We start from the raw sequence: 288,358 nt of genomic DNA, 5'->3' as shown, positions 1-288,358 counted from the left end.
TGGCAACATATTTACCCAAAAGAAATGAAAACTGATGTTCAAACCAAATCCTCTACGTGAATATAGCAGTTTTTTAAATAGTTGCTAAAAATTGGAAACAACCTAAATGTCCTTCAGTTGGTGAATGGAGAAAAAAACTGTGGTGATCTATACAATGAAATACTACTCAACAATAAAAAAGAATACACAACATGGATGAATCTCAAATGCATTATTCTGTGTGAAAGAAACCAGGCTCAAAAGTCTACATTCTGTATGATTCCATTTATATTACATTCTGGAATATGCATAAGTATATTGATAGAAGAGATTAGTGGTTGTCAGGGATTAAGGACAGAGTAGAGGAACTGATTATAAAGTGACAGAATGAGGGAGTTTGGGGCGTGGTGGTAATTATAACTATTCTGTATCTTGCCTGTGGTTGTGGTTACATGACTTGGTGCATTTGTCAAAACTCATAAAACTGTATGCCCCAAAGAGTGAGTTTTACTGTAGGTTAATTTAAAAATAAAATTAAGAAATCCAGATATTTCTAGCCCTGCATTCTTCCAATGACCAAGCTCAAATGGATGAAAAGTTGGGCCTAGGGTTTGCCTGCAACCCATGTCTATGCTCTATGAGTTCACCCCTGTTATAGGTTGAGTCTTCTGTTGAAGCAGACTCTGAGATAGAGATTAGCATGCAGGAGATTTATCAGAGGCATCAACGTCTATTGAAGGGAATGGAAGGACGCAGGATTGGAAAGAGGGAGAAGCTGGCTTACAATAGGAACCCAACGACTCTTTTGGTGTACCACATGGTGACCTTTGAAGATGGAATGGCTACTGAGAATTGTCCCAAGTTGAGGGGACAGGCCCCGTGTCATTCAGTTATTAGTTTCAGGCTGATCCATAGAAGGCTGTGACTTTGGATGAGGCAGCTCTCTTCAGCCAAGGCAATCTCTGAAGAGGCTGGCAGCTGAGGGCTCTCTGTGGGCACCACTCCCAGCAGCTGGGGAACATTTTCTTTATTCCTGAAGGAGAATCTGGACAGCATCCACCACACCCTCTGACATCGACAAAGGCAGAAAGGGTGGATTCCTGTTGAAATCCAATTACAACTCATTTCCCAGGTCCCTCTGTATGTTCTGATAGAAACTTAAATCAGCAAATAAATGTATTTTCTGGGCAAAGAGTGTATTCTCACAGGAATTTTTCCAATTTTACACATTTTCCTTCCTTGTTGTAATATGTATAATTTATCTTGTGAGGAGGAAAACATAGATTTTAATGGAACTTAGTTAAGTTTGTTAATTTTTTTCTCATCAGAAAAGAAAAATTAATTAAGTACACAGTGTAGATCACGGCATCTTTCATAATACTCTCACTTCACATTCTTAAGATGTTGACTTTCTGGCATGGACAGTCTTCCAAACTCTGGCCAAAGTGAGGCAGGAATTATTCTAGAAATATTGTTAGGATATCACTGTATACCACTCCATCTCCCACAAATATGGAGGTTACACTGTGAGAGGAGGGTTAGTTACCATCTTTCCTCTTCAAACATGACTCTATTCCTTGCTACCTCTCAAGCTCCTCCTTCTTAATCTCCTTCATAGTCTCCACCTAACCTAAAATACTGGGAATCCCATCCTTGGACCCCTCTTCTCATTGCACTCAACCACCTGAGACTCCATTACCATGGCCTCTCCCAGCAAGTTTACAGTGTTCACTCAAATGCCATTTCCAGGTTTCTCTCTTGAACTCCAATGAGACTCATATTTCCACTTCTGTCTCAGCACCTCCACCCAGATGCCTACAAGCATCTCAAATTCATTTTGTCCCCAACCAAATCCTATGCAGCCCTCTACGAATCTGCTATTCTTCATGAATTTCCTGTTTTTAATAATGCTATCATTAGACACCAAGATGGCAGAATTAGAAACCTCACAGTCATCTTTGTGCATGCCTCCCCTTTTCTCAGGCACCACATCCAGCCATTCGCCTCAGCCCAGAAGTCTACCATGTTAATGTCTCTTACACTTGCCTTCATCATTGACACTTTTCCCTGCAAGATGTCACCACTCATCAATCCACACTGTGTTATTCCTCTCAGGCTTTGTGTGATTTGTCACCTTTCAATTGGTCTCTCTGCTTCCATCCCTCACTGCTTTTAAAATACAGCTCTCTGAGGCTCACAAGATCAAGTCCACAATCCTTAGCACACCTCATAAGGTTTTTCATAGAGCTGTCATTACTCTTTAGCATGCCTTCTAAGGGTTTCACAGTCTGGCACCAACCTACCTCTACAGTCTCACTTTTCCCCATTTCCTTCCTCTTCCTCTCCCATCCACCATTCCAGTTCTGTTGGCACACTGTGTTTTATGCTGTGTATTCGAGCCAGACTGTTCTGGGTTTAGCAAAAATGCCGAGTAGTTTGATGCTTCTAAATCTGAGCTCAAGTTGTTCCCTCTGCCTGAAATGCCCTTTGCCCATCTCAGTCTATGATATGGCACTGAGGTTTGAAACTCACATATAAAGTTCCTTCAACAGAATTAACGATTCACGTTCTGGGTTCCCATGGAATCTTGTGCACACGTGCATTAAAATACCTCTTACCTACTGTTTGAGTTTGTTTCCCTTACTAGATGGACTCTTGAGCTCCACAAGAAAACTTGAAATATATGTTCAATTGATGTTTGGTTTGAACTAGTGTATTTAATATCCTCGGTATAGTTAGCACATTAAGCTGAGACAACTAATTACATACACCTAAGAATGAATTTTAATTAGATTCTATACTGTAGGTTAGAAACTAAGGAAGTAAACATTAATGTGTTGAGTTTAAAGGAAGGGAGAATTGATTCTAAAGAACTAATTTGGGAGACAGAGAGGAATGAGGGCCCTCCATGGAAGAAAGAAACAAAGATAAGTCAGAGGTGGACATTATTTAAAGACAAATTTACCCACTTGAACATTCTGTCCTTGCTGTTCTATTTTTGTATATAGGCAGGCTGATGTGCCCTGATGCCAAATGAGAAAATAGCTGATTAAAAACGCTATGTAACTCAGCACTGAAGAAGTTGAAATTTTTACTGTATATATTAGTCATGATTTTTTATTGTTCTTAGACTACTTTGATAGATGTAGCTTCTTGATGAATGCTTTTTTGTAAATGAATTCAAGATGTAGATAAAGAAGAAATGAAATAGATACAAGTCTATTTTAGTCACTTAGCTTGCTGGTCCTTCTGGACAATTTATCCATAATCTATAAAATGTCACCATCTGCTGGAGGAAGAAAATATGTCAATTCAACTTTGTTGTGTGAAGTGTTACTTCTAGTCAACATGATTAACTACTTAGAGCTATAGAACTTTTAGTAAGATGATTACACTAGTTCAGCTGGTGAATAATTACCAAATCACACAAGTATTAATAAATATTACTAACCACTCTGGTTTGTTTGAAGATAGGTTTTCTTCAATGGGCAATTCAATTCAAGTATCCTTTAAAATGTTTTAACAAGCAGCTATTTCTCAGGACCACTTGCCTTCTGTTTTCAGCTGTTTGCCTTCCACTTGACATGGAAGTATTAGGTATTAAAATGAGCTACTGTAGAGGTGGGACTTCCAAAACAGGTTAGTGAGAAGCTCAACAAATCCGTTCCTCAAAAAGCGATGATAAAACTGAAAAAATTGCAGAAAAACAAAAACAAAAACAAACAAATGAAAAAACCCACCAACTTCTTCAGGACTCTGGAAGTTGGCCAGAAGGGGAAGAAAGAAAGGGGCAGAGAAAATGTTTCAGAACTAGTGGCTAAAACTATCCCAAATTTGATGAAAAACATTAATCTACACATACAATAACATTAATGAATTCCCTGTAGGATAAGCACAAAGAACTCTATACCTAAACACATCATATTTAAACTGTTAAAAGTCAAAGAAAAAATCCTGAAAGCCACAAGAGAAAAATGACTCATCAGGTACAAGGGAACCACATCACATATAAGTGAATCACAGTGACTTCTCATCAGCAACAATGGAGGCCAGAAGGTGGTGGTATGATGTATTTAAAGTGGCAGGAGAAAAAATATGTTAGCCAGAATTCTATATCCAGCAAAACCATATTTCAAAAATAAAGGCAATGCGTAAAGGATCTGAATAGACATATCTCCAAAGAAGGTATAGAAATGTCCCATAAGTACATGAAAAGATGCTCAACATCATTATCCTTCAGGGAAATGCAAATAAAAATCACAATGAGATATCAATTCACACTGCCTAGGATAGCCATTATCAAAGTCAGATAGAAACAAGTGTTGGCAAGGATATGCAGAAATCAGAAGCTACATGCACTGCTGGTGGGAATGTAAAATGATGTAGCCACTTTGGAAAACATTCTGGCAGTTCCTCAAAAAGTTAAATTAATATTTGACTCAGCCATTCCACCTTTAAGTATAATAAAGACACGTGTCAACACAAAAACTTGTACATGAATATTCATGGCAGCAATATTCTTACTAGCCCACAGTGGAAACAACCCAAATGTCCATCAACTGATAAATGGACAAATATGGTATATCCATACAATGGAATATTACTCAGCCATAAAAAGAGATTAATTGTTGATACATGCTACAACCTGGATGAACTTTGAAAACATTATGCTAAGTTAAAGAAGCCAGTCACAAAAGACCACATATTATATTATTCCATTTTTATGAAATCTCCAGAATTGGCAAATCTATAGAGACATAAAGCAGATTAGTGGTTGCCTAGGGCTGGGGAGGGGAGTGGGGTTGTGGGAGAGTGACAGCTAAAGGGTACAAGATTTCTTTTTGTGTTTATAACAACGTTCTAAAGTTGATTTTGGGTGATAGTTGCACAACTCTGTGAACTTACTAGAAACCATTGAGTTGTACACTTTAAATGTGTGAATTGTATGGTATATAAATTAGATCTCAATAAAGCTATTATCAAAAAAGAAGTATGATTAAAAGTTATGATAAGGAATTCCCTGGTGGTCCTGTGGTTAGGATTTGGCACTTTCACTGCTGGGGCCCGGGTTCGATCCCTGGTCAGGGAACAAAGATCTCACAAGCCATGCGGCATGGCCAAAAAAATAAAATAAAATAAAGTTATGATGATAAAGGCTCTAATGGAAAAACTGCACAACAGCAAGACCAGATATGTAATGTCACAACAGAGATGAAAACTAAAAGAATTTTTTTTAATGCTAGAGAGAGTAACATCATTGAAACAGAGAAGGGAGCGCCAAGGATTCATCCCTCCACAGAAGCAATCCCTCCACAGAAGCAATGATTAAGCTGACAAAAGTGATCCAAATCAACTCATTTGGAACTAAAAAACTTACAACAACCATAGGAGTGATAAATGGGAAAAGAGGCTGCTAAATTTTGGTAAGAGATCATTGTGGCATTTTTGTTTACTCACCTACCATCCCCCATGCCCCAGCTTGGAAGTGGTTGTGGAGACAGTGGCCTTACTGCTGTGGATTTCTGGTACCAGATGGGGTAGTACAAGTGTTGTTCTTAAAGAATAGTGGTTGTGTATTTTTACCTATCTGGTGTTCCCCTGAGGGATCAGCTTAAAGTCTTCCTTTTGTTTCACCTCCCTTGGAGATTTTTCAGGGCTGGAGTGACTCCTGGGTGGCATCTGTCAAAAGCACTTAAAAGCACATCCTCCTCACAGCTACCTGAGGCAAAGGACAATGCAAGGGGCAAGCAGCATTCAGACTTAAACCCTGAGAGAAGATACATAGGAGAGTAAGGGCTTTGAAGGGCTCCTGCATATACCAGTGAATCTGGAGGGCCACACACATGCCCAGGATTGGACACATGCTTAGAAAAGACCTGAGAGGACAACAGGCTTTTATATCTGACTGAACTTTGGACTCCATGTAGCAGGAGGTGAGAGCTAAGGTAGAGTATAAGTAGCTTGACTAAATGTTAAAGTTGTGTCCTAGCTCAGAGTCAGTCTGCAAAGACCAAGAGATTTTTTTAAAGCTCCATGCATCTAAAGAAGTCTCTTCAATGTTGGTGGCTGATTGCTGAGATAATGGAATGGAGACTCCAGTGACCACAGATGATTAGGAATACAGTCTTTGCAAAAAATAAATAATAATAATAATAAATAAAATAAAAAGTGGAAAAGTCACTAAATGAGTAAATGACTGCAGCCCACAAAACACAAGAAAAAATCCTGGGGAGAGTTTGCCCAAGTAAGATAGACTCAAAGAGATCCACACTGAAACATTATAATCAAAATGTTGACGAGCACAGAGAAAATCAACAAAACAGCAAGAGATAAGTGACATGTCATGTAAAAGGGATGCTCAATAAGGTTAAGAGCCAATTTCTCATAAAAAATATGGGGGTCATAATGCAGTGGGATGACATATTTAAAATGTTGAAAGAAAAAAACCCGATAACACTATATCTGGCAAAAGTATCCAAAGAGAAATTAAGAGATTCCCTGGTAAACAAAAGCTGAAGAAGTTTGTTGCTAGTAGACCTGCCCTACAAAAAATACTGAAAGAGAGTCTTTCAGGATGTCATGAAAGGGCCCTAGGCAGTAACTTAAAGCCATATGAAGAGGGACTTCCCTGGTGGTGCAATGGTTAAGAATCTGCCTGCCAATGCAGGGGACACGGTTCAATCCCTGGTCTGGGAAGATCCCACATGCCATGGAGCAACTAAGCCCATGCACCACAATTACTGAAGCCCACACGCTCTAGGGCCTGCATGCCGCAATTACTGAGCCCGCATGTCTAGAGCCCATGTTCCGCAACAAGAGAAGCCACCACTATGAGAAGCCTGCATACTGCAGTGAAGAGTAGCCCCCACTCACCACAACTAGAGAAAGCCTGCGTGCAGCAATGAAGACCCAATGCAGCCAAAAAAAAAAAAAAAAGCCACATGAAGAATACCAGTACAGGTAACTACCTAAGTAAATATAAAAGTCTGGGGAGTTCCCTGGTGGTCCAGTGGTTGGAACCCTGTGCTTTCACTGCTGAGGGCCCAGGTTCAATCCCTGGTCAGTGAACTAGGATCCCACAAGCTGTGTGGTGTGGCAAAAATACACACACACACACACACACACACACACACACATACACAAAAGCCAGTATGATTGTATCTTTGGTTTGGAACTCCTCCTAGTTTTACCGTATGATTTAAAAGACAAATGCATAAGAAATAAATATAAGTCTGTGTGAATGGGCACACAATGTTTAAAGATGTAATTGGTGACAATAACAACAAAGTGGGATGGAATGGAGCTATATAGATGCAGAGTTTATTATGCTATTGAAGCTAAGTTGTTATCAATTCAAACTATATTGTTACACATTTAGGATGTTAATTGCACTTCCCAAGATAACCACTAGGAAAACAACTTTAAAATATACAGAAAAGGAAATGAGGAAGTAATCAAAACAGTACCCTAGGAGAAAAAAAATCAGTGAAATACAAACGAAAGCAGTAATAAATGAACTGAGGAACAAAAATGATATATAGAAAACAAGTAGTAAAATGACAGAAGAAAGTCCTTCCTCATCAGTAATTACTTTAGAAATAAATGGATTAAACTATCCAATTAAAAGGCAGACATTGGCAGAATGTATTTTTTAAAAACCCAAGAACATGACCTAACAATATACTGTCTACAGGACACTCAATTTTCTTCCTTCCTTCCTTCCTCCTTCCCTCCCTCCCTCCCTCTCTCCCTTTCTTTCTTTCCCACACCACGTGGCTTGTAGGGATCTCAGTTCCTCAACCAGGGATTGAACCTGGGTCTTGCCAGTGAAAGCCTGAAATCCTAACCACTAGGCCACCAGCGAACTCCCTCAATTTATTTATTTTTTAAAAATTTTATTGGAGTATAGTTGATTTACAATGTTGTGTTAGTTTCAGGTGTGTAGCAAAGTGATTCAGTTATACATATACATATATTCATTCTTTTTCAAATTCTTTACCCATATAGGTTATTACAGAATATTGAGTATAGTTCCCTGTGTTATACAGTAGGTCCTTGTTGGTTATCTATTTTATATATAGTAGTGTGTGTATGTTAATCCCAAGCTCCTTATTTAAGGAGACTTGATTTAGATTAAAAAAAACCAAACCTACATATGGGGTAAAGTGAAAGGATAGAAAACAACATCCCTTGCTAATAGTAACCAAAAGGTATGAGATGGCTATACTAATATCAGACAAAATAAACTTTAAGTCAAAATTTGTTGCAAGAGAAAAAGAAAGGTATTACATATTGATAAAATGTCAATCAATCAAGATAATATGAAAATTATAAACATATTCACACTCGAAAACAGGACCCAAAAATATATTTTAAAAATTGAGAGCATTGATAGGAGAAATAGACATTTTTTGAAAGGAGAAATAATAGTTTGAGACTTCAATACCTCACTTTCAATAATGGATGGAACAACTAGGCAGAAGTTCAGCCAGGAAATAGAAGACTGAATAACACTATCAAGCAACTAAAACTAACAGTCATATACAGAACAGCCCACCACCAACAACAGAGTGCATGTTCTTCTAAAGTTTACAGGGAACATTTTCTAGGATAGGCAGCATGCTAGGTCACAAAACAAATCTTAATAGATTTTAAAAAGATTAAAATCATACAAGGTATCTTTTGCAACCACAATGAAATGAAATGAAAAATTAATAACAAGGAAAACCAAAAAATTCACAAATATGTGGAAATTAAACAACCAATTGGTCAAAGAAGAAATAACGAGAAATTGAAAAATACTTTGAACTGAATGAGAATAAAAACATAGCATATCAACCCTAAGGGGATGCAGCAAAAGCAGTGCTCAGAGGAAAATTAATACCTGTAAATGACTACAGTAAAAAATAAAGATCTCAAATCAATAACCTAACTTCACACCTTAAGAAACTAGAAAAGGAAAAGCAAGCTAAATCCAAAACTAGTAGAAGGAAGGAAATAATAACGATTAGAGCAGAGATAAATAAAATAGAGAATAGAAAAACAGTAAAGAAATCAACTAAACTAAAAATTGATTCATTGAAAATATCAACAAAGTTGACAAACCTGTAGCTAGACTTTAAGAAAAAAGGGAAAGAAGATGAAAATAACTAAAATCAGAAATGAAAGTGAGGACATCATTACTGACCTTACAGAAATAAAAAGTATTATAAGAGTATACTAAGAAAAACTGTACAGCAAAAAATTAGATAACTTAGATGAAACAAACAAATTCCTAGAGACACAAAAATTACCAAAACTGTTTCAAGAAGAAATTAAAAATCTGAACAGGTATGTAACAAGTAAAGTGATTGAATCAGTAGTCAAAAACTTCCATCAAAGAAAAGTCCAGAGCCTTGGTTGGCCTCAGACAGCTGGCCCCCCACTGTCCCCATTTGGCCCATCAGGTGTCCAGTGTGGAGAGCCCTTTGTCCTGGGAAACAGGATGCAGCCAGAAAGGCAGCTGCCCCCTCACCCATCACACAATTGCACTGTTTGTGGGGAACCTGGTGCTAAACCATTAGTAGATGACCTCTTCTGTATCAGGGTTTCAAATGTAGCAGAGCAGCTCCCTCACCGGTATCTATTGAAGGTCAGCCCTTGACACAAGGGTTTGTAAAAATATATATATATGGATATGGATATTAAAAACAAGAAAAAAAAAAGCAAAAGCAAAAAAACCCCAAAACCAAAGAAAAGAAAAGTCCAAGACCAGATGGCTTCATTGGTGACTTCTACCAAACATTTAAAGAATTAACACCAATCCTTCTCCAACTGTTTAAAAAATAGAAGAGGAGGTAACACTTCCTAACTCACTCTATGAGGTAACACTTCCTAATTCACTCTGATACCAATCCCACACAAAGGAAGTCCAAGAAAGGAAAATTACAGATGATTATCTTTTATGAATATAGATGAAAAAATCCTCAACAAAATAGTAGCAAATCAAATCCAGCAGCATATTAAAAGGGTTATACACCATGACTAAGCACGATTTACTCCAGGGATGTTAGGGTGGTTCAACATATGAAAATCAATCAATGTAATATGCCATATTAACACATTATTGACCAGGGGATTTTTGCAGAAACTAAGGCCTGTGGCCGTAATATGTCTCCGGTCAAAAATGTGTTCACAGAATAAAGGAAAAAAACACATGATAATCTCAGTGGATGCAGAAAAAGCATTTGACATAACCCAACATGCTCTTATGATAAAAAATCATCAGTAAACTAGGAATAGAAGGAAATTTCCTTAACATAATAAAGGGCATTTGGGGCTTCCCTGGTGGCACAGTGGTTAAGAATCTGCCTGCCAATGCAGGGGACACGGGTTCGAGCCCTGGTCCAGGAAGATCCCACATGCCAAAGAGCAACTAAGCCCATGTGCCACAACTACTGAGCCTGTGCTCTAGAACCCGCAAGCCACAACTACTGAAACCTGTGCACCTAGAGCCTGTGCTCCACAACAAGAGAAGCAACCACAATGAGAAGCCCGCACACCGCAATGAAGAGTAGCCACTGCTCACTGCAACTAGAGAAAGCCCACGCACAACAACAAAGACCCAATGCAGCCAAAAAGAAAAAATACATAAAATAAATAAATTTATTTAAAAAATAAATAAAGGGCATTTTTGAAAAAACCATAGCTAATATCATATTCCAAGGTGAAATACTAAAAGCTTTCCACCTACAATCAGGAACAAGACAAGGATGTCTACTTTTACCACTGCTATTCAACATTGTTCTGGAAATTCTAGCCAGAGCAATTAGGCAAGAAAAAGAAATAAAAGGCATCCAAATTGGAAAGGAAAAAGTATAACTATCTGTAATCACAGATGACATTTGCTAGCAGATATTGTTTTGAAAATGGCTGGTGGTGTCCTTGAATTTGGTACAGTTCAGAAAATTCAAGTTCTTAGTGATACAGGACTGTGTCTGAAACCGCATCCACAATGGCCACCTGGCTCCATTTCGGATGCCTGAACTATGACTATAGTCACTCCATTTTGATGTTTAAATGATCTTAAATACGTCATCAACTGCAACATTCCTGTATCAATAATTGACAGGTCCAGCCACAAGAAAACCAGTAAGGATATGGTTGAAATGAAAGGCACCATCAATCAATTGAATCTGACACTTACAGAATACTTCATCCAACAGCAGCAGAATACACTTTCTTCTCAAGCTCACATGGAACATTCACCAAGATAGACTACATACTGTGCCACAGACACACTGTAACATAATTGGAAGAATACAAATCATACAAAGTATGATTTCTGACTACAATGGATTTAAACTAGAAACCAATAACAGAGGTAGCTGGAAAATTCCCAAATGTTTGAAGGTAAAATTACACACTTCCAAATAACACATGGGTCGCAGAAGAAGTCCCTAGAGAAATGTCAAATCAACAACCTAATCTTCCACTTTAAGAAACTAGAAAAAAAGAAGAGCACACAAAAACCCAAAGCAAGCAGGAGAAAGGAAATAATATTAATGAGGAAATAAATAAAATAGAGATTAGAAAAACACCACAGAAAATCAACAAAACTAGAAGTTACTTTGTTGAAATGATCAACAAAACTGATAAACCTTTAGGTAGAAAAAAAGAGAGCAAACTCAAATTATTGAATCAGGAATGAAAGAGGGGACTTTACTACTGACCTTACAGAAATAAGGAGGGTTATAAAGGAATACTTGAACAATTGTATGCCAACAAATTAGATAACCAATATAAAATAGACAAATTCTTAGAAAAACACAAACTTCTGAAACTTTCTCAAGAAGAAATAGAAAATGTGAATGCACCAATAAAAAGTAAGGATATTGAATCAGTAATTTTCAAAAAGCTTCTCACAAAGGAAAGCCCAGGACCAGATGGCTTCTCTGGTGAATTCTACCAAACATTTACAGAATTAACACCTCACAAACTTCCAAAAAATAGAAGAGTATGGTATACATCCCAACTTATTTTATGATACCAAAACCAGGCCAACATCATTCTTTTGCATGGTTAATTTTTGTTTATAGAATAATATATGAGTCCAATATCATTCTTTTGCATGTGGATATGCAGTTTTCTCAACACCGTTTGTTGAGCATACTTTACTTTCCCTATTGACTTGTCTTGGCATCCTTATTGACAATCAATTGACCATAAACGTGAAAGTTTATTTCTGCACTCTATTCTATTCCATTGGTCTATATGTCAGCAGGTTAACTTTTTTTTTTAATATCTCTATTGGAGTATAATTGCTTTAAATGTTGTGTTAATTTCTGCTTTATAACAAAGTGAATCAGCTATATGTATACATATATCCCCATATCCCCTCCCTCTTGCACCTCCCTTCCACCCTCCGCATCCCACCCCTCTAGGTGGTCACAAAGCACCGAGCTGATCTCCTGTGCTATTTTTTTAGATTCCATATATATGTGTTAGCATACGGTATTTGTTTTTCTCTTTCTGACTTACTTCACTCTGTATGACAGACTCTAGGTTCATCCACCTCACTACAAATAACTCAATTTCATTTCTTTTTATGGTGGAGTAATATTCCATTGTATATATGTGCCACATCTTCTTTATCCATTCATCTGTTGATGGACACTTAGGTTGCTTGCATGTCCTGGCTATTGTAAATAGTGCTGCAATGAATATTGTGGTACATGTCTCTTTTTGAATTATGGTTTTCTCAGGGTATATGCCCAGTAGTAGGATTGCTGGGTCATATGGTAGTTCTATTTTTAGTTTTTAAAGGAAGCTCCATACTGTTCTCCATAGTGGCTGTATTAATTTACATTCATACCAACAGTGCAAGAGGGTTTCCTTTTCTCCACACCCTCTCCAGCATTTATTGTTGGTAGATTTTTTGATGATGGCCATTCTGACTGGTGTGAGGTGATACCTCATTGTAGTTTTGATTTGCATTTCTCTAATGATTAGTGATGTTGAGCATCCTTTCATGTGTTTGTTGGCAATCTGTATATCTTCTTTGGAGAAATGTCTGTTTAGGTTTTCCGCCCATTTTTGCATTGGGTTGTTTGTTTTTTTGATATTGAGCTGCGTGAGCTGCTTGTATATTTTGGGGATTAATCCTTTGTCAGTTGCTTCATTTGCAAATACTTTCTCCCATTCTGAGGGTTGTCTTTTTGTCTTGTTTATGGTTTCCTTTGCTGTGCAAAAGCTTTTAAGTTTCATTACGTCCCATTTGTTTATTTTTGTTTTTATTTCCATTTCTCTAAGAGGTGGGTCAAAAAGGATCTTGCTGTGATTTATGTCATAGAGTGTTCTGCCTATGTTTTCCTCTAAGAGTTTTATAGTGTCTGGCCTTACGTTTAGGTCTTAAGCCATTTTGAGTTTATTTTTTGTATGGTGTTAGGGAGTGTTCTAACTTCATTCTTTTACATGTAGCTGTCCAGTTTTCCCAGCACCACTTATTAAAGAGGCTGTCTTTTCTCCATTGTATATTCTTGCCTCCTTTACCAAAGATAAGGAGACCATATGTGCTTGGGCTTATCTCTGGGCTTTCTATCCTGTTCCCTTGATCTATATTTCTGTTTTTGTGCCAGTACCTTACTGTCTTGATTACTATAGCTTTCTAGTATAGTCTGAAGTCTGGGAGCCTGATTCCTCCAGCTCCGTTTTTCTTTCTCAAGATTGCTTTGGCTATTCGGGGTCTTTTGTGTTTCCATACAAACTGTGAAATTTTTTGTTCTACTTCTGTGAAAAATGCCAGTGGTAGTTTGACAGGGATTGCATTGAATCTGTAGTTTGCTTTGTGTAGTGTAGTCATTTTCAGAATGTTGATTCTTCCAATCCAAGAACATGGTATATCTCTCCATCTGTTTGTATCATCTTTAATTTCTTTCATCAGTGTCTTAGTTTCCTGCATACAGGTCTTTTGTCTCCTTAGGTAGGTTTATTCCTAGGTATTTTATTCTTTTCGTTGCAATGGTAAATGGGAGTGTTTCCTTAATTTCTCTTTCAGATTTTTCATCATTAGTGTATAGGAATGCAAGAGATTTCTGTGTATTAATTTTGCATCCTGCTATTTTACCAGATTCATTGATTAGCTCTAGTAGTTTTGTGGTAGCATCTTTAGGATTCTCTATGTATAGTATCATGTCATCTGCAAACAGTGACAGCTTTACTTCTTCTTTTCCGATTTGGATTCCTTTTATTTCTTTTTCTTCTCTGATTGCTGTAGCTAACACTTCCAAAACTATGTTGAATAATAGTGGTGAGAGTGGGCAACCTTGTCTTGTTCCTGATCTTAGTGGAAATGGTTTAAGTTTTTCACCATTGAGGACAATGTTGGCTGTGGGTTTGTCATATATGGCCTTTATTATGTTGAGGAAAGTTCCCTCTATGCCTACTTTCTGCAGGGCTTTTATCATAAATGGGTGTTGAATTTTGTCAAAAGCTTTCTCTGCATCTATTGAGATGATCATATGGTTTTTCTCCTTCAATTTGTTAATATGATGTATCATGTTGATTGATTTGCGTATATTGAAGAATCCTTGCATTCCTGGGATAAACCCCACTTGATCATGGTGTATGATCCTTTTAATGTGCTGTTGGATTCTGTTTGCTAGTATTTTGTTGAGGATTTTTGCATCTATGCTCATCAGTGATATTGGCCTGTAGTTTTCTTTCTTTGTGACATCTTTGTTTGGTTTTCGTGTCAGGGTGATGGTGACCTCGTAGGATGAGTTTGGGAGTGTTCCTCCCTATGCTATATTTTGGAAGAGTTTGAGAAGGAAAGGTGTTAGCTCTTCTCTAAATGTTTGATAGAATTCGCCTGTGAAGCCATCTGGTCCTGGGCTTTTGTTTGTTGGAAGATTTTTAATCACAGTCTCAATTTCAGTGCTTGTGATTGGTCTGTTTATATTTTCTATTTCTTCCTGGTTCAGTCTTGGAAGGTTGTGCTTTTCTAAGAATTTTTCCATTTCTTCCAGGTTGTCCATTTTATTGGCATAGAGTTGCTTGTAGTAATCTCTCATGGTCCTTTGTATTTCTGCAGTGTCAGTTGTTACTTCTCCTTTTTCATTTCTAATTTTATTGATTTGAGTCTTCTCCCTTTTTTTCTTAATGAGTCTGGCTAATGTTTTCTCAATTTTGTTTATCTTCTCAAAGAACCATCTTTTAGTTTTATTGATCTTTGCTCTTGTTTTCTTCATTTCTTTTTCATTTATTTCTGATCTGATCTTTATGATTTCTTTCCTTCTGCTAACTTTGGGTTTTTTTGTTTTTCTTTCTCTAATTGCTTTAGGTGTAAGGTTAGGTTGTTTATTTGAGATGTTTCTTGTTTCTTGAAGTAGGATTGTATTGCTATAATCTTCCCTCTTAGAACTGCTTTTGCTGCATCCCATAGGTTTTGGGTCATCATGTTTTCATTGTCATTTGTTTCTAGATATTTTTTGATGTCCCCTTTGATTTCTTCAGTGATCTCTTGGTTATTAAGTAGTGTATTGTTTAGCCACCATGTTTTTGTATTTTTAACAGAATTTTTCCTGTAATTGATATCTAATCTCATAGCGTTGTGGTTGGAAAAGATACTTGATATGATTTCAATTTTCTTAAATTTACCAAGGCTTGTTTTGTGACCCAAGATATGATCTATCCTGGAGAATGTTCCATGAGCACTTGACATCAAAGTGTATTCTGTTGTTTTGGTATGGAATGTCAATTAAGTCCATCTTGTTTAATGTATCATTTAAAGCTTGTGTTGCCATATTTATTTATTTATTTATTTTTATTTTGGATGATCTGTCCATTGGTGAAAGTGGGGTGTTAAAGTCCCCTACTATGATTGTGTTACTGTTGATTTCCCCTTTTATGGCTGTTCGCATTTGCCTTATGTATTGAGGTGCTCCTATGTTGGGTGCATAAATATTTACAATTGTTATATCTTCTTCTTGGATTGATTCCTTGATCATTATGTAGTGTCCTTTTTTGTCTCTTGTACTAGTCTTTATTATAAAGTCCATATTGTCTGATATGAGAATTGCTACTCCAGATTTCTTTTGATTTCCATTTGCATGGAATATCTTTGTCCATCCCCTCACTTTTAGTCTGTATGTGTCCCTATGTCTGAAGTGGGTCTCTTGTAGACAGCATATATATGGGTCTTTTGTATCCATTCAGCCAGTCTATGTATTTTGGTTGGAATATTCAATCCATTTACATTTAAGGTAATTATCGATATGTATGTTCCTATTACCATTTTCTTAACTGTTTTGGGTTTGTTTTTGTAGGTCTTTTCCTTCTCTTTTGTTTCCTACCCAGAGAAGTTCCTTTAGCATTTGTTGTAAAGCTGGTTTGGTGGTGCTGAATTCTCTTGGCTTTTGCTTGTCTGTAAAGGTTTTAATTTCTCCATCAAATCTGAATGAGATCCTTTCTGGGTAGAGTAATCTTGATTGTAGGTTTTTCCCTTTGATCACTTTAAATATGTCCTGCCACTCCCTTCTGGCTTGCAGAGTTTCTGCTGGAAGATCAGCTGTTAACCTTATGGGGATTCCCTTGTGTGTTATTTGTTGTTTTTCCCTTGCTGGTTTTAATATGTTTTCTTTGTATTTAATTTTTGATAGTTTGATTAATATGTGTCTTGGCGTGTTTCTCCTTGGATTTATCCTGTACAGGACTCTCTGTGCTTCCTGGACTTGATTAACTCTTTCCTTTCCCATGTTAGGGAAGTTTTCAACTATAATCTCTTCAAATATTTTCTCAGTCCCTTTCTTTTTCTCTTCTTCTTCTGGGACCCCCATAATTCGAATGTTGGTGTGTTTAATGTTGTCCCAGAGGTCTCTGAGACTGTCCTCAAGTCTTTTCATTCTTTTTTCTTTATTCTGCTCTGTGGTAGTTATTTCCACTATTTTATCTTCCAGATCACTTATCCGTTTTTCTGCCTCAGTTATTCCCCTATTGATTCCTTCTAGAGAATTTTTAATTTCATTTATTGTGTTGTTCATCATTGTTTGTTTGCTCTTTAGTTCTTCTAGGTCCTTGTTAAACGTTTCTTGTATTTTCTCCATTCTATTTCCAAGATTTGGGATCATCTTTGCTATCATTGTTCTGAATTCTTTTTCAGGTAGACTGCCTATTTCCTCTTCATTTGTTTGGCCTGGTGGGTTTTTACCTTGTTCTTTCATCTGCTTCATATTTCTCTGTCTTCTCATTTTGTTTAACTTACTGTGTTTGGCATCTCCTTTTCACAGGCTGCAGGTTCGTAGTTCCTGTTGTTTTTGTGTCTGCCCCCAGTGGGTGAGGTTGGTTCAGTGGCTTGTGTAGGCTTCCTGATGGAGGGGACAGGTGCCGGTGTTCTGGTTGTTGGGACTGGATCTTGCCTTTCTGGTGGGCAGAACCTTTTCTGGTGGTGTGTTTTGGGGTGTCTGTGACCTTATTATGATTTTAGGCAGCCTCTCTGCTAATGCATGGGTTTGTGTTCCTGTCTTGCTAGTTGTTTGGCATTCGGCGTCCAGCACTGGAACTTCCTGGCCATTGGGTGGACCTGGGTCTTAGTGTTGAGACGGAGATCTCTGGGAGAGGTCTCGCTGATTGATATTACATGGGGCCAGGAGGTCTCTGGTGGTCCAATGTCCTGGACTCGGCTCTCCCACCTCGGATGCTCAGGCCTGACACCTGGCTGGAGCACCAAGACCCTGTTAGCCACACAGCTCAAAAGAAAAGGAAGAAAAAAAATAAAATTAAATTAAAAAAATTTAAATTAATAAAATAAAAATAAAGAAATAAAAACTAAAATAAAAACGGAAGAGAGCAACCAAACCAATAAACAAATCCATCACTGATAACAAGCACTAAAAACTAAACTAAGAGGAACATAAAAATCAGAAAAAAATCAGTCGCAGATAGCAAACCCCAAATCTACGTTTCCTCCCAAAGTCCACTGCCTCAGTTTTGGGAACATTTGTTGTCTATTCAGGTATTCCACAGATGCCAAGTTCATCAAGTTGATTTTGGGGATTTAATCCACTGCTCCTGAGGCTGCACAGAGAAATTTCCCTTTCTCTTCTTTGTTTGCACGGCTCCTGGGGTTCAGCTTTGGTTTTGGCCCCGCCTCTCTGTGTAGGTGCCCTCAGGCGTCTGTTCCCTGCCCAGACAGGACGGGGTTAAAGCAACGGCTGATTAGGGCTCTGTTGCTCTCTCAGGCCAGGGAGAGGAAGGGGTATGGTAGTCATAATTTGAATGCGGGGCGAGCCTGCAGCAGCAGAGGCCAGCGTGACACTGCAACAGCCTGAGGCGTGCCATGTGTTCTCCTGGGGAAGTTGTCCCTGGACCTCGGGACCCTGGCAGTGGGAGGCTGAGCAGGCTTCTAGGGCGTTGGTGTGGATAGTGACCTGTGCTTGCACACAGGCTTCTTGGTGGATGCAGCAGCAGCCTTAGCATTTTCATGCCTGTCTCTGGGGTCTGAGCTGATAGCTGCAGCTCGCCCCTGTCTCTGGAGCTTGCTTAGGTGGTGCTCTTCCTTCTGTGGGCACAGAGGGAAGGAATCCCCTCTCCTTGCGCACCCCGAAACAATGGTCTCTTGCCTCCTAGGCAGGTCCAGACCTTTTCCTGTACTCCCTCCTAGCTAGCTGTGGCACACTAGCCCCCTTCAGGCTGTGTTCACGCAGCCAACCCCAGTCCTCTCCCTGGGATCTGACCGCCAAAGCCCGAGCCTCAGCTCCCAGCCCCCACCCCCCTCCCCACGGGTGAGCAGACAAGCCTCTCGGGCTGGTGAGTGCTAGTTGGCACTGATCCTCTCTGCGGGATCTCTCCGCTTTGCCCTCTGCACCCCTATTGCTGTGCTCTCCTCCGTGGCTCCGAAGTTTCCCCCCTACCCACCCCCCATCTCCGCCAGTGAAGGGTCTTCCTAGTGTGTGGAAACTTTTCCTCCTTCACAGCTCCCTCCCACTGGTGCAGGTCCCGTCCCTATTCTTTGTCTGTTTTTTCTTTTTTCTTTTACCCTACCCAGGTACGTGGGGGAGTTTCTTGCCTTGTGGGAGGTCTGAGGTCTTCTGCCAGCGTTCAGTAGGTGTTCTGTAGAAGTTGTTCCACACGTGGATGTATTTTTGATGTATTTGTGGGGAGGAAGGTGGTCTCCATGTCTTACTCCTCCACCATCTTGAAGGTCCCCCTCAGCAGGTTAACTTTTTAAAGTGTAACTCTCATCCAGGCCTGCCCTCTCTCTTAATCCTTCAGTTGTATCCAATGTCTAAAACCCCAAATCTAACTTAGCCCAGCATTTAAGTACTATCAAGTCTGGTCAAAGCCATCTTTTCAGCCTAACTCTCCCCATTCCTTTCATACCAACTCTGGGTTTCCTACACAAATGCCCTTCACTCATTTTCACTTCTGTAGTTTTTTCAAGCTATTGGGTGGCCAACAAGTTCTTGTTTTTCCATAACATGGTATGGAAAAACCTGAACGAACTTCTTGGCCAACCCAATCTTTCCTTTGCCTGCAATACCCTTCTTTCCTCTCACTCCCATTCCCATCTCTGCATGCTAAACCTTGGCCATTCTTCAAGGCCCTGCTCAAATGTCACTTCTTCTCTGGAGGCTTCCCCAATTTTCTGTTGAAGCTCTTTTGTTCTTCCAAAGTCCCCCTTAATGCATTTATTATTCTCCTGTAGATGTAGCATTGTTAGACATGTTCCAGCCCTACTGGAAGACTCTCTATGCCAAGAGCTTTGTCTTATGCTCAATTATCTTATGTTTAACAACTCATTGTCTGTTTTATACTTGTTATAGTACCTCACACAGTAGTGTAGTAGAGGTGGATGCTCACTCAACAAATATTAATTCATTACCCTGAACTACCCACCAAAAAAAATACAGCAAAATTCTCCTCCTCCTACTGCACTTGTGAGTGTCAATCCTACTAGGACTCTGGCTGGATTCAAGATACCAGACAGGGGACTCTCAACAACTCTGCAGAAAAGCCTCATTACCAAAGGAACATTCTCAGAAAGGATATGGGTGTGAGGCTCTTTGCTTGTTTTTTGAGTTAACATTTGTTCAGGCCTTGAGACATGCATTCATACCCTTGCTCATTTGGTTTTCTCATGCTGGGAAGACACCTTGTGAGGAGTCAGTGGCCGAGTCAGGGTGACTTAGTTCCTACTGGCTTGAGCTAGAACTGAAGCCAGGAGTTCATGACACTAGAGCCTCCCAGGCTTACCTGTCATTCTTGCAAATGGACTTCCTGAGTGGAAATATTTTTTTGGCCGCCCTGGCTTGTGGGGTCTTAGTTCCCTGACCAGGGATTGAACCCACACCCTCGGCAGTGAAAGCACAGAGACCTAACCACTGGATCACCAGGGAATTCCCTTGAGTAGAATTTTTTGTTTTGTTTTGTTTTTGTTGAGCAGAACACTGTGTACTGGTTACCAGTCCCAGGTGAGGATTCCAAACACTTCTGCCCACTGCATCTTGGTATTGGAGTCACCAAGGAAAATACAATGCAGTCAAGTACTGAATGAAACAGTACACTACTTACATAGAGAAGAGACAGCAAGATCAGCTTCAGTAGTGGGTGTTGGTCCCCCATGGCCACTGGGTCTCTCTCCACAGCTGACTCAGGGCAATTTGCCTTTGCACACCTCTCTTGTACCTTAGTAAAGGGCCCTGTCCCCTCCCCTCATTGGACAGATACAGCAGTGGGGTTGACCAGGTGCCATATGACACACATGTTTAAGTGGTACAAAGGAGCATACATTGAGCTGGCAACAGGGAAAGATATTCACTCAAGCAGAGGTTTTGTGGGCTCTTTATCTCTTGGTAAGGAAGTGTTCCAAGCCCAAGGCCCATTCTTATATGGCCAAATGGGGGTCAAAAGACTGCCTGATAATATTGCCTGTCCCCCAAACTTTTGTTTTTGATAGGGCCTGGGAAGGCAGAAGAAAGGTTTACTATGAAGAGAAACCAGGACTAGAAAATGTCAGCAAACATCACAGGCACGTGAAGCGGCTGGCAAGGGCCATCAACACTGAATTCAAGAGGATCTCAGATACATTGAAATAATGACATTAATAGCTAACACTTATAACGGTGTTTACTGTATATCAGACACTGTTCTAAATACTTTATGGATATTAACTCCATTTAGTTTCCACAATAGCCCTAAGAAGTAGGTACACTTATTATAGTCATAATAATATAGATGAGAAAACTGAGGCACAGAGAGTTTAAGTAACTTGCTTAAGACCATGCTACTAGTAAGTGGCCGAGCCAGGCTTCAAACTCAGGCAGTTTGGCTCCACAGAACATGCTTTTAATCACTGTTCCATGGTGACTCTTGGGAAGACAAGGGACTCACTGCAGTCTGACCAAGACAGGACCAGGTCACCAAGATGGAAGAATGCCCCCAGGCCTGAGAAATACAGAGATTGTGATGCCAAGGAGAAGAAGATGAATACAACCATAGGCTATATGCCTGTGAGGCTGATAGTTGGACTAGGCATTGTCAGTGTCATGACTAAGCATTGTTAATATGTTCACATTTCCTTATAAATGCTTTATTTACTGATTATATAAATGTGATGGGGAGAAAACAGGGTGTAGGTCAGTTAGGTCTTTTTTATACAGTCTAAAGTATTTATTACTTCTTATGTATTGGTTTTGAAAAAAATTCATTTTGAGTAAAGCATTTGATTAGTATTCCCTTTTCAAGAGTCTAGTTGCTATGTAAATCTAGTGATAGGTACAGTGTGTTGATGTAAGAGCTTTGGAATTGGGCAAGAGATACGCAGTCACTTTAAGGTTAGACCGCAAGGATGTTGGAAGCTCCTGGGAAGGAAATATAAGACTTGAGTGCTCTAACTCAGGCAACTGAATCAATTATAAATAAAGTATACACCAATATCTCTCATGAGCAAGGGATGCAAAAATCTCCAACATAATACTAACAAATCGAATCCAGCAATATATAAAAAAATAATAATTACCATGACTGTATGGGTTTATTCCAGGTATGCAAGGAAGGTTTGACATTCGAAAATCAATGTAATGTATCATATTAACAATTTAAAGAAAAAAATGACCTAATAAGATCAATTGATGAAAACCAATTTGAAAAATATTTGACACCCATTCACAATAAAAATCCTTAGCAAACTAGGAATTCATCCTTTTGACCAGGGCTTGACTTGTGTTAGACGAAGTAGGCATTTGACAATGGCATAATAGGGACTGATGAGAACAAAACAAAACCAAACAAAATCTGCCTTAGGAAAATTTTCCTCCTCCAGATTCTTTTGACAGGCTTTTCTTCTTGTCTGCCTATCTGGGCTCACAGCAGAACTCCGGTGGAGGATACGAAGTCACCCATTTTCACTCATAGGAGGCCACTGTAAGGGAAAGATCTCATCAGTCACTGAAAATCTAAAGAACCAATCACTTGTTCTTCAGTCTTTAATTCTCCTTGCCTTCCCTTTCTATCATTCCTTGGCTCTCATTCGGGCTCCAGTTTCATTACTTCCAACCATCATCCACTCCCTCCATCTCAGAAGAATCACATGGCCTTGATAGGAAATGTAATAAAGTATAGTGTATGCAGTAGTGTGCCTCTCAGATGTCTCCCCCTTTAGGACTAAGTTACTCATTCTCTCAGCTGCTTAGAGATTCTGCAGCCAATAACTCTCAGCTGAGTCTCTCTCAGGACTTGCCCTTGGCTCAAGAAAGTCATATGGAAAGTCATGCCCCATCTCCACATCCAACAACTGGTTCAAGGCCTGGCACCTTTGCTTCAATTAGGGATAACACTGAAGGGCCTTTCCAACTCCATGAAGACTTAGTACAATTCACCAATCGACATAGGGTTCCAAATCTTAACAACTCTACTAAATCATGTCTGTGCTGAATAATCCCCTTTTCTTCTACAGTTTCACTCACCAACCTTCTCTACCCTGCTTTGTGTGTCTTAGGAGCCTCTCCTCTGCATCCACCAGGCTCCCTAGCCTTCTGGCTTCTAGCTGAGAAAATGGGAATCACAAAGCAAGTCTTTTTTTAAAAAATATTTTATTTATTTATTTAGGGTCTTAGTTGCGGCAGGCGGGCTCCTTAGTTGCGGTTTGTGGGCTCCTTAGTAGTGGCATGTGAACTCTTAGTTGCGGCATGCATGTGGGGTCTAGTTCCCTGACCAGGGATTGAACCTGGGCCCCCTGCACTGGGAGTGTGGAGTCTTATCCACTGCGCCACCGGGGAAGTCCCACAAAGCAAGTATTAACAAAGTAGGAACATGGGAGATGATCCATTTGAGAGAAATTTTTTAGAGATGATGAGTTTTGCTACTTTTCTCTATTTTCAGCTAAAAAGCTCTTTGAGCAGTGATGATCCTGAATTAGACTTTGCCATCCCTCTCTACTAAGGCTGCAACAAGATTTCTGCAATGAGAAGACTATTAAGGCACTGTTTGACTGTAGTATTTAAAACCAGATTAATTTTAAAGGTTACATATTTAAGATATTTTACCTCTCTGATGCACAATTTTAAGACATGGTATAAAACTCTCATTTATTTATCTATTAATTCAACAAATATTTATTCATCATCTATGATGTTTCCAGCAGTATACTAGGCACTAAGATACAGATTACACAAAAACCCTTGTCCTCATGGAAGCTTATATTCTATGTAAATTGTGAGGAATAACATTGCACCCAGGCTTGAAAAAGACAACCTTGCCAGAGGGTTTAAGGTTTTTTGGGGGGGTAATTTTTAATTGAAATTTAATTCACATAACACAAAATTCACCATTACAATGTTCAATTCAGTGGTTTATAGTATATTCACAATGTTGTGCAACTACCACCACTCTCTAATTCCCAGAACACTTCCATCATCCCCAAAAGAAACTCCATACCCATTTGTTACAGGTTGAATTGTGTGTTCCCCAAATTTCATGTTGAAGCCCTACTTCAGAAAGTGTCCTTATTTGGAAATAGGGTCATTGCAGATGGAATTAGTTAATATGAAATCATACTGGAGTAGGATGGGTCCCTAATCCAATGTGACTGATGTCCTTATAAAAAGGGGAAATTTGGACACAAAAACAGACACACACACAGGGAGAACACCACGTGAAGATTAGTATTATGCTGCCACAAGCCAAGGAACTACCAGGAGCTGGGAGAAAGGCCTGGGGCAGATACTTCTCTAGTGCCTCCAGGGGGAACATGGGTACTGCCAACACCTTGATCTCAGACCTCTAGTTTCCAGAATTATGAGACAATGCATTTCTGTTGTTTAAGCAACCCAGTTGTGGTACTTTGTTATGGCAGCCCTAGTAAATTAATAAACTATTAATAGCCACTCTCCACTTCCCCCTCCCCTCAGCCACTGGAAACTAATCTACTTTTGTCTCTAGGGATTTGTCTATTCTGGATATTTCATATCAATGGAATCATAGAATAGGTGGCTTTTTGTGTCTGGCTTCTTTCTTTTTTTGAGGTATAGTTGATGTACAGTAGTATATGTTTCAGGTGTACAACATAGTGATTCAATTTTTAAAGGTTATATTTCATGTATAGTTATTATAAAATGTTGGCTATATTCCCTGTGATGTACAATACATCCTTGTAGCTTATTGATTTTATACATAGTAGCTTGTACCTCTTAATCCTCTACCCTTATCTTGCCCCTACCCCATTCCCTTTCCCCACTGGTATTTTGTTCTCTATATCTGTTTCTGTTTTGTTATATTCATTAATTTTTTAGAATCCACATATAAGTGATTTCATACAGTATTTATCTTTCTCTGATTTATTTCACTTAGCATAATACCCTCCAAGTCCACCCATGTTGTTGCAAATGGCAAAATTTCATTCTTTTTCATGGCTAAGTAGTATTTGACTTCTTTAACTTATAATGCTTCATACACATTGTACACTGTATCAGTACTTCATTCCTTTTTATGGTTAAGTAATATTTCATTGTATAGATACACATTTTGTTTATCCATTTATCAGTTGATTGACATTTGGTTTGTTTCTACTTTTTGGTTATTAGGAATGATGTTGCTCTGAACATTTATGTACAACCAGTTTTTTTGGTGAACATGTTTTTCAATTCCCTTGGGTATACACCTAGGAGTGAAATTACTGGGCCATATGGTAACTCTGTTTAATCTTTTGAGGGACTGCCAAACTGTCTTCCCAAGTGGCTGTATCTTTTTATTCAACACATTCCCACCAGAAAAGTAGGAGAGTTCCAGTTTCTTCTCATTAATTTTAATACAATGATTGTATGTTACTCTGATTAAAAATATGATGAGTTTGTTTGGCTTTTAATAGGTTTGAGGTGTGAATTAGATTCCCAAGCATTATGTGCAGTAGGAAATGTAAGATTATAGTTTAGAAAAAATTCAGAGTCAGAGATGCAAATATGAGATTGAGCACACCTCCCCCTCATAAATATGAACTTCCTTTATTCCTTTGAAGACTATATCCACATGGTATACCATCCAAAAGAAAAACTAATTCAAAATAGTTACAACTTTTTTCTTATTCTGTGACTAGCTTCTTCATATTCTTTGTCCATTTTTCCATTTTTCTATTTTTCTATTCTCTCTTACAACAGTTTGTGGGGATATTGTTTATTAGGAATAGTAGCTCTGTTGTAAGTGTTGCAAATATTTTCCCCAATGTATATCTTTTTTTAAAAATTTATTTATTTTTTATTTATTTATTTTTTATTTATTTATTTTTTATTTTTGGCTGCATTGGGTCTTCATTGCTGCGCCTGGGGTTTCTCTAGTTGTGGCGAGCGGGGGCTACTCTTTGTTGTGGTGCACGGGCTTCTCATTGTGGTAGCTTCTCTTGTTGCAGAGCACGGGATTTAGGCGCGCGGGCTTCAGTAGTTGTGGCTCACCGGCTCTAGAGCACAGGCTCAGTAGTTGCGCCGCACGGGCTTAGTTGCTCCACGGCATGTGGGATCTTCCTGGACCAGGGCCATGTCCCCTGCATTGGCAGGCAGATTCTTAACCACTGCGCCATGAGGGAAGTTCCCCCAATGTACATCTTACCTTTTGATATTTTTTTGATTTTAAAGATGTTTTAATGAGGTCTAGGATTTACTTTATGGCTTCTGAGTTGTTCCTGTTTATCCTCCATCACAATGTTATATGATATTTTCCTATATTTCATTATGACATTTTATTATTTTGTCGTATTTAATTTTAATCCATCTGGAGTTTGTCATTGTATACGATATGATTTAGGGGTCCAGAATTTTTTTCCCTTACAAATAGATTTACATCATATCAGCACTATCAGTTTCCACAAACTTGGAACAACACATTTGTCATGTTATTTTCCATATATGCATGGCTATGCATTGGACCTCTGCCTTCCACTGACTTTTTCATCAACCATCATAACCTAGTTTAAGTAGATTTATAACTTTATATATAGTAAGGCAAATTCCCCTCTCAATTTCTTAGTTTTTTCACACCATTGTTAGCTAAACTTCATTTAGTATTTCATATACTTGACACCGATTCTGGATTTTTTATTCTGTTTCAGTGATTTCTTTAATTCTGCTCTATGCCACATGTTTTATTTACTGTAGTTTATAATGGAGTGTAATATCTTATATGTCTTCCCTTATTATAACTATCCTCAAAATACCCTTGGCTGTTTTCATATATATTTTTTCCTGCCAATTAAAATGAAGAATTGTACCAAAGGCCCCTGATCCTATTTAGAATATTGATTCAAATTGCCTGAAATTCATGGATTAGGTTTATGGACAATTGGGGTTTTACAGTATTGAGTCTGCATTCATGAATACAGTTTATTTATTCTCTTTTATATAGATGACACACAATCTTCTTAGGTTTATTTATAGTTGAATTCTTGCTTTTTGATGTGCATCATTCTTCCTAGTATATATATTTTACTCGTTATCATTGACATGTACATGATGGCTAATCTTGATTCTACAAAGTCCCTAGTTGGTATCTAGCTAGGGTATCTGTGCATATTAACAATGATACAATTTTCATTTCAGAAAAAAAGTGACAATGCAAAGGTTAATTTGAGATGCAGAGGGGAAAAGGGAGGCATTTCAGGTAAAAGTTATCTATGCTAAAGAAAAACACTGGGGAAAAAAGAGGCAAATGTAACAAACCTGGTAAAGGTCTCCATTTGAAGCCAGTGGTTCAAGAGCATTTTCACAAAAGGAATTAGAGAAACTCAGTATTATATATATGATAAAAAAATTCCCATATAAATTTACTCCCAATAAAACAATATTATATATGTGATATATATGATATATATCAGTATTATATATTAACACTGTATTAATTTATACCCAAATAAATTTACTCCCAATAAAACAAAGTTGCTTATGCTAAAGAAAAACCCTTGAAATATAATGAGCGTGAAGAGAATTCTACTCTTGGGAATTCCTTGGCGGTCCAGTGGTTAGGGCTCTGCACTTCCACAGCCACGGGCCTGGCTTCCATCCCCGGTCAGGGAACTAAGATCCCACATGCCCGCATGGTGCGGCCAAAAATAAATGAATAATTTTTTTAAAAACCCAGCATGTTTAAAAAAAGAGAGAATTCTACTCTTGTGCTCAAGGACAAAGATTTTATTTTGAGTAAAATCCTATAAACTTGAGAAATGGCAAAGACTTCTAGTTAATGCTCAGAGTAAACATCAGAGAACACATGGTGTAGAGAAAACGTACAATTCAAATCAATTTGCAAATGCATTTAGTTCTGGATCACAACTTATTCAGCATTATAAACTCTCTACTGAATAGAAACCTTATTAAAGTAAGGAACATGGAAAGACCTTAGCCAATACTCACTTCTTACTCAACATTAGAGAATTCATATCAGAGAGAAATCCTGCAAATGTGTTGAATTAGCCAATCCCCATATCTTACTCAACATCATAGCATTCATACTGAAGTGAAACTCTGTAAATGATATGAATGTGGGAAGGTCTGCAGACATGACCTCTGTGTTGCTGAGATATGAGAATTCTTGCTGGAGAGAATCCTACAAATGTATTAAATCTGGGAAATCCTTTAGATGTGGCTGCACTGTTGCCATTACCAAGCATGAGAGAATTCATACTGCAGAAACCCTGTGAATATAGTGAATGTGGATGGGAGGGATGTGTTCTTACTCAGAAAACTCATATGAAATAGAAATATGAATCCCCCCTATATTCTTTTAAGCATACCTCATACTTTATTCACCAACAGATAATTTAATAAAATCTAAATAATTGTAATTTATAGGTTATCCTTTATTTTTTTCTTAAAGAATCAAGCATTTTTTAAGGGAATTCCCCCATCTTATTATTATTATTTAAAAATTTTATTTTATTTATTTTATTTTTGGCTGTGTTGGGTCGTTGTTGTTGCACACAGGCTTTCTCTAGTTGCGGCGAGTGGGGGCTACTCTTCGTTGCAGTGCGCGGGCTTCTCATTGCGGTGGCTTCTCTTGTTGTGGAGCATGGGCTCTAGGCACGTGGGCTTCAGTAGTTGTGGCACACGGACTCAGTAGTTGTGACTCGCAGGCTCTACAGAACAGGCTTAGTTGCTCCGCGGCATGTGGGATCTTCCCGGACCAGGGCTCGAAGTCATGTCCCCTGCACTGGCAGGGGGATTCTTAACCACTGCGCTAACAGGGAAGCCCTATAGGTTTTTCTTGGTTTAGCATGTGAAATTCACACTGGAGATGGACATTAAGAATTTGTTTTGTGCTAATACATTACAAATCAACAGGAAACTCGTACAAAAATAACTGAAGCAAGCAGAAGTATAAAAATACATTTGGCTACAGGCAATAATTTTAATATATTAACCAGTGGTAAGACATCTGGCAAAAACCACTGTTAAATTCAGATGAGATAGTGACATCAACATAGGACGTGAAGAGTACAGCAAAATGACTGAAGAGAGGGGCACAAGAGGAAAGGGAATTCATTTCTGAAAACAGCAGCTCTACTCACTCTACATACTCTCCTGCCTGTTTCCCACAGTACATATTATTACACACTGGCTTATTACAACATCCTTCAATAACAGAAAGAGAACTTGAAAGTAGAATCGTCAAAAGCTAGCTGAAGTCTTCCTCCTTTTGGGTTTATTATAGTACACAGCCTTCTCAACTAACATACGCAGTCATCCAAAGACTGAAGCTCTAACCTCTGTGCCACCTGACAGTCATGTGATTGGCTTCATGCCACCATTTTGGAGCCATCAACCAGTTCCCTGGGGTGGATTCCCATTTTGTCTATTCCAGCCCCATTCACTCTGCACACTCTCCTGCCTGTGGGAAATCTGCAGAGGCAGCGGCACAGACAGCAATGCAGTGCAGCAGGAGATGAACACTGGCAACTGGCCTTCCCTTTCCTACAGGAACTCACGCAGTTCAAAGAGCAGAACGTCATCAAGACATTGCTTGATGGACCTGTCACCTCAGTCACTGCAGGGAAGACTTCCAGGAAGAGGCGGGTACCAGGGACCCTCAGCAGAACCCTGCACCACAGCAAGAAAGCAAGCTCCCTCAGCTGCCGCCCACCGCAAGCACTCAGGACCTCTGCTCCTCGGAGGTGGGAAAATCACAGCAGTGCCCTCCGGCTGCTGCTCCTCAGGTCTGCAACCTCCTCACAAACACCAAGCAAGTGTACTGCTGGGGCCACAGTCAGACTGTGTTCATGAGGTCCACCCACTGGGATGGTTGAAACAAACCAACCTCAGAATCTACAGCAACAGTATGTTCAGGTTCCGCAAGACCACCCTCAGGCTTGAAGATTCCTTAGAAGGACTCGGGACTCAGAAAAGCTGTTAGTTCTTTTCAGAGTCTGTGAGTCCTGCTGAGCTGTTATATACAGAACTATTATTATTTTTAAAAGAAATTTATTTATTTATTTATTTATTTATTTGGCTGCGCCAGGTCTTAGTTGCGGCATGCGGGCTCTAGTTCCCTGACCAGGGATCGAACCCAGGCCCCCTGCATTGGGAGCATGGAGTCTTAACCACTGGACCACCAGGGAAGTTCCATACACATAGTTAGGATTTATGACAGTGAAAGTAAAATCAGCAAAGGCAAAAGGTGCAGGGGTGAAGTCCAGTGGAAACCAGTGGTGAGATCCAGTTGTCCTCTCCCAAAGGAGTCACATGGACAATGCTTAATTCTCCCAGAAATGATGTGTGACAACACATGCAAAGTGCTGCCAGTCAGGGAAGCTCACCCATGCCTAGGGGTCCAGAGATTTGACTGGAGGTCAGTCATGCAGGCATGCAGCTTCCATGTGACTCACTTTAGCTACTCGGTCTACAGCCCCCAGATGTCAAACTAATACAGCACAGCCGAGGGCCTCAGACATACAAAACAGACCCTCACCATACGTCACACCACTAGCATGAACCACCTGGTCAGACGGAACAGAGGTGCCTGGATTACAGAAACACCCTACTAGGCACAACACGCCAGGGTCTTTGTGGTGCTCCCCCAGCAGTGGGACAAGGACCAGTCTTCCCGAGACAGGCTTTTCTTTGGAACGTAAGGGCTTGAGTAACCTGGGCCTGCTGGGGTTACACTTTACAATGAATTTTAACTTAATTAGAGGCCTAACTGCCATTTAAAAAAATGTTTTCAGGGAATTTCTGGCGGTCCAGTGGTTAGGACTCTGTGCTCTCACCGCCAAGGGCCCGGGTTCACTCCTGGGCCCTGGGCAAAAAAAAAAAAGAAGTTTTCAGTGGTGACCCTGGGCAAGGTTGGTGGCGAGGGGAGGGAAGCACACAGTGCAGGAAGGAGCAGCATTGGCACCAGCACGCTCCCTAGTGTTGGGGAGAGGACAGCGGAAACTGCCACGGTAACCAAGCAGGACCCTATAGGCCTTCCCGGGACAGACCCCTCCCATGTCCTCCACCTGCTTCTCATCTGTAGAAACACTTTAGCCTCCTTGGTCTTCCCCAAGTTTCAAAGAATAATTTAATCAGAGAAGTGAGAAAATGCAGAAACAAAGGAAAACAGTCAAGCAAGACAAAATAATAGTTTAGCCATTAAACAAAGTCAAGGACCTTTAGTTCCCCCCCAAGGGCTATAGATAATATTTGGAGCCATATCCTGTGAGCTGTTTTGCAGATACTGAAACCCCCATCAGGTGGAAGACGTTAACTGCCTGCTGACCACAAGCACGGAGACCCCAGACTGGTTGGAAGCAGAAGGTTGATGACGTTGACTCCCCGATTACCTCACCACCAACCAATCAGAAGAATGTCCATGAGCTGATCACACATCCCACAACCTCCTGCCTCACTCTGTCTTTAAAAACCCTTCCCTGAAAGCCATCGGGGAGTTCAGGCCTTTTGAGCACTAGTTGCCTGGACTCCTTGCTTGGCGCCCTGCAGTACACGCTGTACCTTCCTTCACCACGACCTGGTGTCAGTACATTGGCTTTATGGGGTGTGGGTAAGTGGACCCAAGTTTGGTTTGGTAATACCACCACTTACCAGGTGCCTGCCTTAGGACACATTCTGGGCTGGGGGCGCTAGAGATGTTCCTTTAAACAATCCTGACAGCCCGTTTCGATGTGTGGTCTTTAGCTATGATGTAGAAGAGGCCCAAAGGGCCGGTAAGTGGTGGAGCCAAGCCTTCTCTTCTATGGATCGGTAGATCCCAACAGCTGGGCGCAGTGTGGGCTGGAAGAACACCTTGGCATGTTTCTTGGTTCCTGGATGCCCAAGTCACACTAGGAAATGCTGGCACGGCATGAGCAACAACTGCACGGCCTTCGCCAGCCCCTCCTCCTTCTGTGAAAGCACTCATTCCTGCAGAGTCAGGATATGGGGAGCATCTGACCAGGGCCAATGACCAGGTCTTTCTGCAGCTGGGGGTTTCTCTACTGTCCTCAGGACACTGTCATACTAACTCTATGAACTTTCTCCTGCCTCCCGACAGTGGTGTCAGAAAAACTTATCAGGTCACCTCTCTTCTGGAAATGAATAGGTTAGGATCCCTAAACCTGGCCAACATCTGAGAAGGTACAAAGAATCACAGTGGGGGGCAAGTCCCCAGTCACGTGCCTGACAGAAAACAGACCCTTCTCCCGGGACTTCTACACAAGACTGGGACAGAGTCACTTCCCAGGAGACCTCCAGGTTGTAGATTTGGGCAATGATTCATCCAACCAACCTGGGAATATCACACATGCCACCACATCCTCAGAGGGGAAAGGGAAAGGCAGGGAGAAAGCAATATGTTCAGACGGAAGAGTAAATAAATGTATGTTGGATTCCATGACTGCTTTCGTCACTTGCTTCTCTCAACAGTGCCTGGCACCTGTTGGCTGTAGCACAGAAGGAATTGGGTGTACTGAGCCCAGACCCTGCCCTGCCCAGCCCAAGGAGTTCTGCTTGGTGAACAGGCACGTACCACAAGCACACGGCACACACTTGGCCTCTTTCCCCAGACCCCGACAGGGAACAGAAAACTTTCCTCAAGGGCACTACAGGACTTTTAGCAGCCCTTGTTGCCACTGGCTGGCATCGTCAGACAAACAGCTCTCCCCCCACTTTATGCTGTGCTGTGCTTTCAAACCGGCAAAGCCCAGATTCTCCAAGGATCCCCAAGGTCCCAGAAACGGGAGTTCCTCGATTTATTTCAGGAGAATCAGGCATCATGGTTTCCTCCTCATTTCTGCATACTGCCTGCCCTGCAGCCCAACTCCCAGCCCATCCTCCATGCTGCTTCCCCGACTGAGCCTGAACCCTGCTCTCTGACCCCTGACCTGAGACCAGAGCCCGGCCCCGACGGCTCCACCCCGCGCCCAAGATGGCCGCGCCCATGTGCCGCCGCGGAGGCAGCAGGCACGACTACCGGTTTCTTATGCTGAGGATCTAAAGAAAGAGGAAAGCGTGGCTTTGGAAGATGGAGGGGCGGGAACTCCCCAGGGAGCACAGCAACAAGGAGGCCCGGCCGCGCGGGAGAACGGACTGGGAGAGCGGGCCTCGGCCTCGGAGGCGGCGGACTCGGATCGCCACGACAGTCCGCGCGGAGCCCGCTCGCCTCCCGCCGCCCGAGACGCCTCCCCAGCCTCTCGTACGACTCGTCGCGGAAAATGCTCGCACGCTCTCGTCGCTCCATCTAACCTCAGAGGGAACCACGTCAGAATCCTTTGTCCCCGAAAGGCGCCGTGTTGTTGCCCATTGGCTGTGTTGCCCCCCGCCCCCAAAGCCCGCTCCTGCGCGTGCACAGCGCTCGGGCTCCCGGGGCGACGGCGAGCGGAAGTGCTCTGCTGACCCCGAGGGCGGTGCGAGTTGACGCTTGCGGTTGTTATCTGCCCTGAGACCTCGGGTTCCAGGAGGTGGAGTAAGGGGAGGCGGAGCTGGGGATGGGCTGGATGCGGAGGTCGGAGGGGCCTTGGGCAATGAGGTCGCGCCCTTGGGGGGTTGAGTGACAGAGCCGTGGTGGTGAGGGGAGGGGGCGGGGCCACGGGGGTCAGCGAGTGATTGGTCCATTGCTTGATTCATTCAGCGACCGTTTACTCAGTGCCTAGTAAATGCGGGGCACCCCTGTGTTTCACAGTAGTCTGTTCAGAATAGCCCTGTGAGTAGGTACTAGGATGCTCTTTGTTTTACAGAGCGAAAGCAAGAACAGAAAGGCTGGGAAACCTAACCAAAGTCACACAAGTAAAGTGGAGGGATCCTTTTCTGTTTTTGTTTTTTCGGCATAACGCTTATGCCTTTCCAACAAACACACCCTAAATTTATCACTTTGCTGGCTCACTGTCTGTCTCTCCCCTGCTAAGAGTATGGCTCCGCAAGATGGGGGAGCTCTGAAGTTTTGTTCACGTAGAACAGTAGAACCCGTAGAACAGTAGAACAGGCACACAGTAGGCCCTGACCTCTTGTTAAACGAATAAAAGCGGCAGAGCAGGCGGTCAGTTTTGTTCCAGAGCCCAGACCTTATCGGGCGGTAATTGAGCTCTTACTGAATGTCAATTCTTAAAACTAGAGTGAGGCACTGTGCCTTCTGGTGGCAAGGAAAACTTTGGGGTTTTCCTCAACTTTGCTCCATCGTGGAGGTTGCTAATTGCATCGCCTGTGTGGTCATTGCCTTTCCGGGGTCAGGGTTCATAACTGAGCCCACGGCTCAGCAGCTTCAGACACCAGCTGGTCTGCCATGGGCTTCCTTAGTTAGACTACAGAAGACCCAGTCTGAGGCCTCAGAAGGAGGTGCGCCCCCCGGGTCAGAGGCAGAGACATGGTCCTGAAGTGATGGTCCCAGCAAAGGGACCTTTGTCTTTGAATCCTTGGGTCCTGCCTCCTTAGAAATAAAATAGCTCCTCTGAGGGGAGTTGGAAGAGGAGCGCCAGCCCAGACCCCAGGGGCAGAGGGGGAAGGCTCACAGGACAGACCCAGATGCTCTGGTTAGAGGGAAGCGGCTCACAGGATAGCAGGTCCTAGAAGAACTGGACCTGCAGTGCCCTCTGTGCCTTCCTTCAGCTGAGAGAGAGCAAGGCTGACTCGGTGACTCAACTTCTAGCCACCATCAAGAGCTGTTGGTTAGTTGAACCCCTGTTGATGGTGGTCAGTTGAACCCCTATTGGAGGAGAGGGATGAAAGTTACAGACGGATGGCGGGACGCTGCCCTGCTGTAGTGCCTGCAAAGGCAGGATCAGGCTGGAAAGATTGACTACCTGCCTCACGGGACTTTCTCCACTCGTGACACATTTGTGCACACATCATTATACTTCCCTCTCGTGCCATGGGCTATTTTTGGTTTCTTTTGTTTGTTTTTTGTTTTTGGCCGCCCCTGGCAGCATGCGGGATCTTAGTTCCCCAATCAGGGATCAAACCCGCACCCCCTGCGGTGGAAGCACAGTCTTAACCACTGGATGGCCAGGGAAGTCCCCTGGGCTATTTTTGGATTTGAGTCAGTCCCATAGTATAAACAACCCACTTACCTGTAGCAGAAATGTTGCATCTCCTCTACCCTGACTGGATGACCAAAGAGGTGTCTGGTTTCTGTGTGTCTGTGACATTTCAGCGTGGTCTCTAGGTAGGCCATCACCTAGCTCTGCTGCCTCTCATTTTGATGCTAGTAACTGGGTCTGGGAAGTGGCTCATCAAGCTCCATCTTGCTGAGCCCTGTTGTCCTGATCCTAAGGCAGGGATTGCTACAGTAGCAATGGTTAACAAAAGCTCCTTGCTGAAACCGTGTTTTGAACACCGCCAAATAAGGAAGAGCATGGCGATCAAATGGACATAATGGGAAATAAGGAAGTATTGGGGCGGGAACAGGGTGGCGGTGGCCCACTGAAGGGCGGAAGGAGCCTGGCGCAAGGTCAGTGGTTTCCAGCTCCATGTGGAACTGACCAATGCCTGACCCTTAACCTCCCTCTACCCCCCTCCATTCCTCCCTCCTCGCCCCTCCCTTCTGCCCTGTGCTCAGCTCTGGCTTGTCTCCTTCCTCCAAACCACAGCAAGCTGTCCCTGTCCTCCAGACTTTGCTCAGGGTCTATCACCTCCAGGGCTCAGTGTGATAATAGGTGATTTGCAATCATTTCTCCTTTTTATTTTACTAGTAAATGATATTGTGAAAAATGAACAAATGCAAGTACATAAAAGAGGGAAGGTAGAATCACCACTGGAAGGTAAGCAGTGTCAACATTTTCATAAATGCTCTTCTGGACTGCTCTTCCTCAATAAATACATATTGCTTAACAAAGGAGATCACACTGCACTTGCTTTCTGGTAACCTACTTTTAAATATGTTAAGAGATGAGAACAGGATTGCATTGCATTTTTAAAGCCCATGTGGTCTTTCCCACGTTGCGTGTCTAATTTTTGATCTGAGTCCCCTTTGCTGGAGGTTTAGTTGCTTCCAAATTGTTGAATGGTGGAAACACCTACAGTTAACATCCTTGTAGCCTGTGCTTATTTATGATTGCCTTTTTGTGATACATTTCCAGGCATAGAATTCCTGAGAGAAAGGAGATGTCAGGTTGTTAACGGCTTCCGAGGAGATGTCTTTAAACACAAGTCATAAATCTGTCCAGGAAGAGAAAATAAATTCACGTGGAAAACCCACAGGATCTTAGCCGTGTCCCAGGGGAACAGGCTGGAGCTACCAGGCCACGTGTCCAGATCATCCCCGCTGTGGGGCAAGAGTGATTGTTATTAAGCTGGTGATGGTGGTCTCATGGCTGTAGGCACTGATCTCGACCCTCCTAATTCTGCCTTCGTAGATCTCCATCCTTTGTCAGGGCAGAGCCAGATGGCCGTGTCCCAGGTGAGTTCCTAATTTACCCCCTACTTTGTTTCCAGTGAATTTGAGGCAGCAATTAGGAAATTATATTGCAGCCTTGAAAAATCTGTTAGTCCCCCTCGGCTCTGGCTGTTTTCTGTTCAACCTGTCATCTACCTCAGGTTCTCCAATCCTTCCCCTCCCCACCAAACAAAAAAAAAAAAAAAAAGGGGGGTGTGTAGAATGAAAGACAACTCTCAACTACTTCCCTTTGGGAACTGCACTTCATCTTTTCCTCTTTTCCTTCTCAGAGAAGATTGTTTACATACATAGACTTACCTTCCTTCTAGGTCACTTTTTTCTTTTTAATTAGGGAAAATAATGAAAGTAAATTGATGCTTAATGTTTTAAAAATGCATATAAAAATAGTAGCCCAATTATCCGTATTTCTTCTCCCCCCAGTACCTCATTCTTCCTCAGAGATGCCCACTTTTAACATTTTGGTGATAAGGCGCTGTAGATGCATTTACATCAGTGTAAGTGAAAATAGACGTATGTGTAACATGTTTTTGCACAAATGCCATCACATTCCCATACCCATCTTGCTTTCCCCACATGATTATATCCTGGGTGTTGTTTCTCATCAATACATAAAGATTATTTCAGTTCCTGTTTCGTGGTATCATTTAACTATTTCTCTATTCGGAGATATTGGGGTTTTTATTCGTTTTTTTTTGCTATTATAAACAGTGCCTCATGAACAGCTTTCTATGTATCTATAAGCTCAGTAGTATAAGTGTTGTGGAGGGTTCACATGGAAATCAGATTGCTGAATACAAGCCTGGAAAACTGGATCACAGGAATTATCTGGTCTTTGAAAATTAATGAAAGTAGTAATTATGAAGGATTTGGGAGTACAAATTTAAATGTAAGATGAAAAGGCACCCAATTCATTTTATGAAGCCACTTAAATTTGATGAAGATACTACAAAAAAGAAAATTATAGACCAGCTTCGCTTAAGCATATGAATGCCCAAAATTGAAAAATATTCTGCATAGAACAGTAATAAATTGAATTACACATTTTTTAAAGTAATGCATGCACAGGGTAAAAATTTCAAGCAAAAGCTTTGTTCAAGAAAAGGTAAAAAATAATTCTTCCTCTCACTCTGTCCCCATGTCTCCTTCTTCAGTGTTTCCTACATTCTTCCAGAGATAATGTATGCATCTCTATCTAGATATATGAATCTCTTAAAGAAATTTTTTTTTTACAAATTAAAACACATTCTGGTCCTTGTCTTAATGATCATTCCATTGCAGTTGTACATAGCTTATCCCAGGGATTCTGAACTGTGGCACTATCGCCATTTTGGGCCAGATTATTCTTTGTTGTTTGGGACGGTCCTGTGCATTTTAGCATGTATAGCAGCATCCCCGGCCTCTATCCGCTAGATGCCAGTAGCACTCCCTCCCCCAGTTTTGACAACCAGAATGTCTCCCAACATTGCCAAATGTCTCCTGGGGGACAAAATTACACAAGGTTTCAAACCAGTGGTCTACCTTATTTACAAAAATAGCCACTTGATATTCTACTGGATGGAAATGCCATTTATTATTTACCTTTCTCCTAGTGATGTATATTTAGGATATTTCTAGGCTTTTGCTACCATAAACAACATAGCAGTGAATATCCATGTACATTCCAGTTGTATGCATGTGAGTATATCTTTCTAGAAGTGACATTTCTAGGTCAGTGGCTACACACATTTTGAATTTTGATTTAAGATTGTCAAATTGCCCTCCAAATAGCATGTAGCAGTTTGTACTCCTGGCAGCAGTATGATGCCTTTTCCCATAAACAGGCAATCACAGTGATTTTTGCCATTGTGAGGGGAAAAAAGAGTGGTGCATTTTAATTTGCATTTCTTGAATTGAGTGTCTGTTCATATTTTTAAATGCCATTTGCACTTTTTCCTTTCAGAGGATTATTCTAAGTTGTTTGCCCATTTTTCTCTTGGGTGTGGAATTACTTTGATTGCTGATTGCTAGCTCTTTATGTTAACTTAATAAGTAAATTAGACCTCTATCATGTATGTTGTAAATATTTTTTCATGGTTTCTCATTTGACTGGGTTTACGTATCTTGGAGAGTAGACACTTAAATTTTTAAAATGTGGTCTAATTTCACAATCTTTAGTGGCTTCTAGATTTCATGTATTGCTTCAAAAGGCTTTTGTGAGTCAAGATTATAAAAATGTCATTTCAGTTATGGGGAAAGGAGTGGTTAATGAATGATGGTGGCACAACTGAGTTTCCATCTGGATGGAAACAAAGCTAGACTCTTCTACATCATATGAAAGTAAAATGCCAGATTGATTAAAGAGCTACATATATATTTGAGAAATTAGATGAAAATTTAAGAGGATATTTCTGTAACCTTGCTCAATGCAAGAAATATTTTTAATGAAATACAAAACCCAGAAACCATACAGAGAAAGACTGTCAGATTAGACTGCATTAAAATGTTAAAATCTGTACAGTCAAAAGACATTTGAGGCTGAAAGGCAGTGCATATGATACACGGAGGATTTATATACAGAAAATGCAAACTGATGGTACAAAAAAGACCAAAAACGTGATAGAAAAATAGAAAGATAGTACAGGCAATCCAAAAAAAAAAGGGGTGATGCCATAAGGGAAGATGTTTACCTTTTCCTTATGGCTCATTTTTATTCCTCCTTTTCTGTTGCATTCCAGCAAATGAAACCAGTCTTGGCCCTTCTACTAACTGTTTGCCTTCCAGGTGGAAGTGTGTGTGTGTGTGTGTGTGTGTGTGTGTGTACAAAAAACCCCAAAATTTTTGCACGGGTTGTTTTTAATGAAAATATGCTCCTACTATGCATACTCTGCTTTTTTTCATTTAACAAAAATATATCAGACATCCTTTCATGTCAGCCAATTTTTATAATGGCCGTTTTAGAGTATAGCCATAACAATTTATTTAACCACTCTGTCATCCACCCAGTCCAGGTGCAGCTTGTTGACTGTCAGGGTTCATTCTTATCAGAAGCAATGTCGCCTGGTGATATAGCTGTCATGCCACCATCATTAGATTCCCAGGAACACAGGACATTGAGGGTCATCTCCCCTGACTTTTTGCTAATACAAATAATGCTGCCTTGACCATCCTTATGGCCATATAAATATTTCAGTAGGATAGAGTCCTGGTTAAAATAGGAGAAAAAAAAATGTAATAGGTACTGCCAAACTACCTGTCAACCAGCCTTCTGTGAGAGTCCTCATGTTCCTATATGAGGACCAGTGGCTCGTGAACAGTGAGCCACTCGTGAACAGTGGCTCTTCTCTAGCTTTTGAATGTTTACCAACCTTATAGGTAAAAGACAGTATCTTACTGTTTAATTAGCATGTATTTGAACTTTAATGAGGTTTATAATCTATTTGTATGTTTATGCTTATATTTTTGTTGCTATGAATCTTTTGTCCATTCTGTTGAGTTGTCTTTTCTTAACTGACATCAAGAAGTCTAGGGTAACAATCCTAGAAAGGGCACTGCTGCATTAAAGAGTATTTGCAACATACATTTTGATGTATATTAACCTGTTACTCCACCCCCTCCCCCCCGAAGGCAATAAATAGTTTATCACTTCTTTGGTGTTTTTCTACACACTTGACTGCAGTAGGTATTATCAACCTGTTTAATGTTTAAGAAGCTGGAGGGTATAAATAAGTCCTGGAGATCTAATGCCCAGCGTAGTGATTATAGTCAACAGTACTGTACTATAAACTTCAAAGTTGCCGAGAGACTAGGTCTTAATTGTTCTCACTACAAAAAAGAAATGGTAATTGTGTGACGTGATAGAGGTGTTAGCTAATGCTGCTGGACTGGTGGTAATCATATTGCAAAATATAAATGTATCAAATCAACACATTGTACATCTTAAACTTACACAATGTTATACGTTAATTATATCTCAATAAGAAAAAGAATCTGAAGGGTGATAAATGGTATACTATTATAAATTTATTTCACATTCCTCCAGTTATACTGTATTAGGTTGTGGTCTCTTTCTTAAAGATTTGTTAGAATTTTAGTGTATGAAGGAAATTAGATCATTGTTATGTAGCTTACAAGTATTTTTACCACTTTGATACTGATGTTTGAGAATTTAAAAAATTATTTTCTTTCTGCTATTTAGAAATTTCTAATGTCTAGGTAATCAAGTTTGCCAGTCTTTAGCTATATGTCTTCTGAATTTGGGGATGGCTTAGAAAGACTTTCGCCACTCTAGAATTATAAAAACTTTCAACTCGTAATTTTATGGTCATCCTAGACACATTTAACTCTCTGACATATCTGTAATTTATTTTGGAGTTCGGAGTGAGATAGCTAATGCAGCTTTATGGTATGCTTTTTCCCTGCATAAATACCTAGCCAGATTTTGCTAATGACTTCTTTTCTACAGTGATTTGAGATACTTTCATTCTGAACTAAATTCTGACCCCGTGTGTGTAGGATCTGTTAGTGGTTTTTAACTTTCTTCATTGTCATTACTGAAGCATAACACTAAGTATAGCATGAATAAAATTCTTCCTCCTCATTAGGGAAATCTGACCTTGAGTTAACCTGGTTTTAGCTTTGTGTCCCTGGAAACCCAATAATGGTGGAATGACAGCTGTATTACCAGGCATTGTTACTTAGGATCAAAATGACTCTTTTCCTTTCTTTTTAATCTGTACAAATCAAGCATGTTATTTATATAGCAAGGAAGCACTCATTTATTCTCCATTTAAATACCAGACTTGAGATTTAAGATCACGTTTGGCAGTGTACTGCAGGATGCTAAATAAGACTTCACTCATACCGCTTCGGATTTCTTGATATCTTGTTACGTTTTCCATCATCCACTGGAACAATTAGTTCAGCTTCCTTAACCTAAACTCGAAGCTTCCCGGATGTAAAAGCCAAAATGACTCTTGATTGGTAAACAAACTGCACCTGGACTGGGAAGACTGTGAATAACTGAAAATAGCTGGTAGGAAGCCACCGATTTGGGTTTTCCTGAGTCCAGTGTAACTCTCATAACTGGGCATGTCCTTTGCCAGGACCTTGGAAGATGCGCCCAGGGGCCTGTTACAAGAGATACTGGTACATGGAGCAGCTTCCGGCTTCTAAGCCAGATACTGCCTGCACTCGCCAGTGTGGCCCTGTTCCCAGGCGCCTCAGGCGGGCAGGGGCAGGTTGAGCTACTGGATTGTACTGAGAACTCCTCTTGCTGGCGTCACTGCCCTTTGGCCCACTGTTTCCTGTCTCGCTCTGCAAAGCTGAGTAAACAGGTGCCACATATGGCCCATGGGGGCCTTGTGGGTGCAAAATGTCTCCTTGAATTTAAGGCCACCAAGGGTGGATGGAACAGGATGGGATCCAGAATGTAAATAGGTGGATTATTGCTCTCTGATAGGAATCCAGGCGCTTAGAGAAGTAAATTCTTATTTGGTGGTGATAAGATCAAATACAGACTTTTCCTTTTTTACCTCAATCTGCTGACCAGGCCAGATACAGTCCTGTTCTTTGACTCATGATTGATTGGATAATCCGCACTGCTGGTCATGATTGAGTAGCTGTGTTTCGAACTGTTTGTTCTAGATCTACATCCCCTTCAAATCCTTCTCTGTCAGCCCTAAGCAGAACTGACTTCTCCCTCTTCTGGGTTCCCTGCCCTACCTCTGCCATTGCCTCCTTCCTTTCCTCCCGCCCTTTCATGTATGAGTTTGTAAGTGTTGTTTTTCTCCCTCTACTAGACTGTATGTAGCTCCTTCAATTCAGGAGGTGTTTGTTTTTATTAACCTTTACATCCTTAGAACTTATCAGCTTGGTCTCCAGTCAATAAATATGTGTTGGAAGAACGAATTTCCAGGGTAAGACATTTCTAACACTCGATCTCTTTCCCCATAGAGTTTAAAATAATTTTAGTTACATAAGCACCCTATATACTATACTATGTCAAATTGTGGATGGTGAACAGCGTAAGAACAATTACGTAGAGAAAGGCAATGCAGTGTCTAAAAAGTGCGTGCGGAAACCAGACTGAATGGACTTTAATCCTTAATTCCTACCTGTGTGACCCTGCGCAGGTGACCTCACGTTCTGTGAGCCTTCCTGTCCTCACCTGTCAGGGTTCTCCTGGGTGGTGGGGAGGACTGAAATCTTTCTACGTGTGAAGGACGTAGGATGGGCACAGAGTGGGCACTTGGTGTAACATACTGTCTCCGTCCGCAAGCCAATCACTGGGCTAAGGAGGAGTGTGCTGTTGCAGGGAACCTTGACCTTCAGGGACGTGTTTGTGGACTTCACCCTGGAGGAGTGGCAGCAGCTGGACGCCACTCAGAAGAACCTCTGCAGGGATGTCATGCTGGAGAACTACAGCCACCTGGTCTCCGTGGGTGAGGGACCCTCCACAGGGTGACTGGAACGCACCCCCTCATGTCTCCCTCTCTCTCGGCTGCTGCAGCTCAGGGGCGTCTGGGCCCTGAATGAGTCGGGCCTCAGGCTCACGGTCAAGAATTCATAATGGCGTTTGCACCCTGCACGGGATGTCCGTGCTCTCACCTTCTCTGTGGATGGTCTGCACTGAGGGCCCGCTAGCTGGGCTCACGGGGCAGTCACCGAGGCCAGACCATCTCTGCCCTGCAAGGATGGGCCTCGGTTCCGGAATGCCTCATGTGTCAATAACAAAGTCCTCTGTCATTTCCCCTTAACAGGATAGCTTATGGCCCAACCAGGTAGGATCTTCAGGTTGGGACAAGGAGAAGAGGAGGCCAGGATGGCAGCTGGAGAAAGCCCAACACGGAGGTGTCCAGGTGAGCCCGCGCTGGGCCAGTTGGGCCAGGGCAAGGGGACCTGGTGGGTCAGGGAGAGCTTGGCCTCGGGGGCGTGCCCAGGAGTTCTTCTCAGAAACCCCAGACTTGGGGACACAATTCGGGTCTGATGGAACGAGCTGCTGTGATATCCACATGATGCCCCACCTGCTGCCCCTCTGCAGCCCCTTGTTCTTGGGGTTCAGACAGAGGCAGCCACTGTAGATCCCATCTCCACCTTCCAGCATCTGGGTGGCTAGGGAGACGTGCCCAGCCTTGTCTCCTTCCTCCTCCCTCTCCTTTCTGGAAGCTGTTGGGACTTTCCCCCTCTCTTGGGCATTTGCGTGTTCATCAGAAGACAAGCAGATGGAGGGGTGATGTTTCCTCTTTCCTTGGCATACTGTGGGCCCTCGAAGTCTGAAACGCAGAGTCTTTAACCTCAGGGAAATTATCCTACCTGGTTTATTGGAGTTGGGATGGACAAAAAAGCTTTGCTAGTGACCTTCAGCTCTACCAGGCAAGTGAGAATGGTCTCATAGAGATTGTCCTCCAATATTTATAATGATATAATATCAATCCTATACAAACCCTTTAGGAAAATAAGGAGGAAAAAATTCCCAGCAAGTTTTTTAGACCACCATTACCCTGACACCTGACCAAGAAATTAAAGGGAAAGAAAAGTACAGACCAATAAATTTCATGAATATTGATGTACAAACCCTTAACAAAATATTTAGCAAATGGAATCCAATAATATTTGAAAATGCAAGGTTAACATTCAGAATTCAATTTAATTAAATATATTAACAGAATAAAGGCAAAAACATATGATCATCTCAATGGCTACAGGAAAATAATGTGGCAAAATTAATATACGTTCATGATAAAAAAAAACCCTTAATAAACTAGGAATAGAAAGGAACTTCCTCAATCTGTTAAAGGGCATCTACAAAATGCCAACATCATATTGAATGGTACAAGCCTAAACACTTTCTCTCAAGCTCATTAATTCTTTCCTTGGCTGTAATGAGTCTATGGTGAGCCTGGCATCCCTAGGAGTAAGATTGATGGGCGCCAACAGAATTGCTGTTTAATATTACAATCAGAAAAAGGCAAGATTTGGGAATTCCCTGGCCTAACCAGGGACTAACCACTGGACTCCGCAGTTCCATTGCAGAGGGCTCGAGTTCAATCCCTGGTCGGAGAACTAAGATCCTGCAAGCCAGGTGGTACAGCGAAAAAAAAGAAAAAAAAAAAAAGGCAAGATTCAAAGAGAGGAGTCTGAGGGCAAATGCTTCATTAAAAAGTGAGGGTCCCTTGCTGAGTTCCCAGACCTGAGCCAAATTTTAGATCTGGAACCAATTGTCTAGAGAGGTGCCCATGTCCCTCATAGGAAGAACCCTACAACACTGTAGCAAACATAAAATACTTACCTTAGTCCCTTCCCAAAGGAACCTATGGCCATTTATCTGGGTGACTATAGTCACTGGGGAAAAGGGAATATTTTTAGGACTATTGGACACAGCTTTCTGAGTTGACATTAATACCCAGACATGCAAAGCATAACCATGGCCCTCCTGTTAAGAGTGGGTGCTTACTGGGTACAGGTGTTACACTGAGTCCTGGCTTAAAGCTGATTCACAGTGGCCCACTGCACATGCAGACCCACCCAGTGGTGATTTCCTCAGTCTCCTAGTGTATAATTGGAATTCATATACTTAGAAGTTGGACCATTTACTACCTCTCTCCTCACCTGTAAAGTTTGTTAGCTGATAATTTATGTAACAGTATTTAGTGGTTACAGAGTAAAGAACTATGGAGATAACTTATTTTTATCCAAAAAATCACATACAGATATTACAATCACAGGATACCCATTTTTAAGATACAAAACATATACTCAAAACCATACACTCAGACAGCCACATGGAAAAGGAATAGGGAATATATAGACATAGGTGAAAATGGGGTCATTTTAAGAAGAGAATGGTGTCATATATTAAAGACAAAGCTGAATGGGAAAATGGATTGGAAGACAGAATCAAGTATGCACAAGATCATTTTATTGGTAGTTTCTGCAGATGACATTTAAAAAATTAAAAAATCAATAATCCTACCACCCAAGTGATAATCTGGATAATCTGCTTAATAATTTGGTGTATTTCCTTCCGAGCTTTTCGTTCTGTGTCTACCTATACACACACACCTAAAACAGATACAAATATAAAACAAATATATTTGTATACATATATATGTGCAAATAATTTTACTCAGCATAAAACTGCTATTTTTCTGCCATCCAGAATCACTGATATAATGGTGCATTATCCATCCTTGATGTATTTTTTTATAATGTAAATTATGTGGTACATTATGTTTTTTCACTTAGCCAATTACCATGAACATTTCCCCAAATCCTCAAACATGAGAAAATTTTTAATTAGTGCATACTATTTTATATTATTGATATGTCAGTTTTTAATCAATTGACTATTGGATATTCAATTTATTTTTTTTCTATTTTAAATAATATTGTGTTAAGGGAGATAAGCTGAAAATTAAAGATCTTTTATTGACTAATAAAATGAGGCATAAATGTAACCATAAAATGATTACCCTTAAATATTAAGTTGTAAGCACTGTTCCTATGTGAGGTGTGCCAAAGCTTAATATATGCCTTTTCTGTAAGGGGTTTGCATTTCTGCACTGAAAGTGCTGATGAATATGTGTAAGATCTCCTGTTTGAGCTCCTTTGTTTCAGGGATCATGATGACTCATCCTCTGTCACACCACTTAAGGAAGCAATTTTTCTATTTTGTTTAAGAAGTAAACTGGGAGTTTGCCCTAGCTAGAATTAATAATTTTTGCTTTATATTTTTCTTTCAAAAATGCCATCCTCTACTCCACAGTGAACATATCTTAATGATTGAGTGCTTGTTTGCAACCTCTGCACCTTTCACACAAAATGTGTGGTATAGACTATGGAACATATTTCTCTCATAATTTCTAACACAGTTTTCTAAACTCATTAAATTCTTTGTTTTTCCTCAGCATAAATACTCTGATAGGCAAGGACATTTAAATTCTTTCTAAAGTCGTTTCCACATCAATATATTCACAGTTTTGCCACTTTTGAATTCTCTGGTATACAGTTCTCCACTTGTGTAAGAATTCTGGGTGAAAAATTGATCACATTTATTATATGCTTCTGGAATTATGCTTTTGTGCCTTTTATTAAGTTAAATGAACATTAAATAATATACGAAGAGTTTTTGACATTTTTTGATATTTATAAGGTTACTCCCCAGGATGAATTGATAGATATATAATATAATGAGGTGTAACTAGTGAAATTATCTCACACTAAAGTATATTAATAGGTTTTCTCTCCTGTATGACTTTTCTGATGTTTAATGAGAGTTGACTTCCCACTGAAGGCTTTGCCACATTCTCTGCATTCATAAGGTTTCTCTCCTGTATGAGTTCTGTGATGTACAATGAGAGTTGATTTCACACTGAAGGCTTTGCCACATTCACTACATTCATAGGGTTTTTCTCCTGTATGAATTCTCTGATGTTTAATGAGAGTTGACTTCCTACTGAATGCTTTCCTACAGTCACTGCATTCATAGGGTCTCTCTCCTGTATGAATTCTCTGATGTTTAGTCAGTGGTGACTTTTCACTGAAGGCTTTCCCACATTCATTGCATTTATAGGGTTTTTCTCCTGTATGAGTTCTGTGATGTACAATAAGGGTTGACTTCTCACCAAATGCTTTCCCACATCATCTGCATTCGTAAGGTTTCTCTCCTGTATGAGTTCTATGATGGACAGAGAGGTGTGATTTTCCACTCAAAGTCTTCCCACATATGCTGCATTCATAGGGTTTCTCTCCTGTATGAACTCTCTGATGAACAGAAAGGTGTGACTTTCCCCTGAATCCTTTTCCGCATTTACTGCACTCATAAGGTTTCTCTTTTGTATGAGTTCCCTGATGTTTAATGGGGGTGGGCGTCTCATCAAAGGCTTTCCCATGTTTATTGCACTCAGGTTTCTCACCTGTATGAGTCCTTTGATGTGTAAGTCTGGACTTACCACATTTGATAGCTTCATAAAATGCTTGTCTAATGTGTGTTTTTTCATGTCTAATTAGGTGATACGAACTCTTAAAAGCTTTTGCACATTCACCACATACAAATGGTTTCTCTCCTGTATGAGTTCGCTGATGTTTAATCAGAGTTGACTTCTGGATAAATGTTTTCCCACATTCACTGCATTCATACGGCTTCTCCCCTGTATGAGTCCTCTGGTGTGCAGTGAGGGTTGACTTCTGGCTGAAGGTTTTTGCACATTCACAGCATTCATAAGGTTTCTCTCCGGTGTGAGTTCTCTGATGTACAACAAGGTTTGCTTTCTGGATAAACACTTTTCCACATTCAGAACATTTATAGAATTTCTCCCCAGTTTGAATTCTTGGACTTTTATTAAGGGCTTGCTTATGGTGGAGGGCTTTTCCATGTTCATTAGGCTCAAAGAATTTCTCTCCAGGTTGAGCTTTATCATCAAGATTAGAATGGAAGCATAATTTCCAATATGCCTTACATTCATCATATTTCTTTCTTACATAGCTTCTACTTTGACTAAGAAAATTTAAATTACGTTTTGAACACTTTCCCCATGAATCATATTTAGGGAGTCTTTGTCTTACAGAAACAAAGTTTGTGCTTGGATAAATGATTTTTCTGTATGTCATGAATTCTTGGCCACTTCCATCCTTCAGTGTTTCCTTATCAACAGATGCAGCTTGCCACAGAGGTTTGTCTTGGCTTTCCTTGTGATTATCTATCGGGTCACCAACTTGCCAGAATTCTAGGGAAAAAATGCAATGAATCATCAAACTTGTAAATATTTCTACTATAATGTTATGGCATAAAATTAATTCATAAATGCCCTGCTGTGAACTCCTATTAATGGACCTGAGCTGATGTGGATGAACCCTCCCTATGCTCCACCACCGCCACCTCCCTCAACTGTAAATACAAAGAAATGCTGGCCCATATTTAACAGAAAATAATTTAATACCCAGTCAAGCTCAAAACCAAGAAAAGAAAGTTTTTAGGTGTCAAAACTGAAGTGAGAGTTTAAAGTGATGGGGTGAACAGAAACTGAAGGTTGAAGATTTGCAGGGGAATCCAGACCACAGGGCACAAATGTTCAGGAAACTAGAATATAATTTGCACTTAAAGTAGGAGCCACAAAGGGCATCCATGCGTGTTAAACAGAAACTAGAAAGACTCCCCACTGGTCAAGGAAATTGGAAAGAAGGATATTATATAAAAGAAATCAAAAGCCTGATATGATACTATATATAGAAATCCCTAAACACTCCACACAAAAACTACTAGAACTGATAAATTCAGCACAGTAGCAGGATACAAGATTAACATCCAGAAATCAGTTACATTTCTTTACACTAACAGTGAAATATCAGAAAGGGAAAGTAAATAAACAACCCCTTTTAAAATCACATCAAAAAAATGAAATACTTAGGAATAAACTTGACCAAAGAGGTGAAAGACTTATATGCTGAGAACTATAAAACATTGATAAAGGAAAGTGAAGAGGATTTGAAGAAAAAATATCCCATTGTCTTGGATTGGAAGAATTGTTAAAATGGCCATACTACCCAAAGCAACCTATAGATTTAATGCGATCCCTATCAAATTACCCATGACATTTTTCACAGAACTAGAACAAATAATCCTAAAATTTATAGGGAACCATAAAAGACCCAGAATTGCCAAAGCAATCCTGAGGAAAAAGAACAAAGCAGGAGGCAAAACCCTCCCAGACTTCAGACAATACTACAAAGCCACAGTAATCAAAACAGCATGATATTGGCACAAAAACAGACATATGAATCAATGGAACAGAATAGAGAGCCCAGAAATAAACCCACACACCTACAGTCAATTTTCGACAAAGCAGGCAAGAATATACAATGGAGAAAAGACAGTCTCTTCAGCAAGGTGTTTTGGGAAAGTTGGACAGCTGCATGTAAATCAATGAAGTTAGAACACACCCTCACACCACACACAAAAATAAACTCAAAATGGCTTAAAGACTTAAATATAAGACATGACACCATAAAACTCCTAGAAGAGAATATTCTCTGACATAAATCCTACCAATGTTTTCTTAGGTCAGTCTACCAAGGCAATAGAAATAAAAGCAGAAATAAACAAATGGGACCTAATCAAACTTATAAGCTTTTGCACAGCAAAGGAAACCATAAACAAAATGAAAAAAACAACCTACGAAATGGGAGAAAATATTTGCAAATGATGTGACCGACAAGGGCTTAATTTCCAAAATATACAAAGAGCTCATACAACTCAATAACAAAAAAAAACAGCCTAATAAAAAAAATGGGCAGAAGACCTAAATAGACATTTCTCCAAAGAAGACATACAGATGGCCAATAGGCACATGAAAAGATGCTCAACTTCGCTAATTATTAGAGAAATGCAAATCAAAACTACAATGAGGTACCAACTCGCACCGGTCAGAATGGCCATCATTTAAAAGTCTACAAATAACAAAAGCTGCATGAGGATGTGGAAAAAAGGGAACCCTTCTATACTGTTGGTGGGAATGTAACTTGGTGCAGCCACTATGGAGAACAGTATGGAGGTTCCCCTAAAAACTAAAAATAGAGTTGCTATATGATCCAGCAGTCCCACTCCTGGGCATATATCTGGACAAAACTATAATTTGAAAAGATACATGCACCCCTATGTTCATAGCAGCACTATTAATAATAGCCAAGATATGGAAGCAACCTAAATGTCCATTGACAGATGAATGGATAAAGAAGATGTGGCATACACACACACACACAGAGACACACACAGACACACACAATGAAATATTACTCAGCCATAAAAAGAATGAAATAATGCCATTTGAAGCAACATGGATGGACCTAGAGATTATCATACTAAGTGAAGTCAGAAAGAGAAAGACAAATACCATATGATATCACTTATATGTGGAATCTAAAATATGACACAAATGAACATATCTGTGAAACAGAAACAGACTCACAGACATAGAGAACAGACTTGTGGTCTGTTCCAGGGTCTCTGTGCCAAGGTGGAGGGGGCACGGGGGAGGGATGGATTGGGAGTTTGGGACTAGCAGATGCAAACTATTATATATAGAATGGATAAACAACAAGGTCCTACTGTATAGCACAGGGAACTATATTCAATATCCTGCCATAAACCATAATGGAAAAGAATATATATATATAACTGTGTTACTTTGCTGTACAGCAGAAATTAAACACAACATTGTAAATCACCTATACTTTAATAAAGTTAAAAAAAATCAAAAGCCTAGTTCTGTAACTCAATCCAAATGATTATAAGTGTAGTACAGAGCCCATAAGCTGAAAAATTAAACTAAAAATTGGTCCTGTATTAGTAGGTTCCTAGTAGTGGCAAGCTTTCCAAAAAATGTATTCTTATGTTTTTATAGCTTAGGGATCACAGGATATCTATGGAATACCAATTTTCACTGAAGAGTTCACAGTAAAAAATTAACAACTTCACAAGGAAATGACCCATCATGAAAGAGAATCAGCAGATACATTTAAAGATACTCCCATTCCTAGAACTGTAGCTAGTAGAACCATGTGAACTTCAAAATAAATATATTTCAACTATTCAAAGAAATAAGGTAAGAACTAGACTATGGGGGAAAAAACTAGGAAAATTATATACAGGCATTATTTTTAAAACTCTAAATAAAGAGGTTGAACAGTAGATAGAAGTTGAACTTCTATCTACTACTTCTATCTAGTCACAGATAAAGACAGATTTAACAAATTAGATGACAGATCTTGAGAAATCACCCAGAATGTAGCATGAAGAGCTAACAATGGAAATATGGTAAGAGAAATAGAGAAATGATAAGTTCCAAAATAGGTTTAATAGCAAATCCAAATGGAAGACTAGAGAAAAAGGGAGAGGGGGCAATATGCCAAGAAACGGGTTAACAGAGCAACTCTGAGACTGCTATACTTAGAAAGGGCAGCTTGCAAGGTTGGCCCTTGGCTGCCATCTGGGAATCTGGAGTTCAGGAATGTCCCCATCACTGCCTAACTGATAAGGCTGCTTGTACAAACAATGTGATTTAAGCAGAACATTTCCTTTCCTTCTGGGGGTCTGGAATTTTGGTATGTGCTAGGCAGTCTGTGATGTGAGGACGCTGACTGAGTCTCTAATGGGCTTCCCTGGGCGTAAACATTGCACACATGTTGCTGCACTTTCACTGCTGGGAGAAGTGTGCCCTGTGTGACCCTAGGTGGGAGGGAGAGAGCATAAGGAACCCTGTACATGGAGTCTTCCAGATTCTGCTATTGTCTTTTTCCCTTATGCTCTAGTTGTATATCCTTACTATATCACTGTAATAAATTTTAGCTGTAAATACAACTAGATGCCAAGTCCTGGGAGTCCCTCTCGAGAATCTCTGAATGTGGTAGTGGTCTTGGGGGACCCCCAATCTAAGGCAATATTTGAAGAAACAATGACTGGCAGTTTTCTGGTATGGAAGAAAGGCATGTATCCTACCCTTAAATGTCCAGAGTCCTGAGTGTGGTAAATAAAAGCAAATCTGCACCTAGACACAGTTCTGTGTAACCATAAGACTTTAAGAAAGTACGTATTGAAAGCTACCATGGAGAAATTTTAAAAATCACCTATAAAGAAACAATTAGGTCAGCAATAGATTTCTTCAGCTAAAAAAGAAGCCAAAAGATTAAATATTTTCAAAGTCCTGAGAGAAGATGTCACCTTAGAACTCTATCCCCAGATAAATTATTGCAATGAAAGATGACAAAATAAAGATGTTTTTGGACAAGAAAAGACAGAGAATTTGCCACACACAAAGCCTGCTAAGAATAATGCTTAGTATTGAATTATTCAGGAGGAAAATGACCAAAGGGGAAAAAGGCAGGGGGGAGGGTAAAGAAAATCCAGCAAAGGCAGGAAAAAAGAGGTAAAGGAAAAGCAGGACATCTAGAAAATACAATAAAATAAGAAATACAAATGAAGTAGTAGCACAATAAATATTAACCCCATTAATTATAGGCCCACCATATTAAATTGTACTTTTAAAAATCAGCTATATGTTTTCAAAAGACAATTAGAGCCAAAAGAGAGAAATGTTGAAAATAAAATCATAGAAATATACCTGGCACTTAATAACCAAAGGAAAATTGGTAAAACAATGCTTATGTTATACAAAACAGAATGACCTGGATGCCAAAAGCAAGTAAGGACAGAATATGACAATATTATAAAGCAATTTCACATACATAGATGCAAAACTCTTAAATATACAAGGCAAATTGATTCTATTTATGACAGAAAAAAGGTTATACCTCTAGTAATGTTGAAAATGTATATACCCTACTATGTATTCCACATATAGTTATACCAGAGAGAAATTCTGCAAATATGTACATGTACAAGAATGGCAACAAGATATTAGAAACAACCAAATGCCCAGCAATAGAGGCTTGGATTGATGGACTGTGATACTCAGATGTTGGAATGCTATGCAGGAGTGAAAAATGAATGAACTAAATCAAAAATAAATGAACATATCTGCATAGCTAAACTCAAAGGGTAACACTGAATACTGAAAGAAAGTTGTAGAAAGACCCCTATGGTTCTAGAGCGCTAATCTGGTAAATTTACAAAAAAGAATGCTATATTGATTACAGATGCAAATTTATGTAGTAAAAGTTTAAAAACATGGGTTAGAAAGATAACGCACCAAATTCATGATATCGTTTGCCTGGGGCGGGAATGAAGGGAGCAGGATTCAGGAGAGGAAAAGGGAGCCTTCACCTTTCATTGTAAACCTCTATTTCTTTTATAAACAAAAAACCACCGCCACCAAATGACAAAATCTTAGCATTTGCTAATTCTGGGAGGTAACTACAAGGGTATTTGTTATGACTATGATTTTCTATACTTTTCTGCAGTTTTAAGAGAAATGCCTTAAGGCAGGGCTTCTGGAACGGTGGAGTGAGGACCTTAGTAAATCCTCTTCCCCATAAAAGCAATGAAAATACTGGCAAAATTATCAAAATCTGTCATTTCAGGACTTTGGAAATTAACCAAAGGCACACAACAGATTAAAAAGCATTTATTCAAGAAGAACCAGTGAACCTCACTAAGAGCAGCCAAGTGTGTGGTTTTCCACTTGGTGCTACTTTCCCCCCACCTCCACCTCCACCCCAAACCCCTGGCTCCTCAGCTCTGTGGTCCGGAAGCAGTGAAAACTGGCATTGTCACAGCAACTGAAGGGAGTTCCACCAAAAGCCTCATCTCCAGAGTGCTGTCACTACTTGACCTAACTTGGAGCTCAGCTCCAAGAAAGAAGGGACAGTATATGGTAACTCCAATCCCCATGAAGAAATAAACAGCACCAGTAAAGGTAACGTGCAGCAAAGTGTTAACATGTCAGGCCTGGCTCCTGGCTGAAGTTTGGGAATGCAGATTGTGGAATGTTCCCTATGTTGATAAGATGATTTTTGCCTGCCTGGGGCACTGAACACCTGATTTTCTTCTGGGTGACTAGATGCCTGGTGGTGCCTATTTTTAGCGGGTCAATTTGGAATCTCCCACAGACAAAATGAAAAGGGCTTTCTAAAAAGCCTTACTTGCCGCTTGGACTTGAATTGCAGCTGTCTAGCATCTTGGCTTTGCACGAGAAAGGAGCAACTATCCCTGCGGGGATTTGTCTCCTCTACCAAGTGCCCAGCAATGCTGGTGAAAATGAACCCCTATTAGGACACGTGAAGAAATGTCAGCAAGCATTGAAATAAAGGGGAAAAAATCTTACAAGCTTACAGATAGAAAAAAAATGATACCAAGTATCAATAATCAGAATAGGCTTCAGAGTTCTCGAAAGGAAAATTACAATCAGAAGACAATGGAACAATGCCTTCAAAAGTCTAAAGGAAAGAAATGTCCATCCTAGAACTCTACCCCAAGCTCAACTCTCCGTCTTGGATGAGGATTCAACACTTTCAGATATTCAAAAATCTCAAAAAATTTACCTCCCATGGACCTACATTCTTTCTTAGGAAAGTACTGGAAGAATGTGCTCCATTGAAATGTGGAAAAAGGCATGGCATAAAGCAAACGAAGGAATCCAAAAATGCAGAAAGTGGAGGGAATTCCCAGAATGATGGTGAAGAGATGTCAGGATGGTAGCTGAGCAAACAGGAATGAGGATAATCCACCCAGAAGGAAGTGGTCAGAGGCCTCCGGAGAAACTCAGGGGTATGACATTGATGGGACACTTGAAGCTCTGGAAGCATTGAGAATCACTCTAGACAACTGGTCATGTTTAAGTTAAACTGGTGATAAATACATAGCGAAAGAAGCAAATGAAAGAAACAAGACAATTATTAACCAAAGGAAACTAAAAGTTATGCAGAAAAGGTAAATTAATCATAGATGACTACATGGCTAAGCTGTCTATAGTGTTTATATAGTCATTATATTGTAAACAGTAGTACTGATGTAAACCAAATTTATGGTATAATCATATTGGGAACATGGGAGAACAAGAAGTTTTTGTGTTCCAAAGGAGACATAGAGATGGCCAACAGGCATGTGAAAAGATATTCAACATCACTAATCATCAGGGAAATGCAAATCAAAATCACAATGAGATATCACCTCACACCTGTCAGAATGGCTACCATCAAAAAGAACACAAATAACAAATGTTGGTGAGGATGTGGAGAAAAGGGGACCCTCGTACACTGTTGGCGGGAATGCAAACTGGTGCAGCCACTATGGAAGACACTATGGAGGTTCCTCAAAAAGTCAAAAATAGAAACTACCATATGATCCAGTAATTCCACTCCTGGGTATATATCTGAAGAAAACGAAGACACTAATTTGAAAAGATACATGCATGTCAATGTTTATAGCAGAATTATTTACAATAGCCAAGACATGGAAGCAACCTAAGTGTCCATCAACAGATGAATGGATAAGGAAGATACACACACACACACACACACACACACACATACATACACACACACATACATGCAATGGAATGTTACTTAGCTATAAAAAGGAATGAAATTTTGCCATCTGTAAGAACATGGATGGGCCTGGAGGGTATTATGCTTAGTGAAATAAGTCAGACAGGGAAAGACAAATACCGTATGTTTTTGCTTAAATGTGGAATCTAAAAACTAAAACAAATGAATATAACAAAACAGAAACAGACTGACAGATACTGAGAACAATATAGTTGTTACCAATTGGGAGAGGGAAGGGGGAGGGGCCAGATAGGAGCAGGGGATTAAGAGATAAAAACTACTAGGTGTAAAATAAATACGACACAAGGATGTAATGTACACACAGGGAATACAGTCAATATTTTATAATAACTTTAAATGGAGTATTCTATAAAAATATCAAATCACTGTGTTGTATACCTAAAACTAATATAATATTGTAAATCAACTATACTTCAATAAAAAAGAAAAAAAAATATTCAAAAAAGAAGTCTTTGTGTGTTTGTATGTGTATGAGTGGCAAAAACAATGAAGTGAGCTAAATCTTCATCTTCCATAGCAGAAAATTTTAAATAATTTTTGTAAGATATATGTAAATTATAAAGAACAGAGATATCAAAAAGTATCTGCGTATCCACCACTCATTAAAAAACAAATTATTTTTACCTTTGAAGTTCTTCATGTGCCCATTTCATTCTCTTCTCAGATAATCACTACCCTGAATTTTTATGTTTGTCATGCCCTGACTGCTTCTCAGCCTTTTGGCTAAGACCAAGTACACTATCATGCCCTTGACATTCATTATAGTTTTATCACATTTATTTTATTCTTTAGACCTCGGGCATGATTTAATTTGATAAAAATTAAACTTTTTTTTAATCAAAAGAGACTACTGCCTTGGGTCAGTAAATTTGAAATCTCAGATGAAACACAATTGTCTAAAAAAATGACCAGAATTGACAGAAGATACAGAAAACATGAATAAATCAGTAATTATTTTAAATAACTATAAAATTCACTAGGTAATCAAAAGTCTTGCCCTAAAAAGGGGCCTCTTATCCAGATGTTGTTGTAGATGATTGCTATCAAACTCTTAAGAACAGGTATACTTCAGTCAGTGCAGTTTCAGAAACTAGGAAAAAAAAAAGGGAAGACTACCCAGTCTCTTTTATGCAGCTAGGATAACCATAGATACCAGAATAAGAGTAGAGTACAAGAAAAGAAAATCTAAGATCTGTCTCACTTCTGAACATTAACGGAAAACTCTGAAATTAAATATGAGTAAACTGAATTCAATTAATTTAAAAAATGTTTTACAACTAAGTAGAGTTTAGTGCAGGAATGCAAGAACAGTTCAACATGAGAAAATCTATTAATATAATCCACCACATTAATAGATTAAAGGACAAAAAAATTATCTTTCCAATAGATGCAGAAAGTAAGCATTTGAGAAAATACAACACACATTCATGATTTTTTTTTTTAAAGTCTTAGTCAACTGGGGATATAAAAGGAGCTTTTGATGAAAGGTATCTTTCAAAAAACCACAGCAAATAATGGTGAAAGTTTTAGAAGTTACATTTTCTCTCTGTGTCTCAGTTTCTCCTCTATAAAATGAGGATAACAACCAGTCTCCTTTACAGGGTCATTTGGAGGATTAAACTCTGTAATGTGTACAAAGCACACAAAATACTGCATTTGTGGCACACAGCAAGCGCTCACACATTGACTATCATTACATTTCTAGCATTGTCCTCATCATTATTTCCATTAGAATCAGAAACAAACAAGGAATTTGCTATCACTGCATCTAAAACACTGTACTACAGGCCCTGACTAATAGAATGGGAGAAGAAAAAGAAAATGTATAATTGGACAGGAAAATACAAAATTGTTTTTATGAAGATAATTGTTTACACAGAAGACCCAAGAGGATCTAAAAACTATTAGTATTAATAAAAGCATTCAGAGAGGTTTCTGTACACAAGTTGAATATATAAATATCACTGCATTGTCATACATTAGTATTAACCAATTAGGAACCATAATAGGAAAAAAGATCCCAATCACAATTGCAATAATACCTAAGAGGTATCTAAGAATAAATTTAACAAAACATGTGCAATCACTTCCTGAAGACAAATTCAAAACATTACTAAATGGCAGAAAACACAGGTTGAATAAGAGTTCACTGATGGTAAAAGTCAATAGAGTAAAGATACCAAACCCCAACCTACTTCCAACTCATCTCCAAACACAGTGCAATTGCAATTGAAATCCCTACTAGTTTTCCACGGAACTTCACAAACTAATCCTATGATTCCTATTTGAAGACCAAAGAGATAAGGAGAATCATCCTACCAACTATTTACAACATCAGTAACAGTAAGAATGGTGTAACAGTTGACATTTATATAGCATTCACTCAGTATCAGGCACTTTTAAGTGCTTTACATACTTTAACTCATTAGAATAAAGTTATAAAAACATGCAAATGGCAAAGGGACAAACAGACCAATGGAACAAAATAGCCTGGGAACAGACCCACATGGATATGGAACTTGACCTGTAGCTGAAGGGGCATCACACCCCACTGTTGAAAGGGTTCAGTATGCGGCATGATACAAGTGGATGTCCACGTGGGGAAAAAAGGTGATGTAATAGTTTCCTTCCTCACGAGTTATATAAAAATAAATTCCAGGCAGATTTTAAGAAAATAAAAAGCAAAATTTGAAACTTTTAGAAGAAAATTATATGACAACATCTTTATGAGCTCAGTCAGAAAAAAGTTACATAAAATTATACAAAAAGCACAAAGTAAAAAATTGATCAATCTAATTACATTACAATGAAAACTTCTATTAAAAAAACACCAGCAATAACCAAGATAAAGAAAAGATATTGACTACACACGAAATTGGAATCTAGACTATAAAATCTATATAAATCAAAAAAGACAAACACCCCAACAAAAACACAAATAAAGGATATGCACAGGTTAAGTCACAGAAGAGGAAATCCAAACAGTCAACACCAAATATGAAATGACATATACTTTTACTCATAATCAGGGAAATGAAAATTATAATAAGATACCAACTCATACTTACCAGATTACCAAAATGTAAAGAGTGTGCCCATACTACAGTTCTAGAGAGAGAGAAGAGTGCCATCACTGCAGAATGTTCTATTGGGCAGCACTGGTCTGAATCATGCATTGTCTGTATCATCAGTATGGCTGCATAAGGTTACAGAGCTTTGTATTTTTACATTGACGCTTCCTGTTCAAAAGCTGAAGTTTCAGATATTTGAGAAGCTACATCTGCCCACCCAGCTGCAATCCATGCTCTTAGGGAATTGGTTTAACATGATATTTATTAAAACCCATGTAACAGCATGGTGACTATAGTTAATACTGTATTGCATATTTGAAAGTTGCTAAGAGAGTGAATCTTAGAAGTTCTCATCACATGGATAAAGAAGTATGTATATTGTACATACATACAATGGAATACTACTCAGCCATAAAAAAGAATGAAATAATGCCATTTGCAGCAACATGGATGGACCCAGAGATTATCATACTAAGTGAAGTAGGTTCAGAAAGAGAAAGACAAATACCATATGATACCATGTATATGTGGAATCTAAAATATGACACAAATGAACCTATCTACGAAACAGAAGCAGACTCACAGACATAGAGAACAGACCTGTGGTTGCCAAGGGGGAAGGGGGGTGAGGGAGGGATGGAGTGGGAGTTTGGGGTTAGCAGATGCAAACTATTATATATAGAATGGATAAACAACAAGGTCCTACTGTATAGCACAGGGAACTATATTCAATATCCTGTGATAAACCATAATGGAAAAGAATATAAAAGAATGCATACATGTATGTATATATGTATCTCTGAATCACTTTGTCATACAGCAGAAATTAACACATCGTAAATCAACTATACCTCAATTAAAAAATCTATTATGAAATTGTTTTATAAACAATTTTTTAAAAGTTCTCATCACAAGGAAATAAAAACATTTTTAAAAACCCTACTCTTGGGCTTCCCTGGTGGCGCAGTGGTTGAGAATCTGCCTGCCAATGCAGGGTACACGGGTTCGAGCCCTGGTCTGGGAAGATCCCACATGCCGCGGAGCAACTAGGCCCGTGAGCCACAACTACTGAGCCTGCGCGTCTGGAGCCTGTGCTCCGCAACAAGAGAGGCCGCGATAGTGAGAAGCCCGCGCACCGTGATGAAGAGTGGCCTCCACTTGCCACAACTAGAGAAAGCCCTCGCACAGAAACAAAGACCCAACACAGCCATAAAATAAATAAATAAATAAACAAATAATAAAAAAAAAAAACCCACTCTTGGGCTTCCCTGGTGGCACAGTGGTTGAGAATCTGCCTGCCAATGCAGGGGACACGGGTTCGAGCCCTGGTCCGGGAAGATCCCACATGCCGCGGAGCAACTAAGCCCGTGCACCACAACTACTGAGCCTGCGCTCTACAGCCCATGAGCCACAACTACTGAGCCCAAGTGCTGCAACTACTGAAGCCTGCGCGCCTAGAGCCCGTGCTCCGCAACGAGAAGCCACCGCAATGAGAAGCCTGCGCGCCGCAACTAGAGAAAGCCAGCGCAGCAATGAAGACCCAACGCAGCCAAAAATAAATAAATAAATAAATATTTTTTTAAAAAACCCACTCTTTTTGTTTCAAAGGCTGGTAATAAAATACTACCAAGTGCTTCCCCAGTCCAGAGGCCTTTGCAGGACTTAAAATGAGTAGGCCAAAACCACTTAATGTCCCTCAGCAGTAACAGACACCTTAAAACTATGAGTATTAAGGTTGAAGAAGCTGAGGAAGAAACTTTCTTCAGAGAGAGCTGTTGGAAAGCTGTGGCATTTTCTCTAACAATAGGGGCAGGAGGAGTACATTTGCCTCAGCCCTAATCTAGTAAGAAAAACTTCAAAGAGACAACTTGCTTGATGTACGCCCAGTAGAGTTTTGAGGATGCAGGGGACTTGGCACCTGATTTGCACCTAGAAAAACTCTACAGGTGACAGGCAGGGTGAGGCAGTCTGTGACCGCAGAAAAGAGGTTGCATGGGGGGTGAAGAGATCAAGGTGCAGATCCCACCACACACACGTACTCCACAAGCCAGATGTGGACCCTCTGGATAGGAACAGGATTGGGTTACTTTGGAGAGAGAGCTTTCTGCTAGTATCAAGGTGACCTCAGCAAAAAGAGATTGGAAGTACACGATGGTGCTGCAGGGTGAGGGTGGGGAGGAGATATATTAAATAACTCGTTGGAAAAGAGGCACTGCCTATATTGAGGAAACTGTAGTCAAGGTTCCTAGCTGGGGCGTCTCCAAGGAAACCATAAACATGCCAGGGACAGGAACAATCAGTCTTTGGAATCTGCCACATGCAGAGGGCATCGATATCAGATCACATCTTTATCAGTTAGGGCAAACTGTTTTTGTCCTTTGTATGTCCTTCCTTCCTCACTTGCTTCACCCAAGGAGCCAGAGATGGCCTAGTTGTTGCGTAGGGGAGTGAGGGGGAGTAAAGAAAGAAAAAGCTGAGCATGCTTCCTTTGCTACTAAAAACTCCAGCCTGAAGCACTGAAGCAGGCATTAGCTGGGGGAGAGATTTCCCTTTAAATGAAGTTCATAGTTTTCACTTCTACATGTGATTAGACTTTTTTTTTTTAACTAAAATGGGACTACCACACACCCTCAGAAATTAAAAGGATAATAAGGAAATATTGTGAACAGATTTATGCCAATAAATTTGACAATTTAGGTGAAATGGACAAACTCCTTGAAAGACAAGTTACCAAAGTTTGTTCATGAAGAAATAATCTGAATAACCCAATATCTATTAAAGAAATTGACATTGTAGTTTAATGCCTTCCCACAAAGAAAACTCCAGGCCCAGATGAGTTCACTGGGGAATTCTATCAAACTTTCAAGGAAGAAATAACACCAATTCCATACAAATTCTTCCAAAGAACTAAAGAGGTGATGGAATACTTCCCAGCTCACTCTATGACTTCACTATCTTGATTGTGGTGATGGATTCTTGGGTGTGTGCATGTCAAAACTTATCCAATTATGCACTTTAAATACATGCAGTTTTTTGTATGTCAGTTACACCACAAATACAGAGGCTAAAACAGCTAAATCAGTACTTAGAGGCAGTCATAACATTCACAATGCTTATATTAGAAAGGGAAGCTATCAAATCAGTGATCTAAGCTTCTACCTTATGAAACTAGGAAAAGAGAAAATTAAATTCAAACTAGCAGAAGAACAGAAATAATAAAGATAAAAGCAAGAACGAATGAAATCAAGGTTTCCATTTCTAGCCACAGTGGAGTATGTCTAGTACAGCCCCTCTCTCCTGCTGATTATTGCAGCTAAAAACTCTGGACAAAATATATAAAGCAGCTACTTAGGACTCTGACACGTTAAAAAAAAAAAAAAAGCAGGTAGACTCTGAAGGTGAGTCAAAAAGTGGAGAAGCAGCCCATATACCAGTGAGTTTCTTTTTTGTCCCTGCTCTTTTTTCACAAGACTCTGTCCCAATGGCATACAAAACTCCAGAAGTCCTGAGCTCATCCAAGAGCTGTGTGTACAAGGGAAAGCAAAGACTCACACCAAAGCTTTAAGAACTGAACAAAACTAAGATTTCAACCACAGCTCAAGTCTAACACCTGAGTGACAAATGCATGGAGACAACCGTAAAACAGGAGAGCAAAGGCTCTGAAAACTGCACAAAGACTTAAACCACCACTCAAGACTAAAGTCTCAAATTAACCCCCAAATGGTGCACACACAACACAGATGCAAATGAGCACAGCAAAGGCTTTGAACACCGAACCAACCGGAATCAACACCCACAAAAGGCAAGACAAAACTAGTGGTTTGAATCTAACTAGGTTTATTACATGATAAACAAAGATTAAAAGGAACAACACAATCACCCCTATCTAAGATAGAATCCAAAATCATTCAACATAACAAACAACTAGCAAAATGTGACCAATTCTCAAGGGAAAAGATAATCAACAGATGCCAGATGCTGGAAATACCAAAGACATTTAAGCAGCTGTTGAAACTAAGCTCTATGAGGCAAACACACTTGAAATTAATGGATAAACAGAAGTTCTCAACAGAGATACAGAAACTGTAAAAAAAAAAAAAAGAAAGAAATTGAAACTTTAGAACTAAAAAAGACAATATCTGAAATTAAAAACAAACAAACAAACAAAAACAACACATGGGATGAACTGAGCAGCAGAACAGAGATGACAGGGGCAAGAGTCAATGAACTTGGAGTTAAACTGACAGAAATGATCCAACCTGCCAAGGTGAGGAGTAGAGACAAAAAAATTGGGAAAAATAAAAGAAAGAAATACAGCATCAGGTATTCCTAGGACAATATCAAAAGGTCCAACATTCATGTCATTGGAGTCCTCAAAGGAAAAGAGACTAGTGCAGAAAAAAGGTCTGAAGAAATAATGGCCAAAAAACTTCCCAAATTTGGAGAAAGACATAAATTGACAGATTGAAGAAGCTCAGAATACCAGAAACAACATAAACTCAAAGAAACACCCAGAATTATGACAATCAAACATCTGGAATGCAAAGTTAAAGAAAACATCTTGAATATAGCCAGGAAAAAAAAAAGCACACTGCATATGAGGAAACAATGATTCAAATGACTGTGAGGTTCTCATCAGAAACAATGGAGGCCAGAAGATAATGGAACATCTTAAAAATACTAAAGGAAAATAAATGTCAACCCAGAATTCTACACTGATGCAAAAATATTCTTCAAGAATGAAGACAAAATTTTAAAATTCTCAGGAGAACAAAAACTAAGAGATCTTGTCACCAGCAGACCTGTTCTAAGAAAAATGATACAGGATCTTCTTCAGGGTGAAGGGAAATCATATCAGAGGGAAACGTGGAACTTCAGGAATAAATAAAGATCAACAGAAATGGTAAAATATCTGGGTAAATATAGAGACTAGTTTTCTCCTTTTGAATTCTTTAAGGTATGTATGACAGTTGAAAGCAAACATTATAACATCATCTGAGGGGTTTAAAATATATGTGGATATAATACATTTGAAAACCTATAACATAAAGGAGGGAAGGTAAGAGACCTATATTACTGTAAACCTTCTACATATGACTTGAAGAGTTAAAATATAACTACAGGTGGTGAAAGGGTTAAGTATGTATATCTTAATCCCCAGAGCAACCACTAAATTAAAAAAAAAAAAACCCACAGGAGATATTGACAAAAAGCAAATAGATATGTTTAAAATGAAATATTTAAATTGCAGTTGCATTCCCTATGCAAGACCTATGCGTTCAAAACTACCAAATATTACTGAGATACTGAGATGAATTTTTATAGACCTAAATAAATTGGGAGATACACTATGTTTGTGAATCGGAACACTCAATATTGTTAGTATTTCAATGATCCACAGATTCAAAGTAATCCCAAACAAAATCCCTGTAGACTTTTGTGCAGAAATTGGCAAGCTGATTCTAAAATTTATATGAAAATATCAAGGACCAAAACATTATGAAAAGGAAGAACAAAGTTGGAAGACTCACAGTACCTGACGTGAACACTTAATGTAGGCTACAGTAATTAAGACAGTGCAGTATTGGCAGATAGACCAATGCTTATGTGCGCAAGTGTTTTTGACAAGGGTGCCCAGGTAAATCAGTGGAGAAGAGACAGTCTTTCCAAAAATGCTGCTTGAACAATTAAATATGCATATGCCAAAAAAAGAAGAAAAACAATGACCCTTGCCTCATACCAGGTAAAAATAGCCATCTCATTATTGGCCATAGGCCTAAATATAAGAGCTAAAATTATAAATCCTCTGAAATAAAACATATGAGAAAATCTTTGTTACCTTGGGTTACAGAATTGTTATATAGGGCACAAAAAGCATGGAACATAAAAGAAAAACTTGATAAACTGGACTTTATCAAAATTAAAAATGTCTTTTTATGGAAAGACACTGTTAAGATAAAAACAAGCCACAGCATGGGAGTAAAAACTTGGAAAACACATAGCTGATAGAGGGCTTGCATCCGGAATATATAAAGAACTCTCACAACTTAATAATAACAAAAATGGCAACAGATTACAAGAAACAGTTCACCAAAGATGTATAGATGGCAAATAAACACATGAAAAGATGCTGAACATCAGTTACTGGAGAAATGCAAATTAATATCACAGTGAGATACTCTTATACAGCTACTAGAAAGAAAGACTAACAATACTAATAATACCAAGTGCTGGCAAGGTAGCAGAACACCGGAACTCATATGCTGCTGCTGGGCATCCAAAATGGTACAGTTACACTGGAAAACAGTTTGGTAGCGTCTTGTGAAGTTGAACATACACTTACCACATGACCAAGCAATCCCATTCTAGATATTTACCTAAGAAATATGAAAACATATGTCCACACAAAGACCTGAACATGAATGTTCATACCAGCTTCTTTCATAATAACCAAAAGTTGGAAAAAATTCAAAAGTGCATACCCTGGTCTATGGATAAGCAAATGGAGTATCATTCGGCTACAAATAGGAACAAACTGCTGATACATGTCACAACATGGATGAACCTAAAAAGCATTAAGGTAAATGAAAGAAGCAAGATACATAAGGCTACATACTATAAGATTCATTTATATGACATTCTAGAAAAAACAAAACTAGAAGAAACAAGATCAGGTGTGGGAGTAGGGGAGAAGTTTAATTGTAAAGGGGAACAAGGGAATGTTTTAGGGGGAATGAAAATGTCCAATATCTTGATTGTGGTGGTGTTTAAATGACTATATATTTGTTAAAGCTATAGAACTGTACCCTTAAGAGAGGTGAACTTCATGGTATATAAATTATACCTCAATAAACCTCATTTTAAAGAAAAGAATGCAGTTACATCAGAATAAATATCATGACAATACATGGAAAATGCATGTGGAAATTATGTTAAAACATTACCATATACAACCCACTATCATTATTGTGCTATTTATGCATTTCCTTTTATTAAACTACCTGTTAAGCATTAAGGATAGAAAAAATACTAACAAATATTTAATTCTAGTTAATGATATGCCTGTGGGAATATTTAGGTGTGAAGTGTACTGATCTCCATAACTTACTTTGAAATGCATCCCACACAAAAAATAAGGGAGATTGATGGAAGAACAGAGGAATTAGTACACAAATAGGAGATAAAGCAAATATAGCAAAACATTCATTGTAGAATCTAGGTGGTATTATATGGATGTTCAAACCATAATTCTTTTGCTTGTTTTGTCTGAAATTTTTCATAATAAAATGTTGGGGGAAAAAGGAGCTGATAAAGAACAGCAAAGTAAACTCAAAGAAGTAGAAGTAGAAATAAAAGTAAAAGGAAAACAGAAAACACACAATAGAGAAAATTAACAAAGGTAAAAGTTCTTTCTGTGAAAAGCTCAACAAACTTAAAATAATAAATACGACAGTGAGGCTACTCTTGATACTTGGATCTTGATAGAAGATTTTTATTATCTCAGAATGACCAGAGAATTTATGAGACCTGTCAGAGATTTCATCCAGGGGCCAGAGGAGAATACAGGCCCTGAAGTAGCTTAAAGAATGGAGGAATGGGGGAAGAGAACCAAGCTGTTGCGCTCCTGTTTTCCATCCCACCTGACCTGTGCTCCTAGGTGATGGCCTTGCTAAGTCTCCCAGTCCTTTGAACCCCTCTCAGCGGACAGTTAAAGCAATGAATCTGAACTAGACATGGGCTTCACAACTATCTAGGGTGTTATTCACAACGTGCATAACTACGCCTACCCCAGATTTCTGAAACAATTTCTAGAGGGTGGGGCCTACTCATGAGTATCCCAAGGGTTCCACAGGCCACTATGTGATACACCTCCAGTTGACGACCACTACATTTAAAAAAATATTCCGTATGGCTAATAACAACAATAAAAAGTGTGATAATATATATTGAGAACTTCCTCTATTCCAAGCACCCTTTTTGGTGCTTTACATTCATCAACTCATTAAATTCTGACAATCCTGTAAATTCTAGCATTAGCCCCATTCTACAAACAGGCAGAGAAAGGCTAAGCCATGCGTGCAAAGTGACAGCTTGTGAGTGAAGAAGCCAGAATCTGAATCCAGGCTGTGAGCTCCAAAGCCCAAGCTCTTCACCACTGGGCTGTGGAAGAATAACAAACCTCCTTCCTCTGCTCCTGTCCAAAACAATCAAAGCAATACTTATCCAGTGCTTCTACCAGCCCCCCACCTGGATGAAAGAGAATAAGATGCAGGCTCTCGCCTCTAGGGGTTTGTGTTCCCGGCAGAGGAAAAAGCCACAGGCACTTGGCTAGGTTTTAAAAAAGTTACCAAATGGAATGCAAACATAGAAGTTTAGCTATGTTATTTAAAGTTACAAATGTAGCTAACAAAGAAACAAAAAATAAAAATTTAACAAACATTGAGAAGAATAGGGGAGCAGAAGGCCGAGGTGTAATTTGAGGTAAATCCTTATTCTTTTAATAGAGGGGAGAGAAAACTGAGAGCTCCAGAAATGCAGGTGTGAAGGTATTCGCTGGACCTATGGAGATGCACATGAGAGGAATTAAAAGCAAAAACCTTGAAAACAAGCTGTGCTTGGAGGTGTGACTGGGAATGCACCGAGATTACTTTGTACCCCGTAATGTTCTGCAGACTTAGACTGAACATGTGCATGTGACACTTTTAATATAATACAGCTTGTACTATAAGGGAAATGTGACTCAAAGGGTGGAAGGTGCCTCCGAGTTTGTGCTTCTTCCTTCCTGGAAACACTGGAAGCAGGATAAGGCATGCCATTACCAGACAAGAAACCCTGATGAATCTCTACAGGGCAGCTGATACGGGATTGACGGAGCAATGAAGAGGGAATTGTAGCCCAAAAAGTCCCTGGGAGAAGGTACAGGGAGGTGGGTGCACACGCCAGCACAGCTGTGGAGGCTCTGAGTGAGAGGGTGCATCTGCCGGGCAGGAGTGGGCTCTGGGAAAGACAGCTGGGGAGTCACCTGGGATCAGCTGGCCCGCGTCTGACTACAGCTGCAGCTGTGAAGCTAAACTCTAAACAGCTGCTGAAAAGCAGATTCAGATTCAGTAAATCTGAGGTGGATCCCAAGAGTCTGCACTTTTACTTTGAGGCCGGGCCATGCCCAGGCTGCTGGTCCACGGACCGCAGTGAATAGTTACAGCGCTCCGTGTTAGTTACAGACTTCTTCGGGAGGGGCCACTGAGTGGCCACTGTGAGTGGGAGAGAAAAGGAGGAAGACCAATGTCTGAAGACTTTCTGGCTAAGGGGCCCTGAGCAAAAACAAAGAAACAACAGAAAAGGAAAGAAGCAGCTCTGTCCAGAACTGAGACACTGCTCACTGAAGCATGCCGTCATGGGAGTAATATGCTCTCAAGTTTATTTATTTTTTTAATAAATAGAGATAACACAAAAGACAAAATAATTGAGTGGGAGGGAAGTATTGATAAGAGGAGGAATCTAACAACAGGCGGAATCAAGTCAGATTTGGAAGAGCCTCAGAGAAATAAGAAAACAGAAACCTGTGTGAAGTTGACACTGTTTAACCACAAAGTGAGGGCAGACAAGGACATGGTGGTACTTGGCCTGGTAGAGCTGAAGGTCACTAGCAAAGCTTTTTTGTCCATCCCAACTCCAATAAACCAGGTAGGATAATTTCCCTGAGGTTAAAGACTGCGTTTCAGACTTCGAGGGCCCACAGTATGCCAAGGAAAGAGGAAACATCACCCCTCCATCTGCTTGTCTTCTGATGAACACGCAAATGCCCAAGAGAGGGGGAAAGTCCCAACAGCTTCCAGAAAGGAGAGGGAGGAGGAAGGAGACAAGGCTGGGCACGTCTCCCTAGCCACCCAGATGCTGGAAGGTGGAGATGGGATCTACAGTGGCTGCCTCTGTCTGAACCCCAAGAACAAGGGGCTGCAGAGGGGCAGCAGGTGGGGCATCATGTGGATATCACAGCAGCTCGTTCCATCAGACCCGAATTGTGTCCCCAAGTCTGGGGTTTCTGAGAAGAACTCCTGGGCACGCCCCCGAGGCCAAGCTCTCCCTGACCCACCAGGTCCCCTTGCCCTGGCCCAACTGGCCCAGCGCGGGCTCACCTGGACACCTCCGTGTTGGGCTTTCTCCAGCTGCCTTCCTGGCCTCCTCTTCTCCTTGTCCCAACCTGAAGATCCTACCTGGTTGGGCCATGAGGAATCCTGTTGAGGGGAAATGACAGAGGACTTTGTTATTGACACATGAGGCATTCTGGAACCGAGGCCCATCCTTGCAGGGCAGAGATGGTCTGGCCTCGGTGACTGCCCCGTGAGCCCAGCTAGCGGGCCCTCAGTGCAGACCATCCACAGAGAAGGTGAGAGCACGGACATCCCGTGCAGGGTGCAAACGCCATTATGAATTCTTGACCGTGAGCCTGAGGCCCGACTCATTCAGGGCCCAGACGCCCCTGAGCTGCAGCAGCCGAGAGAGAGGGAGACATGAGGGGGTGCGTTCCAGTCACCCTGTGGAGGGTCCCTCACCCACGGAGACCAGGTGGCTGTAGTTCTCCAGCATGACATCCCTGCAGAGGTTCTTCTGAGTGGCGTCCAGCTGCTGCCACTCCTCCAGGGTGAAGTCCACAAACACGTCCCTGAAGGTCAAGGTTCCCTGCAACAGCACACTCCTCCTTAGCCCAGTGATTGGCTTGCGGACGGAGACAGTATGTTACACCAAGTGCCCACTCTGTGCCCATCCTACGTCCTTCACACGTAGAAAGATTTCAGTCCTCCCCACCACCCAGGAGAACCCTGACAGGTGAGGACAGGAAGGCTCACAGAGCGTGAGGTCACCTGCGCAGGGTCACACAGGTAGGAATTAAGGATTAAAGTCCATTCAGTCTGGTTTCCGCACGCACTTTTTAGACACTGCATTGCCTTTCTCTACGTAATTGTTCTTACGCTGTTCACCATCCACAATTTGACATAGTATAGTATATAGGGTGCTTATGTAACTAAAATTATTTTAAACTCTATGGGGAAAGAGATCGAGTGTTAGAAATGTCTTACCCTGGAAATTCGTTCTTCCAACACATATTTATTGACTGGAGACCAAGCTGATAAGTTCTAAGGATGTAAAGGTTAATAAAAACAAACACCTCCTGAATTGAAGGAGCTACATACAGTCTAGTAGAGGGAGAAAAACAACACTTACAAACTCATACATGAAAGGGCGGGAGGAAAGGAAGGAGGCAATGGCAGAGGTAGGGCAGGGAACCCAGAAGAGGGAGAAGTCAGTTCTGCTTAGGGCTGACAGAGAAGGATTTGAAGGGGATGTAGATCTAGAACAAACAGTTCGAAACACAGCTACTCAATCATGACCAGCAGTGCGGATTATCCAATCAATCATGAGTCAAAGAACAGGACTGTATCTGGCCTGGTCAGCAGATTGAGGTAAAAAAGGAAAAGTCTGTATTTGATCTTATCACCACCAAATAAGAATTTACTTCTCTAAGCGCCTGGATTCCTATCAGAGAGCAATAATCCACCTATTTACATTCTGGATCCCATCCTGTTCCATCCACCCTTGGTGGCCTTAAATTCAAGGAGACATTTTGCACCCACAAGGCCCCCATGGGCCATATGTGGCACCTGTTTACTCAGCTTTGCAGAGCGAGACAGGAAACAGTGGGCCAAAGGGCAGTGACGCCAGCAAGAGGAGTTCTCAGTACAATCCAGTAGCTCAACCTGCCCCTGCCCGCCTGAGGCGCCTGGGAACAGGGCCACACTGGCGAGTGCAGGCAGTATCTGGCTTAGAAGCCGGAAGCTGCTCCATGTACCAGTATCTCTTGTAACAGGCCCCTGGGCGCATCTTCCAAGGTCCTGGCAAAGGACATGCCCAGTTATGAGAGTTACACTGGACTCAGGAAAACCCAAATCGGTGGCTTCCTACCAGCTATTTTCAGTTATTCACAGTCTTCCCAGTCCAGGTGCAGTTTGTTTACCAATCAAGAGTCATTTTGGCTTTTACATCCGGGAAGCTTCGAGTTTAGGTTAAGGAAGCTGAACTAATTGTTCCAGTGGATGATGGAAAACGTAACAAGATATCAAGAAATCCGAAGCGGTATGAGTGAAGTCTTATTTAGCATCCTGCAGTACACTGCCAAACGTGATCTTAAATCTCAAGTCTGGTATTTAAATGGAGAATAAATGAGTGCTTCCTTGCTATATAAATAACATGCTTGATTTGTACAGATTAAAAAGAAAGGAAAAGAGTCATTTTGATCCTAAGTAACAATGCCTGGTAATACAGCTGTCATTCCACCATTATTGGGTTTCCAGGGACACAAAGCTAAAACCAGGTTAACTCAAGGTCAGATTTCCCTAATGAGGAGGAAGAATTTTATTCATGCTATACTTAGTGTTATGCTTCAGTAATGACAATGAAGAAAGTTAAAAACCACTAACAGATCCTACACACACGGGGTCAGAATTTAGTTCAGAATGAAAGTATCTCAAATCGCTGTAGAAAAGAAGTCATTAGCAAAATCTGGCTAGGTATTTATGCAGGGAAAAAGCATACCATAAAGCTGCATTAGCTATCTCACTCCGAACTCCAAAATAAATTACAGATATGTCAGAGAGTTAAATGTGTCTAGGATGACCATAAAATTACGAGTTGAAAGTTTTTATAATTCTAGAGTGGCGAAAGTCTTTCTAAGCCATCCCCAAATTCAGAAGACATATAGCTAAAGACTGGCAAACTTGATTACCTAGACATTAGAAATTTCTAAATAGCAGAAAGAAAATAATTTTTTAAATTCTCAAACATCAGTATCAAAGTGGTAAAAATACTTGTAAGCTACATAACAATGATCTAATTTCCTTCATACACTAAAATTCTAACAAATCTTTAAGAAAGAGACCACAACCTAATACAGTATAACTGGAGGAATGTGAAATAAATTTATAATAGTATACCATTTATCACCCTTCAGATTCTTTTTCTTATTGAGATATAATTAACGTATAACATTGTGTAAGTTTAAGATGTACAATGTGTTGATTTGACACATTTATATTTTGCAATATGATTACCACCAGTCCAGCAGCATTAGCTAACACCTCTATCACGTCACACAATTACCATTTCTTTTTTGTAGTGAGAACAATTAAGACCTAGTCTCTCGGCAACTTTGAAGTTTATAGTACAGTACTGTTGACTATAATCACTACGCTGGGCATTAGATCTCCAGGACTTATTTATACCCTCCAGCTTCTTAAACATTAAACAGGTTGATAATACCTACTGCAGTCAAGTGTGTAGAAAAACACCAAAGAAGTGATAAACTATTTATTGCCTTCGGGGGGGGAGGGGGTGGAGCAACAGGTTAATATACATCAAAATGTATGTTGCAAATACTCTTTAATGCAGCAGTGCCCTTTCTAGGATTGTTACCCTAGACTTCTTGATGTCAGTTAAGAAAAGACAACTCAATAGAATGGACAAAAGATTCATAGCAACAAAAATATAAGCATAAACATACAAATAGATTATAAACCTCATTAAAGTTCAAATACATGCTAATTAAACAGTAAGATACTGTCTTTTACCTATAAGGTTGGTAAACATTCAAAAGCTAGAGAAGAGCCACTGTTCACGAGTGGCTCACTGTTCACGAGCCACTGGTCCTCATATAGGAACATGAGGACTCTCACAGAAGGCTGGTTGACAGGTAGTTTGGCAGTACCTATTACATTTTTTTTTCTCCTATTTTAACCAGGACTCTATCCTACTGAAATATTTATATGGCCATAAGGATGGTCAAGGCAGCATTATTTGCATTAGCAAAAAGTCAGGGGAGATGACCCTCAATGTCCTGTGTTCCTGGGAATCTAATGATGGTGGCATGACAGCTATATCACCAGGCGACATTGCTTCTGATAAGAATGAACCCTGACAGTCAACAAGCTGCACCTGGACTGGGTGGATGACAGAGTGGTTAAATAAATTGTTATGGCTATACTCTAAAACGGCCATTATAAAAATTGGCTGACATGAAAGGATGTCTGATATATTTTTGTTAAATGAAAAAAAGCAGAGTATGCATAGTAGGAGCATATTTTCATTAAAAACAACCCGTGCAAAAATTTTGGGGTTTTTTGTACACACACACACACACACACACACACTTCCACCTGGAAGGCAAACAGTTAGTAGAAGGGCCAAGACTGGTTTCATTTGCTGGAATGCAACAGAAAAGGAGGAATAAAAATGAGCCATAAGGAAAAGTTAAACGTCTTCCCTTATGGCATCACCCCTTTTTTTTTTGGATTGCCTGTATTATCTTTCTATTTTTCTATCACGTTTTTGGTCTTTTTTGTACCATCAGTTTGCATTTTCTGTTTATAAATCCTCCGTGTATCATATGCACTGCCTTTCAGCCTCAAATGTCTTTTGACTGTACAGATTTTAACATTTTAATGCAGTCTAATCTGACAGTCTTTCTCTGTATGGTTTCTGGGTTTTGTATTTCATTAAAAATATTTCTTGCATTGAGCAAGGTTACAGAAATATCCTCTTAAATTTTCATCTAATTTCTCAAATATATATGTAGCTCTTTAATCAATCTGGCATTTTACTTTCATATGATGTAGAAGAGTCTAGCTTTTGTTTCCATCCAGATGGAAACTCAGTTGTGCCACCATCATTCATTAACCACTCCTTTCCCCATAACTGAAATGACATTTTTATAATCTTGACTCACAAAAGCCTTTTGAAGCAATACATGAAATCTAGAAGCCACTAAAGATTGTGAAATTAGACCACATTTTAAAAATTTAAGTGTCTACTCTCCAAGATACGTAAACCCAGTCAAATGAGAAACCATGAAAAAATATTTACAACATACATGATAGAGGTCTAATTTACTTATTAAGTTAACATAAAGAGCTAGCAATCAGCAATCAAAGTAATTCCACACCCAAGAGAAAAATGGGCAAACAACTTAGAATAATCCTCTGAAAGGAAAAAGTGCAAATGGCATTTAAAAATATGAACAGACACTCAATTCAAGAAATGCAAATTAAAATGCACCACTCTTTTTTCCCCTCACAATGGCAAAAATCACTGTGATTGCCTGTTTATGGGAAAAGGCATCATACTGCTGCCAGGAGTACAAACTGCTACATGCTATTTGGAGGGCAATTTGACAATCTTAAATCAAAATTCAAAATGTGTGTAGCCACTGACCTAGAAATGTCACTTCTAGAAAGATATACTCACATGCATACAACTGGAATGTACATGGATATTCACTGCTATGTTGTTTATGGTAGCAAAAGCCTAGAAATATCCTAAGTATACATCACTAGGAGAAAGGTAAATAATAAATGGCATTTCCATCCAGTAGAATATCAAGTGGCTATTTTTGTAAATAAGGTAGACCACTGGTTTGAAACCTTGTGTAATTTTGTCCCCCAGGAGACATTTGGCAATGTTGGGAGACATTCTGGTTGTCAAAACTGGGGGAGGGAGTGCTACTGGCATCTAGCGGATAGAGGCCGGGGATGCTGCTATACATGCTAAAATGCACAGGACCGTCCCAAACAACAAAGAATAATCTGGCCCAAAATGGCGATAGTGCCACAGTTCAGAATCCCTGGGATAAGCTATGTACAACTGCAATGGAATGATCATTAAGACAAGGACCAGAATGTGTTTTAATTTGTAAAAAAAAAAAATTTCTTTAAGAGATTCATATATCTAGATAGAGATGCATACATTATCTCTGGAAGAATGTATGAAACACTGAAGAAGGAGACATGGGGACAGAGTGAGAGGAAGAATTATTTTTTACCTTTTCTTGAACAAAGCTTTTGCTTGAAATTTTTACCCTGTGCATGCATTACTTTAAAAAATGTGTAATTCAATTTATTACTGTTCTATGCAGAATATTTTTCAATTTTGGGCATTCATATGCTTAAGCGAAGCTGGTCTATAATTTTCTTTTTTGTAGTATCTTCATCAAATTTAAGTGGCTTCATAAAATGAATTGGGTGCCTTTTCATCTTACATTTAAATTTGTACTCCCAAATCCTTCATAATTACTACTTTCATTAATTTTCAAAGACCAGATAATTCCTGTGATCCAGTTTTCCAGGCTTGTATTCAGCAATCTGATTTCCATGTGAACCCTCCACAACACTTATACTACTGAGCTTATAGATACATAGAAAGCTGTTCATGAGGCACTGTTTATAATAGCAAAAAAAACGAATAAAAACCCCAATATCTCCGAATAGAGAAATAGTTAAATGATACCACGAAACAGGAACTGAAATAATCTTTATGTATTGATGAGAAACAACACCCAGGATATAATCATGTGGGGAAAGCAAGATGGGTATGGGAATGTGATGGCATTTGTGCAAAAACATGTTACACATACGTCTATTTTCACTTAATTACACTGATGTAAATGCATCTACAGCGCCTTATCACCAAAATGTTAAAAGTGGGCATCTCTGAGGAAGAATGAGGTACTGGGGGGAGAAGAAATACGGATGATTGGGCTACTATTTTTATATGCATTTTAAAACATTAAGCATCGATTTACTTTCATTATTTTCCCTAATTAAAAAGAAAAAAGTGACCTAGAAGGAAGGTAAGTCTATGTATGTAAACAATCTTCTCTGAGAAGGAAAAGAGGAAAAGATGAAGTGCAGTTCCCAAAGGGAAGTAGTTGAGAGTTGTCTTTCATTCTACACACCCCCCCTTTTTTTTTTTTTTTTGTTTGGTGGGGAGGGGAAGGATTGGAGAACCTGAGGTGGATGACAGGTTGAACAGAAAACAGCCAGAGCCGAGGGGGACTAACAGATTTTTCAAGGCTGCAATATAATTTCCTAATTGCTGCCTCAAATTCACTGGAAACAAAGTAGGGGGTAAATTAGGAACTCACCTGGGACACGGCCATCTGGCTCTGCCCTGACAAAGGATGGAGATCTACGAAGGCAGAATTAGGAGGGTCGAGATCAGTGCCTACAGCCATGAGACCACCATCACCAGCTTAATAACAATCACTCTTGCCCCACAGCGGGGATGATCTGGACACGTGGCCTGGTAGCTCCAGCCTGTTCCCCTGGGACACGGCTAAGATCCTGTGGGTTTTCCACGTGAATTTATTTTCTCTTCCTGGACAGATTTATGACTTGTGTTTAAAGACATCTCCTCGGAAGCCGTTAACAACCTGACATCTCCTTTCTCTCAGGAATTCTATGCCTGGAAATGTATCACAAAAAGGCAATCATAAATAAGCACAGGCTACAAGGATGTTAACTGTAGGTGTTTCCACCATTCAACAATTTGGAAGCAACTAAACCTCCAGCAAAGGGGACTCAGATCAAAAATTAGACACGCAACGTGGGAAAGACCACATGGGCTTTAAAAATGCAATGCAATCCTGTTCTCATCTCTTAACATATTTAAAAGTAGGTTACCAGAAAGCAAGTGCAGTGTGATCTCCTTTGTTAAGCAATATGTATTTATTGAGGAAGAGCAGTCCAGAAGAGCATTTATGAAAATGTTGACACTGCTTACCTTCCAGTGGTGATTCTACCTTCCCTCTTTTATGTACTTGCATTTGTTCATTTTTCACAATATCATTTACTAGTAAAATAAAAAGGAGAAATGATTGCAAATCACCTATTATCACACTGAGCCCTGGAGGTGATAGACCCTGAGCAAAGTCTGGAGGACAGGGACAGCTTGCTGTGGTTTGGAGGAAGGAGACAAGCCAGAGCTGAGCACAGGGCAGAAGGGAGGGGCGAGGAGGGAGGAATGGAGGGGGGTAGAGGGAGGTTAAGGGTCAGGCATTGGTCAGTTCCACATGGAGCTGGAAACCACTGACCTTGCGCCAGGCTCCTTCCGCCCTTCAGTGGGCCACCGCCACCCTGTTCCCGCCCCAATACTTCCTTATTTCCCATTATGTCCATTTGATCGCCATGCTCTTCCTTATTTGGCGGTGTTCAAAACACGGTTTCAGCAAGGAGCTTTTGTTAACCATTGCTACTGTAGCAATCCCTGCCTTAGGATCAGGACAACAGGGCTCAGCAAGATGGAGCTTGATGAGCCACTTCCCAGACCCAGTTACTAGCATCAAAATGAGAGGCAGCAGAGCTAGGTGATGGCCTACCTAGAGACCACGCTGAAATGTCACAGACACACAGAAACCAGACACCTCTTTGGTCATCCAGTCAGGGTAGAGGAGATGCAACATTTCTGCTACAGGTAAGTGGGTTGTTTATACTATGGGACTGACTCAAATCCAAAAATAGCCCAGGGGACTTCCCTGGCCATCCAGTGGTTAAGACTGTGCTTCCACCGCAGGGGGTGCGGGTTTGATCCCTGATTGGGGAACTAAGATCCCGCATGCTGCCAGGGGCGGCCAAAAACAAAAAACAAACAAAAGAAACCAAAAATAGCCCATGGCACGAGAGGGAAGTATAATGATGTGTGCACAAATGTGTCACGAGTGGAGAAAGTCCCGTGAGGCAGGTAGTCAATCTTTCCAGCCTGATCCTGCCTTTGCAGGCACTACAGCAGGGCAGCGTCCCGCCATCCGTCTGTAACTTTCATCCCTCTCCTCCAATAGGGGTTCAACTGACCACCATCAACAGGGGTTCAACTAACCAACAGCTCTTGATGGTGGCTAGAAGTTGAGTCACCGAGTCAGCCTTGCTCTCTCTCAGCTGAAGGAAGGCACAGAGGGCACTGCAGGTCCAGTTCTTCTAGGACCTGCTATCCTGTGAGCCGCTTCCCTCTAACCAGAGCATCTGGGTCTGTCCTGTGAGCCTTCCCCCTCTGCCCCTGGGGTCTGGGCTGGCGCTCCTCTTCCAACTCCCCTCAGAGGAGCTATTTTATTTCTAAGGAGGCAGGACCCAAGGATTCAAAGACAAAGGTCCCTTTGCTGGGACCATCACTTCAGGACCATGTCTCTGCCTCTGACCCGGGGGGCGCACCTCCTTCTGAGGCCTCAGACTGGGTCTTCTGTAGTCTAACTAAGGAAGCCCATGGCAGACCAGCTGGTGTCTGAAGCTGCTGAGCCGTGGGCTCAGTTATGAACCCTGACCCCGGAAAGGCAATGACCACACAGGCGATGCAATTAGCAACCTCCACGATGGAGCAAAGTTGAGGAAAACCCCAAAGTTTTCCTTGCCACCAGAAGGCACAGTGCCTCACTCTAGTTTTAAGAATTGACATTCAGTAAGAGCTCAATTACCGCCCGATAAGGTCTGGGCTCTGGAACGAAACTGACCGCCTGCTCTGCCGCTTTTATTCGTTTAACAAGAGGTCAGGGCCTACTGTGTGCCTGTTCTACTGTTCTACGGGTTCTACTGTTCTACGTGAACAAAACTTCAGAGCTCCCCCATCTTGCGGAGCCATACTCTTAGCAGGGGAGAGACAGACAGTGAGCCAGCAAAGTGATAAATTTAGGGTGTGTTTGTTGGAAAGGCATAAGCGTTATGCCGAAAAAACAAAAACAGAAAAGGATCCCTCCACTTTACTTGTGTGACTTTGGTTAGGTTTCCCAGCCTTTCTGTTCTTGCTTTCGCTCTGTAAAACAAAGAGCATCCTAGTACCTACTCACAGGGCTATTCTGAACAGACTACTGTGAAACACAGGGGTGCCCCGCATTTACTAGGCACTGAGTAAACGGTCGCTGAATGAATCAAGCAATGGACCAATCACTCGCTGACCCCCGTGGCCCCGCCCCCTCCCCTCACCACCACGGCTCTGTCACTCAACCCCCCAAGGGCGCGACCTCATTGCCCAAGGCCCCTCCGACCTCCGCATCCAGCCCATCCCCAGCTCCGCCTCCCCTTACTCCACCTCCTGGAACCCGAGGTCTCAGGGCAGATAACAACCGCAAGCGTCAACTCGCACCGCCCTCGGGGTCAGCAGAGCACTTCCGCTCGCCGTCGCCCCGGGAGCCCGAGCGCTGTGCACGCGCAGGAGCGGGCTTTGGGGGCGGGGGGCAACACAGCCAATGGGCAACAACACGGCGCCTTTCGGGGACAAAGGATTCTGACGTGGTTCCCTCTGAGGTTAGATGGAGCGACGAGAGCGTGCGAGCATTTTCCGCGACGAGTCGTACGAGAGGCTGGGGAGGCGTCTCGGGCGGCGGGAGGCGAGCGGGCTCCGCGCGGACTGTCGTGGCGATCCGAGTCCGCCGCCTCCGAGGCCGAGGCCCGCTCTCCCAGTCCGTTCTCCCGCGCGGCCGGGCCTCCTTGTTGCTGTGCTCCCTGGGGAGTTCCCGCCCCTCCATCTTCCAAAGCCACGCTTTCCTCTTTCTTTAGATCCTCAGCATAAGAAACCGGTAGTCGTGCCTGCTGCCTCCGCGGCGGCACATGGGCGCGGCCATCTTGGGCGCGGGGTGGAGCCGTCGGGGCCGGGCTCTGGTCTCAGGTCAGGGGTCAGAGAGCAGGGTTCAGGCTCAGTCGGGGAAGCAGCATGGAGGATGGGCTGGGAGTTGGGCTGCAGGGCAGGCAGTATGCAGAAATGAGGAGGAAACCATGATGCCTGATTCTCCTGAAATAAATCGAGGAACTCCCGTTTCTGGGACCTTGGGGATCCTTGGAGAATCTGGGCTTTGCCGGTTTGAAAGCACAGCACAGCATAAAGTGGGGGGAGAGCTGTTTGTCTGACGATGCCAGCCAGTGGCAACAAGGGCTGCTAAAAGTCCTGTAGTGCCCTTGAGGAAAGTTTTCTGTTCCCTGTCGGGGTCTGGGGAAAGAGGCCAAGTGTGTGCCGTGTGCTTGTGGTACGTGCCTGTTCACCAAGCAGAACTCCTTGGGCTGGGCAGGGCAGGGTCTGGGCTCAGTACACCCAATTCCTTCTGTGCTACAGCCAACAGGTGCCAGGCACTGTTGAGAGAAGCAAGTGACGAAAGCAGTCATGGAATCCAACATACATTTATTTACTCTTCCGTCTGAACATATTGCTTTCTCCCTGCCTTTCCCTTTCCCCTCTGAGGATGTGGTGGCATGTGTGATATTCCCAGGTTGGTTGGATGAATCATTGCCCAAATCTACAACCTGGAGGTCTCCTGGGAAGTGACTCTGTCCCAGTCTTGTGTAGAAGTCCCGGGAGAAGGGTCTGTTTTCTGTCAGGCACGTGACTGGGGACTTGCCCCCCACTGTGATTCTTTGTACCTTCTCAGATGTTGGCCAGGTTTAGGGATCCTAACCTATTCATTTCCAGAAGAGAGGTGACCTGATAAGTTTTTCTGACACCACTGTCGGGAGGCAGGAGAAAGTTCATAGAGTTAGTATGACAGTGTCCTGAGGACAGTAGAGAAACCCCCAGCTGCAGAAAGACCTGGTCATTGGCCCTGGTCAGACGCTCCCCATATCCTGACTCTGCAGGAATGAGTGCTTTCACAGAAGGAGGAGGGGCTGGCGAAGGCCGTGCAGTTGTTGCTCATGCCGTGCCAGCATTTCCTAGTGTGACTTGGGCATCCAGGAACCAAGAAACATGCCAAGGTGTTCTTCCAGCCCACACTGCGCCCAGCTGTTGGGATCTACCGATCCATAGAAGAGAAGGCTTGGCTCCACCACTTACCGGCCCTTTGGGCCTCTTCTACATCATAGCTAAAGACCACACATCGAAACGGGCTGTCAGGATTGTTTAAAGGAACATCTCTAGCGCCCCCAGCCCAGAATGTGTCCTAAGGCAGGCACCTGGTAAGTGGTGGTATTACCAAACCAAACTTGGGTCCACTTACCCACACCCCATAAAGCCAATGTACTGACACCAGGTCGTGGTGAAGGAAGGTACAGCGTGTACTGCAGGGCGCCAAGCAAGGAGTCCAGGCAACTAGTGCTCAAAAGGCCTGAACTCCCCGATGGCTTTCAGGGAAGGGTTTTTAAAGACAGAGTGAGGCAGGAGGTTGTGGGATGTGTGATCAGCTCATGGACATTCTTCTGATTGGTTGGTGGTGAGGTAATCGGGGAGTCAACGTCATCAACCTTCTGCTTCCAACCAGTCTGGGGTCTCCGTGCTTGTGGTCAGCATGCAGTTAACGTCTTCCACCTGATGGGGCTTTCAGTATCTGCAAAACAGCTCACAGGATATGGCTCCAAATATTATCTATAGCCCTTGGGGGGGAACTAAAGGTCCTTGACTTTGTTTAATGGCTAAACTATTATTTTGTCTTGCTTGACTGTTTTCCTTTGTTTCTGCATTTTCTCACTTCTCTGATTAAATTATTCTTTGAAACTTGGGGAAGACCAAGGAGGCTAAAGTGTTTCTACAGATGAGAAGCAGGTGGAGGACATGGGAGGGGTCTGTCCCGGGAAGGCCTATAGGGTCCTGCTTGGTTACCGTGGCAGTTTCCGCTGTCCTCTCCCCAACACTAGGGAGCGTGCTGGTGCCAATGCTGCTCCTTCCTGCACTGTGTGCTTCCCTCCCCTCGCCACCAACCTTGCCCAGGGTCACCACTGAAAACTTCTTTTTTTTTTTTGCCCAGGGCCCAGGAGTGAACCCGGGCCCTTGGCGGTGAGAGCACAGAGTCCTAACCACTGGACCGCCAGAAATTCCCTGAAAACATTTTTTTAAATGGCAGTTAGGCCTCTAATTAAGTTAAAATTCATTGTAAAGTGTAACCCCAGCAGGCCCAGGTTACTCAAGCCCTTACGTTCCAAAGAAAAGCCTGTCTCGGGAAGACTGGTCCTTGTCCCACTGCTGGGGGAGCACCACAAAGACCCTGGCGTGTTGTGCCTAGTAGGGTGTTTCTGTAATCCAGGCACCTCTGTTCCGTCTGACCAGGTGGTTCATGCTAGTGGTGTGACGTATGGTGAGGGTCTGTTTTGTATGTCTGAGGCCCTCGGCTGTGCTGTATTAGTTTGACATCTGGGGGCTGTAGACCGAGTAGCTAAAGTGAGTCACATGGAAGCTGCATGCCTGCATGACTGACCTCCAGTCAAATCTCTGGACCCCTAGGCATGGGTGAGCTTCCCTGACTGGCAGCACTTTGCATGTGTTGTCACACATCATTTCTGGGAGAATTAAGCATTGTCCATGTGACTCCTTTGGGAGAGGACAACTGGATCTCACCACTGGTTTCCACTGGACTTCACCCCTGCACCTTTTGCCTTTGCTGATTTTACTTTCACTGTCATAAATCCTAACTATGTGTATGGAACTTCCCTGGTGGTCCAGTGGTTAAGACTCCATGCTCCCAATGCAGGGGGCCTGGGTTCGATCCCTGGTCAGGGAACTAGAGCCCGCATGCCGCAACTAAGACCTGGCGCAGCCAAATAAATAAATAAATAAATAAATAAATTTCTTTTAAAAATAATAATAGTTCTGTATATAACAGCTCAGCAGGACTCACAGACTCTGAAAAGAACTAACAGCTTTTCTGAGTCCCGAGTCCTTCTAAGGAATCTTCAAGCCTGAGGGTGGTCTTGCGGAACCTGAACATACTGTTGCTGTAGATTCTGAGGTTGGTTTGTTTCAACCATCCCAGTGGGTGGACCTCATGAACACAGTCTGACTGTGGCCCCAGCAGTACACTTGCTTGGTGTTTGTGAGGAGGTTGCAGACCTGAGGAGCAGCAGCCGGAGGGCACTGCTGTGATTTTCCCACCTCCGAGGAGCAGAGGTCCTGAGTGCTTGCGGTGGGCGGCAGCTGAGGGAGCTTGCTTTCTTGCTGTGGTGCAGGGTTCTGCTGAGGGTCCCTGGTACCCGCCTCTTCCTGGAAGTCTTCCCTGCAGTGACTGAGGTGACAGGTCCATCAAGCAATGTCTTGATGACGTTCTGCTCTTTGAACTGCGTGAGTTCCTGTAGGAAAGGGAAGGCCAGTTGCCAGTGTTCATCTCCTGCTGCACTGCATTGCTGTCTGTGCCGCTGCCTCTGCAGATTTCCCACAGGCAGGAGAGTGTGCAGAGTGAATGGGGCTGGAATAGACAAAATGGGAATCCACCCCAGGGAACTGGTTGATGGCTCCAAAATGGTGGCATGAAGCCAATCACATGACTGTCAGGTGGCACAGAGGTTAGAGCTTCATTGTTTGGATGACTGCGTCTGTTAGTTGAGAAGTGTGTGTACCACAATAAACCCCAAAGGAGGAAGACTTCAGCTAGCTGATGATGATTCTACTTTCAAGGTCTCTTTCTGTTATTGAAGGATGTTGTAATAAGCCAGAGCATAATAATATGTATTGTGGACTTAGACTATGCCAGGCACTGTGCTATGTTATTTATATTCATTTCTAATTTAAAATTATTAGTAGAATCCCTCACTATTATTATACCATACCTTCTAGATCGGGAGACTGAAGCATTCAGATGTCAAGTGAGTTATCCAAAGCTTCACAGCTAGTAAATGAAATAAAGAGTTAAGATTAGGCGGTTTGGCTCCAGAATGCATACCCTTGACCTCTATACCATTCAGTAGTCATGAGCACATCCTCATTTAAGAAAAGGATCTGGATGGTTACATGTCTTGGTGAATTTTGTGGAGCAAGTAAGTGGCAGAACTCAAACTAGAATTTAGGTCTCCTGACTCCAGATCCCATTCTTTTTTCAAGGTGGTTTGTCTTTTCCCCGGTCCTCTGGAGCAGTACATCTTAGACTTGAATTTACATAGGGTTCCCCTAGGGATCTTGTTAAATTGCAGATTCTGATTCAGTAGTTCTGTGGGGGGCCCTGAGAGTCTGCATTTCTAGCAAGCTCCCAGGTGGTGCTAATATGCTGGTCCTCAGAACACACTTTGAGTCCAAATAAGGTTTTACAGACCCTCTGGTTTAGCAGCTATGACTTCTGCTTGGAACACACACACACACACACACACACACAGACACGCACACACACATGGAGACACAGATAGTGAGTCAGGGATGAGGAGTAGGATTGAGGTGCTCTCTGATCTCACTGGGACCCCTCACTAATTCCCTTCTGGGGTTGAAGACTCTGAGGCCCATGGAGGGAGAGGATGCTTCAGGGAGTTGTTAACAGGCTGAGACTGGGACCTATTCCACTTGACTTCCCAGCCAATGTGCCTCTCTCCTCCTTCCCTCCCTCTGTTGCACAGGAGCTTCTGGGGGAAGAGAATAGTAAAGGAATGGGCATTGTTCAATGATGGATTATTTAAGACTTTATAAGAACCACCAGGGTGATCTCCATTCCAGGCCTCCTTGTCTTCCATGTTGTACTGAACACAGGTCTCAGCTGCCCAAGAGGACCCAGCTGTACTGAGCCCAGGTCAAAAGGTCAAAATATTGCATTGGCCAAAAAGTTTGTTCGGGTTTTTCCATAAGATGTTACAGAAAAACCCGAACGAACTTTTGGGCCAACCCCAATAGCTCTCCTCATAGGTCTGCATACCCATGCAGGCACCACTCTGGGGAAAACGGACCCACAGAGGTCTCTCTGATGGTCAGACACTATTTGTAAGCACAGTTGCCTGTCTACAAACCCCAGGGACTACCAGTAACTAGATACACGCTACAACTCTTGTATTAGTCTGGGTAAGCCAAACTACTGGAATAATTAGACGGAAAATATAATGGCTCAGACACAATCCCTTTCTTGCTCACATAAGAATCAACCATGGGTAGTCCATATTGACCGGTGGTGTTCCTCCATATAGATCGAGGCTGTTGGCATCTCTGCCCTCTTCAACATGGCTTCCAGGGCACTCTGGTTGTCATCATTCCTGGAAGTGAGAAAGAGAATGGAGGAGCACAAGTCAGGAGCCACCACTAGCTTTCAGGATCACCGTGGTACAGAAAGTCAGGAAGTTTTTTCTGAGACCCAGAGGTCAAAAAACTGCAGAAAACCATTGCTGACAGCACAGGTGTCCCATGGCCCCAGGGTGGTTGGGTGATTAGCATAGCAAGGAGTCTAGCAGGTGCTGCAAAACTCACATCTGCTTACAGCAGAAATTAACACAACATTGCAAATCAACTATACTTAAATAAAATTAAAACAAAACAAAACTCACATCTGCTGAAAGATACTTGCCTACTCTTCCTGCTAGAGGAAAAGTATGGTTTCTAACTCCCTTCTCCCTTCCAAATTTCATGCAGAGAGGTCACATTGGCAAGCAAGTCTGAGAAATGTAATCTCAATGCTTCCAGCCCCAGCAGTACAGGAGAGGGAATGGGAATGGGAATGTCGCAGAGTGCCAACAGACAATACCTGGCACATCTTTGAAAATCCCATTAAAATTGAAAGATTTGTCTCCCTTTTCCTCCTTCCAGACTGAAGTTGATCCCTGCCGATGTCTCCAGTGTCACTCTGCAAACTGAAGCATCAGCTGCTGAGGCAAGCAACAGTGGTTTGTGTCATGGAGTTGTCTTCTTCTCCTGGCCCTGGACCCTATGGATATCAAGTGAGCCCTAATTTGCGCTCCCCACTATCTTTGTACACACTTGTACATGTATGTTCTTATAGATGTGCAGGTACATACACACAGACCCACATCTCAGACAGCAGATCCTCAAGTGAAAAGTACTGGGCTCCAAAGCCATGAGCAGCTTCACAGTGGAGGAGCCCAAAACATTCATAGGTGTTAGGGCCAAGGAGGCTTCAGAGAGTTGGGAGAAGTTCCTAGATTCTTCCCAAATGCCCCTGACCTCAGAGGACAAGGCTGTAGTCATGGGGGCATTCGGGTAAAGAGCATCCTCCTGGGCACTGAGCTTGGAGATGGATTCCAGGATTTATTTTATATGGCACCTCTGAGAGCATTCCTTTCAATGGAAAGAACTTTCTCCCCTTCCTGAGGGACCAGTCCACTCAGTAAAGACTCAGTGAACATGAGCAAATTATAATGAATGAAGACTCACATTTCCCAAGTTGGGTTCCTGTTGGAGGAATTCTTAAGTCACCGATTCTGACCTAGAGGAATCTTTTGCCAGAGAAAATGAAGCTAGAGAACCTAGATCAAGACTGGCAAGTCCGTTGCCCTTATGCTGCCATTATATTCTACATACACGGCAGCTATTGTTTGTCAATAGTGTGAATTGGGAGATTGGGATTGACATATATACACTAATATGTATAAAATAGATAACTAATAAGAACCTGCTGTATAAAAAAATAAAATAAAATTCAAAATAAAATAATGGTACTCTTTCTGGTCAAGGTCAGACAGGCTCTTAGAATTCTTCTCAACAGTATGTTCTAGACTACCTCTACCAATCAGAGTTGGTAATTATGTTGAAACCTATTTGCTATGCCTGCCCTAGGTCAGCATTTCACAAAATGTCTTCCATGAAACACTGGTTCTCTGGCTTATTAACAGTCATGATGTGAGTAAAAGGTTCTGTGATCCTAAAAACTTGGGAAACATTGTTTAGATGTGTTTTTTTTTTTAATGGAGGGACTTCTACAACCACTAGGATACTATGTAGATAGGATACTATATAGATCTCCCAAAAGGTCTGTAAAACACAGCATTTTCCAAATGTATTTCACCGTAGAACTCTTTCCAAAGAACATGTTGGGAGACAAAAAAGATTATACGTGGAATAATAAGAGGCTTCCTCTGGGTGGCCTGACAGTGGGCTAGGCGGGACCAGTGGCTCCTCCTCCCCCAGATAGAGTGAGGGGCTGCTCATGGTCTCAACTTCCCACAAGGTTGCTGGGCAGCTGTCATTTTCAGCATTCCCCTGAACATCTGACACCTGAGCTCAAATACTTTTCTTCTGCTTACAATGGCACTTTCATGCTCATGCTGTGAAAAGGAAGATTGTCAGGGGGTGGTCCTGGTCCAGCTGCACCCAACCCAAGCATGTCTCTCTACAGGATAATGAGAGAATGTGAGACTTGTGCTTTTTGCTGACCCATGTGTCTGTGACCCAGCCTGCCTCAATGATGCTTGCTGGTGATTGAGCCCTTTGCCTGACAGTGGTACCTAATGTGGAGTGAACATGGCAGAAAAGTTGAACTGTTTCACTTGAGGGGTGGGAAGCATCCTCTCTGGGGTTGAGGACAAATCACCAGTAGTGCTCATGATTGAATGGCCTCATTTTCTGTGGGCCACAAATGCCCCTGAACTGGCAGGCCATGTGAACTTATGGCCTTATGATTGTATGGCCACAATGTCTATAGGTCCCAGAAACACTGCTGAATGGGCAGTTCATTTGCTTCTTGGTGGCTAGTCACTGAGTAGTTAAAATGTCTAGGGGCCACAGATGCACACCTGAATGGGCAGATAATTTGTCTGTGTCACTATGAAAAATTGAGGCTGAGAGACAAGGCTGCCCATTGTTAGATCTCTCGTCTACTCTACTTTTGAGCTTTAAAGATGAAGAGAAAGGGACAAGAGAGGGCCTCTCAAATCTGGACACCACTGTGGCAGCTGATGCAGCCCAACCCCTCAGATTTTATCATCATTCAATGTACCAGATAGAGGACTTTTGGAGAAAGTCAGGTGCATGTAAAAATGTGACACTTCATGGAAATAGTAAGGCTTCCCCCAAGACTGGTACCATGAAGGGCTGAAGGAATCTGAGAGATTGGATAATTTGTCTAGATGAATCAATTAACTTTTTTTTTTTTTTTAATTTTTGGCTGTGCCACATGGCATTCGGAATCTTAGTTCCCCGATCAGGGATTGAACCCACGCCCCCTACACTGGAAGCACGGAGTCCCAACCACTGCACCACCAGGGAAGCCCCTCAATTAACTTTTATCATTCCATTTCCCTTCTATCGCCTTGTTAGTTTTGCAGTCTTTAATTATTCTTTTAGTGGTTACCCTAGAGATTATGACATACACCCTCGATTTATGTCTTCTATAGATTAATACTTTTACTGCTTCTTCCACAATTCAATGATAGAAAATATTTTAGCTCAATCCCCTCTTATCATTTATACTATTGTTGACCTGAATTTTAATTCTACATATATTTTAAGTCTCTCTATGCATTATTATAATTGCTTAATACAGTCAGTGTTCATATAGTTTTATCCACATATTTACTCTTTATTCTTCATAACGCTTTCACTTTTTATTTTTTAAGCATCATTAGTTCCTAACTTTAAGAAATCCCTTTAGTGTTTATTTTAGTGTAGGTCTGCTGGCAATTAATTATATCAGTTTTGGTTTTTCTGAAATCAACTTTATTTCATCTTCATTTAAAAGGATATTTTCCTTGAGAGTAGAATTCTAGGTTAGCAGTTATTTTATTTCAGCACTTTAAAGATATCATTTCATTGTATTTGTTGAAAAGTCAGTTGCCGTTCTTATTGTTTCTCCTTTGAATGTAATGTGCCTTTTTTTCTCTGGCTGCAATTAGATTTTCCTTTTTTCTCTTTTGTTTTCAGCAGTTTGACTATGATGTGCCTAGTTATGATTTCCTTTGTATTCATTCTGCTTGAGATTAGTAGAGCTTTTTGAATCAGTGGTGTGATATCATTTGTCAATTCTGGTATCTTTTCAATCTGGTATTCCTTCCAATTAAACATATATTGGACCTTTACACCATGTTCCATGTCTCTTACACTCTTTCCATTATTTTTCGTTCCTTTTTTTTCATAATGCTCCAGCCTGCATAGTCTCTGCTAACTCATTTCCAGTTCACTAAGCTTCTATTATGCTATATCTAACATCTACTTAGTGCTTAATTTAAACTGTGTTTTTTAGTTCTAGAATCCCCATGTGATTCTTTCTAATGTCAATAATTTTGTCACCTAATTTCTTTTTTTTTTTATGTGGACCATTTTAAAAGTCTTTATTGTATTTGTTACAATATTGCTCCTGTTTTATGTTTTGGTTGTTTTGGCTGCGAGGCATGTGGGATCTTAGCTCCCTGACCAGGGATCAAACCTGCACCCCCTGCTTTGGAAGGTGAAGTCTTAACCACTGGACCGCCGGGGAAGTCCCTGTCACCTAATTTCTTGAACATAGTAATCATAGTTTTTTTTTTTTAAAGTTTGTGTCTGATAACTCAAATATTTGGATCACTGTTGGGTTTATTTATATCACCTGTTTTATCTTGGTTTCCTTCATCTGATTCATGGCATGCCTGTGATATTTTTTTGTTGTTGAATGCCAGAAATTGTATATGAAGTGTTTTAAAAAATTTCTCTGGATGATGTTTCATCCTCTAGAAATAATTTACTTTTCTTCTGGAGGCCAGATATAGTAGAAGCAGATTACCTTGGTCCATCAAGGATTAAGATGAGGGCTTCCCTGGTGGCGCAGTGGTTAAGAATCTGCCTGCCAATGCAGAGGACACAGGTTCAAGCCCTGGTCCGGGAAGATCCCACATGCCGCGGAGCAGCTAAGCCCGTGTGCCACAACTACTGAGCCTGCACTCTAGAGCCCGCGCGCCTAGAGCCCGCGCGCCTAGAGCCCGTGCTCCACAACAAGAGAAGCCACTGCAATGAGAAGCCTGCGCACTGCAACGAAGAGTAGCCCCCGCTCACCGCAACTAGAGAAAGCCCGAGCGAAGCAATGAAGACCCAACGCAGCCAAAAATAAATTAAATAAATAAATAAATTAATTAATTAATTTAAAAAAAGGATTAAGATGATCTGAGAATCTATTTCATCTTCATGAGGGCTGATCTATAACTGGTTTGCCTCTCCTAGGGCAAAGCCGTTCAGGATTTTTACCTGAAAGCCTGGCAGACCCTGATCTCTAGTTTTCTAGTTTTTTTCTCTATTACTATGAGACTTCCAAAAACTCTGCTTAAGTTTTTAGCTTTTTAGTTGCTGCTTTCTGCTTGACTTCATGACATCTTGGCTTGTGTAGTTTAGAAATTGAACTATGCTCACAATTTGGAGCTCAGTTTTCTGTGGTTCCTTTTTTTTTTGTTGGATCTTGACCTTCAAGTCTTGGCTGCCTTAATAACAAGCAGTAAATCCAATTTTTGTGCCCTACTTCATGAGACTTCTCAAAGCTATGAATCGCTATTTTCTGCTCTTCACCTTGGCTCTTCATCTTGGCTCTTCACCTTGGCTCCACACAGCTTAGGAATTGACAAATGCCTCAAGGGAAAAAGAAGCAGCTCACCTCAGTGTGTTTCCCTTTACTTAATCATCTAGACCTCTCTAATGCTGGTTTCCTTGCTTTATCTCTGATGCCTTTAAAAAGCTGTGATCTTTTGGTGTTTTGTCTAGTTTTCATAGTTTCTATCAGCCAAAGAATTGGTATGAGAGAAGATAACCTGTCATATTTGGAAGAAAAAAATCCTTGCTATAGAATTTCTATAGATATCAGTTACCAGTTGAAGAAAGATTCCTTCTATCCCTGGTTTGCAAAGAGGCTTTAATATGAATGGATGTTACATTTATTAAATGCCTTCTCTGTATCTATTGAGATGTGATTTTTCTTCTTTATTCTATCATTATAACATTGCATTCATTGATTTATGAATATTGCATTCCCAGAATAAACCCAGTTTACTAATGACCTATTATCTTTTAATATATTTATGGAGTTAATGTACTAATGTTTCATTTAGAATGTCATGAAAAAGATTGAACTGAATTTTCCTTTCTTGTAATGTTCTTGTCGGCTTTTGGATCAAAGTAATGCTGACCTCATAAAACGAGATGGAAAAGGTGCCCTTCATTCTTCTCTTTGAAAGAGTTCCTTTTCTTTGGAAGAGTTTGTGTAATATTGGTGTTAGTTCTTCCTTAGCTCCCTGATAAAATTTGTCAAGTAAGCCATGTGAACCTTGAGTTTTCTGTATGGAAAAGTTTTAAATTATGAATTAAATGTTTATAAATAGATGCAGGAAAATTTAGATTCTCTACTCATGTGTCAGTTTGTTACAGTATTTCCTTAGAATTTAGCTCACTGCATCTCAGTTTCATATTTTTAGTAAAAGCTTTTCATAATCTTTTCTAATGACCTTTTTAGTGTCTGTAAGATCTGTGGTGATATTCCCTTTTTCATTCCTGATATTAATTTATTTGTGACGTCCCACCTTAATCCAGTCAGGTATTGAGCTAATTTAAGTCCGAGCTTCATTCCTAGGAATGATCTATTTCAGTTCACACTTATTCCAGTTAAAATCTTGGAGTGTTTATAAAGACCTCTCTGCATTGGCATTCCCTGAACTTTCAACAACCACATAAGAGTGCTGAAATCTCTGAGTCGCAGCTCTCACTTGTAGAATGTGCAGAATGGTGATCACTTTGAGAGGAAAGCCAGCCGCTCTTGGCTTCCTTCTACTTCTGGGTCTTAGCTGTACAAAGTCTTAATGCCTGTGATTCTATGATGCCTTCAAACAGTTGTTTTTATGTTTTCCCCAGGTTTTCTAGTTGTTTTCCCTGGGGTAGTTGGTCCAAAACAAGTAATTCATCTTTTGCTAGAATTTTTTCTTATATGATGTTAATATTATACCTCAGTTATATTGAGGAAACTAAATAAAAATTCTTCTCCAGTGAACAAGGATCACATTTTTTATAGCGTATCTTGTCTTCAGATACACATACTAAATATAAGTACTTTGAGGTCTTTTTATTCAAAGGAATCCTTTTTTACATGAATCAAGCTTTGTCATACTTTGTCAAAGTTTTACCTAACGGAATTATCTAGTGGGAACAATGTTGGCTTTAGTGCAGATACCACAAGAGGTACTTTCAACATCCATTCTTGACTCCTTCTAACTTTCCTTTCTTTTAACAGTTATTGGAAGTTAAGAAATAAAACCCCTCAGTTTTCTCACCTGCCTTATATCGAGTTGGACTCATGACAGTTCTGTCCAATAATGATTAAGTGGAATTATATGGAGAGGGCATCTTTCTCAAATTAAAAAAAAGAAAGCCTGGAAAGGAGAAAATTTTTTTACCATTAACGTCTTTATCTTTGCTTATTTTTGCCTAGAATATAGATAATATCTGGTAGGAGCCCAGTCATCTTGTAAGAACAAGGAAAGAAACATGAGAACAAACTAAGAAGTGGTTAAATAGTACTAATCTGGGTTCCTGACAGGATTATTGAGCCATTGCATCAGTCCCAGACTGGCTATCATCAGACTCCTTATTAGAGGAGCTAACTAAACATCTTGTTTTCCCAGGCCATTGTGAGTCAGCTTCCCATTATTTGCAGCTGAAAATATTTCTAACTAATAGAGACTGAGATTCAGGAGAACTTGGTTCTAATTCTAATGTGACCACAGTGAAATGTCTATGCAAAAATAAATTGTATTTCTGTATACCAGCAAAAAGACATTTAGAAAATGAAATTAAAAGAAAACATTTTATCCCTAGTGCCCAGATCTTGATCTTTAACCACCATTCCCACTAAAAGGGAACCAGAGGTTTTTAGAGAAATATCTGATTCTGGGTCTGGACCTAGAAGAATACATGATGAGCATAGGTTATCTTCTTGTGCTAGAAAAGACACACTTAAAGATTAATGTCTAAAGGACATAGGAGGCATCATGAAGGGCCTTCACTGGCCACATTTGATCATTTGAGCACCAAGATGAAAATGGATGCAATTTGTTGTAATACATTAAATAAATATAAAACCATGAGTTCATAGTGATACTCCAAAAACAATCAAATGAAAAAAAGATGAAAGAAAAAGAGAAGAAAGCTCTTTGTCATTGTCTTAGAATGAGTTCTGGGTTAACAAAAATGGAAAGTTGCATACAGAAGGTTTATTGGGGAGAAACATCTGTAAGAGGTTGAGGAAGATAGGATTGGACAGAGGGAGAATTTACCCTCAATGCAGTTGCAACTGAGGCCTCAGACAGTCTTACAGGGAGCTCTGGAGCTGGGATGGCCCTTCAGAGTTGTCCCAAATCGAAGGCTGGACCTTTGTGTTCCTGCATAAGACACTCACTTAATACTGCCTGCTCCCTGAGCAGAGGTGGGGAGGTGAGGGCATAACTTTGAGTGAGGCAGTTCCTTGTAGCTAAGGGCAGTTCCCAATGAGAGATATAGCTATGAGGTCAGTAGCTGATTTTCCCAGAAACTGGGGGATAATGTATTGGCCCCAAAAAGGAGATCTGAGCAGAGCAACACAGTATTTACTACAGCAATTATTTATAGAAGAATGCCACCCAATAAATATAGAAAGAATTAGATAATTGATTCAGGTAAGGAACCTCAAGAGATGTTATCTTAGTCAGCTTAAGCTGTTAAGACAAAATGCCATAAACTGAGTGGCTTATCAACAACAGAACTTTATTTTTCACAGTTCTGGAGCCTGGAAATTGGAGCTCATGGTGCCAGTATGGTTGGGTTCTTGGTGAGGGCCCACTTCTGGGTTGTAGCTAGCTGAACTTCTTGTTGTATCCTCACATGGTGGAAAAGGAGCAAGCTAGCCCTCTGGTCTCTTCTTACTAGGGCAGTAATCCCATTCATGAGGCTCCACCCTCATGACCTAATCAACTTCCAAAGGCCCCACCTCCTAACACTATCACATTGAGGGTTAGGATTTCAACATATGAATTTGGGGGGGACACATTCAGTCCGTAGCAGATGTTAAATGCATTTGATAAAAGGTTGTTTGAACAAGATGCTCACGTAGAACCAAAATGTTACTCTACAAATTATTTGCTAATTGCATCCTTAATAGGGGGTTGCACAGTAGCGCCTATGAAGTATTCTTGGCAGTTATTAAGTATTTGTGTTAAAAATGCTTAACCTGGGCTTCCCTGGTGGCGCAGTGGTTAAGAATCTGCCTGCCAATGCAAGGGACATGGGTTCGAGCCCTGGTCTGGGAAGATCCCACATGCTGCGGAGTAACTAAGCCCATGTGCCACAACTACTGAGGCTGCACTCTAGAGCCCGTGAGCCACAACTACTGAGCCCACATGCCACAACTACTGAAGCCCGTGCACCTAGAGCCCGTGCTCCGCAACAAGAGAAGCCACCACAATGAGAAGTCCGCACACCGCAACGAAGAGTAGCCCCCGCTCACTGCAACTAGAGAAAGCCCGTGCACAACAACAAAGACCCAATGCAGGCAAAAATAAAATAAATAAAAATTTGAAAAATGCTTAACCTAAAACTGATCAAACTTCTATACCTAACTTCAAGTCTGTAGAGAATACAGGAGAGAAAAGAAAAGTTGAGATGACATCATGAGGGAACAATCAGATGACACGGAACATGGGACATTCTACAAGTCAACTAGCCCTGTTTCATCAAAAAGTCAGTATTAGGCTAACAGGTCATGGCAAGGTGATGATGATGGTGTAGATTTGATTTCTCTAAATACTGTTTTAAAAATAGAACAATTCTGATAGCAAAAGAAAAACTTCACAGACTACATTTTGAACAAAACAAGGTGACAAGCATCCCCAGGCACCCTATAATGCAAATGGGTGAAACCAAGACATTAATAACAGCAAGATCTTTGCACAGGTTTAGCAGTACGGAAGAGTACCAGAGGGAATATAGGGTCATTCTGATGGTCCATGAGCCCAAGAGCACTGAATTCCTCAGTGTTTACTCCTCAGCTCAGTTACTTACTGCCTCAGTTTCTACCACAGGGGTTACCCCTACCCCTAGTGTCCTCACCTGACAGACTGTCCACTTGGGTCAAGACCCTTTAAGACTCTTCCAGCTGGATGCCTTCTGTGGCATCCACTTGGCCCCTGGGAAAACCCAAACACTCTCACTCCACCAAACTCTGGACATGCAAACTGTCTTCACTGCTGCTCTTTCTTCATCTTGCCATTTCAGGCTGCTATACCAACCTCTGCTCTACAAGTTCATCTAGGTGGGAGTAGTCATCAGTCATTATCTTCACCAACACTCCAAAGTCCTGAGGACAAGCTTTACCAACAACTCTCTCAAGTTGCACCCAAGAGACAGGATTGGTCTGTGAATTTCTGCAGCTCAGTAGCTGGGGAAGAAGTCAGCCTCCCCATCCGAAAGGCAACCTCCATTATTCTGAGTTATCTTGGGGCTCCCCTTCTTAACTTGAGGTGATGGTGGTGAGATCCAAAAGAAAGCAGCAAAGTACTCTCTAAAGCAAGATTTCCTTTCAAAAAATACTTTTAAAAAAGGAATATCCAACCTACTCTCACAAAGGTTGAAGGAAAATGATGGACTGATAACCCAAGAACTTGGCCACCTTACAGTTAAATTTTCCAGAGTATGTCTAGACACCACATAAAAGCATGAATCTTCCAGAAATTAATGGATATAAATAAAATATTTGTACTCTTCCCATTTTATCTTTGTACCTGCCTCTAGGATGGGTTACCTAGTATTTTGTAAAGCCAAAATAACCTTATTTTTAATTTTTTTAAAAATTTAATTTAATTTAATTTAATATTTTTTAACATCTTTATTGGAGTATAATTGCTTTACAATGGTGTGTTAGTTTCTGCTTTATAACAAAGTGAATCAGCTATACATGTACATATATCCCCATATGTCCTCCCTGTTGCGTCTCCCTCCCACCCTCCCTGTCCCACCCCTCTAGGTGGTCACAGAGCACTGAGCTGATCTCCTTGTGCTATGCAGCTGCTTCCCACTAGCTATCTATTTTACATTTGGTAGGATATATAAGTCCATGCCACTCTCTCACTTTGTCCCAGCTTACCCTTGCCCCTCCCCATGTCCTCAAGTCCATTCTCTACATCTGCGTCTTTATTCCTGTCCTGCCCTTAGGTTCTTCATAACCATTTCTTTTTCTCAGATTCCATACATATGTGTTAGCATATGGTATTTGTTCTTCTCTTTCTGACTTACTTCACTCTGTATGACAGACTCTACGTCCATCCACCTCACTACAAATAACTCAATTTCGTTTCTTTTTATGGCTGAGTAATATTCCACTGTATATATGTGCTACATCTTCTTTATCCATTCATCTGTCGATGGACACTTAGGTTGCTTCCATGTCCTGGCTATTGTAAATAGAGCTGCAGTGAACATTGTGGTACATGACTCTTTTTGAATTATGGTTTTCTCAGGGTATATGCCCAGTAGTGGGATTGCTGGGTCATATGGTAGTTCTATTTTTAGTTTTTTAAAGAACCTCCATACTGTTCTCCATAGTGGCTGTATCAATTTACATTCCCACCAACAGTGCAAGAGGGTTCCCTTTTCTCCACACCCTCTCCAGCATTTATTGTTTGTAGGTGTTTTGGTGATGGCCATTCTGACTGCTGTGAGGTGATATCTCACTGTAGTTTTGATTTGCATTTCTCTAATGATTAGTGATGTTGAGCATCCTTTCATGTGTTTGTTGGCAATCTGTATGTTTTCTTTGGAGAAATGTCTATTTAGGTCTTCTGCCCATTTTTGGATTGGGTTGTTTGTTTTTTTGATATTGAGCTGCATGAGCTGCTTGTAAATTTTGGAGATTAATCCTTTGTCAGTTGCTTCATTTGCAAATATTTTCTCCCATTCTGAGGGTTATCTTTTCATCTTCTTTATGGTTTCCTTTGCTGTGCAAAAGCTTTTAAGTTTCATTAGGTCACATTTGTTTATTTCCATTTCTCTAGGAGGTGGGTAAAAAAGGATCTTGCTGTGATTTATGTCATAGAGTGTTCTGCCTACGTTTTCCTCTAAGAGTTTGATAGTGTCTGGCCTTACGTTTAGGTCTTTAAGCCATTTTGAGTTTATTTTTGTGTGTGGTGTTAGGGAGTGTTCTAATTTCATTCTTTTACAAGTAGCTGTCCAGTTTTCCCAGCAGCACTTATTGAAGAGGCTGTCTTTTCTCCATTGTATATTCTTGCCTCCTTTATCAAAACTAAGGTGAGCATATGTGTGTGGGTTTATCTCTGGGCTTTCTATCCTGTTCCATTGATCTATATTTCTGTTTTTGTGCCAGTATCATACTGTCTTGATTACTGTAGCTTTGTAGTATAGTCTGAAGTCAGGGAGCCTGATTCCTCCAGCTCCGTTTTTCTTTCTCAAGATTGCTTTGGCTATTGTGGGTCTTCTGTGTTTCGATAAAAAGTGTGAAATTTTTTGTTCTAGTTCTGTGAAAAATGCCTTTGGTAGTTTGATTAGGATTGCAGTGAATCTGTAGTTTGCTTTGGGTAGTATAGTCATTTTTACAATGTTTATTCTTCCAATCCAAGAACATGATTTATCTCTCCATCTGTTTGTATCATCTTTAATTTCTTTCATCAGTGTCTTATAGTTTTCTGCATGCAGGTCTTTTGTCTCCTTAGGTAGGTTTATCCCTAGGTATTTTATTCTTTTTGTTGCAGTGGTAAATGGGAGTGTTTCCTTAATTTGTCTTTCAGATTTTTCATCATTAGTGTATAGGAATGCAAAAGATTTCTGTGCATTAATTTTGTATCCTGCTACTTTACCAAATTCATTGATTAACTCTTGTAGTTTTCTGGTAGTGTCTTTAGGATTCTGTACGTAGAGTATCATGTCATCTGCAAACAGTGACAGCTTTACTTCTTCTTTTCTGATTTGGATTCCTTTTATTTGTATTTTTTCTCTGATTGCTGTGTCTAAAACTTCCAAAATTATGTTGAATAATAGTGGTGAGAGTGGGCAACCTTGTCTAGTTGCTGATCTTAGAGGAAATGGTTTCAGTTTTTCACCATTGAGAACGATGTTGGCTGTGAGTTTGTCATATATGACCTTTATTATGTTGAGATAAGTTCCCTCTATGCCTACTTTCTGGAGGGTTTTTATCATAAATGGGTGCTGAATTTTGTCGAAAGCTTTTCCTGCATCTATTGAGATGATCATATGGTTTTTCTCCTTCACTTTGTTAATATGGTGTATCACATTGATTGACTTGCGTATATTGAAGAATCCTTGCATTCCTGGGATAAACCATACTTGATCATGGTGTATGATCCTTTTAATGTGCTGTTGGATTCTGTTTGCTAGTATTTTGTTGAGGATTTTTGCATCTATGTTCATCAGTGATATTGGCCTGTAGTTTTCTTTCTTTGTGACATCTTTGTTTGATTTTGGTGTCAGCGTGATGATGACCTCGTAGAATGAGTTTGGGAGTGTTCCTTACTCTGCTATATTTTGGAAGAGTTTGAGAAGGATAGGTGTTAGCTCTTCTCTAAATGTTTGATAGAATTTTCCCGAGAGCCATCTGGTCCTGGGCTTTTGCTTGTTGGAAGATTTTTAATCACAGTCTCGATTTCAGTGCTTGTGATTGGTCCGTTTATATTTTCTATTTCTTCCTGGTTCAGTCTCGGAAGGTTGTGCTTTTCTAAGAAATTGTCCATTTCTTCCAGGTTGTCCATTTTATTGGCATATAGTTGCTTGTAGTAATCTCTCATGATCCTTTGTATTTCTGCAGTGTCAGTTGCTCTCCTTTTTCATTTCTAATTCTATTGATTTGAGTCTTCTCCCTTTTTTTCTTAATGAGTCTGGCTAATGGTTTCTCAATCTTGTTTATCTTCTCAAAGAACCAGATTTTAGTTTTATTGACGTTTGCTATTGTTGCCTTCATTTCTTTTTCACTTATTTCTGATTTGATCTTTATGATTTCTTTCCTTCTGCTAACTTTGGGGTTTTTTTTTGTTCTTCTTTCTCTAATTGCTTTAGGTGTAAGGTTAGGTTGTTTATTTGAGATGTTTCTTGTTTCTTGAGGTAGGATTGTATTGCTATAAACTTCCCTCTTAGAACTGCTTTTGCTGCATCCCATAGGTTTTGGGTCATCGTGTTTTCATTGTTATGTGTTTCTAGGTATTTTTTGATTTCCTCTTTGATTTCTTCAGTGATCTCATGGTTATTAAATAGTGTATTGTTTATCCTCCATGTGTTTGTATTTTTTACAAATTTTTTCCAGTAATTGATATCTAGTCTCATAGCATTGTGGTCGGAAAAGATACTTGATACGATTTCAATTTTCTTAAATTACCAAGGCTTGATTTGTGACCCAAGATATGATCCTTCCTGGCGAATGTTCCATGAGCACTTGACATGAAAGTGTATTCTGTTGTTTTTGGATGGAATGTCCTATAAATATCAATTAAGTCCATCTTGTTTAATGTATCATTTAAAGCTTGTGTTTCCTTATTTATTTTCATTTTGGATGATCTGTCCATTGGTGAAAGTGGGGTGTTAAATTCCCCTACTATGATTGTGTTACTGTTGTTTTCCCCTTTTATGGCTGTTAGCATTTGCCTTATGTGTTGAGGTGCTCCTATATTGGGTGCATAAATATTTACAATTGTTATATCTTTTTCTTGGATTGATCCCTTGATCATCATGTAGTGTCCTTCTTCGTCTCTTGTACTAATCTTTATTTTAAAGTCTATTTTGTCTGATATGAGAATTGCTACTCCAGCTTTCTTTTGATTTCCATTTGCATGGAATATCTTTTTCCGTCCCCTCACTTTCAGTCTGTATGTGTCCCTAGGTCTGAAGTGGGTCTCTTGTAGACAGCATATATACGGGTCTTGTTTTTGTATCCATTCAGCCACTCTATGTCTTTTGGTTGGAGCATTTAATCCATTTACATTTAAGGTAATTATCGATATGTATGTTCCTATTACCATTTTATTAATTGTTTTGGGTTTGTTATTGTAGGTCTTTTCCTTCTCTTGTGTTTCCTGCCTAGAGAAGTTCCTTTAGCATTTGTTGTAAAACTGGTTTGGTGGTGCTGACTTCTCTTAGCTTTTGCTTGTCTGTAAAGGTTTTAATTTCTCCATCCCGTCTGAATGAGATCCTTGATGCATAGAGTAATCTTGGTTGTAGGTTTTTCCCTTTCATCACTTTAAATGTGTCCTGACACGCCGTTCTGGCTTGCAGAGTTTCTACTGAAAGATCAGCTGTTAACCTTATGGGGTTTCCCTTGTATGTTATTTGTTGTTTTCCCCTTGCTGCTTTTAATATTTTCTCTTTGTATTTAATTTTTGATAGTTTGATTAATATGTGTCTTGGCGTGTTTCTCCTTGGATTTATCCTGTATGGGACTCTCTGCGCTTCCTGGACTTAATTAACTATTTCCTTTTCCGTATTAGGGAAGTTTTCAACTATAATGTCTTCAAATATTTTCTCAGTCTCTTTATTTTTCTCTTCTTGTTCTGTGACCCCTATAATTCAAATGTTGGTGCGTTTAATTTTGTCCCAGAGGTCTCTGAGACTGTCCTCAATTCTTTTCATTCTGTTTTCTTTATTCTGCTCTGCAGTAGCTGTTTCCACTATTTTATCTTCCAGGTCACTTATCCGTTCTTCTGCCTCAGTTATTCTGCTATCGATTCCTTCTAGAGAATTTTTAATTTCATTTATTGTGTTGTTCATCATTGTTTGTTTGTTCTTTAGTTCTTCTAGGTCCTTGTTAAACGTTTCTTGTATTTTCTCCATTCTATTTCCAAGATTTTGGATCACCTTTACTATCATTACTCTGAATTCTTTTTCAGGTAGACTGCCTATTTCCTCTTCATTTGTTAGGTCTGGTGGGTTGTTACCTTGCTCCTTCAACTGCTGCATATTTCTCTCTCTTCTCATTTTGCTTAACTTACTGTGTTTTGGGTCTCCTTTTCGCAGGCTGCAGATTCGTAGTTCCCGTTGTTTTTGGTGTCTGCCCCCAGTGGCTAAGGTTGGTTCAGTGGGCTGTGTAGGCTTCCTGGTGGAGGGAACTAGTGCCTGTGTTCTGGTGGATGAGGCTGGATCTTCTCTTTCTGGTGGGCAGGACCACGTCCAGTGGTGTGTTTTGGGGTGTCTGTGACCTTATTATGATTTTAGGCAGCCTCTCTGCTAATGGATGGGGTTGTGTTCCTGTCTTGCTACTTTTTTAGCATAGGGTGTCCAGCACTGTAGCTTGCTGGCCGTTGAGTGGAGCTCAGTCTTAGCGTTGAGATGGAGATCTCTGGGAGAGCTTTCGCCGTTTGACATTACGTGGAGCCGGGAGGTCTCTGGTGGACCAATGTCCTGAACTCGGCTATCCCACCTCAGAGGCACAGGCCTGACACCCGGTCAGAGCACCAAGACTTTGTCAGCCACACAGCTCAGAAGAAAAAGGAGAAAAAAAGAAAGGAAGAAAGAAAAAAATAAAATAAAATAAAGTTATTAAATTTAAAAATAAAAAATAATTTTTAAAAATGAAAAAAATTAAAAAGTAATAAAAAAAGAAAAAAAAAGAGAGAAAGAAAGAAGAGAGCATCCAAACTAAAAAGCAAATCCACCAATGATAAGCGCTAAAAACTGTACTAAAAAACAACAACAACAACAACAACAACAAAAAACGGACAGGCAGAACCCTAGGACAAATGGTAAAAGCAAAGCTATACAGACAAAATCACACAAAGAAGCATACACATACGCACTCACGAAAAGAGAAAAAGGAAAAATATATATATATCGTTTCTCCCAAAATCCACCGCCTCAATTTTGGGATGATTCATTATCTATTCAGATATTCCAGAGATGCAGGGTACATCAAGTTGATTGTGGAGATTTAATTCACTGCTCCTGAGGCTGCTGGGAGAGATTTCCCTTTCTCTTCTTTTTTTGCACAGTTCCTGGGGTTCAGCTTTGGATTTGGCCCCGCCTCTGCATGTAGGTCACCTGGGGGCGTCTGTTCTTCGCTCAGACAGAACGGGGTTAAAGTAGCAGCTGATTAGGGGACTCTGGCTCACTCAGGCCGGGGAAGGGAGGGGCATGGAATGTGCGGCGAGCCTGCGGCAGCAGAGGCCATCATGACATTGCAACAGGTGCTCTGTGTGTTCTCCCGGGGAAGTTGTCCCTGGATCACGGGACCCTGGCCGTGGTGGGTTGCACAGGCTCCTGGGAGGGAAGGTGTGGATAGTGACCTGTGCTTGCACACAGGCTTCTTGGTGGCTGCAGCAGCAGTCTTAGCATTTCATGACCATCTCTGGTGTCCGCACTGATAGCCACAGCTCACGCCCGTCTCTGGAGATTGTTTATGTGGTGCTCTGAATCCCCTCTCCTCACACACCCTGAAACAATGGTCTCTTGCCTCTTAGGCAGTTTCAGACATTTTCCCGGACTCCCTCCCAGCTGGCTGTGGCACACTCGCCCCTTCAGGCTGTGTTCATGCAGCCAACCCCAGTCCTCTCCCTGGGATCTGACCGCCGAAGAAGCCGGAGCCTCAGCTCCCAGCCCCGACCTGTTCCAGCCGGCGGGTGAGCAGACAAGCCTCTCAGGCTGGTGAGTGCTGGTCGGCACTGATCCTCTGTGCGGGAATCTGTCTGCTTTGCGCTCTGCACCCCTGTTGCTGCGCTCTCCTCCGTGGCTCCGAAGCTTCCCCTCCGCCACACCCCATCTCCACCAGTGAAGGGGCTTCCTAGTGTGTGGAAACTTTTCCTCCTTCACAGCTCCCTCCCAGTGGTGCGGGTTCCATCCCTATTCTTTTGTCTCTGTTTTTTCTTTTTTCTTTTGCCCTACCCAGGTACGTGGGGAGTTTCTTGCCTTTTGGGAAGTCTGAGGTCTTCTGCCAGCGTTCAGTAGGTGTTCTGTAGGAGTTGTTCCACATGTAGATGTATTTCTGATGTATTTGTGGGGAGGAAGGTGATCTCCACGTCTTACTCCTCTGCCATCTTGAAGGTCTCTCCAATAACCTTATTTTTTATAGACAGATGTGTTTTTCTAGAAATAATACATATAGTCCTTCAGGCTGACAGGAAATGACACTAGGTGGTAACTCTGATTCACCTAAAGAAATAAAATGTTCCAGAAAAAGATAAATATGTAGGTAAATATAAAATGCTATATATATTTAAAACATTTTCTTAACAAATTTAAAAGATATAAGGTTTCATAAAATAATAATTATAAGCCTCTTTTGTTCAGCTTGTAACATATAAAGATATAATATATGAAAATAATAGCACAAGAAGGGGGAGAAAGAAATGCAATTTCTTAGAAAAAGTGTAAATTTTCTATATTTTGCCTATATTTCTATTATATCTTTATTATATAAAGATATAATATATGACAATAATAGCACAAGAAGGGGGAGAAAGAAATGCAATTTCTTAGAAAAAGTGTAATTTTTCTATATTTTGCCAAAGGTAAGTTAGTATTAATATGAAGTAGATAGTGACAAGTTAAAATATATATAGTAATCCCTAGAGCAACAACTAAGACCATAACTTAAAAAAAATAGTGAAACAATTCAGCAAAGGAATTTACATGGTATAATATAGAAAAATGTATAACAGCAAAGAAGAAAGTAAAGGAGGAACAGTGAAACAAAAAAGACATGGGACATATAAAAAATAACAAAATGGGAGATGTAAATTCACCATATAAATAATTACATTAAATGTGAGTAGATTAAGCATTCCAGTCAAAAACCAGACATTGTTAGGACAGAAAACAAGATCCAAGTTTATGCTGTCTGTAAGAGACACACTTTATTTTGGAGGACACAGGTACATTTAAAAGTAAAAGGATGAAAAAAGATATATAATGCAAACAGCAACTAAGAAAGTGTTGAAGTGGCCATGCTAATATCTGACAAAATAGACTTTAAGACAAAAAAGTATTATCAGAGTTAAAGGAGGATATTTCATGATGATAAAAGTGTAAATTGACCAGGAATCATAACAATTATGAACCTATATGCACGTGACAATAGAGCCCCAAAATGCACTAAGCAAAAGCTGATAGAACTGAAAGGAGAAATAGACACTTAACAATCATAGTAGGAGATGTCAACACCCTACTCTAAATAATAAATAAAAATCTAGATAGAAAATCAGCAAGGATATAAATGACTTGAACAATATTATTAACAAACTTGAACTGACTGACATCTATAAAACATTCCATCCAACCAAAGCAGAATACATATTATTTTCAAATGCAAATGGAACATTCTCTAGGATAGACCATATTAGTCCATAAAAAGTCTCAGTAAATTTAGAAGGTTTGAAATCATGCAAAGCATATTCCCTGGCCACAACAGAAATGAATTAGAAACCACAAAGAATGAAATTTGGGAAATTTCCAAATACTTGGAAACTAAGTAACAAACTTCTAAATAACTCTTGAGTGAAAGAAAAAACTCAGAAAAGGAATTTAAAAATATGTTGAAGTGAAAGAAAATGAAAATATAACATATCAAATTTTATGGGGTGCAGCTAAGTCAGTGCTTAGAGGGATATTTTATAGCTTTAAACACCTATATTAGAAAAGATAGAGAAGATACCAAATCAATAACCTAAGCTTATGTCTTAAGAAATTAGAAAAAGTAGAACAAATTGAAGCAAACAGAAGGAAGAACATAATAAAGATTAGAGGAGAAATCAATTAAATAGAAAACAATAACAAAAACAAAACTTTTGAGAAAATCAATGAAACCCAAAGTTGGTTTTTAGAAAAAAATCCACGCATTTGAAAAGCTCTTAGTTAGACTGACTAAGAAAAAAAGAGGCACAAATTACCACAATCTGGCATGAAAGAGGCATCATCATTATTGATCTTTCACTATTGATGAAAAGAACGGTTGGGGAATACTATGAACAACTTTATGTGAACAAATTAAAAAATGTAGATAATATGGACCAATTATTAGAAATATATAAATCACCAAAACTGATAGAGTATAGATAAAACTGATAGAAATAGAGAATCTGAATAGACCTGTAATAAGTAAATGCAGTGAATTTAGTAATTAAAATTTTGCCCACAAAGAAAAGTTCAGGCTCAGATTGTTTCACTGGTGAATTCTATGTAATATGTAAAGAAGAATTAACATTGAGTCTCACAAACTTTTCTAGAAAACAGAGAAGGGAACACTTCCCAATTCATTCTATGAGACCAATATTACCCTGATACCCAAACCTGATAAGGATAGCACAAGAAAAAAGTAAAAAATACTGACTGATAACCTTCATGAACATAGATACAGTAATCCTCAACAAAATATTAGCAAACCAAATCCAACAGCATATTAAAAAGATTATACACCATGACCAAGTGGAATTTATTTCAAGAATGCAAGATTGACTTTATCATCTCAAAATCAATTTATATAACAAATTGTATTAGCGAGTAATGGATAAAAAATGCATGAATCATCTCATTAGATACAGAAAAAACGTTTAATAAAATCTAACATTCAAGATAAAAATACAAACCAAAACCTGTCAGCAAACTAGTAATAAGCAGGGACTTCTCAATTAGATAAATGGCATCTATGAAAAACCTACAGCTAAAATCCTATGTAATAATGAAAGACTGAATGCTTTCCCTAAATTGGGAAAAAGGCAAGGATGTTTACTCTTGCCACTTTTATTCAACATTGAACTGTATGTTCTAGCCAATGCAACAAGAGGAAAAATTAAAGGCATCAAGATTGGAAAGAAAGAAGTAAAACTATCTTTCTTTGCAGATTATAGGACCCTGTATGTAAGAAAATCCTATGGGAATCTACAAAAAACAATTACTAGATCTAATAAACAAGGTGAACAAGGTTGTGGGATACATGATTGATACACAAAAATCAATTGTATTTTTATATACTAGCAATGAACCATCTGCAAATGAAATTTAAGGGAAGGATTCCATCCACAGTAGCATCAAAGACAATAAAATACTTAGGAATCAATGTAACAAAAGAAATGCAAGACTTGTACACCGAAAATACAAAATATTGCTGAGGAATTAAAGAAGATCTAAGTAAATGGAGAGACAGTCCATGTTCATAGATTAGAAAACCAAATTCTGTTAGCTAGATCTATAGATTCAACTCAATCCTTACAAAAATCCTAACTGGCTTCCCCCTGCCCCCCAGAAATATACAAGTTGATCCTAAAATGGCCCAGAATAGCAAAAGGATTTTTGAGAAAGAAGAACAAAGTTGAAGGACTTTCACTTCTTCATTTCAAAAAATTACTAAAAAGCTACAGTAATCAAGACAGTGTGGTATTGTCACAAGGACAGACAGTGGTACAGAATCAAGACTCCAGAAATAAACCCTTATATTTATGGTCAGTTGATTTTTGACAATTGAAATGCCAAACCCAAAAATGCCAAGAGAGAAGAGGAGACCAAGATGGTGGAGAAGGAGGTGGAACTCAACTCCCCCTATGAACACATCAAAAATACATCTACATGTGGAACAAGAGGGGAGCAATGCTGGGTCAGGAGGAGCACACACTTAAAGGGAATGGAGCCAGCTGGGACTTGACCCTCAGGGCTTCTACTCCAGCAACTTGAGATCCAGTCCCAACCCAGAAAGGGCAGGGATGGCCACTGAGCAGAGGAGAACCCTCAGCTCACACCTGGCTCAGGCCCTAGCCCCTCAATCTCCAGCCCTACCTCCTGTCAAGGTGATAGCTGCCTGCACACCCTGGGGAAAGATGTGACTTGTGTTCATGTCAGATCCAGTTCCTCCTTCAAAGCCATGGGGCACATGCAGGCAGTATAGTGTTGCTCCCACACAAGGACACCCCTTCAAGACCGCAATAGGTAACTGTTTCACCTAATTTCATAGAGACAGAGAAAGTTAAGCAAAATGAGAAGACAGAGGAATTTGTTTCAATTGAAAGAGCAAGAGAAAACCCCTGAAAAAAGCAACTAATGAAACAGAAATAAACAGTTTACCAGAACAAGAATTCAAAACATTAGTAGTAATAATGTTAACTGAATTAGGGAAAAGAATAGATGAACACAATGAAAATTTTAACAAGGAAATAGAAAATATTAAAATGATCCAGTCAGAACTGAAGAATTCAATAACTGAAATGAAAAACACACTAGAAGGAACTAACAGCAGACTAGGTTATACAGAAGAACACATAAGTGATCTGAAAGATAGGATAATAGAAATCACCCAATCAGAACAGCAAAAAGAAAAGCAAATAAAAAAATTAGAAAGGGATCTTTGGACAATATTAAGCATACCAACATTCGCATTATAGGGGTCCCAGAAGGAGAAGAGAAGAGAAGGAGGTAAAAAATGTGCTTGATGAAATTATGGCTGAAAACTTTCCAAAAAAGAAGGAAACAGATATACAGGTATAGGAAGCAGAGAGTCCCAAACAAGATGAACCCAAACAGACCTACACCAAGACATAATTAAAATGGCAAAAGCTAAAGATAGAGAATTCTAAAGGCAGCAAGAGAAAAACAAAGAGTAATATACAAGGGAACCCCTGTAAGGCAATTGCCTGATTTTTCTGCAGAAACCTTGCAGGCTAGAAGTGAGTCGCATAATATATTCAAAGTGCTGAAGGGAAAAACCTGCAACCTAAGATACTCTACCCAGCAAGATTATCATTTAAAATTGAAGGAGAGATAAAGAACTTCTCAGACAAGCAAAAACTAAAAGAATTCATCAACACTAAACTGACCCTAAAAGAAATGGTAAAGGGTCTTCTCTAAGTGGAAAAGAAAAGGCTATAACAAGAAGTATCTATAGGAAAAGAAATATCGCACTAGTAAAGACAAATATATGTTAAAGGCTGAGGATCAACCAGTTAAATAAGCTAGTACAAATATTAAAAGACAAAAATTGTAAAACAAATATAACTACAATAATGAGTAAGGGGATGAACATGAAGATGTAATATAGGACATCAAAACACAAAATGTATCAGAGGAGAGGAAAAAATGCAGATCTTTTAGGATGTATTTGAATTTAAATGACTACCAGTGTAAAACCAGTAGATATAGTTACAAGTCAACATATATGAACCCCATGGTAACCACAAATCAAAAACCTACAGTAGATAGATAAAAACTAAAGAGAAAGGAACTCAAGCATACCACTAAAGGAAATCATCAAACCACAAATGAATAAACTAAAAGACTTAGAAAAGAACAGAGAAGAACTACAAAAACAACAAGAAAACAAGTAACAAAATGGCAATAAGAACATACCTATCAATAATCACTTTAAATGTCAATGGACTAAATGCCCCAATCAAAAGACATAGGGTGGCTGATTGGATAAAAAAAAACAAGACCCATCTATATGCTGCTTACAAGAGACTTACTTCAGAGCTAAAGACACACAGAGACTGAAAGAGAGGGAATGGGAAAAGGTATTTCATGCAAATGCAAATGACAAGAAAGCAGGTGTAGCAATACTCAGACAAAATAGACCTTAAAACAAAGTCTATAACAAAAGACAAAGAAGAACATTATATAGTGATAAAGGGATAAATATTAGAAGAAGATCTAACACTCATTAACATATATGCACCTAATACAGGAAAACCTAAATACATAAAGCAAATATTAACAGACATAAATGAAGAAATTGACAATAACACAATAATACTAGGGTACTTAACACTCTACTTACATCAGTAGACATATCATCCAGACAGAAAATCAATAAAGAAACAGTAGTCTTTTAAGACACATTAGACCAGTTGGACTTAATAGATATTTACAGGACATTCCATCCAAAAACAGCAGAATACACATTCTTTTCAAGTCCATATGGAACGTTCTCCAGGATAGATCACATGCTGGGGCACAAAACAAGTCTCAACAAATTTAAGAGGTTAGAAATCATACCAAACATTCTTTCTGACTACAACAGTGTGAAATCAGAAATCAATTACAGGAAGAAAAGTGCGAAAAGCACAAACATGTGGAGACTAAACAACATGCTACTAAAAAACCAATGGGTCAATGAGGAAGTCAAAGAGGAAATCAGAAAATACCTTGAGACAAATGAAAATGGAAACACAATTTTCCAAAATCTATGGGATTCAGCAAAAGCAGTTCTAAGAGGGAAGTTTATAGTGATATAAGCCTACCTCAAGAAACAAAAATCTCAAATAGACACTCCAACCAACCATCTAAAGGAATTAGAAAAAGAAGAACAAACAAAGCCCAAAGTCAGCAGAAGGAAGGAAACACTAAAGATGAGAGAGGAAATAAATAAAATAGAGATCAAAAAACAATAGAAAAGATCAATGAAACCAAGAGCTGTTTTTTTTGAAAAGATAAATAAAATTGATAAATCTTTAGTCAGGCTCATCAAGAAAAAAAGAGGACCCAAGTAAACTGAGAAATGAAAGAGGAGAAATAATAATATCATAGAGATACAGAAAATAATGAGAAATTATGAACGGGTATATGTTAATAAATTGGACAACCTAGAAAACATGGAAAAATTTCTAGAAACATAAAATCTTCCAAAGCTGAATCAAGAAGAAATAGACAATCTGAACAGACTTATCTCTAATAATGAAATTGCATTTGTAATAAACTCCCAGCAAGCAGAAGTCCAGGGCTGGATGGCTTCACAGGGGAATTCTACCAAACATATAAAGAAGAGCTAATACCTATCTTTCTTGAACTATTCCAAAAAATTGAAGAGGATGGAATACTCCCAAATTCATTCTATGAGGCCATTATTACCTGATACCAAAAACAGATAAAGACACTACAAAAAAAGAAAATTACAGGCCAATATGAATTAGATGCAAAATCCTCAAAAAGATATTAGCAAACTGAATTTGACAATATATAAAAAGGAGCATACACCATGATCATGTGGGATTTATTCCAGGGAGGTTCAATATTTGTCTACAAATAACAAATGTTGGCGAGGATGAGGAGAAAAGGGAACACTTGTACACCTATAGTGGGAATGTAAATTGTTGCAGCCACTATGGAAAACGAGTGTGGAGGTTCCTCAAAAAACTAAATATAGAGTTACCATATGATCCAGCAATTCCACTGCTGGGTATATATCTGAAAAAAAAAACCAAAAACACCAATTCAAAAAGATACATGCACCCTAACAGTCATAGCAGCACTATTTACAATAGCCAAGATATGGAAGCAATCCAAGTGTCCATCAACTGAAGAATGGCTAAAGAAGATGTGGTACATATATACAATGGAATATTACTCAGGCATAAAAATGAATAAAATTCTGCTACTTGCATCAGTGTGGATGGACCTAGAAGATATTATGCTTAGTGAAATAAGTCAGATGGAAAAATACAAATACTTTATGTTATCACTTATATGTGGAATCTAAAAACTAGGGACTTCCCTGGTGACGCAGTGGTTAAGAATCCGCCTGCCAATGGGTTCGAGCCCTGGTCCGGGAAGATCCCACATGCTGCGGAGCAATGAAGCCCATACACCACAACTACTGAGCCTGTGCTCTAGAGCCCGCGTGCCACAACTACTGAAGCCTGCGCACCTAGAGCCTGTGCTCTGCAACAAGAGAAGCCACAGCAATGAGAAGCTCGTGCACCACAACGAAGAGTAACCCCCTCTCTCCACAACTAGAGAAAGCCCGCGCACAGCAACGAAGACCCAACGCAGCCAAAAATAAAAAACATAATAAACAAGTAAAATAAAAATAAAAATAAAAAATAAAACAAATGAATGTATATAACAAAATAGAAACAGACTTACACATGTAGAGAACAAACAAATGGTTACCAATGGGGAGAGGTAAGGAGGGGAGGGGTAAAATAGGGATATGGGATTAAGAGATGCAAACTACCATGTATAGAATAAATAAGCAACAAGGGTATATTGAACAGCACAGGGAAATATAGCCATTATTTTGTAATAACATTAAATGAAGTATAATCTATAAAAAAAACTGAATCACTATGTTGTACACCTGAAACTAATATAATATTGAAATCAACTATACTTCAGAAGAAAACAGTGCCAAGACAATTCAATGGAGAAAGGGTAGTCTTTTCAACAGATGGTGCTGGAATAATTGGATATCCATATGTAAAAGGATAGATTTGTACCCTTAATTCACAACAGACACAAAAATTCAGTTAAAATGGGTCATAGACCTAAATGTAAGTGCTAAAACTGTAAAACTTTAAAAGGAAAATGCAGGAGAAAATCTTGGTGTTGTTGGGTTAGGCAAAAATGTCTTATATATAACACCAAACGCAAAATACATAAAAGAACAAATTAACAAATTGGACTGCATCAAAATTATAAAACTTTTGTGTTTCAAAGGACATTATTAAGAAATTGAAAAGACAATCCACAGACCAGAAAAAAATATTTGCAAATTGTATTTCTGGCAAAGGACTGTGTCCAGAATGTTAAAAGAACTTTTATAACTCAATAATAAAAAGACAACTAAATTTAAAAATGGGCAAAATTTTGAATACACATTTCACCAAAGAAGACATACAAATGACCAATAAACACACGAAAGGATGCTCAACACTCATTAATCTTTAGGGAAATGCAAATAAAAACCACAATGACATACCACTTCATACCCATTAGAATGTTGGTAAGGATGTGGAGAAATTGGAACATTCACACATTGCTGGTGAGAATATATAATAAAATGTGACAACCACTTTGGAAAAAACCAGTTTGGCTGTTTCTTAAAGTTACCATAAATTCAGCAATTCTCTAGGTATCTACTGAAGAGAAATGAAAACATAACATAGAAAGACTATATCTTGACCTTCAATGTTCATAGTAACATTATTCATAATAGTTGAAAAGTGGGAAGAATTCAAATGTCCATCAACTGACATATGGATACAAAATGTGTTATATCCACTCAATGGACAAGAAAAAGGAATGAGGTACATATACATGTAATAACATGGAAGAAGCCAGAAGCAAAATAACATGTATGATTCCATTTATATGAAATGTCCAGAAAAGGCAAATCTATAGGGATGGAAAGCAGTTTAATGGTTGCTTGGAGTGAGGAGTTGGAGTGGGGATTGCAAACATCATACAGGATCTTTTTGGAGTGATGGAAATGTTCTTAAAGTCGATTGTATTGATGGTTTCCCAATTCTATAAATTTACTAAAAATCATTGAATTGTATATTCAAAATGGGTGAATTTTGTGGCATATAAATTATTCATCAATAAACCTGTTTTTTTAAAAGTCAAAGCAGGCATGGTTCTTACCCATGAGATGCAAGGTGCCTGACATTTAGCTGAGGTGACAGACAGATCTGTAAATGTAATATTTTAAGCTAATTTCATTTATAGAAATATATTCAACGTGCTATGGTTTTCTTTCCCATTATATTTCATGCCTGATGTTAAAATTCAAAATTCTTCTTGGAAAAGGTGGATTTAAATAATAGTTTCCTGAACTCTCCTCTCATTATTGTGTCTCTCTCTCTCCATATATATATCCCATTGTAATAGTGTAGGAGAAGACAAAATGGAAAGGCTACGTGCAGTCCTTACTTTTGAATAGTTTATATATAAGTTCCTACTCATTCTTTCTCTTTGTCTCTTTTTTTCTTTGTCTCTTTCTATCTTTGTCTCTGTTTTATCCTTCGGGTGGAAGATACTGAATTATTGGCTTGAAATAAATATGGGAGAATAATTTGCTTCAGTAGTTGTTGGCCTCTGTACAGAGAAAAACAAATGTATTTGCTTGGCTAAACTTATTGCATGACAGATTTTTAAGGAGTGGGTGTAGGATGGAAAGATTATTTGAAGGAGACCTGAAAATAACAGATATGAAATTTGGTTGAAATTCTTCACAACTCTCACAGCATATAGCTAAGACGTTGGTTGAAGTAGCTTCCATAATTTGCTTACTGAATTCCTGGACATGAACTGTTTTGCCAGTTTGGATATTGCAGAAACTTATGGAATTTAGAATGCCAGAACAAGGGCCTTCAATTCAGAAAGATAAACCAGAATTTACTACTGGGATCTCTTAGGCTGTCTTGGAGAGATTTAATGTTTTTTCAATTTTTATCATTGGATTTTCTTAGGGACACAGAAAAAGAGAAGCCCCTTACTCAAGACTGTACCCTTATTCTCCACAATTCTTAATTTCACATTTCTGATGTTGGTGTGTGAGATGTACTTTCATGTGATTAAGGAAAGTAAAGGATGAACTGTGGCCACATGGGGGCAGCAGACACTTGGCTTTTCTAGCTTTCTCTCCTGGAACTGTGGTAAATGGAGAGATCGATTCTCTTTGATCTAAATGCCTTTTCCAGACTGCCCGACTAAGAGAAATGACTATCCTTAAAATACTAATAACAGAAACTGCACGAGTTAATTAGAGGTTAGGCAGGAGCTTGCTTTTTTTTTTTTAATGAGTTTTTCAGTGGTCACTGAGAGCAAGGGACTGTTTTTTAGTCATTGGATATCCTCAGGGCAATCATAGTGCCTGGCATTTAGTGAGAGCTCAATAAATGCTTGGTTTTCATTAGTGTTTTTAGAAGGTAACTGCTACAACTCACCAAAGCATAATCTCTAAGCTCTTGGACCACCGCATACAGAGGGGGCTATATCTCTTTAGCTAAGGGTGCTCACCCTGTCTAGAAGATCTGCACAGTTTCTACAGTTCGACTGTCATGAATCTACACATGATTCAGTCCCTGGCTTCTCAAGGAACCCTATAAAATCAGTGATTCTGGGGGCAAGAACATGGTGCTGGGGCAAGAACTACAGTTGGAGGTCTGAGGTTGGGATGGCCAAGGTTGCCATCCTGTGTGTATCACACCCTTCGTCCTGCCTGTCCGCCTACCAGCCATAAACATCAGGGCCTCCTAGAGGAAGTGAGACACTTATGCCTGCCCTGCCTAGCTCTTTAGCTGTTTCACTGGCTCTACCTCATTTGTTTCACCCATTTGTTGAATGCCTACTCTTCCTTAGGTGCTCCTCACATATATCTCATTTAATATTTCACTACATTGTAGGAAAGCTGGTTCATGTCTATTTTATTTATTTAAAAAATTTTTATTTATTTATTTGGCTGCATTGGGTCTTAGTTGCAGCATTTGTGATCTTTAGTTGCAGCATGTGGGATCTAGTTCCCTGACCAGGTATCGAACCCGGGCCCCCTGCATTGGGAGTGCGGAGTCTTAGCCACTGGACCACCAGGGAAGTCACTGTTCACATTATTTTTGCAGGTGCTACTCTTTCTGCCCGGAATACCCTTTCCTTTTTCTCAATCTAATTCCTATGTGTCTTTACAGTCCAGCTAAAAGCACACCCTGTTCTGGAAACCCCGGTACAATTTAGATGTGGCCTCAATAGACTCTCATAGCACCTGGTCTTACCCTGAGCACAGTGCTAGATCACAGGCTCCTTCGTCTTCCTCTCCTATGAGACCATAAACTCCCTGAGGCCAGAGCTCTGCCTCATTTGGCTTTGCCTTCCCAGAGTCTAGCAGAGTTTCTGGCACCTTGGAGCTGCTCCATACATGTTTGTGGAATGAGTAAATGAATCAATCTATTTATCACTGAATGGGATGTTTCCCTTCCCTTCCTTTCCCGAGTTAAAATGCCTTGATATTTAAAAAAAAAATCTTCCTTAGGAAATTATTTTTAAAACAAGCAGTCAGATTTTACTTCCTACACAAGGGACATCAGAAAATACCAATGAACTGTAATTTACAAGTGGGACTTGCTGAAGGAAGAAGCTTGTAGTGTGAACCTCTCAACATCCCAGGCTCTGTGCAGTCCTATGGTGATATGGGCCTAGCTCCAGGCATGCAGCCCTGGGAGATGCCCCCATATCGGGCTTCCAGAAGCCTCTCAGTGTTCTAAGGATGCTACTTGTCAATTCTCACAGCATCTCTGAATGATAAGCAGGAGAAATGGAGAATTTCTTTCCTTCCTTCTCTCTCTCTCTTTCTCTTTCTCTCTCTCTTTCTTTCTCCCCCCGCCCCTTCTTACAGTTGGAGAGTTACAACACAGAGAAAGACCTAAGCAAATTGCGTAGCATCACTTAAAAGAGAACAGTCAAGCCAGGACACACTCTGGTGCTCATTCCACAAAGCTGTGCTTCCTGTAGCAGAAACAGGTCTGTGTTTTAATGAATTTGTGGCATATGGGCCATAATAATCAAAGTGACTGGCATTTCCTGGAATTTATGATCAGGTGGGGGATAGGTTATTTCTACTTTTGAATGAATTCTCACATGCCTAGCTCTGGAGTTAAGAAACTTGACATAAGTGAAAATAGTTTCTGGAATAAGTAAGGCTTTTTTGTTTGCTTGTTCTACTATCTGGGCCCATATCTTCTGTTTCTCACCTCAAACCTCATCCCTACCCATGAACTGCCATCACTCTTTCTTCCCTGGTATTTTTTTTTTTTTTTAGTTTTTAAAAAAAATTATTTATTTATTTATTTTTGGCTGTGTTGGGTCTTCGTTTCTGTGCGAGGGCTCCCTCTAGCTGTGGCAAGCGGGGGCCACTCTTCATCGCGGTATGTGGGCCTCTCACTATCACCGCCTCTCTTGTTGCGGAGCACAGGCTCCAGACGCGCAGGCTCAGTAGTTGTGGCTCACGGGCCTAGTTGCTCCACGGCATGTGGGATCTTCCCAGACCAGGGCTCGAACCCGTGTCCCCTGCATTGGCAGGCAGATTCTCAACCACTGCGCCACCAAGGAAGCCCCCTTCCCTGGCATTTTAATAGTGAGTGCAAGATATTGTCCTCAAAGTTGGTGTCATGGGGGAAGAAACATTATTTTGTTTGCTATCTTCTCTGCAAACAGAGAAGTTCACAGTCCTTCATCAACCTACAGTTGTTGGACACTTGTTTATAGACAAAGAACTCTCCTTCTGACTATTTTGTTTTTCTGGTTTCCAAAAAGCCTTGTCGAGCCAGGTAGCAGTGAATGTCTGTGAATTCCAAACTAGCCTGACCAGTGTGCTCTATGTTTGGCGGTCTTCCAGAGTTTTCTTGAGTGTAAGAACAGTAGCTGGATCCCGAGGATCTGTTTGGTCCCACTTGCTGAGAAAGTTGCCATTGAGTATTTGTTGTGGCCATTTAATTCTCACTAAAGTTTACACCAATTGATGCAGTGAGCTTAAGCAAATACCTGTGCTACTGATATTGATGTTTGTGTTATGTTCTTGAAGTGAATTGAAGTTCCCCCTAAGCCTGACCTTCTCTTCTCCAGCAAATCTCTGGTTGCAATGATGGCAGATTGTTTTTCCTAAGAACTTCAAATTGAGTTTCTCAGGAGTGCCTTTGAAAGGAGATTTTTCCATGCTTTTTTTCTTTCTTTCTTTCTAATATCTTATGTGTGTGGTTCTTACCAGCTTATAAGAACTCTTTAAAATGGAATCCCTGAATATGTCTGTGAAATGCATTCTTTTCTAAGACAGACTGTCATGGGAGCTATTTAGAGCCCACATCATTCTGTTTCAGAGCTGAATGATGCACTTTTCCAAGCATATTCTTAACTCAAACAACAAAAGCCTGCAAGTTTGTTGAATATTTCCAGGCCCAAGCAATTTGTCAGTGAACGGTAGATCTTCAGGATCTTCTCTCGCACCAGCAGCCCTCCAGAAGCATCCCTGGAATTTCCAGAATGAGTCCTCAGCATGTTGAAGCCACTGGCATGACCCTAGGTTCACTGGCATCCAGGAAAGTCCTTTTCTCTGTGTTAAAGTTACCCCTGCCATACACCTTGGTTAAAATATTTGGAATTCCTAAGCTAATATAATAATGAGGAAACTTCTAGGTTTCAGAGATCCCAGTTCAAATCTAAACATCAGGAAAACTAGGAAGTAAGTCTCCTGGGTTTGGAATTCATTATAGATGTGCAAGTCTTGGGGTGTATGGGGGCACACAAAGCCCTCCTCTAACTGAGGAGAGACAGATGCTAAGGGAGAAAAGAGAAGCATCTCCCAGGGAACTCAATTCAGGCAGGTACACGTATCTACATCCGATCTTGTTAGTGTCTGATGGGGCAAGAGGGTTCCCATGGCAATTCCCTGAGGTTAATCAGCTGTGACAGGAGAAAGTGATAGCCACATGATTCATGAATGTGTATAACCAAACTGTCCCAGGCAAGGTTCACGAGGTCACATAGAAACCAGTGTCTGAGGTCAGGTTTCAGGCCGCTGCATGTGCTGTCCTCTGAGCAGACAGAAAGAGAAGCAGTAAGTGTCGACCTGAATAATACCCCCATCCATGATTCAACACCACTTAGGAAGGAATTTGTTAGGGGCATAAGATGAAGTGGGTTTTTTTTTTTCTTTCTTTCTTTCCTCTCCTAGGAGAAAAATAGAAAGCTCATAATTTTACTTGGATTTCATTGAGGGTAGACTGGTATCATTTAATTGATTTGGATCTTATAGGGCTTCTCAGATTCACAACTGACTTACCTGGTTTGTGAATTGGTTATTTTAAAACTTGAATGATGCACGATAACATTCCACAGTTCACCGTGGGAAGAATTTAGAAGGGGAAAAAATGACCCATGGTGTAAGGCCATAGGCACGTCAAAATCAGAATCTGTACTAGCTAAAATAACTTCCTCTTGAATCTCAGATTACCTTGGGAAAATGTATGATTTTCTGTACCAGTATTTCAAAACATTTAAGCTTCCGTAATGCCTGCTTGATTTAATTCCAAATGCATTACCTTCTACAGATAGAACATGAGAGCAGGGATTGACTTTGTAAATAGTGTAGATCAAATGAGGCCTAGTGACTTGCCCAAGCTAATAAGTGCCGAAGCCAAGACCAGAAAATCAGAATACAGGGTTTGTTTTTCTTTTTTAAATTTATTTATTTAATTTATTTATTTTTGGCTGTGTTGGGTCTTGGCTGCTGCGCGCGGGCTTCAGTAGTTGTGGCTCGTGGGCTCTAGAGCACAGGCTCAGTAGTTGTGGTGCACCAGCTTTGTTGCTCTGCAGCATGTGGGATCTTCCCGGACCAGGGCTCGAACCCGTGTCCCCTGCATTGACAGGTGGATTCTTAACCACTGCGCCACCAGGGAAGCCCCAGGAATACAGGGCTTTATCTTCTGAGCAAATTTACCTTAGTTTTTACTCCCTTTGGCTGCCCAAACAGTGTTAAATTTCGAAGTGATACATTTATCAGATGGATTCTACTTCAGAGTCATTCAGTCGTATATTTTACTCTTTTTCTTACAGATAGTAGTACAGGAAAGAAATGTTGATATTACATTTTCAGATTTGTTATTTACATGTTGTATCACATGAAGCACAAACAAAATTGAAGTCACTTTTGTGTGCTTTTATAGTGTTAGGTTTAGAAATCTTAGTAGAATAGACATGTTTATAAATGTTCTTGAATTTTTTTGAGTAAATCTAGTGTTATAAGAAACTGCTCTTCAAGCCAGTAGTTTAAAAACTTGCTTTCCTATAAGCATAGGCTTAGAATAAGCCGAAACCAGATTGAGCCGGCTTATCAACTGAAGTTCAAGAGGCATTGCTGATCTCATTATAACACATTTCTATTTTGACAGTTAAGTTAGTGAATTCTTTACTTTAAAATGGGTTCTATTAAGAATGATATATTAAACAATGAGATTGCTTAATCCAGCATAAGTTTTGCCCTGTATTTTCAACTAGTCCCACAATTGGTAGGGAAAAGTCCTGGTTTATAATAATGAGACAGTCCCTTTTACTCTTTTAATTTATTTTTTGATTTTTATTTTCAAGTAATACTATTATGTTTTTGCTTGTAGCAGAATTGTGGAATGCCTTTTATCCTTTCACAGAGAATGGAAATCCTACTCATGTTTCATGAATATGTTCAAATACTAGTTCCTTTGTGAGGCATTATTGATTTCTACCCCTCCACAGATACTGGAATAGATTCCTTCCTCTTCAATATTCTCAAGGCTGTTTCATTACACATCTATTCTGGTACTTAATTTAAATCTGCCTTCTGAGTTGATTTATTTGTTGGGCCCCTCTACGCATTAGGTGCTGGTCTAGGCCTAGGGATAGAACAGTGAATGAAATAGACTGAAGTGAATGAAATAGACAGTCTCCAGTCTCATGGAGATTATGTGCTAGTGAATAAATGAATAACCATTGAGAGGAAAACAGAACAAGGTAAGAGAGTTAGGCAGTGCTAGAAAGAGATAAGTTACCATTTTTTATTGGGTGATTGGGGAATGCCTTGGCGGGAAGGTGACATTGGGTAAAAATCTTAAGGAAGGGAGGAAATGAGCCATGCAGATATTTTGGGTAAGAGCATTCCAAGCAGAGGGAAGAAAGGCCCTAAGGTAGGATTGTGCTTGGCGTGTTTGAGGAAGGGCAGGGAGGACAGAGACGTAGAGTGAGTGAGGGGGAAAGCAGAAGATAAAATTGGACTATGGAAAGGACTTGGGTTTTTACTCTGGTGGGATGTGAAGCCACTGGAAGGTGTTGAGCTGAGGAATGACAGGGCTGCAGTGTTGAGGATAGACTGCTGATGGGCAAAGAGTGAAGCGCTGATAGTAGCTTGTACTGGGAAGTGGTGAGAAGGGATCATCTGGATATAGTTTTTGGGTAGAGCAGAATTGCAGAATTGATGGATTGGACGTGGGGTATCAGAAATCAAGGATGACTCCAATGTTTCTGCCCAGAACAGATAGAAATACTGAATTGCCAAACCCCAGGATAGGGAAGATGGTGCAAGGAGCAGGTGAGGGGGGCAAGATCAGGAGTTTTATTTTGGATTTGTTACAATTTTTTTTTACTTTAAAAATAATTTTAATTGAAATATCACATTCTAACAGCAAAGTGCTCATTGAATTTTCACAAAGTGACTGCATGCATAACCTGCATCTGGCTCAAGGAATAAAACACTATAACAGACATAGAAGTAGAGATTTCAAGTAGGCATTTGGGTATACAAGTCTGTAGCCCAGCGGAGAAATAAATTTGAGATTTGTCAGCATATAGATGGTAGTTAAAGCCATGAAACAAGATGAAATCACCTAGGAAGAGGATGTGGATAAGGAGGAGGTTTGAGGACCGAACTGTGGGAACTTCTAACCTTTAATGATTAGGGAGATGAAGAAGACAACAAAGGAGACTGAGAAGGAGCAGACATGGAATTAGGAGGAGACACCAAGAAAGAATGAGAAGAAAGAAAGAGCACCTACTAAGTATAAGATTTCTGCTAGGTATTGGGGATAAAGCAGTGAACAAGATCGACCATGTCCCTGCCCTCATGGACCTTATGTCAAGTGGGGTATACAGACAGGTTAAAAAAAATCATCCATATCATCTATCATCTCTCTCTCTCTGTGTGTCTCTTTCTCTTTGTCTCTCTCTCTCTCTCCCCCTCTCTCTCATTATGGAGTATAATACAGGCTCTGAAGGAAAAGCATAATGAAAATATATACGGGGGGATCTGATTTAGTTAGGAAAGGCTTCTCTGAGGAAGTGATATTTTAGTCGAAGATTGAAGGATAGAAAGGGATCATCCAAGAAAAAATTTGGGGGATATATTAGTTTGATAGGGCTGCCATAACAAAATACTATAAGCTGGGTGGCTTAAAACAACAGAATTTTATTCTCTTGAGGTTCTGGAAGTTAGAAGTCAGAAAGCCAGGTGCAGCAAGGCCAGGTTCTCTCTGAAGGCTCTAGGGAAGAATCCTTTCTTGCCTCTTCCAGCTTCTGGTAGCCCCAGGCATTCATTGGCATGTGGCAGCATAACTCCAATCTCTGCTTGTGTCTTCACATAGCCTTCTTCTCTGTGCATATGTCTCCGTCTCCTCTCCTCTTATAAGGACACCAATTATTGGATTTAGGGCCCACCTTAAATCTAGCATGATTTCATCTTGAGATCCTCAACTAATTAAATCTGCAAAGCCCCTATTTCCAAATAAGTTCACATTCAGAGCTTCTGAGTAGACATGAATTTTGGGGGAATACTATTCAACCTACTACAGGGGATGACCAGAAGAAATAATATGTTTGAAGCAGTGACGTGCGGGAGTTGGCTCGAATGCACTCATAAGAGCTGATTGTTAAATTTTCAGCAATTTTGTTATTTGGTTGACTTTACATTAGTAACTTGAAATTGGCCGTGATGGGAGTATTTACACCATGGAAATTGTCGAATGCTACAAATCAGATTTGCTTATTTTTCTTCTGGAGAGGCAATTGTTAAATATTCAATCAGTGCACTACTGTTTTAAAGACCTTGAGTCCAAAAAGAGATGTGTCTCACTAATTATTAGAGAAATGCAAATCAAAACTACAATGAAGTATCACCTCACACAGATCAGAATGGCTATCATCAAAAAGTCTACAAATAAATGCTGCAGAGAGTGTGGAGAAAAGAGAACCCTCCTACACTGTTGGTGGGAACGTAAATTGGTGCAGCCAATCCTCAAAAAACTGAAAGTAGAGCTACCATATGACCCAGCAATCCCACTCCTGGGCACATATCTGGAAAAGATGAAAACTCTAATTCGAAAAGATACATGCACCCCAATGTTCATAGCAGCACTATTTACAATAGCCAAGTCATGGAAACAACCTAAATGCCCATTGACAGATGAATGGATAAAGAAAATGTGGTATATATACAATGGAATATTACTCAGCCATAAAAAAGAATGAAATAATGCCACTTGCAGCAACATGGATGCAACTAGAGATTATCATACTAAGTGAAGTAAATCAGAAAGAGAAAGACAAATATCATATGATATCACTTATATGTGGAATCTAAAATATGACACAAGTGAACCTATCTACGAAACAGAAACAGACTCACAGACATAGAAAACTAACTTATGGTTACCGAAGGGGAAAGTGAGGAGGGATAAATTAGGAGTTTGAGATTAACAGATACACACTACTATGTATAAAATAGATAAACAAGGACCTACTGTATAGCACAGGGCACTATATTCAATATCTTGTAATAACCTATAATGGAAAAGAATCTGGAAAAGAATATATATATATATATATATATATATATATATATATATATATATATATAGAACTGAATCACTTTGCTATACACCAGAAACTAACACAACATTGTAAATCAAGTATACTTCAATTTAAAAAAAAAAGACATGTGTCTCCTATGGCTGGACCATAATGAAGTGTGGCTGGAGGGGAGGTGCAGACCAAGTCATACAGGGCCTTGAAAACCACTGCAAGGATTTTGGATTTTAACCCAAGTATACCTAGGGGCTATCTGAGAGTTTAAATCAGGAGAGTTGCAGGGCCAGATTTGTGTTCTTGTTCTAGTTGTTTATATGCCAGTCTTTCCTATCAGAGAGCAAGCTCCTTTTATTTTCTGCTTTTCTTTTTTTAAGAGTGCAAGCTCCTTGAGAGGGATTTCATCTTCATTATTTTTTTTAAAAAATATTTATTTATTTATTTATTTTTGGCTGCATCGGGTCTTAGTTGCGTCATGCAGGATCTTTCGTTGAGGCACGTGGGCTTCTCTCTAGTTGTGGTACATGGGTTCTCTTAGTTGTGGTGTGTGGGCTCAGTAGTTGTGGTGCATGGGCTCTCTAGTTGTGCATGTGGGCTCTGTAGTTGTGGCACACAGGCTCTCTAGTTGTGGCGTGTGGGCTCAGTAGTTGCAGCGCGTGGGCTCAGTAGTTGCAGCGCATGGGCTTAGTTGCCCCACGGCATGTGGGATCTTAGTTCTCCGACCAGGGATCGAACCCACGTCCGCTGCATTGGAAGGTGGATTCTCAACCACTGGACCACCAGGGAAGTCCCTATCTTCATTATTTTTTGTATCTCCTGTAAAATTTTGCACATAATAGACATTTTATAAATGCTGGTTGATCTAACGGAGTTTCATAAATACCATACAGATTGGTAAAAATAATGGTTAGTGAAGCCAGCAAACATGATCAAACAGGAGTATGTCATGGAGGAATCACAAGACAGTTGTGTCATTATTATATGCCATCCATTTAGCAGACATGCACTTAGAACTTACTGTCTACAGGCACTGTGGTGAGATTGCAGTGGAGAAGACAGATTCCTACCCATAAGTTGGAATCTTATAGAGAACACAACAAAAGCCTGTTTGAGCCCCTTGTGACAAACTGTGTGACAAGGTAAACATTAGAGGATCTCCTGAATTTTGGGGGCTTTGGGAAGCTCCCTTAGGAAACACAAGTTTTAGAGTACTGTGCTCTGAGTTCAGTATTGCCCTCTAAAAAGGGTGGTAAGCAGGCTTGGAGGAATGAGGGAGCTGAAGGGTTTGTGCTTTTGAAATGACCCTGGAGGCTTGTTATACCCACTACTTGCCCACATTCACTATTTCTGTCACCTTTATCCCTTTGGGCTGTGGTAGGCAGAATTCTAAGATGGCTCCCCATGAGCCTTGCTCTTGTATAATCCTCTCCCCTTTGAGTGTGGTTGGAACCTGTGAATATGATATTACTCCTGTGCTGATGTTATGTTATATAGCAAAGGGAGGTTATCCTGAGTGGGCCTGACCTAATCAGGTGAGCCCTTTAAAAGCAAAGAGTGTCCTCTGGCTGGCTGCCAAAAAGGAGGGCAGAGATTTGAAGCACAAGAATCAAGGTGGAGAAAGACAAATATCATATGATATCACATATATGTGGAATCTTAAAAAAAATGATATAAATGAACTTATTTACAAAACAGAAATAGACTCACAGACATAGAAAACAAACCAGAGGGGATAGTGGGGTGGGGAGATAAATTGGGAATTTGGGATTAACAGATAGACATTACTATATATAAAATAGATAAACAACAGGGAACTACTGTATAGCACAGGGAACTCTATTCAATATTTTGTAATAAGCTATAATGGAAAAAAATCTGAAAAATATATATACATAAAACTGAATCACTTTGCTGTACACCTGAAACTAATAAAACGTTGTAAATGAACTATACTTCAATTAAAAAATGGTTAAAAAAAAAAAAGTCAAGGCACTGAGAAATAATGATGTATTTCTAAGAGCAGGGCATGGCCCCCCATTGAGAACCAGCCAGGAAATGGGGACTCCAGTCCTACAGCTTGCAAGGAACTGAATTTTGCCAACAATTAGAATGAGCTTGGAAGTAGATTTTCTCCCCAGAGCCTCCAGACAAGAATCCAGCCAGGCCAACACCTGGATATCAACCATGTCACACCCTGAGCAGAGAGCCAGCCATGCTGTGCCTGACTTACAGAACCGTGAGGTCCTAAATTTATGTTGTTTAAGCTGCCGCATTTGTGGTAATTTCCTACCTAACGATAGAAAACTAATACAAGCACCTCCACTCTGGAGGTCCAGCTCAGGCACAGTGAGGACAAAATTTCTTTCACTCCTACTAAGTTGAAGAGAGGAAAGCTCAGTGCTAGTTTGCAGCACAGGAGCTGAGAACAAAGAAATGTGTGTGAGGCTCCTTAGGGGACAGGATTGACATTATTTTACAAGGTGTTATTACATATGATTATGACTTCACAACTGTCCTGTAAATTACAATCACGTTTACGGTTTTCTGTCCTAGTTCTTATGTGTTGTGCTGTTATGAATAAGGATCATGCCAGGATTTGCATGTAAGCCCTGATGCAAATCCTGGCCACGGAAAAGGGTCTCATGAGACACTGCATCGTGTTCTTTCAGAATCCAAGTTGCTCTCTTGGAACGTAGTTGTTCTCTTTTTGCAGGTTAGGCAGGGGCTCTTGAGGATGTGGGGCCTTGGAGAGAACTCCAGACTTCTATGTGCTATATAGAAGCAGCAGCTTGCACAACGGAATCCTAGTGACAAAAAGAGAATCGCAATGTTTCTAGAGGTTTCCAGTCTGTGCAGGGGGAATAGCTTGGCCCTTGCATGAATGTATCTCAGAAGAGAATTTCTGATGCAGTGATCCATGATAGAAATTTATTTTACTTTGTATGTATTGATATAACTGGCTTTATGAAGCATGCTCTGATGAACAATGCTGACGAGTGATAGATGGTCCATGGCTGCACTTTGAGTTAGTTTTTTGATGTCCATTTCCTTCAGACCCTCCTTAAACATGAGTTCTGACTTGAATTTCATGCTACCTAGCTTCTCTCATTTACTTAAGGTTAGGTCTCTATAGGAATAAGCAATCTTACTTAATTCTATGTAAAATCAATGCATGTTGTAGGTATAGATGATGGGGGAATGGCTTGTAGGAAATCTTTAAAGGAAACAAAAGCATCTGCTCCTTCTCCCATGCAGATGTCTTTGAAAAATAATATAATAATGACATAATACCTTTCCTTTCTATAGCACTTTCGAATCAAAAGCAGTTATTATCTCTATTTCACATATACATAAACAGTGAAGATCAATAGCTTCCCATTGAGAAAAAATAAATCTGAAACTAGATATGTGAATGAGAAGAGAATTATCAGAGTGGAGCACTGGGTAACAATACCAATGCTAATGATAATGATGAGGACAATGATTTTGGAAGAGTGTTGGAATGAGAGGGACCTTCCCAGATGTGTAATATTGAAACCACACAACTCAGATGGGATTTGAATGCAGCCAGAACTCAGATTGGGACTTGAACCCACAGGTTGGGACTCAAACCCACTACCTTTTAATTGAAATTGCACACCTGGTCTCAGGACTTAATGAAGCTCAGGTTCTTTATGTCTCAGTACAGAAGGAATTCAGCCAGAGGCAAAGTGATAGGTAAAAAGTGGATTTATTTAGAGAGATACACATTCCATAGACAGAACATGGTCCGTCTCAAAAGGCGAGAGAGGCCCTGCAATATGGGGTGGTTAGTTTTTATGGCCTGAATAATTTCGTAGGCTAGAGTGGGAAGATTATTCCAACTGATTTGGAGAAGGGGTGGGGAGTTCCAGGAATTGGGCCACCGCCCACTTTTTAGCCTATTATGGTTAGCCCCAGAACTGTCATGGTGCCTGTGGGTGTGTCATTTAGCGTATGCTAATATATTAAAATGAGCATATAATGAGGCTCAAGGTCTACTGGAAGTTGAATCTTCTGCCATCTTGGGCCTAGTTGATTCTAACCAGTTTATGTCGTACCCACAACGGCTATGTCATTCTTTAAGGGTTGTGCCCTGCCCCCTTCCCTCCTGTTTCAATATGGATCTTGATTAAAAAAATTTTTTTTTTCATTTCAGATAACTTCTAGTAGTGGACTGAGAAGGAAGGATATCTCCCACTTGATAAAGATAAATTCAAAGGGGCAAACTGAGTTTTATTAATTTGACCTAAAACATTTCTTGCAAAAAATATTTCCTGGCCTGATAGTATAGGGGAGGAAATCTCTTTCCCCCTCTACCCTCCTGGAGCCTGTGAATCAAATTGATAAAATACCAATTAACAAGAGAAAAAAACAATTTTAATTACGTATGTGCACATGAGAATTCACAAAGAAAACTGTAGCTCACGTAGGTGGCCAGATGATGGAAGCTTATATACCACCTTAGGCTAAACAAAGGAAAAGGGGTTTGGGGCTTCTGGGTGGGGGAAGTAAATTATGGGAAGGGGAGGGGAGGAAATGTGTGGTAAATAAGGGTTATCTTGTATGCAGATAAGAGCCTCTCAGGTGCTGAGTTGTCTCCTGAGAAGTAGCTCTCTTCCTGGTGGGAGACAGCTTTACAAATGGAAATTTCCTTTATAAACGTAAATTTCCTGTACAAAAGGGGAAATTTATACTGTAATTTCAGGCAGTGAGGTGGAGATAAAGAGCTTTCCCTGTGTCTGCTGGTTCTCAACTGACTCAAAATAATCCATATGCCAAAGAGGCATATTTTCGGGTGGCATGTTCTGATCTCTTCAGTAGTCACATATCAACTTCCCTTTAGAAGTGGCTTTTTCAATGTCATTTTATTTTGCACATATTTTTTCCATGTATTTTTGCCTCTTTAAGTTAAAGATAGAAGGAAAAACCTGTCCAATCGATTTACAGCAATATTCCTTTATACATTACTTGAGGTGAGACATATATGGAGGAACACTTGGGCAGAGACAGAAGAGATCCAGGTCAGTTCATTCAACAGATAACTATTGAACCAGCAGTACAGATAAGGTCCCTGCCTTCACAGAGCTTACAGTATAGTGGCGAGGAGACAGCAATTTAAGAAAATGAAACTTAATAAGAAAATTTAAGGTGGGAAAGGGGATCAGAATATGTCATCCCAAAATATGCCACTTTGGTATATTATTTTGAGCTGAAAGCAATTAAGAAACAGTAGACACAGGAGGATCTCTTTGCCTTCTCCCTTTCTGCCTTAAAGCAGGGCAAAAATTTCCATTTGTAATGGTGTCTCCTTTTCACAAAAGAGGAGGAGAAGAATACTCTTAATCACCAGTGATGACTCTTATCACTGGAGATGGCACTGACTTGAATCTACATAACAAACCTTACTAAACAACCCTTATCTAGCATTAGTTTCCCCCATATATTTACCTCCCCACAATTTATAGCCCCTAGGAGCTCAAATCCCTTTTTACTTTAACTAGTTACTGTTCCACAATTTATCACTCTTTTGTCAAAATGGTATCTAAGCCCCGGAGTCTAACCACCACTTTGGAGTTTTCACTTCTTTTCTGTATAGCACCTCCCCCCAACATAAAATTAGAAATATCAATTAACTATGTATGCCTTTTTCTCCTGTTAAGCTGTCTTTTGTCTTTTTAATTCAAGGTCTCAGGTACTGACCCTAAGAGGGTAGAGGAAAAGTCCCTCCCACCCCTATAGTGATAACTGTTACTTTAAGAAAAGAAAAGAAAGTAATGAGATAGGGGATTGAGGAAGGTGACTTTTTAAAGTATTTAGGGAAGGCTCCTCTGAGGAGATGACATCTTAGTTCAGACCTGTAAGATGAAAAGGCATAGGCCATACCAAGACCTCAGGAAATGCATTCCAGGCAGAGGGAGTAAGAAGTGAAACATTCCCGAGTTAGACATCAGCCTGGAGTATTTAACAGGCAGAAAGAAGGCCAGAGTGGTTAGAGCAGAGTGGAAAAGGCGGGGAGTGGAACTAGATGAGGTCAGAAATGTTGGCAAGGACCAGACTGTGTGGCGTCTGGTAACTCAGTGGTTCCCACACTTCAGTGAGCATCAGAATCACCTGGAGGGCCTATTAAAGATAGGTTATAGGGCCCCATCCTTAGAGTTTCTGATTCTGAGAATCTGGAGTGGGTCCAAGAATTTGCGCAGGATGAATGAACTCAGGTTAGAATGACCTGAGTTCTTATCCTACTTTGCTTCTTCTTGAATGAAACCATTGATGTCACTGAGCCTCAATTTCCTACCTGAATATTAAACATCAGAAATGAAAACTTGATAGGGTGTTAAATGATCTCATATATGCGCTAGAACTGGGAAAACTTAAAGTCTGATGATTCTTAACAAAGATTACATTTCTGGGTTGCAAACAAAGGAAATCAAAAAGTAGTTGTGGGCTGTGGTAAATGAAAAGATGTAAGTAAAGAAGAAGGAGGAGTCATGGAGAGTTACAGGCAGGCATGATTTTAAAAAAAAATTATTTTATTCACTTATTTTTGGCTGTATTGGGTCTTCGTTGCTGCCCGCGGGCTTCCTCTAGTTGCGGGGAGCGGGGGGCACTCTTCGTTGCGGTGCACAGGCCGCTCACTGCGGTGGCTCCTCTTGTTGCGGAGCGTGGGTTCTAGGTGTGCGGGCTTCAGCAGTTGTGGCACGCAGGCTCAGTAGTTGTGGCTCGCGGGCTTTAGAGTGTAGGCTCAGTAGTTGTGGCACACGAGCTTAGTTGCTCCGCGGCATGTGGGATCTTCCCAGACCAGGGCTCGAACCTGTGCCCCCTGCATTGGCAGGTGGATTCTTAACCACTGCATCACCAGGGAAGCCCCAGGCATGATTTTTTTTAAATTAAATTTAAATTAAATATTTTGTTAAATTGAGAGCCCAACTTGGGCCAGAGATTAGATTTTTAGACTGAACTTGAATGCCTTCATGAATTTACTTATTCATGGAATTATGTGACTTTGACCTTTTGAAAAATAAAATACTTTCTTAAAGGCTCAAAAGACTTTTGTCAGACGAGACCAGTAAGCAACTCTTAAAACCTTTTCGAAGTGGAAATGATTCAAAGTACCTAATATTTCACCCATCAGGGGAGAGGGTTTGGTGAGGCTCACCCTAGGGGCTGTCTTTGACTGTACCCATAATGCTGATAATAGCTGGAAATTTAACCTAAAGATATTTGAGCATAATGTGTGTGTATGAGAAGAGTCAATATTTATTAATTTTAGATAACACAATTGAGAAAGACTGGAGGTGGAAAAGACTGGAGGGGGGTGTGTGTGTGTGTGTTTGTGTGTGTGTTTACATGTAGGTAGGATACTTCTGTTTCCAGTCTGATACCAGTTTGAGGAAATCTACTTGATCTGTGGAGAAGTTGGAGAGGAGTGTGGTAGTTAAAGCACTCCTATTTTCTTAAATGCCTTTTATGACCGGTGTCAACCAGTCCTCACACATTTCTAGGGACAGAGAGACCAAAAATCTTATAGTTTTATATTTAGGAAATCCCTATGTGTCTTGGTTTGGTCACAGCTTAACAGTAACCCCAAGTGTTTTATGTTTGAGCTGTTTGAAACTAGAACCTGATGGCAGAGGGACTTTCTCTGAAGGTTTCTGAGGAAAGGGTAGACTCCTATCTCGTAGGAATAGTGTCTGTGTCGTGCTTTGTGGATGTGAGCCAAATCAGGATTTCAAGGTATATGTTCTCAAGAGAGAGAGACGGGGCTGGAGAAGGCTTTGCTTGGGTATCCCTTATTGGAATTGAGATATTCCAGGAACCCGTCACACTTTCAATTCTGATCAGTTAACAGGGATTAATGAGACTGACACCTAGATAGGTGGGGTGGGAACCCAGGAGCAAAAAGGGGGTGATGTCAGAAGTGGTGGGCTGGTGTTGCCAACAAAAGAATGTCACTCGCCATCTGGCTCTGCAAGGATTGAGTTATTAGCCACTGCAGTTGCTGACCTTTAGCACCCCCTGAAAGAGTTCAGGGTGGAGATCAAGAATGAGGCGCTCTGTGCTCTGGGAAAACTGGCAGAAGAAGGCTTCAGATGGTTAGATATTTTCAGGAGAAATTTTTATGAACCCCATTTCTTGCATCTTCCCATACTTAGAAAAGCACTAAAACCATTAACTAAGATATCTGTCCCTCATGACTAGCAGCAACCTGACGAGATGTGTGCTTGGTTGCATGTACCCCCTTCGCCAGTATCACATATATACTAACATCTCCCCTTACCTCTTTGGAACAGTTTCTCAGAGCTCTCCGAGAGGCTGTGTCCCAGGCTGTGGTCTTCAATAAGACACTGAATACATTCTACTCAAAGCTTTTACATTGTGCTTTTCTTTTTCAGTCGACAGTGTCAAAGGCAGACTTTGACCAAAGTTTGGCTTGGAGCCCTCTCCTTCACCCCAGATGCAGCAGATCCTACATGATGGTGGGGGAGGGTTTGGGTAGGACTCGGATTACTTAGGCTAGATACTGGCTCCATTGTGGTGTCATCTTGAAGAAACTTTTTTGTTTTGTATTGTACAGAATAAATACCTACCTGATATCATGTTCTTTTGACATTTCTCTCATGTGTCCAATAGCTACATAATGTGCTTTTCCCCTCTGGAGGTTGTACCGGAGGACTCATTCTCCTCATGCCTCCTCTCATCTCTCTTCCTGCTCTCAAAACTCCATTGTCAGCCTCCATGAAGTAGGTCATTCCAGGATGGATGATTTGTGGTGCAGGGAACTGCTGGCGAACCAGGGAGGTCTTAGGCAAGGAACTTGGTCTATGGAGTCAAACAGAGCTGAATCAAAAGTCTAGCTCTGTGCTTCCAGGGTCTGTAACATCAGGCACCCCTGTATCAGTCAGGATTAGGACAACAAAACAGAAATTACTCTCAGTATTTCAATCAATAAGGGTGATAACACGGAGACTTGGGTGCTTATGTGACTGTTGGAAGGGCTGGAAGAGCAAAGGTCAGGGAAAGCCACTGCTAGCTCTCAGATTCCCTGCTGGCTCCCAGAGACTCAGGAAGTTGCTTCAGCTGTTCAGGAAAGGAATTGCAGGAGACTGCCACCAGTGGTCGCAGCTGCTGGCACCATCAGGGAGGGTGATTAGCAGAGAAACATCTGGAGGCTAATTAAAAGAATTCATATCTGTTGATATATATAGGTCTACCTGCTGGTACCTTTTCTCCATCTGCCCAATTTCGTGCATATCCATTTCATTAGGGGAACCTAAACTGAATCCAGAATCCTGTTGGTGAGGAAATCTGGGAAATGTGGTTCCCAGATTTCTAACCCCTGAAAACCAGGCGAGGTATAGAAGGAGGTACAAAGAATGCTGAGTGCCAGCACAGTCCAGCACAACTGGACTACACAGGCATTATGTCCCTGAGCCTGTGTCATCATTAGTAAAATAGATATCATAATATTCACAACTACAGCTATCACACACACACACAAAATGTACACAAAGTAACTGTGATACAAAGCTCAAAAATGATTTGTTCCTTTTCCTCCAATGGAAAAATCATCATAGGATCACAGAAATCCAAAACACTTTTTGAACGAAAAACTAAAAAAGAACTTTTGTACTATTTATTCTTTTAAAATATAAGAATAGGGCTTCCCTGGTGGCGCAGTGGATAGGAATCTGCCTGCCAATGCAGGGGACACGGGTTCGGTCCCTGGTCCGGGAAGATCCCACATGCAGTGGAGGGGCTGAGCCCGTGCGCCACAACTACTGAGCCTGTGCTCTAGAGCCTGCGAGCCACAACTACTGAAGCCCACGCACCTAGAGCCCGTGCTCCGCAACGAGAGAAGACACCACAGTGAGAAGCCCACGCGCCGCAACGAAGAGTGGCCCCCGCTCTCTGCAACTAGAGAAAGCCCGTGCGCAGCAACGAAGACCCAACACAGCCCAAGACAAAAATAAATAAATAAATTTTAAAAATTAAAAAAAATAATAAATAAAATATAAGGATAACGAAGGCATTCAGAGTATGCCACCCCAAAATATGCTACTCCAGCATAAAGGTTGTTTTGAGCTGAAGGCAATTGAGAAGAAGCAGACAAAAGAAAAACTCTCTGCCCTCTCCTTCTTTACCAGGAAGGGCAGGAAGAGTCTTAATCCCTGGAGACAACTCTAGACTCTTACCAGCCCAGAAAGGGCACCAGAAGAATCTACATAACAAACTTTACCAGCTAGCCCTTATTTTCCATTAGTTTCCCCATGTATTTACTGTCCCACAGTTTTCTGCCCCCCAAAACTCAAAGTCCTCTCCTTTGTCTTGTCACTTCGCTAAAATGTATTGTTCTTTAGTTAAGATGCTATATAAGCCCAAGTTCTAACCACCTCTTTGAGTTACTCATCACTGAGTATTCCTGTGTATATGCACAATGCACATGTTAATAAACTCTGTTTATTATCTCTTATTAATCTATCTTTTGTCAGTCTAATCTGCAGAGCCCCAACTGAAAAACCTAGGAGAGTAGAGGAAAAAAGTTTTTCCTGTCCTACAATAATCAATACTGATTGTAAAAATTTTGAAAATACCATCAAAGACAAAACGCACTGGACAATTAAGGAGATGATTTTATGCAGACTATTGCAATAAGGAGAATGTTCATTAATAAGGAACATCTCAAAGAAGAAAGAGAACACCTGAAGTTTTACACAGGCAAGTAGTAAACAAGGGAGTCATGGGGCAGGGTAGACAGGGAGTCTTGTGGGAGTCAGGAGGAGCCACAAGGAATGGTGGAGGTGGGTCTTTATCTCTGAATACCAAGGGCAGGTGGTCCTTTGCATTTATTCTTTTCTGGAAAGGGATGGTGAATTTCTTAACTGTTGCTGCTTTCTAGGAGCACAGGCTTCAGATAAAATTCAGTGCAGTCAATCTCTGCTTTTGTTCAAGACAAATATCATGAGTCAGTTAACAACACAGAGGTGATCAGAAACCTCCTGAGTGGAGGAAGCAGGGTCTAAGAAATAGTCTTTCCAGGACTCTTGTTGGCATTGTTCCTGTAAAACCAGTGAAACCATCTGTTGAGATTTGCTGGCAAAGGTAAGTTGTTTTAGGATCCTGGAGACCAGGCATTTCAAAAGAGGGTTGCCCCAAGTGAAAAAGAGAAACACCGATATAAAAATAAAAAGTTATGTTGAAGTGTCAGGAGTTGAACACTAAGGGTAACCAGTCCACTAGATTCCAAGAAATGGGTGGAGGAAAATATTTAGCTCAAGTCAGGAGAATTGCAGACACCTGACAAATTTCTTTGTTGGCCTCTCAAATGTGATTATATGAAGATGTCAAAGAAGTTTCGGGAAACAAATTTAGAGTAGTTGCTTCCACTTACTGTGCATGCATCCTGTCTGGAAGCCAGAATTATGTGAGCACCAGTCGGTTAGGCAGCACAGCTCACTGACTTTCTTGAAGCTCTCGAGTTAGTATGTTCATGCTCATGGCCATGTTGTCCACAGTCTTGGTTGTCCACCTCTCATATAAGGGCATGTGTGACCTGATCATTTCACTGGGCATCCTTAAGTGGTCCAGGCAGTGGCTTGTCCATGCAGAATTCTAGCCCATGCCTGGTCTGCTGCGGTTAGTGAGTCCTTAAAGGTTTTTATGGAGTCTTGCTGATTCAGCGTGCAAGGTTTCTTCAAGTCCTAGGGGAAAAGGCCAGCTGCAAGGGAGCCCAGAGTCTCAACAGGGATCTGGGTAGTCAGGTTTTAGTTCTTGGTGACTCTGAGTCAGGCAGGAGGGAGAAAAATTGTATATGTTAGTTTGGAGGGTTGTAGCCAGACTTTGAAGAAAACTGGAAGAATGGACAATGTGTTAAGAATGGACAATTTGGGTAAAGTAATAAGATCCAGTCCAGTTTGCAGGTAAGAACCCAAACTGGTTTTTCCAGAGGGAGAGGGAGTCAATTAAATCTCCCGGAAGACAAGGTAGAGTTTGCATATTTATCATTTACCTGTAATTTACAAAGAGATGCAAAACAGTTCAAAGGCAATGAGCAGGACCAGAATCTGATAACCCAAAGGGTGTGCTATAAAAGATGCAGTGTTCTCCATTGAAACAAAATTTTTCTCTGTAATACTGAAGAGTATTTACTTACCAATTCTGTGAACATTTGTTATATAGTTGAGACCATAATGAATATTCAATTCAGTATTTGGATTTATTTTTTGTGTGCTTTTTTTCCTCTCAAAAAGGAATTCTTTAGAAAGGGAAAATGTTATATATGTCTAGAATGGCACATCACTCTGAAAACAGAATCTATTTTCAGTGCCAAAAAGTTAACAAAGTTCAAAAATCAACAGGATATAAATTGGGAAATAGAGGGGAAGGAAATGATACTACAAAATGCCAAATATTTATGTACTGGATGCTCACAAGTGACTTTTCACATATTTATTTTTGCATCCCTCCAGCAGGAACATAGTCATCAGCACTGAGAAGCCCTTTACTGAAGTACAGGAATGAGTGTGTTTTGATCTTAATTGGAAACAGAGTTTTGTCTGCCTCAGTGAAAGGAGAAGCTGAAGAAACACAGCAGCCATTGTTCCTGCTAATTTGATGTTATGATTCAATACAGGGCTGGAAAACTATGCCCCTTAGGCCAAGTCCAACTTTTGGGGAGAAAAAACCTTTTTATCTACCCTCTTAGGTTCAGTTCTCAGAGACCTGCAAATTAAACTGACAAAAGAGAGATTAGCAAGAAAAAAAGACAGGTTTTTATTTGCATAGGTACTCAACAGTTTGCAGAAAAATGTGACTCAAGGAGGTGGTTAGAATTTGGAGCTTATATATCATCTCAATAGGAGATGGGGAGGGGCAGGGGGTACTTCTGGGAGGACAAATGACTTTTTAGAGAGGGGTTGGGGACAGAGAAAGGGTACTAATGGAAACACAAATGACCTTTTGGAAGGATAAATGGGTCCTTAGGAACATAGATGGGAGTTATGATAGTTTATGGTAATGTCTGTTTGAGTGTGATGTCAACTCCTCCTCTCCTGGAGAAGAGAAGATGGGAGTTGCTCCTGGGGAGAGATTTGTGACAATTGAGTTCTTGTGGGAGGCTCTGCTTTTAGGCTGATAAGGAATTTCTGGAACTCAAATGCCTTCAGCTCAAAATAATTCTTAATGCCAGGGTGACATCCTGGTCCCTTTCATGGCCCACTGCCTGCTTTTATAAATAAAGTTTTATTGGAATACAGTCATGCCCATTTGTTTATACCTCTGTGCCTATTTTTGCCATAAAAGTAACAGAGATCTTATGGTTCATAAAGACTAAAATATTTACTATCTGGCTCTTTTCAGGAGAAGTTTACTGATCCCTGATTTAGATATATACATATGTTGGTATATTCCACATTTTGTCCCTGAAGATAAAAAAAAATCTCATACAGATAAAAACCATGTACACAGGAATGTATTGTGTGGCCTGGCTGTTGTTAATAAGCTTCAGTTTAATACGTGATGATGATTATCCTTTTGAGCTCCTACTATGTGCCAGGCCCCATGCTTGAAGTACACACTTTACCTCTGCTCTCCGAGGGCTTTTCTAGCAGAAGAACAAGAGGCCGGAGGGTCTGTAATCTGAGGCAGCCTGTGGAAATGTTAGAACAGAGAAGAGCCAATCAAGGGAAGAGCAGACATAGTCAAGGGACGGACTCTGTAAGGGTCATCAGGGAAGGATTGTGGAGGAGGAATGAGTTAAATGATGTATGGAGGGAACTGATAGTACATAGACAGGTAAGGATGGGAGAAAAGACCATTCCACACAGGGGGAACACCATTCATTCACTCATTTATTTAACAAATATTTATAGTACACCAAGCAAAGTTTCCATTTTCACAGAACTTATAGTATTTTGAAGCAAAAAATAAAAAAAGCTCTAGTAGGAGAATGCAAGGTGTTTTAGGGACCTATTGCATTGTCTTCTGTGACTACAGAGTACGGTGCAGGGGTTGGGATATTGGGAAGCCATCTTGTCTGGAAAAATAAACAGTGATCAGATCATGGGAGGCCTTTAATGAAAAACTGAGAACTGTGTTTTGCTTTGCATTTTGTTTTGTATTGTTTTGCTTGTTTCTGGTTTGGCAATAGGGAACCACTGGAGGTTTTGAAGATGATCTGTGTGCTTTATGTTAATTGACTGATGTGCTTTAGTAGATAAAACTCTCTGGCTAAATATAAGACAGAGTAGGAAGAACTGGGCACAGGGAAAGAAGCCACTTCAGAGGCAAGAGTTAAGAAGGATCTGAACTAGGATACAGGTGGTTGCAACAGACAGGGAGCAGGAAGAAAATGATTGCAGAGATAGAATTATTGTAATTAGTAAACTGACAGAACATAGAGCTGTTCAGATGTTTTAAGCCAGAGAGAGAAGTTATTGCTATTAGAGAGATTGGAAGTACGGGAGGGGGAGGTTGAGGTGTGGGTTATTATAGATTACTTCTCTGCTTCCCTCTGCCAAAGGACAATCTAGAACTTCACAGTTCCAAGATGTGAGCTTCATCTGGATAAGTCTGCTAAACTAATTATTTAAAAAAAAAATCATTCAAACTAGCTGTTTCCAGCTCTGGTTTTGAGACTTCCCCTCTAAAAAATAATAATTCGAAGCACATTCACAATATCTTTAACAGCTTTGAAACCTATATTTTTTCCATTTTAATTTAAAACAAAAATATCAACTAACCAACACTTTCAGGAATGGGATACATTAGCAAATAAAAATTGTAGCACTCAATTCTTCAGACGTGGCAAATTAATGTCAGATTGACTGTGAATTTTATTTTTCATACCGATATTTTGGCTTTCTCTAGAGAGAGCCTCTGTAATTTTTACAATGACAGTTTCCATGCTGAATGAGTTAATCATGGCATTGTCCTTTGCATGTCTGAGAATGAAGAGGCTGTAAAGACCTGGGAGTAAAGAATCAGTCTCAGCACAGGGAGCAAGAGTTGCTTAAAGGGAGGAATCAGAAAGACACGGGCTGACTCCTGACTCTGTCACTTGCTAGTTGTGTTAGGCTCTATACAGCTAGCTTGACAGGTTAGTTAGTCTCTTGATGCCTCTGTCTCCTCGTTTTAAGATGGAAATAAAAATATCTATTTCAGATGGTTGCCATGGGAGTTAAATAATCAAATGCAGGTATGAAGTAGCCAGCGTGGGGCCTGACATTGGTCAACGCCAGCTATGGTTATATTTCTATTGGACGTACTCAGCCCTTGGTCCATGAGCAGGGCTGCTATTTTCACAGGCTCGTACTCCATGTGCCTCTGCTCAGTCAACCCAAAGGATTCCCGTTTTTGTTTTCTGCACACCGTCAACGTAGTGAAGCAGAATCTTGGTGTGAAAACAGGAAATTCCTTTTAGAGATGTTACCCTTTGTATTCTGATTTTCTCCTTTAAGGATACGGTGTTAGCCCTTCTGTCTCTTTTGGGGAAATTGTTTACGTACGGGAAAGAGAGATTTGTTTCTTGACAGGTTTGATTTTTTACTTCCCAGTAGGGTTCTGTTCCCACATTTCCAAGTACTAGAGCTAATCACTCTTACTTAAGCTCAGGTATTCAGAAGGTGTATTTGAGGCTAGTGTCAGGATGGGATATCTGATGATTGATGTTTTATAAACGTCTGTGGTGAGTTTCTGTGTCTTCCCTATGGATATTTTAACAATTTGAATATGACCATCCCCTCCCACTATCACTTATACCTTGGAAGTTTGGGGTTAACCTTCTAAGAGTATTTATATCACCAGGTGATATAAAAAGCCATGCTTTCTACATTCCGCAAAAACGTTGGTATATTATTTAAGATGCTCCAGAGAAACAGAACCAATAGGATAGATAGATAGATAGATAGATAGATAGATAGATAGATAGATAGATAATTATAGGAATTGGCTCATGCAGTTATGGAAGCTGAGAAGTTACCTGATCTGCTGCCTGCAAGCTGGAGAACCAGGAAACCTGGTGGTATACCAGTCTGAGTCCGAAGGCCTGAGAACCAGGAGCACCAACGTCCAAGGGCAGGAGAAGATGGATGTCTCAGCTCAAGCAGAGAGAGCGAACTTTCCCTTCCTCCCCCTTTTTTTTCCACTCAGGCCTTCAATGGATTGGATGCTGCCCACCTGCATTGGCGAGGGGAATTTTCTTTACTCAGTCTACTGATTCAAATGCAAATCTCTTCCAGAAACACTCTCACAGACACACCCAGAAATAATGCTTTGCCAGATATCTGGGCATCCCTTAGTTCAGTCAAGTTGACACATAAAACTAACAATCACAATTGGCCACCTATCGAAGGACTTTCCACTTTCAGTTGTGTGTTTTGTGAGGAAAAAAATGCCTTAAATTAAGTTGTCAATAGCCAATATTATAGAAGATAAGGCCTTTCCTCATCCCTTCACCACTTCCCTGAGCACAAGTGAAGTGGTGGTAAAATAGGTAAGAAAAGTACCTGTTTTGTTAGGTTGTTTTCAAATGCACTCCCTTCTAGTTTCTTGAGTCCTTTCAGCCTGGTTTCCATTGGATTTGGGAATTTGTGAGGAAACATGCTGGGGCTTTTGCTCTGGGCAGGTACTTGTACTCTTGGCCTTATGATATGAGAAGTGTGGGAGGGCAGATCAAGGGCTGTGGCCCTGAAACTCATGTCATTGAAAGCTGGATAACTGATCCAAGCCAACGACTTAGAAGAAAAAAAAGACTCTGAATGCTAGAATTATGTCTTCAGTTAAAATCGATCATCTTTCTATAATTGGAGAAATAATTGACATAAACAGTCATATACGTGTCAGTTGACTGTCAAAGCAAAATTGTTTCCTCCTCATCACGCTTTCAGAGAACTGGCAAATTCTACCATTCTGGAGAGTATTTATCTTTGTGATAAAGAGATAAAAAGAGATGTGTCTCTACAAATGTAAAATAGATAGCTAGTGGGAAGCAGCCGCATAGCACAGGGAGATCAGCTCAGTGCTTTGTGACCACCTAGAGGGGTGGGATAGGGAGGGTGGGAGGGAGACGCAAGAGGGAGGAGATATGGGGATATATGTATAGCTGATTCACTTTGTAATACAGCAGAAACTAACACAACATTGTAAAGCAGTTATACTGCAATAAAGATGTTAAAAAAAAAAGAGATGTGTCGAGAACAAGATCTAGAAGGGTTTTCCTGTCTTATGCTTACTTTGAATTCAGAGCACAATGTGTTTAAGGATGGTCAGCTGTGAGGGGGAAGTTATAAACTTTGCTCCCTGCCCATCTCTATTTCTGTACAGTTTTGAGCATGCTCTTCTCTAGGGGTTCTTGGTACATTTAGGGGCAGAACGTGACTCTGTTCATTCTCATTTGTATTAATTAAGGCACGTTCACCTTTTATACAGTTCTCATAACTGAGTTTTAAGTCCGACATTAGCTGATCTATTGTTGAAATTGTATGTATTAATTTTCCCTTCCAACTTAATTTCATATGCATTTTTTTCTCTCTCATATGTATTCTTTGAGGATAACATCTCTAAAAACTCCTTATATTCCCTGGTACCTTTGTGTGAATTAATTAACCCTGTGTTTAACTCAGCAAAACACTTCACTTCATTTGTTTAACTGTATGACAATAGCTTTCCTCTTTCTCAGTGAGAAATAATTCTTTTCTCATCTCTTTCATTTTTTTAAAGATTTTTTTTTGATATGGACCATTTTTAAAGTCTTTATTGAATTTGTTTCAATATTGCTTCTGTTTTATGTCTTGGTTTTTTGGCCACGAGGCATGTGGGATCCTAGCTCCCCGACCAGGGATCAAACCCGCACGCCCTGCACTGGAAGGCGAAGTCTTAACCACTGGACCACCAGGGAAGTCCCTCATCTCTTTCGTTTAATATCAAACTTTCTTATTCATCTCTGTGTTATGTAAGGGCCTAATTAATGACCCACAAAAAATTACTCATGGGAGTGAAGAAACTGACCTTGTCAAAGGTGCCTTTAAGTAGAGAAAATGTGACAGCTTCCTCACAGGCAGTCATGGTTTGGACATATTGGTTTTTGTTCCCTGAGATCTAGTTTTCTTGTTTTGTTTTTAAATTTGAGTTTTTTACAGTTTGTAAACAACCATCTCAGCTCCTGCATACACAACACATATGTACGCACACTCACACCTCACACACCAGCTTATTTGGTTAATGAAATTAAGCAACTGGATGGTTAGGTTTTTCAAAGTTGAGTCAGTTGTCTGACACTTAGGGAGAAAAAAGCTTTGATGGGATCAGTTTGTTGCTCAAAGCCAGGCATGAGGGAGCAGGTCCCACAAGTCCACAGCAGCTATCCCAACTCTTGCTGATACATGTCACAGATTTCAGCAGAAGAAAAACCTTTACTCAAGGATGCTGTGATAATGCCTCAAACAACTGTGGAATGATGGTTCTGCAAACCAGAAATGGATATGTTCTTCTTGTAGTCCTTTATTGCTCTCACAGAAACAATATGTTCAATGGTTATTTGAGTAAATAAGTCCTTATTTGTAGAGACAAGATGAAGCAATCTCTCAAAAGAAGTATTTTCAAAAATCAAAAAGGTCAACACTGGGACTTCCCTGGTGGCGCAGTGGTTAAGAATCCGCCTGCCAATGCAGGGGACACGGGTTCGAGCCCTGGTCTGGGAAGATTCCACATGCCGCGGAGCAGCTAAGCCCATGCGCCACAACTACTGAGCCTGTGCTCAAGAGCCCACGAGCCACAACTACTGAAGCCCACGCGCCTGGAGCGAGTGTTCCGCAACAAGAGAAGCCACAGCAGTGAGAAGCCCACACACCACAATGAAGAGTATTCCCCTCGCCGCAACTAGAGAAAGCCCGTGTGCAGCAACGAAGACCCAATGCAGCCAAAAATAAATAAATAAATAAATAAATTTAAAAAAAGTTATTTAAAAAAAGGTCAACACTTGTAATAAAAAAGAACTATGCTAAAATCCACTGCACAGATTTTTGTAGATATTTGATTGAATATTGATATCTTGGACCACTAAATATAGAGAACAACAATTAGCAGTGTAATTGATTGAGATCATATTTCTATTTTTATTATTAATTAAAAATATATATTCATTTGGTTGCACCGGGTCTTAGTTGCGACATGTAGGCTCCTTAGTTGTGGCTTGAGGGCTCCTTAGTTGCGACTTGCTGGCTCCTTAGTTGTGGCATGCGAACTCTTAGTGGCGGCATGCATGTGGGATCTAGTTCCCTGAGTAGGGATCAAACCCGGGCCCCCTGCATTGGGAGCACAGAGTCTTAACCACTGCGCCACCAGGGAAGTCCCAGGACCTTATGTTTCAATGAAGGGCATCAACATGAAAAGATACTGTCACTATATTATAGAAGTAACTGGGTACTATGGGGTCCAGTAGAGCATCAGCCCTACAGAAGTGGGAGATGATTCAGGAAGCCTTCTAAAGGTGACATTGAGTCTTTTTTTTTTCATTTCCAGAGTTTTTTTAAAAATTGAAGTATAGTTAATTTACAGTGTTGTGTTAGTTTCAAGTGTACAGCAAAATGATTCAGTTACACATATATATTCTTTTCCATTATAGGTTATAACAAGATATTGAATATAGTTCCCTGTGCTATACAGTAGGCCCTTGTTGTTTACCTATTTTAAATATAGTAGTGTATATTTGTTAATCCAAAACTCCCAATTTATCCCTCCCCCACCTTTCCCCTTTGGTAACCATAAGTTTGTTTTCTATGTCTGTGAATCTATTTCTGTTTTGTATGTAAGTTCATTTGTATCATTTTTTTAGATTCCACGCATAAGTGATATACGATATTTGTCTTTCTCTGTCTGACTTACTTCACTTAGTATGATAAATCTCTAGGTCCATCCATGTTGCTGCAAATGGCATTATTTCATTCTTTTTTTTATGGTTGAGTAATATTCCATTGTGTATATATACATGACATCTTCTTTATCCATTTATCTGTCGATGGAGACATTGAGTCTTGAAAGATGAGAAGAAGTTAGCCAGATGGAGAAGGGGAAGTCACTGTAGACAAATAAACATTATTGTTTTTGTTGTGGTGGTGATTAAGAATGAAAAATTCCATCACAGTTGGGTGCTTGCATACACACTCAATTATAAATGGTACCTCTAGAGAGTTGAAAAAGGCTTTTGAATTTTCACATCTAGAGATCCTTAGGAGCTAAATGTTTTTAAAAATTTGATAGTAAAAACTTACTTTATGCAGCCATCTTTCCTGTACATGAGCAAAAAAATCAACGTATTTTATATATTCTATAACTTACTCCTATAGAACTATGAAGTTTATGTTTCTATTTCAACTAAATAGCCATTTACAAGACACTTATGTGGAAAGCATTAATATTGCAGGACTGCTCCATAGAGTTGGGCAGACTGTACACTGCACAGCTCCAGAGGGCGCATCTACATAGAGCAGGATGCATAGCCTGCACAACTATTATATGGAGGCCCTACTTTGGGACAAAATGATGAATAAGAATCCTGAACTCAGATTTATATTATAAGAGGAAGAATAGGACAAATGCCAAAAATGACTCTTTTCTTTTTAGAAAGCTTCAAAGGGTGATGAGGTCACAGTTAATTGAGGCTCCTTGGGAGAAGATAAACAGGTAGTATTCAAGTGGAGATGGAGTTGGTAGGGAAAGAAATAAGGAAAGGAGTAGGGAGAGCAGCATGAACCAAGAAGGGTGTGAGAAAAGCCTGAACAAACTGATTGATGAGCATGTGGTCCCTTTAGGATGTAAGACAGATTAAGGAACATTCAGTAGAGGGATATTTGGCTGGAAAAGGTCCATATTATAGAGGAACTCGAAGTCCTGGCAGTGATGTTGGCACAAATTTGGTGAAGGAGATCAAGCAAACATTGCAAACCGCTGACCCCATGGTGTAGCACTTGTATCATTATACACTGCCCGACCCTAAGGGTACTGTTTATGTTGTGTTCTACATGAATGGTGCCTATAGGGTTTTGCAGTACATAGCCTACACAACAATACACAACGGCTCTGACCCATAGGCTCTATTCAGCTGCTAGAGGTGTTTGGCCCCTACACCAATGGCTTGCATACAGATTTTTTTCAATTATGTAATTAGTTGCCAATATTTAAAATATGTCATGTAATAATATGGATATCAGTGTATTACTGTACATAAGTAGTGTATTCCATCCTTAGATTCAGCCATTTCTCCAGGGAACCCGAGTTCCTTTTATTAGAGAGTAGTATTTAAAAACCAAGATCTGGGCACTGGGAGTGCTCATTGGTACTGAGATGTCATTGCTTCTAGACCCTCTCAGCAGACAGAGAAAGGAAATATATGTATGTATACTAACTCCTGTATACACAAATATCTATAATTCTGTATCAATCTATCTATAAATATCTATCTACCTACCTTCCCACTTACCTACCTACCTGTATTCATACTGATATTTCTGATTCTAATCTAGCACCCCAGCACCTCTGGATTTATTCTAGCTTATCCCACTTGCTTATTTGTAAGTTCTTTCTCTGACAGGGAGAAATCTGGGTCCTATTACCACAATTTGCTTACTTATTTGTTCAACAATAATAATGTAAAGTAGTTTTAGAATTGTTGCTGTGAGAAACAAAATTATCAACTAGAATACAGTGTTTATGTACAGTTCTTTTTGTATTTAGCCTTAGACTGTTCAGTGAAAACACTGTTTTCACAAGTTAATCAGAAATGCTTGAATAAATGGATAAATGGGGGAGGAGAGACAAGTCTTGCTTACAAACGAATTCCAAATAATATAGGTTGATATTCCCTCTGAGGGTGGGCTAGACTTAGTGGCTCATATCCAAAGTAAAGTAGGGAAAAGGAAAAATAGTAACTCTACAGTGGAGAGACGTGGCAAACACTACATTAACCAAGTGATGTGAAGGTTGACATCATCAGTAATAAGTGAAGTTGATAATATATACCACCTGATATGATGTGATGAGAAAGGCACTTCACCTCTGTGGTATTCTTCCCCAAAACTAATAACACCAGTATAATCCTGAGAAAAACATCAGACAAACTCAGATTGAGGGACATTCTACTGGATATAAGGCCAGTATTCCTCAAGAGTGTGAAGGTCATGGAAAACAAGGAAAGACTGAGAAACTGTCAAAGACCAGAAGAGACTGGGGAGACATAACTAAATGCAATGTGGTATCCTGGATTGGATCCTGGAACAGAAAAGAGAATGTTAATAGAAAAACTGGTGACATCCAAATAAAGTCTACAGTTTGGTTAATAGTAATGTACTAATGTTGGTTTCTTAGTTGACAAATGTACCATGAAAATGAGAGATGTTGACAATAGAGAAAATTGAATAAGGAAGTCTGTACTATCTTTGTAACTTTTCTGTAAATCTAAAATTATTCAAAAATAAGTTTATTTTTTTAAAAATTAATGAGGTTGGCTTTTTTTCTCTCACAGCCTTCAGTGAAGTCATGTCATGCATTTGTAATATACTGAAATTCATTTGTCACATGTTTCATTCCATCCTGGGATGCCCTGATATCTTGGTTGACTTTTTTTAATTGCATAAAGTTTACTTTTTGTTTTGTAAAATTCTATGGGTTTTTACAAATGCATAGAATCATGTATCCAACACTCTAGTACCATACTGAAGAGTCAGTCCCATAACAGAAAAATTTTCCTGTGCAATCCATTTGTAGTTAACTTGTCTTCTACCCCAACCTCTGGCAACTACTGATCTGTTTTCCATCCCTATAGTTTTACCTTTTGCAGAATGTCATATAGATAGAATCATACAATACATAGCCTTTTGTATATGGCTTTTTTCACTTATAAAAATACATTTATGATTCATCCACATTGTTGCATGAATCAAGTATGTTCTTTTTATTGCCAACTAGTATTCCATTGCATAGATATAACATAGTTTTTTTTGTTTTTTTGTGGTTTTTTTTGACAGTTGTGTTTTAACAGACATCCTGGTTGTTTCCAGTTTGGAGTGATTATGAATAAAATTACTCTAAACATTAGCATACAGGTGTTTTGGTGTGAGTATAGTCTTTCAGTTCACTTGGGTAAATACTTAAGAGCAGAATTGCTGGATCATATGATAAGTCTATTATATGAGTTTATATTTATAAGAAACTGCCAAATTGTCTTCCAAAGTGGCTGTACCACTTTGCATTTCCACCAGCAATAAATGAGATTCCTGTTACTCTGTCTTTGACAATATTTGGTATTGTTGTCAGAGGGACCCTAACCCCACCCTTAAGTTCAATTCACTATAAGAACTCACAGAACTCAAAAAAAGCTGTTAAGCTCATAGTTATGGTTTATTACAGTGACAGGATACAGATTAAAATCAGCAAAGGGAAGAGGTGCATAGGACAGGGTCCAGGAGAGTTCCAAGTGAGAAGCTTCCAACTGTCCTCTCCCAGGAGAGTCGTGGACAAAGCTAACTCCTCTCAGCAATGATGTGTAACAATACACACAGATTATTATCAACCAGGGAAGCTCACCTGAGCCTTGGTGTCCAGAGATTTTATTGAGGCTCAGTCACATAGACACAGGTGACTGCCTGTGTGGCCAATCTTAGTTTCCAGCTCCTCCAGAGGGGAGCTGATACCACATGACCCAAAGCCCCACCATAAATCACATTGTTAGAGTATCTGGTGTGGTCCAAGGCTCCCCCCGCCACCAAGTAAAACAAAGACACTCATCAGGTGGGACTACTAAGGACTTAAACATTACCTCCCTGGAGCCATGGACACAAGCCAGACTTTTGTTTGGGTAAGGTTAATTCTTAACTATGCAAATAAGAACTTAATATTTTCTAATCCATTATCTGAGTTTACATGAAAAAAAAAATGGAAGCTTTTTCTGTAAACAAAAATAGTTAACTTTTCACTAAAACGCCATAGTACTGTAGTGAGTGTGTTTGTGTGTGTGTGTGTATGTGTGTGTAGAAAGAAAGGGTAGTGAGAAGGAGGGAGGAAGAGGTAAGGAGATACTGAGATTATAGTAATAATATATTTAGGAAACTTTCTCAGATTGTATTACTGTCATTTATATGTTTGGTTTTCTTCTTCATTTTAGTTGCTAGGAGGTATGAGATGAAGTTACAAAGTCTTTTGTCTATTGTTTCCTCTTTTACAAACTTCTGATATCAATACTGTTGAGATTTTAGTTAGATTGTAAATTTGTGTTTTACTTTATTTCATTGCATCTTTTATTATTTTAGGGTTGATAGGACACAAACATCCTGGACAAATTTTTCAAATGTCATTGTTAGGTCATTGTCAGATTTCAAGCACAAGATGAGAAACCAACACTTGTATTTGCCTTGCTTTTTTCCAAAATCCTAGTGCAACATCCAAATAGATATTTTTAAAAATATTCATCCATAAAAGCTCTGAAAAAAGAAGGATATCATCAGTGGACCAGAACTTTTAAGTAATTTTTAGAAGATGGAAAGTGGAAAGGTTCCTAACCGATGAGAAAACCGAAAGAGGACAGCTGCCTGGAGAGGGCCCCCTTCTTCCCCAGAGACCCAAAGACATACCAAGCTCTGAGTTCACAAGCACAGAGAGGAAGAATGGTCATTATTATAGTAAGGAGGTACTCTAGTGAAGAGATAACTTGTATGTTTAGTGCCTCCAAGTCCATAACAACACCTTCTGCATACAAGTTGGTGCCCCTTCTTGGCAAATGAATTACAAAATGGCATGTCTTCCTCATGGGTTTGCCCACACCAAGACACAGAGTTTTGAAAGGTGAATATAACTGATTTCAGTCCTACTCACTGCCTCAGTGGGATGTCTCTTTTCAGGGAAAAACCTCTACAACCTTAGCTGGTTGCCCTGTTTGGTTTTTTTTTTTTTTTCTGTTTTGTTGTGTCTGCAAGATAGATATGTGAGAGTTCCTCTGTCTTTCGTAGGGAAGGTGGTTCTTCAAGTGCTACGTGGAAAGGGTTCCTCTAAGGTAGCACAAACAGCATTGTATGTTTTTCACATCTGGGCCCTCTTCAGAGGCTCTCAAATCTAATATTCACTTCCAGTTCTGTCCGAGATGGAGTAGCCCCATTCCTACCACATCCTATCTCTTACAACTTAAAAACAAACCCCTGGAAATAGTACACAAACTAGCATAAGAAGAATCTGAAATGTGGAAAGAAGAAGGTAGATGGTTCAGGGACCTCAGGACCTGAGGAACAACATGGTAGTGAGTTTCCATGGCTTCCTTATTGCCTCTACATTCTGGACAATGGCTGCAGAAGCCTCCAATCTGGAACTTCCAACAGGCACAGAGCAAAAAAAAAAAAAAACAAAAAAAAAAAGAAAAGGAACAAAAAGCTCCAAGAAAAGCCTAGTTTCCCTAGCCAAAGGAACAGGAAAAGGGTGGCCTTCCAGAACAGAAAATCTTTTTGATAATACGCACCTTACTCCAGGGGGGCCAAACAGGGAGCTGACCTTCCACCCAACCCCCCTCCTTGGCCCTATGGAAGCAGGCAGTGGCATTCCAATGTCCCTACCCAGTGGTGTTAGGGGGCCAAGCAGATTACATTATGTAGGACCTTTTAGGTGATGGTGAAGACTTGGAGTTTTACTCTGAGAAACCAGTTGATGGTTTTGAGCAGGGAGTGACATGATCTGACTTAGTTTTAACAGGATCTGCCTGGTGAGTTGAGGATAGACAGACAGGGAAGGGGCAGAAACAGGCTGTATTTTCTTTGTTGAACTGCAAGACAACTCAACAAAGTTGTCAGGGCATGTTTTATCATGGCATTTTTTGGTTAAGACAACTGAGACTCAGAGAGGTAAAGTAGCATGTTCAAGGTCACACAGCTAGTATAGGACAGAGCTGTATCTAGCACCCGGACCTTCAAACTTCTGTGAAGAGTAGCTAAATTTACAGAATGCAATATCACTTCAGGAAGATTTTTAAAGAATCCCTACTAAAATGCTGCTAAGTATTTGTGAAAATTGCATCAGAAAGGGGGAAGGGGGGAGAGCAGAGATTTAAAAAAAAAGGGAAGAAGGATGCTAAATGTAGGCCTGCACTGTCTCCCTTCCACCATTAGATGGCAATTTTCCATTTGTTACGGAGGAAATGGCCCCACAGTTCCCTGGGAAGTTGACAGAAATGAAGGAATTACGAAATGAAACTAATGAATAAGTGGATCATGGCTTTGAAAAAAACAAAATCCAATTGATCCAATACATGTGTGGGGTGGTAAGAGAGCAGGATCCGGGCTTTAAGAGCAGTGGTAGAATGAACAAAATAATTTAACAATCACTGCTGACAGCACAAATTAGAACATTGATTTTCAAACAGCAGGTTATAAAGAAGAGCAGTTCCTAAAATCAATTCAGTGAGGGGCAACTAGCAATCTTTTAATTCAAAAGAACAAAATAGAAAATGTTGGAATACATTGCAAATAGTAAGATCAGAATTAATTTGTGACTCTTGTCTGGTTTTATAAAAATAAATACGTATGTATTGAGCCATAATGCAAAATGTATTAAAAAATTTTTTTATCATGAGTACGGTCAAAAGAAGTTTAGAAGACACTGGGCTAGATGAAATGTAAATGAACAGAAGGATTGCACCTACTTGAAACACATGATTTTGTGGAGATGTTTATCTCGGTTTTAAACTTTCTTTTTTCTCTCCTCCCCACCTGCATCCAGTCTCAGGGCCTGTTATGGGCTGAATTTGTGTCCCTCCCACCAAATTCACATGTTGAAGCCCTAACCCCCAGTACCTCGGAATGTGACTGTATTTGGAGATAGGGCCTTTGCGAAGGTGGTTAAATTAGAATGAGGGCATTGTGGTGGGCCCTGATCCAATCTGACTGGTGTCAAAGGAAAATTTGAACACAAAAAGAGACACCAGGCACGTGCATGCACAGAGGAAAGAACGTGTGAGGACACAGGGAGAAGTAGGCCATTTACAAGCCAAGGAGAGAGGCCTCAGGAGACACCAAACCTACTGACATCTTGATCTTGGACTTCTAGCTTCCAGAATTGTGAGAATATTACTTTCTGTTGTTGAGTCACCCAGTTTGTGGTATTTTGTTATGGTAGCCCTAGCAAACTAATACAGGGTTAGAGTCTGGTATTCTGTTTCTGAGACCTGGGACAAGAAAAGACCCAGGCCAACTGAATGTCCTGCCGCTTTCCAAATGAGAGTTTCTGGATTCGATTCAGTTCTTCACAGAGGAAAGCGCATAAGCTCTTATGCCAAATGTACCTGCATTCTCCATCATTTTAATAAAGGTGTGATTTTGGCTTAGTTAACCTCTCCAAGATGAAATTTCCTCATATATAAAATTGCACTAATAATGCTTTTCCTGCAATGTTGATGTAAAGATTAAATGATATACACTTGGCTCCCCATATCCACAGGTTTCACATCTGCAGATTCAACCAACTCTGGATCAGAAATATTTGGGAAAAAAATTCCAGAAAGCTCCAAAAAGCAAAACTTGAATTTGCTGCATGCCAGCAACTATTTACGTAGCATTTATATTGTATTAGGTATTATAAGTAATCTAGAGATGATTTAAAGTATACGGGAAGATGTGCATAGGTTATATGCAAATACTCTGCCATGACATTTTATATAATGGATTTGAGAATCCATGGATTTTGGTGTCCACAGGGAGTCCTGGAGCCAATCCCCTGTGGATACCAAGGGACAGCTGTAATTATCTAGAATTCCTAGCAGTTAATAAATCATTGTAGTTTTTCCTGCTGTCGTCATTGTAGTTGCTTATTAGTGTTATGTATTCACTTTGTGGCTGTTCCAATTTCTGTCTTTCCTTGAAAGTATGTTGTCTTCTGGAACATTCACTAAAATGGTTAAGAGGTAGAAAGTGGGCATGAGAGAAGTTGAAAAGACCAAAATTATTTGATCCAATGTAAAAAGGTTTGACTAGGGTAGAGGAGTTGTTGCCACATGCCACATGTTTGACTAGGGGAGAGGAGTGGTTGCCACCATGTGATGCAGCACTAGTTCAGGAGATTAAGAGGTTAATTAGTAAATGGATCAGAGATTTTAATAATAATAAAAATAATAGACAAAAACATGAATGAATTTCTTGTTAAAAATTTTGGGATAATTGTGGATTCATATACAGTTGTAAGAAATAATACAGAGAGATCCTGTGTAGCCTTTAGCAGTTTTCCCCAATGATAACATCTTGCAAAACTATAGTACAAACAGGCAGATTCATAGAGACAGAAAGTAGAATAGAAGTTGCCAGGGGCTGAGGGGGGAAATGGGGAGTTATTATTTAATGGTTATAGAGTTCTTGTTTTGAGTGATGGAAAAGTTTTGGAAATAGATAGCAGTGATGGTTATACCACACTGTGAATGTGCTTAATGCCACTGAATTATGCTGTTTAAAATGGTCAGAATGGCAAACTTCATGCTATCACAATAATAAAAATTTATCACAGTAATAAAAAGAAACCCTGTTATGGACTGAATGTTCTCTCCCAAAATTCATATGTTGAAGCCCTAACCCCCTAATGTGATAGTATTTGGAGGTAGGGCCTTTGTGAGTTAATTAGGTTTAGATGAGGTCATGAGAGTGGGGCCCCCATGATGGTATTAGTACCCTTATAAGAAGAGGAAGAGACACCAGAGTTCTCTCTCTTGGCCATGTCAGGATACAGCAAGAAGGTAGCCATTTGCAAGGCAGAAAGAGGGCCCTTACAATAAACTGAATCTGTCAGGACCTTGATTTTAGATTTCATAGCCTTCAGAACTGTGAGAAATAAATGTCTGTTGCTTAAACCACCAGTCTATGGTATTTTGTTATGGAGGCCTGAGCAGACTAACACACCAGGATACAGTCAAGATACAGAGCAGTTGTATCACCACAGGGATCCCTCATGTTGTCTTTTATAGTCACACTCTCCTCCCTTATCCCTGACCTATGGCCACTACTAATCTGGTCTCCATTTCTATAATTTTATAATTTTAAGAATGTTATATAGATAAAGTCATGTAGTATGAGACCTTTTGGGGTTGGCTTTTTTCTCTCGGCCTAATTCCCTTGAGATCCATCCAAACTGTTGCTGTATCGACAGTTTGTTCCTTTTTATTGCTAAGTGGTGTTCCATTGGTATGGATGTATCACAGTTTGTTTAACCAGTCCCCCACTGAAGGACATTTGGGTTATTTCCAGTTTTAGATTATTATTAAACAAGCTTATATGAACATTTGTATACAGATATTTGTATGAACATAAGTGTTCATTTCTTTGGGATATATGCCAAATAGTGCAATTTCTGGGTTGTATGGTAAGCCATGTTTAGTTTTCTAAGAAAGTGCTGCACTCTTTATCAGAGTGGCTGTACCATTTTCCATTCCCACTAGCCACGTATGAGTGATCCAGTTTCTCCGCATCTTTGCAAACATTAGGTGTTTGTACTATTTTCTTTTATTATAGCTATTCTGGTATTCAAATGTTGAACCAGCCTTTCACACTTAGAATAAATCCCACTTGGTTATGGTGTATAATTACTTTTATATATTGCTGGATTAGATTTGCTAATATTTTATTGAGGACTTTTTGTGTTTAAGTTCATGAGAGATATTGTTCTATAGTTTTTCTTTTTCTTTTCTTTTTTTTGGTACTGTCTTTGGTTTTGGTATCTGGGTAATATTAGCATCATAAAATGAGTTGGAGAGTGTTCCCATCTGCTATTTTCTGGAAGAGATTGTGTAAAATTGGTGTTAATTCTTCTTTAGGTAGAATTCTCCAGTGAAACCATTCAGGAGCTTTTTAATTACAAATTCATTTTTTTCAGTGCTTATAGGACTATTTAGGTTGCCTGTTTTATTGAGGTTGAGTATGGTAGTTTGTGGATTTGGAGGAACTGGTCCCCTTCTAAGTTTTCAAATTTATGAGCATACAGTTCATAGTATTCCTTTATTATCCTTTTAGTGGCTTCAGGATCTGAAATGATATCTGATGTTTTATTTCTTATATTGATGATATGTGTCTTCTCTCTTTTTTCCTCTTTGTCAGTCTTGCTAAAGGTTTATCAGTTTTTATCAATTTCTTAAGAAGAACTTTCTGTTTCATTGATTTTCTGTCTTATGTACCCGTTTTTAATTTCATTGATTTCTGCTCATATCTTTATTTTTTCCCTTCCTCTGCTTCCTTTGGGTTTATTTTGTTCTTCTATTTCTAATTTCTTGTTTTTACCCATTCTGATGTTCTTCTTTCCTTTTTGAAGTTCCAAGCCTTCTTCTCTTATCATCTTTGCTATTTAGAGAACCTCCTTTAGCCATTCTTTAAAGGTAGGTTTGCTAGTAACAAATTCTCTTAGTTTCCTTTGACCAAGAATGCCTTTACTTCCTCTTAATTCCTGAATGATATTTTCACTTGATATATAATTCACAATTGACAGATCTTTTCTTTCAGTACTTGAAAAATATTGTGCTATTTCCTGCTGGCCTCCATGGTTTCCTTTGAGAAATACCCTATGATTCAAATTGGTATTCCACTATAAGTAATGCATTATTTCTCTCTGGCTGCTTTCATGATTTCTTTTTTTTACTTTTCGGTTTTCAAAACTTTTCAGAAGTTTTGTGTCTTGACATGAATTTTGTTAGGTTTATCCCTGTTTGAGTTTCACTCAGTTTCTTGAGTCTTCTTGAATTCACCACATTTGGGAAGTTTTCAGCCATTATTTCCTCAAAAACATTTTCAGTTCCATTCTCTCTCTCTCTTTTCTGCTATCCCATGATACAAATGTTAGATCTTTTGTTATTACTCCATTAGTCTGTGAGACTGTTCATTTTTTTCTCTTGTTGTTCAGATTGGGAAAATTCTATTGATGTGTCCTCAAATTCACAGATTTTTGCTTCTGTCATCTCCACTCTTTTTATTATTGTATTTTTCAGTTCTGTAATCTCTATTTGGTTTTCTCATATAACTTGTATTTCTTTGCTGATATTTTCTATATTTTTTCATTTGTTTGAAGAGAATTTGTAATTGCCTGTTGAAGCATTTTTATGATGGTTGCTTTAAAATTCTTGTCAGATCATTCCATCATCTGATTCATTTCCATGTTGGTGTCTGTTGATGGTCTTTTCTCATTCATGTTGTGATTTTCTGGTTCCTGGTATGATGAGTGACTTTTTGATTGTATCCTGAAAACTTTGGATGCTATATCAGTAGACTCTGGATCCTATTAATTTTTTTTTTTTTTAAACAGTCAGTCCCCTGGTTGAGTTGTAGCAGGAGGGCTGAGTGGTGTATATGTTCAGCTTCCCTCTGGTGCCCGATGATACTACCCCAGCAAAAGTAGGCAGTGACTCCACTGCCATATTTTAGATATGTGGGCTGGAAGTTCAGCTCCCCCCTTGGCTCCATGGACACCTTCCCAGTGAAAACAGGGCACTGACTCATGACATCTCACTGCCTCCTAGTGTGGATGTAAGCTCAGCTCCCCGCTGGTTCCCACTGACATTAGTGAGGGGTAAAGCCAAGGGTTGACTCACTGCTTTTTTGCTACAGGGTAGGGGCAGTAGCTTGGCTTTGTGCTGAGCCCCTCAAACATACAGGGAGAGGAAGGGGAAAGTGGAATGCCAACAAACCCCACCTCTCACCACCTCCTTCTGCCTTGTTGATGCCTGGTAGGGATGGAGGTTCATCTCCTGACTGGGTCCCACTGATACTAGGGGAGGGAGAAAGCAAAGTTTGGGTTAGCTCACCTCTCACCACCTCATTCAGCTTCATCATTAATGTTGGGTGGTGCTGGAGGCCCACCTCTCCACTGGGACCTGCTGATGGGAGCAGACGGGAGAGAAAAGGAATGCCTGCTAGCCCTGTTTCACACCACCTTATTCGATCTTGTTGCTACTGGGTTGCTGTGGAGATTCAGCTTCCTACTGGACCATGCTGACACAAGAAGCAGGAGAATAGTGGATGGTGTAGCGCTGACTAGATCTGATTAGCACCACCTTGTCCAGTGTCATTGATGCCAGATGGGGGTGGATACTTAGTTCCCCACTGCTGGGCCCTGCTAACACTTGGGATGGGGGGAGACCAGAGTACTGACTAGCTTCATTTCTCACTGCCTCATTAAGTTCTCTTACTACCCAGTGGGGATGGAGGCTCAGCTCACTGCTGGATCTGCTGATACTACCCTATGGGGGGGAATCAGAGCACTGCCTGCTTCCTTGCACAGGGATAGAAGCTCAGCTCTCTGCTCAGCCCCATCAGTACCCCTGCAGGGGAATTAGAACACCACCTGCTTCTGCCAGTGGGGCTTGGAAGATCCCACATAAGGAGGGGTGCTTTTTTTCTGTTGGTTGGTTGGAGTAGTGCCGGTATTGCCAAAAGAGTTTTCTGTTGTTTTGCCATCCTTTTTCTGGTCCCTCAACTAGGGGTACCCAGCTTTTCTTGAAGCTTTTTCTTCTATCTGTACCTGTTGGCAGTTCTCGGTTGGAGGTTTCTACCGGGCCCTGTCTGGGATATAAGGGAGGCAATAAGGAAACCCAGGGATCTCCCCTGCGTTGTCATGTTTCAGGTCTCTGGGAAGTTTGACTTCTTTCCACCTTTCAGAGTCTTCCTAAGCTTGTTTGTTGTGTTACAGCCAGGATTTCTTAGTTGTAAGGGGAAAGCCCTGGGAGGAATGAGGCGCTCCATCTTGGCCCAAACCAGAAGTTCCTTGTATTTCTTTTTAATATAGGAGTAGAGAAAGCTTTTCGAACTGACTCAACATTTAGAATCAATCAATAAAAGATTAATACATTTTCTTACGTTAAAAACACATAATCGTAATCAGATGTAAACCTGGAGAAAATATTTGACATGTATATGACAGACAAAAGATTAATTTCCCTAATAAATAAAGAGATCTTAACAATGAAGATGAAAAAGTCTAAAATCTTGATAGAAAAAATTGTCAAATGGCAGAGTTCGCAGAGAAATGCAAATGAACATTTGAAAAGATGCTTACTTTCACTCACAATAATAGGAATGCCAATTAAAACTACACTGTTACCATTTTACCAAAATCACATTGGCTAAAATCCTCAAGTTTGACAGAACACACTGTTGACAGGCCTGTGAAGAAACAAGTACTCTCATACGTTGCTGGTGGGAGTGCAACATGGTACAATTCCCAAGGAAGGGAATTTGGTTTATCTAACAAAATTATACTTACCCCTTGACTTAGCAATCTCACTGCTAGGAATTTACCTGGTAGGTATGCTTCTATAATTATGAAGTAATAAATGCACAAGGTTATTTATTGTGGCATTATGTTTAATAATGAAGACTGGAACTCTGAAATGCCCACCAATAAAGGACCTATTGAATAAACAAAGGTATAGCCTCGTAATGAAGTATTATACAATTGTATAAAAAGAATGAGAAGATGACTATGTACTGGTATGGAGGTTATTTTGCTAAAAAGATGTGCAGAGCATGTATATAGTGTTTTATCTTTTGTATATGAAAGAAGGGAAGTAAGAATATGTGTATATGTTTGCTCTCCCCTCCCCCCAAATACCAGAAACTAATAGAAATAGTTACCTGTAGAGAGCTTGGAGAGGGGCTGAAGAGGAGAGAATAGGAATTGGAGAGAGATTTCTCTGAGTATGCCTTTTTATATAGCTTGACTTTTGAAATATATAAATGTTTAACTTCCAAAAAATGCAATGAAATAAAAAAGAAGACAAAGCAAAGCCTAAAATTGGAAAGAAACGAATAAACCTGACTCTATATCAAAGGTAACAGAATTGCTCAGAGACAAGAATTATTTCAAATAATTTATGAACATAGTATTTCAACTGTACTGAAGTCAAAAAGAAGTGAAAAGAATCTTAAATGTTACTTTGTAGTTTTATTGTTAGTGGTAACATTGGTATTGAAATTTTGAAACTCATGTAGGTGTATGTTTGTATTATAGATAAAGCAAATAAGTAATTATGTTAATTATATATAAAACTAAAATCTTTAGTATAATAGGAAATAAATACATGTATATAATAACTTTTGGAAAAACCTTATAATGTTAAATTTGAATGGAAAATATCAGTATGATCTCATGATTAATATATATCATGTATATCAAGCATGATATCATGATTAATATATATATATATATAATATATAAGTTATTTTATATATAAAAATATAAAACGTATATGTATTTTTCAGGACCAGTGACATAATTTGTGTGGCCCAGTGCAAAACGAAAATGTGGGGCTATTTGTTCAAAAACCAGGAATAAAGTGCCATTAAAGGTAAAACATAAAGGCTTTTCCTTTCTTCTACAGTCTCTCACTCACTCAACTTGTCATGGTGTTTTTTATCTGCTATTTAATGGTGTTCTAAGTAAAGAAAAATTAAAATTTTAAATTGTTAGCATGAATTTTACCCTTAGTCTTTATATTGTGCAATGTCAGTTTTAAAAGCAAATGTAAGAGCATTTGACTTGCATGTGGAATAGCTGAAACGTCACAATTTGTATTTTGTGACTTATCCTGGAGACTGTCTTGAGCTGGCCGGAAGAGACTAACACAAATCAGGTTTAGGAAGTGCGAAGGAAGAAGAAAAGGTATCCCTTTGCATGGGATACTCAGGAGTGCAAGTACAGGTGCTCCCAGGCCCCCAGGGGCCCTGCCCTGTGACAATGGGGCATGACTAATGTGATATGATGTACACCCCGGGCCAGGGGCAGGGAAGTCAAGCCAGCCATTTCCCCTTCCCATGGGCCTGCTGCCCCAACTCAACAGCTAATGGGAGACCTCCAAGCATATTGGAACCTTAGTGCTGGGATACACTAGTGATCTGGATTGGTGGTGGGGGAGAGGCTATCCTTGCTTGGTCACCTGCTAAATGTGATGTGGCACTGCTAACCTGGGGTGGGGACACCACCACCATGCCTTGTCCCAAGATGTTGTGGGGCAAATGCACCCAACCCTGACCTTCCCTACACTCATACCCAGGCTCCCATTCGGGACAGAGGGCAACCAACAGTGGTTGCTAGGAAGGGTTGGAGATGGGGAGGCTGGGCAGGGCCCAGGGCACCAGGAGGCACGGGAGCAGCCCCTGGGAACCTGTCCTGGGGACCTAAGCATGAACTGAGGCTCCAAGCCCCGGCGCATGCTCCATTATCACATTGGACTCTACTGACCAAATACAAAGATAAAGATAAAATTGCAAATAATTTCAAGACAGTGATTACAGAGTATTAAATTCCAAGCACACGGCCCTTCTGGGCATGAGTGCCTGTGTGACTGTACTGGTAGCTTGCCCATGAAGCTGGCCCTTCTATTTCATAGTGCTGTTCACTTCTCTGGTCTAGAAACAATGACATCCCAATAGCAATAAGCTTACATTGAAACCAGATCTTGGTTTCTAAATTCCCTAATAAAAGGACACAGTGCTTCTTGGAGAAATGGCTTATTTCTGGCTTGGTACAGACAATATATAAGGTGAGGCTGGGGCTTCTTATGCCGGCAATTAAGAAAGCACCAAAAGACCAATGGGAACAGTTGAGCATCAAGAAGAATAATGGATGCCTTTGTGTATGATGATTGAATAAATCAAAACCATGAGTATCATGAGTCCATCATGACACTCAAATGAGAGAAAAAACTCATTAGTGATTGGTGATGACTATTATACAAACACTTTATTCTGAAAATTGGCAACCAAAGGAAAGAGTTAAGCGTTTACCCCGACTTTTAAGGAAAAACTTGTTTGTCTCCATTTGATTCTTCTTTATAGAAGAATACCAGCTAACAGTTGCAAATGAATTTTTACAATAGCATCATTTTGGCATCTTCCAAGAATATAATCCATTCAGGCAAGGATCATTAAGGAATGCTAAAACAATTGGGTGACATTGATGGAGGCCGTATACTTATGTGGTACCTAAGTATCACCCCTCAAGTTCCTTTTTAATTACAAAGAGAAAAACTTAGCTTGGTTGTCATGACCTTAACCCTGTGATCACAGTTAACACCACTTACAGTGAGGTAGACTGAGGCTATGTGATGTAATATGATGTGATGCAATATGAAGACCACAGTGTCACCTAGGTAGCAGTCTTGCCAAAAATGTTTAACCTGAATCTAATCAAGCCTCTAGACCTAACATCCAGTTTATAGGTATAGTAGTTTACTAGGCTGCCATAACACAGTACCACAAACTGAGTGGCTTAAACAACAGAAATTTATTATCTCACAATTCTGGAGGCTGGAAGTGTGAGATTAAGGTGTGGGTAGGGTTGGTTCCTTCTGAGGGCTGTAAGGATCTGTTCCATGCCTCTCTCCTAGCTTCTGATGGTTTGTTGGCAATCTTTCATCTTCCTTGACGTGTAGAAGCATCACCTTGATCTCTGCCTTCATGTTCACATGGTGTTGTCCCTGTGTGCACATCTATCTCCACATTTTTCCTTTTATAAGGACACCAGTCATTTTGGATTAGGGACCCACCCTACTCCAGTATGACCTCATCCTAACTAATTACGTCTACAATGACACTATTTCCAAATAAGGTCATATTCTAAAGCACTGGGGGTTAGGGCTTTATAGAGGAGGAAAAATAAATTTCCCTCTACCTTTCTACGTTCTTGGCTGAGACCTCCCTGTAATAAAAAGACAGATTAACAGGAGAAAAACAAACAGAAGTTTAAGAACATGTATACTGCCTATTTACATGGGAGAGACCCAGGAAAACTGAGTAATCCCCACAAATGGCTCAAGCCACCACCTTAAATACCATCTCCAGCTAAAGACAAAGACAGATGGGAGGACTGGGGAAGCAGTTATGGTAGGCTACCAGGAAAAGCACAAGGAAAATGAAGTAAAAAAGGGTATGGTTGTTATGAAGATTTGAGTCCATGCCTTCTCCACTGATAAGAGTTTCCAGAGATTTAGTCATCCTCTCTTCCTGGTACAGAGAGGGAGATACCCTTACAAATGGAGACCTCCCTTATAAATGTAAATGTCCCTTACAAAGAGTAACTTCTACTCGGTTTTCAGAGCTTTTCCTATGTCTGCTCTTTCTTAAAAAATAATCAGCCAAAAATAATCCTTATGCCAAAGAGGCAGATTTTAAGTTGACAAATTCTGCACACCTTCAGCTTCAACATATGATTTCAGGGGACAGACACAATTCAACTCATCACAACAGGAAATCTAGGAGAGAGAAGAACAAGTTAAATATCACCACAAGGAAATAATCAGACAAGTCCAGAATGTGAGACTTCCTATAAAGTCTCTTCAAAAAGATAATGTCATTTAAAAAAAGAAGTAGGGGGACTATTCCAAAAAGACTAAAGAAACCAAATGTATGAATTGTGATTGGATCCTGGTTTAAAAAAGAAACTGCTATAAGACATTATGATGGAAATTGGGGTGGTTCGAATATGGACTGGGTATTCTAAGAGTTAAATGATACTATGGAATTACTGTTAGTTTTCTTAGGGGTGCTCATGCTGTGATAGCTATATATGAGAATGAACTCATATTAGGATATGCAGGCTAAAGTGTTTGGGGTGAAGTGTCATGATGTCTCCAATTTACTTTTATTTTTATAATGCAGTCTTTTAGGAATTTTATCTTTTTATTTAATTTTTATTTTATATTGGAGTATAGTTGATTTACAATATTGTGTTAGTTTCAGGTGAACAGCAAAGTGATTCAGTTATACATATATCCATTCTTTTTCAGATTCTTTTCCCATATAGGTTATTACAGTAGAGTTCCCAGTGCTATACAGTAGGTCCTTGTTGATTATCTATTTTATATGTAGTAGTGTGTATATGTTAATGTCAAACTCCTAATTTATCCCTCTCCCACCCCCTTTCCATTTTGGTAACCATAAGTTTGTTTTCTATGTCTGTGAGTCTGTTTCTGTTTTGTAAATAAGTTGATTTGTATCATTTTCTTAGACTCCACATGTAAGTGATATCATATGATATTTGTCTTTGTCTGACTTACTTCACTTAGTATGATAATCTCTAAGGTCCATCCATGTTGATGCAAATGGCATTATTTCATTCTTTTTTATGGATGGGTAGTATTCCATTGTGTATATATATATATATATATATATATATATATATATATATATATACCACATCTTCTTTATCCATCCTCTCTTGATGGACATTTAGGTTGCTTCCATGTCTTGGCTATTATAAATAGTGCTGCTATGAACATTGGGGTGCATGTATCTTTTCGAATTAATGTTTTCGTCTTTTCTGGGTATATACCCAGGAGTGGGATTGCTGGGTCACATGGTAGTTCTATTTTTAATTTTTTAAGGAACCTCCATACTGTTCTCCATAATGGCTGTATCAATTTACATTCCCACCAACAGTGCAAGAGGGTTCCCTTTTCTCCACACCCTCTCCAGCATTTATTGTTTGTAGACTTTTTGATGATGGCCATTCTGACTGGTGTGAGGTGATACCTCATTGTAGTTTTGATTTGCATTTCTCTAATAATTAGTGATGTTGAGCATCTTTTCATGTGCTTGTTGGCCATCTGTATGTCTTCTTTGGAGAAATGTCTGTTTAGGTCTTCTGCCCATTTTTGGATTGGGTTGTTTGTTTTTTTTTTGATATTGAGCTGCATGAGCTGTTTGTATATCTTGGAGATTAATCCTTTGTTGGTTGCTTCATTTGCAAATATTTTCTCCCATTCTGTGTGTTGTCTTTTTTTTTATTTATTTTTTAAAATTTTTATTGGAGTATAGTTGCTTTACAATGTTGTGTTACTTTCTACTGTACAGCAAAGTGAATCAGCTATATGTATACATATATCCCCTCTTTTTTGGATTTCATTCCCATTTAGGTCACCACAGAGCACTGAGTAGAGTTCCCTGTGCTATACAGTAGGTTCTCATTAGTTATCTATTTTATACATAGTATCAGTAGTGTATATATCTCAATCCCAATCTCCCAATTCATCCCACACCCCCCTTTCCCCCTTGACACCCATACGTTTATTCTCTACGTCTGTGTCTCTATTTCTGCTTTGTAAATAAGATCGTCTATACCAATTTTTTCAGATTCCACATATATGCATTAATACATGATATTTGTTTTTCTCTTTCTGACTTACTTCACTCTGTATGACAGTCTCTAGGTCCATCCACGTCTCTACAAATGACCCAATTTCGTTCCTTTTTGTGGCTAATATTCCATTGTATATATGTACCACACCTTCTTTATCCATTCGTCTGTTGATGGACATTTAGGTTGCTTCCATGACCTGGCTATTGTAAGTAGTGCTGGAATGAATATTGGGGTGCATGTGTCTTTTTGAATTATGGTTTTCTCAGGGTATATGCCCAGTAGTGGGATTGCTGGGTCGTATGGTAGTTTTATTTTTAGTTTTTTAAGGAACCTCCATACTGTTCTGCATAGTGGCTGTATCAATTTACATTCCCACCAACAGTGCAAGAGGGTTCCCTTTTCTCCACACCCTCTCCAGCATTTGTTGTTTGTAGATTTTCTAATGATGCCTATTCTAACTGGTGTGAGGTGATACCTTATTGTAGTTTTGATTTGCATTTCTCTAATAACTTGTGATGTTGAGCATCTTTTCATGTGTTTGTTGGCCATCTGTATGTCTTCTTTGGAGAAATGTCTATTTAGGTCTTCTGCCCATTTTTTTATTAGGTTGTTTGTTTTTTTGATATTGAGCTGCATGAGCTGTTTGTATATTTTGGAGATTAATCCTTTGTCGGTTTTTCATTTGCAAATATTTTCTCCCATTCTGAGGGTTGTCTTTTCATCTTGTTTATGGTTTCCTTTGCTGTGCAAAAGCTTTTGAGTTTAATTAGGTTCCATTTGTTTATTTTTGTTTTTATTTCCATTTCTCTAGGAGATGGGTCAAAAAGGATCTTGCTGTGATTTATGTCATAGAGTGTTCTGCCTATGTTTTCCTCTAAGAGTTTTATAGTATTCAATCTTACATTTAGGTCTTCAATTTACTTCTAAATAGACCAGCAAAAAAATGTATATACATACATAAAGCAAATATGTATGTACAGTGTGTATATAGATAAAGCAAATATACCAAAAGGTCAGCATTTGTTGAATTTAAATGGTGGGTATGTGGGGTGTTCACAGTACTATTTGTTCAACTTTCCTGTATGTTCGACATTTTTCATAATAAAATGTTGACAGCAAATAAAGAAAAAAGTTTTTTTTTTATAGAGAAGATTCTGCCCACCAACTCACATTGAAAATGAAAAAATTCAACAGGCTTAAAGTATAGAAGGCAAAAATCCATTTAGTGAAAGGGAGAAATTCGCCATCAGGGTTGTTAAACAGTTGGGCTGCTGCTTTCCAAGTGATTCCTTCCCTCGAAAGTCTTCATTACTGGGAGTTGGAAGCTAGAGTACAAGGCTCTCAATCAAGATGATTTGAGGGCCCCCCAAAGACCTGCTGACCTCTAAATATCTCCCCTGCTGGCTTCCCATGTGGCCTGAAATCCCTGTAACCTGGGTCAGTTCTTAGGAATAAAGTATTTTCTCACTATTCTGGGGCCCCCTTTTAAAATGCAAAGCTGGGAGGATGCTGGGGCCCATTAAGTGGGAACAATTGTCTTCGGAGCCAGTGCCCGCCCAGAGGCCCTCCATTCTAATAGCTCCTTTCCCAACCTCTTACCACCGCTGAGACTGGACAATACGTGCTCTAGGAAACTGAAATTGGACAATGTGTGCTCTAAGCAACTTCTTAGGTGAAGATACCATTTCAAGAAAGCTTACTTTTCGTGAATAAAATGGGGTGCATAAGGTCATTGCTGTTTTCACTTTGTCAACTGGGTGGCCTCTGAAAGCTTCTTAGAACACTTCAAAGGAAGCCTTCTCAACTCTTCCAGCCCTCCACCCCTTCCCTTTGTAACTGAATTCTTACTGACCCCGAAGCTTTTCACTGAATGAAGAGTTTCCAAGGGGTCTAAAAAATACCTGAGACAATTAGAGAAATGAAAACCAGGGGGTCAAGATGAATTGACCCTTGGCGGAGGATTTACATAAATAGGTCCTAACCTCTGGCTGTGAATAAAAGATAAATGCCCCATTAGGGTCAGAACCACAGTTCAAGGCCGTTCGCAGGGCCAAGCCTGGCTTCTCTGCTATGTCAGGAATTTCAGGAATGCCACTGATCATTGTGTGTTGGCAGAGCGCAGGGGGTTGCAGGCCGGATAACAGAAACCCAGCCCTGCCCACTGGGTGAAGCTGCAGCTCTCCCACGCAGCGATCTGCAAATCGAGAGCGTGAGAAACCTGCAAGTGGAGAGAGGAGCCAGAAGTAATGCCTTCGAAAATGGGACGGATGCCTCCTCCTGAAAGGTGACTAAATTCATGTTTTGGATGGTGGTATTAACCTGTAAGATTAGAGGGGAGAAAGGGCATGTCCCTGAGAAGAGCCAGTTTGCTCCCCTTACCTGTAGATCAGATGACCCAGTGCTAGCCTCCTGCAGCCTGAAGGGCTCCACCACGTTTCCTTCTGCTGCTACCCAATAAAGAAGTCTTACAAGGGTGTTAAAAGACAATTTTTAGAAAAAAGGTAAAATCGTGATCCTTATACAGACATAAAAATGAACATGTGTTAAAGATTTTATTTTACTCGTAGTAACTGAGGGAACTAGGCACGTGTTATAACTGATTTAAAAAAAGAAGCAGCCCAGATTTATAGGGAGTAAAGAATGTTGAAATGAATTACAAATGGAGGCACACGTTCCCCGCCCCCAGCCCCCCACCATGAAGGAGGTAAGTTGAACCAGACGGAACAGAATTTACATGTCTATCCCTTCTCTACAACTTACAGAGTTATGGAATAGCTCCTGTAGGAAACAAGTGCTTTAGGCAATAAAGTTTTCCCCTGAAGTATGAATTTTCTCTACAAGGGCAAGAAATTTTGCTTTCTACATATTGCCTTAAGAGAAGTGTCCCCTCTATCTGCTTACCTCTAACTCCTGCCCTGTCTCTGCGCTTCCCCCCACCCCCCAGAAAACCGTATACGTACTTTTTAACCAAAGACTGAGGTGGGCTTGAGAACCTTTGGCCAAAGTTGATTTCCCTCTTCCACAATTTTCTACCTTATTTTATTTCTTTGTCACATAAAAATACATAGAATCCTGGTTGGGTTGTTCCTTGGCAAGATGAGAAGGATGACGAAGATGCTGCTTTGCCCATGTCATCTTGCTCTCTGTCACACCTCTTGCACTAAAGAGAAATCACAAGGAGGATGGGAACTTGGGACGGAGAACCCACTTGCTCTGCAGCTGTTTTGGCCAGCAGATGCCTTAATCCTGATGGCCATTTTGGGCTTATTTTGCTGAGAGTCTCCAAAGTGACCCATTGCATCATGGAGACAAAGAGCAGGGATATCTTGGATTCTACTGCTTAGAAAGTATGTCTTTTTTCCCCCTGTTGCATCAAAGAGATCTGTCAAGCTTTCTAAAAGTACTAACTCTGTCCTGATATCTAAAGTAACAGATGGAAATATGGGCTCTTTAGATGGAACTCTTTCCCCAAACCTGTATCTAAGTGAAGAGGTAGAGATTCAAAACAAAACCATGTTGGAGAATTACTTCTCATTCCTGGATTTAATGTCTTATTTTTATATTGTTGCATAAGAAATCGACTCTAAAAAGCATCTGTTTTCAAATTCGGGAAATATTGTTCTAGGCTCATTTATTTAAAGACCAACAACTAAAAATGCCAAACCCACTAGCCCAGGCTTTGATTGACCACCCCCTCCCCCATTTTCCTCTGGAGCAGTGATTCTCGGGCCACTGCATGAATTTCAATCTATTATCTAACGAAGAACGTCAAGGCTGGTGATACTGAGAAAGCATGAGAGAAAAAAAGATATCACAGTGACAACACACTTCTGCAGAGTTACATCTGAAAGCAAATAAGTGACCTACTTACTGTTCTGTAAAGCACAGGGCAGATTCTCACATGGAAAAATTGCCCTCAGAAGTACATGTGAGACCCTGGTATGTGTAAAAGAATTTATGCAGGGCTGTCTTCACATTGGCATGCAGGTATGTGAGTGTGGGTTAGCAGACATTCCTTTCTGACTCATTACCCATTTTGCCCCTGCATTCCCCTTTCCTTAGTGCTTGAGGCACTTTTTTTCCAGATTTCCCTAGGCTGGGACAGAGATTGATGGTATCTTGGAGCTCTCTAAAGAGAAGCTGTGCCCCTTTGCACTTTTCTTTTGTGGCTAGTCATTAAGACTTGCTGCCAAGCTCTGTCATATGAGCATGGCACAGCTGCCTCTGAGCTGAGAGCTCTTAGCTGTCACAGGCTCTGGTACATGTAGACTCTCCTGGCAGTCTGTCAGTCGATACATATTTTTAAAAAATATTTAATTAATTTATTTATTTGGCTGCGTCAGTTCTTAGTTGTGGCACGTGGTATTTTCGTTGCCACGTGTGGGATCTTCATTGTGGCGTGCGGGATCTTCATTGCGGCATGTGGGATCTTTAGTTGTGGCATGCGAACTCTTAGTTGCAGCATGTGGGGTCTAGTTCCCTGACCAGGGATTGAACCCAGGCTCTCTGCATTGAGAGCGTGAAGTCTTAGCCACTGGACCACCATGGAAGTCCCAGTCAACACATATTTATCAACTAGACAGACAGTGAGACAGACAGTAATTTAGGGGAGAAAAACTTTTACTCTTTCCTCTTCTGTTCTATAGCTGGGACCTGCGAATTAAACTGACAAACAATAGATTCACAGGAGAAATTGATGTTAATATGTTTTACATTCATGGGGGCTTCACAGAAAAGAAGTGAAATCCCAAAAAATTTATCAGGCTTGAGTGCTTATATACCATTTTAACAAAGGGTGATAAACTGTGACTAGGTAAAGGAAAGGGGGTTTGGGCTCTCAGGGGCAATAAATTTTGGGAAGGTGACTAGGAAATATGTGGGGGAAATTAATGGTGGACAAAGGCTATTTAACAGGTTTGCTTATGCAGACTCATCCTGGTACCTTCTCTGTCTCAGTGATGTGTTATTGTCCTCTTCCTGGTATGCGAAAGGGGGACATGTTCACAAGGGAAACTTGCTTTTAGTCAGAGAACTCTTCTTGTGATTGCTTTTTCTCAATTGCCTTCAGTTCAAAATAATCCTTATGCCAAAGTGGCATAATTTGGAGTGTCATATTCTGATCCCCTTCAGTGAGAGGCATCAGAATGTTTTGCAGGGCTTTAAAATATAATACTTGTATCACTGGAATAAGGAAGTGAACTTCCTAGCATAGCCTAGAGATCCGGAGGCCGTGGTAGATGAGGCCAACTTCCCCCATTTGAGTAGAGGACTCAGAGGCCTGGGGGAGCCAAAAGCAGGGATGGGAGTCAAGGAGGAGGAGTTCCAGGAAGGGCCTGAGAAAGAGGGTCTTTGATCAAGCATTACCTGTAGGCCACAGCTGCCCCTATTGCCCCAAAGCTACATCCTGAGGCGGGATGAAGAAAAAGTCAAAGTTTAACATCTTACATTCTGAAAAGAGACTGAGGGAGAGAAGAAGATGGAGAAAGTAGTAATGAGATATGAACCCACTTTTGTGCCTCAAATTCCTGGGAGTTTCTCATTGGTTCCTGTGTCCTGTTGCTGTCTACCGTCTGCAAAGGAAAGATGAAATCGATTGCCTTGCAGGCATAGATATAATCACCAATGAAGGGGATGCTACCCTAGAACATGCTACCCTAAAATATGCCATTTTGACATAAAGATGATTTGAGTTGAAGGCAATTGAGAAGCAGCAGACACAGGAAGAACTCCCCCTTTCTGCCTAAAAGCAGGGCATAATTTCCCATGGTAAAAGTGACATAAACTTCCATTTGTAAAGGTATCCCCCTCTTCTATACAAGGAAGAGGACAAGACTCTTATCAGAGAGCAACTTGAGTCTGTATAACAGATCCTACTGAACAACCCTATCTACCATACATTTCCTAGTCACCTTCCCACAATTTACTGCCCCTAAGAACCCAAACCCCTTTTCCTTGTCTAATCATTTCTCCACAATTTATTGCCCTTTGTTAAAAGATCTAACTGCCTTTGGGTTTCACTTCGTTTCTGTGAAGCCCCTGTGCACATAAAAATATTAGCATCGATAAAGAAACATATGCCTTTTCTCCCGTTAATCTGTCTTTTGTCAGTTTAATTCACAGGCCCCAAGAACCGAGCCTAAGAGGGTAGAGGAAATTTTTCCTCAGCTATACCACCATTAGTATTCCTTTGTTTGACTTTGTTTGATTGCTCAGGAAACGAGTTATTGGATTTCTTTCCCCCTGTTTCTATTAAACATATGGTTTACCATTGTGCTGGCTGAGTAGCAATTAGAGATCTCCATAGAGCCTCCTCTAACATGTTGCTTATTCTGGAAGACAGCTGGTAAGACCCTCATGACCATGTGTTTAAAGTGTGCTGCCCTGAGGGCTGCTGCTTTGTACCTTGGCAGTGTTGCCTTACTGAGTCCCAGCAGTCCAGGAAAATTCCTTGGATTCAGACTTTCCCATTATTCTGGAAAATTCATTTTTTCCTTTCTCACACATGGGCCTGCTTAGACAGAGTGACTATAGACCACTGATTATAAAGTCATGGTCAATTAAAGAAAATGACTTCTCCATTTCATGCCTTCTGGGTTAATAACAGAAGCCCAGGGACTCCTGAGGTGTCCGAGGGAGGCAGTAGGCTAGTCTCCCAGTGAAACCAAGTAGAGAAAAGCAAAGAGAGGAATCATCAGGGGGGCTGTTGTTTGAATTTTATGTTTGCAATTTAATTCTATAAATCAAATAAGGGAAATTCACACTGGTTCTGTATAGCACGTGATAAACCACAGCATTGCTACCAACAACTTTTTTCTCTCTTTATGATCAGTGGCCTCAGCAAAAGTGCATATTTTGAGTTTTGCAATACCTGCCACATAAGTTGTAAAGAAGAGGAGTTTTTCACAGGCTAAAGAGATATAAGGAAAGCAGCAAGATCTTATATCTGGAACATTTCTGAGGGGTATATGTTTATTAGAGTATCCAGTTATTCTATGACTAACTTCATTTTCTATGGTTTTTCTTAAGAAAACATTTGTGGAAATATTCAATTATGATCACAAAGTACTTCTTGTGAATTATCTGTGATGACTACATTGATTTCCCCTGAAGATTTATACAGCCAAGATGTTTGAAAGCTTGGACATCATCTCCTCTGACATAAACAATTTTCTGTGAAACCTTTCCATGTTAACTTGTAGTACCTGATTCTCAAGCCTGATATACAATTAATGTATTCTCTTCTCCCACAAAATGTGTTTGTCACTGTTTTGCTGTTATCCTCAAAGTATACACTTTCTTCTCCTAACCGTGGGCCCCAAATCCCACACAATGAGGGCGAACCACAGAGTAGCAGAGAGAAAAGAACATTGCTTTTCTTCCATGAAGACTTTTCATCCAATTCCACTTCTCTGTTCTGTGGATACTATTTGGTGTTGGGGAAATAGTAGCATTCACAATTTGGTCTTCTAGATTTAATTTATAGCTGCTTCAATTGGTGCCTTAAAAAAAAACACCTCAAAAAAGCAAAATGGGATGCCCTAAATGCTGGGTTTTCTCCTCCTTTGGCCCAAGGGGTACCCAAGGCTCAGTGTATATTCATCATCACCAAAATATTGCCTTGTAGATATTTTTGAGAGCCAGAGATGAATTTATAATGTTTTACAGGCCTGGTTTGGAGCTCTATGTCCTTTTCCTTTTTGGTAGTCAACTTGTTATATCTGTGATGAAAACAGTTACTGTGTGTGCGTAAGTACATTCAGAACCAGAAACCAACAAAAAATCAAGATTCCAATAACTCAGGAGAACCTACCAGATTCTGACCATCTGACAGTCTCATCTCGACACCTCCCAGTCTTCACTGATCAGAAAGGTGATCGAAGCCCTGAGCTCTTGATTTTATCACAAAGCCCTTTTTCTTTGTGGGTACCTTGGATCTGGAGATAGAGCATCGGGCGATCAGATAAAGCCATGTGGAGGGCTGAAAGTTTGCTGGAATGATGCTCGGGGCACAGTTTATGCTGTTGGAGCATTTCCTGTGTGCACTTTGAAACCTCTGAACTCAGTTCTTCAAAGTGAGAGCTACCTTATTCTGTCTTTCCGCTGAACAATGCATCTGCCACTTATTATCTTGGTTTTTTTTTTGCCACCTCCACCCTAATTGACTTAGCTAACATTGATTTATCAAAGCAAAAGCATTGCCCTGACTGAGTCATAAGTTACACTTTTACCTGACATTATCTGGACCTTTGGAAATGAAAGCATGCAAATAATGGACGTTTTGTGCACGGGTCTACACACACGCACATATATGTGTCTTTCTGTTTGCTTCATTCATCATGTTCTCTATACTCCCACTGTTTTTCTCCTTACTCCCACTGTTCTTCTCTCCCCTCGCACCCCTTCTTACCCATAGTAGTTTCGGAGAGAGTTATGTTTTCTCATGAGCCAAAGGGTCATTTTTCAAGTTGAGCCCTGTTAACCTCAGTGACAAATGCTTGTTTTTCAGAAGTTTCCTCTTTGCAAAACTCTGTTTTTAGGACAGAAAATTTATTTCTCCTTAGAGAGCCGTTGTGGTAAGAGGAAACTGAAGCTGGTCTCTGGGTGTGTGTTTGTGCTAATTTGCTGTACAATCAAATGTGGATATAGGTCAATAAAAGCTGTTCTTTGATCTATTGCTGCAAAAGATTCATTGTAAATACATTACTGGATACGAGGGTTATGGCTGTGTAACTGCGCCTTGCAAACAGTGCCCTGTGCCATCCTTTAGCACGTGCAAGAAGTGAGACATCTGGCTTCAACCTGCCTGGGTTTTTTTTTTTTTATTGAGGTAAAAAACATAACAAAATTTACCATCTTAACCATCTTTTTTTTTTTATATTTAACAAATTTAATTTTTTTAACATTATTTTGGTTCCAAAAATACCCGGCATAGTGGTTAAATATAAGAGCTGTTGCATCTTAACCATTTTTAAGTGTACCTTACAGCGGTGTTAAGTACAGCCTCCCTGGGTTTTACTTTGCTGATTTATTTATTTTTAATGGGTAGCCACGATATCATTTCATTTCTGGGTATCCCCATAAAAGGATAGCATTCGGGCAGAGAAATAACCTTAAAAGAACAATAACAATAACAGCAACAAACAGCCACAAGAAGTGAATAAAACGAAACAAGGCCAATATTCCTACAGCTAACTCTTTTGAGTTAATACCTGTTATTATTATGTGTCTAGCACTGGCTAAGGCATTATAAAGAATGCAATGAGACGTGATCAGTGACCTCAAGAGGTTTACCCTCCTGTTATGGGATGAAGGTATCAGAGTAAATCACGTTCACTAAAATAGGAATCAAGGCTTCAGCCATATCTCCCTTATTCAGTGATTGTATATGGAGACACATTTCCTTTTACCCATAAATGCAGTCTGTGTAATTAAGTAGCGAAGCAGAGCAGCCAGTTGAAAAGGTCATTGTTTGAAGTCATAGGACCTATCTAGGTGTGACAAACAACCCATGGTGGCAGGGGATTTGGAACCAACCTCTGCTGAGGGCTGGTGTTGGGCCAGCGTGGCCCATAGGAATCTCAGTGGGAGAACAGGGAAAAGGCCTTGTGAGAGTGATGCGATCTTGACTGTGAATTTCAGGTTTCCATGGTCAGCCTCTAAGCCTTTCTTCTCTTACCTGCCTTGTGAGACTGGAGGGCAAACTGGGTTCGAAAACCAAAAGATATAACCGCTGCCCCCCAGATTGCTTGATTGTCAAGACAAATAAAAGAAAAACATTCCCCTCCTTCCCTTCCTTCCTTCCTTCTTTCCTCCCTCCCTCCCTCGCATTTTTGGAGATATGTCTGGGTGTGGGATGAGCCGTTGGGAAGATGTGGATCATGAAATCCCTAACACAAAGCTGGTGTGTGTTCCATGGATAAAGACCCCACCTCTCAGATCTCATTTAGACGACATCCCTGCAATGTTTACACTGCTTGCTGTCATAGGTAGCCTTCAAATACAGGCCATTCACTTAAGCCAAGTTGATCCTCTAACAAATGATAATTCATACGAAAGCACTTGTAATGTCTAATGTGCTAAGAAAATATGAATGGTATGGTTTCAGTTTTTATATTATTAAAATCAACCTTTAAATGTCACTTCTCTGCCGTTTCCTGTAAAAGCAGCATCACCCACCCTGGGTCCTGGGGGGAAAGATGGAGGAAAGGAATTGACTTTCTCTGGTTCACACTGGAAATCAAACTGGGCCCACCTCTCCTGCAGTCTGAGTCAGTGACTCTCATTTGCTTTTATTTTTTCTTGTTTGCCTTGACCTATTCTGCAGTCAGCACGTACATGTGTACAACGCCCCCACAAGCAAACGCACTCGATAAAGCATATTGCGCTACATCATTGCTATAGTGATAACCTTGAATCTGCTCTAATCTGTGAAAGAGCACATCATTCAGAACATCCCATACTTTATTATTAACAGATTACTTATGACTCACCTCATAAATGACCCCAACAACACCCGTGATTGTGACTCAGTGTTCCCAGCGTCAGTCTGATGCTCTGGCAACAGAATTGTTCTGTTTCCCCTTGCATTGACTCCAGTTCTGGGAGGCTTCCAGATCCTTTCAGTTCAATGATTTCTATTCAATTCCGCAGACATCGAGCACCTACTGTGCTCAAGTACTCAGCCTGTTCAGGGGACACAGACATAAAGCAGCCTCGGTTTCCACCTTCCTGATGCGCACAGTCTAATGGCGAGTTTTTTCCGTGATGCTGTCCCCAACTCCCTCTCTTCTTCTTCCATTGGTGCTTTCTGGTCCCAGCTTTCTCCTGTCTTCCCACAATTGAGGTCCCAGGAAGGCTTGTAAGGGACCCTTCAGGGGTGTCTGAGACTCCTCTTTGCTCTCATAGACCTCTGGATTTATGTTAACCATTCCATTCCAAAGTACACTGTATTGCATCTTAGCCAATGTGCCAGGTGCTATGTACTTAGCCCTATCTAATCCTCACAATCCTATGAAGTAGGTTCAGATGAGGAAACTAAAGCTAAAAAAGCCAAGTAGCCTGTCCAAAGTCACATAAGCAGTAGCAGAAGAGCCCCGGCCTGAACTAGGCAGTCTGATTCGAAAATCTTTGTACTATTCTAAGAGTGAAGCAAAACTTGGTATCCACGACTTATAACCATCAGCAAGTGTGTGGCATTTAAGCAAATATTCTGACCATGATTATTTGAAGACCCTATACTTAAAAAAATTTTCTTATTGAAATATAATTGATTTAAAATGTTGTGTTAGTTTCAGGTGTACAGCAAAGTGATTCAGTTGTACATATGTATATATCTATTCTTTTTCAGATTCTTTTCCTTTATAGGTTATTACTAGATACCAAGTATAGTTCCCTGAGCTACACAGTAGGTCCTTGTTGGTTATCTACTTTATAGATAGTAGTGTGTGTATGTTAATCCCAAACTCCTAATTTATCCTTCCCCCTCCTTTCCTCTTTGGTAACCATAAGTTTGTTTTCTATGTCTGTGAGTCTATTTCTGTTTTGTAAATAAGTTCATTTGTATCATGTTTTTAGATTCCACCTATAAGCGATATCATATGATATTTGTCTTTCTCTGTCTGACTTGAAGACCCTATACTTTTTTCCATTTCCAGATATCCCTGATTCACGATATTGAGTCTTAAGAATATTTTATGACTGCTATGTCCACTAAAATCTTAATACACTTATGGCGGGGATTAAAAAAATACAAATAACTTTTAAAAGACCCAGTGCTTACCACCGCCCCCCACCATTCCATGAGGTGAACCAGGATTCTAGCCTAATTGGCAAGCAAGCACATTTCCTATGAGGTCCATCAACCTGTTGATGACATAGGGCCCCTGCCAGAGCCTACACAGTGGATTCAAGCATGGGGCAGAGCCTTGGACTCTGAGCAAAAGTTTCTGCGGAGAAACAGCCTTCACTGCATATGTAAAAAGGCTTGGATTTGCTTTGTTTTGTTTCTGTTATGAGAAATGGCCAGAGGGCGGCCTGATGTGCCAAGTAAGGTAGAATCGATGAGAAGCAATTTACCAAATGGAGATACCAATATTATCTGTGTGGTTGATCTGTAGCACCTACCACCTTGTGACCCTCCATGAAGCTTTAAATCCTGTAAATTCAAACAGATTTTTCAATCCACTTTGCATTTAAAATCGCCCAGATCTGGGAGAAATTTTTTGTTACCATGGTAGCCAGCCTACATAACAGAAAGTTTTCCAATGTACTATTTTCTTTGCATGGGCTTCAGTTAATAACTCGTGGAGAGCTTCTACAGACCCTTAATATGCTGAGATCCACAGTCTAAGAGCTGGGCATGTTTCTCCCCCACTTATGAAAGGCTAAAGCCAAGGATTGGACTGGCTATGCAGGGAACCTGGAAGGTCCCTTGACCTCTGGTGTGAGTGCTGTTAGGCAGCAACCAGAGCTGGCAAAAAACCCCAAAGGAATACAAACCTGCCATGTGTTCAAGAATACTCCTGCACCCTCAAAAAGATAGGCCCAGTGTGGGAAGCAGCAGTGCTTGTCTTCCTGTTAAAAAAGCCCACTGATGAAGCTGGATGCCTTGCCCCGGGTCAGTGAAGATTATATTGTTTTATCCTACTCTGCACAGAGAAAACAGATTAAGAAATGGAATTAGGCACTCCTCCTACACTTTCCTCCAGGATCCTCTCTGTTCTGATTGCCTATTGACCTGCTTTCCAAACTGGACTGCTAATTTCAAAGGGGCCAGGGCTATGCTTGTCTTGTTCATCCCATAGCAAGGACTTAATCAATATTTGCTGAAATGATGAAATGGCTGAATGAATGAAGCTTTGAAAATGCTCATTCGATGAAAAATTGATAATAAACCACCATTTCTATGGAATTCAGTGATCTGATTAGAGCCGGCATGGAGAGAAACGGAAGCTGATGAAGGAAACTGAGGCTCCGGGATGCGAAAGGAGGACATCCTCCCACTTGTGACAACATGGGTGGACCTTGAATGCATTAAGCTAAGGAAGATGTCACACAGAGAAAGACAAGTACTGTATGATATCACTTGTGTGTGGAATCTAAACAAGTGAAACCTATAAAAAACAGAGTAAAATGGTGGTTACCAGGGAATGGGGGGCAGGGGTATAAGAGTGATGGTGTTCAAGGGTACAAACTTGTAAAGAATAGTAAATGAACCATAGAGATCTAATGCACAGTATAATTAATATAGAAAATAATACTGTGCTGTAATTATATAAAGTGATAAATAGAGATACATGGGCAAACGTATTACAATATATAAATGTACACCTTCAATTCGTACTATGTTACATGCGAAATTTATTCAATAAAAATTTGAGGTATCACATACCATTAAAAAACAAAGAAATCAAGGCTCCAGGGGCATGCCATTTTACTCAGATAGAAGAGTTGTGGTGAGTGCTAGGAGAGGAGCATCTTGGCTGATCAGAGGCAAATCAGAGTGGGATTTAGCTGCCCAGGTGATTTTTGTACTTTGGGGGAGCAGAGAAGCACAGTGGAAAGGAGGGTGGGGATACAATCTAGACTGAAGTGAAATCCTAGAGAATCAGAAAACAATCTCCCTCAGGGAGTTAAGAGAGCTGACTTGCAAGTGGAGCAGGGAGCATGAGAGAGGAAATGGGCTGGGACAAGGAGAATAGTAGATGCCCTGAGCAGCATCCGGCTAGTTCCACGAGCAGCCAGGTGTTCCTTATGCCCAAGGCAACCCTGAGACAATTTCACAGTCAAGAGATTTTGCATCAAGGAGCTGACTTTTCAGTGGTGAGGGTCCTGGTGGGCCTGCCTGCATGGCAAGCATGCAGACCCAGGATAGGCAAACTGGGGTCTTTGGGCTAAATCCAGTCTGCCACCTGTTTCCGTAAATAAAGTTTTTTTTCTTTTCTTTTTTCTTTTTTAAATTTTTTATTGGAGTATAGTTGATTTACAATGTTGTGTTAGTTTCTGGTGTACAGCAAAGTGATTCAGTTATGTATGTGTACACACACATATATATATTCTTTTCCATTATGGTTTATTGCAGGATATTTAATATAGTTCCCTGTGCTATACAGTAGGACCTGTTTTTTATTTATTTTATATATAGTAGTATGTATCTGCTAATCCCAAACTCCTAATTTATCCCTCTCCCACCCCCTTTCCCCTTTGATAACCATAAGTTTGTTTTCTATGTTTGTGAGTCTGTTTCTGTTTTGTAAATAAGTTCATTTGCATCATATTTTAGATTTCACATATAAGTGATATCATATGATACTTGTCTTTCTCTTTCTGACTGACTTCACTTAGTATGATAAACTCTAGTCCACCGTGTTGCTGCAAATGGCATTATTTCATTCTTTTTTATGGCTGAGTAATATTCCATTGTACATATATATACAATGGAATATATATATATGTATGTATATATATATATATATATATATATATATACCACATCTTCTTTATCCATTCATCTGTTGACAGACACTTAGGTTGCTTCCATGTCTTGGCTGTTGTAAATAGTGCTGCTGTGAACATTGGGGTGCATGTATCTCTTTGAATTAGAGTTTTCGTCTTTTCCGGATACAGTAAGTCCCCTACATACGAACCTTAAAGTTGCAAACTTTCAAAGATGTGAATGGCTGTTCGCACGTCCAGTCACGTAACTTAGTTCATGTGTCTGGTGTACACTGTCAGCGTGCGTGCATCCTCTACAAGTGGTTGTGCTTTTGTGTACTTTACTGTACAGTACTGTATAGAGTACAGTAGTACAGTATCTTTATTTCAAGCCCAGGATGTCTGAAAGCAAGTGTAAAGGCAGTGGTGATGTAGCTGGTACAGTACTACCCAGACATCACTGGATCGTTTTTTCAAGAGAGTAGATAGAATTGAAACCAGCAAGGAACCAGAACCTGTGCCATCAACGTCAGGCGTGAGTGAAATTGCAGCTTGCCGTCCATCTCCTATTGCTTACGATCCTTCAGCTCTACCATCTCCCACCTCCTCTCCCTCCTCCAGTCAGCAACTCTTCTTCCCTGTTCACTCGATGCCAGCCCCTGTATGCCAGCTGTTGTACTGTACTACTGTACTTTTCAAGGTACTGTACTGTAAGATTAAAAATGTTTTCTTTATTTTTTGTATCTGTTTTTTTATGTATTATTTGTGTGAAAAGTATTATAAACCTATTACAGTACAGTACTATATAGCTGATTGTGTTAGTTGGGTACCTAGGCTAACTCTGTTGCTTACGAACAAATTGGACTTGCGAACTTGCTCTCTGAATGGAACTCGTTCGTATGTAGGGGACTTACTGTATATGCCCAGGAGTGGGATTGCTGGATCATATGGCAGCTCTATTTTTAGTCTTTTAAGGAGCCTCCATACTGTTTTCCATAGTGGCTGCACCAATTGTAAATAAAGTTTATTGGCTCATAGCCACTCCCATTTCTTCACATATTATGGCTGCTTTCCTGCTACAATGACAGAGTAGTTGTGACAGAGACCATATGGCCCACAAAGCCTAGACTCTTTACTATTTGGCCCTTTATAGAAAAAGTTTGCAGACCTTGGTGTAGACAATCAGTTCGGAGGGCCTCTCTGTGTCCTCCGTGGTGATGAGAGGGGAGTAGGTTGAGCATGTTGTGTGGAGTGGAAGTGCCCTGCGTGTCCTTGACTCTGGTCTTAGTTCATTGCAGACAAGTCAGTTAACTTCCTGGGAGCATGCGGTACCAATCATGGTGTGGCTTGTAATTACTACCCTTTCTATTTTTCAGGGTCTTGGGAGAAACAAATGGGTGAAGCTGTGGGAAAATTACCCACAAAGTGCTCCAGCAAGTTGTCCCCCAGGACAGCCAGCTCAGGCATTAAGGAGTTATTTGTCACATGGGGCAGGCATGGAATTTTTGTGTTATACACCCTCTCCTAAGAAATCTGCAGCAAAGCCTCTATCCCATGATTTTTTGTCCCATTTTTTTATTGTGATAAAATACACAGAATATAAAATTTATCATCTTAAACATTTTAAACTGTACATTTCAGTGGTATTAAATACATTCATAATGTTGTGCAACCATCACCACCATCAATTTCCAGAACTCTTCTCATCTTGTAAAACTGAAAGTCTCTATTCATTAAAAATAACTGCCCATTTCTGCCTCCCCCCAGGCCCTTGAAACCACCATTCTACTTTTTGTCTCTATGATTTTGATTACTCAAAGTATTCAAAATATGAGATACTTTGAGTATCTCATGTAAGTAGAATCATACAGTATTTGTCTTTTTGTGACTGACATTTCACTTAGCATAATGTCCTCAACGTTCATCCTTGTCATAGCACGTGTCAGAACTTCACTCCTTTTTTTTTTTTAATAAATTTATTTATTTATTTTTGACTGCGTTGGGTCTTTGTTGCTGCGCACGGGCTTTCTCTAGTTGTGGTGAGAGGGGGCTACTCTTTGTTGTGGTTCATGGGCTTCTCATTGTGGTGGCTTCTCTTGTTGTGGAGCACGGGCTCTAGGCACGTGGGCTTCAGTAGTTGTGGCACGTGGGCTCAGTAGTTGTGGTGCGTGGGCTCTAGAGCACAGGCTCAGTAGTTGTGGTGCACGGGCTTAGTTGCTCCGCAGCACGTGGGATCGTCCCAGACCAGGGCTTGAACCCGTGTCCCCTGCAATGGCAGGCGGATTCTTAACCACTGCGCCACCAGGGAAGTCCCTTTCACTCCTTTTTTTTTTTTTTTATGGCAGGCACTTTATTGCAATTCTTTTTTTTTTTTAACATCTTTATTGGAGTATAATTGCTTTACAATGGTGTGTTAGTTTCTGCTTTATAACAAAGTGAATCAGTTATACATATACATATGTTCCCATATCTCTTCCCTCTTGCATCTCCCTCCCTCCCACCCTTCCTATCCCACCCCTCTAGGTGGTCACAAAGCACAGAGCTGATCTCCCTGTGCTATGCGGTTGCTTCCCACTAGCTATCTATTTTACGTTTGGTAGTGTATATATGTCCATGCCACTCTCTCACTTTGTCACATCTTACCCTTCCCCCTCCCTGTATCCTCAAGTCCATTCTCTAGTAGGTCTGTGTCTTTATTCCCATCTTGCCACTAGGTTCTTCATGACCTTTTTTTTTTTTTTTCCTTAGATTCCATATATATGTGTTAGCATACTGTATTTGTTTTTCTCTTTCTGACTTACTTCACTCTGTATGACAGACTCTACCTCCATCCACCTCACTACAAATAACTCCATTTCATTTCTTTTTATGGCTGAGTAATATTCCATTGTATATATGTGCCATATCTTCTTTATCCATTCATCCGATGATGGACACCTAGGTTGCTTCCATGTCCTGGCTATTGTAAATAGAGCTGCAATGAACATTTTGGTACATGACTCTTTTTGAATTATGGTTTTCTCAGGGTATATGCCCAGTAGTGGGATTGCTGGGTCGTATGGTAGTTCTATTTTTAGTTTTTTCCTTACACTCCTTTTTAAAGCTGAATAATATTCCATTGTATGGATATACCACATTTTGCTTATTTATTTATCAATGGACACTTGGGTTGCTTCCATGTTTTAGCTATTGTGAATAATGCCGCTATGAACATGGGTGTACCACTACCTCTTTGAGACCCTGCTCTCAATTCTTTTGGGTATATATTGATTTTCTTGATTGGATTTCATCATCAAAAATTAGGAGTTTTTCATAAAATTTGGAAAGCTTTCAGCCATTATTCCTAGAAATATTTTGTCTGCCCCTTTCTCCCTCTCCTTTCTGTCCAGCACTCCCATTATGCATATGTTGGTGTGCTTAATGATATCTACTGTCTCTGAGACTGTTCCTTTTCTTCATTCTTTCCTCTTTCTTTTCTTCAGATTGCATAATCTCTTTTGATTTATCTTCAATCTCCTTGATTCTTTCTTCTGCCAGCTCACATCTACTGTTGAGCTCCTTTAGTAACTTTTTCATTTCAGTTATTATACTTTTCAATGCTACTTTTCTCTTTGGTTCTTTTAAAAATGTGTGTCCTTTTTTTTTTTTGGCTGCACAGCATGGCTTGCGGGATCTCAGTTCCCTGACCAGGGATTGAACCCAGGTCCCCTGCAGTGGAAGCATGGAGTCCTAACCACTGGACTGCCAGGGAGTTCCCTAAAAATGTGTATTTCTTTATTGATATTCTTTATTTCATGAGCCGTGTCATCATACCTTAATTTTTCAAAACATGCTTTCCTTTGGTCTTTGGACATATTTATAATAGCTGCTTTGAAGTATTTTTCTACTAAGTTCAACATCTTGGCCCCCTCAGTGGCAGCTTCTATTGCCTGGTTTGCCCTATGCATGGGTCACAGTTTCCTGTTTGTTTATTTTTTCTTTCTTTCTTTCTTTTCTTTTCTTTTTTTTTTTACTATCTTACCATTTGGGGGAAAATTGGACATTTTACAGAATATGTTGGATTAACTCTGGATTCTGATTACCCAGGTCCACTTCCCTCCTGCCCCCCTCTTACCAGCCTTTTTGTTCTTGTTGCTCATTTTATGTTGTTTGTTTGCTTATTTGTTTAGTGACTTGCCTGGACTAATTCTGTAAAATCTATTTCTCTTGCAGTGTGCAGCTTGTGATATAACTGCTCATTTTTTTCCCTTATTCTTATTTTAAGCCTGGCATCCTGGAGGTCATCCGTGGTCAGCAGAGCTTATTGGTCAGTCAGTGATTGGCCAGAGGTTGAGCTTATGCCCCCTGAGCCAGTAAGCCTTCCACCCTTTGCTGTTGGATCTGTGTGTGGCTTGGGGACTGCTTTCAAAGTTCAGAGACTTTACAAGTATGTTCCACATTCAGTCAGGGACTGGAAGCTCACAAGTACCCTTTCTGGATGCTTCTAAGAGGGCACAGTCCTGCATATGCACGCAGTTTTCTGGAGCACCAAAGAAGAGTATGATTTTAGCAGGGCGCTCTTTGCCTATCTTTTTCCTGGCTCTCCCTGTCGAATTTCTGGCTGGTCTGCCATTTTTTTGCCTGTCCTAGTATCATGTAGCTGTTAGTCTTCTCTAATTTCTAGCCAGTATAATCTCTAATGTTTTCAACATTACTCCTGGGCATAAATTTCTCCACGCTCTGTTCCAAATAAAGTCATCCCTCTTAGGCAGAGCCTCAGACCTGCCAGCCTTCACAGTTTCCCATGCCCTATCATCTCCCCCCACCCCAAGGAGAGTTTGAGCCATAGGGACATATATGGGCTACTGTTCTTCCTGGCCTGCTTTTCCCTGCTAGAGTCAACCCTTTGTGCTACAGATCTGGAGCTGTAGGGGAGACGTGCAGAGGGGAGCCACTGGCCACGTGCCACCCCACCTAAAGTGGAACCTCCACACTGTGGAACCAGAACTGAAGGAGGGTGGGAGCTGCCGGTCTTCATGGGCTCCTTACGCATCCAGAATAGATCTTCCACAATACAGAGCTGGTGGGGATGGGAGCAGCCCCTGGCTCAAATGTTGCAGGCTCCCATTGTTCTTACTGAGATTCAGTAGATTTTATTGAATAAATGCTTCTCAATTTATTGTTGTTTTTAACAGTTTCCCCCAGTTTTATCACTGTCCTTCTGGGGAGAGCATTGCTGAACTCCTTATACAGCCACTGTGGAAGTCCCACCTCCTATCCCATGATGTTTTCACAGCAACAGCTGAATGCTTCCTATTCTGTGAAAACATCAGATTCATGGAATTTGGTGGGGCGGGGGGGGGGGGATCATCAAAGTTCATGTGGAGACTCACAGGTTAGTTCCCTCTGGCTGTATTCCCTGATGAGGCACACTGTTTGTACCCTTTACTGAGGTGGATGGTTTTTGTTATACCCTCTGGGGCCCCTACTGATCCTTTGCCTCTCTGTTACAAGTGTTTGGCAGAGTGGATAGAATTTGTGCATCTCTAGCTCAGGGAAGATTGACAACCTGATAACAAAGGACTGTTCATACCCTTTCATGGGACCCTGGTTAGGCTCTCCTGACCTTTGCATACACTTCTCACCAGGTTCAGTGAGCACACACCCAGGTCATCTGTGGCCCCATTCCCTGCATCTTACTCTCCTCCCACTTGCCTAGATTAATTACTCTGGATACCTTTGGTCCAGCAGGCATCACACAATAGATATTGCTATTAATTGTTTATGCCTCTGCCTCCTTCTTGCCCGATTGCAGCCCCTTCGAGGCAGAGAATCTCGTCTTATCCAGGAGAGTACCTGATATATTATTGAAGTGGTAGTATTTACAATAGTAATAACTAAATATTATTATGACGATGATATCTAAAATTAAGTGCTAACTATGGCCCAGAAACTGTTCTAAACACTTTACGTTTACTAACTCACTGAAGCCTCACAACCAGCCTATGAGGGGTGTATTATTATTATCTCCATTTTGCAGATGAGAAAACTGAGGCACAGAGCATGTACGTAATCTCTCAATATACTATATCTGCTAAGAGAATAATAATTAGTATTTATTTAATTGAAATATAGTTGATTTACAACGTTGTGTTACTTTCTGATGTACAGCAAAGTGATTCAGTTATACATATATGTATATATTCTTTTTCATATTCTTTTCCATTAGAATAATAATTTGAAAAAAAATGTCAACTGCAGAAAAGGCAGCCAAGCCATCTCAAGTCTCAGATATAACAAAGCCCAGGGATGCAAGGGAGACAATGGAGTTTGCTGATCTTGCTCTGATGTTAGGGGAACAATGATTTTGTGTTTCTAAGGCTTTGAAGCACACATCATTTCTCCTGAGTGTCAGCCTGTGGCTCAGATACTTCATCCAGAGGCTTTGGGGTGCTAATGGGGATGGGGGTTTGAGGCTCTCCCTTGCTGCCCTCCTCTCAGAATTGCCAGGGCAACCTCCTGAGGGTGGGCTGCTCAGGTCAGGGATGGACTCCTTGCAAGGGGCACATGTGCTCTCAGGCCTGAAATCTTTTGTCGTTTAAACTTCCTTCTTGGTGGTGCAGCAGCAATGTATTTTTGAGACCGCACATTTTTTTCTTTCTTTCTCTCTCTCTTTTTTTTAAGTGAAAGCTAGAAACCTGTGACTATCCTGGAGCCATTTCTAATTTCTAGCTTTTTGAAAAAAATGTGAGTAAGAAGCATCCACTTGAGGGATGCAGGGGTGGAGATTCACACCAGTGTCAGAGCCCTCACGTTACGCCTTTTATAATTGACTTTAGACATGACTATACATTACCTTTGCCATGGTAGCCCCACAGCTTTGCCTACACTCAAGCCATAATGTGGCAGAACCTGCAGGAAAAGCATTGCTCTTTGCTCGTGGCTGTGACCATTTTATTGACTAATTTCCAGGCTCAGAGGGCCCACAGCATCAGGCCCTTCACTCTGCCCTTCTTCCTAGAGGCCAGAGACCAAAATGCATGTGACAGCTTGAGGATTTTCCTAGTGGTTAGTTGCTGCTCACCCCACCCATAGAAAGAAAAACTGGCAGGGATTTTATCCTTTGGGGTCGCAATTACTTTTTGAACAGGGGCAATTGCAACTGTGGAATGGCTGAGTCAGGGAATTTCCTCTGTCTTTAAGATAAAGATGCTATGGGCTCATGTCATTGGTGACCTGGAGCCTCCCCTTCTATCCCCAAATCTCCTAAAGCCCTCTTATCGGGGTGTGGGTACCTGCCCCATATTTCCAACTCCCTCCTCTCAAAAGCCCTTTCCCGTATACAGCTGAAGTCGGATTGTTCCATTTTTATGAGGTTGAACTATATGAAATGACTGATATTTGATCACTTTTTACCTACAAAATGGTTCAACCTAATTCAGTTAGAGGTTTTCTTTTGAGCAGGAGGGAGAGAGAAACATCACAGTGAATACGAACTGAGAACCGGAGATGGCGCTACTTCTTGGAGGAGAGGCCTGGGGCCAGAGGCAAGGGGTGGACGGGGGTTCCCAGCCCCGTTCCCAGGTGTGGGCACTGCAGCTGGTGCACCCATGCCTTGACTTCACCCTGGAGAGAAGATGCTTGTTGGAGTGGGGAGGACAAACGCCGAGGAACATCAGCTTCAGTGATGATGAGTCATGAAATCCTACAAAGTCAAAGCAGCTTGTTGCGGTTGAAAAATGCAAACGACTGTGTCTTCATCAGAGTTAGAAAACATTGCCCATATGCACGTGTAAAGGAGCACGTTCAACCTGCTGTATTTCCCTTGCTTGGGCAAATGCTGAGCTTTGATTTTTTTTTTCTCTCTCTCTCTCATGTTCTTTATGGCAGTTGCTTTCCTAGATTAGAAAGGTTTGCATTTTCTCACATCTTTCTCTCAGGCTGAGCATGGCTATGACATTACTCGAATCAAAGTAATAACCAAACCAAACCAAACCCCAATAGCTCCACTAGAACATGTAGAGACTAGCCGGTTGAGGAACGAATGTAACCTTTTAATCTGCTAAGGAATGGGTTCTAAGTTGATTCATGCCAATGAATAACTAGGAAAACAAAGATCACAATTTGAAATGGTGGACCTTTGCTTTTCTTCCTTAGTATCACAATAAAGTGTGATTCGTGCTCCTGTTGCTTGCAGCATAGGACACACAGGCTCTGTTGGGATTTATTTAGCCAGAGGCCACTGACCGAATTCTTTGGATTTTGTATCTTCTTCAGTAACCGACATGCTAAAAAGGATAGACTCTCTTCTCCTTGCGTCCTCATGAAATTTGCACCAAATAGCCAGAGAAACCCGAGAAGGTTTTCAGTTCTTGGGCAGTGTTCCCATCAACTGCTGGGCCCAAGGCCTTGCAGCAGTGTCGCAGGTTCTGGCTATTTTTCATGCAAACCACAAATCATCCAGTGACACATTAGTGATCTTGATCCTGACCCTGGCTCTGCTATAGAAAACCTCATGTCACTTGAACCCAGACCCCCAGAGCTCTCCTGGAAATAGTTTACTAGACTGGGTAACCCAATGCTCTCTACTCATCTCCTGTAAGGATTCTTATCACCTTAGTGGTGTAGCATTTGTTGTAGCCATTTGTTGTAGTTCAGCTAATCTGTAGTTCGGCTAACTAACTAACCAGTTTCTTCTTCTGCAAACTGGTGTAATAACACTACCTTACAAAGATGTTGCTATAAGCATTAAGATTAGATTAGTTAAGGAGGGAAGGATTGGGAGTTTGGGATTAGCAGATGCAAACTATAATATACAGGATGGATAAACAACAAGGTCCTACTGTATAGCACAGGGAGCTATATTTAATATCCTGTGATAAACCATAATGGAAAAGAATATGAAAAAGAATATATATATGTGTAACTGAATCACTTTGCTGTACAGCAGAAATGAACACAACATTGTAAATCAACTATACTTCAATAAAATTTTTTAAAAGGCTAAAAAACAGATTAGATTCGTTAAAGAGCCTGAAACAGGGGCTGACACATAACAGATGCTCAAGAAATATTTATTATCCTCAACTGAAAAAAAGCAACTCACCAATTTCAAGCATTTACTTTGTGATAACATATGAAAACTGAAATCCAGTGATTTCTACTTCACTTTGCTAATGGTTTGCTAACCATCCCTGGACTTGGACCCCACATCAACCTTCCTGGGCCCCAAGCTCAAGCCTCACAGCCTCACATTACGAGCTGGGGACCTCCTGGTGACTTTCATCAACTCTCTTCTAGGGCAGCTGTTCTCAAAAGCATGGTGTGGGACCAGCAGGAAGAGCAGCACCTAGGAACTTGTTAGAAATGCAAATTCTTGGGTCACATCCAGAGCTACTGAGTCAGACACCCTGGGGTTGGGGCCCAGCAGGTTTTGACAAGCTCTGCAGGTGATTCTGATGCACTAAGTGTGAGAACCACTGCTGTAAATGTGAGCCATGGGGAGAGGTAAGGGCAGGGAGGAAGGCTTGGCTTCTTTTCTCTGGGAGTCCCTTCTCCTTCCTTATCTCGAGATTTTAAAAAAGGCAGCAAGAAAATCCCCTTGCTATTGCCAGAAGAAGATGTCAGGAAACACCTTTCATTCAGCCCCTCAGTTCCCAAATGTTTTCCCTCTCCTCCAGGGACCTCGCGTTACAGCTCTAGCAGGTCTCCTTGGCTCCTGTGTTCTGGGTGCCAGCAGTCTACCTCTGCATGTTGGGCTTTAGGTGAGAATAAATTTTTCTCTCATCTCCCTTCCCTTGTTATCGGAGTCAGACATATTGAGGCATACCCCTTAAAGGCTTAACTTCCCTGCCCTCCCAATATGCCTAGCTCTGTCCTTTTCCTCATTGGTGCTTGCAGTCCTAACCCCAAGGAGGTAGGGAAAATGGGGTGAACTGGAAAAAGGGGAGGAAGATGCCTAGCAAAATGGGACCACCCTGGGTTTTGCTGTTAGGCGGTGAGTAATATTCTCAGTCCAACTTCTTGTCCTGGATTTTCTTTTCTTTTTTCTTTTTTTCTTTTTAATTGAGGTATAGTTAATTTACAATGTTGTGTTAGTTACAAGTATACAGCAAACTGATTTAGTTATACATATATATACACACATATATCTATTCTTTTTCCGATTCTTTTCTGTTATAGGTTATCACAAGATATCGAGTAGAGTTCCCTGTGCTATGTGGTAGGTTCTTGTTGTTTATCTATTTTATATATAGTAGTGTGTATATGTTAATCCCAAACTCCTAATGGATTTTCTTTCAGGTTGTATCTGAAGTACCTTCGAAGCCATCCTTCTACTCCCTCCCCACCCACCCTCCGGGAGCCACTCCTTCCTAGTCTATTTATTAGTCCCTCTGTTGCTGAGAAGATTAAATCAGCAAATAGAAGCTCATCTGAAAGCATTAGGCAGCCCCTAGGAGGGGAGTGAAAAAGGCTGGTTATAATTTTTCCCGAGTGCAGTTTTTGTTCTGATCGAAACAAAACAAAACAAAAAAACCCCACAAGACAAATATTGAACAAAAAATGAAAAAGGTTTGCCTTTTCCTGTAACACACATCTGTGTCACCTCTCAAAAGTCATAGCAACCATCTACTTTCCTGAGACATGATCCCATTAAAATATTAGCTCAGTGAATGGTGATGAGAAATGAAAATTGGATGTGTTCTTATGGTTACCAAGGGGGAAACGTGGGGAGGGGAGGATAAATTAGGAGTTTGTGATTATCAGATACACACTACTATATATATAATAAACAACAAGGACCTACTGGATAGCACAGGGAACTATACTCAATATTTTGTAATAACCTACAGGGGAAAAGAATCTGAAAAAGAATCACTTTGCTGTATACCTGAAACTAACACAACATTGTAAATCAATTATACTTCAATAAAAATTTAAAAAAAGCAAATTGGATGTGTAAAACATCATATAGAATATATATGTTTTAGTATTTATTATGAGAATTTCAAACATAAAAATAAGCAGACAGAATAATATAATGAAACCCCCCTACCTATCACCCAGCTTCAACAACTGTCAGTTCATGGCCAGTCTTGCTTCATTTGAGCCCCCATCCACTTCTCTCCTTCCCATATATTTTTTAAAACAAATCTCAAATGTCATATTATGTTATCCATCACTATTTCAGCATGTACCTCTAAAAAGTAAGGACTTTAAAAAAATATAGTCACCATTATCAGACTTAAAAAAGGTAACAAAAATTTCTTAATGTCATCAAGTATCCATTAAGTGTTCAAATTTCCAATTTTCTCATAAATAGCATAAATTGTTTTAATCATGATCCAAATAAGGTCCACACATTGTAATTGGTTATTTGGCTTTTAGGTCCATTTAAATCTACAAGTCTCTCTTTTCTTGTAATTGATTTGTCATTTAACATGACATGTTCTCCTGTCTTCTGAATTTCCTATAAAATGTTATTTGAACCAGACTTGATCATATTCAGGTTTGATTTTTTTTTTTGCAAGAATGCTTCATATATGGTATGGCATGTAGCACATTTCACAAACAAATATTAAGGATTATAGGCTTATCAGCTATTTTGAATTACACGCATCACCATTTTATCTCTATCCTAGCATATTCTTGAGAATCTGTAGTATCTCCTAGTATATTTTAAGTCAATTTCAATGCTTCAGAAATTTGTGAATTTTTTTTTCTGTAGAAGAATTCTGTGTCTCTGGCTATGTGGAGTGGGAGGGCATTAAGCTCTAAATCAGACCAAAGGCCCTTTCAGTAAACAATTAAGGGCTTTGCTCTTTGATTTTTTTTTTTTTGTAAATGGCTCTAGAAAAGTTTTCCAGAGGTAAAATCTACCATAAGTCAAACAAACAAACAGTCATGTAATTTTCATCAGGGTTCTAATTCAGAATGTCTAAAGGTATTCCAATCAGCAATAAGATATTCATCTATAGCAATAATTTTATTTTCTTAATGTTTTCTACAACCTCAATTTCCATATCTAAAACTGGATGATCATTGAGAATGCCACCCAAAGCTATTAACTAATTGTAGAAGGGTGCCTCCTAAAGGCTTTATCTTCCTAAAAGTTTAACCTGAAAAAAAAAAGCTGGTCCAAATTATGCTTGCAAATGAATGTGTGTCAATGTTGTCAGGTCACAAGAAAAGGAAATACGGTACTAAAGAGCAAATAGCTATCTGTAAAGCTGATTTAAATTTCTATTAGCTTCAAATGTGTGCTTGGAAAAAACATTTTCCCAGCTGTATTAGTTCTCAGTGGCTGCTGTAACAAGTTACTATAAACTTAGTGGCTTACAACAATACATTTTATTATCTTACAGTTCTGGAAGTCAGACATCTAATATGTGTCTCATTGGGGTAAAATCAAGATGTCTGTAGGGCTGTATTCCTTCTGGAGGCTCTAGGAGAGACTCCATTTCCTTGCCTTTTCCAGCTTCCAGGGTCCACCTACATTCCTTGCCTCATGGTCCCTTTTCTCCATCTTCAAAGCCAGCAACAGTAGGTTGAGTCCTTCTCTATTTCCATCACGCTAACCTCCTCTTCTGCATCTCTCTTTCACTTTTAAGGACCCTTGTGATTACATTGGGCACACCCAGATAATCCAGGATAATCTCCCTATTTTAAGGTTGGCTGATTAGCAACCTTAATCCCATCTACAACCTTAAGCCCCCTTTGCCTTCTAACATAAAATACTCACAGGTTCCGGGGATTAGGCTGTGGACATCTTTGGGGGGCCATTGTGCTGCCTACCATACTAGCCAAACAGTGTGTGAGATCAAACCAAATAGCTGGGTTTAATATTTGAATTTATTTGTTTTTGTGAACTGTCTCATATTCCTTTGAGTAAGGCAAGATATAAATAAATAACCAAACCAAATGCTGTTTCGATATTGAAGATAAACGTAAATAATTACCCTAGTTTGTACCAAATAAGAATGAACATGTGTCTGTATCTTGCATCCTTGTTTCTGTTTATTGCCTTTTATTTTCCAAAAGAAACCTTAAAGTTAAGTAAACCTCTCTGGATTTCCAATTTAAAACATATATTCTTTAACAGATGTTTTCATTATCTTTAGTTTTCAGAAATTCTATTTTAATATGTCTGGGTATAGATATGGGTTTATATATTTGGGTTTTTCTCAGCTTCTTGAATCTGTAGGTTTGTTTTTCACCAAATCTGGGAAACTTTCAGCCATTATTTCCTTGATTTTTTTTTCAGCCCCATATTCTTTCTTTTCTTCTTCTGAGACTCAGATGATGTGAATGTTAGATCCCTTGTTATTTTCACATAGGTGTCTGAGGCTCTGTTCTCTCTCTCTTTTTCCAATCTATTTTCTCTCTGTTATTCAGTTTGGGTAATTTTTTTGATCTATCTTAACTTTCACTGATTATTTTCCCTGTCATCTCCGTTTTGCTATTGAGCCCTTCTGATGAGTTTTTAATTTTGGTCAATGTATTTTTCAGTTCTGAAATTTCCATTAGTTTCTTCTTTATATTTTCTATTTCTTTGCTGAGACTACTTTTTTCATTTGTTTCAAAAATGTTCATAATTGCAAATTAACCATTTTTTTGATAGCTATTTTTGTAGGTTAGGGTTTTCTACATATACAATCATGTCATCTGGGAATAAAGACAATTTTATTTCTTCCTTTCTAATCTGTATGCTTTCTATTGTTTTTCCTTGCCTCACTGCACTAACTAGTAATTACAGTACAATTTTCAGTAAGAGTTGTGAGAAAAGATATCCTTGTCTTGTTACTGATTTCAGGGAGAAAGCATTCAGTCTCTCACCATTCATTGTAATGTTAGCTACAGGTTTTTTTTAGAGACCCTTTATTTCGTTAAGGATGTTCCCTTCTATTCCTGGTTTGTTGAGAGGTTTTATCATCAATGGATATTGAATTTTACTGAAAGCTTTTTCTGCATTTATTGATATGATCATATGGGTTTTCTTAGTCTTTTCAAATGTTTAAAATTTTTTAAATATTGATTTTTGAATATTGAACCAGCTTCGTATTACTGGTATGAATCCCACTTGGTCTTGATATTCTTTTTATATACATGACTGGACTCAATTTGCTAATTTTTAAAGGACTTTTGCATCTATGTTTGTGAGAGATATTGGTCTGTATAGTTTGGTTTTGATTGGGATAATGCTAACCTCATAAAATGAGTTGGGAAATGTTCCCTCCTCTTCCATTTTCTATGAGAGATTATGTAGTATTGATATTGTTTTTTCCTAAATGTTTGGTAGAATTCACCAATGAAATCATCAGGGCCAGGAGTTTTGCGGGGGAAGGTTTTAAACTATCAATTCAGTTTCTGCAATACATGGCTATTCAGGTTATCTCTTTGTCCTTGGATGATATTTGGTAGTTTGTGTCTTTCATCTAAGTTATTCAGTTTATGGTCATAGGAATGTTCATAGTATTCTCTTATTAACCTTTTAGTATGATTGGCTGTGATCTTCCTCTTTTATTCCTGGTATTGATAATTTGTGTCTTCTTTTTTATTTTCTTGGTTATGCTGGCTAAAGATTTATCAATTTTATTGATCTTTTCAAAGATCTAGGTTTTGCTTTTATTGAGTTCTCTCTCTTTTCAATTTCTTTGACTTCTCTAATTTTTATTACTTTCTTCCTTCTGCTTTCTTTAGGTTTAATTTGCTCGTCTCTAGTTTCCCAAAGTCTAAGCTTAAGTTATTGATTTTAGATATTTCTTCTTTTCTAACATTTTCATTTAATGCTATGCTGTAAATTTCCCTCTAAGTACTATTTTATCAGCGTCCCGTGCATTTTTTACATTTCTTATTGTGGTACAATATACATAACATAAAAGTTACAATTTTAATGATTTTTAAGTGTGAAATTTAGTGGCATTAAGTACATTCACAATGTTGTGCAACCACCACTATCCTTTTCCAGGACTTTTTCATCATCTCCTCCCAGCCCCGCTAACTTCTATTCTACTTTCTATCTCTATGAATTTGCCTTTTTCAGATACCTCAGATAAGTGGGATTATTAAATATTTGTCCCTTTGTGTCTGACTTTTTTCACTTAGCAGAGTGTTTTCAGGGTTCATCCATGTTGTAGCACTACAAATTTTTATACATTCTATTTTCATTTTAGTTTAAAATGTCTTAAAATTTCCCTTGAGATGATTTCTTTTGACTCTCTTGAGATGGGTTACTGAGAAGTATATTATTTAATTTATAAATATTTGGTGATTTTCTGGATATCTTTCTATTATTGATTTTTAGTTTAATTTTGTTATGGTCTGAGAATGTACTTTGTATGATTTCTATTTTTTAAATTTGTTCAGCTTTGTTATATGTCCCAGAATGTGGTCTATCTTGGTGGATGTTCCATGTGCACTTGGAGAGAATGTGTATTCTGCTTTTATTGGATGGAGTCTTCTATAAACGGCAATTTGGTCAAGTTGTTTGATAGTGCTGTCCAGATCATCTATATCCTTACTCATTTTTGTCTACTTGTTCTATCAATTACTGAAAGAGGTGTTGAAGTCTTCAACTATAATTGTGGATTTGTCTGTTGCTCCTTTCAGATCTATCAGTTTTTGACAGTCTGGTTTGAATGTTTAGGAAGTTTTCCTCATTTTTTTGGAAAATTTGATTCTTTTTTGAATGAGGTAGAGGGTGACTAAACTCATGGGAAAAAAAATCTTTTCTTAAACTGAAACTGGAAACACAGTGTCTTGAACTTGTAGTTGCTTGGTCATTTTGGTAAACCCTTTTGTTGTTTTTACCAGGACTCTCTAGTATTAAAAGGAATCCAGAAACTGCCTGTCTTATGGAGTTTTCATATGCACAGTTGGCCGTCAAGGTCTTCATCATGTGGCCAATGATAAATTTAGGATTAGTAGAGCCAGTTCAGTGGTACAGATTTGCCAAACTAAGCCTCTTAAATATTTCAAGGTTCTAGCAACTGGTTTATGTCCCAGAAAGGAGATACAGAGATGGTGGCTTCCCTGGAGACAGGGACATTGGAGAGGTGAGAGTTTTTCTGTGGTTGCTTTGTATGTATCTAAGTATGTATGTATTTATCTTCTGCTGACTGCAATCAGCAGCTACTGACTACAATGCACTCACCATCTCTCCTTCAGCTTGTCACATAGACTGTATGCCTCTTACAAATATGGCACAGCTATGTGGTTTGTCCTTGGTCTCAACTCTCCTGTAGTTCTGAGACCCAGAACAGGATCCAGAGTATAAGCTACACTTCCCTGCAGTTGTTTTGTTCCAACAAGGGTTCACACTGGGTCTTCAGGGCAGTGTCACTGGAGTTTGGAAAAGAAAACTCTAGTCCCTTTGAAGGAAACCTATCTGCTGTTCCATGCATTAAATATGGCTGTAAATTCTTTTCCATTTCCCCCATTAAGAGGTAGAGTTGATTTTCCCTCCTCTCCAGTCTGTGACTTGCTTTGTCCAGTATAATACAGTATAAGTGACACTGTGCAACTTCCAAGGCTGGGTCTTAAGATACCTGCAACTTCTGTTTTTGTATACTTGGAAGGCTCCCTCTTAGAACCCATCTGCCATGTTACGAGAAGGCCAAGTTACATGGAGAGGCCATGTATAAGATGTTTTAACTGACAGCCCCAGCTGAGTTCTCTCAGCCTATAGCCAGCACCAACTGCCATCATGTGAGTGAGCCATTTTGGATGTTTCAGTGTAATCAAGTCTCCATATGTCTGCAGCCCCAGCAGACATTATGTGGATATGCAACAAAGGATTAATCTTCCCCAAAGAAAGGTTTGGTCCTGGTCAGCTTCTGAGAGGTATCTCTAAGACCTTGGAATGTCCTGTCTGGCAAGAGTGTCTTTGTTTACCTGGGGGCCATGGGCCATACCAGATAGTTTTTGCTAATAATGTGATTTATGGTAAGGGACTTGGGCCATGTGGTATCAGCTTGATCTTTGAAGGGGCTGGAGACTAAGGTCAGCCATGTAGGGGGTCAACCAAGCCTATGTGACCGAGCTCCAATAAAATCTCTGGACACCAAGGCTCAGGTTAGCTTCCCTGGTTGGTAATATTCTGTGCATGTTGCTACACATCACTGCTGGGAGAAGTAAGTTCTGTCCATCCAACTCCACTGGGCAAGGACAACTAGAAGCTCCATGCCTGGTCTCTCCTGGACCCTGCCCTATGTGCCTCTTCCCTTTGCTGATTTTAATCTGTATCCTTTCACTGTAATAAATTTATAACTCTGAGTATAATGGCTTTTCTGAGTTCTGTGAGTCCTTCTAGTGAACCTGAGGGTAGTCTTGGGGACGCCCAAATGCCGGCGGAAGAGAGGAACTGCCCAGCTAAGCCTAGCCAACCTATAGAATCATGAGCAATAGGAGATGGTTGTTGTTCTCTTAAACCATTATGTTTTGGGTTGGTTTGTTATGCAGCAATAGATAACTAAGACACCTGTCTTCTCTACTGGATGATAATATTTTTGAGAGCCAAGATAATTCTGTAATTTCCACTCCTTTAGCATAGCACCTTATGTGTTGCAAGTATAAACATTTGTTAAATCGTTAAATTGGAGTAGTTAGAAATATCTTTGTGGACTAACTGAGAGAGACTGAGATAGGGGACTTGCAGAGTGATTGCATTATTTCCATCTGTATATAAAAGAAAGGAATCTCCACTCCTTTTGTATGAAATCTAAAGATACTTGCAGTTTTTCAGGATTGCTCTGCTAGTAATGATTTGTTCTTTCTTCTTTCAGAATAGTTGTACCATGGTGTAAAGAATACTGCTTGGAATATAACAGTTCAGTTCCCAGTTCTGCCTTTGCTCACTACTTTTATAAACTTGGGCAAGTCTCTTGACCTTACCAAATCTCATCTTGAAGCAGAGATAATAATGGCAGTTCTACAGGGTTGTCGTGACGTTTTAATGCATGCAAAAAGTGTTTTGAGAAATGTAAAGTGCTATGTAGGTATAAAGTATCATTGGAGACTTTGGATTGATGGTACTTGCTTAATTTTTATTATTTTTAGCCCTTCTAGCCCATCATTTGTCATAAATACATTTATTTTTAAAATTTATTTATTTATTTATTTATTTTTGGCTGCGTTGGGTCTTTGTTGCTGCGTGCAGGCTTTCTCTAGTTGCGGCAAGAGGGGGCTACTCTTCACTGCGGTGCACGGGCCTCTCATTGCGGTGGCTTCTCTTTGTTGCGGAGCACAGGCTGTAGGCACACAGGCTTCAGTAGTCGTGGCACGCGGGCTCAGTAGTTGTGGCATACGGGCTTAGTTGCTCTGCAGCATGTGGGATCTTCCCAGACCAGGGCTCGAACCCATGTCCCCTGCATTGGCAGGCGGATTCTTAACCACTGCACCACCAGGGAAGTCCCATAAATACTTTTAAATATGACTGGCATCTCAATAGCATAGGGAATATGAAAATTTGTAAAATAATAATAAAACAACTTCTAAATAGTAGTTTTCCCTCTTTTTTCTTACATCACATCCTCACCACCACAAACTACTCCACTGAATTTTTCTTCAGAAAAGAAATGGAGAAAAATAATCAGAAAATGTGGCATTGAAACAGGATTTCTTCTTTTTCCCAAACATGTCACATCTTCCTACCTCATCCTTTCACCCCTCTTATCGACATGCCTTTTAATTCAATAAAGAACGACTGCAAGGTATTGACAAGATACTATTTGTTATGCCCCAATAGCCACAGTGAACTCTGGGCCCTTCTTACTGAGTTAGTTTTGATAGTGTCAGGTGGTGATGCCCCCAGAGCTTTAGAACTGGTCCACAGGCCTATGAGAGCCACATTTGGGTTCTTCAGGTTTATACCTGCAGCTCAGAGAATAGAACCCAAAAGGGCTTCCAAAACCTTGCTGTGAACTTTCTTAACGATGCTGTAATTCCCCAGGGTCTTCCCCAGTTATGTTGCTTTGATGCCATTTATAAAACATTGGTTGTCTTCCTGGATCTCATAAGGTGGTAGCTGCCCCCTACACTTACATGCATCCTATCAACTGCAATGGTTTTGAATATCTGCCAGTTTCTAACATGAATAAAAGATTAGAGCTGGAAGGAACTTTAGAGATTGGAGCCCTGACCCAGAAATTGTTTGTCATGACTTGACAGGAGTCAAGGGCTAGGAGTAATGGCTTATCGGAGTATGTGAGCAGGTTCTAAGAGTCCAGAAAGAAAGGGTTTAAACCAGAGCCTGAAGACATAGTGGTAAGTTCCAGGGATGGGGTGGGGGAGCATGGGAATGAGAATCACTCAAAGCAAGTTAATATGCTGGATGAGAAATCAGAATTGAAAGGTATTTTGACAGCTTGGAAAAATTAGCTGAAACAAAAAACGGGCAATTTCCAGAAGTAAATAAAAAATATTTCACATAGATTCCAAAATCAAGCATATAGGCATATAAGGGAAACCAGGTTTAATGGAAGTTCAGTAAAAGACTTAGGTTTCAGCTGCCAAGAAGGTCAGAATGAGTCGATCGTGTAACATCATTTTTCACAATATGAATACAGTCTTAGGATGTGTGAATTAAGCCCAGAATAAAGGAGATAATGGTCCCATTCTCCTCTGCTTGAGTTATGTGTAAACTGTATTCTGTTCTCAGTGCCATATTTTAAATTGTATGGATAAACGATACTGTATTTAGAGAAGGAATGCAATATGGTGAAAGGTTTAGAAACCACTTCACCTGAGGAATGGTAAGTTAAACTGGGCTAGTTGCCAGGTAGCAGAAGATAGTTGGGGAAACATATGAGGTGTTTCAAATAATTTGAGGGATTGTTATATGAAAGAAGAATTAGACATGTTCTTATGGGTCTTGAGGATAGAATTTTGATAATTGGATGGAAGCCATAATGGGCAAATTGGGGCTCAGTGACGGTGAGAACTCTACAGTGAAAGTTGCCCATACATGAGAGATTTAGTATGAAAGGGATACACTACTCATTGGGGAAGTGCTCAAAAAGAGGCTGAATGGCCCCCTACCAGGAACTCTGAAAAGTGGATTCCTGTACTGGGTGGAGGAGAGAGGTTGAACCAAATGATCTTCAAGATCCCTATCTCTTTCAAGTTTCAGAGATTTCCAATGGCGGCCTAGCACTCTAACTTGCCACATAATTATGCAGTGGACTGGCCAGCAAAATGGCCAGTAGGTCTAGTGCCAGAGTAGAATGCCCATACGACTCAGGCATAAGGTCCTGAACTTAACTATAAACTTCTTGAAGGCAGAGATAGCGTCTTATCTGTTTGTGTAGCAGTGTCTTGCACGTAATAAGAGATGCTTTTCAAATGTTTGTAGAATGAATGAATGGACGAATGAATGTTGGGCCTATATTAGTCCCCTAGGCCTACCATAACAAATTACCACACACGGTGGCTTAAAACAACAGAAATTTGTTCTTTCACAATTCTGGAGGCCAGAAGTCTGAAATTAATGTATCAGCAGGGCTGCTCTCTCTCAGAAGGCTCTAGGCAAGAATCTGTTCCTTACCTCTTTCAGCTTCTGGTGCCTCCATGGTCACATTGCCTCCTCCTCTTCCGTCTGCCTCTTCTAAGGATACTTGTCATTAGATTGAAAGTCTACTTGGATAATCTAGGATGATCTCCTCATCTCAAGATCCTTAACTCAATTACATCTGCAAAGATCCTTTTTTTCAGTAAGGTCACATTCACACGTTTTGGGGATTAGGACATGGACATATTTGGGGGGCCACCATTCAAGCCACTACACTTATTTTTAATGGTCATTAAACTATCACCATTATTCATACAATAGTGCTTGGCCTCTGATGATACTTTCTACGTGCAAAGCAGAATAGTATTGAGAGATTCTCAACAGAGACAGTGTAGTGCTTAATAAGCTAACTCTTGGATTCAGACAGACCTGAATCTGATACCAGTGTTGCTACTTAGTAGCAGTGTATCTTTGGCCAAGGTGTTGAACTTTTCTATATTTCATGTTCCCTATCCTAAAATGAGAATTGTAGTACCTATCTCATAGGTAATATATAAATGTTCCATGAAATAATGTTTGAAAATTACTTAACATAGGACCAGGCATATAGCTGACTCTCTACAAGTGGTCAGTATTATTGATCAGTATGAGCTCATTCCTTTTCCCTGGTTTCAGACTGCCTGAGGTGTCAGGCTTTTGTTCTTCCTTAGAAATTTAATTGAAATCAACTTATGCTTATTGAGGATTGACTCTGCACAATACACTATCATATGTAATAGGTATAAATGATAAACAAGACAGACACTGTCCTGCCCTCACAGACCTTAGAATGTGATGGCATCAGTGGTTAATAAAATATGGAATTATAATACAGCATTGCCATTATGACAACTGGGGAAACACAGAAACTGGAGAAGTCCATAGAAGGGGCACCTAACCCAGGATCTCTGTATATGGAAGGATACTTATATTTGTAGAAGAAGGTCCAGCTGGGGCTGATCTGGATTCAGACCTTGGCCATGTCTAAGGAACTGGTGGACCAGTAGTTCCTCAAGTATTTACTGGTATGTGTTGATTTTGCCTGGGGAGATGTGTGCTCTTTGGGTCTGGAGAGAAAGATGGGGACATGAGGAGTCGTCTCAGTTTAGGTTCCCCTAGAAGTAGACTTGAAGACAAGGATTTGAGAGCAAGTAGTTTTGAGGGGAGATAATCCTAAGAAATGCTAATAAGGGAGTAGGGAAGTGAGACAGGTAAGAAAAGAGCCACTGAATGAATGATGCCTTATCAAGCCAGTTACCACTGTGGTTAACTGGAGTTTCCTTGTACTGGGGAACTCTAGAAGCTGATGTAGAACATAGGCCTTGGAGTTATCCACACCTATTCCTGTCAGTCATTGGCTGAGGACTGCACCCAAGAAGACTGCCTGCAAGCAGGGCAGGCAGGCTACTGAAGAAGGCCTCAGGCAAAGTGATGCAGCTGTTGGCCATCGGTAAGGCCTGAGGAGATATGGGCATGACACAGAGGGCATGTGACACAGGAGGAAAACATGGTATGCATCCCAGCTTGTGGCCAGCGAGGAGGTATGCGGCCCATGAGCAGAGGGGCTTCTGGCAGAAACTAAAGAAGGTTTTCTCATGAGGCTTCCTGTAATACTCGGGAAACAAATAGTGCTTCTTAGGGACCAGGTGACAAAATGCAGCACAGAGCTGGGAGGAGGGGCTTTTCCTCCATGAATGCCTAGAACGCAGTGTGGCGCGTCAGAGTAAGGACTCAAAACAAACCAATTCTGTTCAAATACCTCATGATCCACAGCTTTGAGGAGAAGCAAAAGCTGCTTCCCTGGCATGGAAAATGATGCTCTTCTGGAGAGCACTGAAGCTGGGGGAAATGGTGAGGGAAATGGTGAATGGAGGCCTGTTTTTGGCTTCACAGGTCTTGGGGACTCCAAAACCAAGGCCAATGTGGGCGAAGATTTTGTGAACACATATAAAATTTTTCTAAGAATTCTCAGAAGTAAGTGGGGAGACTTTGGGGAGAAAGGTGTCCTGGTGCAGGTGAGGGGACTGAACCAGTGGGATTTGAGTTTCTACTGTCTACACAAAGAATTGGGCAGCCTGTGGAAATTTAAGTTACACGTGACTCCCTTCCTATACCCCCTCCAAAAGAGGCTGCTAATACTTATGGACCACCTATTAGGGTGCCAAGCATTCTACAGATCTTATCTCATTTATTCGTTGTGATAAACCCAATGCATGGGTGAGAAAATTGAGGTTCATTGAGGGTAAATTGTTTGCCTACTAAACATAGCTAGTAAATGTCAGACCAGGTATTTGAGCCCTAACTTGTTTGACTTGGGAACCCATGCTTATTTTACACTATCTCCTTATGCTACCTGGTAACATAAACACATCTGCATGTGTGGTTTTGCACATATATACAGTTTGAACCCAGAAATGGATTTCAAATTAATAATAATCTTAAGAAGCTGAAACCATAACCATTTATTGAGTTATATGAGATGCTTAAGTTATGCAAGACAGTTTTTTTTTAGGAACAACCCCAGCAATATTTAAAACAGAAGAATAAAGAACTGAGGATGAAGGGAGTAAATGCCATTATTATTCACTGACATGAAAAAAAATGAGAAATGAAAGAATGGCACACCTCTGCCTTTTCTCCTAAGGTGAATAATAGCTATTTGCTTTACAATGACTTTTTTTTCTATAGGTGGATGAAATCTGGGTCCATATATTGAAGGATCGCTTTTCTGCCTGGGATATAGTGAATTTTTTCAGGGCTAAAAATTCCCTTTCTAAAATGGTTACCCAAACCATTTTTAAAACAGACCACGTGCTCATATTGGGATCTCATTCTTGTGCTAAAAGCTCTGGCACTGTGTCTCTGACTGCTATTATACCTATGAGAAGAGTTGACTTTATTTTGGGGGTTGAGCCCATTTGTTAATCCATGATGCCCTTGAGAAGAAGGGTTAGGACAAGAGAAATGGGGTTTGGAGTGTGGGAGTGAAGAAACTTATGCTCTCAAGTATCTGGAGTGAGCAAAATCTAAGTGAAGCCAAGTAAGACATTTAAAGAAAGTGTTGGGATCCTATATTCTCCTTGGTTTTGGCAAGAAAGATGTCAAAGATGTAAATAAGTGGCTGAATAAATACATGGAGAAAATATAAACCCGAGCCTTCTTTCATAATGTGAGTGTATCCTCAAGGAATGGAAACTAATTTTATTATTACTTTGATCCATAGTTAATAAAATTACAGATAACATTAACTAAGCATTCATTATATGGGAGGCAGTATGCTTTTTTTCCCCCACCAATTTGTGTGTTTTTTTGTTTGTTTGTTCTGTTTTGTTTTGTTTTTGGCAACGCTACGCAGCTCGTGGGATCTTAGTTCCCCGACCAGGGATCGAACCTGGGTCCTCGGCAGTGAGAGCGTGGAGTCCTAACCACTGGACCGCCAGGGAATTCCCAGGCAGTATGCTTTGTTATGTATCTCAATTATCTCAAGTGCACCCCAAAGCAGGCTTTATTTTTAAGTGAGGCAACTGGGACTTAGAAAATTTACATGACCCAAGGTCTTACAACTTCTAAATGGTAGAGTTGAAATTTGAACTCAAGTAATCAGACTTTAGGACTTGTTTTCCAAGATGGTCCTGGTCATAAAAATTTTTTCTTGAAGTGTAGGGTTGCATATTTTTGGACTATCTTCTAGCATTGCTCACTCCTGTGAGTAAGTTTCTGAAATATTTATTCAATTTTTGTGTCTGTCTTGTCCATCTCTGTATTTCCAGCACCAGGACAGTTAATTACAATACAGAATAGTTACTGAGAAATTTTTGTTGACTGAATAAACTCTTCATTCCTCTATTTCTCTCTGTTAATGGGGGTGGGGGGCAACCCAAGAGTTGCCGAGGAATGTAATACATTTTTAATTGGTTGGTTTCTAAAACAATGGTGTCCTGTCCTGATAGCTCTTTACACTTGTAATATCTAATCATTCCGAAGGCAACATTTGTTAGCTGCCTTATTTTAGGCAGAATGTCAACTCTTAGATGTGAATTATATTTTCATATTCATAGGGTTCAGAAATGTACCTTTTGAAGCATTCATGGGGGTGGTACTTTAAATGTACTTAAAAAAAGCTGCACTCAAAGGAACTAATTTGGGTTTTGCTTTTGGCTGACAAGCTTTTCCTAGGTGTGGCTGAGACTCTAACAAATCTACCCTTCCAGTAATGTATGCATATCATAGGGTGCTATACGAGGAGATGCCTTTGTGTGCTCCTTCCCTTCCCTTGGAACCTTAGGAAAGGAGCCTATGTTCGATCTTTCCATACTCTGCAGTTGTGTGACCTATAAAATGTTTTGCTGACATGCATTCACAGTATCCAAGATGAGGTTTATGGTGCCGAGTACAGTGCATGGTACATGGTAGGCACTCAGTAAACGCTGGTTGGGTGATTAACTGAATGAATGAATGCATGAAGATATGGTTTGAATCAACTTGGTATAATTTGAAGAGACAGAAATGCTCTCCCTTTGCCTGCAGATGACTAAAACTCTCATATGCATCCATTTGGGGGCTAAAGCTTTGGAAGGCAGTTAGAATGCAAATATACTGAATGAGTTCCTAACCCACTACGTTGAATGAGTATTCTGGATTTAGAACTTTCCAAGCTCTAGATGAAAAGGAGGATTCAAAAAGATGGGATGCGGAACAGGTCCATTTTGATGAGGAATAGGGGATGTGGGGAAGTGCAGAGAAGCTACTATGTGCAGGATAGGAAATCAACAGAAGGGAGGATACCATAATAAGACTGCAGATAGAGAGGATAAGGGGATTGCGGAGGCACCAAAAGTCATATTCTCGCTTCCCATTCACCATGTGGCTCCACTCAGATTGTCACGTGTGGCCAGCAGAATGAGACTGCAGCCCAAAGGGACAGGCTGATATCCATGACTTTGGAGCAAGTATTTTTAACTTGGTGAGAGTGTCATGTGTATGTCTGTGATACATGTGGGACTGAACGCTTGACAACTCCAATTCTCTCAGCCCTCCCAGAGTGAGCTGAACCTTTGCTGTTAGCCAGCCTCCAAGATGGACTGTGATGATCCTCTCCTCTTGGTATTTATGTTCTTGTGGAGACTCTTCCTACACTGAATAGCACCTTGCAAAAATGATGGTGTGTGACCTTGGAGGTTAGGTCATAAAAGACAACACAACTGCAACTTTGACCTCTTGGACAGCTTGCTCTGGAGGAAGTGGGCAACCGTGTCATGAGGGCACACATGCAACCCTGTGGAGATGACTGTGTACAGAGGAACTAAGGCCTCCCACCAACAGCCGACACCAGCTTACCAAGCATGTGAGTGAGCCCCCTTGGAAGTGGATGCTCCAGCCTGAGTTGAGCTTTGGATGACTGCAGTCCTGGCTGACATCTTGAGTGCAACCTCATGAGAAACCCTGAGCTACAACCACCCAGCCAAGCCATCCCCAGATTCTTGACCTACAGAAACTGCAAGATAATAAATATTTATTGTTGTTTTACATCACTAAGTCTAGAGTAAATTTTTTTACACAGAATTAGAGACTAATACACTTTCTTAGTCTGTGATCATAATTGCTATTGTACTTACTAGTCTGTCAAATGGGTATCAGGTCTTCCAGGTCTCTTTAAAGGTGGTGGTTTGTTCTTTTTTTCTAGCTTCATATTAATAGATAAGAATATAGGGATGCACAGCAAGGACTCTAGAGTCAGGCAGACATTAATTTAAGTACTGGTTTGGCCACCTATGTGACTTTCATGACGTTACTAAATCAAACTCAAATTTATTATGAGCATTAAAGGAGCAAATGCATTTCAAGTGCTTAGGGTAGTTTATGGCTTATGGTAAGAGCTCAATAAGTGTGATAGTTATTATGGTTAGTAACTGTATAAAGAGATGCTTCTAAGGGCCTTGCCTTATGGACAACAAAGTAGCTGAAGTATGTGTTGTACCTTAAGTGGGGAATTTGGTTTCCATTAGAATTATTAAATAAATTTATTGAGGTATAATTTGTATACTGTAAATGCACCCATTTTAAGTGTACAATTAATGATTTTTTAAATTTACTGAGTTGTGCAACTATGACCATCATCCAGTTTTAGGATATTTTTTCATCATCCTAAAAAGAAATCTTGTGCCCAGTTGCAATCAGCCCCAGGCAACCACTAATCTACTTTCTGTCTCTATATATTTGCCTTTTCTGGACATTTCACCTAAATAGAACCATACATTTTGTGGCCTCTAATGTCTGGCTTATTTCTCATAGCATGTTTCTGAGGTTCTTCTATGTTGTAGCAATTATCAGTACTTCATTTCTTTTTATTGTCAAATAAAATTCCATTGTTTGGATATACCACCTTTTGTTTATCCATTCATCCATTGATGGACACTTGCGTGGCTTCCACTTTTTGGCTTTTATGGATAGTGCTCTCTGAATATTGGTGTACAAATTTTTTGTGTGGGCATATGTTTTCACTTAGCTTGGGTAGATACCAAGGAGTGGAATTGCTCAGTAATATAGTAAAGGTATGTTTAACTTTTTAAGAAATTCCCAGTTTTTCAAAGTGGCTGCACCATTTACATTTCCCCCAGCAATGTATGAGAGCTCTTATTTATCCATATCCTTGCAACATTTCTCATTGTCTGTCTTTTTGATCATAGCCATTCTAGCAGATGCGAAATGGTATTTCATTGTGGTTTTAATTTGCATTTTCCTAATGACTAATGATGGTGAGCATCCTTTCATGTGCGTATTGGCTATTCATATATTTTCTTGGGGGAAATATCTATTCAAATCATTTGCCAATTTTTAATTGTTGTTTATCTTATTATTGTGTGTAAGAGTTCTTTGTATGTTCTGTATACAAATCTTTTACTGGATATGTGATTTGCAAATATTTTCTCCCAGGCTGTGGCTTGTCTTTTTATTTTCTTAATGGTATCTTTTGAAGCACAACAGTTTAAAATTTTGATGAACTCCAATTTAACAATTTTTTTCTTTTATGGATCATGTTTTTGGGATCGTATCTAGGACATTTTTATAGAACCTAAGGTCTTAAAATTTTTCTCCTAAAGGTTTTTATAGTTTTAGCTCTAACATTTAGATCTACAATTCATTTTGAATTAATTTTTGTGTATAGTGTTAGGTAAGGGTCTAAGTTCATCTTTTGGCTTATAGATGTCCATGTGTACCAGCACCATTTGTTGGAAAGACTATCCTTTCTCAATGAATTGCCTTGGTACCTTTGCTGAAAAATCAATTGACTGTAAGTATAAGAGTGTAGTTCTGGACTCTCAGTTCTGTTCCATTTATGTATATGTCTATCCTTAATGCAGTATCATGTTGTCTTGATTGCTGTAGCTTCATAGTAAGCTTTTTTTTTTAACTTTTTATTTTATATTGGAGTATAGCCAATTAACAATGTTGTGATAGTTTCAGGTGCACAGCAAAGCAACTCAACCATACATATACATAGTAAGCTTTTAAAGTTTTAACATGAAAGTCTGCCAGATTTCTTTTAAAAATTGTTTTTTAGCTATTCTGAGGCTTTTGGTTTTTCATATACATTTTAGGATAATTTTATCAATTATAGAGAGAGACACATACACATTGCTGGAATTTTGATGGGGACTGCACTGAAACTATTGATTAATTTTGGAAGAACTGCCACTTTAGCAATATGGAGTCTTCCAATCCATGAACATGGAATGTCTCTCCATTTATTTAGATTTTCTTTAATTTTCCTCAGCAGTGTTTTATAATTTTCAGTGTACTTGTCTTACATTTCTTTTGTTAAATCTATTCCTAAACTTTTATTCTTTTTGATGATATTATGAATGGAATTGTTTTCTTAATTTCACTTTTGGATCATTTATTCCTCGTATATATAAAAATATAATTGATTTTCATACATTGATACTGTATCCTGCAACCTTGCCGAACTTGTTTATCAGATAGTGTTTTGAGATTTCCCTAGGATTTTCTATTCACAGGGTTATGTCATCTGTGAAGTTTTACTTCTTCTTTTCAACCTTAATGCTTTCTACTTCTTTTTCTTACATGATTGCACTGGCCAGACCCCAAGTGCAATGTTAAATAGAAGTGGTGAGATGGACATTCTTTCTTTGTTCCTTATCTTAGGAGGAAAGCATTCAGTCTTTCACCATGAAATATGATAGCTATAGAGTTTTCACAGATGCCCTTTCTCAGCTTGAGGAAGTTTCCTTCTATTTCAGGTTTGTTGAGAGTTTTTTTTTTTATCATGAATGGGTATTGGATTTTGTGAAATGCCTGTATCTGTTGAGATGATCATGTAGTATTTGCCCTTTATCCTCTTAATATGGTTTGTTATGTTAATTGATTTTTGGCTTTAAACCAACCTTGTATTCCTGGGATAAATCCCACTTGGTTGTGGTGTATAATCCTTTTTATATTTAACTAGATTTGGTTTCCTAATATTTTCTTGAGGATTATAGTGTCTATATTCATGAAGGATGCTGCTCTTTAATTTTCTTTTCTTGTGATGTCTTTGTCTGGTTTTGGTATCATGGTAGTGCTGCCTCACAGGAGTTGGGAATTATTCCCTCTTCCTGTATTTTCTGGAAATTTGTGTAGTATTGGCATTATTTCATTTTTAAATGTTCGATAGAAGGTATCGTTTAATCCATCTGGTCCTGAGTTTTGCTTTGTGGGAAGTTTTTAAATTACTAATTCTATTTCTTTACTTGTTATATGTCTATTCAGATTTTCTACGTTTCTGAGTCAGTTTTGCTAATTTGTGTCTTTTTAGGTATTCATACATTTCATTTAAACTGTCTGACTTGTCATAAAGTTGTTCATGGTATTCCCTCATAGTTCTTCTATGTTCTGTAAGGTCAGTAATAATGTCCTCTCTTTTTCATCCTGATTTTGGTGTTTTGTGGGTTCTCTCTTTTTTCTTGGTCAGTCCAGCTAAAGGTTTATCAGTTTTGTTATCTTTTCAGAGAAGTAACTTTGGTTTAATTGATTTTTCTTTACTGATTTTCTGTTTCGTATCTTATTGATTTCCATTCTAATTTCTGTTTTCTTCTTTCTTCTTGCTGTGTGTTTAATTAGCTCTTTTTTGGGGGTGGGATTCATAAGGTAAAAGCTTACTATATTGATTTGAGATCTTTCTTCTTTTCTAACATAACTGTTTATGGATATAAACTCTCAGCACTGCTTTAGCTGCATGCCATATATTTTTATATGGTGTGTTTTCATTTTCATGCAGTTCAAAAATCTTTTTCTTTGTAATTTCTTCTTTGACCCATGGGTAATTTAGAAAAGTGATATTTAATTACCAAATATTTGTGGATTTCACAATTTTTTCTGTTTTTTTATTTCAAATTAAATTCCATTGTGTTTCAGAGAATATGCTTTAAATTATTTCAATCTTTTTCAATTTGTTGGTGCTAGTTTTACTGCTTAGAATATGGTTTATCCTGCAGAAAGTTCTATGTGTACTTGAAAAGAATGTATATGACATTGTTTAGTGGAGCATTCTGTAGATGCCAGTTAGGTCAAGTTGTTTGATAGTGTTGTACCTATAAAGCATAGCAAGTCTTATATATCCTTGCTGATTTTCTGTCTAACTGTTCTCTCAATTTTGGGGAGTCAAATATTGAAGTCTCCAAATTTATTGCTGAATTGCATATTTCTTCATTTTTGTATCATGTGTGTAGGCATAATTATGGCTCCCCAAAGACGTCCAAGTTATAATCCTTAGAATCCCTCAATATGCTATGTTACATGGCAAAAGAGAATTAAGGTTGCAGATGGAATTAAGATTGCTAATCAGCTGACCTTTATAATATCTGAAGTAGCTCTTAGTCTAAAATGAATCATTATTCCTTTCTGCCCACAAAAGCACACAACCAATACCAAATAAGGAAACCATGCACTGTCTTTATAGAGTAAGGGAATAAGATCCAGTATCCCATTCATTATGTCAAGCAGCAACAGATTTGGGCTCTTCTTCAGTCTTTTGTGTGACATTGAGCAAACTACTTAATTTTACCGAGCTTCAATTTTGTATCTTTAAAATGTTTTATACCTATTGCAGGATAATGTATATTAAATATTGAGCTCCTCAAACAGATGTTTAAAAATGAGAGAAAATAATCTAAAACTCATTTTGTGCAATGAGAGGTAGTGGGTTTGAAAACATTCACTGCCTGGGCACTGGGAGGCAGCAACTCTTTTTTTAAAAAATGCTAAGGGTAAAACACAGAGAAAAGCTTGAGATTGCTTTATATCTCACAACAGATGACATTCATGACCAATTCTGATTTTCCTTCACATTCTGTACCTTAAGCTCCTAGGGAGAACTGCCTCACTCAGGCATCTGAAAACCTTTTTTGCTGCCATGGTGCAGCAGAAACTCCTCCCCCACCCCATCTCTTTCTTCATCATTTGACTTGGAAAATTTAAGATGATAATTTTATTTCTGTGACTTTAATACTGAGAGTGAGCCCCTCAGAGAATCCAACTAGCACCTCCTTTTCTGAAACCCCTCTGTGTGTTCTTAATTCGGGCTTGCTACTGTCAGCCTACTCTCCAGCACCTTCCCTACCTCACTGCACCCCTGCTAACACACACCCACTGACACAATTTACACCCACACAATGACTCCAACATAAAGTGTAGGCTTGTGAAGCAGCAGACTTTTTGAGAACCACAAATGCAGGCATCAAGGCAATCTCCAGTTACATAAATTACAGGGCCCCATGCAAAAGAAAAATGTGGGGCCCTTTGTTCACAAAGCAGGAACAAAGTGCCGTTAAAGGTACTAAATGGTACTAACTTGTCCTTTCCTCTATGGTCTCTCTCTTTCTCTCGACTTGTCATGATGTTTTTTATTTGCTCTTTAATATGATTCTAAATAAAGAAAAATTTAAAAATTGAATTATTAGCATGAATTTTACCACTCATCTTTATATTGCCCAATGCTACTTTTAAATGCAAATTAACCTGTATGCCGGATCACCAAAATTAGACAATTAGTATTTTGTAGCTCATAGGTGCATATCTATTTAATTCTTACCAGGACAGTAGAAATACTACACAAAATGGAGCCAAATATTTTTTTTTTGCTCGTATCTCTTTTGCTTTATTGTCTCATTGGGCTTCACTTACAAAACACAAGGTCAAAAATGAAATTAGTAAAAATTTGAAGACGAAGCCAAATATTTTTATCTCACTTCTTGATACGCTCACATTCTACCAGCACTCTACCTTCAGCTTACTGATGAGTAAGGAAAAAGTGAAAAGAACTGTGGGTTGCCCTATCTTTCCCTTTTCCTTCTGTGTCATCATTTTCAGAATAAGTGGTTGGCTAATGCAGCAAAGTACCAAGAGTAAGAAAGGATATAATAGGGCCCCTTGGTTGTTTGTGTTTCTTAGAATACCAATGCCATCTTAGCAATTTCTAGTTCAAATGGTAAATGTGGCTTCTGCAGGCTGTCAGTGCCCCTACTTACTCAGTCGTAGATGTAGCACACTTACCTCATACTCACTTTTAGTGTCACTGAACTCTTGATGCAACATGGGTCTACTGGAGCTCTGTGCTCATGAGATATCATGAATGTTATATGAGAATGGGGTGACAAGGAACAGTAGACACACACATTGCCCATATGTTCTCTGCTCACACTCATGCTCCATTGTTCTATCAGATTTCCCTTAGAAAACACAAGTTTGAAGATAAAATTATTAAGAATTTCAAGACAGTGGGACAGCACAGCATTTAGCCAAGCACAAGACCTTTCTGAATGTGGGGCCCTGTATGACTGCACAGGTTGTACACCCGTGAAGTTGGCCCTGAAGAAATCTTTTCATTCAACTTCCTCCCATTTACCAGGCATGTCAGCTTTTCTGTTAACTTCCTCTCTGAATCATTTTCTGAAGCAGTGTATAAATACACGTTTGTATCCATCACTGTTAGTTGGCATGCCAAGGTCAGGTGCTCAAGCAGGATTGTTCTTTCTCCTCATTTGCCCTGCAAACTGCACACAAGCTGGATGTTTTAGGAGGCTCTCTGGAAAAGAATACTCCAGCCCTTCACAATCCCCTATTGTACCATGAAATTACACTGATGGGTTCAAAGGATGCTGAAAGTAGCCTGAGGGCTTTGGCCTTGATGTCACCCAGGAGGTCCTGTGACTTCCCTATACAGAGGTTGTAGCTGGCAAGCACTCCGGCCTCATCTATTTTTTCTTGTATTTTATTATTTATTATAGTCTAATAACAGCTTTATTAAGATATAATTCACATACCATAAAATTTATCCTTTTAGAGTGTACAGTAGTTTTCAGTATATTCACAAAGTTGTACAACCATTGCTACTATCTAATTCCAGAACATTTTCATCACCCCCCCAAAGAAAATCCATATTCATCAGTAGCCATTCCCCATTTCCTCCCCTGCTCCCAGGCCCTGGAAACCACCAATCTATTATCTGTCTCTATGGATTTGACAATTCTGGATGTTTAATATAAATGGAGTGATATAATATGTGGCCTTTTGTGTCTGGCTTCTTTAACTTAGCATAATGCTTTCAAGGGTCATTTATGTTATAGCATATATCAGAACTTTATTACTTTTTATGGCTGAATAATATTCCATCATACAGATATACCACATTTTGTTTATCCATTTATCATTTGGGTTGTTTCCACTTTTTTTTTTAACAGCACAACATTTTAATTAATTAATATCTGACACACCTCTAAAGTACTTTCCCTATGTTTTAGGCTGCATACTATATGATCACCTCTTTATATTACAATGATTTTATAATATATTTTTTATAGAGAGAATACAAAGATAGTCTTCCATTTAGTATGGATGATTAAAATTTTTTATTATTGATGGGTTAGTAAAGTTCGTTTGGTTCTTATGAAAATGCTGCCATAAACATTCATGTACAACTTTTTGTGTGGACACATGCTTTCAGTTCTCTTGGGTATATAACTAGGAGTAGAATTACTGCGTCATGTTTAACTTTGTGGGGAACTGACAGACTGTTTTCTCTGTGGCTGCACCATTTTACATTCCCACCAGTAGTGTATGAGGGTTCCAATTTCTCCCCAATCTTGTCAGCACTTGTTATTATCTGTCATTTTGATTATAGACATTCTGGTAAGTGTGAAGTGGTATCTCATTGTGTGTGTGTGTTTTTTTTTATTGGAGTATAATTGCTTTACAATGGTGTGTTAGTTTCTGCTTTATAACAAAGTGAATCAGTTATACATATACATATGTTCCCATATCTCTTCCCTCTTGCATCTCCCTCCCTCCCACCCTCCCTATCCCACCCCTCTAGGTGATCACAAAGCACCGAGCTAATCTCCCTGTGCTATGCGGCTGCTTCCCACTAGCTATCTATTTTGCGTTTGGTAGTGTATATATGTCCATGCCACTCTCTCACTTTGTCACAGCTTGCATTGTGGTTTTGATTTTTATTTCTCTAATGACCAGTGATGTTGAGCATCTTTGGATGTATTTATTGGCCATTTGTATAAATTTGGATAAATATTATAAATATTTTAATATTTGGTTAAATATTTACTCAAACATTTGCCCAATTTTTAACTGGGTCATTTGTCTATTTATTTTTATGTTGTAACCTCTTTTGTTAAATTTATTCCTTTTTGTTCTTTTTTGCTGCTATTCTAAATAGAATTGTTCTTTTAATTTCATTTCCAGATTGTTCATTGTTAGTGTATACAAATGATATTGTATATTGATTTTGTATCTTGCAACCTTGCTGAACTTGTTTATTCTAATAATTTTGGTGTCTATTCCTTATGATTTTGTATATATAAGGCCACATCATCTGTGAATAGAGATAGTTTTACCTCTTCTTTTAAAATCTGTAAGTCTTTCGTTTCTTCCTCTTACCCGATTGCCCTCTTACCCGATTGCCTGTAATGGAGGGATATAACCTCCATTACAATACTGAATAGAAGGTGTGAGGATGGACATTCTTGTCTTGTTGCTGATCTTAGGGAGAAAACATTCAGTCTTTCACCATTAAGTATGATGTTGGCTGTAGGTTTTTGTAGATGTCCTTTCTTAGGTTGAGTAAGATCTCCTCTACTCCTAGTTTCTTGAGTGTTTTTATAATAAAAGTGTGCTGGATTTTGTCAAATACTTTTTCTGCATTTATTGAGATGATCATGTGGTTTTTGTCCTCTATTCCATTTATATGGTGTATTGCATTGATTGGTGTTAGACTAACCTTGCATTCCTGTGATAAATGCCACTTTTTAATATGTTGCTAGATTCAGTTTGCTATTTTTTAAAGGATTTTTGCATCTATATTCATAAAAGATATTGATCTGTAGTGTGTTTAGTGACTTTTCTGGATTGATCCTATAAAATCTATATTATTTGTTATGTGTGGCTACTGAAGTCTCTGCATGGTTAGCATAATGATCAGCTATCTACAGAGCAGGGATTTTCTTAAATGCTTTGAATCAGTAAGTCTCCTAGCATTTGCTAAGGGGCTCTGTACATGTGTTGGGGCATACTTTGAATGCTGCAGTAGGCAGTTTTGTACCTCTGTGTTAGCCTTCACTTCCTGCTTGTGCAGAGCCTCAAGATAAGCCAGAGGTGAGAGTTTAGGGCCTTCTGAGGTCTTTCCTAGGCATGGAAACAGCCCAGAGCACTCTTGTGGCTGTCTAGATTTCTGAGAATATGTCAGAGCTTTTCAAAGCACCCTATGGAAATATCATTCCCCAGTTTTTTCTTTTAAATTTTTTGGTCAGCCTCTTTTTGACCCCAACTTTTAATACCATCTCAGGCAGCTGTGGTGTTAAACAGTTGCCAATGATTATTTTTTACAAATGCCCTGCAGGTAGGGCTGTTTGCACAGAGGAGGTTCTGAGCTCACCTCCTCTCATGGGCACACCAAAATCACAACTATCTGCAGAACATCCTTGATGAAAAAGACTGGAACCTACCAAAAAAATATCTTCTACAATTAAAGACATAAAGAAGGAATCACAACAAGAAAGGTAGGAGGGGCAGACTTGCTATATAGTTAAGTCCCATATCCATGGTGGGTGACCCACAGACTGGAGAATAATTATATTGCAGAGGTTCTCCCAAAGGAGTGAGAGGTCTCAGCCCCACTTCAGGCTCCCCAGCATGGCAGTCCTGCACTGGGAAGATGAGTGCCCAGAGCATTTGGCTTAGGAGGCCAGTGATGCTTACTTTCGGGAGTCCCAGAGGGTTGGGGGAAATAGAGATTTCACTCTTAAAGAGCACACACAAAATTTCATTAATTGGGAGCCAGGGAGGGGAGCCTGGGTCACACCTACCTGCTGATCTTGGAGAGTCTCCCAGAGAGGCAGGAGGCAACTGCAGCTCACCCTGGGAACATAGACACTGGAGCTATTTGGGGGAGCTCCTTTTACCATGTGGACACTGATGCTGGCAAGCACCATTGTGGAATCCTCCCTCTAGGTCATTAGTGCCAGGACCTGGCACTGTAGGTGCCAGTGCTGAGATGCCTCCAGACAAGCAACTAACTGGGCAGGGACACAGCCCTACCCATCAGCAGACAGGCTGCCTTAAGACCCCCTGAGCCCACACCTGCCTTTAGACATGGCCCTGCTCACCAGAGGGACCAGGACCCAGTTCCACTTACCAGTGGGCAGGCACCCAAAATCCCCTAGGCCCTGGCCCTGCCCTCCAGGGAGCCTGCTCTAGCCTCTTGACCAGCCTCGTCCACCAGGGGGCAGACACCAGACTCAAGAAAACCATAATTCCACAGCCCATGGGACCAGCCTGCCTATCAGCAGACCAGACCCTGCCCTAGGACGAGCTGAGCCCTGGCACTGCCCGCTAGTAGGCTAACACAAGCTTCAGGACACCCCAGACCTGGTACCCAACTGTGTCAGGAGCTACCCCTCCCACCCCCCTGCAACACCAGCTCTGGGACCCCCCGGTCCTGCAACCAGACTCCAGGACCTGGCTTCACCCACCAGTGAGCAGGGAACAACCCCAGAGTTTTCTGGACCCTGACTCTGCCCACCAGTGAGCCAGCACAAGCCCTGGGGCCCCCTAGGGTTCTGCAGTCAGCTGCCTTGTAACCTGGTCCCGCTAACCAGTGGCTGGCAGCCTCCACACAAGGCAGACCTGGCAACCAACTGGACCTGGAGCCAACTGAGCCTACCAGACTGCCCACATAGTCAGTGCACCACAATAGAAGGACCCACACAGCCTGCCTAGGGGAAACCCCTACAGCTTGGGTGATAAGAGAAGAGTGCACTGCTGGGATGCATAGGACATCTCCTACAAAAGACCAGTTCTCTAATGTCAGGAAATGTAACCAACCTACCAGATACATAAAAATAAAAATAGCAACTTGGGCAAGACGAAGTGACAGGAACATGTTCCAGACAAAGGAACAAGATAAAGCCACAGAAGAAAAACTAAGTGAAGTGAAGACAGGCAATCTACCTGAGAAGGAGTTCAGAGTAGTGATGGGACTACATCAAACTAAAAGCTTTTGCACAGTGAAGGAGACTATCAGCAAAACGAAAGTCTACCTACTGAATGGGAGAAGATATTTGCAAATGATATTTCCAATAAGGGGTAAATATTCAAAATATACAAAGAACTCATGCAACTCAACATCATAAAAACAAACAACTGAATTTAAAATGGGCAGAGGATCTGAATAGACATTTTTAGAAAGAAGACATATGGATGGCCACCAGGCACATGATAAGATGCTCAACATCACTAATCATCAGGGAAATGCAAATCAAAACCACAATGAGATATCACCTCACAACTGGCAGAATGGCTATTATCAAAAAGGCAACAGGGGCAAGATGGCGGAAGAGTAAGACGCGGAGATCACCTTCCTTCCCACAGATACAGTAGAAATACATCTACACGTGGAACTGCTCCTACAGAACACCCACTGAACGCTGGCAGAAGACGTCAGACCTCCCAAAAGGCAAGAAACTCCCCACGTACTTGGGTAGGGCAAAAGAAAAAAGAAATAACAGAGACAAAAGAATAGGGACGGGACCTGCACCAGTGGGAGGGAGCTGTGACGGAGGAAAGGTTTCCACACACTAGGAAGCCCCTTTGCGGGCAGAGACTGCGGGTGGCAGAGGGGGGAAGCTTCGGAGCCACGGAGGAGAGCGCAGCAACAGGGGTGCGGAGGGCAAATCGGAGAGATTCCCGCACGGAGGATCGGTGCCGACCAGCACTCACCAGCCCGAGAGGCTTGTCTGCTCACCCGCCGGGGCAGGTGGGGGCTGGGAGCTGAGGCTCGGGCTTCGGTCGGATCGCAGGGAGAGGACTGGGGTTGGCGGCGTGAACACAGCCTGAAGGGGTTAGCGCACCACAGCTAGCCAGGAGGGAGTCCGGGAAAAAGTCTGCAGCTGCCGAAGAGGCAAGAGACTTTTTCTTGCCTCTTTGTTTCGCGGCGCGCAAGGAGAGGGGATTCAGAGCGCCGCCTAAACGAACTCCAGAGACGGGCGCGAGCCGTGGCTATCAGCTCGGACCCCACAGCAACAGGGGCGCAGAGGGAAAAGCGGAGAGATTCCCGCACAGAGGAGCGGTGCCGACCAGCACTCACCAGCCCGAGAGGCTTGTCTGCTCACCCGCCGGGGTGGGCGGGAGCTGGGAGCTGAGGCTCGGGCTTCGGTCGGATCGCAGGGAGAGGACTGGGGTTGGCGGCGTGAACACAGCCTGAAGGGGTTAGCGCACCACAGCTAGCCGGGAGGGAATCCGGGAAAAAGTCTGCAGCTGCCGAAGAGGAAAGAGACTTTTTCTTGCCTCTTTGTTTCACAGTGCGCGAGGAGAGGGGATTCACAGCAGCGCGTAAACGAACTCCAGAGACGGGCGTGAGCCGCGGTTATCAGCGCAGACCCCAGAGACAGGCATGAGACGCTAAGGCTGCTGCTGCCACCACCAAGAAGCCTGTGTGCGAGCACAGGTCACTACCCACACCGCCCCTCCTGGGAGCCTGTGCAGCCCGCCACTGCCAGGCTCCAGTGATCCAGGGACAACTTCCCCGGGACAACGCACGGCACGCCTCAGGCTGCTGCAACGTCACGCCGGCCTCTGCTGCCTCAGGCTCGCCCCGCATCCATACCTCTCCCTACCCCCCGGCCTGAGTGAGCCAGAACCCCTGAAGCAGCTGCTCCTTTAACCCCGTTCTGTCTGGGCAGGGAACAGACGCCCTCAGGCGACCTACATGCAGAGGCAGGTCCAAATCCAAAGCTGAACCCCGGGAGCTGTACGAACAAAGAAGAGAAAGGGAAATCTCTCCCAGCAGCCTCAGAAGCAGCGGATTAAAGCTCCACAAACAACTTGATGTACCTGCATCTGTTGAATACCTGAATAGACAACGAATCATCCCAAATTCAGGAGGTGGACTTTGGGAGCAGGATATATTAATTTTTCCCCTTTTCCTTTTTTTGTGAGTGTATATGTGTATGATTCTGGGTGAGATTTTGTCTGTATAGCTTTGCTTTCACCATTAGTCCTAGGGTTAGGTCCGTCCGTTTTTATTTTTTTGATTTATTTTTTTTTTTACTTAAAAACAATTTTTTTCCTAATAAATGTTTTCTTAATAATTTTTTCCTTATTTTCTATTTTTAAAAATTAAAAAAAATTTTAATAAGTTTTTTCATATTTTTTATTTTAAAAAATTAAAATTTTTTTCTCTCTTAATAAATTTTTTCTTAATAATTCTTTTATTTTTTATTATAAAAAATTAATAAATCTATTTTTAAAAATTAAAAAAAATTTTTTCTTAATACATTTATTCTTAATAATTTTTTTGCTTATTTTTTATTATAATAGCTTTATTTTATTTTATTTTATTTTATCCTCTTTCTTTCTTTCTTTCTATTTTTTCTCCCTTTTATTCTGAGCCATGTGGATAAAAGGCTCTTGGTGCTCCAGCCAGGCATCAGGGCTGTGCCTCTGAGGTGGGAGAGCCAACTTCAGGACACTGGTCCACAAGAGACCTCCCAGCTCCACGTAATACCAAACGGTGAAAATCTCTCAGAGATCTCCATCTCAACATCAAGACCCAGCTTCACTCAATGACCAGCAAGCTACAGTGCTGGACACCCTATGCCAAACAACTAGCAAGACAGGAACACAGCCCCATCCATTAGCAGAGAGGCTGCCTAAAATCATAATAAGGCCACAGACACCCCAAAACACACCACCAGACGTGGACGTGCCCACCAGAAAGACAACATCCAGCCTCATCCACCAGAACACAGGCACTAGTCCCCTCCACCAGGAAGCCTACACAACCCACTGAACCAACTTTAGCCACTGGGGACAGATACCAAAAACAACGGGAACTACGAACCTGCAGCCTGTGAAAAGGAGACCACAAACACAGTAAGATAAGCAAAATGAGAAGACAAAAAAACACACAGCAGGTGAAGGAGCAGGGTCAAAACACACCAGACCAAACAAATGAAGAGGAAATAGGCAGTCTACCTGAAAAAGAATTCAGAATAATGATAGTAAAGATGATCCAAAATCTTGGAAATAGAATAGACAAAATGCAAGAAACATTTAACAAGGACGTAGAAGAACTAAAGAGGAACCAAGCAACAATGAAAAACACAATAAGTGAAATTAAAAATACTCTAGACGGGATCAATAGCAGAATAACTGAGGCAGAAGAACGGATAAGTGACCTGGAAGATAAAATAGTGGAAATAACTACTGCAGAGCAGAATAAAGAAAAAAGAATGAAAAGAACTGAGGACAGTCTCAGAGACCTCTGGGACAACATTAAACGCACCAACATTCGAATTATAGGGGTCCCCGAAGAAGAAGAGAAAAAGAAAGGGACTGAGAAAATATTGGAAGAGATTATAGTTGAAAACTTCCCTAATATGGGAAAGGAAATAGTTAATCAAGTCCTGGAAGCACAGAGAGTCCCATACAGGATAAATCCAAGGAGAAACACGCCAAGACACATATTAATCAAACTATCAAAAATTAAACATAAAGAAACCATATTAAAAGCAGCAAGGGAAAAACAACAAATAACACACAAGGGAATCCCCATAAGGTTAACAGCTGATCTTTCAGCAGAAACTCTGCAAGCCAGAAGGGAGTGGCAGGATATACTTAAAGTGATGAAGGAGAAAAACATACAACCAAGGTTACTCTACCCAGCAAGGATCTCATTCAGATTTGATGGAGAAATTAAAACCTTTACAGACAAGCAAAAGCTGAGAGAGTTCAGCACCACCAAACCAGCTTTACAACAAATGCTAAAGGAACTTCTCTAGGCAAGAAACACAAGAGAAGGAAAACACCTACAATAACAAACCCAAAACATTTAAGAAAATGGGAATAGGAACATACATATCGATAATTACCTTAAATGTAAATGGATTAAATGCTCCCACCAAAAGACACAGACTGGCTGAATGGATACAAAAACAAGACCCATATATATGCTGTCTACAAGAGACCCACTTCAGACCTAGAGACACATACAGACTGAAAGTGAGGGGATGGAAAAAGATATTCCATGCAAATGGAAATCAAAAGAAGGCTGGAGTAGCAATTCTCATATCAGACAAAATAGACTTTAAAATAAAGACTATTACAAGAGACAAAGAAGGACACTATATAATGATCAAGGGATCAATCCAAGAGGAAGGTATAACAATTGTAAATATTTATGCACCCAACATAGGAGCACCTCAATACATAAGACAAATACTAACAGCCATAAAAGGGGAAATCGACAGTAACACAATCATAGTAGGGGACTTTAACACCCCACTTTCACCAATGGACAGATCATCCAAAATGAAAATAAATAAGGAAACACAAGCTTTAAATGATACATTAAACAAGATGGACTTAATTGATATTTATAGGACATTCCACCCAAAAACAACAGAATACACATTTTTCTCAAGTGCTCATGGAACATTCTCCAGGATAGATCATATCTTGGGTCACAAATCAAGCCTTGGTAAATTTAAGAAAATTGAAATCGTATCCAGTATCTTTTCCGACCACAACGCTATGAGACTAGATATCAATTACAGGAAAATATCTGTAAAAAATACAAACACATGGAGGCTACACAATACACTACTTAATAACGAAGTGGTCGCTGAAGAAATCAAAGGGGAAATCAAAAAATACCTAGAAACAAATGACAATGGAGACACGACGACCCAAAACCTATGGGATGCAGCAAAAGAAGTTCTAAGAGGGAAGTTTATAGGAATACAAGTCTACATCAAGAAACAGGAAACATCTCGAATAAACAACCTAACCTTGCACCTAAAGCAATTAGAGAAAGAAGAACAAAAAAACCCCAAAGCTAGCAGAAGGAAAGAAATCATAAAGATCAGATCAGAAATAAATGAAAAAGAAATGAAGGAAACAATAACAAAAATCAATGAAAGTAAAAGCTGGTTCTTTGAGAAGATAAACAAAATTGATAAACCATTAGCCAGACTCATCAAGAGAAAAAGGGAGAAGACTCAAATCAATAGAATTAGAAATGAAAAAGGAGAAGTAACCACTGACACTGCAGAAATACAAACGATCATGAGAGATTACTACAAGCAACTCTATGCCAATAAAATGGACAACCTGGAAGAAATGGACAGATTCTTAGAAATGCACAACCTGCCGAGACTGAACCAGGAAGAAATAGAAAATATGAACAGACCAATCACAAGCACTGAAATTGAAACTGTGATTAAGATCTTCCAACACACAAAAGCCCAGGACCAGATGGCTTCACAGGCGAATTCTATCAAACATTTAGAGAAGACCTAACACCTATCCTTCTCAAACTCTTCCAAAATATTGCAGAGGGAGGAACACTCCCCAACTCATTCTACGAGGCCACCATCACCATGATACCAAAACCAGACAAAGATGTCACAAAGAAAGAAAACTACAGGCCAATATCACTGATGAACATAGATGCAAAAATCCTCAACAAAGTACTAGCAAACAGAATCCAACAGCACATTAAAAGGATCATACACCATGATCAAGTGGGGTTTATTCCAGGAATGCAAGGATTGTTCAATATACGCAAATCAATCAACGTGATACATTATATTAACAAATTGAAGGAGAAAAACCATATGATCATCTCAATAGATGCAGAGAAAGCTTTCGACAAAATTCAACACCCATTTATGATAAAAGTCCTGCAGAAAGTAGGCATAGAGGGAACTTTCCTCAACATAATAAAGACCATATATGACAAACCGACAGCCAACATCATTCTCAATGGTGAAAAACTGAAACCATTTCCACTAAGATCAGGAACAAGACAAGGTTGCCCACTCTCACCACTATTATTCAACATAGTTTTGGAAGTGTTAGCCACAGCAATCAGAGAAGAAAAAGAAATAAAAGGAATCCAAATCGGAAAAGAAGAAGTAAAGCTGTCACTGTTTGCAGATGACATGATACTATACATAGAGAATCCTAAAAGATGCTACCAGAAAACTACTAGAGCTAATCAATGAACTTGGTAAAGTAGTAGGATACAAAATTAATGCACAGAAATCTCTTGCATTCCTATACACTACTGAAGAAAAATCTGAAAATGAAATTAAGAAAACACTCCCGTTTACCATTGCAACAAAAAGAATAAAATATCTAGGAATAAACCTACCTAAGGAGACAAAAGACCTGTATGCAGAAAATTATAAGACACTGATGAAAGAAATTAAAGATGATACAAATAGATGGAGAGATATACCATGTTCTTGGATTGGAAGAATCAACATTGTGAAAATGACTCTACTACCCAAAGCAATCTACAAATTCAATGCAATCCCTATCAAACTACCACTGGCATTTTTCACAGAACTAGAACAAAAAATTTCACAATTTGTATGGAAACACAAAAGACCCCGAATAGCCAAAGCAACCTTGAGAACGAAAAATGGAGCTGGAGGAATCAGGCTCCCTGACTTCAGACTATATTACAAAGCTACAGTAATCAAGACAGTTTGGTACTGGCACAAAAACAGAAATATAGATCAATGGAACAGGATAGAAAGCCCAGAGATAAACCCACACACATATGGTCACCTTATCTTTGATAAAGGAGGCAAGCATATACAGTGGAGAAAAGACAGCCTCTTCAATAAGTGGTGCTGGGAAAATTGGACAGGTACATGTAAAAGTATGAAATTAGAACACTCCCTGACACCATACACAAAAATAAACTCAAAATGGATTAAAGACCTAAGTGTAAGGCCAGACACTATCAAACTCTTAGAGGAAAACATAGGCAGAACACTCTATGACATAAATCACAGCAAGATCCTTTCTGACCCAGCTCCTAGAGAAATGGAAATAAAAACACAAATAAACAAATGGGACCTAATGAAACTTAAAAGCTTTTGCACAGCAAAGGAAACCATAAACAAGACCTAAAGACAACCCTCAGAATGGGAGAAAATATTTGCAAATGAAGCAACTGACAAAGGATTAATCTCCAAGATTTACAAGCAGCTCATGCAGCTCAATAACAAAAAAAACAAACAACCCAATCCAAAAATGGGCAGAAGACCTAAATAGACATTTCTCCAAAGAAGATATACAGATTGCCAACAGACACATGAAAGAATGCTCAACATCATTAATCATTAGAGAAATGCAAATCAAAACTACAATGAGATATCATCTCACACCGGTCAGAATGGCCATCATCAAAAAATCTAGAAACAATAAATGCTGGAGAGGGTGTGGAGAAAAGGGAACACTCTTGCACTCGTGGTGGGAATGTAAATGGATACAGCCACTATGGAGAACAGTATGGAGGTTCCATAGAAAACTAAAAATAGAACTACCATACGACCCAGCAATCCCACTACTGGGTATATACCCTGAGAAAACCATAATTCAAAAAGAGTCATGTACCAAAATGTTCATTGCAGCTCTATTTACAATAGCCAGGGCATGGAAGCAACCTAAGTGTCCATCATCGGATGAATGGATAAAGAAGATGTGGCACATATATACAATGGAATATTACTCAGCCATAAAAAGAAATGAAATGGAGGTATTTGTAATGAGGTGGATGGAGCTAGAGTCTGTCATACAGAGTGAAGTAAGTCAGAAAGAGAAAAACAAATACAGTATGCTAACACATATATATGGAATCTAAGGGAAAAAAAAAAGGTCATGAAGAACCTAGTGGCAAGACGGGAATAAAGACACAGACCTACTAGAGAATGGACTTCAGGATATGGGGAGGGGGAGAGGTGAGATGTGACAGGGTGAGAGAGTGGCATGGACATATATACACTACCAAATGTAAAATAGATAGCTAGTGGGAAGCAGCCGCATAGCACAGGGAGATCAGCTCGGTGCTTTGTGACCACCTAGAGGGGTGGGATAGGGAGGGTGGGAGGGAGGGAGATGCAAGAAGGAAGAGATATGGGAACATATGTATATGTATAACTGATTCACTTTGTTATAAAGCAGAAACTAACACACCATTGTAAAGCAATTATACTTCAATAAAGATGTTTAAAAAAAAAAGGCAACAAATAACAAGTGTTGGTGTGGATGTGGAGAAAAGGGAACCCTTGTGCACTGTTAGTAGCAATGTAAATTGGTTCAGCCACAATGGAAAACATTATGCATATTCCTCAAAAAATTAAAAATAGAACTAACGTATGATCCAGCAATTTCACTCCTGGATATTTATCCAAAGAAAACAAAAACAATAATTAGAAAAGATATAGTCATCCCTATTTTCATTGCAGCATTATTTACAGTAGCCAAGACATGGAAGCAACCTAAATGCCCATCAATAGATGAATGTTAAAGAATGTATGTATATACATATATATATATATATATATATATATATATATATATATATATATATATATATATATATATATATATATATAATGGAATATTACTCAGCCATAAAAAGAATGAAATCTTGCCACTTGCAACAACATGGATGGACCTGGAGGGTATTATGCTAAGTTAAATAAGTCAGACAGAGAAAGACAAATACTGTATGATTTCACTTATATGTGGAATCTAAATAAGAAAACAAATGAATAAACATAGCAAAACAGAAGCTAAGTTATACATACAGAGAACAAACAGGTGGTTGCCAGAGAGGAGGGATGTGGGGAGAGGAAGGAAATACGTGAGGGAGATTTAGAGGTATTAACTTCCAGCTGCAAAATAAATGAGTCACCAGTATGAAATATACAGTGTGGGGAATATAGTCAATAACTGTGTGACATCTTTGTACGGTGACATATTGTAACTAGACTTATCATGGTGACCATTTTGAAATGTACAGAAATATCAAATCACTAAGCTGTGTAACAAGAGCTAACATAGTCGGGCTTCCCTGGTGGCGCAGTGGTTAAGAATCCGCCTGCCAATGCAGGGGACACGGGTTCGAGCCCTGGTCCGGGAAGATCCCACATGCCGTGGAGCAACTAAGCCCGTGCGCCACAACTACTGAGCCTGTGCTCTAGAGCCTGCGAGCCACAACTACTGGAGCCCGTGAGCCACAACTGCTGAAGCCCGCATGCCTAGAGCCCATGCTATGCAACAAGAGAAGCCACTGCAATGAGAAGCCCACGCACCATAACAAAGAATTGCCCCTGCTTGCTGCAACTAGAGAAAGCCCATGCATAGCAAAAAAGACCCAAGGCAGCCAAAGATAAATAAATAAATAAAATAATTTTTTAAGAAAACAACTAACATAGTGTCGTTCGTCAATTATACTTCAAAAACAAACTCATAGAAAAAGAAATCAAATTTGTGGTTACCAGAGACAGGGTGTTGGTAGTGGGGGACATGAAGGTAGTCAAAAGGTATAAACTCCCAGTTATAAGAGAAATAAGTGCTAGGGATATAATATACAACTTGTTCTATGTTATATATGAAAGTTAAGAGAATAAATCCTAAGAATTCTCACTGAAAGGAAAAATATTTTTTTCTATTTCTTTATATGAGATGATGGATGTTCACTAAACTTATTGTGAGAATCATTTCATGAGGTACATAAGCTAAATCATTATGCTGTACACCTTAAATTTATACAGTGCTGTATATCAATTATATCTCAATAAAACTGGAAGAAAATCCTATTTTATTATTTTAGCCAGCACTTTGTTTCTATTGAGGTTGGAGATTAGCTAAATATATTTTCTGTGTATTGCCTGTTAACGTCTTTTAACCATTTTCTTAGTTAGGTTTTGGTGTTTTTCAATTTTACACATATTTACAGATGTAAATTAATGTGCATCGGGAAATCTGGAATATTTAGAGGGTGATTAAGATAGCAATTCATACTGTGGAAAATAATAGAGTGTATAATTAATGGTGCTGTGAAAGATATTTCTTTCTTTGGGGAAAAAAAGAGTTAGATCTTTATCTTACACCATTCACAGAAATAATTCTCAGATGAAGAGCTAACTATAAAACAAAACTATGAAAAAATTAGACAAGGAAATATTTTTCACATTTGAAATGGAGAAGGATTTTTTAAGACACAAAATTGATTCTCTGAATTCACTAAAGTAAAAGACCAACACATATATCTACACAAAAGTACAGACGTTCTGTGTGGTAATGACACATAGGCAAGCACAAAAAATTAGTGACAGACTGAGAGGACATATTTGCACCATTAGAAACAGGCAAATTATTAAGATCCAGATTACATAAAGTACCCTACCAATTGATAAGAGAAAGATAAGCCACCCAGTAGAAATTGAGATGGTTAACACATATAAAAAGATGATCAGACCAGAGGGCAGACAGCAGAAGCAAGAAGAACTACAATCCTGCAGCCTGTGGAACAAAAACCACATTCACAGAAAGATAGACAAGATGAAAAGGCAGAGGGCTAGGTACCAGATGAAGGAACAAGATAAAACCCCAGAAAAACAACTAAATAAAGTGGAGATAGGAAACCTTCCAGAAAAAGAATTCAGAATAATGATAGTGAAGATGATCCAGGACCTCGGAAAAAGAATGGAGGCAAACATCAAGAAGATACAAGAAATGTTTAACAAAGACCTAGAAGAATTAAACAACAAACAAACAGAGATGAACAATACAATAACTGAAATGAAAACTACACTAGAAGGAATCAATAGCAGAATAACTGAGGCAGAAGAACGGATAAGTGACCTGGAAGACAGAATGGTGGAATTCACTGCTACAGAACAGAATAAAGAAAAAAGAATGAAAAGAAATGAAGACAGCCTAAGACACTTCTGGGACAACATTAAATGCAACAACATTCGCATAATAGGGGTCACAGAAGGAGAAGAGAGAGAAAAAGGACCTGAGAAAATATTTGAAGAGATTATGGTCGAAAACTTTCCTAACATGGGAAAGGAAATAGGCACCCAAGTCCAGGAAGCACAGTGAGTCCCATACAGGATAAACCCAAGGAGAAACACGCCAAGACACATAGTAATCAAATTGGCAAAAATTAAAGACAAAGAAAACTTATTGAAAGCAGCAAGGGAAAAACAACAAATAACATACAAGGGATCTCCCATAAGGTTAACAGCTGATTGCTCAGCAGAAACTCTACAAGCCAGAATGGAGTGGCATGATATACTTAAAGTGATGAAAGGGAAGAACCTACAACCAAGATTACTCTACCCAGCAAGGATCTCATTCAGATTCGATGGAGAAATCAAAAGCTTTACAGACAAGCAAAAGCTGAGAGAATTCAGAGCCCCCAAACCAGCTCTACAACAAATGCTAAAGGAACTTCGCTAAGTGGGAAACACAAGAGAAGTAAAGGACCTACAAGAACAAACCCAAAATAATTAAGAAAATGGTCATAGGAACATACATATCGATAATTACCTTAAACGTGAATGTATTAAATGTTCCAACCAAAAGACACAGGCTTGCTGAATGGATACAAAAACAAGACCCGTATATATGCTGTCTACAAGAGACCCACTTCAGACCTAGGGACACATACAGACTGAAAGTGAGGGGATGGAAAAAGATATTCCATGCAAATGGAAATCAAAAGAAAGCTGGAGTAGTAATACTCATATCAGATAAAATAGACTTTAAAATAAAGAATGTTACAAGAGACAAGGAAGGACACTACATAATGATCAAGGGATCAATCCAAGAAGAAGACATAACAATCATAAATATATATGCACCCAACATAGGAGCACCTCAATACATAAGGCAACTGCTAACAGCTATAAAAGAGGAAATCGACAGTAACACAATAACAGTGGGGGACTTTAACACCTAACTTACACCAATGGACAGATCATCCAAAATGAAAATAAATAAGGAAACAGAAGCTTTAAATGACACAATAGACCAGATAGATTTAACTGATATTTATAAGACATTCCATCCAAAAACAGCAGATTACACTTTCTTCTCAAGTGCACACGGAACATTCTCCAGGATAGATCACATCTTGGATCACAAATCAAGCCTCAGTAAATTTAAGGAAATTGAAATCATATCAAGCATCTTTTCTGACCACAGAGCTATGAGATTAGAAATGAATTACAGGGAAAAAAACGTAAAAAACACAAACACATGGAGGCCAAACAATACGTTACTAAATAACCAAGAGATCACTGAAGAAATCAAAGAGGAAATCAAAAAATACCTAGAGACAAATGACAATGAAAACACGATGATCCAAAACCTATGGGATGCAGCAAAAGCAGTTCTAAGAGGCAAGTTTATAGCTATACAAGCCTACCTCAAGAAACAAGGAAAATCTCAAATAAACAATCTAACCTTACACCTAAAGGAACTAGAGAAAGAAGAACAAACAAAACCCAAAGTTAGCGGAAGAAAAGAAATCATAAAGATCAGAGCAGAAATAAATGAAATAGAAACAAAGAAAACAATAGCAAAGATCAATAAAACTAAAAGCTGGTTCTTTGAGAAGATAAACAAAATTGATAAACCATTAGCCAGACTCATCAAGAAAAAGAGGGAGAAGACTCAAATCAATAAAATTAGAAATGAAAAAGGAGAAGTTACAACAGACACCGCAGAAATACAAAACATCCTAAGAGACTACTACAAGCAACTCTATGCCAATAAAATGGACAACCTGGAAGAAATAGACAAATTCTTAGAAAGGTATAACCTTCCAAGACTGAACCAGGAAGAAATAGAAAATATGAACAGACCAATCACAAGTAATGAAATTGAAACTGTGATTAAAAATCTTCCAACAAACAAAAGTCCAGGACCAGATGCCTTCACAGGTAAATTCTATCAAACATTTAGAGAAGAATTAACACCCATCCTTCTCAAACTCTTCCAAAAAATTGCAGAGGAAGGAACACTCCCAAACTCATTCCTTGAGGCCACCATCACCCTGATACCAAAACCAGACAAAGATACTACAAAAGAAGAAAATTACAGACCAATATCACTGATGAATATAGATGCAAATATCCTCAACAAAATACTAGCAAACAGAATCCAACAACACATTAAAAGGATCATACACCATGATCAAGTGGGATTTATCCCAGGGATGCAAGGATTCTTCAATATACACAAATCAATCAATGTGATACACCATATTAACAAATTGAAAAATGAAAACCATATGATCACCTCAATAGATGCAGAAAAAGCTTTTGACAAAATTCAACACCCATTTATGATAAAAACTCTCCAGAAAGTGGGCATAGAGGGAACCTACCTCAACATAATGAAGGCCATATACGACAAACCCACAGCAAACATCATTCTCAATGGTGAAAAACTGAAAGCATTTCCTCTAAGATCAGGAACAAGACAAGGACGTCCACTCTCACCACTATTATTCAACATAGTTTTGGAAGTCCTAGCCACGGCAATCAGAGAAGAAAAAGAAATAAAAGGAATACAAATTGGAAAAGAAGTAAAACTGTCGCTGTTTGCAGCTGACATGATACTATACGTAGAGAATCCTAAAAATGCCACCAGAAAACTACTAGAGCTAATCAATGAATTTGGTAAAGCTGCAGGATACAAAATGAATGCACAGAAATCTCTTGCATTCCTATACACTAATGATGAAAAATCTGAAAGAGAAATTAAGGAAACACTCCCCTTTACCACTGCTACAAAAAGAATAAAATACCTAGGAATAAACCTACCTAGGGAGACAAAAGACCTGTATGCAGAAAGCTATAAGACACTGATGAAAGAAATTAAAGATGATACCAACAGATGGAGAGGTATACCATGTTCTTGGATTGGAAGAATCAATATTGTGAAAATGAGTATACTACCCAAAGCAATCTACAGATTCAATGCAATCCCTATCAAATTACCAATGGCATTTTTTACGGAACTAGAACAAAAGAATCTTAAAATTTGTATGGAGACACAAAAGACCCCGAATAGCCAAAGCAGTCTTGAGGGAAAAAAGTGGAGTGGGAGGAATCAGACTCCCTGACTTCAGACTATACTACAAAGCTACAGTAATCAATACAATATGGTAGTGGCAGAAAAACAGAAACATAGATCAATGGAACAAGATAGAAAGCCCAGAGATAAACCCACGCACCTATGGTCAACTAATCTATGACAAAGGAGGCAAGGATATACAATGGAGAAAAAACAGTCTCTTCAATAAGTGGTGCTGGGAAAACTGGACAGCTACATGTAAAAGAATGAAATGAGAACACTCCCTAACACCATACACAAAAATAAACTCAAAATGGATTCGAGACCTAAATATAAGACCAGACACTATAAAACTCCTAGAGGAGAACATAGAAAGAACACTCTTTGACATAAATCACAGCAAGATCCTTTTTGATCCACCTCCTAGAGTAATGGAAATAAAAAGAAAAATAAATGGGACCTAATGAAACTTCAAAGCTTTTGCACAGCAAAGGAAACCATAAACAAGTCGAAAAGACAACCCTCAGAATGGGAGAAAATATTTGCCGACAAATGAATGGACAAAGGATTAATCTCCAAAATATATAAACAGTTCATGCAGCTCAATATTGAAGAAACAAACAACCCAATCGAAAAATGGGCAGAAGACCTAAATAGACATTTCTGCAAAGAAGACATACAGATGGCCAAGAAGCACATGAAAAGCTGCTCAACATCACTAATTATTAGAGAAATGCAAATCAAAACTACAATGAGGTATCACCTCACACCAGTTAGAATGGGCATCATCAGAAAATCTACAAACAACAAATGCTGGACAGGGTGTGGAGAAAAGGGAACCCTCTTGCCCTGTTGGTGGGAATGTAAATTGATACAGCCACTATGGAGAACAGTATGGAGGTTCCTTAAAAAACTAAAAATAGAATTACCATATGATCCAGCAATCCCACTACTGGGCCTATACCCAGAGAAAACCATAATTCAAAAAGACACATGCACCCCAATTTTCATTGCAGCACTATTTACAATAGCCAGGTCATGGAAGCAACCTAAATGCCCATCGACAGACGAATGGATAAAGAAGATGTGGTACATATATACAATGGAATATTACTCAGCCATAAAAAGGAACGAAATTGAGTCATTTGTTGAGATGTGGATGGATCTAGAGACTGTCATACCGAGTGAAGTAAGTCAGAAAGAGAAAAACAAATATCATATATTAACGCATGTATGTGGAACCTAGAAAAATGGTACAGATGAACCAGTCTGCAGGGCAGAAGTTGAGACACAGATGTAGAGAACAAACGTATGGACACCAAGGGGGGAAAGCCATTGGGTGGTGGGGATGGTGGTGTGATGAATTGGGCGATTGGGATTGACAGGTATACACTGATGTGTATAAAATTGATGACTAATAAGAACCTGCTGTATAAAAAAATAAATAAAATTCAACAATTCAAAAAAAGATGATCAACCACATTATAGCCCAGGTTAAGAAAGCACAGCTCTACTGTCTTCCCTGCTTGCATGAAGAATTCAAATTTCATATTTCTTCCCCTAATTTCACTCCTGTCTCTGTTTCTGGCCTCATCCTGGCCCTTCTTTCCTCACCCCCAAACTTCACACTTAAGCCATGAGGACCTCCTCAGGACTCCCAGCACAAACTTTGCCGTTTCTGATGTACCTGCCGTGATCCTGTCTGGCATGCCACCTTGGTGGCCTGCTGAACACTTCCTCATAATCTCAAGACAATTATCATCTCATCTATAAAATCTTTCCTGCCCCTCCACCATTGCTCTTTGTGGAAGCCTTTGGCAAGTTCTTCATCATCTTTTTACTCCTAATGCATATACATATATATATATATGTATGTACTCCTAATGCAAAGAGAATATCCAGTCAATGCTTATTAAATTGAACCTAGCAATATCCCCTCTTCTTAGAGATTAAGTCAATGAAATGTAGAGGGTTTATTCTGACAGCTAGATAAGATTAAAGTTAGATTAAAACCCATTTTCTCTTGAATCCTAGACTTTTAAACTTTCTTATTAACCATATTTAACTGAAATTTATTTTAAAAATTCAATTTTCAATTTACCACCTCCTGTTTATAAAAAAGCATGGAAAGTAAAAATTAAAAAGCATAATTAACCAACCTCTCATCCACATATCTAGGAGGAGAACCAGAAGAGTACATGCACCGAAGTTAAGAAAATACAATTTTAGAATGTAGGCAGTAGACAGCTACATCAAAGGCCTCCAAATTCAGTACAAGTGAGGACAAAAATGGTACACTCCTTTTGGCAATAAGGAGGTCCCTGGTGACTTTTTCTAGGGTGGTTTCAGGGAAATGATGAAGGACAATGCAGTAGGACAGAAATAATGAGGGAAGAAGTGGAGACAGTGAATGGGGGCTATTCTTTAGAGCAACATACCCTGTTCTGTGATTCTCAAACCATTGGGACCAAAGATCAGGGCTGGCTGTTCTGAGTTTTGCAATGCTCACTTGTAGGAAGTTAAGTGAAGGCAGATACATTTTTGTCTTGGTCATACTAAATCTACACTACCTACATAGCACAGTACCTGGCACATAGTATATGCTCAAAAAATATTTGTTGAGTACTGAAATATTACTGTAGGCATTGAGAAGAAACTGAAAGTCCAAAGGTTAGTAGCTCAAGGTTAATGTAATTGACATAATTTGGGGAGACTCTGGGTCAAAATGATTCCTCAGTGGCCAGGTTTGGGCTCTCTTTGCCATGTTTCTTGTGTGAGACTCTATCACCTTAGTCATGAGGAGAGGAAGGAGGAGTGAATAAAACATTGATGAGCACATGCTCCAATTTTCTTCCCATGACCTTCTTTCTTAGCCTTGGGTAGAGAAGATCCTCTTTCCTCTCCAGAGCTGGGGCCATCAATGTTTGAGTCCAGAACTGCCAGAGGCCATGTTCCCTGACACAGAAATAAAGTCCACTGAGAGTAGGAGAGACCAAAGCCAAAATGTTGAATAAGCAGAGGGCAGGTCCTAAGGAGTTTGAACTCCTGGAACTGTTTATCCCTGAGCCCAGCTCACCCATGGTTAGGTTACCTGAGTCACTAAATACTCCCTCTCCCCTACTCCATTTCCTTTGAGCTCATTTGAGTTGGGTTTCTCGCCCCTGCATCTGAAAAAGATGGAGAGACACGGCTGCAATTAGCAGCCCAAGCTTTTCCACCACAGTCCACATCTGCCTCTCATACCTGGTACTGGTGAGAGACCAAGATGGCGCCTTTTCTTCAAAAGAACAGGTGAAAAACACAGTCTCCTGTTTTTGTAAATACCATTTTATTGGAACACAGCCTTGTCCACTCATTTACATTTTGTCTACGGCTCCTTTTGTGCTACGATGGTAGAGTTGAATGGTTGTGACTGAGACTATGGCAAAAGCTTAAACTATTTACTATTTGGCCCTTTACAGAAAAAGTTTGCTGACTCCTGATTTAGAAGATAATGGTGGAGGGGGTGGTAGAGGATGCTGCTGATGCCTCACCCAGTTTCCCTTTTCCTGCCCTTGCACTCATATCCCAGCTGCTGGGACTGTTGGCTGATAACTTATGGGATACCTTCTTCTCCAGAGACAATTGCCTAGCAATCTCCATGCTCTTCTGCCTACAGACTTTGGCCTACTGATACACGGGTAGGATTAGTGCTCTAGAGCCTCCCCATGGGATCAGGCTGAAGCTACACTCCTGCTTGGATCACGTTCCTGCTCGCTACATCTCCCCCGCCCCCGGCTCCCCCCCAGCCTAGAGTCCTTCCTCAATACATCCCTTCAACCGGAATTTCTATGTCAGCCACTGCTTCTAGGAACCCTGCCAAAGTCAGGGGGGAAAGGATGTTTTGCAGGTATGGCTTAGTCTTGGAAGCACACTTCATGAAGACTGGTTATGACCTTTCTAGTGTTTCTGGATAGGTGAGCTGGACCAGGGAAATTACCCTACCCATCTGTTCTAATGCAATTTTCTTTTGCCCTTATATTCCTCCACATGTCAAAGCCCCTTCTTGACCCAAGGTACTTCAACATTAAATATAAAAAGAAAAAAAAATTGCCTTTCTAGCATTGGAACCAGAACAAATACGAAGAGAACAAGGTATGGGGTTAGGGCTGCATCGGTGACTTCTAGGAGAAGACCTGATATTTTGACTGAAGTCCTTAATCAGCTGGGGAGTTAGACCTTTCAGGTTCTACCTTTCCTTCTTCCCTTTGACCTCTTCCTTCCTTACACAAAACTTCAAGAGTTTGAACTTCTTTATGATCGGATATTCAGATCCTGTGAATGGTGGAGTCTGCCATTTCTGGGAGAACATGTTGCTGAGCTAAGAAATGTATGAGCAAAGCTAAGTTTATCAGCTTTACATTTATTCATAGCTTGGTGATATTCATTTCTGTATTCACTGAGGCTGGCCCAGAGTAGCTGCTTAATGCTTGCTTTCCAGTGAGTCAAGCTGTGCCCCACTGCTGGGCAGGGAAACGCAAGACTGTGTGAGCCTATCAAGTTTGTAGCCTCTGGGAAGAGGGAAGAGATCAGACTAGCTCATTTCCTCATAGACACAGGTGTTCCTTAGCTCCAAACTTGGCCTCTGGCTTGCGTGTGAATTCCAGGTTCAGGAGTGGCCAGTGCCTCAGGGTGGGGCAAAGGTGTGGGTGGGCAGAGTTCAGGAATGCATTGTTCCAGAAAATTTGTCCAAACAGTTTTTGTGCCTCCCTTTCCCTGGCTGGCTGCAGTTTCAGTTAGAAAATCTGCTCATGAGGAGTTTGTTTTAGCTACTACTGCAGTGGCCAAAGGACTCTTGCTATATTTGAGAGGCCCATTGCCAAGGGCCTACTAGATGCAAAGCACAGGTTTTTAACAATAAGCAATTAGACAGAACCATATTCTCTCACCTATCTGAGTTTATGACCTCTTTAGATCAGGAGTCAAACTCTCGATCCCGAAACGGAAGAATAATACAAGGGGAGTCAAGCACCCATCTCTGCAAAACATCCATTTCCAGCAAGTGATGCAAAGGAACTATGTGAAGAAGCTAAAAGACCCAGAATCAATCTAGATGTGTTCACCACCACCTGGGTTGGATTTTATGCTGTGGTTATCACTAAAAACCCTGTGGGCTTATAAAAATTTCAGTCACCCATGCCACCAACAATGTCACCAAAATATTGAAACACTCAAGAAATACCAGAATTCCAGAGGCTGTTGTCCACCATTGACTGGCATTAGACATCATCCTGATATCTAGGGGATACACTTGTGCAGTTGTCAATGATGATTGCTGCACACACATCCTCTCAAAACTTTCTGATGTCTTTTTGTTGAATGAGCACATCTGTGAAGCAAACCAAGACATTTATTGAGTGAATGATGCAGTCCTTTGCTCTAGGACCTATGGATCATCATCAGGTGATTGGGGAAGGAACCTCTTTCCCTGGGTCTTCATAACAGGGATACAGTCCATGGGATACAATTTTTTAAAATTAATTAATTAATTAATTTATTTCTGGCTGCGTTGGGTCTTCGTTGCTGCACGCAGGCTTTCTCTGGTTGTGGCGAGCGAGGGCTACTCTTCATTGCGGTGCGTGGGCTTCTCATTGTGGTGGCTTCTCTTGTTGTGGGGCACAGGCTCTAGGTGCGCGATCTACAGTAGTTGTGGCACGTGGGCTCAGTAGTTGTAGCTCGTGGGCTCTAGAGCGCAGGCTCAGTAGTTGTGGTGCACAGACTTAGTTGCTCTGCGGCATGTGAGATCTTCCTGGACCAGGTCTCGAACCCGTGTCCCCTGCATTAGCAGGCGGATTCTTAACCACTGTGCCACCAGGGAAGTCCCATGGGATACACTTTTGGCCAAGGGCTAGTGATCATTTCCTTTTTCTTCTTATGGGAAAACCCCTCCTCACGTGCATCCAATCACATCTAATCAAGCACTGTCCTGTCCAAAGAGATGACCCAAACTATGGTTAAAGACAGAAGACCGAAGAACAAACTGCTCCTCCAACCCATTATGGGAGCCTTCTTGACTCAGTTCCTGAATGCTGAACATCCCTGTAATTTTGTTTTCACTCCCAAAAGATTTTCCTGGAGATAAAAGTAGTTTATCTTGGCCAAGAGGAAGAGCTATAAAAGAATTAAAGCAGACCTCAGTTTTCTTTGCCTAGACCTTTGCCTCCTTTTCTTTTTTTCCCTCTCTTCTCTTTTCCATTTTTTCCCCTTTCCTATCTCCCACTCCCCTGAATCTTGACTGACATTAGAGAGCTTACAGACAACTGTCCCGGCATAGCTCTGGAAAGAAATGTTCTATCCGCTGCCAATATGAGATGGCACCAGTGATCCTGAGGCATGAAAACCAACCTATTCCAACCACCAACCATTCCAACCACAAGTTTTGCATCAGTTACAGATAAAGAAAACTGCAACCAGAGACAAGACCAAAGTCATGTACCCCTCTCTTCTCCAATCCTGCTTCAGCTCAGGGAGTTACCTAATTCTGAGGTGCTCCTTGATGTGCATCATTTGAATAAAACCTGTAATCCCTATTGAGTCACTTTAACTATATTTTTCTTGACACTAAAATCTTTTCCATATTCACTCTTCACCCTCTCCATCCTGCTCTGTTCTTCAGGAGACTGACATCTATGGGTTATATCAATAGGCTCCCTAACCTCTGGCTTTGTTTTGGGTTCAGCCAATGGGAGACACTAGAAGGAAGTCAGAGGGTGGACAGAGCGAAGTCAAGGTATATATGCTCTGGGTCCCTTCCAGCTTGATCACCACGAGTTGACTGAATCCTTGACCTAAGGCTCCACCCAAGGCTCCTGTTTGTCTTACTTCCCCTGGTTCCTGTAACTTCTTTTTCTCTCTCTCTCTCTCTTTTTAATTTTAATTTTAATTTGTTTATTTTTGGCTGCGTTGGGTCTTCGTTGCTGCACGTGGGCTTTCTGTAGTTGCCGTGAGCGGGGGCTACTCTTCATTGTGGTGCACGTGCTTCTCATTGCGGTGGCTTCTCTTGTTGTGGAGCACAGGCTCTAAGCGTGCGGGCTTCAGTAGTTGTGGCATGTGGGCTCAGTAGTTGTGGCTTGTGAGCTCTAGAGCGCAGACTCAGTAGTTGTGGCGCACAGGCTTAGTTGCTCTGTGGCATGTGGGATCTCCCCGGATCAGGGGTCAAACCTGTGTCCTCTGCATTGGCAGGCAGATTCTTAACCACTGCACCACCAGGGAAGTCCCTGTAACTTCTTTTTCTTGCCTCTTCAGGCCTAGGGGATAACAGCTCCCTTTTGTCGCTAGCCTCAGGGAATTGCACAATGCCCTGACCATTTCCCTAAACTCTGCCAATTCCTTTGGAAACAACCTTAAGGTGTATGACGTGATTTGATACACGTATATATTGTGAAGTCATTGGTACAATAAGGTTAGTTAACACATCCATCACCTTACCTAGTTACCTTTTTTGTTGTTGTTGGTGGTGGTGAGAACATTTAAGGTCTGCTCTCTTAGTAACTTTCAAGTGTATAATATTGTTAACTATAGTCAACATGCTGTACATTAGATCTCCAGAACTTATTCAACTTAAAACTGGAAATTTTTACCCTTTGACCAACATCTCCACATTTCCCGCACCCCCAATTCTGATAATTACATTCTACTCTCTGTTTCTATGAATTTGACTTTTTTAGATTCCACTTATAAGTGATATCATACAGTATTTGTGTTCTCTGTCTGACTTATTTCACTAAGCATAATACACTCCAAGTCCATCCATGTTGTCACAAATGGCAGGATTTCCTTCTTTCTCATGGCTGAATAATATTATATATATATATATATATATATATATATATATATATATATATATATATATATATATATATATACCACATATTTTTGTCCATTCATCCACTGACAGACACTTAGGTTATTTCCATTTCTGGCTGTTGTGAATAATGCTGCAATGAACATGAGGGTGCAGATATCTCTTCAAGATAGTGATTTCATTTCCTTCAGATATATTCCCAGAAGTGGAATTGCTGGACCATAGGGTAGTTCTATTTTTAATTTTTTGAGAAACCTCCATACTATTTTCCATCATGGCTGCACCAATTTACATTCCCACCAACAGTGTAGGAGGGTTTTCTTTTCTCCACACCCTCTCCAGCATTTGTTATCTCTTGATTTTTGATAATAACCATTCTAACAGGTGTGAGTGGTACCTCGTTTTGGCTTTGATTTGCATTTCCCTGATGATTAGTGATGTTGGGGTTGTGTATGGGGAGGCCTGGTACTGGAGTGGGCTGGGGGCTGGGTTTGTAGGAGCCCACTGGGAGCTTGGGCCCACAGGAGCAGCCTTGCATTGGTGTGGGCCTGGTGCTGGGGTCCGTGGTGAAGTTGGGTGTTCACTTCACTCTCCTTCCCCCACAGGGAGAGCATCTCTCTCCACACTGGGCTGCTAGGGCTTGGGGGAGAGGTGACAGGACTAATGTGGGACTCTTTCCTACCCTCTTCAATGTGTCTTTTCTTAGTTCTGTGCCCCACTTTGGTGCTTTAATCCCTCATATGGAATCCTTAGTTCTTATGAAGTTATTTTCAGGTGTAGATAGTTTGTTTAAATTTATGTTTCTGGGGGTGGACAAATGCTAGAAATTTCTATACCACTATCTTGCTGATGTTATTCCTCAGAATTCCCTCACACTTTATCTTACTCTTTTCCCCAAAGTTGGTTTCTTCTTGAGACACTTAAAAAAAAATAAAAAACAAACCTTAACTTTCAGGATATCTCTTGGCTTTCCTCCTACCTCAGTGGCAGCTTCACTGCAGCTTTCTTTTCTGGATCGTCTTCCTCTTAGAGATGGAGTAATACAGGAGGTCCTCAAATCTCTTCTGTTCTCTACTTGGTAAACAGAATTGTTGGGTACCTCCTTTGGCATAAGGATTCTGTCTAAAAAATTACTGAGACCCTAAGGGTGCCATGAACCAAGAAATTTAGGGAACCAGTGCTCCAAGTCATCACATATGATTCTATAGCTCTAAATTCCTCCAGAGTGTTAATAACTCACTTTTCTCCATATCCTCTCCAATATTTGCTATTTGTGGTCTTTATGATGATAGCCATTCTGACAGGTGTGTGGTGATATCTCATTGTGGTTTTGATTTGCATTTCCCTGATGGTTAGTGATGTTGAGCATCTTATAATGTGCCTGTTGACTATTGGTATGTATTCTTTGGAAAAATGTTTATTCAAATTCTCTGCCCATTTTTTAATTGGCTTGCTTTTATGATGTTGATTTGTATGAGTTCTTTGTATATTTTGGATATTAACTCCTTATCAAAAATATCATTTGCAAATATCTTCTCCCATTCAGTAGGTGGCCTTTTCATTTTGTTGATAGTTTTCTTCACTGTGCAAAATCTTTTTAGTTTGATGTTGTCCCATTTATTTTGCTTTTGTTTCCCTTGCCTGAGAAGACATAGCCAAAAAAATATTACTAAGATCAAGTAAGATTGAGTAAATAAGAACTTACTGTCTATATTTTCTTGTAGATGTTCTATGGTTTCAGGTCTTACATTTAAGTCTTTAATTCATTTTGAATTTATTTTTGTGTATGGTGAGAGAGAGTAGTTTAGTTTGATTATTTTGCATGTAGCTGTCCAGTTTTCCCAACACCATTTATTCAAGAGGCTGTCTTTTCCCCATTGTACATTATTGCTTCCCTTCCTCATTGCTTTAAACTTCAGAGACTTAACAATGATCAGCATATTTCATTTTGCCATGTTGCCCCAAATCAAGTCAACATGATGGCCTTCCTTTTACACCTAAGACCCTGTTGCTTGAATAGCAGCCTCTCACTTGGCTGCTTTACACTGACCAGAAGCTGCTTGCCTCTTTTGCTTTCTTTGAGTGCCAAATTCCTGATCTTCACAGAAAGCCTCTGTGTATCCTGGAAGCTTCCTTTCCAGAGTCCTTATGTATGGACATCATTCCTGTTTTCTATACAACACATACTTTCATTGTTCTCTTGCCCACTGGCTGCTTGCTGTTATACCATCAATCACCATGGTACTCAGGTGTTTTGAAAAGGTGAAATGAGGAATAGATGCTTTTAATCATGTGATAGCTGAGCTGTGATAAGCCTGGCTTCCTTCAGATTCCTTTGTACTGAAAAACTCCATACTTGGGCTGCCCTATCCTTGATGTATAGGACAGCATGGACTGGGAAAGCTATCTGAGGAAATGAACCTGTTTGTGAAAGCAGGTAGAGTGTGCCTGCAGCCTACTAGAAACCAATCTTACCTGGAATCAGGAGAGGTCTGTTCTCAGTTGTTGCCTCCTCACATCAGCTATGGGTCTGACCCAGTGTATCAGTTATCTATTGCTGCAGAACAAATTACCCCCAAACTTAGAAGATTAAAACAATAAACACTGATTATCTCACAGAATTTCTGAGGGTTTGAAAATTGGGAGAGGCTAGCTGGATGGTTCTGTCTCACGGTCCCTCAGGAGTAGTCAAGTTGTCAGCTAGGACTGCAGTCCTCTTGAAGTGACTAGGGAATTCACTTTCAAGCTCACTCACATGACTGTTGGCAGAAAAAAAATGAAACATAGGCCACGTGGTCCTCTCTGAAGGACTGCTCACAGCATGGCGTCCCTCAGAGAGTGATCTGAGAGCGCGCATCCAAGGCAGACGCTGCAGTCTTTTATAACCTAATCTTGAAAATGACATGCCATCACTTCTACCATAGTTCTTTGTCACATAGAAGAACCATGGCACAATGTGGGAGGGGACTACACAAGTGAAGAGTCAGGGCTCTTTGGGGGCCATCTTGGAGGCTGCCTATAACACCCTGATCTTGGCAAAATGTTAGACAACTAGGCTTCTCATGATAGAGTCCAGGAGCTCCTCTCATCAGTGAATGGTCAGATACAAAGGGCTCTAAGAAGTTTTAACTGTGTGGCTGGAGAAACAGGAACAGGCCCTGTGAGTATCGATGTCCCATAAACATAACCCTGGCTGTGGTTGACACACTACCTAAGGAATCAAGAACTAAGGATCCAGAGTGTATCCGCAACTTCTTTGGTTCCAAAGACAAACCAGTTGTGTCGGAATCACCTGGAGAACTTGTTTAAAACACAGACTCCTTGCCCAAGATATACTATATCAGAATCTCTGTTGTGGGCTCACTAAATAATTTTGATGTGTAACTAGGTTTGGAAACCACCATGAGATCACACAAGTTTATAGGAAGAACATTTAACCTGTAACTAAAGTGAGAGTCTGGCTTTGACTGCTGGATGGATGAAGTGAGTGTAGGCTGGGTCCATAACTGCAGCTGTTTGCAGGTATGGTGGTGAAAGACACCCAAGCAGCTCTTGTTGACTTATTACTATTAATTATTTAAGGACTGCTTCTCTACTTGCCTTGGGATTAGAAGAAGAAACAGACAGAATTCAGAATGCAATGGACTAAATAAAACGCACAAACACAGTATGAATTTTTAATTAAATCAAATTCTGACCTTCTTTTTATTGAGTGGTTGGTCATGGAAGGGCCTAGAGACATGGGGAAGTTTATGCAGGCTTAAGGGGTAGATGAGAAAATGCTATAATGCTTTCCTCAGGATATAAATGTTCAATATCATTTTCCTTTCTTCGTCTTCTGTTTCATAGCAGACTGATCTGAACAATTATTTGTATGCCATGCCATTGGAGCTACTGCTCTATGGCCTTGGTAGAGTAACCTCTTTGTTATGAAGATAGTTAAAAATTGCTTTTGAACATCTCCCCGAGTGATTTCTGATTTCCATACAGAGATTTAGAAAGCTGGAGTGAGTCATTCCCAGCTTTGTAATAAAGAAGGCTAGCCAAATTGCATGTACATGAATTTTCTTGAGAGAGCTGAGTAGCAGGGTAACCAACTAGCCTGAAATCAAAGGGGAGATGGGCATCCTGGAGACAGGATGTAAGCACTTTTTTTTTTACCCGGGGCAGAAGTTCCTAAACACTGGTATGAAAACTTCACCTAGAAGCAGTGGAGGCTGAGTGTGGACTGGTGAGAGAGTGTGGAGACCCTGGGGGCTGCAGATATAAGAAAAATTTTCTGCATGGACTCCACTTGCTAAGAGTTCTGAGAAAGCATCCTTCTTGGTGAAGGCCTGTGGGAGAGGAGTAGCAGCCATTGTGGAAAAGGCAGAGATCCAGGGGCATGGGGCCTGCCTAAAACTGAGGTTTAATCAGAACAATAGATACCCTGCTGCCATGCTTCCTTACAACCATCTAACAAGTGTCAAGTAACAAGTAATAGTGGAATACTGCCAGAAGAGTTGCAAGACTGTAGAGATGGTCACAGTTTAAAAAGAAAATCTAAAGCTAATGTGACATTGAAAAAAGTCTCTTTAGCAAACCAGTCTCCAGTCTAAACATAAGGTATTGCTATAGGAATTTGAAGTCTGGGGTGCATTGAGGGTACACTAAAGCAACAACAAACTAGAGCAACAACAAACCTCCAGCCCAGCTCAACTCCTTACTAGATTCTCAAACCTCCACATTAAAGGCTTAGCAAAAGAAAAAGCATGTCCATTTCCAGGCATCAAAACTATTTACTTTGGTCTCTGCTACACAAGATGTCTGGGATTCAACTTAACATTATGAGGCATACAAAAGGAAAGAAAAAAATAAAACACATCCAAGAGACAAAGAAATCAACAGAACAAGATTCAGAGATAACACAGATGTTGGAACTGTCTGACATGGAATTAAAATAGCCATGAGTAACATGCTGAAGGCCCCAGTGGAAAAGGTGGACAACATGCATAATCAGGTGGGAAATTTTCAAAGAGAGACCAAAACTATAAGAAAGAATAAAATAAAAAACACTGTAACAGAGGTGAAGAATACCTTTGACTGACTCATTAGGAGACTTGACACACCCAAGGAAAGAAACAGTGAACTTGAAGCTAGGTCAATAGAGATGATCAAAACTGAAACACATAGAGAAACATGAGTGAAAAAAGAAAGTAGAAGAGAGCATCCAAGAACTGTGGAACAACATTAGATAGTCTAACATACACACAATTGGAATCCCAGAAAGAAAAGAGAAAGAGAATGGGACAGAAGAAATATTTGAAGAATTAATGGCTGAGAATTTTGAAACACAAAACGAAGAGGCTGAGAATTTTGAAACACAGAACCAAGAGGCTGAGAATACCAAGAAAGATAAATACTGAAAACCCAAATCCAACCCCCACCCCCAGCACACCCACCTAGGCATAAAATAATTAAACTGCTTAAAAGGAAATACAAAGAGAAAATCTTGAGGCATCCAGAGGAAAAAAGACACATTACATACAGAGGAAGAAGGATAAGAATTACCATAGACTTCTTGTCAGAAACCACACAAACCAGAAGACAATGAGTGACAACTTTAAAGTGCTGAAAGAAAAGCAACTCTTTCAACCCAGAATTTCTAAAGTCCACAAAAATACCTTTCAAAAATGAAGGAGAAATAAACACTCTCTCTGACAAACAAAACATCAGAACAATTTTACCAGAAAAGTTAAAGAAACTTCTTCAGGCAGAAGGAATGTGATACCAGGTAAAAACTTAGACACAAAGAGATGAAGAGCACTTGAAATGGAATAAATTAAGGTAAAATAAAATTTGTTTTCTTCTTACCTTAAATTGTTCTAAAATAAAACTAACTAATTAAAGCAAAATTATATTTATGGCATAATATGTAAAAGTTGAATGTATGACAATATGGAATAAAGAATGGGAGAGAGGAATTGGGAGCCCACTAAGGTCTGTACACTGCACATGTAGTGATATTATATTATTTGAAGATAGATTCTGTTTAACTGGTGATATATATTGTAAGCCCTAGAATAACACAACGATTTTTATAAAGTATAAACAATAAGTTTTTAAGCAAAGGTGGAGATAAAATGGAATAACAAAAAGCTCAATAAAAATATGCAATGAATACAAGAGAAGGCAAAAAAATAAGAACTATATGCTGCGACAATAAATCCACTTAAAATAGAAAGATAGGTAAGTTAAAATAAAAAGATGGAAAAGATGTATGATGCAAACACTATAAATAAAGAAGCTGGGTAGCTATAGTATTATCAGACAAAGTAAAATCCAGAACAAGGAATATTATCAGAGATAAAGAAGGACATCACATAATAAAGGAATAAATTCTTTAAGAAGACATAGCAATTTTATATGGACATGCACCTAACAACAGAGTTTCAGAATACATGAAGCAAAAACTGATAGAGCTGAAAGGAGAAATAGACAAAACTACAATTATGGTTGGACACCTCAATACTAGTCTGTCAGTAATTGGTAGAACAAGTACATAGACAGTAAGAGCACAGAAGAACTGAAGAACACTATCAAACAACTTGACCTAAATGCCATATACAGAGAATGCAAACCAGTAAGAACAGAATCCACATTTTTTTCAAGTACACTTCCCCCAAGTAGAACATATTCTTTGTCAAAAATCAAAGAGCATGTTTAATATTAAAGAAATCATACAAACTGTGTTCTCTGATGATAATGGAATTGAACTAGAAATCAATCACAGAAAGATTTCTCTAAAATCTTCTAAGGTATCAAAATTAAGCAATATTGTTGCTATGAACATTCAAGTTTTTATATGTACATAGATTTTCATTTCTCTTGGGTATGTAACCAGGAGTGGAATTGCTGGGTCAAATGGTAAGTCTGTGTTTAGCTTTTTGAGGGACTATAAGACTGTTTTACAAAGACTATTTTTCCCCATTGACTTGTCTTGGCACCCTTGTTGAAAATCAATTGACTATAAATGTTCACATTTATAGTCAATTTATATATATATATATATATATATATATATATATATATATATAGAGAGAGAGAGAGAGAGAGAGAGAGAGAGAGAGAGAGAGAGAAGGGAGGGGTGCCTATAAGCAGTCAAACACCTTAGCACCCAGATCTTGGTTTCTAAAACATCATTCTTCAATAAAAAGAACCAGGGCTTCTTGTAGAAGTGGTTGATTCCAGAGCTGAGAAAAGGAAAACACAAGATGAACTTGGAGCATCTTGTGTGCCAGGAAATAAGGAAGTTCTTTAAAAAGTATGGGACTTGTCAAAAGAGCATAGAGACCAACCTGAAAAAGCTCCTAATGGCCAAAGATGGAGCAATTTGAGCAACAAAATGAATAACAATAGTATTGAATCATAAACCACAGGATAAAATAAATACTGATGTGTCCAGACTGATGTAAATAAATGATTGATTGAATAAATAAATGAATAGGGGAAAAAGATAGCTCTTCCTTACAGAAGAATTACAATTAATATATGTAGAAAGTATAAAGGAAATACAAAATCACTATTAGAAGACTGCAGTAATAATTGTTGCAAGCAAGATATCCACTAACGAATGCCAGAATTAGTCAACAACTGTTTGAGGAGAAACAGGACATTTCTGTACCTTAAAAGTATCTCTCCCAAGATATTTATTAACTACAAAGAGAAAATAATAATTTTACAGTAATGAAACTCAGCGGATAATACCTTAATCAAGTGATCAAGGTTAACATCACGTCATAAGATCCTCTGATATGATGTACTGAGAAAGGTATAGCATCACTTCTGTGATACTCTTGACAAAAATGCATATCCTTAGTATAATCATGAGAAAACATCACAGTAATCCAATTTGGGGGACATTACACAAAATAACTGACTGGTACTTTTCAAAAGTGGCAAGGCCATGAAAGACAAGAAAGAGTGAAGAAATGTCACAGACTGGAGGAGACGAAGGCGACATGATGACTAAATGAAATTTGGAATACCCATTTGTATCCCGGAACAGAAAATGTTCATTGGTGGAAAAACTGGTGAAATAAAAATAAAGTGTGTAGTTCAGTCAATACTACTGTGCCAACATCAATATCTTGGTTTTGGTAGTTGTACTATTGTTATGTAAGATGTTAACATTAGTGGAAGCTGGGTGAAGAACACATGGGGATTCTTTTTACTATTTTTGCAACATTTCTCTATATCTAAAATTATCTCTACCTAAATTTAAAATAAAAAGTTAAAAAATGTCTCTCTGAAAGAGTCCAGATGCAGCAGAGATTCAAGCAAAAGAAAAATAACCACAAAACAAAAATTTTGTCTTTGGGGTTGAGGAACAAAGTATGCTAGAGATAACAGCTTCTGGAATTTCTGATGGCTGCCTTCCACACCTGAGATTACTCTAGGTCAAAGGACTCAGCTACTGGAACAGCAAAGATAAATCAACGTTGTACCACACAAATGCCCTTGAACTAGTTGGTGCAGTTTGGGGCAGGCACAGTTTATCCTGCCCTGGGCCGGAGCTGATCAGCAAAATTATCAGTAGAATATATTTTAATAAGCAATACTAGAAGGATAAAAGTGGAAGTTCTTTGTGTTAATTGAATAAAGCTTGATCAGTGCTCCTTCCAGGGAATCTGGGAGTCTGAGAAACTAATGTCAAAAACCAGCAACAAGCATCCCTGTGTAGTTCAGCCAAGTAGGTGAGAGTTAAGTGAACTCTAAACTGAGTGTGTGATGATAGAAGGGAAATACAAAGAAAAGGGAAGTCATTTGTTTCATAATTAAAATCAATATTTATGAGAAAAGCAAGTATTTATAAAGTGTCTACTGTGTGCATGGCAGCAAATAATTGTTTAATTTCTGTAGCACTTTACCAGCCACCAGATTCTTTTATTTATTTATTTATTTATTTATTTATTTATTTATTTATTTATTTATTTATTTATGGCTGCATTGGGTCTTTGTTGCTGTGCGCGGGCTTTCTCTGGTTGCGGCGAGCGGGGGCTACTCTTCGTTGCGGTGCATGGGCTTCTCATTGCAGTGGCTTCTCTTGTTGCGGAGCACGGGCTCTAGGCAGTCGGGCTTCAGTGGTTGCAGCACGTGGGCTCAGTAGTTGTGGCTCGCAGGCTGTAGAGCACAGACTGAGTAGTTGTGGCACACGGGCTTAGTTGCTCTGCGACATGTGGGATCTTCCCGGACCAAGGCTCGAACCTGTGTCCCCTGCAATGGCAGGTGGATTCTTAACCACTGCACCACCAGGGAAGTCCCCAGCCACCAGATTCTGACATAAACCATCTCGTTTGATCCTCACAAAAAGCAGGTGAAGTGCACAAGGTATTATACGGTTTTCACAAGCGTGAAACAGTCTCAGAGAGGTAAGAGGCTTTGCCAAGGTCACACGTTAAATGGTCAGGCCAGGACTCCAATTCCTAGCTCTTCTTGAGAATGTCATTTTAAAAATAAAAATAACTTTCCATCTGCATCTCTTGATAACGCCCGAGTGAGCATACCAGAGATCTGGATACATCTAAAATCTGAAAATTTGTTTTAAATGTGCTACACTGGACATAGTCCAGAATATGTTTCAAAAGACACATTTTCTCCTTAAATGTTTAAATGCACGTCCTTAAGAATAAATGAAATCCATATGCTCCTGATCAATTTGCATTTACCGTAATTCATTAAAATGCTGTGTTGGAAGTTATTGAGTGTTTGAGCACATTTTGAGTCTTTCTGCAAGTATCTGCAAAAGTTCCATGGATGGTTTTAAAATTGATGTAAAGTTTTTGGCATAAGTACAGACTTGGTCCATTCATTTTCAGGAAGATGATCCTTGGGCCAGCGTAGCAGATTCGGACTTCATCTCGTTTCCCAGCCTTCTTAGTCTTAAAGTGGAAAGAGAAGTGCCCCACACAGGAGTGGGGAAGCCTTTTGCCCTTCGAATGCTCAAAGTCCAATGGAAGAAGAAGTTAATACATACATTACACATCTCTAGCATGTCTAAATACCAAACCCAACCATATTCTGTCCGTCTGTCCATCCATCCATCCATCCATCCATCCATCCATCCATCCATCCATCCATCCATCCATCCAGGTACTCAATCATTCAAATAACATTTACTGGAGTCCTACTATGAATCAGGTATTGTAGAAAGTTCTGACTGAAAAATGAGTAGCGTTCTTTTCCTGTCATGTTTTATAAAGAATATTATATTAGCCTAAGAACAATCTTACAATTTAGGTAGATAATTCTATTCATACTTCATAAAAATGGATAAAGGGGGCTCAGAAAGGTTTAGCAACTTTTCTGTGATTTCAGATGATTCCTAACACACAGCCGATGTTCTGCGAATGTTGAATTGAAATGAATGAGCAAGATGTGTGGTGTTTTCTTTGGATCTGCTCTGGTTAGGAGTCAAAGTATTAGAACAGGGTAGTGGTAAAAATACGGGCTTTGGAGCCAGACTAGGTCTGGGTTCCAATCCTACCTCCATGACTGCATAACCATGTGTATCAGTCAGGGTCCCAGGCACACTCAAAGTAGGATGATTTCAGGAAAGCTTAAAAAAAGAACAATTTGCACAGGTGTGGGAAGGGTATAGGAGAACCACATGGGATAGTGGACTCATGGTGTGGCTGTTACTACTCCTGGGCCTGAAAGAATGAGAAGGGAGTGGTTACAATAACCCAGAGAGGGGCATCTGACAGGAACTGTGACCTTCAGTTGAGGGCTGCAAACAGCCTAAAAGGACCCTGCAGGGAGGAAGCCAGGGAATAACTACCCTGACCTCATTCTCCTCCTTCCCTCCCATAGCCTGCCAGGACACCCATTGGTTGAACCTAGTTGGGCAAAGGGACCATTCAGACTTTGGGACAGAGAGCAAGTGGGGGAGTGGATCTGGAGAGGCAAATGGAAGATATCAGACACCGCATGTGATGCTGGGAGATTATTTCACCTCTTTTACCTCATGGCTCTCCTCCTGGATATAATGAAACCCACCTTTTGGGGTGGCTGGGGGGGGATTATATGGAATCGTGTTGATCCATATACTCAGCATTGATCACAGTGCCTGGTAGCAGAGCTCACTTGCGATTCTTCTTTCCGGGTCTCTGGTGCCCAAGCATATCGGCCCCAGCAGCTCTAAACAATCCAACACCCAGTCAACCTTACTCTCTGAGATGTGCAGTCCTTAGTTTCACAGGATTGTGCTTGCCATGTCTTGGGGACATGGTACTGACAGTAAGGGGCTGGGTCCTGATGACAGCTGGGGGAGAACGCATATAAGATGGGAAGGGTGACAGGGTTTGTGCCCAGAGCTGACAGCAACATAGGGAGCCAGCAGAGAGTGACCAGCAGGTGTGTGTGTGAGCAGCAGTGTGGGAGGAGAGGCAGGAGCAGGCACTTCTGAGATGCTCAGGCAAGGAACAGGGCTTCAGTGAAGAGCATCATGGTCTTCACACTTTCAAGTGCAGCTGATTCAATGTTATTGCTGTGGGTCTGAGTGGCGCCCAAGAATCTGTGTGATTACACACCCCCTTCCCCTTGACAGATGGCCCTGCTGTGTAATTCCGAAAACAACCATGCTTTCAGCAACACTGCCATGATGTCTGGGGGTAGATTTTGAAGTCAGACTGACCTAGTTTGAATCTTGGTTTTATAATTTCTAGCTATGTGACTTTAGGCAAATCACTCAACCGCTCTCTGCCCTGTTGCTCATCAGAAACACTGCCATCTTGTCAAATTACATGAGGCTGAAATGAGATAATCCACATAAAGAATTTAATAAATATTGATGCTAAGTCTGTGAACAAATGGCAAAACCCCAGGCACTTCACCAGGGTTCTGAGAGGGACCTTTGACACTTGTATAGGTGGATCAGTCCAACATGCATCTTCCTGAAATGACATGAACCAATTTCAATGCCCATATTTCCACAATATCCACCATTAGACCTAATTTGGAGACAAGGAAAGATGGACGCCCAAAGCCAAGTGGTTCCTCCTAAAGCCATGCAGCATTTGATGATCTTTTCTAACCAGAGAATTTCCTATTGTTTCAGCCATACACTGACCAGTTCACATCCTCTGAAACATGTCTAATCAGGAAAGTGGAAATAGAGAAGAAGTAGCTCTTTCCCCCAGTACCAGGTTGGTAGCGAGATATGGCGATTGGAGCCAAACAAAGCTGGGTTTGAATCCTTATTCTGATATATATCAGTCATGTGAACTTGAAGATGTCATATGACCTTCTGAACCTCATGCCCTTCCCTGCAAGTGAAGATAATGATGCATACTTTACCTGATTATTGTGAGGATTAATCAAGAGCATGTATATAACTTCTTGGCATTTAGTGACATTCAAAAAATTGCTATTATTATTGTTTTCAGCTTTATAAAGTGGTTCTCTTATCATTTGAATTTCTACAATATATGCATGCATTTTTTTAAATGATCAACAAAACTGCACCCAAAGAACTTTAGTTTTTGTTTCAAATCCCTCTCAGGTGAAGAGAACTCTATATAGGCAGTGCCCTTTAATATGTTGTCAATTCTCATTGGTAACTACAGACTTTATCATTTTGGAGGTAAAGGTTTTGATCTTCCAAATTAAGAAGTGCTGAGGTAAAATTCTCTTGGGATATTCTTTTCAAAAATTTTATATCTTTTCTTGTCTTTGAACAAAAAATTAAATAAAGCCAAGATGCTGGGATTCCTGCATACAAATAATTTACCATGGGATAACATGGATGAAGTAAATACTAAACAGAGGTATCTCTGTTCTGGGGTTTAGGATTGTTTTGTAGTAAAGGACTCAGAGAAGGACATGAAGGCTGGTCCAGGCCCAATCACAGATCCATCTCCATGAATCTATTAGAACATTGTCAGAAATCAACAGTGTTCCCTTAAGAAATAGAGTGGGATGCTCTTGAGGGTCTTAAATGGAAATAAAAGGCAGCTACAGCCAAATCATCTTTTCTGGCAAATTGTCTCTGGACTGTAGCCTGTGTACCTCTACCATCTCCTTGGTCCCCATCTGTAGCCTGCGTACCTCTGCCATCTCCTTGGTCCCCATCTCTTCTGCTTCTGAAACTCATCTGGCTGTTGGGCTTGTTTATGGCGTTATCATCTTTGTAATCCACCCACAGCTCTTCATTGACTCACCAGCACTGATCCGTTTCTGGCTTGGTTTCCCCATCTGTAAGTCAGAAATGATAAAATCACTCAGAATTTTTATCATCATTAAATAGGATAACATGAGTAGAGAGCTCTTTGTGTGAATATCCTAGACTTTATAATCTAGCCTATCTAATACAAAGCTTCATGATGCCCTCTGGTGCAATTGAGTGAGCCAGAGAAAATTACTGTTCTTGAGCCTCAGTTTTTCTTACCTGCAAAATGGAGACAATAATGATTATTTTGAAGGGATATTATGAGGAAAGTATTTAGCACCAGTGAGACAGAACCCTGCCTAAGATTTCGATCTGTCCCAGTTTCAAAGATTTGACTAGTCCTTTAGGAAGGTACCTTCAAAACTGCCCTTCCTAACTAATTATGCATTGAAGACAAATCTCCAGATTGTTTAGGAGCAAAATGTGATGCATTTGTAAATCTGGATTTTGTAACAGGCAGGGTGTGCTTTTCCATGTAGGGTTCATCATGTTAGCTTTATAAGGAATGTACACTTCAGTGGATTATTTTTTTAATAAGGAAAATATGATACTTGACATAAATTACATTGGTAAAAATCAATGTTATACATACAATTTATATTTTTCCCCTTTTCATACCTGTAAATGTTTCAAAATTTACCTCCTTTGCAATAAATGATGGATATTTATCTTCTTTGTTGAATGCCCATACCAAGAGGCTCTTTTTTCCCCATCTGGTCTTCCATTCAAGTGTTCATGCCAATATTTTTTGGCTTCTCTTTAAAAAAAACTTTACTGATGAATAATTGACATACAATAAACTGCATATAATTTAACCATGCAATTAATAAATTTTTACAGACTGATAAAATGTATATATACATTTTATCATTTTGTAAAAATTTATATATATATCTGTGAAATTTATGTATATATATCTTTGAAACTATCACCACAATCAAGGCAATGAACATATCCATCACCCCCAAAAGTCTAAAGTATATTAGTTTGCATTTTCTAAAGTTTAAGAAAATGGAATCATAAAGCATGCACTCTTTTTTTCTGGCTTCTTTCACTCAAAATAATTATTTTGAGCTTCATCCATGTTGTTGCTTGTATCAATAGTTCATTCCTTTATATTGCTGAGTAGTATTCTGTTGAATGCACAGCTTATCCATTCATTGGTTGATGGAGACTTGTGTTGGTTTGGCTATTATAAATAAAGCTGCTTTGAACATTCATGTGCAAATCTTTGAATAGACATATGCTTTCATTTCTCTTGGATAAATACCTAAGAATGGAATGGCTGGGTCATATAGTAAGCGCATGCTTAACTTTTGAAAAAACTGCCAAATGGTTTTCCAAAGTGTTTGTACCATTTTACATTCTGATCACCAATGTATGAGAGTTATAGTTGCTCCACATCTTCACCAATACTTAGTGTGGTTAGTCTTTTAAATTTTAGCTATTTTAATAAGTGTATAGTAATCTCTCATTGTGATTTTAACTTGTATTTCCCTAATGACTTTTCATTTGTTTCTTTGCCTTTCATATATCTTCTTTGGTCTGTTTAAATCCTTTGCTCAAATATATTATGATTTTGTTATCCTATAACCAGGGTTTGAGAGCTCTTTAAGTTCTCTGATGGATGTGTTAATTAACTTGATGGGAAGAATCTTTTCACAAGGTATTGTACACTTTAAATATCTTACAATTTTATTGTCAATTATACCTCAATAAAGCTAAAGCTGTTTTTCCTGATTAGACTGGCTAGAGATTTATCCATTTTATGGATCATCTCAAACAGCCAGCTTTTGTTTTTGTTGATTTATTTCCTTTCTTCTACTTACTTTGAGCTTAATTTTTTCTTCTTTTTCTAGTTTCTTTGGGTAGAAGCTGAGGTCATTGATTTGAAACCATTCTTCTTTCTCAAATATAGGAGTTAATGCTAAAGAATTTCCCCAAAGTATTGTTTAAGTAACACCTCACAAATTTTGATATGTTATGTCTTCATTTTAATTTAGTTCAAAATATTTTCTAATTTCACTTTTGATGTCATCTTTGATTCATGGATTATTTAAAAGTGTATTATTTGGTTTCCAAATATTTGGGGGATTTTCCAGATATTATTCGGTTATTGATTACTAATTTAATTCCATTGTTGTCAGAGAACATACTTTGTATGACTTAATTCCTTTTGTTTGTTTTAATGTATTTTTCTCTGAAAACAGTTTATTTTGGTAGCTGTTTCATTTGCAATTGAAAAGAATGTGTATTTTGATATTGTTGGGTGGGATGTTCTATAAATGCCAATCATGTTGTTAGTTGATCATGTTGATCAAGTATACTATATTCTTGCTAAATTTCTGTCTACTAGTTCTATCAATTATTGAGAGAGAAGTATTCACATATCAGACTATAATTGTTGATTTCTCTATTTCTCCTTGCAGTTCTGTTAGTTTTTTCTTCATGTATCAATATCTTAAAGCTCTGTTATTAGGTGCATGTTTAGAATTGCTGTGTCCTTTTGATGAGTTGACCACTGTATCATTTTGAAATGACTCTTTTTATCTCTGGTAATATTCTTTGCTCTGAAATCTACCTTGATATTAATACAGCCACTCTAGCTTTCTTTTGCTTGTTGTTATGTTAGAACATATTTTTCAGTTCTTTTACTACTTGTGACTTTATATTTAAAGCTCATTTCTCATAGGCAGCATATAATTGGGTTTTGCCTTTTAATTCAATCTCACAATCTCTGTTTTTTAATTGGGGTGTTTCAAACTTTTAGCATTTAATGTGATTATTGATATGGTTGGGTTTAAAGCTACCAACTTGCTTTCCACCATTTGTTCCATCTCCTCTTTGTTCCCTTTTCCTTATTTTCTATCTTATTTTGGAGTATTTATTTTTTATTGTTGTGTTTTATTTCCTGAATAGCTTAGTGGGTAGACTTCTTTTTTTTGTTATTTTAGTGGTTGCTTTAGGGTAATAGTATGCATCTTTAATTTATCACGATCTACCGTCTAGTGACACTGTACCGCTTCTCCTAGAGTATAAGAACCTTACAACACTATGCTTCTATTTTCCCCTCCCAATTTTTGTGCTATTATTGCCATACAGTTTTCTTTTACATATGTTACAAAGTCCACCTCCATTTATTATTATTGTTCTTTAAATAGCAATTTTTAAAGAGATTTAAATAAGAAAAAAATCTTATATGTTTTTCCATGTATTTACCATTCCTTTGCATAGATTCATATTTCCATCTGATACTGTTTTCTTTCTGTCTGAAGGATATTCTTTAACATTTCTTGTAGTGTGAGTTTGCTGGTCATGAGTTATTTTATCATTTGTATGTCTGAAAAGTATTTTTCCTTTGTTTTTGAAAGACATTTTCACTGGATATAGATTTCTAGGTTAAGAGTTTTTCTTCTTTTAGTACTTTAAAAATATTGCTTCCTGTCTTCTCACTTGCATTGTTTTTGATGAGAAATGTGCTGTAATCCTTATCATTGGTTCTCTATACATAATGTTTTTTCTTCTCTTGCTGCTTTTAAGATTTTACCTTTCTCATTGTTTTTCAGAAATTTGTTTATGATGTGGTTTGGTGTAGTTTTATTCATGTTTCTTGTGACTGGGTTTGTTAAGTTTCTTTGATCTGGAAATTTGGAAAAATTTGGCCATCATTTCTTCAAATATGTTTCTCTCCCCACTTTTCTTCCCCATCTCAGGGACTCCAATTGCACATACATTAGGCCGCTTGAAGCCACAGCTAAATGATGCTCTGTTGTTTTCTTCTTTACCTCCTTTTTTTCCTTAAAAATATTTTTTTTCTCTCTGTGTTGCATTTGGATAATTTTTATAGCTATGTTTTCAAATTCACTATTTTTTTCTTTTGCAGTCTCTAATCTGACATTAATCCCATCCAGTATATTATTTTTGTCTCACACATTATAATTTTCATCTCTAGAAGTTTTATTTGGGCCTTTTAATATTTTTCACATAGCCACTTTTCTTTTTGAACATATGGAATACAGTTACAAGCTGTTCTAATATCCTTTTCTACTATCTTAACATCTGTGTCTCTTCTCTGTCAGTTTTGACAGATTGAATTTTCTCCTCATTTTGAGTCATATTTTCTTGATAATTTTATATTTGATGCCAGATATTGTGAATTTTACCTCTTTATGTGCCAGATATTTTTGTATCCTAAAAGTATTTTTGAGCTTTGTTCAGGTATGCAGTTAAGTTACTTGGAAACTGTTTGATTGTTTTGGGTCTTCCTTTTAAGATTTGATAGTCAGAACAAAAGATGTGTTCACTCTAGGACTAATCACCACTACTGAGGCAAGACCCCTCTCTATACTTAAACCAATGCTCTATGGGACTTCCCTGGTGGTGCAGTGGTTAAGAATCCACCTGCCAATGCAGGGGACATGGGTTCGATCCCTGGTCCAGGAAGATCCCACATGCCATGGAGCAACTAAGCCCATGCGCCACAACTACTGATCCTGCACTCTAGCACCCACATACCACAACTACTGAAGCCCGCGCGGTCTAGGGCCCATGTGCTGCAACTACTGAGCCCGCGTGCTGCAACTACTGAAGCCTGCATGCCTAGAGCTCCTGCTCTGCAACAAGAGAAGCCACTGCAGTGAGAAGCCTGCACACCACAACAAAGATTAGCTCCTACTCACCACAACTAGAGAAAGCCCACGCACAGCAAAGAAGACCCAAAGCAGCCCAAAAAAAAAAAAAAAAAAAAAGACAATGTTTAAAAAAAAAAAACAATGCTCTGTGAATTTTGAGACTTTTCAGTTTGGATGGTGGGAACAGGCACTATTACCAGCCCTATGTGAGGGCTTGGCACATTGTCTCTAATCCTTTTAGGTGGTTCCTTCCTTGGCTTCAGGTAATTTCCTCACACATATACACTGATCATTACTAAGCTGAATACTTCAGGGAGACCGTCTGCAGATCTCCAGAACGTTTTGTGGACAGTCATTTCCTCTTCAGTACTCTTTCATGAGAACTTTAGTTGCCTTGGTGTCCCCAGGCTCTCAGATTTGTCTCTTTGATTCAGGAAATCCCTGGACTCTGCTTGCATTTCCCCTTCCTGAAGCATGGCTTGGAAAATCCTTCAAAGCAGTAAGCTGGGAAAATTGTAGGGCTCACTTTCTTTGTTTTCCATCTCTCATAGATCACACTCCTTTTTTTTCTGATGTACAGTGTCTTACAAATTGCTATTTCATATGACAAGTCTATTTTTTAATTGTTTCAATGTGTAGGTTAAATCCTGGCATCATTATACCCTCTTGGCCTGAAACTGAAGTCTTCAGGTGGTTCCTTTTATGATCTATAAAGAAGAGTTTTGCTATTCCTCTTTTTTCTTTCTTTCTTTTTCTGTGACTGTACAATTCCATTCTCTTACTGAGATTCTAGCAGTTCTGCTAATAGCTATTGATATTATTAGCCTTGAAATTTATTTATCACTTTGGATACTGTTCTCTCTTCTTGCTATTGAATCCCAGAACAAAATTGACAGATGGAATATAATGCTACAAAAGTTATTTGCCTAAAGGAAAATGCAAAAAATAAGCTACCCCTCTGTATTAATTATCTATTGCTGCATAACAATTTACTACAAATTTAGCACCTTAAAAAATGAACATTTATTGTCTCACAATTTCAGTGGGTCAGGAATCTGGGCATGGCTTAGCTAGGTTCTCTGATTCAGACTCTCTTATAAGGCTGCCATCATGATGTCAACCAGGACTGAGGTCTCATCTGGAAGCTTGACTGCAGAATGATCTGCTTCCAAGACCATGTAGTTGTTGGCAGGATTTATTTCCTCTAAGACTGATGTACTGGGGACCTCAATTCTTTGCTTGCTATTTGCCAGAGGCTGTCTTCAGTTCTTTGCCATCTAGTCCTCTCCATTGGGTAACTCAAAATATGGCAGTTTGTTTTACCAAAGCAAGCAAGTCAGAGAGTCAATTAGCAAGACAGAAGTTACAATCTTTTGTAACATAATCACAAAAGTGATACCCCATCACTTTTTTTTGGCTGCATTGGGTTTTCATTGCTGCGCACGGGCTTTCTCTAGTTGCGGTGAGTGGGAGCTACTCTTCATTGCAGTGAGCAGGCTTCTCATTGCAGTGGCTTCTCTTGTTGTGGAGCACAGGCTCTAGGCATGCGGGCTTCAGTAGTTGCAGCACACGGGCTCAGTAGTTGCGGCACACGGGCCCTACAGAGCGGGGGCTTCAGTAGTTGTGGTGCATGGGCTCAGTAGTTGTGGTGCGCGGGCTCTAGGGTGTGTGGGCTCAGTAGTTGTGGCTCGCAGGCTCTAGAGCACAGGCTCAGTAGTTGTAGCATACGGGCTTAGTTGCTCCATGGCATGTGGGATCTTCCTGGACCAGGAATCAAACCCATGCCCACTGCAATGACAGGCAGATTCTTAACCACTGTGCCACCAGGGAAGTCCCAATATCCCATCACTTTTGCTGTGTTCTGTTTGTTAGAAGCAGGTCCCACCTGTACTTGAGGGCAGGGGATCATGCAAGGGTGTAAATATCAGGAGGCTGGGGTCATTTTAGAGTCTGCCCACCAAACTCTCCTCTCCTAGAGGTGGACAAAGTGTAGGCTTCTTTAAAATATCTATGTATAGTTAGTTCTTAAGCCTAGAAGGTCCTGTCAATAGAAAACAGCTGACTGAATAAAAAACTAAAGTGCTAGAGATACAGCATTAAGAAATATTGCTGGGAATGAAGGCTTATGGTCTAATTGCCCTAAGAGAGAAACAGTTGTGCCTTAACCCCTACCTTCTATTGTGTTCCCTTCTCTCCAGAATGCTGGTTCTTTACGCTTAGAAAATAATCTTGCCATCAGAAAATATTTAACCTGCTTTAATATGTATTTTATTCAACAAACATTTATTAGGTACCACTCTGTAGCATTCTTTATACTATATGTAAGAGATAAAATAGTGAATAAGAGAGTATGGGTCTCCCAGTATAATAGGAAATTAGCCATTAAACTAATGTGGCCAGTGCTACCAAAGGAGATCCCCAAGGTGTCTTGGTGGTGGATAAGCAGGACAACTTATCACTTAGGTGTTGAGGAGCCCCAATAAGCACCTGGAATTTCATAGCAGTTGAATGTTGCTTCATTAGCCCTTCCCCTGTGGTCAATAATGCATTAATCACAGATGTTATATTTCTAGATCTTAGGACCATGCTTGGCATATAGTAGCCCCTCAATAAATGTTTGCTGAATTGAATTGTAAAAATCAGAAGTTTGGGGATTCAATATGATATATTCAGCAATGCCTATAAGAGTGTTGAAAATAAACTGAAGGTCAGAAGGTATGCTGGCTGCCCTGACAGCCTTCCATGAACAGGATGATTGGAGACCTCTGAGTACATGGAACCCAACATACCTGCATTCGACTTTCTCTAAGTGTTTGCCTGTAGACGCTGTTATGAGTCAATGTAAATCAATAGTTTACATGGAAGCAAAATGAACTTGCAGAGATGTGTAAAACACTAAGGTGTTCTAGCACTGCTAAAGTTGTGTTGTTTTTATCTATGGAGGTCTACTTAATCTGTGACAACCCACAAGTAAGTTATTCTTTCACTCTTTATTCACTAGTTTCTTCAGAAAAGAACTAGGTAACTAAGATCCTGTCTGACTCAGGCCTGGGTGAAAGTCTTTTTGAAACGCCCAAATTCTACATTGTAACCTTCCTAGTCCATCTCAAAGGAACAGACAAGGGACTTAACCCTTACTCTAAATTTTAGACTCACTGTTACCTTTCTCAGGTCATTGGCATTTTAAGTCATATCTTATTTTGGAATAAAGTATTTTAGTAATCATTTATTCATGAATCAAACATAATTGTGTACCAGGTATTGTGCTGGGAACTAGGGATACAAAACAAAGGAAGCATAGACACCTTCATTAGGAAGTCCACGGTCTTTTTCAGGATCATCATGTACAGCCGTGCAGGTTTTTTATTGTACAGGGGCATTTGATTGTGATGGCTGCCTTCTTCTAATACTTGACAAAGGTGTTGTATGGGCAAGCAGTTGCTCTAGGTTTCATCCCCATTATTGAAGCAAGAATTCTCAAACTGGAGTTTATGACTTTTGGAGCCCATGTACTCCTAGAAGTATTATTCACAATTGGGTATATATTTTTCCATTTTTCTGGGAGAGACTTTATCTGATCTTCAATGATGTATGAACCCCAAAATGTTTAAAATCATTGCATCTAAAGACTCTCCTAAGTCACTTCTAGTCTTCTGAAGTAGGCAGAGCATAAATCATTCATAAAAAACTGACTAATAAATTAATAGAATAAATTGCAGGCACTAGAAGTTATTTTAGTTTACGTGGCATTTTTTTATCCTCTAATGCCCCACCAAGTAGATAAATGCCAATTCTATTAATGATCTAAATTTACTTCTTATCCAAGATTCATCTAGTAACCTGCAATTATGTCTTGGGGAGAAATATATCTGGTAGTGCTTAGTTCTGTAGCATGGTGTATGGAAAGGAATGGCTTTGAAGTCGGGTATTTGTGAGTTCAAATCCCAGATCCAGGACCTATTCATTGTGAGTTCTTAGGCAAAGAACTTAAAGTCTCAGTTTCCTTATCTATAAAGTGAAATAATAATATATTAAAGGAAGGTTTTTACTACTGAATATAAGTTATGCCAAGTACCTGGCACAAAGCAAATCCTTAGTAAGTGACAATAATGGTTGAATTCTAAAAATAATTCTATGGCCAATTTACTCACTCTAAAAAAAGTCTTAAAGAAATTAGTAAAATTTAAGTACTGATTGCACCAAAATAACTAAAATGTCCCAAAGCCATCTGGCCTTTAGACTGTCTTACTTATCTAAAAAGCTGAAATTCTGCAGGGCTTCTAGAAAGGCTGAATAAGCCTCTCTCCAAAAGGCAATGCTAAACTGGGCACGATTGTCAAAAATTACCTTTTAAAGACTCTGAAAATTGACTAAAGACATGGAACAAATCAAAGAGTGTTTATTTATGAAAATTTAATGAACATCTATAAAAACAGTAAGAGTCTCTGGTGTTTTAGCCTTGTACATCTCCAATTCCTTCCCCTTAGCTCCATAATCCTACCTAGGTGGGCATGTTGTGCTCTGCAGCCGTGCAAGAATGATGACTTGTTTGCAGCATTCTACGCCTGGGGGACTGTCAAAAACAATACCAATTTCAGTGGCAAACAATCAGAGAAGAACAACATCACAGCTAGACTGAGATTACATTACTGGTTGGGACAAGCAACAGAATGGCATCCAGCCATAAATTAATGTGTGACCTACAACCAAAATGGAATCAAATTATAAATAAATGACAGGAGGAAATTTGGGAAATCCATAAATATTCGAAAATTAGACAACACACATCTATATAAGTCATAGGTCAAAGAAAAAATCATATGAGAAATTTGAAAATACTTTGTGCAGAATGAAAACAAAATGCACCATATCAAAATGTATGGGATGCAGCCAAAGCAGTGATTAGAGGGAAAGTTATAGTTATAAACACCTATTTTAGAATAGAAGAAAGATCTCAAATAAATAACCACACCTTTCACCTTCAGAAACTAGTGAAATATGAGCAAATTAAACCAAAAGCAGGCAGAAGTAAGGAAATAATAAAGATTAGAGCAGTAATCAATGGAACAGAAAACAGAAAAAAAAATGGAGAAAATCACTGAAGCCAGAAGTTGGTTTTTTGAAAAGATCAACAAAATTGACCAACCTTAGCTAGACTGACCAATTAAAAGGAGAAGACAATTACAAAAATAGGGAATGAAAGAGGAGATGCCACTATTAAATTACAAATATTAAAAGGATTATATGGCAAAACTGTGAACAAAATTATGTCAATAAATGTTACAGTTTAGATGAAATGAACACATTCCCAGTAAGATACAAATTACCCAAATTTACTGAAGAACAAATAGAAAATATATATAGGCCCAGACCTAGTAAATAAAAATCTTCCCACAAAGTGAAGTCCAGACACAGATGACTTTACTAGTAAATTCTACCAAACCCTTGAACAAGAAATAGTATTAGTCCTTCACAACTTTTCCATAAAACATAGGAGGAGGAAACACCTGCCAAATCATTCTATAGGGCCAGTACCCTAATAGCAAAATCAGACAATACATTACAAGAAAACTATGCTAATATCCCTCATAGATATATACACAAATATCTCTGAGAAAATATTATCAAACCAAACCCAGCAACATATAAAAAGGATTATATGCCATGGCAAGTGGGATTTATCCCAGGAATGCAAAGTTGATTTAATATCCAAAAATTAAGTAATTAATACACTATATTAATAGAATAAAGGACAAAATCATATGATCATCTCAAAAGACACAAAAATATCACTTGACAAAATTCAACATTCCTGATAAAATCTCTCAACAAGCTAGGAGAACTTCCTCAACTTGATAAAAGGCATCCATGAAAAGCCTAGAACTAACATTATAATTAATGGTGAAAGACTGAATACTTGCCTCTAAAGTCAGAAATAAGAACAAGGATAGGTATATTATAGATCAAGAGAACATAACCGAGAGTCCAGGGACAAACCCTTACAATTATGGTCAATTGATTTTTGAAAAAGTCACCAATGTATTCCAATAGGGTAACGATGTTCTTTTCAACTAATGGTGCTGGGACGATTGTATATACAGATGAAAAAAAGATAAACGACTCTTATCTTACACAATAATCAAAAATTAACTCAAAATAGATCATAAACCTAAATGTAAGAGCTGAAACAAAGAAACAAAAAAAAACTCTTAGAGGAAAACATAGCAGAAAAATCTTTGTGACCTTGCGTTAGGCCAAGATTTCTTAGATATGACACCCAAAGAAAAAATGATGTATTGGACTTTATCAGAATTAAAATCTTTTGGACTTCAAAGACACAATTAAGCAAATGAAATGGCAAGCCACAGATAGGGAGAAAATATTAATAAATCAAATATATTATAAAGAACTTGTTTTTAGAATATAGGAAATATCCTTTCTTTTTTTTTTTTTTAAACATCTTTATTGAAGTATAATTGCTTTACAATGGTGTGCTAGCTTCTGCTTTACAACAAAGTGAATCAGTTACACATATACATATGTTGCCATATCTCTTCCCTCTTGCATCTCCCTCCCTCCCACCCTCCCTATCCCACCCCTCTAGGTGGTCACAAAGCACCGAGCTGATCTCCCTGTGCTATGCGGCTGCTTCCCACTAGTTATCTATTTTACATTTGGTAGTGTATATATGTCCATGACACTCTCTCACCCTGTCACATCTCACCCCTCCCCCTCCCCATATCCTCAAGTCCATTCTCTAGTAGGTCTGTGTCTTTATTCCCATCTTGCCACTAGGTTCTTCATGACCTCTTTTTTTTTTTTCCCTTAGATTCCATATATATGTGTTAGCATACTGTATTTGTTTTTCTCTTTCTGACTTACTTCACTCTGTATGACAGACTCTAACTCCATCCACCTCATTACAAACACCTCCATTTCATTTCTTTTTATGGCTGAGTAATATTCCATTGTATATATGTGCCACATCTTCTTTATCCATTCATCCGATGATGGACACCTAGGTTGCTTCCATGTCCTGGCTATTGTAAACAGAGCTGCAATGAATATTTTGGTACATGACTCTTTCTGAATTATGGTTTTCTCAGGGTATATGCCCAGTAGTGGGATTGCTGGGTCATATGGTAGTTCTATTTTTAGTTTTTTAAGGAACCTCCGTACTGTTCTCCATAGTGGCTGTATCAATTTACATTCCCACCAACAGTGCAAGAGTGTTCCCTTTTCTCCACACCCTCTCCAGCATTTATTGTTTCTAGATTTTTTGATGATGGCCATTCTGACCGGTGTGAGATGATACCTCATTGTAGTTTTGATTTGCATTTCTCTAATGATTAATGATGTTGAGCATTCTTTCATGTGTCTGTTGGCAATCTGTATCTCTTCTTTGGAGAAATGTCTATTTAGGTCTTCTGCCCATTTTTGGATTGGGTTGTTTGTTTTTTTGTTATTGAGCTGCATGAGCTGCTTGTAAATCTTGGAGATTAATCCTTTGTCCGTTGCTTCATTTGCAAATATTTTCTCCCATTCTGAGGGTTGTCTTTTGGTCTTGTTTATGGTTTCCTTTGCTGTGCAAAAGCGTTTAAGTTTCATTAGGTCCCATTTGTTTATTTGTGTTTTTATTTCCATTTCTCTAGGACCTGGGTCAAAAAGGATCTTGCTGTGACTTATGTCATACAGTGTTCTGCCTATGTTTTCCTCTAAGAGTTTGATAGTGTCTGGCCTTACACTTAGGTCTTTAATCCATTTTGAGTTTATTTTTGTGTATGGTGTTAGGGAGTGTTCTAATTTCATACTTTTCCATGTAGCTGTCCAATTTTCCCAGCACCACTTATTGAAGAGGCTGTCTTTTCTCCACTGTATATGCTTGCCTCCTTTATCAAAGATAAGGTGACCATATGTGCGTGGGCTTATCTCTGGGCTTTCTATCCTGTTCCATTGATCTATATTTCTGTTTTTGTGCCAGTACCAAACTGTCTTGATTACTGTAGCTTTGTAATATAGTCTGAAGTCAGGGAGCCTGATTCCTCCAGCTCCATTTTTCGTTCTCAAGATTGCTTTGGCTATTCGGGGTCTTTTGTGTTTCCATACAAATTGTGAAATTTTTTGTTCTAGTTCTGTGAAAAATGCCAGTGGTAGTTTGATAGGGATTGCATTGAATCTGTAGATTGCTTTGGGTAGCAGAGTCATTTTCACAATGTTTATTCTTCCAATCCAAGAACATGGTATATCTCTCCATCTATTTGTATCATCTTTAATTTCTTTCATCAGTGTCCTATAATTTTCTGCATACAGGTCTTTTGTCTCCTTAGGTAGGTTTATTCCTAGGTATTTTATTCTTTTTGTTGCAATGGTAAACGGGAGTGTTTTCTTAATTTCACTTTCAGATTTTTCATCATTAGTATATAGGAATGCAAGAGATTTCTTTGCATTAATTTTGTATCCTGCTACTTTACCAAATTCATTGATTAGCTCTAGTAGTTTTCTGGTAGCATCTTTTGGATTCTCTATGTATAGTATCATGTCATCTGCAAACAGTGACAGCTTTACTTCTTCTTTTCCGATTTGGATTCCTTTTATTTCTTTTTCGTCTCTGATTGCTGTGGCTAACACTTCCAAAACTATGTTGAATAATAGTGGTGAGAGTGGGCAACCTTGTCTTGTTCCTGATCTTAGTGGAAATGGTTTCAGTTTTTCACCATTGAGGACAATGTTGGCTGTGGGTTTGTCATATACGGCCTTTATTATGTTGAGGAAAGTTCCCTCTATGCCTACTTTCTGCAGGACTTTTATCATAAATGGGTGTTGAATTTTGTCGAAAGCTTTCTCTGCATCTATTGAGATGATCATATGGTTTTTCTCCTTCAATTTGTTAATATGATGTATCACGTTGATTGATTTGCGTATATTGAAGAATCCTTGCATTCCTGGAATAAACCCCACTTGATCATGGTGTATGATCCTTTTAATGTGCTGTTGGATTCTGTTTGCTAGTATTTTGTTGAGGATTTTTGCATCTATGTTCATCAGTGATATTGGCCTGTAGTTTTCTTTCTTTGTGACATCTTTGCCTGGTTTTGGTATCAGGGTGATGGTGGCCTCGTAGAATGAGTTGGGGAGTGTTCCTCCCTCTGCAATATTTTGGAAGAGTTTGAGAAGGATAGGTGTTAGCTCTTCTCTAAATGTTTGATAGAATTCGCCTGTGAAGCCATCTGGTCCTGGGCTTTTGTGTGTTGGAAGATTTTTAATCACAGTTTCAATTTCAGTGCTTGTGATTGGTCTGTTCATATTTTCTATTTCTTCCTGGTTCAGTCTCGGCAGGTTGTGCATTTCTAAGAATCTGTCCATTTCTTCCAGGTTGTCCATTTTATTAGCATAGAGTTGCTTGTAGTAATCTCTCATGATCGTTTGTATTTCTGCAGTGTCAGTGGTTACTTCTCCTTTTTCATTTCTAATTCTATTAATTTGAGTCTTCTCCTTTTTTCTCTTGATGAGTCTGGCTAATGGTTTATCAATTTTGTTTATCTTCTCAAAGAACCAGCTTTTAGTTTCATTGATTTTTGCTATTGTTTCCTTCATTTCTTTTTCATTTATTTCTGATCTGATCTTTATGATTTCTTTCCTTCTGCTAGCTTTGGGGTTTTTTTGTTCTTCTTTCTCTAATTGCTTTAGGTGCAAGGTTAGGTTGTTTATTCGAGATGTTTCCTGTTTCTTGATGTAGGCTTGTATTGCTATAAACTTCCCTCTTAGAACTGCTTTTGCTGCATCCCATAGGTTTTGGATCGTCGTGTCTCCATTGTCATTTGTTTCTAGGTATTTTTTGATTTCCCCTTTGATTTCTTCAGTGATCACTTCGTTATTAAGTAGTGTATTGTGTAGCCTCCATGTGTTTGTATTTTTTACAGATCTTTTCCTGTAATTGATATCTAGTCTCATAGCGTTGTGGTCGGAAAAGATACTGGATACGATTTCAATTTTCTTAAATTTACCAAGGCTTGATTTGTGACCCAAGATATGATCTATCCTGGAGAATGTTCCATGAGCACTTGAGAAAAATGTGTATTCTGTTGTTTTTGGGTGGAATGTCCTATAAATATCAATTAAGTCCATCTTGTTTAATGTATCATTTAAAGCTTGTGTTTCCTTATTTATTTTCATTTTGGATGATCTGTCCATTGGTGAAAGTGGGGTGTTAAAGTCCCCTACTATGATTGTGTTACTGTCGATTTCCCCTTTTATGGCTGTTAGTATTTGCCTTATGTATTGAGGTGCTCCTATGTTGGGTGCATAAATATTTACAATTGTTATACCTTCCTCTTGGATCGATCCCTTGATCATTATATAGTGTCCGTCTTTGTCTCTTGTAATTGTCTTTATTTTAAAGTCTATTTTGTCTGATATGAGAATTGCTACTCCAGCTTTCTTTTGATTTCCATTTGCATGGAATATCTTTTTCCATCCCCTCACTTTCAGTCTGTATGTGTCTCTAGGTCTGAAGTGGGTCTCTTGTAGACAGCATATATATGGGTCTTGTTTTTGTATCCATTCAGCCAGTCTGTGTCTTTTGGTGGGAGCATTTAATCCATTTACATTTAAGGTAATTATCGATATGTATGTTCCTATTCCCATTTTCTTAAATGTTTTGGGTTTGTTATTGTAGGTGTTTTCCTTCTCTTGTGTTTCTTGCCTAGAGAAGTTCCTTTAGCATTTGTTGTAAAGCTGGTTTGGTGGTGCTGAACTCTCTCAGCTTTTGCTTGTCTGTAAAGGTTTTAATTTCTCCATCAAATCTGAATGAGATCCTTGCTGGGTAGAGTAATCTTGGTTGTAGGTTTTTCTCCTTCATCACTTTAAGTATATCCTGCCACTCCCTTCTGGCTTGCAGCGTTTCTGCTGAAAGATCAGCTGTTAACCTTATGGGGATGCCCTTGTGTGTTATCTGTTGTTTTTCCCTTGCTGCTTTTAATATGTTTTCTTTATATTTAATTTTTGATAGTTTGATTAATATGTGTCTTGGTGTGTTTCTCCTTGGATTTATCCTGTATGGGACTCTCTGTGCTTCCAGGACTTGATTAACTATTTCCTTTCCCATATTAGGGAAGTTTTCAACTATAATCTCTTCAAATATTTTCTCAGTCCCTTTCTTTTTCTCTTCTTCTTCTGGGACCCCTATAATTCGAATGTTGGTGCGTTTAATGTTGTCCCAGAGGTCTCTGAGACTGTCCTCAGTTCTTTTCATTCTTTTTTCTTTATTCTGCTCTGCAGTAGTTATTTCCACCATTTTATCTTCCAGGTCACTTATCCGTTCTTCTGCCTCAGTTATTCTGCTATTGATCCCATCTAGAGTATTTTTAATTTCATTTATTGTGCTTGTCATCGTTTCTTGGTTCCTCTTTAGTTCTTCTACGTCCTTGTTAAATGTTTCTTGCATTTTGTCTATTCTATTTCCAAGACTTTGGATCATCCTTACTATCATTATTCTGAATTCTTTTTCAGGTAGACTACCTATTTCCTCTTCATTTGTTAGGTCTGGTGTGTTTTGACCCTGCTCCTTCATCTGCTGTGTGTTTTTCTGTCTTCTCATTTTGCTTATCTTACTGTGTTTGGGGTCTCCTTTTCACAGGCTGCAGGTTCGTAGTTCCCGTTGTTTTTGGTATCTGTCCCCAGTGGCTAAGGTTGGTTCAGTGGGTTGTGTAGGTTTCCTGGTGGAGGGAACTAGTGCCTGTGTTCTGGTGGCTGAGGCTGGATGTTGTCTTTCTGGTGGGTTCGTCCACGTCTGGTGGTGTGTTTTGGGGTGTCTGTGGCCTTATTATGATTTTAGGCAGCCTCTCTGTTAATGGATGGGGCTGTGTTCCTCTCTTGCTAGTTGTTTGGCATAGGGTGTCCAGCACTGTAGCTTGCTGGTCGTTGAGTGAAGCTGGGTCTTGATGTTGAGATGGAGATCTGTGAGAGATTTTCGCCGTTTGGTATTACGTGGAGCTGGGAGGTCTCTTGTGGACCAGTGTCCTGAAGTTGGCTCTCCCACCTCAGAGGCACAGCCCTGATGCCTGGCTGGAGCACCAAAAGCCTTTCATCCACACGGCTCAGAATAAAAGGGAGAAAAAATGGAAAGAAAGAAAAAAAGAGGATAAAATAAAATAAAATAAAGCAATTATAATAAAAAATAAGAAAAAAAATTATTAAGAGTAAATTTATTAAGAAAAAAAATTTTTTTTAATTTTTAAAAATAGATTTATTAATTTTTTATACTAAAAATAAGAAAAAAATTATTTAGAAAAAATTTATTAAGAAAAAAAATTTTTTAATTTTTTAAAATAAAAAATATGAAAAAACTTATTAAAAAATTTTTTTAAAAATAGAAAATAAGGAAAAAATTATTAAGAAAACATTTATTAGGGAAATAAAAAAATTTTTAAGCCAAAAAAAAAAAAAAAAAAAAAAACGGACGGACCTAACCCTAGGACTAAGGGTGAGAGCAAAGCTATACAGACAAAATCTCACCCAGAAGCATACACATCTACACTCACAAAAAAAAGGAAAAGGGGAAAAGTTAATATATCCTGCTCCCAAAGTCCATCTCCTAAATTTGGGATGATTCATTGTCTATTCAGGTATTCAACAGATGCAGGCACATCAAGTTGTTTGTGGAGCTTTAATCCGCTGCTTCTGAGGCTGCTGGGAGAGATTTCCCTTTCTCTTCTTTGTTCATACAGCTCCCGGGGTTCAGCTTTGGATTTGGACCCGCCTCTGCATGTAGGTCCCCTGAGGGCGTCTGTTCCCCGCCCAGACAGAACGGGGTTAAAGGAGCAGCTGATTCGGGGGCTCTGGCTCAGTCAGGCCGGGGGGAGGGAGCGGTATGGAGGAGGCGGGGCGAGCCCGCGGCGGCAGAAGCCGGCGTGACGTTGCAGCAGCCCGAGGCGCGCCGTGCGCTCTCCTGGGGAAGTTGTCCCTGGATTACGGGAGCCTGGCCGTGGCGGGCTGCACAGGCTCCCGGGAGGGGCGGTGTGGAGAATGACCTGTGCTTGCCCACAGGCTGTTTGGTGGCGGCAGCAGCAGCCTTAGCATCTCATGCCCGTCTCTGGGGTCCGCGCTGATAGCCGCGGCTCGCGCCCGTCTCTGGAGTTCGTTTAAGTGGCGCTCTGAATCCCCTCTCCTTGCACGCCGCGAAACAAAGAGGCAAGAAAAAGTCTCCTGCCTCTTCGGCAGCTGCAGACTTTTTCTCGTGCACCCTCCTGGCTAGTTGTGGTGCGCTAGCCCCTTCAGGCTGTGTTCACGCAGCCAACCCCAGTCCTCTCCCTGGGATCCGACCGAAGCCCGCGCCTCAGCTCCCAGCCCCCGCCCGCCCCGGCGGGTGAGCAGACAAGCCTCTCGGGCTGGTGAGTGCTGCTCGGCGCCGAGCCTCTGTGCGGGAATCTCTCCGTTTTTCCCTCTGCGTCCCTGTTGCTGTGGGATCCGCGCTGATAGCCGCGGCTCGCGCCCGTCTCTGGAGCTCGTTTAGGCGGCGCTCTGAATCCCCTCTCCTTGCGCGCCGCGAAACAAAGAGGCAAGAAAAATTCTCTTGCCTCTTTGGCAGCTGCAGTCTTTTTCCCGGACTCCCTCCCGGCCAGCACCGAAGCCCGAGCCCCAGCTCCCAGGCCCCGCCCGCCCCGGCGGCTGAGCAGACAAGCCTCTCGGGCTGGTGAGTGCTGGTCGGCACCGCTCCTCTGTACGGGAATCTCCGCTTTGCCCTCCGCACCAATGTGGCTGCGCTCTCCTCCGTGGCTCCGAAGCTTCCCCCCTCTGCTACCCACAGTCTCTGCCCACGAAGGGGCTTCCTAGTGTGTGGAAACCTTTCCTCCTTCACAGCTCCCTCCCACTGGTGCAGGTCCCGTCCCTATTCTTTTGTGTCTGTTATTTCTTTTTTCTTTTGCCCTACCCAAGTACGTGGGGATTTTCTTGCCTTTTGGGAGGTCTGACGTCTTCTGCCAGCGTTCAGTGGGTGTTCTGTAGGAGCAGTTCCACGTGTAGATGTATTTCTCATGTATCTGTGGGGAGGAAGGTCGGAAATATCCTTTCAACTCAATAATAATACAAATAACCCAATTGAAATATAGGTAAAAGTTTTGAAATAGACATTTCAGCAAATACATATACTAAAGTCCGGTAAACACATGAACAAGATGCTCAATCCCATTAGTCATTAGGAAAATGCAAATTAAAACAACGAGATGCTATTTCACATCCACTAGATTGGCTATACTCAAAAAGACAGTAATAATGTGTTGATGAGAATGTGGAGAAACTGGAACCCCCATATATTTCTGATGGGAATGTAAAATGGTAGAGCCAGTTTGGAAAACAATTTGGCAGTTTCTTAAAAAGTTAAAATAAATCTACCATAGGACCCAGCAATTTCACTCCTAGATATCTCCCCAAGAGAGATGAAAACATATGTTCACAAAAAGACTTGTACACAAATGTTCATAGCTGCATTATTTATAATAGCAACTCCAAATGTCCACCAACTTTTGAATGATTAAACAAAATGTAATATATCCATACAATGGGATAATGTTCAGCCATTAAAAGGAACAAAGTACGGATACATGGATGAAACTCAAGGACACTATGCTAAGTGAAAGAAACCAGTCACAAAAGACCACATACTGTATGATTCCACTTATATAAAATGTCCAGGAAAGATAAATCTACAGAGACTAAAAGTAGATTATTGGTTGCTTGGGGCTGGGGATAGGAATGGGGAACGAGTGTAAATGGGTGTAAGGGATCTTTCTGAGGTAATGGAAATATTCTAAGTTGGATTGTAGTGATAGTTATAAGACTCTTTATACTAAATATCATTAACTTGTATACTAAAAACTGGTGAATTTTATGGTATGTAAATTATACTTTTAAAAAAGCTGTTACTTTAAGGAATAGGAAAAAAGCTGAAGTTTTTTTTACTCTCCACTTAAAAGGGAGTACTTTCTTGGGGGAGAACTTCATAGGTTCTGTTCTAATATCAGCACTGTCCCTGGGAAGATAAAATTGGAGATTAACCTTCAAGAATACATGAGGGGAAATGTTTTCCAATAATGTAAGCTGAAATTCACATGTTCACTCATTCACTCATCACGGTAGCATAGAGTTCCTGTGCTATGGTTATTTTTGTAATTCTGTCAGAGCTTTTAAAATAGCACACAGTTTTATATACAACATCAGGTGTAATAGTAAACCTGGCTAAATTTTGTGTTACAAGCACGCAAGCAAATTTCAGCTGTTATTAAAAAAAATCTTTATTGCCAAAGGTACATAAAGGTACATATGAACCCATTTTTAGCTGTACTTCTGGTGAGATCTCACAGGGCAATGATGGTGCTAAGAGGCATATGCTTCTGGCTTGCTGGGGGAAAAAAAAAGAGACAATACATTTTGAATAAATATAAACTCTGTGAGATTTATTTCTCTCCCACCAATTACTGAAGAATACATTTTCTGATTCTTATTCATTTGTACTAGTATTTTCCCCAAGAGCATATTTATGAGTTTTTCCTCTGAACACTCTGTATTAACCTTTGACTCCTTCTCCTCCACAATATCTACAATTGTATAGGTTTATTTTGGACACAAAATAGGTGTGACTACCTCCTGAATGGAAGTGGGTGGTTCCATGACCTGTGTAAAACATGCCTTCTGGGTTATCTAAATGTGGATAAACTTTTATAGTTTCCTTTGTAATGTATGTATTCTTTCTCTTTCTGCCCTCCCTTTGCTCTGAGCACTAGGGTAAGGAATGGGGAAAATCAGGTTCTGAAAATGCTTTGCACCCCTTTCATTATTGACTTTTTACATGATTTCCTTCCACCCCCAGGTGTAGGAATGCAAGTAGCTGACAGAGCTCTGCAAGGGTGCGGTCATAGGGTAAACTTGGAACATTGTTGAACTAAGCTATTCTGGGAGCAGTTATGAACAATAGAGTTTCTTGAATTATAGTTTACTAAATTTGAACTACTATTCATTCGTTGGTAGATTATTTGACTGTTAATTTTTTTAAGATTGCAATTCTTAAGCATTCCCAAAAATCCATTTCTGAAATAAACCTGTACTTTTAGAAGTTAACTAAAAACAAGAACTCTAAGTAATTCCGGCATCCATGAAAAATTAGAGTTAGTTATTGTTTATACATTCTTTGAATAGCCTTATAGCACTTAACCATAAATAATTTTACTAGAACCTGAACTCTTCAGAGTGATCTCATGGGGCAATTCTAAGTGCTGTCAGTAGAAAGTGCCCTCTTATTTGATTTCTGCCTCATGCTTTATAATCACCTGATTAGTGCTTTATGCTTTATCCTACCCTATCGACACACATGCCTAATGCTCCACATGAGATGAAACGTGGTTAACATTCACAGTGAATTTTATGACACACACTATGAAAAAAATTTTTACACCTGTAATTAGCATAATTACTAGAGGTAGTCAGAGCTTTCAAATACAGCTGCCCCTACTAATATTGCTGAGCATTCAGGATTAGTTCATTCAGCCTAGTGTAATAGTTAATGTGAATAAGTATGTTGTCCATACTTATGGACATGGGGTGGGCTGGTTCATTCTCTGATCCATTGTTATTTGAAACCCTAGTTAGACATTTGGGAGTTTGAAAGGATCCCTAAAGGCATTGGTCTTAGTTGTCTTTTCTCTTAAAAAAAAAAAAGAATAGATTTTATTTGTGATCAAGAGAACACTAATCCATTTACACCATTGTTTAAAATATTTTATGTTAGTTGATACCTGGAATCACTTTCATAAATTTCCATTACTAAGTCATAGTTTATCCAGAAAAAATTATAGTAAATCCTGAAGTGTCTGAGGTTTCTTTATACTTACCAGTGATGGATTTGAACAGGCTTTTAGCCTGGTACAATCATTATTGGCTTGGACACAACTATACCACTAGGTAACAAGTCTTGTGGCTGCAAATGTCTTTGTTCTAAAGAGTTGTAAAAATGAGAATATGATCTAATAAGGTAGTTATTCATTTACCACTTCCTGCTCATCATCTCCAGCTTAACACTCGAGGCCTGCATGTTTCCAATTTCAATTCCAACTGCTGTAGAAAAAGTTTTCTATAAAAAGAACTCAGAGTTAACCAGCACTGTTCTGATGCTATAGACAAATTCTCATAATGCCACAAATAATTCTGCAATAAAGCAGGGCCTGTGATATGCTCCTTTACTTTAGTAGGTTGAATGGAGGTGAGAATATAACTAAGGTGAAAAGTAACTAAGGGGAGAGAAGGCTAAGGAGTGACTAAGCTTTCAGAACACTTCCTTCTTTAGTAGAAGACTGGCTTAATTTTATTCAGTCTTCTGTCTCCCTTTTATGGACCTTCCTACTTGCCTCCCATTCACTTAATTCTTCAGCTCTTTCCTCTCATCTTCTCACCCTGAGCGGGACATTTCATTTCTACGGCTCTCAAGCACTGCCCTGGGTGACTGCATGAGTTGGTTCATCATTCTCTGCAGGCATATATTCATTCACAAACATTTACCAAGTATCTCTTCTGTTCTTGGCTATGTGCAGGGCACCAGGGATCCACCTGGAATAGGACAGTTTCTGTCTTACAGAGAGACAGGGAGTAGGACCTAACAATTCTGATGAGTCAAGTGGCTTCCAAGCTACAAAGACTGTTGCTGTAGTATGCATAATGGGTTTGTTTTGATTGTTGAAGTTGTACAGATATTTCCATTATTCCTCCTTAAATGTCTATCCTCAAAGGAGAGTGGCAACTTTAAGAGCAGAGGCCTTTAATCTCTCCATCTGGGCATTCATGGAAAGTAGAACTTGTGAGGCAAGAATAAATCTGAGCCTTTTACTCAGGTGTTGAGACCGGAATGGATCAAATGTTAGACTAAAACTGACTGTCACAGTGTGGGGTCACCAGGAATCAGACTCCAGGATGGAGATCAGCATACAGGGTATTTATTAGGAAGTGCTCTTGGGATCAATACCTGTAGAAAGGAGGGGAAGGAAACAAGACTGGGTTGAGGGAGAAGTTGAGCTGCCAGTCTCAATGAAGCCTTCAGCTGATGTCCTGGGGAGCACTGGAATTGGGATAGCTCTTCAGAGCTTCTCTACTTGATGTAAGGGGGCCAGGCTTTTATAACCCCTGCATTGTTCAGGCATTGGATGTGGGCTTCCCCAGTTGCACTTTGAGTGAAGGAATTTTTTTTTTCAGCCAAGGCAAGCCCTGAAGGGGGCTGAGAACTGAGAGCTATTAGTAGGCAGCACTCCCAGTAGCTGTGGAACAAGTTCTTCATTTCTGAAGGAGGATCTGGGCAGCACATCACAGTGTCTACCACAACTCTGTGCAATCAGTTCTGAGGACACTAATGTAAGCAGATAGATTAGGGGTTCCCAGAGAAGGAGACCCAGGAATAGCTTTCTTGACATAAAAGAACCCATTTTGGCCTAAGCTATTTTGTGATCTAAGCCTGGCTTCAGTGCTTGCCCTTGAACAGGTCTCAGTAATTCATGATCTTAAGGGAGGGAATGCAGAAACTAAGGAGGAACGATCAAGAAACAATAGTGCAGCCTTGGGGCAGGGTCCTGGTTCCTCAAGGGATATACATAATAATATATCTTTGAGTTCAGGAACTAAGGGCCCCAACCAGCTGGAGAAAGAATGATGATGTTGATGCTCCTGATCTCAATCAACTAAAGCTTGGACTCTGTCAACCTTTTCCCCAATTCTATGCTGAATTCTCCTCTGCTCAAGTCCCTGCATGAATATACATGTACCTGATGCTGAAAACTCAGCCTCTGTGCACCGGTGCTGAATTGAATCTCAGAGACAGAGTTTTGGGTGAAGTAGAAAAGAATAGATTTATTGCTTTGCCAGGCAAAGGGGGACACAGCGGGGCTCATGCCCTCAAAAACTGTGTGTCCCAATCTGGGGGAATTTGGCGAGGAGTTTTATAGCAATGGTTCAAGGGTGGGGTTACTGATAAGGATCAGGGTGTATGCAGGGTCTGCACTCCTTTAATCTGGCCTTAGGTGGCCTCCTGATGAGTTTCTGTGGTTCTCAATGTTATCAAACTGTGACCTTCTGCCTGGAATGAAGAATGTTCCATCAAGTAGTTAACATCTTCCGTTTGTTGGGGGTTTTAGTTCTTCAGAAGAACTCAAAGATATTGTTATGTGTATCCCTTGAGGTGGAACCAGGATCCTGTCCCAAGCCTGCACTATTGTTTCTTGACTGCTCCTCCCTTGTCTCTGCATCCCCTCCCTTACCTGATTAGCAACGGTTTGAACCTGTCCTTTGGAACTCAGGGAAGGTCATGGAAGCTAAAGCCTATTCCCTGCAAACAAGAAATGGGGGACACAGAAAAGGCTTCCATGCCCAGGAGCCCCACAGGGTCCTGCTTGGTTTCATACCCTTAGCTTAAAACTTCCCCATTCTAGGTGTTGGGGAGATACTGCTTTGGGAAAGATCCCCAGTGTTCTCCTTACTTGCTGCAAGTAATAATAAATTCTTCCTTCTCCTGATCTTTGGCTTGGTTGTGTCTATTGGCTCAACACCCACCACGAGGTAAACCCAGTTTTTGGGTAACACTAAGACAATTTATCTAGATCCAATAAAACCAGGGAATTCAGGCTGCCTAGGGAAGAAATGTCATCCCCACTAGCCACTTGGAATGATACAGTCAGAACATCTAGTAATTAAATTCCAGTCAGTTGACTAAATTTTTCTTTTCTGACATTTGTTCTGGCATTTTTTGTTGACAACACAGCTGGTGTAGGGGAGGAAAAATTTTTGCTTCCTTTCTTCTAGGTTCAATGTCTGGGGCCTGCAAACCAAATTGATAGAAGATAGATTAACAAGAGAAAAAACGGTTTTAATGATGTACAAGGGAGTTACAAATGTGGCTCAAGTAGGTGGCCAGATGATTGAGGCTTATATACCATTTTAGGCTAAACAAAGGAAAAGGAGTTTGTGACTTCCGGGCAGGGGAGGTAAATTATGGGAAGGGGAGGGGAGGAAATGTGTGGTAAGTAAGTGTTATCTTGTATGCAGATAAGAGTCTCTCACGTAGGTGATAAGAGTTGGCTCTAGGAGTAGCTCTCTGCTTGGTACAGACATTTTTACAAAAAGAAATAAGGAAATTTCCTATATAAATGTAAATGTCCTTACCAAAGGGGAAATTTATACCTTATTTTTAGGCAGTTGGGGGAGGTAAAAAGCTTTTCTTGGGTCTGCTGCTTCTCAATTGCCTTTAGCTCAAAATAATTCTTATGCCAAAGTGGCATATTTTGGGATAGCATATTCTGGTCCCCTTCACTGGTATAAAAAGAATAAAGTTCCTCCCTACTCTCTAAATATGATATCATCTCAATAAGAGATTTCAGTAAATGTTTCTCCTTCCATAGGACCTCACAATGGAAATTCTTCAAAAAGAGACATCTGATGGTATTTAAAAGGGTGACTATAAGGAAAGACAATGGTATGTTTTACATATATCTAGGGTGCCATATGTCCCCATTTGCCTGGTACAGTCCTGATTTGTGCCTTTGTTCCAGCATAATTATTATTTTTTTTTGTTAGACTAACAGTGATGGTTTATTACAGTGAAAAGGTGTGGAGTAAGATCAGCACAGGAAGAAGAGACATGGTGCAGTGTCCAGAGAAAGCAGGAGCAAGATTCCAGGGGTCCTCTCCCAGCGGATATGCCTAATTCCCTGCCCATGTGAGGTGTTGCCAGCTAGGGAAGCTCAGATGAGCTCTGTGTCTAGGACCTTCATCAGGGAGCAATCCTGTAGGCCTGAAGTGCTTATATGTTGAGGGTCTTAGTTCTTTGAATTTTCATAATCCCTGTACCAGGCCTGACTTTAGGTTTGCTGTGTTGTTCTTGCCGCTCCATTTAGATTAGAGAGGTCACGTTACAGCAAAGCTTCCAAATTGGGGGTGGGGAGTCCCATGAATGCTCTTAAGTGGGCAAAGTTCTAGCATTGCTCTTCTAAATGGTTTACATGGCTTTATACTTTCTCCACCCCAACACCCCCAGACTCACCCACACTCATTTTTTTTTAACATCTTTATTGGAGTATAATTGCTTTACATTGTTGTGTTAGTTTATTCCAGCATAATTATTAATAGCACCCTTTTCACTCTCAAAAGTGCCCCTTTTGGGTACAATACATTATATGGTGACCTTACAGATACCAGAGAGAATTTGAATATCCAAATGACTGTTATGCTTCAAAAGAATCATCTTAAAAGACCAAATAAATACTTATTCCAAAGATGCTGTCATTGATTCAAACATTTTTAGAATTATACTGTTGGAATCACTGGCAGGACTAGAATATGAAATATTCACAAGAGCCATCCAATTCCTTTTAATCCCTTCTTATTCTGCATTTTCCTCGCATTGTCTCACACTATTTTTCACTATCCTAAGAAGAAGCAATCCTGTTACCCACACCAAAGTCATTCACTACATCCATTGGACTTGGCTGTGATGAACTTTGTCTCTTAGATCAAACCTTTGTTCCAAGGATGAGAATGTGAGAATTTTCTACCACTGACTATGTCCAAAATTGTGAACCATAAGTACATTCTGCCTCTCTCCCTTCTCCCCCCACCCTGACTCCTATATGTAATATCAAATAACACAGTATAATCACAGCTATTATAGATTGAAGGGGCTAATACATAACACCCTTCTTTCCCATGCCTGAGCTCTATACCAATGGTTATAAGCAGCAGAGTGGCTGATGGAGACTAAAACATTAGCTGTATTGATGTTGGAGAACCTGGTGTAGATGAGCAATAGCAGTGGGTTTGCCAATAATGATAACATTCCCTACATTTTCTCCTCTTATGCCACTAGATGAACTAGTAAGCCTATGATAAACCAGTGGTGTGTCTGGTCCCCCACTGGAAGAGGTCAGTTATTCTAGTCCTATATTTGCTAAACTACTCCCACAATGATGAATGAGAAAGGGCATAGAAGGAGCTTCTCTGTGTGGCTTCTCTGAAAACTTCCCACACAACTGAGAACTACTTGGATTTTCTTGAGAAGCTGTGGCCAGCTCATCACCTATATATGCTCTCTCTCCTTCCTTGCCCCACTTTCCTTTTTCCCTCCTTCTTGCTTCCCTAGGATTGTATCCTCCTGAATAATACATTGGTATACAAATGTAAAATAGATAGCTAGTGGGAAGCAGCCGCATAGCACAGGCAGATCAGCTCAATGCTTTGTGACCACCTAGAGGGGTGGGATAGGGAGGGTGGGAGGGAGATGCAAGAGGGAGGGGATATGGGGATATATGTATACATATAGCCGATTCACTTTGTTATACAGCAGAAACTAACACAATATTGTAAAGCAATTATACTCCAATAAAGATGTTAAAAAAACAATACATTGGTATATAAGCCTTCCTCAGATTCTAGGGAACCCAGGCTAAAACAAAATGTGACTTAGCAGATATGACATTAACTGACTTTTAATAAAAGCATTTCATGATCATTCTACACTAGAACTCTTCTGCCACAGAAGAAACCCTCTTTGCTCTCCCTACTTTTACAATCACTACTCACAAAGCCATTTTTCTTTAATCCAAAAGATTGTACCCATGGTTCACTACCATTATTATTCTTTTTCTTGTCCAACCTGAAATGAAAAGAATTGTCTTTTCTCTACTAGTCTTTAATTATTGTCTGTCTTGTCATTTTGCCAAATTTAAAGCTCTTAACACTCATCTCTCTAACATGGAGACAATCAGCAAAAGTGATGTTATCAAACTCCACCTTTAAAATGGCTACTCTTGGCAAAGAAGTTCAGACGCTAAAAATATTTGCAGGGTATTGCATTAGGCATATATTTTCCATCTGGATTAAAGGTGAAAGCCAGTGCAGCAATAAGATAATAGAGAAATTCTTCAGAATGAAAAAATAAAAGTCAGAACAAAGATATTTAAATAATCCATCTTTTGAAGTGGCTTTTAAGCATGAGGGCATTAGTCCAAGATCAACAAAAGGGAGCTGGTAAGATTGTAACCAACACAGGGAATAGATAGTAGCACAAAAACTCAGCCATTAGACCCTTTGTTGCGGCTCTGTACCTATCTCCATGGATGGGTAACATCACACATCAGAGAAAAAGGAGTTTCTGAAATCCTGGGGACCTTCAGACTCTGGGAGAATGGTCATTTCTTTCTCAGTAAAGGTGAGTTTTCACCTGTCTTTTTGAGTTTGTTCTGGTCTTGAGGTAATGCCTGCCCATGTCTGCTTTCACTAAACCTGTGCAGGCTTGTCATGTTTAACTAGACTAATCTCATTTCGGTTTATCTTTCAGTGGATTAGATATCAGAAATACAATGGTATTTCTGTAATTTAAGGAGGCTTGATGCCCCTACTTTGCCTTTCTCATATCTCCAGTAGGTGGGCATTCATCTTTATGCTATTTAGCATGTTGGTTTTTAGTGGGGCTCATGTCATATTTGATTACTGCCATACATCTCTGGTGACTCTCGTGACATTTCTCTCTCTCGCTCATTCTCTCTCTCTCTCTCTTTCTGTCTCTCTCTCCACTGCCTACAGACACACACACACAGATTATTTTTAACTTTGCCTTTTGAAATAATTCTAGATTTGCAGGATAGTTGCAAAAATAGTACAAAAATTTCAGGTATATATTTCACCCAACTTCCTCTAATGTTAATATCTTATATAAGCACAGTACAATTATCCAGACTAGGAAATTAACATTGGTACGATATGATTAACTAAGCTACAGAGCGCATTTGAATTTTACCAGTTTTTCCCCCCAAATTAACTTTTTCTGTTCTAGGATCCCGTGTTGCATGTCACTGTGTCTCCTTTGTCTCCTCTAATCTGTGACCGTTCCTCAGTCTTTCCTTGTCTTTTGTGACTGTGAAACTTTTGAAGAGTACAGGTCAGTTATTTTGTAGAACCCTTAATTTGAGTTTTTCTGGTGTTTTCTCATGATTAGTTTGAGGTTATGCATTTTTGACAAGACCAATATAGAAGTTATGTCGTGTCCTTCTCAGTGCATCATACTGTGGGTACATAATGTCAATATGTTTTATTACTATGAACCTTGATTACTTGGTAAGGGTGGTGCCTTCCAAGTTTCTCTACTGAAAATTACTATATTTTCCTTTGGAATTGATAAATACCTTGAGAGAGATATTTTTAGGGTATGCTAATACCCTGTTTCTCCTCAAACTTTCACTCACTGATTTTAGCATCCATCAGTGGATCTTGCCCACAACAATGATCACTGTGGTGTTTGCCCCATGGTCATTTTTGCATTTCTCTCATTCTTTCTACGTTTTAAAATTGGAATTCTTCAGTAAGGGAGAGCTGTCCATTCTCACTCACTGACTCATGTATTAATTATTTTTATCAACATAGACTCATGAATATTTATTTTATTCTGTGGATTATAATCTAATACTATCATTATTCATTTCATTTCTCAAATTGTTCCATCTTTGGCCATTGGGACCTTCTTCAGGCTGGGTCCTGTGTCCTTTTGACATACCCTCATCCTTTTCTGAGTTCTTCTTTATTTTCTGGCACCACAAAATATTCCAGGCTCATCTTGCAGTATTCTTGCCCCTGTCTTGGAATCAACTACTTCTCCAAGGAGTCCTTGTTTCTTTTATTGGAGAATGGTGTTTTAGAAACCAAGATCTGGACACTAGGGGTGCTTATTGCTACTGGGATATCACTGCTTCTAGGCTCTCTCAGTAAACAGAGCTAGGAAATAAATCTGTGTGTACTAACCCATATATACACACATCTGTATTTATTTCTGTAGCTATCTAACTATATATATATATATGTATGTATGTATATAAAACTATGAGTTCCTTCTGATACCTCCAATTCTAATACCACACCACAAGGTTCATTCTAACACTTTCCTTATTTGGAATTCTGAGAGTGAAAAACCTGGCTCTCATTATCTAAAATATATTTACCTATTTGTTCAACTCTAGATTTCATATAAAATAATTTCAGAATTGCTAGCCCATATGCCTGTGAGAACCAGACTTACTAACTAGAATACAGTACTTGTGTCCAGTTCTCTTTGTCTTTAGCCTTACTCCAGTATCCAGTCAAAATACTCTTCTCCAAGTATACTTAGATTAGGAATTTTCTTCCTGATTTCCTTCAGTGTGGTTATGCTATTCATTTGTAATACACTTCTGTTCATTTATTATTGTTTGTATTCCATTTTGAGTTGCCCTCACATCTTGGTTTGTTTCAGCTATTTATTGGGGAAGATATGTTAAGCATTATTATGTTTCTAAGAGTCAAAGCTATACAAAAAAGTATAATCAGAGAAGCATAGCTCCTTCTTCATCCCTAATAACCCATTCCCATTTCACCTTTCTTTTCCCTCTTTTGTTGACCATCCCTTATAGGAGAGAAACACTTTTAGTGTATGGTTTATTCTTCTTATATTTCTTTTGCACAAAAGAGCAGATATGCATGTACTTTTTTTTTTTTTTTTGGCCGCACAGATTGTGGGATCTTAGTTCCCTGACCAGGGGTTGAACCTGAGCTCTTGGCAGTGAAAGCACAGAGTCCTAACCACTGGACTACCAGGGAATTCCCTGCGTGTATTTTCTTATATCTCTTTCTTACAAGAACTATAGATACTCTTTCGCACTTTGATATTTTCACTCTAAATCAGTTCATAGAGATCTTAGTCATTCTTTTCTTTTTCAAAAAGCTGCATAGCACTCCACTGTGTGGATACACCATAGTTTATTCAACCATGCTATGTATGGGCATTTAGATTGTTTCCAATATTTTGCAATTACAAACAATGCTGCAATTAATAACCTTGTGCATATGTATTTTTGTATTGTTAGAGGTATAATTTCAGGGTAGATTTCTAGTATTGGAATTGCTGAGTCAAAAGGTAAGTGCATAAGTAGTTTTGTCAGATATTGTCAAATTTCTCCCCAGAAGGATTATTCTAACTTGCATTCCCACCAGCAATGTATGAGAGTGCCTGCTTTCCCATAGCCTCACGAACTAAATGTGTAGCCATACTTTTAAGGTTTTGTCTGTCTGATAGGTGAGAAATGGTATCTCAGTGTTGTTTTAATTTGCATTTCTCTAATTATGAGTGAGTTTGAATTTTTTTTATGTTGAGAGAGAGAGAGAGAGACTATTCATGACTTTTTTACATTTTTCTATTGGTTGTTTGGCTTTTTTGTCTTTCAATATTAAAAATGTTATATTAAAGACATTGAAGGCATTATGCTAAGTGAGATAAGTCAGACAGAGAAAGACATACTGTATGGTATCACTTATATGTGAAATCTAAAAAAGCTGAACTTGTCAAAACAGGGAGTATTGAGGAATTCTTTAATTTCTCTCAGCAATGTGTCATTGCTTAGTGTTCAGTTATTGTTATAATACATTTAATTTCCAATTATTCTTTACTAGAACACAGACATTCAATTAAATTTTAAATATTGATCTTCTGTCATACAACCTTGCTAATCTCACCGATTTTCACATTTTTGGAGATTCTGTATGGTTGATCATATTTGATCATATTACCTACAAATAGAGTTTCTAATCTGGACAGCTTTTATTTATTATTCTTGCTTTGATACACTGATAGAGTTTCCAGTACACAGTTGAATAGAAGAGCAGACATGTTGAATAGATGTCTGAATATAGAGCAGACATCCTTACATTGTTTCTGAATAGAAGGGGAAACACTTAGTCTTTCACTATTACATGATGTTAGCTGTAGGTTTTTCATAGATCATTTTTTTCAGGTTGAGGGCATTCCCTATTATTCCTAGTTTGCTGAGAGTTTTATCCAGAATGGATGTTGGATTTGTCAAATGCTTTTTCTGTGTCTATTGCAATGATCATATTTTTTTCCTCTAATCTGTTAATTTGGCAAATTACATGGATTGGTTTTTGAATATTAAACTAACTGTGGAATCCTTGCATAAATTTTCCTTGGTCATGATGTGTTATCCTTCTTATACATTGTTGGATTCAATTCACTAAAATTTCATTAAGAATTTCTTTATCAATTTTGTTCATGAAAGATATTGGTTTGTAGCTTTCCTTTCTTGTAATATCTTTATCTCATTTGCTGGCTTCAGAGAGTGAGTTAGGAAACATCCCTTCCTCTTTAATTCTGTATAAGAGTTTATTTATAACTGATATTATTTCTATTTTTATTTGCATTGTTTCTGACACGACATCTGCTGTTATCCTTATCTTTTTGCTTATTACATAGTGTGTATTTTTCTATGACTGCTTTCAAGATATCTTTATCACTGGTTTAAAGTGATTTGGTTATGATTTATATATGTACACATATGAATGTATGATATGTGTTATTTCTTTGTGTGATTTTCTTCATGTTTCTTGTGTTTGGGGTCTGTTGAACTTATTGTATCTGTGACTTTATAATATTCAATTTGGAAAAATTTTGTGTATTCAAATATTTTTCCTGTCCCTTCTCTTTTCAGGGTCTCTAATTATATTAGGTTGTTTGAAGTTATCTCATAGCTCAGTGATACTCTTTTAGTTTCTTTTAATTTCTTTCTTTCTTTCTTACTCTTTGTCTCTGTTTCATTTTGGCTAGTTTCTATTGCTATGGCTGTAGGTTCAGTAATCTTTTCTTTTGCCATGTATAATCTGACATTAATCTCATCCTGTGTATTTTTCATCTCAAATGTAGTTTTCATCTCTAGGACTTCTATTTCAGTCTTTTTAGTGTTTTCTCTTTCTACTTAACATGTTCAATCTTCATTCTAGGTTTTTGAACATATGAAATGCAGTTATAGTAATTGTTTTATGCCCTTGTCTACTAACTTCATCATCTGTTTTTTTCTTGGCCAGTTTCAATTGATTGATTTTATCATCATCATGAGTCATATTTTCTTGCCTCATTGCTTACCTGGTAATTTTGATTGGATGACAAACATTGTGAATTTTACCTTATTAGGTACTGGATATTTTTGTCTTCCTATAAGTATTCTTGAGCTTTGTTCTGGGATGTGTTTAAACTATCCTGAAACAGTTTAGTCCTTTTGAGTCTTGCTTTTTAAGCTTTGTTGGGCAGGACTAGAGTACCATTTAGTCGAAAGATAATTTTGCCATACTACTGAGGCAAGACCTTTCTGAGTACTCTACTCAATACTCATGTGTATATTTTTCTATTGCTGCTGTAACAAATTTCCACAAACTTAGTGGCCTGAAACAACACAAATTTTTTATCTTAAAGTTCTGGAGGTCAGAGTTCAAAATCAAACTAATTGGGCTATAGTCAAATGTTAGCAGAGATGGTTCCTTCTGGAAGCTCTGAGGGGGAGAATCAGTTTCCTTGCCTTTTCCAGCTTCTGTAGGCTGCCTGATTCCTTGGCTTGAGGTCCCTTTCTCCATCTTTGAGTCAGCAGCATAGCATCATCCAATCTCTCTCTCTCTCTTCCTCTCTTACCTTTGCTTCCATTGTCACCTCTGCTTCTCTGATTCTGACCCTCCTGCCTCCCTCTTATAAGGACTCTTGTGATTACATTGGACCCACATAGACAATCCAGGATAATTTCTTCATCTCAAGACCCTTAATGTCATCACATCTGCAAAGTCCCTTTAGCCATGTAATACAACATATTTGCAGGTTCTGGAGATTAGGGCCTGGACATCTTTGGAGGGCCATTATTTAGCCTACCACACCATATATGAGGTTTTCTACTTTGTTTTGTGGGAGTAAGAACTATTTTTTGTCCTGTGTGAGTTTTGAGGATTGTTTCCTCCAATCCTTTAAGTAGTTCTTTCTCCAACCTTGGGTATTTTCTTCTCTGGCACGTGCTGATCCGTATTCACCTAAATACTTGAGGGGATCCCTCTGCAAATCTCTGGAGCTCTCTCTGTGTCCCGTTCTCTTCTGTCTGTTACTCTGCCCTGTGAAATCTAGCAACCTTGGGCCTCACTGGACCCCTTGTTCTTTCTTCTCAACTCAGGGTGACTGCCCTACAGCCTGGAATCTCTCTCCAAGCAGTAAGCTGTGGTAATCACAGGTTCACTTCGTTTGTTCCCCATGTCTTAGCAATCACTCTTCTCCACTGTTTCAGGTCTGATATCTTGAAACCCATTGTTTCATATAGTTTTCCAGTTTTTTAGTTGTTTTTGGAGGGTGGTCCCTGTTAGTTCAACTTGACCAGAAGGGAAAGTAGAGATACTATTTTTAAAATACGCTTGATATTATACCTGCTATGGTCACAGAAGTTTATAAAATAGGGGCCTATACAAGAGAAGCAACATTTCATAATTCAACATTTACTGAGCAACTTTTATGGACAAGGGTAATGCACTAAACACCGGGAAGAATACACATAATCTCCCTGGTCATGAGGGGCCAGCACATGGGAGGGAATCTGGGGCTTTTTGGAGGCATCAGGATGGAGAAGAGAAAGAGATATATATCATAGTATGTTAGAAAGTTATGTCTCTTTCAGAACAGCTCTTTGAATGGGGCCTAGGCTGGAACCACTCTGGGTTGGCGGGTTCCCTCAGCCAGGAAAGTCCCTGAGTGGGTAGCTTCCCCACTTGGAAAGCACTGCCGTCACCCTGCCTTGATAAACCCCAGGACCACTAACTTCTTTATCTCACCAGTTCCCTAACATGCTTGTTTTTGTCCACTATGGAGATGACCCCCAACAAACAGCTCTGAACCTTGCAGGAAACACACAAAGGCAGGCAAATCACATTTAATAAATACTCTGTTGTCACCTGGATAGTCATTTTTATATGCATATTGTCCAAGAAGAAACTGAGACTTCTCTTACCTAGGTCTCCCAACTAGTAAATGGCAGAGTTAGTGTAGGGATCAAAGTCTGACTCCAAGGCCCATGGTCTTTTATTTTCTGGCTCCAGCAAGACTGCCTCAGTTTCAAGAGTACAGAAGTATCCATTACTGCTCATGTCCTCTATTTGCTGACTGTGTTCCTGACACCCAGAATCCCTTAACCTCTTGGTTTCTGATTAAATTCCTTAGGTTGGAAAATACAATTCTCTTGTTCCCCGCTTGGGTGTGACTTCTGATGCTTTGCTTCCTGGTATCTGTATTGCCATACTCTCATGTCTTCCTCATACCTGGCTCTTAGTCATCACTTTGATCTGACTCTTTTTCTATTTGTTTGTTTGCCTTTTATGTGGTCTTATTTCCAGATTCCTCTGCTCATTCCCTGGCATTGCTACTGTAGGATAAACCTGATGTGTTTCTTCCAGGTCTGATTCCAACCCAGTTCAACAGAGCATTCCCTTGGCTGAGTTTCAGACATAATTGAATGTCCATAGGCATGTGAATATTGAATATTCATGAACTAATTTATTTGTTCACAAACACAGTTTCATTGAACACCTATTATGTGAGAGACTCTATAGACACAGTAATGCATGAACACAAATAGGTGGAGTATCTGACCCAGGTGGCATAGAGTTCTAGTATCAGGTGATTGACAAACATTTAGGCAACACTGATCCTGCTGTACAACTTCATCAGAAAGAGACAATCACCACTATGACCAAAGAGAGATGAAAGAGAAGAGAGTGGTTAAAGAAAAAACACCAATATATTGCCTCCACATAGTACATGGGGTTGTGCAGGTTGTGGTCTTCACTGCAACTCACTGCCTAAAGCTCCTTGTATTAGTTTGCTCAGGCTGCAGTAACAAAGTACCACAGTTGGGTAGCTTAAAATAATGGAAATGTCATAGTTCTGGAGGCTGGAAGTCCAAGAACAAGGTGTCGGCAGGGTTGGTTCTTTCATGTCTCTTACTTAGCTTCTAGTGGTTTACTGGAAATCTGGAGTTCCTTGGCCTGTAGATGCTTCACTCCAATCTTCCACCTTCACAGGGTGTTTCTTACCATGTCTCTTTATGTAGTCTTCCCTCTGTGCATGTCTGTCTCTGTGTCCAAATTTCCCTTTTTTATTTTGTATTTTTTTGATTTTTTAAATTTAATTTTTATTTTATATCGGAGTATAGTTAATTTACAATGTTGTGTTAGTTTCAGGTGTACAGCAAAGTGATTCAGTTATACATATATACATATACCCATTCTTTTTCAGATTCTTTTCCCTTATAGGTTATTACAGAATATTGAGTAGAGTTCCCTGTGCTATACAGTAGGTCCTTGTTGATTATCTATTTTATATATAGTAGTGTGTATATGTTAATCCCAAACTCCTAGTTTATCCCTCCCCCCGCCAACCTTTCCCCTTTGGTAACCATAAGTTTGTTTTCGAAGTCTGTGAGTCTGTTTCTGCTTTGTAGATAAGTTCATTTGTATCATTTTTTTAAGATTCCACATACAAGTGATATCATATTATGTTTGTCTTTGTTTGACTTACTTCACTTAGTATGCTAACAAATTTCCCCTTTTTATAAAGACGCAAGTCATATTGGATTAGGGCCTGCCCTGATGACCTCACTTTAACTTGATTATCTCTGTAAAGACCCTATTTCCAAATAAGATCACATTCTGAGGTACTGGGGGCTAGGCCTTCCACATATCTTTTCTGGTGGATGCAATTCAACCCATAACACCCCCTTTAAGGAAGATCTTGTTGCCTCAGCTGCTGAGAATGCTGCCTGCAAACAGCTTCAAGCTATCAGCCTCTACGAGGCCTGCCTCAGCTGCAGAGAACCATCTCACTCAAGGCCATGCCCTTGACCAGGGTGGCCCATACCCGGTGACTGATGGAGGCAGGTCTGGCTATCTTGTCTCCACTGGGAACAACTCCAAAGGGCCATTCTAACTTCAGAGTGCCCCCCAGTGTTGCCTAACTTCTTTTTTGGGTTGGCACTGACCCAAAAGCCTGGATTTCTCCTTCTGCTCATGGCTGCTTGAGCCCCCTACCTCTTACTGGTATTGATCCCTACATCAACACCCTGCGTGCTAAACCCTGCCACAGGTTTTATTTCCAGGAGAACCCAACCTGCAACAGGAGGAAAGAGAAAATAAATGTCCTTAGGGTGGACAGGTCCTGGTAGGCAAGATAGAATGGAAGGAGATTACACTAGAGAGGTAAGCAGGGGCCAGGTCATGCATGATTTTGTAAGCTGTGGAAGAGTTTGGGTTTTCTCCTAGATGCAATAGATGGGAATCCATAGAAGAATTTTGAATAGAGAGTAAGAGGATCCATTTGCGTTTTGACAAGATAACCCTGGTTGCTGTTTGTGCCACCTGGTCTCTGAGCCTGTTAACTGTCCTGTGAGATGTAATGCTTCCCTTGAGACAAGGCAGTTGCTTACCTCAGAGGGGCCTATGCTAAGACCACAAGGAGAGACCTCCAGCTTGCACTGGACTTGAGCCTAGAAATGCCTCACCCCTGCTGGCCTCTCCTCTTCATCCTCTCAGGCTGCCTTGGGCTGAACAGAACTACATCTTCAACCACCTTTATTATAAAGAGTTTACTGGCTGGAAAGTTTTATTGGCATGGAATCCTGAATTGCCTTTTCCTCTTAGAGTAGACTTCCACTCAATTGTTTCAAAACCAACTTCATTTTTTTTCATTGTAAAAAAATCACATACTTTTTGTAGAAAATTTGGGAAATAAACCTTTCAAGGAGAAATTAAAAATCACCTGGTAATAGCTACCATTTTGGCATATTCATATCACATAGCATGAGGTACAAAGCTGAATGCTGGTTATTGGGCCAGGTGGATAACATAAAAAAGACACTGATTAAGTGAATATTATACTCATCTGGGGAGCTCATGCCTGATCTAAAGGCTTTCAACTTTCAACTCTAGCTTGCTGGGTTTGGCATAAACTAGTTCTAGTTTATGGTCCCTCTGTCTAAAGGATATTCACTAGTGTATCCTGCCTACATCTCTATCTTTTTTCACTCTTCCCCTTTATTCCACTTTAGCTATACTAGCCTCCTTACTACTCCTCTAGCATGCCAAATATGCTCATTCCTCAGAGCCTTTGCACTTGCAGTTCCCTCTGCCTGGAAATATCCACACTGCTTACTTCCTCCAATTCATTCTGATCTTTGCTTAAAATTTACCTCCACGAAGAGATCTTTCTTTACCAGGCACATAAAATGACACTGCTATTATTCTCCTTCTGACCCTGATTTATTTTTCTTCATATCAACAACTATCATATTACCTGCTTGTTTATTTTCCTTTGGTAAGACATCCTAACATTTTTTCCATCATGGCACACTGAGAAAATGATACTGTTTGAACAGCATGCTGGGGAAAATGGAGGAAGCCAATTGTGATTGGTGTTAGTGAAACTGGAGTGGGGGAGACACTCCAGCCTTCATAGAAACCTCAGTGGATGAGACACATCTGTCACGAATCTGGCACCTGTTAACACCCATCCCTCCACCAGAATGTAAGCCCCAAGATAGTCCTTAAAGCAGAACCTGGCAAGTAGTATGTGCTAAATAAGTTATATTATGAATGTTTCTCCATATCATTAAAAAGTCATGAACATTTTAAAGACTCTTTGATCTTTTGTCATATTGGGGTATATTTTGTTTAATGGATACTCTATTATTGTACTTGTGGGGTTTTTTTTTTGGTACTTGATTTAAAATCTACTTGATTTAAAATATTACCTCCTTAGTAATGAATTGCTGAAGACTTGGAAGGAATCATGTGTGTGTCACCATGCACAGCATCTGAGTAGCACCATCTTCCTGGGGAAGACATCAGATTTGAGAAGGCACACACCATTTTAACTTGGATGCAGAGATACACATCATGCCCTAACGAATCCTGGTATGCATGCCCCGGAACAATCTGAAACATCTCTGGGCATGTTTAGTGTATCATTCAAAAGGAATGAGACATGTCAAATTCTCTGTGAACCTCACGTCCAACATGAACCACATAAGAATTCCACCAGTAAGTTTTTTCCTTGATAATCACTTCTAAAACAGAAACTTGGAATAGAATCAGGAAGGGATGTGAAGGAGAGTGAATGTATGAGGAGCAGGCAGGAGATGCTGCTGGTGAAAGTGGACTCCCCTCCCTCCCGGTGATAAGGGAAACCATGCAGGCTAGTGTACTTAGTGAATGCCACAGGCATTTTTCTCATTCCTGATGGGCAGCGTGGAAGGTTAGGCTCTTCTAAATTGTACCTGTGTGCTAGGTCAATTAATCAAAGTGTAGGTACAGGACAAACACCCAAACATATTTTGTAAAATTCAATCCATTCCTGGCTGCACAAATGTCCATCTATCAGAATGTCAGTGACCTGTGTGGATTTATGTGTTTATGCACATTTTCTTAAAAGTATTTTTCTTACTGGAAAATTCGTGGAAACATCAGGAAGATTTTTTTTCTTGTATGAAAGAAGAAATACTGTCAAGGTTATGAGTGAAGAACTTCTGGACTCAAATCCTAGTTCTGACACTTACAAATGTGTGATCTTGGACAAGTTACTTAACCTCTTAGTATCTCAGTTTTCTAAGGATAATACATATTTCACACAATATTAGGAAATGAGATAAAGACTCTTGGGGGCTTTACTGGTAATGCAACTTTCAACAGGATGAAGAAGTAGATTTTCCTCTCTCTCCCTCTTTTTTAAAGTTCTCACTCTCTATCTAAAGACACATTTCTTGTGTGTTCCACAGAACAAATGTTCCAAGACATGTTCACAAAAAGAGGGACCACTACACCCTAACTTCCCTTTCAGAGATTCATTATACCAATTGGCATGTTGAAGGCTCAGGAATTATACAGTAGAGAAAACCGGTTGATTTTTATTTAATTTAGTATTTCCCGATCTTATTTGACCAGAGGATTGTTCGTTTGTTTGTTTCTGGTGATACCTCTTACCAGCTTTCTGAATGACTCTTTGATGAAACACACTGTGAGAATGGATCCTCTAAGGCACCATCGGAACAAAGGATCACTGAATTTAGGGGAAATCAGGAGTGTCCACAGTGAAGCTACAATGTCTCATCTGGAAAACTGGAGGTCCTAGCTTAAACATTTTGTAATAAAGTGATAGTATGGTCTTTAAGTTTGCAATAATCCCAAATAATTATTAATTTTTATATATCTAATTCTTTTCTGCATGCTATCTTTTAATTTTTATCAGCCTCTGTTATTTTATTGGCTTGTTACTTATCTTTTATGTCTTCTTTTCAAGCATCAACTCTTGGTTTACTCAGTGTGGGTGTGTAAGGGTGGAGCCTCCCTTCTTCACAAAACCCCTAGGTAGGTGCAGCTTCCAATAGTTGGTGACTCATGAATGACAAGACTATAAACACTTTAAGCATTGATTATAATGAGAGAGTAGCAAGTTATTGCTTGATGAAGTTGGATTTATTAATAGATGAGATAATCCAGTTGTTACCAAAAGTCTGACTTGTAGTTTCTTTGAAACTTCTTATAATCCTCTCTTATTTATTTAGAAAAATTTTCTGAATCCAATCCCATCACCATAAAACTTAGAGAAATGTCTTTATCAGCACTTCATAGGTAGCCAAGAAAAATAAAGTGGATTAAATCAAAAATTTTTTTCTTTTCTTTATATATATATGTGTGTGTGTGTGTATACATATATATATTATTGAAGTATAGTTTATTTACAATGTTGTGTTAGTTTCAGGTGTACAGCACAGTAATTCAGTTATATATATATATATATATATATATATATATATATATATATATATATATATACTTTTTCAGATTCTTTTCCCTTATGGGTTATTGTAAAATATTGAGTATAGTTCCCTGTGCTATACAGTAGGTCCTTGTTGTTTATCTATTTTATATATAGCAATGTGTGAATGTTAATTCCAAACTGCTAATTTATCCCTACCCCCCTTTCCCCTTTGGTAACCATAAGTTTGTTTTCTATGTCTGTGGTTCTATTTCTGTAAAACAAATTTAAATAAGGAAAATAGGATAACAAGAGTTCAGGTAAGACAAAAAAAAAAAAAAAAAGATAGTTTTCCCTCACCCACACACTCCTACCAAAAAAAAACAAACCCAGAAAATGAAACTTACAAACCCTGATCCTCATTCTCATACAAACAAGAGAAAGGAAGGAAAAAGTAATAACAAAGACTTGTGAGCACAAAATAAGAAAGGTCAATCTGAGAAGTGCTAACAAATATTCTGTAACATAAAGGTAATTGTAAAATTATATAAGTATGTCTGAAAAGAGAAAATTATAGAGAAAACGAAAATGTTTTTGACCCTCCTCCCCCCCCCACTAACAGATGGGGAGGAGAATCTGTTCATTGCTGACGCCAAAAAACAAAGACTCCTACTGAATATTTCATTTTTTATCCCTAAAATAAAATAGTTGTGTGCAGAAACTAGAAGGGGCAACCCCTCCCCACAAAAATAAAATGAAAATAAATAAAAATATTACAGCCATGTCACAACAGGACCCATACAATTCCAATCTGCAGTGAGACTTTTCTTGTATACATTATTAATTCATTTCTGTTTCTAGTAATAGCAAGCTAGGTTATTAGGACCAACTTTTTTCAGAAAAACAACTACAAATTATGGATAAAATGCAAAAAAATGAATTTTTTTTAGAAAAAGCATTGAAGAGCTGACAAGATAGGAATTTCAAGGGCAAACTCGAAGGGAAAGCAGGAACCCAGAGAGGTAAAGGGAGCCCAGAGACCTCTGAAGGCCTTTGTCAACCAGGAAAAATTAGAACTTTAGTGTTAAGAGCCAGGCTGACATGGTCTGTCCAAGGTGGGAAGTTAAGAGGAGATGCTCCGCATTATAAGTAGAAATCCTAAAGGGCTATACTCTTAGGGTCAGTGTGACGCAGAAGTAAATTGGCCTTTGAATGTATTTTTAGCTGAAATTGATGTCTTATGGATGGCCAAAAAACAAAAAACCAAAAAACAACAACATAAAAATGAAACCCTCTAGCTCTGAATTTAGTTTGAAGTGATACTGAACAGAGAGTGTCCCTAGATATTTGGTTTAAGCAAATGTGTATTTTCTTTTGTGTATTTTTGCACCTTTTATAGCAGAGCTCAAATTATTCCTATAAATACATTTTCAAAGATATGTAGCAGCAAACAGTGCCATTCACACAAGAAAAAAAGCACTGTGCATGAGAACAAGCAGAAAGAACAGACAACAGAAAGAAATCCACAAAGACTCTGGATATGGAATTATTAGTTAAGGCTTGTAAAACAACTATGCTTTCAATGTTTAAATAAATAAAAGATAAACTGAAAATATCCTTGCAAACAG

General features: G+C 39.7%; 2 protein-coding genes and 1 long non-coding RNA gene across 3 annotated transcripts; 2 read left to right on the top strand and 1 right to left on the bottom strand.

Annotated features, from left to right (window-relative positions):
• Positions 1-32,816: 32,816 nt before the first annotated feature.
• Positions 32,817-42,826, top strand: LOC133082307 (uncharacterized). Its single transcript, XR_009698935.1, has 3 exons — positions 32,817-33,361; positions 35,972-36,291; positions 42,581-42,826. It is a non-coding gene; the product is annotated as an uncharacterized LOC133082307 (long non-coding RNA).
• Positions 42,827-46,430: 3,604 nt separating this feature from the next.
• ZNF674 (zinc finger protein 674) lies at positions 46,431-78,265 on the bottom strand. The gene is given in 5 exon segments (XM_061177947.1): positions 46,431-47,990; positions 68,492-68,590; positions 68,909-69,035; positions 75,325-75,644; positions 78,250-78,265. Coding segments are annotated over 4 exon segments (1,812 nt in total). The 5' UTR covers positions 75,415-75,644; positions 78,250-78,265; the 3' UTR covers positions 46,431-46,494.
• On the top strand, positions 76,549-212,816 carry LOC133081771 (uncharacterized). The gene is made up of 6 exons (XM_061178135.1): positions 76,549-76,652; positions 78,179-78,469; positions 84,630-84,760; positions 101,222-101,405; positions 155,096-155,181; positions 212,794-212,816. The coding sequence occupies exons 1-5, from the start codon at positions 76,549-76,551 to the stop codon at positions 155,166-155,168; spliced, it is 783 nt and encodes a 260-aa protein (XP_061034118.1). The 3' UTR covers positions 155,169-155,181; positions 212,794-212,816.
• The last annotated feature ends 75,542 nt before the right edge of the window (positions 212,817-288,358 follow it).

The sequence above is a fragment of the Eubalaena glacialis genome, chromosome X (assembly GCF_028564815.1).
Source record: "Eubalaena glacialis isolate mEubGla1 chromosome X, mEubGla1.1.hap2.+ XY, whole genome shotgun sequence".
Lineage (NCBI taxonomy): Eukaryota > Metazoa > Chordata > Mammalia > Artiodactyla > Balaenidae > Eubalaena > Eubalaena glacialis.
Note: the sequence above shows the minus strand (reverse complement) of the source record. Positions and strands in the feature narration are given on the sequence as shown.

What these genes read in the sequence shown, in the direction of transcription:
- LOC133081771 (XM_061178135.1), top strand. Translation starts at nt 76,549, where the DNA reads ATGGCCTACCTAGAGACCACGCTGAAATGTCACAGACACACAGAAACC. An exon ending in CTGACGTGGTTCCCTCTGAG is followed by an intron (nt 78,470 to 84,629) that starts GTTAGATGGAGC and finishes TCCTCCTTCCAG; the next exon opens with ACTGAAGTTGATCCCTGCCG. An exon ending in CTGGACCCTATGGATATCAA is followed by an intron (nt 84,761 to 101,221) that starts GTGAGCCCTAAT and finishes CTTGCCTCTTAG; the next exon opens with GCAGTTTCAGACATTTTCCC.